Here is a 272,209-nt window from a genome sequence, read left to right as displayed (position 1 = left end):
TTGGAACATGATTGAAACCCTGGGCTTCCTAGGTGTGTTACCACAGAAATGAGGTACATTCTGGAAACAATAGACCTGGAGTTCTTTAAGTGCCCATGGCTTTGAACCTCAGGGATTTCCAAGAAAAAGCCAAAGGGCCATGAAAGGCTTCCCTCCTTCCCGACCTCGCCCTGTCAAGTCAAGGTAGAATACCTTCTGGAACTCTATGATGGATAGTGAGGGAGTGGAACATAATGAAGGCTAAGATTGGAGGTATTTTGGGTAATCAGAAGGAGCTGAGGAGATTTAACCCAAGCTTTCTCAACAACGGCCATCTATTGTCTTGAATCGATCAGCTCTCTGGATCTAATCTTGCCTTTGGCTCTTGATATGATTTGCCTCCACTCTTCTCTGGCTGTAGCCTTCAGTCTGCTTCATATTTGTAGGATTCAGCATGGAGTCCTGAAAAGTGCTATTCCCTGAGCCTGAGGGTTTCTCTGTCACTGCCCTCTTGGCTTCTTCTCAAAAGTTCCTCAGGTTCAAAGTCATGGACATGAGAGATTCTCTGGGTAAATGAATTATTTTCCCTCTAAGAATAGGTGTTTCTAATGCTTCAAATTTCCATAGTAATATCTCCCAATAGGGATAAACCCTGGATTACAGTGGTTTTAGAATAATCAGATTAAGTAAATTCAGAGGTCAAATTAATAAATGATTAGGTAAACTGCAACATATTGGTGTGAACAAGAATTGGTGTAAAAAAATCATCTAGGAGGTGTGTGATTGGAAAAGGAATTTATGTATTTAGTGTAAGAAAGAGTGTTGGACAACCTGATTTTTGTACTAGTATCCAAGAAATATTAGGAGAACCAAAAGAAGGTCCCCAATGGTTTAAGTAGGTGCTTTATGGAGAATTTGTAAAAAAGACAGGAAGAAATATCCCAAAGGATGAGAAGGCATGGATGAGATTCCATCTGAACTAGTAGAGGGGGTGTCCACATCCATCCACTGAACTATGGAAATAAGTGAAAATAGGGGGTCTTCTCAAACATCTTACTGAAGTCTTATGCTACTAAAACTTAAGCCTCAGACTCCCTATATAGTGTCTTCACAAGCCTAAAAGCTCATTGAGACCACTGAACCTATAATAGATTTCTTTTTTATAAATTTAGCTCTACCTTGCCTTCCCCATTGCTATTCCTGCTTCCAAGTAGTGTTCTTCTTACTGTTGAGTCTTTTCAGACCCGTCTAACTCTTTGTGATCCCATTTGGGGTTTTCTTAGCAAATACATTGAAGTGGTTTGCTATTTCCTTCTATGATTCATTTTATAGATGAGGGAACTGGGGCAAATAGGGTTAAGTGACTTGCCCAGGATCACAGCTAGTAAGTGTCTAAGGCTGGATTTGAACTCACAAAGATGATCTTCCTTATGCCAGGCAGGCTTTCCATCCTCTGTACCATCTAGCATAGTGTTGGGCAAAGAGACACTCGATAAATGCTTGTTGAAATGAATTGAATATGTAGTAATTAATGAAAGACCCAGAAGTGAACCTGAAATTGAGAAATCAGGTTAAGAAACTGTTGCAAAACATTCATAACTTGGACTTTACTTATTAATTTAAAATTGGATCATTTGGTCAGGAAAAGGTTTTTTATATTTATACTATGAAAAGAGTGTGCTAAATAAATTAATGTTATATAAAAAGGAATATTAAAATCTCTAAAGATAAAAAATGTTCTTTAAATATTTCAGAAGCATCCTTTTATGTAGAAACATTTTTGTTTCATTCATTATAAATTAGTCTTATCTACTCATTATAAAACTAACACTAAAGCCTTTTATTTGGTAAACTTTGTGAGACTAGCAGGCATTACCCTCTGCAGTTGTATTACTAAGGTCAGTTGAAATTCAGAGTTCAGAAAAGCTTATGAAGCCTGCAAATGAAGTTCACTTAATTTTGATTCATAATACCTAATGTCTTTTCTTATAAGCATTTGATTCTTAAGGGAAAGAGAACCATTTAGTAATAATTACTAGTTGCTTCTTATAATTTTAAGCCATGTAAATATGCTTTAAACAAATCTCATATGTGATGAATCTAGGTTTATAAAATATATAAATTAATTGGTTACTTGTATTTCAAAAGAACAGTTTTTGAGGTCAGGTTCAACTCGAGAAGAATGAACAGGAAGGGCTCACATCTTGGATAGAGGGAAAATATCTTGGTATAATGCCTGGAACATTCTCCCTCCTCCATTCCACCTAATGACTTCTCTGGCTTCCTTAAGTCCCAACTAAATTCTCTTTTAGTACAGGAAGCCTTCCCCAACCTCTTTTAATCCTACTGCCTTCCCTTTTCAAATTATTCCCTATTTATCCTGTATATAGCTTGTTTTGTATACATTTGTTTACATATTTTCTCCCCCATTAGATTGTGAGTTCCTTTTTTTACCTCTTTTCCTATTCCCAGTGCTTAGCACTGTGCCTAGCACGTAACAGACACTTAATAAATGTTTATTGATTGATTGCAATTGTAGAGACAATGATTTACCTCATCTATATATAGTTGTGCCACGAAATTTCCTCTGCTGAGGAACATCTAAAAACATCTATAGACTTGAATAATAGTAATAGGATTTTAAGGTTTGCAAAGTATTTTATAAATATTATATCATTTTATCTTTACAAAAGCCCTGGGGAAAAAGTGCTACTATTATCACCATTTTATATATGAAGGACCTAAAACAGAGGTTAAGTGACTTGACCAGGCTAATATAGCTGGTCTGAGCCCAGATTTGAACTTAGGTCTTCCGAACACCCGGTCTAGGGCTCTATCTGATGTACCACCTAGACCGTGTGGTTTGTGCTGGAGTAGACTCTGAAAAAGAGACTGCTGAGGAAGAATAAGAGTGAAATGGTATAAATCCTGGAACATATTCTTTGGGAACTGTCCTTCCTCATCCCTTAATCCCCTGAGGGGTGGCAACAAAAAGTTATCCCAGAAAATAGCTTCAGGAATCATTTGCTTCTGGCTTGCTCTACAGGTACCTATGTGGTCACAATTTAAACTCCATCTTGAAAGGAATGGTGACACAGTGGATAGAATGCTGGCATCACAAGATCTGGGTTTAAATCCCACCTTAGCTACTTACTAGCTGTGTGATCAGGGGCAAATCACAAACCTTTCAAGGTCTTGGAAATGAGGTGATGATAATAACGATTTGCACTATTTACTTCATGGAGATGTTATGATAAAAGCCCTTTGTAAATCTTAAAATACTCAATGAATATGAATTATTATTAAGTTTTCTTTTACATCTATGGTTAAGTTTTTAAAATAAATGTGTGTATGCCTACAGAATTATAGAAAACCTCAATCTATTACCCTTAACCAAATCAAGTTTAGTCATAGACACATCTCTCAAATGCTTACATAAATGAAGCATGGATTTTTCTGAATGCTGGATTAGTAATGCATTAGTTAGGTAAAAAAGACTTAAGTTCAAATCTTGAGTTAGATACTTACCAGCTGTGTGACCTTGGGCACATCATTTAACCACTATGTGCCTCAGTTTTCTCATTTGTAAAATGAAGATAATAGCAGAACTTGCCTCCCAGGATTGTTGTGAGGATAAAATGAGATACTATTTCTAAAGTGCTTTGCAAACCTTACAGAGCCCTATAAATGCTAAATGTTGCTATTACCTTATTTTCCACTTGGCTGCACTAATTTTGGACTTTTTTTTTTTTACTTCAACAAGCCTTGGGAACTTCATTATTGGAAAATCCCATCATCTGCAAGATTCAATCAAATTTGAATTATCCCACTCTCTTTTACACTGTCTCCCCCTATGATTGGAGAGGGCAGTCATGAACTCCTCAACCTCTGTTTAAGGAGAGAATATAGGACAGACATCTCCCGATTTCCCACCAAGCTGCACAGACTTTTACACTTCTTTGACTTTTCTACTATGTCCTTCTACCAAAATCCTCCCTTACCTTCCTCTCTCCTTAATCTTTTTTTTAAGCTCTCTTTTGTTTTTTCTCTTCTCCTATTTGATTACAAGCTCTCTAAAGGCAGAGGTTGACTTTCTTTTTCATAATTATATCCCCAGTGCTTAGCACAGTGCTTGGGACATATTAAGAACTTAGTAAATGTTTATTGACTATTATCATGAATCAATGAGCATTTATTAAATGTCTACTACATATTGCTGTAAATCCATTTTACTCATCGCTATCTTCACTAGATTTATTTTTGTACCTGTGGGGCACAATCCATTTTGTCCTATCTCACCTTCCAAGAAAATCCCTGTTAGAATGAAACTAATAACATACTCTAACTTTTTCATACCTGTTAATATGTTAGCACAATTGTCTCTCTTCTTCAGGAATCACAACAAAGCAAATAAATTAGTGTTCTTTTTCATCAACTCACTGCCTAAATATTTGCCTGCTTAGCTAAATTTTTAGGATGTCTAAAGCAATTTGTAATGTTGATATTCATTAGTTTATGGCTCAGAACATATATCTAAATGCCGACGTTTTATTTCAGTAACTTGATGGCTGCTTTCATTTTGAAGTTATAGAATACATAATACTCTTAATACAACTGAGAGAACAGACTTGGAGAGATTGCCAATAGATTAATTGACATAAAGAAAACCTAAGTCACCAATGTCAGGTAGAGTCAGTGAAACATTGGAGTGGATTAGTTTTCAAGAGGGAATATTAGGAAGGAAAGATGAAGAGTTCTACATGAATTTAAACAGATTAGTGAGCCATTTGTGAAGAAAGATAGGTGAGACTTCTGGGAACAGAATAAAAATCTAAGGTGAAGAAGTCAATTGGGTGTTAGCTACTATAAAGGTTATTGAAGCATTAAAGTGGATGAATCATCTGGAATTAAATTTAGAGGAAAGATCAAGGGGGAAGGACAATTCTACAGGGAAATGAGAAAGGGAATTAAATGAGCAATGTAAGCATACTGAAGGGGTTGCTGTTGAGGTAAAGGGGTTTAAAAAAAATCCTTCTAGCCAAAGAGAGAGGTTGTTGATTGCACCAGAAGCACCCAGGGAATAAAAAAGTTAGGTGTGGTAGCAATATGAGCCTGTAGTTTAAGCAGAATTTTTTCTTTTATTGTGAAGGTCATAAGAGTAACAACATAGTGCCCAAATCATCATGAACCATTCTCAAAGAACTGGAGTTGTTAGTGTCCAACTCAAGAAGTTTTTCTTATTACATTCAAATGGGCATTAAATAAATTTATTAATATGTTTATTCAAGAAGCATTTTTGAGTGCCTTCTGTATGGGAAGCACTGAGCTAAATGAGTTATCACCTTTCTTTGGAGAACTCAAACTCATTGCCATCATTATCTCAAAAAGAATCCCTATTTCCATATTCCTGGGGCAGTGGATAGATTGCCGGGTCTGAAGTCAGGAAGACTCATCTTTCTGAGTTCAAATATGGCACCAAACACTTAATATCTTTATGACCCAGGGCAAGTCCAGTTAACCCTGTTTGCTGCAGTTTCCTCTTCTGTAAAATGAGCTGGAGAAGGAAATACTAAACCGCTCCAGTGTCTTTGCCAGGAAAACCCCAAATGGGGTTAATGAAGAGTCAGACACGAATGAAAAAAAATCCCATGTTCCTAGGGGATGATTAAGGAGCTGACTTTTTGTTCTGTCTTTTGCTGGCAAAGAAATTGGGATTTAGAGAGATTCTGTGAATTAGTAGTATTTCTGGAACTAAATTCCAATCTTTTGTCACTTGAAGCCTGGTGTTTTAACCACTTACAAAATGAATGAGTATGAAAGAAAGTGTACTAAAATGGAGTTAACTACATCTAGGATCTATATTCAGTGCTATCCCTTACTAGCTGTATAGTCTTGGGCAAGTCATTTAATCTCTTTGTATCTCTTTCCATATCTTTAAAAGAAGCCTAATCATATTTGTCATTCCTACCTCCCCCCAGGGTTGTGGTAAAGAGCTAATAAGATGACACATGTGAAGGTGCTTTGAAGGCTCCAAAGTCCTATACCTAAAGCATTGTTACCATTACCCTATAATGCTATGTAACTAAAGCAACATTAAGTAAGTCTTAATCAGTTTAATTTTTCTTTTGCATGGACTTTCTTGTGATAAATGTCATTTTCCATTAATATTTTTCTGCTTTCCAGGTGAGAAAAAAAGGAATGATACAGGGAAATTTTATTTTCCTCCATGACCTCCTCCTCTCTTTTTTTCCCCCAAAGACAGGTCCCAGGTGTCTTGAGACTTAGACAGGGGTACTTCCAGATCTTTGCTGATCTCCACACTTAACTTCATACACCAACTCTAGGGCATGAAGGGAAATAGCTAAGGGAAAGGTATAATGGAAGAGCAAAGGCTAGCCAAATTTATTTGAATGTTGAAGATACTTAGCTTAAAACAAACAAACAGAAATCAATCCACAACAGAAACGATCAAAACACCATTTATAACTTCCAATGGCTAGCTATCAAATTCTACCTGTTACTTCCTTGTTGGGGAGTGGTAGAACAAAGCATTGATCATAAATTGTCATTTTAGTTTGAAAACATAGTTTTGTCTCTCAATCCAGAGTTCCATGATATTATCCAAAAAAAATAAAACTAACTCAATTCAAACTTCAATTAAATGAATTAATGGAATTATTGTTAGCCTTCCCAGTACTTATTTAAAAGTCCAATTAATCAAGATATAACTTGAACTTACCGAAACATTGTCCCCTGAGGAGATGTTTTAGATCTGCACACTGATTAAGAATTTCCAATCAAATGTGTGACATCTTAGGATCTATTAGAGATCTGTGTCCTGGAAGAAACGAAGAAACATATTATAAGTAAGTTGAGATAAAACTAGTCAAACGAGTCTGGACAGAGCAGCCTTAACCAGTATAGCTTAAAGAAAAGTCAAAAGACCTATTAGAGTTCCAGTAAGAATTTCTTTGTTTTGACCAATTAAATAAAGGAGAAGAAACTGGTTGCAAGGCTTTTCATGAGAAATGTCATTGGAATGCACTAGGATTAAGAATCTGAAGAAGTGTACATGTTTATCTGTGCATATATATGTATACTTAGAAGACTTTTTAGAGTAAAAGTAAAAAAAAAAGCCATTTTCCCAGCATGGGAAGCTAATTAGCATTTCTCAAAAAATATTTGAGTTGAATTGTTGTTGAAGACTTATCTGTGAAAGTTTCTTGCCTGCCTCCCAGGGACAGTGTGACATTGGTGGGAAATTCACATTAAATGAAAATCTTTGATAATTCTGAGTATGAGGCTTGGAATTTGGATTTTGGCCTAATTCTGTCATTCTTTCTGAGTCTAAGTTTTCTCATCTGTAAAATGGGAACAATATTGTTTACTATCCGCTTTACAGGATTGCAGTAAGGAACAAATGAAATAACACATATAAAGTAGGGCAACTAAGTGGCCTAGTAGATAGAGCACTGGAATCTGAAAGACTTATCTTCATTTGTTCAAATCTTGTCAGACATTTACAAGCTGTATGATCCTGAGCAGGTCACTTAACCCCGTTTACCTCAGGTCCTCATCTGAAAAATGAGCTGGAGAAGGAAATGGCAAACCATGTCAGTATCTATGCCAAGAAAACCCCAAATGGGGTCACGGAGAGTTGGATATGACTGAGCAGCAACAGCAATATAAAGTACTTTGAAACTATAAACCACAATATCAACCTTAATGGTTCCCATTTAAAAAAATATTTTGTTGATGCATTATGTTCTTAAATCACATTAACTTCTGAATCTAATCTTCTGCACACTCTGCCCAGTGAACCTTCCATTATAATAAAGATTTTAAGAAGCTTAGAAAAACCAACTAACACATTAGCTGAGTCTGACTGAATATGTATGATTCAACATTCATGGTCCCCCACCTCTGCAAAGAAAGAGAGAGGTATATTTTCTCATCTCTTCTTTAAGACATGTCATTATAATTACTCATTGTTCAGTTTTGGTTTTGTTTTTTATTGTTTACACTTATATTATTATAGTCATTATGTATATTCTTTTCTTGGTTCTCTGACTTCACTTTGCATCAGTTTTCCCATACTTCTCTGGATCATGTTCATAATTTCTTTTCAATCAGATAATCAACAAATTAGGATTTATTAAATACCTTACAGTGTGTTAGGCATTGTGTTAGGTGCCTTGTGGTTCAAAAACATTCTATTACACTCATATACCACAATTTATTTAACCATTCTCCAGTCACTGGGCACTCACCTTATTTCTGGGTCTTTTACTGTCACAAAATATGCTGCATATTTTGATAAATATTTTGATGTCTATGGGACTTGTATGTTTTTCACTCCTTTGGAGTATATGCCTACCACTGGATGATTGCTAATGTAATAAGTAATAAGTAATAAAACAAGTTAAAGGAACAACTTTAAAAGAATCTGCTTCCCTTATCTAGACAATCTGTAGGTTATATTACAACCTGATTAACAGAATTTGAAGAGGATATTTGGTTTGACTACATATGCAGTGTATATGGTTGTGTTTTATTCTGTCTTGATTTGACTTTCCTTTTTCAGACTGACTCAATTTCAAGGAAGAGAAAGTCCTGCCAAGAAGGTCAACCAAATGGTATTTTTTTTTGCTTATTTTATTAATTTATTTTGATTTATCAACAATCACTTCCATATGTTTTTGAGTTTAAAATTTTTCTCCCCCTTCCTGCCCACCTCCCTCCCCAAAATGGTGCACAATCTGATATCGGCTATACATTTACATTCCTATTAAACGTATTTTCACATTAGTGAAGTTGTAAGTAAAAATTAAACCAATAGGAGGAACCATCAGAAAGAGGAAACGAAACTCAACAGAAGAGAAAAAAAAGATAGTGATTCAACTTTCACAGTTGTGATTACTATCTGTGTCTTTTTCTCCATCCTTTTCCCCCCTGTTTATGCTTTTCTTTCTCCTCTCTCCTTTACCCCCCCACCAGTACTTTGCTTTTGACCACCGCCTCCTTCAGTCTCTCCTCCCTTCTATTTTCCCCCTCCCCCCTTTCTCTTCGCCCCTACTGCTTCTTCCCTCCCTTCCATCCCCCTCCCTTTTCTTCCCTCTTTTCCCTCCTACTGCCCATAGTGCAAGTTAGATTTCCATACCTAACTGATTATGTTATTCCCTTCTTGAGCCAAATCTGATGAGAGCAAGGTTCAATCAATGCTCACACCCCCCCTCCCTTCTTTCCCTCTGCTGTAATAGGATTTTCTGTCTTTTCCTGTAATGTAATTTACTCTTGTCTGCCTCCTCCTTTCTCAGTACATTTTCTAAGATCAGACTAATCCACTTACTTGGATCCATTTAACTCACTTGATTAGATTTTTTTTATCATTACATCAAAGTCAACTAATATGCACCCCCTTTATGTATACTCCTTTAACATGGTGTAATAACAATACAGTTCTCAAGAGTTGCAAGTGTCATCTTCCCTTGTAGGGAAGTAAATAGTCTACCCTTATTAACAACATTTTGTATCTTTTTGTCCCATTTACCTTTTTATGTCTTTCTTGAATCTTGGACTTGAAGATCAAATTTTTTGTTGAGCTCTGGTCTTCTCCCTCGAAAAATCATACTCATTTTTGCAGGGTAGTTGATCCTTGGCTGCAATCCAAGCTCCTTTGCTTTCCAGAATATCATGTTCCATACCCTGCAGTCTTTTAATGTGGAAGCTGCAAGGTCCCATGTAATCCTGACTGTGGTTCCATGATTTTTAAATTGTTTCTTTCTGGCTGCTTGCAGCACCTTCTCTTTCATCTGGTAATTTGGAATTTTTCTATTATATTCTTTGGTGTTGTCAATTTGGGATCTCTTTCAGGTGGTGAGTGGTGTATTCTTTCTATGGTTATTTTACCTTCTGGTTCTAGGACTTCAGGGCAGTTTTCCTTTATGATTTCCTGAAAGATACTGTCCAGGCTCTTTTTTTCATTATGATTTTCAGGTAGTCCAATGATTTTTAAATTTTCTCTCCTGGATCAATTTTCCAGGTCGGTTGTTTTACCAATGAGATATTTTAAGTTTTCATCCATTTTTTCATTTTTTTGTTCCCGTTTGACTGATTCTTGTTCTCTCATAGAGTCATTAGTTTCCATTTGTCTAATTCTAGTTTTTAACAGATTGTTTTCTTCTGTTAGTTTTTGTACTTCCTTCTTCAATTGCCCAATTGTATTTTTTATTTAATTTTTTTTATTTTTTCCATATGCTTTTGAGTTGAAAATTTTTCTCCCTTCCCCCCCCCTCCACCCTCCCCAAGACGGCGCACAATCTGATATAGGCTTTACATTTACATATCCATTAAACATATTTTCACATTAGTGAAGTTGTAAGTAAAAATTAAAACCAAATAGAGGAACCATCAGAAAGATGAAACAAAACTCAACAGAAGGTAAAAATAAGTGATAGCGATTCGACTTCCATAGTTCTTTCTTTGGATGTGGACAGCATTATCCATCCCGAGGCCTCTTAGATCCTCATAATGCTGAGAAAGGTTCAGTTTAACAATCTTAGTCATTGCATAATGTGGCTGTTATTGTGTACAAAGTCCTCTTAGTTCTGCTCACTTCACTCAGCATCAGACCATATAAGTCTTCCCAGGTTTTTCCGAAGTCAGCCTGTTCATCATTTCTTATAGCACAATAGTATTCCATTACATTCATATACCACAACTTGCTCAGCCATTCCCCAATTGATGGGCATCCTCTCAATTTCCAATTCTTTGCCACCACAAAAAGAGCTGCTATGTATATTTTTGTACATATGGGTCCTTTTCCCATTTGTTTGATCTCTTTGGGATATAGCCCTAGAAGTGCTATTGCTGGATCAAAGGGTATGCACATTTTTGTAGCCCTTTGGGCATAGTTCCAAATTATTCTCCAGAATGGTTGGATCATTTCTCAACTCCACCAACAATGTATTAGCATTCCAATTTTCCCACATCCTCTCCAACATTTATCATTTTCCTGTTTTGTCATGTTTGGCCAATTGTATTTTTAAGGGATTTGTTTTCTTCAGTGTACTTTTTTTCCAGTTTGCCAATTGTGTTTTTTAGGGACTTGTTTTCTTCAGTGTACTTTTTTTTTCCAATTGGCCAATTGTATTTTTAAAGGACTCTTCTATCTCTCTCATTAGATTTTTAAAATCCTTCTTGAGCTCTTCTAAGAAGGCTTTTTGGGCTTCAGACCATTCATATTCCCTTTTGATGTTGCAGATGTGGGTTTGTTGACAATGTTGTCCTCCTCTTCAGAATTTTTTTTTTGATCTCCACTCTTCTCATAATATGAATCTATGGTATGTTTCTTTTTACTCATGGTGTTTCTTTATTCCCTTGCCTTTAAAGAGATTGAGCTCTCCTGTTGGGGAGCAGAGGGCACTGACCCAAGCTTCTTGTGTTGGGAGCCTAGGTCTTGGTCACTGGCTTTGTGTGCTGGGGCCTCTTATGTTGGCAATTGGAGGCTGTAGGGTTTTGGCAGCTTACCTCTTGTTGGGCTGGAATCAGCAAGGCTGGAACTTTCAGGCAATTCTAGGTTGCCTACTTTTCCTTTCCTTTATCTTTCAGCTCCTTTTAGATGGGTGCTGCAGAGTGTTTATCTGCCTGGGGCCCCTTGCAATGCTGCCTCCCTCATTTCTGCTAATGCAATGGGAGATTCCTTTGTGGTAGAGTACTGAGGTGCCTGGTGGTTTTCTGAGCTGGTTTCCACTAGTTACCCTGCCCTCACTGAGGCACTCAGAGGTCCAGGTGTTGGTGTTTGCCTGCTCTACCACCTGGGCTTCAGGCTCTCTTCCTGGTTGAGAGTTGGAGGTTCTGACAGCTTACCTGGTGTTGGGCTGGAATCAGCAAGGCTTGGACTGTAGGGAGACTTTAGGTTGTTTTCTTCAGCTCTTTTCAGAATGCTGTAGGGTACTTATCTGTCTGGGGCCTTTTGTAGTGCTGCTTCCCTTATTTTTGCTGAGGCACTGGGAGATTCGTTTGCTGGACTGCTGCACTGCTGCTCCCTGTCTTTCCTCTAGTTCAGGTGTTCCAGGGTTTTTTTCTGGGGTGATATTTTCTGGGTTTTTAGAGGTTGATAGGGGAGAGTGAGAGCAACTGCCTTTTTACTCCACCATCTCGGCTCCCAGAAGTGGAAGTCCAACCAAACGGTATTTTGAAGAACATCTACCTTCAAATCTTGGTCTGCTCTTGCTATTAATATCTTCTAACTTCTAGTTGCTCTCTTCCTGGAAATTGCAATGGAGAAAGAGGACTGTCTAGAAGTACAGAAGTTGTGAATCTATGTCAAGGTAAAATGTTAAGGGCCACTTTCATTAAGAGATGCAACTAAGACTGCAGTGTTAAGCAAGCATACATTATATATAGATATTCGCAAGTAGCACTAACTTAACTATCCTTGGTATAGAGCAATGATTCTCAAACTTTTTAGTCTTAGGACCCATTTACACTTTAAAAATTGAGAACCCCCAAAACTTTTGTTTATGTGGGTTATATAAATGTTTTAGTGCTATTGTGAGAATAGTTTTAGCCTTATGGGCTGCCTGAGTCTTGGGGTTGTCCAGGGGTCCATGGGCCACATTTTGAGAACCACTGGTCTAAAGAGAAGCAGTTTAGCATGGTGAAAAAAGAGATAACTTCAGAGTCAGGAAGAACTTAGTTGAAATCCCATATCTGACATGTACTGGTTGAGGGGTACTAGAAGAAATCACTTTGACTTCCCATGCCTTGGATAACTTTTTAAGGCTCTAAGTTGCAGAACAGACGCTGCTCTATGTTGATAAAGGTAGTCCTTCACCTACAACACTGTATTCTGATAAAGTCACACATCCATTAAAAAAAGAATAAAGACCATTTGAATTTCCAATAGTTATACTTTGGATGTCCCTCAGATTATTTTTGTTACAGTATGATTTATACTGGGATGGCCAGGTGAATAGAGTACCAGGGCTTGAAGTCAGAAAGATCTGAGTTCAAACAGACCTCAAATACTTACTGTGTGACCCTGAGCTAGTCACTTAATCCTGTTTACCTTAGTTTCCTCAACTATAAAATAAGCTGGAGAAGGAAATGGCAAACCACTCCATTATCTTTGCCAAGAGAATCTCAAATGGGGTCACAAGGAGTCAGACACGATTGAAACAGCTGGATAACACATAATTTATATCCTCTGTAGTAAGTGCTTTAAGATTTACAAACCACTGCAAAGCTGTGAGGTTAATAGTATAAGCACTACAATCCTCATTTTACAGGTAAGGAAACTGAGGCTCAGAGACATTAAATAATTTGTATGTGGCTTCAAGACACAAACTTTGATTTCCTGAATGCAAGTTCAGCATTCTCTCTACTACACCACACTGTCTCCTCAGTACCTGATATTTCTATTTGGGTATAGCCCAAGAATGCATATTTTCCAGCATTAATGCTTTGAATTTTGCTCATGCCTGAACTTGTGTCCTTGACTTAAAAACCTGTTACCAATAATACATCTTAAATATGATAAACAGTTTGTCAGCTTAATTTAAAAGTGCATGTTACTGTTTTAACATTGCTTCATTTTGAAAAGCTGCTCTCATAAAAAAGGAAGGGAGGGCAATGGGTGGTGCAATAGATAGAGTGCCTGGCCTGGAGTCAGGAAGACCTGAGTTCAAATCTAACTTCAGACACTTACTAGCTATGTGACTGTGGCTAAGTCACTTTAACCCTGTTTGCTTCAGTTCCTCATCTGTAAAATGAGCTGGAGAAGTACTCCAGTATCTTTGGCAAGAAAACCCCAAAAAGGGGTTGTGAAGAGTTGGACACAACTGAAACAACCCAGGAACAATAACAACCCATCAAAAAAAAGTATATTGCATAAGGATATTCCAGAAGGCAATAGTAATACACTTCTTTGAGGAAGGTAGAAGCTAGCTAGCTGTACTGTGCATGAGATAGTGTGTGCGTGTGTGTGTGTGTGTTTCCTAATGGCTATATTGCACTCTGTCTGTTAAAGAGAGATTACAAATAGATAGTAAGTGATAAGCAAATATTATCAGTGCTTACAATTAGGCAAAAATTGTCAAATATCCCTGTGAGTAATATTTCTATGTTAATAGGATTTTTTTTTACTTAAAAATCTATTTTTTTAAAAAAAATTCTGTTTTGTTCTGAACTTGTGAATAATTAGTGTAAGGGACTTTTCCTGTGTATTCATTTTGTACCTCTATTCTATGGGTATCTCTAAAGAGAATCTCACATGGTGAGCTATAACTCTTAGAGTTAGTGCCAGCTGGCTTTAGCACACCCCCAACTCTAAATTACAGGGGCCCTTAAGGAATATTTTTCACCAAAAATTTTTCACCATTTTTTCACCCTGTTCAGTCACAGGGATCCTCTGTGATAGTCATGACCTTGAAAAGATCTGCTGAAATCTTTCATACTCCCTCCAGTGTGTCTGTGCAGGGAGGGTATAGGACACTTGTAGTCAGAGGTTGTGAGACCCCAACACCAACACTGCAATAGAGTAAAAACTATCTCTTTTCCCTTGTAACTTCAGAGGAGTGCAGGGGTGTTTAAGGAAAACTAGTACCTCTGGTGTGAGGACTTGCCAAGACCTTTTCAGGGCTGCTCATCCATCTTTATTGTCCGCCGTCATCCAACTCTCACCTGTGGCTCCAAGAAGCTGTAGCATACATGTCAGCCACACCCCAGTAAACCATTTTGGCAGACGAGCTAAACCAGGTTGAGGGTAACTGATGAGCCACAAACCCATTAGTGAGGTAGGGGGGTGTCTGATTTGGGCTGATGGGAACAGTTTGTTTCAACAGACATGAAGGAGGCTGAAGCAGGTGCTGTGGAGTGCTTAGGGCTTAGTCAAACATGGAAGATGCCAAGGTCATTTACTGCATCCTGGGCTATTGCCAATCATCCTGACTTTTGTCTTGCCACTGGACTTCAATAACTCTGGAAGAGAGAGTGAGGTTGATGACTTTGTACAATTCTGCCTCACTTAAATCCAATTCACACATGAGTCAAAACATCGATCACCTTGTAATATCATTAGTCCTCATCAAAAAAAGGATGGAAAACAAAGACAACAACAAAAGGGCCTATGAGTAACTACAGCAACACTAGTGGGTATTTGGCTGGCTTCTGGTGTAATAGCAAGATCACCACATACAAGTGACTGTGCAGTTCCACTGCTTGGAAGTATTAATTATCATTTCCCCACCTGGGATACACAGGCAATTGGAGCAGTCCCTGGCATTTGTGGGCCAGTGTAAATTGGGCTTTGAGGTCCAGCCACAGACCTGAGAATGAAATGTGGTTCTATAGATGTGTTCATTTGGGGATGTTAATTCCTATTTGTTTTAGAAATGTTGTTTTTAAAATTAATGCATTTCCCCCCACATCATATTCATTTCTGATTCCTCCCTCACCTACCTAGTAAGTCTCCCCATGTAAAAAAAAAACATTTTAAAAAGTGCAATCAAGTCAACAATCATTATTAAGTTTCTAATATGTTCTGGGCATTGTGCTAAGCACTGAGACACAAGAGAAGGCAAGACCACTGTTCTTATTCTCAAAGGAGCTTATATCCTTATGGGAGAGATATGTAATAACTACACCAATGCATCTCAGAGAGGAGGGAGAAGGGAGGGAAAGGACTGGGGAAGCCTCTTGTAGAGGAAGCCAAGGAAGGCAGAAGGTGGAGGTGACTAAAGTAACCACACATTGACCACATCTGACTGTATATGCAATGTTTCACTTGCATAGTCCCCTACCTCTTCAATGAAGGGAGGGTGGGGCATATTTTCAACTTCTCCCTGAGGACAGCTTGGTCATTATAATAACACAAAGCTGAGTTTCATTCTATTGTCCTTTTTGTTTACATTTTTGTAGTCACTGTATGTATTGTTTTCCTGCTTCCGCTTACTGCACTCTGTATCAATTCATATTTTCCCATGCTTCTCTGATTGTTCATATCCGTCATTTCTTATGGGTTAATAATATTCAATTACCTTCATATATCTGTCTGCCTTTGAATTCTTTGGGGTCAAAGCCAAACAGGGCAATCTCTGGGCCAAAGGGCCTAGTTATTTTTTTTTTTATCATTAACTCCAAATTGCTCTTTTTAAAAAAAAAATTCTAAACTAGACAAACATCAAATAAAATAAATTCTTCCATATAAGTGATAAAAAAAGAAAAGGGGGCTTGTACATGAAACTGTATCTCTATCATGTACAGCTTGCTTTTCTCTTTATCTATGCAACTTTGAAAGATGTCCTACCTGTCTGTGATTATTTTCCTAGCGTTCTATTTTCTTTTATTCGTAAAAAATACTTTGATTACTCTTTTCCTTTTCTTTGTGGGGGGCAATTCTATACCTATACTCCTACTTCTAATCATAATGATAATGATGATGATGATCAATAGCATTTACATAGCACCCTAGGTCTTACAAAGTGTTTTACATACGTTATTTCATTTGATTCTCATATCAACCCTGAGATGCAGGTGTTGTTATTATCTCTACTTCCTGGAAATCAGGAAATTGAGTCTGCTCAAGATTTATATAGCTGCCCAGGTTTATATAGTTAGTAAGTGTCTGAGGCAGAATTCAAATTCAGGTGTTAATTACTCCAATCCAGCATATAATTCAAAAGGAAAAAAGAAAGAAAAAGAAAACCTGGCATCAGATATAGCTAGTAAAAAAACCAAACAAATTCCCCCATTAGTTGGGTCTAAAAATGAATGTTTACATAGGAATTTATCACCTTTCTGTCAGGAGGTAGTCACATTGGTTTCTTTTTCTTTTTCTTTTTTAAAAAATTTATTAAATGTAATTAATTTCTTTAATTTACAGGGGACAACAAAAATTTCCATAATATAGTATAATAAAAAAAGATGATTGCATATAAAGCTGCAAATCTACTACGTACAACTTGCTATTCCTTTTAAATATACAATAAAATTATTGTGTACATTTCTTTTTTCTCCCCTCTCTCTGCCCTAGGCTACCATTAGACACAAATATATGTAACATATATATGTGTAGATGTTTAATATATAATTATGATAATATAATAAAATAAAAATAATACTTCATATACTTCTATTTATTAGTTCTTTCTCTAGATGCAGATAGCATCTTTCTTCATATGTCCTTTATAGTTAATTTGAGTATTTATACTAACTTACTCATTCAAAGTCATTCTTAAAGATCATAAAAAAGGTAAAAGGATCCATATGTACAAAAACATTTATAGCAGCTCTTTTTCTAGTGGCAAAGGATTGGAAATTGAGAGGGTGCCCATCAGATGGGGGATGTCTGAACAAGTTGTAGTATATGAATGTAATGGAATACTATTGTGCTTTAAGAAACAATGAGCAGGTGGATTTCAGAAAGTCTTGGAAAGACTTACATGAACTGAGTCTGAGTGAAGTTAGCAAAATGAAGAGAATATTGAACACAGTAATAGCAACATTGTGCAATGATCAACTATAATAGACTTAGTTCTTCTCAGCAATACAATGATCTAAGACAATTCCAAAAGACTCATGATTGAAAATGCTATCCATATTCAGAGAAAGAACTAGGGAGTCTGAATGTAGATCAAAGCATACTATTTTTACTTTTTCTTTCTTATGGTTTTCCCTTTTGTTCTGATTCTTTTTTCACAACACAACTAATGTGGAAATATGTTTAATATGATTGTACATGTATAACCTATATCAGATAGCTTGCCCACTTGGAGAGGGGAAGGGGAGGGGAAGGAGGGAGAAAAAATTTGGAACTCAAAATCTTATAAAAATGAATGTTGAAATCTATCTTTACATGTAATTGTAAAATACTATTAAGTGGGGAAAAAACAAAGTCATTCTTAAAACAATATTGCACAGTTTCTCGGTTCTGCTCATTTCACTCTTCATTATTTTGTGCAAGTGTTTGCATATTTTTCTAGCTTATCATTTCTTATAACACAGTAGTCCACTACAGAGAAAGCTGCTACAAACATTTTAAAACAAATAAGTTCTTTTCCTTTTTACCTAGTCATTTCTGGAAATAGACCTAGAAGTAAAATACCTTTCTGTAAGGAGTTAGTAGCATTGGTTTTCTGGGTTCATGGTTGGTCACTGCATTGATACAAATTCTTAAATCTTTTGAAGTTGTTTATCTTTATGTTGTTGAAGTTATTATATAAGTTTTGTTCTGGTTCTGCTCACTTCAGTCTATATCATTTCACAGATTTCAAGTTTTCACAGTTTTCCCTTAAATCATCCCTTTCATAATTTCTTGCAGCACAATAATATTCCATTATATCCTTATACCATAATTTGCTCAGATACTCCCGAATAGATGGGTGTACCTTGACTTCTATTCTTCACTACAAGAAAAAGAGCTGGTATAAATATTTTTGTAAATATGCACCCTTTTTCTGTATCTTTGTACTCTCTGAGGTGTAGCAGTTGGCATTGCTGGATTTAAGAGAACAAACTATGCTTTTGGGGCATAGTTCCTCATTGTTTTCCAAAATGCCCAGAATAATTTATAGCTCTACTAATAGCACATTATTGTGCCTGTACCCCATAACTCCTCAAATAATTGGCATTTCCATTTTTATCTTTTCAATATTATGGCAGAAGCATGATTATTTTAATTTGTATTTCTTAAATTATTAGTGATTTGGAGCATTGTTTTTCATGATTGTTGATGTCTTCCTTTGAAAACTGTGTACTTATGTCCTTTGATCATTTATCTATTGATGAATAATAGCTCTTATAAATTTTAGTCAATTCCTTAAATGTCTTGGAAATAAGACATTTACCAGAAAAAACTTGCTACGAAGATTTTTTCCCCCGATTAACTACTTCTCTTCTAAGTTTAAGTGCATTGTTTTTGTTTGTGCAAAACCTTTTTAATTTTATGAAACCAAATAGTCAATTTTATCTTCTCTGACCCTCTCTGTCCTCTGTTCGGTCATAAATTCTCCCCCTATCTATATATCTGAAAGACATTTTCTTCCTTGATCTTCTAATTTTTTAAATGATGTAACCTTTTCTGTCATGTCTCTATTTGGAGGTTATCTTGGCATTACAAATTGCACTTTGGAATTGCAGGACTCCAAATCTTAGAATAGTATAGGATTTCCTTAATAAGAACACAAACCAATTAGAAGAGATTGACCTAATAATCTACACAGGAAAAAACACATAGATGTAGAATGACTGTTATCTAGAGTATGAGCAAAGTGGTCATATTGTTCAGTTCTTCTATCATTATGTATATCTTTATCAGCTACTGTAGATGAATAGTTACCACAGGCTAGAATTTAAAGGGAGGAAGACTGTGATTCAGAAATTGTATGGTACTTTCAGTCATCTCCCTGATGTGTCAAAAGATTGGGCCATCTTCTAAACACTGGTATTCTCTTTGTGATATCATCTGACTACAAATTATGGGCCACAATGATCTCAGCATAATTAAAGTTATAGATGACTAAAAGTGCAATGAAACAGTATAATGATAGGTATAAGCAGTCATGACATCTCACAAATGATGGTAAACTAAAGGTGTAAGAACATCAAGATCTTGAAAAAGGGGAGTTTAATCCTGAAATCTAATAGAAAGGATTCAAACCCAGGTCCTCTGATTCTAATTCTAGTATATTTTTCCCCTATGCAGTACTGTATATCCTATGGCACTTCAAAACAAATTGTTCCACACAGATCTCAATAGCTTCTTTTCTAATCCAGTTCAACCCTTGACTTCCTTATTTCTGTTAACCATGCCACTATTCTCCTTATCTCTCATATTCCCCACCTTATTACCACTCCTCCTTGTAAAAGCTTCATGAAGATTAATTGAAGAAACTCGGATATTTAAACTAGAGAAGAAAACACAGCCCAGAGAGGATAGCTGTTATCAAGGGTATATGTTTGTGTGTGTGTTTGTGTTGTGTGTGTGTAGCAATCAGGGTTAAGTGACTTGCCCAGGATCATACAGCTAGTAAGTGTCAACTGTCTGAGGCCAGATTTGAACTTGGGTCCTCTTGACTCCAGGGCCAGTGCTCTACCCACTACGCCACCTAGCTTCTTCCATTTCTGACTCTTTGTTACTCCATCTGGGCAAAGATACTGGAGTGATTTGCCATGTCCTTCTCCAGCTCATTTTACAGAAGAGGAACTGAGGTAAACAGGGCTAAGTGACTTACTTAGGGTGATACAGCTAGTAAGTATCTGAGGACATATTGAAATTGGGTCGTCCTGATTTCAGGTCTGGTGCTCTACCCACTGTGCCTCCTAACTGTTTACATCTATACCAAAATGTAATTTTTTAGTACTGACTTCTCACCAGTTCTGCATTTCCAGTAACCTGCTAGGCATTTCTATATGCCATAGGAAAATAGTATAAAAAACTTAGAGCTCAAAGTGCCCCTAGAAGTTATCTAGCCCTCTCTTCTTCTTCTTGTATATATCAGGAAAGAGAATTGGAGAATGAAGGGTTTACTCAAAGTCATACTATACAGGAAGTGAGCAGACAGTCCAGTAGCGTGTAACCTCCTTAAAACCAAGGATTATTTAATTTTTGTCTTTGTATCACTAGCTCCTATCATAGCACCTTACACAATGGGGCTCTTTAATAAATGCTTGTTATTGAAATGTAGCAGTACTCACACCTAAGTTCTCTGAGGCTCCAAATTTAGGACTCTTTCACAATGTGAATCTAAATATTCCACTGCCACATCAGAGTCAGCATGTACCAAATCACTGTGATTATTTGCAGCTTGTTCTCAAACCAGCTTATTCCCTGTGTTTTCAAAATAATTTGGGTTTTTTTTTTACATTATTATCATTTCTTGGTACCTGCCCTCTGCCTCGCATCATTAGAAGAACACTTTAGCAAACCCAACTGTCTTTGACAGTGTAGTCTATATTCTGCTGTAATTCACTACAACTCTATGGATGAGAATGGCTTCTCTATTGCTGATTATATTATTATAGCTTCGGAGTAGGAACTCTCCAAGGTTCTAAACTATTGTGGCTCTGTTTGACGTCTACTCTTTCCCCTGGGGACCACATGTATCCTCATAGCTTCAATTCTCACCTCTGTGTATGACAAAGTATATTTCTTTACCCAACCTCTCTCAAGACTTTTATTGTTCTTGTCTTCTTAGCCTTTCTCAGTGCCCACAGATCCAGTCAGTCCCTAAGCTCTGTTAATATTACTCTGCAATAGCTAATTCATGTATCCATTTTCTTCCCATTCCATCACTCTGGGTGAGAATTTCATTGCTTTTCACATACAAAATTGTAATTGTCTACTAACTGCTCTTCTTAGTCCTAGGTCCTCCCCTCTCCAATACACCTCAGACTAATCCTTCTGCACAGCTATCAGACATTCCTGGCCTTGCTGAAAGTCTTTCAGTTATTCGACTCGTTCACTGAATGAAGGCCAAGCGCTTTAGCCTGGCATTTGGAGCCCTTTACTCTTTGACCCCAGTCTTTCTTTCCAATACTAGCTCACATTTTTTTCCAAATATTTTTTACTGCTCTAGTCAAAGTAGATCATTCACTGTCCTCAAAGTATTTTGTGAATTATTACCTCCTCAACTTGGCTTCTTCCATTCCTTCTACCTGAAATCTCCCTCCAATTATTTCTTGTTTTAGAATTCATGCCTATCTTTCTAGAGTAAGTTTAAATGACACCACCCCAATAAAAGTGCTTGGTCTTCCAGGTGGATCTGGTCTCTCTTTTTGTGTACCTCTTGGTGTCATGGTAGGTAGTCATGAATTCAGAGTCAGAAAAACATATTCAATCCTGCTTCAGACACTACTTGTGTGATTCTGTGTAAGACATTTAAGCTCTCTAAACTGCATTTTTCTTATATCTCAAAGGAGGATAATAATAGAAACTGCCTTACAGAGTTTTAATGAGGACAAACAGGGTAACACATACAGAGTATTGTGTAAACCTTAACACTCTCTACAAATGTTAGCTATTATTATCATGGTATAGATCACATTCTGCATTATAGCTATTTATGCATATATTGTATCTCCTCTATTAGATCATAATTTTATTAAAGGCAGTGACTGTGCCTGCCGCATCTGGCACAGTGCATTGAACATAATAAGTTCTCAGTCAACAAGCCCTTATTAAACAACTGCTATGTGCCAGACCTGTGCTAGGCATTACTTCTTAGGAAATGTTTATAGGATGAGTTTGGGCATCAATCTCTAATAATGTTTCTATGTCATTTTAAGTCTAACATATTTCTTTGATGTAGGCAAAGGAAAGGACGTGGCTTTTGCAATAATCCATGGAGAAAGTAAACCTGAATATAAGACTATAATATTTAATTTAAGATAAGTATGACAGAAAGGAAAAGGTGTGGTATGATATAGTGGGCACAAACCCGACTTTAGAATTCAAGAAGACATAGGTTCAAATCCTGACTCTTATAAACATTTTCTGTCTGATCATGGGAAAGTCACAACTTCTTAGTGCACACACCCCAACTCTCTAATGCTATAAATAATAAATAAGTTGTCAATTTGTATTGTTGGGAGGAAGTTCCCCAAATCATTAAAAGTACATGTCTGACTAAAAATGACAAAATAGAGATAATGGCTCAGTATTTCACCAAATGTTGGTATAGATTCAGTGATAAGCATTGATTGTAAATTTGAAAATATTTATTTAAAAGACTGATAACAATTTATTCTTTTCCGTTTCCCATAACTCCCAAAGATGTATTATTTTTATGGTTTTGGCTGTGCAGTGCAATAACTTCCATGATTCTCTCATTTATTGTTCCTATCTAGGAAACTTATAGGAGTTGTGAAAATGGTATTCCCAACTCCTATCCCCAGCCTCATGAACCATTGAATTACAATGCAGAAGTGAGACATACTTTTTTGAAATTGATAGAATTGTAAAGTGTTAACTCAAAGACTAATGTTTAATTTCTCATTTTGAAAATAAATAACTTTCAGATGAAAAAGTCAATAACAATGTTAAATTCTAATTTTTTAAAAAAGTTAATCCATGGATAGGGTCTTTGCAGTACTCTGGGATAACACAGACTAAGTCAAATCCTGAGGGCTTAGACAGGAGCATTAGTTTTTCCTTGTGGCCCATTGTGCTCCCACCCTAGAGCTTCCCATGGAGAAATCTGATGTAGTTTAGCTAAAGTTTGTGTCTTGGTTTTCCCCCAGTTATGTGTAGCGGGGCTCTCAGCTCCTGTACAGGCTTTCAAGGTAACAATTGGTATGGGTAGAGTACCACCTTTATTTTATCCCACACAAACTGCAGAGGTTGCAATGGTTTTATGCCACTGGCCCATAAACAGATACAGAAAACACACAATGCTCAGATGACTCATTAATTAATAAAAAACATAAGCAAAAGACACATGAAACATCCATTCTGGTTGTTTTCTCTTTATCTCCACAGAGAGTTGCACTCTTTCTGAGGATACTCTGAGAAGTTAGATTTCCCCTTCCTGGATGAAGATACTGAAAAAGAGACTGAAAAGGAGATGTCAGACAGTTAAGAGAAGAATCAGGAGAGAACAATGCCATGAAAACCTAGAGAGAAGAAGATGATTGACGGTGTCAAAGATTGCAGAGAGGTCAAGAAGGATGAGAACTGAGAAAAGACCATTAGATGTGGAAACAGAGAGAGTATTGGTAACTTTGGAAAGAGTGGCTTCAGTTGAATGATAAGGTCACAACATAACTATAGAGAGTTAAGGAAAGAATGAGAGGAAAGGAAATAGAGACACCAATTGTAGACAGCCTTCTTAAGGAATTTAGACATGAAAGTGAGAAGACATATAGGATGTTAGCTAGTGGGGGTAGTAGGATCAAGTGAGTATTTTTTTTAATTTGAAAAAAATGGGCATATCTGTAGGCAACAGGGCAGAACTAGTAGATAAGGAGGGATAGCTTAATGAGAAATTGGGGATAATAGAGGAGAGCATTTGTTAAAGAATACTGAATGGAATGAGATGAAGGGGACAGATAGAGGGATTTGTCTAGGCAGGAAGGATCATTTTATATGTGCCAAGGCTAGGAACGAGATAGTGGATTAAGACATATGATTGATGTAAGATGAGGAGGAAGGGAGAAAAAGAAGCTTTTGTTGAATGGTCTCAATGTTGTTGTTGTTGTTGTTGTTGTTGTTGTTGTTGAAGTCTGAGCAAGATCTTCAGCTGAGAGAGAAGAGTATTATGGGAGGCTTGAGGAAGTTTGAAATAGCCACTATAGTGAGGGACATAGTAAATCAATTAAGGTGGCATAGAAGGATCGCCTTGCTGCAGAGAAGACCCAGTTGAAATTATGTAACATAAATTTGTAGTGGACCCAATCAACATAGATTTATGATTTTCTTCAGTTGTTCAGTAGCATATGAATAGGAATGAAGGCAATGAATGGTGGTAGTAGCCCAAGGTTGGAGCTTAGAAAAGCAGGATTAATAATAGAATAACAAGCAAAAGATTAAATTATGTCATTTCTAACAATGATGTTGAGAAGTACAATCTCAGGAATTTTGTTCTTAGGACATGTGGATAGGCACATGAGACCTCTTCAGGAAATCGATGCCCTAGCCATTACTATCATTTGTACTGGGAAAATCTATTCTCAGATGCTGTCCTCTAAGGCCATTTGTGAAACATGTCTACTTCTATCATGTGCTTCTGACAAAAATTGCCATCAACTACCTCTAGAGTGAAGAAAGAGGAGGATCTGTTCCTACTTTCTAATTCCATGGTACTCTGGAAAAAAGGAGCAAGTGAAAAGGCAAAAAGAGAATAGAAAATGGCCAAGCTGAATTGTCAAATTACTTTGATAGACCAGAGAGATGGGAGGTTCCTTTTACAAGAGTCCTTCTTTTTGAGACTCAACCAATCAAACATCTTGGGTACTAGTTTTAGAGCTGGAGAAGAATTTAGAGGCTATTGAATCCAATTACCTAATATTACTGATGACAAAAATGAGGCCTGGTGTTCTGACCTCATCATTCAATTCCTTAGTGTCTGATAGACATTGTTTGTCAGAGGCAAGACATGAACTCTGTTCTTCCTGACTTTAGGGTCAGCTCTCTGTCCATTAAACCATACTGCCTCTGGATACAACCTCAGTCACAGAAAACCAGTTATTGTTTGTGACCTCTAAACAAGGTGCCACTGGATAAGCTCACACTTTCCATGGAAATACGCCCCTCATACACATCCCCTCCAAAAATGACTACTCATATTCTGGTTGTGTTACTAACTCTGTGACCTTGGACAAGTCACCTACCCTCAGTCTGGGCAACTTTATTTATATTCTTCATCTGTTAAATCAGAGGGTTGAACTGACCTCTGAGGTCACTTCCAGATCTTGGTCTATGGTCCTATGATTTGATCAATCAATCAATAAACATTTATTAAGTGCCTTTTGTGTGGCAGGTATAATAATACTAAGTGCTGGTGATACAAACAAGGCAAAAGACTGTCCCTGCCCTCTAGGCTCTCAAAACCTAATTTGAGGTTTGGCTTGGTAATCTATACTGTGCCCTGAACCTATACACCTGATTTCCCCTAACATTTTGGGGTCAGGGACTGTGTCCTACTAGTCTCATTAACTCTTCCAACACTCATTCCACATTGTGAATAGGATGTGCTTAATGAAAGAATGAAAAAATGGGTCAAGCTACTAATGCTACAAATTACTCTGTGTGTTATGAAAAGAGTTTTCCTTCTGTTCTATTTCGCTCCTACAAAGGAAAAAAATCAATATTATTGGTCACTATTAGAATGATTTTTTGAATCTGAGATGAACATCATATTATCGTATAATATCTAATGAATTGTTATTGTAAAACTTATTAACACAAACCATTGACTTTTGCTAACTTAATCCTTGCTCAACTGGACCTCATGGTTTGGTTCACTATGCATCTCCTTTATTGTACTTATTTCTTTCTACTTATATTATTTATGAACAAATTAAGTACAAGTGTTCCCAATAGATTATCAATCAATCTACTAATCAATAAGCATTTATTAAGCACTTGTAACATGCCAAGTACTGTGCCAAGCACTGGGGATATTTAGAAAAGCAAAAACAGTCTTTGTCTTCAAGGAATTTATGTTATAATGGATGAGAATTAGAGGAGGGTTGACAACATGTAAATCAGTTCCTACGGCACTAGGAGCTAGGGGTACCAGGAAAGACCTCTTGGAGGAGAGGGTGCTTATGTGCAGGCTTAAAGGAAGCCAAGAATTCTTAGAGTGGAGGTTATGAGAGGGAGCATTCCAAGTAGGGGGGACAACCAGTACAAAGGCAAGGACAGGAAATAGAGTCTTATGCATGAGGGACAGCAAATAGCAACGGTAAAATTCATGAGTAGAATGTAAAAAAATAGAATTATATTCTTCTTGGTGGCAAGGGCCACATCTTATTCATCTTTGCTTTCTATTGTAGGTCCTCAATAAATGCTTGTTGATTTTATTTGAATTGAAACAGATACATTAAATCCAAGACTGGTTGACTATAAACAGATATTATAGAGAGGAGTCATACATCAGGAAGTTGATCTCTAAGTTACTTCATAATTTTGAGGTGCTATGCTTCTATGAATTGAATTATTTAAGCCTCTTGAGGTCATGAACTGTGCTTTTTTCATCTCTGTGTTGATAGTATCTGACGTGTAATATGTACTTTAAAAATATTTGTTGAATTGAATTGCATGTTTGTTTAGTAATTTCCTATTGTATACATAGACCAGGAGATGGCAGCATAGCAATAGACCCAACCTTGTCTTGTTTTTATTTTTCTTATGACTTTCTTTATGGGATAGTTGGATGCAGATGTCTGTCATATTTCCTGGATTTGGCTATAAATGACATTGAATTAGTGAATTGTACCGACCTTGTTTTGGTTTTGGATTGACTTTTTGCCCAAAATGCCATTTGTTATTTTTTCATCTTCATAATCAAAACTCTGTCATACAGCCGTAGGGTTTAATGAGATATTTTATTTGATTGTGTCTGTACTTTTCTAAGCAAAATTATTTTCCTTTGGTTAGCAAGATGTGCCTTATTTTTACTTAAAAATAAAACTCCCATTAGCTCCTTTATGCATTTCCTTGCTTAACTATGAAACTAAGAGCTTCTTTCAGCAAAGGGAATAAGTTTTTTCCCAAATGGCAGTCCCATAGATTTTGAACACCCTCGATAACCATGTGTTTCCTGTAGATGGTTGGACCTAGAGACAGTTGTCACAGCACATTATCCACCTGATGAGAAGGAAAAGGATTTTCTAGGGTCTGAGAAAGTAAAACCTCGAGTGAAAAAGCACTCACACAGAATTCCTGGTTCAGTTCCTGGTGCTTAGATACATTAACAATTTATTTTCCATTGCTGCTGCTCAGGCTTTTCAGTTGTGTCTGACTTTTTGTGACCCTAATTTGGGGTTTTCTTGGCAAAGATACTGGAGTGGTTTGCCATTTTCTTCTCCAGCTTGTTTTACAGATGAGGAAACTGAAGCAAACAGGATTAAGTGACTTGTCCAGAGTCACACAACTAGCAAATGTCTGAGGCCATATTTGAACTCAGGAAGACGAATCTTCCTGACTCAGGCTTAACATGCTATCTACTGTGCCACCTAGCCACTCTGCTTATTTTCCATTATAATGGAGTCAAAATGTGCTAAATCACACATTATACCAATTCCTCTAGGAATATTCTATTTCTGTGAAAATTTAGATCAAGATAATGCTCACGTTAAGAAAACAGAGGGATGTGACATGTTTGACACAGAAAGCTCACCTTTCAACTGATCTTCAAGGTACAATCACCAAGAGTTCTTCATTTATGTTTAGTGTATATGCAGTCATGATGGACTAGTCTTTTTAAAAAATAGTAGCTCATGTGACTTCTCTGGACCTAGTTTTCTCATCTGTAAAAAGAGGGACTTGGACTAGACGATTTCTGAGATCCTTTTCAAATCTATATTTATAATCCAATGTTTTCACTTGGGAGCATTGCAAAAAGGGAGAAAAGGAAAAGTCATTGGACTTGGAGTAGAGACCTCAGTTAGAAACCTGCTTAAGAAACTCACTTGATGTGACCACCAGGTGAATCATTTAACCTCTTTGAGCCTCAGGTCTATCATCAGTAAAGTGGGGACAATGATAGCATCTACCTTTTGATGCTGTTGTGAAGACAAAACAAGATACATGTAATAAGATATATGTAAATGCTAGCAATTATTTTTCTTGGTTAGATGATTTGTTTTTAAGCTGGGGTCTTTTGCCTTAACCATATATCCCATTACAGCAGTGATTTAAGGAAATTGAGTCTATATTTATTACCATATATATACTTTAACTTGTGCAAAAGAACATTAGGGAGGGAAATAAAATCCTTTGATATGACATAAGACACCCCCCCCGAAAAATGACTTATTCCATTAATTTAATTTCGAAAGCTAGGGAAAAGCAACACAAGAGAAAACATAATTCATAGGATCAGAGGGAGAAAATTCATCTCTTAGGTAAATAAGCACTTGCAGGCAACTTCTGTGGGTGTGGGGAGTGGAGGGAATGCAGGCAAATACACATAATAATGAGTATACACTTGGTCATTAACCCTAGCCCACACACCTTTGCTGATCCCTGCACTAGAGTTCCATCTCCCCACTCTGAGAATATTTACTTATGACTGTCCCTCAAACCTGCAAATTTCTCACTCTTCATCTAATCTTCCTGGATTCCCTGGATTTCAAGTCTTTGCTAAGGCCTCATATTCTATAAGAAGGCTTTCTGGATTTCCCTTAATGTTAATGCCTTTCTTCTGTTGATTATCTTCAATTTATCCTGCATATCTCTTGTTTGTACATAATTGTTTGAATATTGTCTCCCCCATTACACTGTAAACTCACAGAGAAAAAGTTCTGTCTTTGCCTTTCAAGGTAGCTAGATAGTGCAATGGATAGAGTGCTCCAACTGGAGTTAAGGAGATCTGAGTTCAGATCTAACCTTATGTAGTTACTAGCTGTGTGATCCTGTGCAAATCATTTAACCTCCATCTACTTTAGTTTTCTCAATTGTAAAATGGGAATAATAAAATCACCTACCTCCCAGAGTTGTTGTAAGGGTCACATAAGATAGTATTTTTAAAGAGCTTAGCATGGTGCCTGGCACATAGTAGGTGCTTAATAAATGCTAGTTAATGGAAAGACTATCATAAATCATCTCATGGTGGTTTGCCCATTATCTTAGTGTTCTTTATAAATGGTACAGAAATCTCCTGAAAGAATTCCCTGTGGTCATTTTAAAAAAATTAATGATACATTTTTGGTAGTGACATTTTAGACTAGTTAGATTAAAATGATTAAAAAATGAAAAATCTAAACTCATGTTTGGTTTACATACTATAGAACACTTTATTATATTATACCTAATTAAAAATAGCATGTTTAGTAGAACATAGTACATTTAAAAAAATCTATTATTGAAAAACAGTCACTAATAACAGGATGGAACTTACTCCCTTTTCTAGAATTGAAAATGTCTCTTGGTTCTTTGAGACCGTGTCTCATTCCTTTCATTTCTTCTTCATTAAGGCTTGTTATTGTAGTCTAAGGTTTAAGAGTCTTTGTCCTTAGTTTCAGAGGTTTATCTACAATTTTTAGTAGTTCAATTCAGCATCCTGTTAAACCTTCTCCTTTTTTCTTTTAATTAATTAATTAATTTTAAATTTTCAATATTCACTTCCACAAGATTTTGAGTTCCAAATTTTCTCCCCATCTGATCCCTCCTCCACCCCAAGATGGCATGCATTCTGAATACCTCTTCCCCTAATTCTGCCCTGCCTTCTATCTCTCCCCCCCCTTCCTCCCAGCGTCTCTTATTCCCCTTCCCCTTCAATTTTCCTGTAAGGCAGGATAGATTTCTATAACTTATTTCCTGTATATCTTATTGAACCTTCTCTTTTAAATACCATCAGCATCATCAGATCAAGGATTCATTCATTCCTTGCTGCAAAGATAAAGTATCAGTGGGACTGGCTAAGGAGTCAGCTCTCTAAAGCCATTAGCTAAAATTAAAATGTAAATATTGTTCAGTTTCAAGTAGTTGAATAAATACTGGCTGGAAGATAAGTCTTTTCTTAGGCTTCTCTCTTCCTTTTGGTGTGGTGTTTTAAAATGCAAGATTCTATAAAGTCAGGGTAATGTCAGTCTTGGTTTTCTTAGAACAGAATACGTGAAGCTGCCTAATAAGGGTTATTTGATGTTGAAGACAAAGGAGAATGAGGTCATGGGGGAAAGGCTAGTGTGCTCAGCCAAGTAAAAGAAAGTATAAAGTAGATGTTTACTTACCCACTTAAGCCATTAGATAGGTTTTGGCTTATTTAAAGCAAGAGTCCTTAACCTGGAGTCAAGGGGCACATGGATAGATTTCAGGGGTGTTGATGAACTTCAAGGAAAAAAATATATACCTTCATTTTCACTAACCTCTAACTGAAAAAATTAGCATTTCCTTTAACTATGAGCTTTAAAAAAAAACAACATTCTCAGAAGAGGTTCATGGGCTTTACTAGACTGACAAAGGGGTCCATGATGTGAAAATAGTTTAAAGACCCCTGGCTTTAAACAATGGCATCCAAGATTAGCCAGATTACCACAGATATTTGAAGTTGAAAGAGATGTAGATTTATCATACATTTCAATCCTCTCATTTGAAGATGAGAAAACTGAGGCCCTAGAATGTTGAGTATCTTGCCCAAAATTATGCAACTAAGTACTGGCACAATTGCAACCGGAACCTAGATCTCCCACCTCCTACTCTCAGGTTTTTTCATTTATGTTATGCTCTGAGCAACAGGGAAATTAAGAATGAACAAATACATACAGAGCCTTGGTATATGCTGGAGGAATAGAGATTGAGTATCTTCTATTGCCATGGAACAGGAAACCATTTAAAGTAATAAAATTTCTAATTTTCTCATGTTGTACACATTTTGTGATATATAATGAAATAAAAGATCATAGTAATAGGCACACAATAAATGAATAATAAATTTAATTTGTGAGATGAGAGTTGTATAAAAGGTGGCTGTATTTTCTGTTCCTTTTACTCAAAGAATAATTAAAAAAACATATGAATGCAATTAAATATAAATTAAGCATAAATTAAACATAATTTTGAGAATCTTGAATTCTTGAGAATACACATATGACTTGAGTATTCCCTACATAACAATGACAAAGACATTGCATTAGAGGTTAGTTTTTGATTTAATCCAGTCCCGATAACGGGCCACTTTGGTATAGATTCCAGGCTTGTTTTCTTTTCCACAGCCTATTCCCCAGCTTACTATTCCAATAATGTACCAGAGCCTGTTCTCTGGGATAACCAGTGGTCCTCCAGAATCACCCTAAGGGAATAATAGGAACATTCACAATATTACATAAAATAATTTCAGAAAAGAATATCAGAAATAATAACAGCTAATATTTATATAGTACCTTAAGTTTTATAAAGCACTTTACATACATTATCCCCTTTAAGCTACACAATAGCCCTATGAGAAAGCACTATAATCATCCCTATTTTACTGAAGGAAAAGCTGAGGTTGAGTGAGAATTAAATGATTTGCCCAGAATAATAGAGTTACTAAATATCAGTGGTAGAACTCAGACTGAGAACTTGCACTTGCTAAGAACAGCATTCTTTCCACTATGCTGCCCAGCCTTCTCCAACAATAGTATCAGTATCATTAGCATCATAAGAGAGAAGGGCAAGTGGTAGATAAATTCCTAATTGAGATATTTTTCAGCCCATCCTAATCTTCCCAGCACCACTACTTATTTGATAATTTTGGATCATCTTTATTCTGTGGTTTATCATCCTTTGTTCTTTTAGCTAGAGCATAGTGATAATGAGGTTGAGATTTCTGGTTCAGTCTCCAAACTGGATTGAATCCAGTCAGCTAGTTTTTCCTTCTTTGGGTCATGAGAAGACAAAAGGGCACAAATATTGCTTCCTTGGTTAAGTCTTTCCTGAAACTCTGTTCTCCCCTACCCCCAACAGAAGTAGTTTCTCCCTTCTCTGAACTTTAATAACACTACACCAAACATATAGTATTTAGCACATAGTGTCATATTGTTGCTATTTACCTACATACGGCTGTCTAACTTGGTTCTTTCTACATTCTATTGCTCTTTCTTCTTTTTCAGTAATCATTTGCTCCCCAGTTTCAGCTGGTCTAGATTGTCCTGAGCAATAATAGAGTATTGAGAGAGGTCTTCTCTCTAATAGCTTTTGCCTTCCATTTCCCTCCCTCCCTCTGCCATATCCAGGTTTCATGGAGATTCTTAAAGTGACTTTATCCACAGGTTGATAAGGCTTTCCTCACTTAGAATGATAATTTATGTGGTTGTCAATTTCAACTTACCTCACAAGCATCTATTTTTCCTGACAAGAAACCCGCACATATCATTCCTGATGATACAGCTCCACCATACACATCTATTCTGTTACAGACATCGTTGCTTATAATTTCCACTTTGGCTTCTCGCAGTTTATTTGAGATTGGACCTAAGAATGAGGGGGGAAAAAATTCCTAGTATTTTTCCATTGATGGGTTTCCTATCCATTGTGCATGACTGCTTTATTCCACCTCATGAAATGATATACTTCTCGTGGATAGAGCTCCATTTTTAGGAGGAAATCTTAAGGTTGAGTTGAACTTCTGTAACTCCAGGCCTAATGGTCATTTGAGAACCTCAAAATGGGAAGGAAAATATTGTAATCATCTTGCTAGACAAGTGCCAGTACTTCTTTGAATACTACTTCTATCTACTTTTCTGCTAAAACCTTTTAAAAGGTTCACAAATTCCATTGCCTGTAGTCAACTTGCTTTCCCAAAACACATAGCTCTATATTCCGAAAGCAGATGTTAGGATTCTGTGGAGCTAATTTTAATTTACTAAAATAGCAACAATAAAACCTTCTGTGTTGATTAACACAGAATAGCCTATGTATACTTGAGTGTGTACAACAGATAAGGAGATCCTACCAAACCCAAGGTTCAAGATTGTGATGTAATAAAGGCCAAACATTCTCCAAGCTTCTCTGTAGCTATTGATCTTGAACCAATTATAAGTCAGGAGTTTTCATTGCTTCTTCAGTAATAAACTTTATATATCACATGCTCATATCAGCACGCTGATAGTGTGGGACCAGAAACTCTGTAGGCTCAGATTTGAACCTGCCCCTCATCTGGAAGTACTCAAGGTGGCCTTTCAGCATCCATGTTCCCTAAATTTACTTTTCGACTGTAATCTGGTGGTTTTACCATAGCTTTCAACAAACTCCATATGTACCTAGGAACTGTGTATGTGGTTGTGCTTTTACTTGTTAATGAGACCACAGACTTATTAGGAAACTATTCATCATAGAATATTTGCTACTAAATGTAGGAGGTTCATCAGGGGAATTCCCTGACCAATTTGATAAGCTTATGGGTGGTGGGTGGGAAGTGGGAGAAGAAGAGGGGTGACTGTTTGTTTTAGACTTTTTTTGTGGTGTCTCATCCATTGGGATAACTTGATAAGTTTGAACTATTATAAGTCAGAATCACTGCAATAAGTGGGCCTATAAAAAGTTGCAGAATTAATCATTTCCTCCTTTTTCTCCTTTCTGAGCATAGCTCAGAGACTAGAGACCCTAAAAGTGGACTTTGGTCTCTGGTAAGTGCCTATGTATTGTCATAGTCTCCAGGGTTTGTCTGAACGCTCCCACTTCAGCCTAAGCAATGGTAGCATGTAGGGTTGACAGTTATATGGTAGTTGCGCACATGGTCAAACATTTGTTCCTAGGAGAAGGGATCTGTGTGATGAAATAGTTGTAGTTCCTGAGTCCTGGTGGACTTACAACTTAGGAGGGAATTGACAGTGGTAGGAACCTTAAGGTTATTATTGTGGCATTCTCATCACCTGGCCTGGAAGTGTTAGTGAATCTGCTTTTGAGTAGGGGAAGTGAACCCATGGGAAGAGAAGAGAATTCTGGTACCAGACTAAGAGAGGTGACCCAGAGACCTAATTTTTACACTATATTTCCTGAGTCCTCTAGGGCCCAGGGCTCATATTTTTGATGTGGAGGCATATTCACCTAGCCCAATGGTGCAAGTAGCATTCTAGACTGGAACCAAAACAATGAACCTCTCCTAAATCAAGGTTCGTAGGGATAGGTAAAACTGTCCCTCTCCCCCTATGATTCTACCATGGCAACACATGGTGAATTCTAGGATACCTGCGGAAGCTACTTGTTGATTGTTGTCATTTACTCTCAAAGAGAACCAAAATGACATCACTATGTTGGGGTCAGACCAATACAAGCTTGGAAAGCTCTCCCACAGATGGGGCACAACTGGTCCATATGAACATTTAGAGTGGCGGTGTCTCTAAATTTGCGCATCATGTCTCTTTTGAGCTATTGTAGTTCTGCTTTTCTCATAAAGCACAGCATCTTCCCTGATGCAGTCGCACCATGCAGGGAGATTCTGTGCCAGTGTCTCCCATGTCACACAATCAATTCCAAAGTTCTTCAGCGATACCTTGAGAGTGTCCTTGTATCATTCCTCCTGACCTCCATGTGAGCACTCATCTTGTGTGAGTTCTCCATAAAATAGTCTTTTAGGTAAAAGTGTATTTGGCATTTGAACAACATGGCCCGCCCATCGCAGTTGCACTCTGTGCTGTAGAGTTTGAGTGTTTGGCAGTTCAACTCGAAGAAGGACCTTGGTGTCCAGTATTTACCTTGCCAGGTGATCTTCCTCAGGCAATTCAAATAGAGACGATTCAGTTTCCTGGCGTGGCACTGGTAGACTGTCCAGGTTTCACAAGCACACAACAATAAGATCAGCATAACGGCTCTGTAGACCTTCAGTTTTGAAGACAGCCTAATAATTCTTCTCTCTCACTTTCCTTTGGAGCCTCCCGAAAACTGAGCTAGCTTGGCAATGCATGTGTTAACCTCATCATCTATGTGTACATCCCTGGAAAGTATACTGGCAGGGTAAGTGAACTTATCCACACAATTTAAAGTTTCTCCATTTGATATAACTGACGGATACATAACTATATATAACTACATATGGACAATGTGGTTCTGGCTGGTAGAAAAACCTCTGTTTTCTTGGTTTTGTCAAGCCAAAATTAGAAGAAGCAGCAGAGCATCAATCCATACTTTGTTGCATCTCAGCCTTAGCAGCAGCGTTGAGTACACAATCAACTGTGAACAAAAAATTGTGCAACCAAGAATCCCTACACTTTAGTCTTGACTTGTAGCCTTTTCAAGTTAAATAATGTATCATCAGTGTGGTAGCTGAACTTGATGTAATTTTTGTCCTTGTTGAAGGTATCTGACAACACCACTGAACACATCATGCTAAAAAGCATAGGAGCAAGCATATAGCCCTGCTTCACTCTAGTGATGGCTAAGAAAGCTCAAGAACATAATCCATTATTCAGAATCAGTGTAAGCATGCCATCATGAAGCTGATGTACAGTACTGATGAACCAAACCAAATTTTGTCCATAATTTTCTACAAGTCCTCATGACTGCCAGTATCAAAGGCCTTGGTCAGATTAATGAATATTGTATACAGATTGCTGTTCTGTTCCTGATGTTTTTTCAGGAGTTGGCAGGCAGCAAACACCATAACAACTATTCCTCAACCCTTTCTGAAGCCACGCTGGCTCTCAGGTAGATGACCATCTTCTGGGTGAAGGATCAGCCTTTTAAGGAGGACTCTGGCAAGAATCTTACCAGCAGTGCCTGGGAGACCCCACCTGTGATTGTCGCAGGACAACCTATTTCCTTTTCCTTTATAGAGCTGGACAATGGAGGCATCTTTGGATTCCTGGGGAGAACCTCCTCTTGCCATATAACCCAGAAGATTTCAGTCAACTTTTGTATGAGCAGTAGATCCCCTGCCTTGTAAATCTCAGCTGGCATAGAATCAGCATCAGGCTTTTTGCCAAAAGAGGAGTCTTGATGTCTTTGATGTCTCTAGGTACTCCAAGCACCTACTTCTGCTGCCTTCATGATCCTTGGAAAAAATTGTTTGCATCTACCCATTCTGCCAGGGAAATTCTTCAAATGCTTGGGTTAGACATCGCCCTACCTCACCAATGGGTTTGAAGCCAATCAGTTAACCTCAACCTGGTTTAGCTGGCCTGCCAAAATGGTTTGCTGGAGTGTGGCTACTATGGATGCTACAGCTTCTTGGAGCCACTGGTGAGAGTTGAGTGGCAGATGGACACCAAAGGTGGAATGCAGCCCTGCAAAGGGCTCCATAGCCCTCACACCAGAGGTACTAGTTTTCCCTAACACCCACATACCCTTGGGGAACGTACTGCAAGGTGTCAAGATGAGGTCTAGAAATGGATTAGAGGTCCTGCACTGAGAAAATTTGTCTAAAAGCCCTAGAATAAGGGGATGAAGATAAAACCCAAGTGGATAAGATTGTCAAATCAAGATCTTGACCCTAAAGGGAGGGATCCCAGAAAGACATAAAGGTACAGGGGCCAGGTGATTATCTTTCTTGGCAGAACTTACAAACCAGGAAGAGAAATGATAGTACTCCTTAGTAATACAGGTTCCCCAGAAGAAAAGAAGAAAGGAAGATCAATTTAAGTGAAATACTGAAAATGCTGAAGGGGAGAGGGGCTAAATAAGTTTTTATATGTGGAGTCACTAGCCCAAGGGAAAACAGCAGACTAGTAGTAGCCCACTGTGCAAGGACTGGACTTGGCAGACAAAAGGTACTTCCCCAGTCATCCACCATCCAGGGCAAGCAAAAAGCAAGAGGGAAAAAAACTTGTGGAAGGAAACACTGCTGTAGCTCCCTACACCCTTCCCCAGATGAGTGGTGCAATTTCCTGAAGGACATCCTTAAAATGCTACATACACAAAAGTAGATACGACTCCTGATTGACTAAGAGGCCTTTCCCACCTATAAACTAAATGCTTCATCTGCCTAATAGTGACTTGCACAGCTTTATAGGTGCAGAGGTCTCTTTTCATGGGAATGCAAGTCATATCTACTATCCAAATTAACCAGCAAACAACAAATTTAAATATTGCCTCATGAGACAACTAGAAATTTTCTTTGTTCATGAAGATTTGTTGATGAGTTCAGTTTGCGGGCTAGTGAAAGCTCTCAAGTAAGTAGCCAAATCACATTATCTATGTCAAGGTAAATATTAGGTGGAAATATGTAATTTGCTGAGACCCTCACCACTTTCTTTAGATGCTCCCCATCCAGTGACAACCACATTAGACTGGGGCAAAGCTTCAAAAGTGGCTTCTGGAAGACATATAGGTCGGACATCATCTGAAAAAGTAACTGGATTGGACAGAAGTACAACAGCAATGTCATCTTCATGTTTGTGGGAGGCGTAATTTTCATGAATGATGATTGACCGTACATTTCGCCTCATCAAGGCAGGCTGGAGAGTTGTTCCAAAAGTAGCAGTCCATAGTCGTGGATTTTTATTGCTGATCATGGAGGAAAAGATCACAGTCAGCGTGTGTCTGATTTAAGGTTGCACTGAATCTAAAGCATAGATTTGTAATCTGCAAGTCACAATGTAGACAAAATTTTGAAGTTTGACTTTGGTTCTCCCATGTTCAATTTCAAGGTACCTTTTCTTATACCCATCTCCCTCTTAGCTAGTTGTCAATAAATTCCTGCTAAAGATAGAGTAAGGCATTTCTCCAGGAACACCTACATCCTAAAAATAATTCTCAAAGATCTAAAAGTCTTCAGAAATCAAATAAATTAAATTCTAATGTTGGGATTTCAGGCGATATGGCCTGCAGGTAGTGAGGGAGATAGAGTTTAAATATACTGACACCATATATAAATGCCTTTAATTTTACAAGTATTTTGTTAGCATAAATAGAACTGAAGAATAAGAAGAGTTTTAAGTTTATTCTTAATCCTCATCATGACCTCCATATCCTTCCCCCTCTGTGTTCCCTGTGGCCATTATCCCTTCCCTGATTTTACTTCCCTTCCTTCCCACTATTAACCTTATAGTCAACCAGTCAAATGCAACACTAGCCTCTACTCTTTTTAAAAAATATTATTTTTAAAATATTCATTTTTGAACATTTTGAATTCCAAATTCTCTCCCTCCCTCCAGCTCCTCCCACACTCAATGAGAAGGTAAGCAATATGATATCAATTATGCATGTGAAATCCTGCAAAACACATTTCTATATTAACCATGTTGCAAAAAAGCAAGGAAAAGTGTTATATACATATATATATATATATATATATATATGTGTATATATATATATGTATTGAAGTATATATATATACTTCAATTTGCACTCAGAGTTCATCAGTGGATAGCAATTTTCATCATGAGTCCTTCAGAATTGTCTTAGATCAATGTATTGATCAGAGTAACTCTTAAGTCTTTCACAGTTGATCATTGTTTCAATATTGATATTATATATACAATGATCTCCTGTACTCTGCATTAGTTTATATAGGTCTTGTCAGGTTTTTATGAAAACACCCCCTTTGTCATTTCTTATAGCATAATAATATTCCATCACAATCATATACCACAACTTGTTCAGCCATTCCCCAATTGATGGGCATCCCCATAACTTCCAATTCTTTGCCATCACAAAAAGAGCTGCAATAAATAATTTTTGTATACATAGGTTCTTTTCAATTTTCTTTTTTATTTTTTTGGGGGGATAATAAACATAGCAGTGGTATTGCAGGTGCAAAGGGTATAGTTTTACAGCCCTTTGGGCATAGTTCCAAATTGTTCTCTAGAATGGTTGGATCACTTCACAACTCAAACAATGGTGTATTAGTGTCCCTACTTTTCCATATCCCGATTTACATTTATCATTTTCCTTTTCTGTCATGTTAGTCAATCTGATAAGTTTGAGGAGATACTTCAGAATTGTTCTAATTTGCATATCTCTTATCAATAGTGATTTAGGACGTTTTTTCATGTGACTATTGATAGCTTTGATTTCTTCTGAAAACTGCCTGTTCATAACCTTTGCCCATTTATCAATTAGGGAATGGCTCTTATTTTTTTTTTTTATAAATTTGACTTAGTTCTCTATATATTTGAGAAATGAGATTACTGCCTTGCCAAATCCCAACCTGGGATCGCTCTCACCATTTCCCCCCTCTTCTAATCATAAGCTGATGACATGTGCTGGGAAAGTGATACAACTGTGTTGACTGGGTCCACGACAAACTTTTTACAAAATTTTTATATAATATCACCTGAGCCTTCACTACTGCAAAACAATTCTTTTACTTTTTTTCTAAATTAATTTTCTATCAAACTCCTTAACTTTGCTGTTTTTAACTTTATCTTTTCTCCTTAAGACTCCCACACTATGCCTCCCCTCAGTTTCTCTCAACAAAGGATCTTAATGCATATTTTGCTGAGAAAATAAAGATCATTCATTGTGTGATTCCACATCCCTTCTACTCTACATCTCAAAAGCATTTGATATTACTATCTCACATTCTGTCCTTTAGCTTCAGTTTCTAATGAAGAAATGACACCTCTCCTTGTCCAGGCCAACCCCTCTAACTTGTATCCTTAATCCTATTCCCTTCTGTATCCTCAGGCATGATGCCCCCAAAATCACTTCTTCCTAATATTTAAAATTTTTCATCTGTCAGCTCATTCTCTGATGCCAACTGACATGTGTAGGTTTCCTCTATGTTTAAAAATAAACAAAAACCCTTCACTGACTCTATTGTCTTCTCAAGGTGGTGTCCATCTTGTAGTCTGGCTTCCAACCTCATCATTGAACTACAACTGGTCTCTTCAAAATTACCATTGAGCTCTTAATCATTAAATTTGATGACCTTTTACAAATCCCCATTCTTAACCTTTCTGCAGCATTTGATTCTGTTGACCACCTGGATATTCTCATCTCTCTGGGTTTTCATGATACTGCTTTCTTTTGGTTTTTCTCCTAACTCTCTGACTATTCCTTCTCAGCCTCCTTTGCTGTACAGTCATGCATATCTTGCCCACTAAATGTGGGCATTCTCTGTACACCATCACTCCTCCATTATATTTCTGTACCATGCTTGTGATCCTTTCCCAAAATTTTTCATCTATTTCCTCTTTCTATCCAAGTGTTCTGTAATATGCTTCTATCACAAAATTACTTGTGTTTCCCCTCCATTGCCCTCAAGCAAATGCTCTACATAATTCATTTCCTCTCTGATTCCTAGGGTTTTTCAAATAACAACTACAGCTGACACTTACATAGCTTTTTATTGTGTGCCAGGCACTGTGCTAAGTACTTTACAAATATCTCATTGATCCTCACAACAACCCTAGGAGGTAGGTGCTATTGTTATCCTCTTGGGCAGATGAGAAAGCTGAGGCAAATGGAAATTAAGTGACTTGCCAGGCTCACACAGCTAGTAAGTGTCAAGTGTTTGGTCTGAGACCAGATTTGAACTCAGGTACTCCTGACTTCAGGGCTGGTGCTCTATCCACTGCGCCACCTAGCTGCCCCTCCTTTTCTAATACATAAAGTTAGACTCCCCAATGCCTCTTTAAATTATTTTATTTTTTTAATAAGGAATTAGCAACCAAAACTATAGTCTAGTGATATATTTCATTCCATGATACCTCAGTGATATCTGTGAGAGCAAATTGCCTCCTTGGATTAGGACCTTTAGTTCTTGTTTGTTGTCTAAACTGTGTGCTTTTCTATATAAAACATGAGGCCATGAGTTTTACTACTGCCTCTTTTCTTGGATTTTATCTCCTATGATTTTCTGTGTATCTCATTGCCTCTATTGCTTTTCTTTTTTCTATATAGCTAAACTCTGTGGTATCTATTGTATTTCACCACATAATTGTCACAGATTTTATGTCAAATTTTTTGCAAAAAAAAATGATGTGTGACCATTGTGTGAAGCTCTTAAAAATCATGCCAGTATTACTTAAAAGTCATTTATTGCTAAACTGTTTTTGGTGCAAGATTAGAATGCATGGAATACTTGTGAATATACATTAAAATTGGGAAGATGCAAGACTTACCATATCATGTGACATACTCATGGCCACTTCACCTACCTGCCTACTCCCCTTGTGCCTACAGGCTCTTCATTGAATTGAGTGACAATACCTTCAGTTCTCTAGTGTTCTAAATAAGCCATGCAAGTTAGCTTTCGAAAATATACTGGTGATGTGCATGCACTGAGAATTCTAGACTCATAGCTCTCAATGCGAGAGAGATAAATGCATATCCATGTGCCACTGGTAAATACATTGCTGCTCTGTTTATACCTTTTACACACTGTGATGAACAGAATTATACCATGTGATGATTATGAGATGAAAAGTTATAAATCAGTTTTTGGACTGAAATAAACAAGGTGTAATGATTAGGCAGTGGCAGTGATTATGAGGAGAAATATGGTAAATTGGGGCATGTAAATAAGTAGTTTTTCCCTCCACCAACCTTTTTAGGTTTAGTTAGATTTTTAAAACATCTAGCAAAAATGTTTTTACCAGCCTCTGTTAGATATGTTTTAATTCTTGCTAGTAATCTGTTATCTTTATTCTGTATTTCAAGCTTGGGTCCAGAAATCCAAATCGCGTTTTCAAACACCACTTTCTTAGCCATCAATTTACTTCCTAAATTATTGTTTTTTCCTTCTTTATCTCTTACCTTCAAAGGGCAACAGTGAAGAAAACATCACTTTTGCCTCCATGGTCTTTAGTTTCTTGACCAAGACTTCATAATCATTTGTAATACTTTTGCCAACAAATGCTTGTGGATTGATTCTTTCCTTAAATGGTAAGATAGATTTAATGAAGATTAGAGACTTACTTATTAAAGCAATGAGCTGAAGTCAGCAGCCACTGGTCACTGATCAGAGAAGCACCACAGATATGATGTCTATCCACCTGCAAGCTAGCTTGCCATGGCCAAGAAGCCTTCTGTGAAATTTTTCCTCCGTTAGAAATTCTTTCAGTGAGAAATGAAGGGTCTATTCCCAACCCACAACCTATTAAAGGTGGACAACAATGGTTACTGCCAAAGAATTATTCATATATCTGCTTATGTTTTTATAATATATTAGCATCAGGCACATTCAGATTTAGAATAACAGAATCATAAAATAGACTTTTGAAATCACCTAGTACAATGATTATATAAATAGGAAATCCCTCAACAACATTTCTGACAAGTAACGAACCAGTCTTTGACTAAAAATCTCTAGTGATGGGTAACTCATTATCCCCCAAGGCAGCTCATTCTCTTTTTGGACAAGTATATCTGTTAAGAAGTTCTTTATTATATTGAGCTGAAATCTGTCTCCCTGGAAAATTCTATTCATGACTTGTAGTCCTGCTCTCTAGAGCCAAGAAGGACGTGCTCAATCCCTCTTCCTCATGACAATTCTTCAAATATCTCCTATGGAGTCTCCTCTAAGTTTTCTCTTTCCCAGGCTAAGCATCCTCATTTATTTAGCCAGTTCTATATTGGAATGATTTTAAGTACCCTCACTTTCCTAATTGCCCTCTTTCAAATATATTCCAATTTGTCAGTGCCTTTTCGAAAAAAATATAACACCTAGAAATGGACACAAAATTTTAGGTGCATTTTGATGAGGACAGAGTAAAGAGGGATTTTCATAGAATCATAAAACTCTGGTGCCCCAGGGCACTTAGAAATTATCTAATTTAACCCCATCATTTTACAGATAGAGAAACTGAGGCTCAGAAATGTAAAATGAATTGCCTATGATCACACACCTAGTATAAAGGAGATAGAGTATTGGAATCCACTTCCTGAGATTCAATGTTCAGTGGACTTTCCATTATATTAGGCTCTCTCCTGTTTGGCCTTCCACTCATCTGCCTTAAGACAAACCCTTTTTTGGGTATCTCATGGCCAATAATGATAAGGGACTTATAGTCAGGGTCACCTTTGGTACATTAAGGTTGGTGAGTATATTCTTCCCCTAGGCCCTGACATTTATGTTTAAAGTCCTCTTTGAAAAAGTTAGATGTTCCCTTCTTTAAGAAAATCCATCTAAACTCATTTAACAACTAAATTATTGACATTATAAAAGGAGTAATCACAGCACTACTTTAAGAAATAAATGATCTGAATATCTTTGTTCATTAAATATACCACTGATTTTTAGGAAATTATTCACACACAATTTATACTCATAAGACATCAGAGAGCCAATAAATATTCTAGGTATTGTATTTGTACATGGTACTTATGTAACCTTTATTTTTAAAAATTTCAGTTGAATTGTATCATTGAGTATAGCATATTTTTGAATCATTTCAGACACTAAAAGACATAAATCACCTATAATACTGATTCTTTAGATATCGTGGTATTCCATGATTCATATTAACACCAAGAGAGTACTAGTGTTAATAAGGAGAGTTTTGTGTCAGGGTACACAATGGGATCATGAAAATACTGCACAGTTTCCCCAAATCAATCCATTCATTTTCTTCTTCCTATATAATTATGAGTCCATATCACTTTCCATTTACAGTGCTTGTCCAAATATATATACTGATGGACCAACTCATCAAAATAATATGTGCATCATGCATTTTTCATCTACTTGGTTTTTCTTTGTGGATTACTAGGATGATCTGTTTTGGTTGACTGGATTTCACTGAGGAGACCCTGTAGCATCCTGGGTATAGGTTTAATCAGCACAATCAAATGTGCAAATATCTGGAGCAACTTACATTGATCCATTTGGACTTTGAGCAGAATATTTTCCATGATAATAATAAAACACCTTTGGCAAGTTTGTGACTCTTTCTTTTAGACTTTCTTATTTTCTCAGGTGATGCTGTTGTAATATTACATCCTTTTCTTCTGTAATATTTTGCAAATAAGCTTTATCTTAAACTGCTTTTGCCTTAAGTGTTACATCTTTCTGCTTGGCAAGGAGAGCAAGTATGTTCTGGTTAAAGTGATTTGGGGGTACTTTAGTATTTTTTTGTGGTGATTTAAATTGATATTTATCCTCCAAAAACTATGAGTCCTAAATTCCCCCCCTCTTTTCCATTACTCTGCCAATTTAATTGTAGAGATAGAAGAATTCCTTACAAAACTGAGAGACATTTATACATATTTTCTTTTTCTTTTCATAGGTTGTTGTGGCCAAATAATTTATCACCTAGTAGCAAAACCACTGACTATAAGGTTCTCTGTAATTAGATAGGCTGGTCCCAAGTCAGTGAGTGTAGTCATAGGATTATAGGATCATAGCTTTAGAGCTGGAAGAGACCTCAGAAGTCAGCAAGTACATTTTTCAGATGTGAAAACTGAGGGCAAGAGAGTCTGTCACTGGGATTGTATTTGTAGCTTTTTTCAGCTTGGTAAAACTTTTTAGAGCTTGTTCTCAACTGGCACAACCTTTTAGAAACCAGAGACACTCCATTTCACGAGTATTATTTTGTGGATGAATCGGGCTTTCTTGTTTTTGTTTTTCAAAAATGAGCATTACAAAAATAAATTGTAGGAGAAATGCTCTCCCCACCCCAATGAAAATTGTATTATTTAACCATTTCTGATGTTTGAGAAAAAATACTGAATATGCAGGTAAGGAAAGTCTAGGACAATTTGTCAAAGTTTTAATCTTTATATTGTGAGTCTTGTGTTAAAAATACTGGACTTACCACTGTTCATATGGTATTCTGCTTCTGCTGTATTGACAACTGAAACAGAAAAATAGAGTAAGACATTTGTTTATTTAGGGCTTTATGATTGTATTTACTACTTTTAAATATTTTAGCAATATGGCATGAATTTTTAGAACTGAGTTGTTTATGATGGGATGATTCTAAAAAATAAAATTGGGTTGGAAGGGGTAAAAAAGAATAATTATCTCATAAAAATGAGGTATGAAAGGAAGAACTAATATAGCAGAAACAGGTGGGGGTAATGTTGGAATCTTACTCTCACTTGGGTGGAAGAAGAAACAAAATATACATCTGAAAAGGTTTAAAAGTCTTCTGTACTTCTAGAGCGGTGAGAAAATGAGTGGGGGAGGGACTTCAAAAAGGTATATAGAAGGGTAGGGGGAGATGATAAGGGAGGGAATTTTAGAGGGTTGGGTAAAATAAGGAATAAGAGGGTAAGAGGAAATGATAAGGTAACAGGGATAGGGTAAAAGAGAAGCTAAGAAGGAAAGTAGTAAAACTAAGATGGAGGGAAATTCACAAAAAGCAATAGGAGTCATTCCCCAATTGATAAATGGCCAAAGGATGTGAACAGGCAGTTTTCCAGTGAAGAAATCAAAACAATTTATAGTCATATAAAATGTTCTAAATTATTATTGATTACAGAAATTCAGATTGAAACAACTTATATCATTTTACACCTACCAGACTGGCTAAAACGATAGAAGGGAAAAGTGACAGATGTTGGAGAAGTCGTGGAAAAATTGAGACACTAATTTATTGTGTGTAGAACTGTAAGATTGTAAAAAAAAATTCAAACTATTTTGGAGAGCAATATGGAATTATGCCCAAGAGTTATTAAACTACCTATACCCATTGACCCAGCAATACTACTACTTGATCTATTTCCAAAGATAATTAGGGAAAAAGGAAAAGAAACTATATGTTTAAAATGTTTATAGCGAGGTCTCCTTGTGTTTGCAAAGAACTGGAAATTGCAGGGATGCCATCAATTGGGGAATGGCTGAATAAGTTGTGGTATATGATTGTGATGGAATACTACTGTGCTATAAGAAATGATTAGCTCAATGATTTTAGAAAAAACATGGAAATACTTACATGAAATAATGAAGCGTGAAATAAACAGAAAAGAGAACATTGTATACAATAACAGCAATATAGTTTTAAGAATGACATTGAGCAAATGAGCTATTTTTTCTATTATAAATATCCAAATTAATTATAAAGGACATATGAAGAAAGGTGATATCTGTATCCAAATGGTAAATAGAATTATGTATAGAATAATTTTACATATTTATATATATATATATATATATATATATATCTACATACACACACATATCACCTGTTTGTGTCTCTCTAGGGAGGGGGGAAGGAAGAAAAAAAGAAAAAAATACATGATAATTTTGTTGTATACTTGGAAGGAACAGAAAATCATGCATAGTAGATTTGCAGTTTCATATACCATCAACTTTTTTTGGTACTATGTTATGGAAATGTTTGTTTTATTCCATAAATTAGAAATAAAATTTAAAAAACTGGTAGGAATGACAAGTATTTAATGAATGCCTGCTATTCCAGGAGTAATAAGCCCTAGGGGTTGTAAAGAAAGAAGGTAGGAAAAAAATCCCTGCCCTCAAGGAGCTCACCATCTTATCTTTTTGCCTTTTTTTTTGTTTCCCCAGGACTTGGGACAGGGTCTGGCCCATAGTAGGTGCTTAATCCATGCTTATTTGACTAGACATTTGGTAATAATAACTAGTGCTTATATATCACTGTAACATTTTCAAAGTGCTTTACATACATCATCTTATTTAATTCATAGAACAACCCTGTAATGTAGCTGTTGTTATTACCCCCAATTTACAAAAGAGGAAACTGAGGCTAAAAGATATTAAATGTCTTGCCCATCGCATACAGTTAGTAAAGGATTGAGGCAGGAGTAAAAAACAATCTCTCTTTATAGACAGATACATATAGATATTCTCCATAAATACGTGTGTGTATATATTCACATGTACACGTGTGTGTACACACACGTTCATGTAAGTATGTGTAGCTATACCCATATACACAGTATATATATATATATGTATATGTATATGTATGTGTGTATACATACTATATATACATACATGCACACACATACACACATACATATATGCATGTATACATACATACATATACATACATGTGTGTGTGTGTATATATATATGGTAGAAGGTAAACTCATTGAGGACAGGAATGCTTTCACTTTTGTCTTTATATTTCCAGCTCACAAAAGAAAAAAAATGATGTAAAACATGATAGTCAAAGAGAAGGAACAGAGACTATCAAAGAGGAGAATGCAGACAAGATGTTATGAGGAACTTGAAAATTACTAAGCATAGAATCTGACTTTGTATCCTGAATTAAGACAAAAAGGATAATGTTTGGGGTTATGTAGTGTTGATTGTTTGATAAAAGAAATTTTATTCATCTTGAGAAAAAAACTTTTCCCTGACTCAACTCTAAGAGTTTTTCACTTGAATCCAATATAAGAGACATTGGTTGGGGGGGAGGTGTAATGAGCATTACAGGGGGCAGAACTAAGATGGTAAAGCAGAGGCAGCAACCCAGCCAAACATTCTACATTCTACTCCAAACAACTTTAAAATTATGATCAAATTTAGGAGTGGTGGAGCCAACAAAAGGTCAGGGTGAGACATTTTTCCATCCTAAGACAATTTAGGAGATTGGCAGAAGTCTGCAACACCAAGGTTGAGGCCAATCACTGTTGGCAGCACCAGCAGTAGGCCTTGGAGATTCAGAACTCTCAGCCCAGAGATGGTAATGGGTATGAACAATGGGTCAGAAAGAGATTACGGGGGAACCTTTGCTGGCACTAGATGTAGTACCTGGCACTGTTTGGCAATGTATTGCTAAATATAGTGCTAGATATCAGTTTCAGGGCAGAGAGTAACACTTGTCAGTCATAAGGAGATAATCAGGGAAACTATATTTTGCTAAAAGGTATCATTGAGAATGAAGTAATATGAAATATTTTTAGAGCAAGTTTGTTTAGTAAAGGTCTCCTTTATCAAATAAATAGGAAATGGAATCAAATTCATAAAAATAAGAGACATTCCCCACTTGAGAAATAGTCAAAGGATATAAACAGTTGGTTTTCAGAAGAAATAAAATCTGTCTATAGTCATATGAAAAAATTCTCTAAATCATCATTGATTAGAAAAATACATATTGAAATAACTCTGAGATACCACCTCATACCTATCAGAATTGAAAAATGCTGAAGGGAATGTGGGAAAATAGGTACACTAATAAAGTATTGGTAGAGTTGTGAACTGGTCCTACCATTCGGGTGAAAAATTTGGAACTATGCTTAAAGGGCTATAAAACTGTGCATACCTTTTGACTTATGATATGACTACTAGGCCTATATCCCAAAGAGATCAAAGAAAAAGGAAAAAGACTTATATGTATGAAAAATTTTATAGTAATTCTTTTTGCAGTAACAAAAATTGGAAATTGAGGGGATGCCCACCAATTGGGGAATGACTGAAAAACTTGTGGTGTACAATTGTGAAATGATAAGGGGCATGCTTTCATAAAAATTTGGCAGGACCTATATGAACTGATGCAAAATGAAGTGAGCAGATGGCAATGTAATTAGTAACAGCAATATCGTAATGATCAACTATGAAAGACTTAACTACTCTGATCAATATTATGATCCAAGACAATTCCAAAGATCTTATGATGAAAGATGTTACCCACCCCCAGAGAGAAAACTAATAAAATCTCAGTGCAAATTGAAGCATAATTTTCTCACTTTATTTTTCTTGCTTTGTGACATGGCTAATATGCAAATGTTTTTCATGATTTCACATGCATAATTGATATTGAATTTCTTGCCTTCTCAGTGGCAGGTAGGGGTTGCAGGTAGCTAGAGAATTTGGAACTCAAAATTTTAAAAAGAATGTTAAAAATAAATAAATAATAAATTTAAAAAACATTTCAATAGGAATGTAAGTTTTGGGTGTCTAGGTTTTAGGATGCCCTAGGATTCTATTTTATTTTTAGTTGTAGCATTAATAATGCTCAAAAATGGGCCGAGCGCAGAACTGGTTCCAACCTCTGATCTTTGCATTATTTTTTTTACTGTCTGATCTCAACCAAATCTATGACTCAGTTTCTTCCCCCTTTGCAAGTGAGATAATAATATGCCTACTCCATTCACCAGAAGTAGTTTGAGAAACAAATAATAAGAGAAAAATTACTAGGCGCTTGAAATATTTTGACAGCTCTACAATCTGATTTCTCTGTTTGCCAACTTGTGTGTTAAATGTTCTAAGAAAATATGGCAACTTCAAATTAATTTGGAGGGGTGGTAGTGATAACAATCTCAAAATTTAATGAACCATCTTTAATATCATACTCCAAACATGTATCAGCTATTTATGCTGTTGTGGCTGATAAGGTGGTTCTTTGTGTTTACCACGTTGTCAGGGATAGACACCTTTCTTTTCCTGAGGGTGGCTTCTCTGGCCATCCCATTCCTGTCTGGGAGGAACAGGTCTACTGTAACTTAGTTGCAGCCCTATTCAATCTATGCCCCAAACACCAACTTCTATTTCCCTTTACTACTCCACAGTTCTGTCTAGGATGAAAGGGAAGAGGGGTGAGATGGGGAGAGAGCAGGGGAGGGTGGTGAATGCCAGAGGCAATAATAGGTGGGTGAATTGGCAGCAAAGGGGAAAGGAGAGGTGTTTATTTGGTTTGTTTTTGGCACTGTGCATTTTCCTAAGCAGCTCTTGAATGTTGTCCCAGAGGGAAGAAATGTTTTATGCACTATATTTCACGTGCTTCAAAGTGATAAAGAGACAGTAAGTGGTTGGAGGGTCATCTTCAGGCCCAAAATGACCCAAGTGCAAGTCCAACCTCTGATGCACATTGGCTCTGTGACCCCAGACAACTCACAGAAGTTCTCAGTGCCTCAGGAAACCTGCTAAGATTATACATTGCAGGCTAGGTGGCAATCTGCACTGGTCAAAGGTAGTTTCTTCATAGAGAATTAATTACCTTTCCCAATGAGATCACAGGTTTGATCTTAAGAGAAAATTGCGCTTCTATTAATAGGATCATGCATTTAGAACTGGAAGGAAATTAAGAGGTCATTTAGTCATTCGTTTTACATATGAGGAAATTGAAGCTTAGGGAGACAAAATGACTTCCCCAAGGTCACACAGGTAGTAAGTGATAGGCTTAAAACCCATGATCTCTGACCCAAATTCTATAGTCTTCCCTCTACACCATTTTACTTCTTTCTACAACAACTAGAGAAGCATTTATTAAAATTCTTTATGGGGCAGTAGAAAGAGGACTGGCTTTAGAGACAGAGGACTTGGATTTAAACCAGGCTTAACCAAATGACTTCAGTTCTCTGGGCCTCAGTTTCTTAATTTATAAAATGAGGGGTTGGACTTGTGCATGCTGCCAAATGTTTAACAACCAACTCTCAAAAATGTAAGCACAAAATAATTTAAATTTTAATCTGCATTTTTAACATTTTCTCTATCACTTTCTTAAGTCTAGACAATCATCCAATCCCATTAAGTCCTTGATTTGTAGTTTTCTAGTTTTCCAGGTATAAATACTCAAACTGAAAATTTAACGATCAGCTCTTGAGAGCCAGTTAGAGCTGGTTTCAAAACATCCTGGTTTGAACTAGATGATAGCTGAGGTCCCTTTCAGCTCTAAATCTACCTTCCAATCATCCTACTATGTGTGCAAGGAAACATGTTAGGTTCTGGAACTTCAAAACTGAGAAACAAGATAGTCCCAACCTTCGTGAAATTTGCTGTCCGCTTCAGGGGATATGATGTGTGCACAAAGACATGCTCAAGGTAGAATTGTACCAGGATAAAAGGGAGAGCCAGAGAATTCTAGAAAATATGAAGAGAGGGGCAGCTAGATGGCACAGTGGATAGAGCACCAGCCCTGAAGTCAGGAGGACCTCAGTTCAAATCTGGCCTCAGACTAAACACTTGACACTTATTAGCTGTGTGACCCTGGGCAAGTCACTTAGACCCAATTGCCTAAAAAAAAAAAAAAGAAAATATGAAGAGAGAAAGAGGGTGATTTCAATTGTGGAGGGAAGGGAAGCACTGAAAGAGGTGGATCAGAGAAGACTTTAGGGAAGAGGGTGGAGCCTGAACTGAGCCTTGAAAGCAGAGAAGGATTTCCTTCTGTGATAATATTTGTAAAAGCATTTGGTACAGTGTCTGGTACACGGTAAGTGCTTAATAAATGCTTATTTTCTTCCCCCCTCCCTTCTCAATCACTTCTAAAGTAACCGAAGAACATAAAATTGTCTGTACGTATTGTGTGGAACCTATTTCACACTGAAATAGACGGCAAGTTAAAAACATTGAAAAAACCCCATATTTTATAAGAGTGCAGAAATGAAATTGAAATGGAGAAGAAATGTAAGGGTTAATGAGGAAAAAAACAAGAGGCCTAGTAGATTGATATGAAAGAAAATGCCCCTTGCCTTGAAGATGAGGTGAAGAACCATCTACTTCCAAGAATTGTGTGCCATCTTTTAAGTTCTGATGCAAAATCTTCTCGGCCATCTTTTTTATTTTGTTTTCATTATCAGCAGAAGCAAATTGAAATTTAAGCAATACATCTGCTTTCAGACCATCAGTGCTTGACCTGAAAATTGACAACAGCAAAAAAGGTTAAGAGAGAATGCAAGCATGACAATTTCCTTAAATTTTTCCTTATTTGTCAGAAATTACATTCTCAGGAAACCATAGCTTAAGATCCTGGCAAGAGTTGTTTTTAGTTACTTTTTTTAGCCCTCTCAAAGAAAAAGGATAGCTATACTGGCAGGTATTTTTTGTTTTGCGTTTTTGCATTTTTTGTCTAAGGCACTAATCATATTGAGGAAGCAGAGAGTTCCCTTAGAGTCTCAGGAAGTTTCAGATTATTTTCCTTTTCTGAAGAAAAAGTTTTCCTTATTATTTCAATCAACTTTGTACATAAATTAGGCTTCCAAAATCCATAACAACTATATGACCATGTCTGTTTTAGGAGAAAATTTCATGGCAACTGGAAGGGGTGGGGCTTCCTGATTGACTTTAAGGAAACTTAACCAGCTGTCCAGAAAACTTAAAACACAGTGTCATGTTTTTCACAGTTCCCATGTTTTCCATCTCTTTGAATTTTTTCTTTTGTTATATAGACTTTATTGTTGTTGTTGTTGTTGTTGTTGTTTCTGCTGCTGTTGTTGTTGTTCAGTCGTTCAGTTGTGTCTGACTCTTTGTAACCAGATGGATGTCTGTCCATGGGGTTCTCCTGGCAAAGATGCTGACGTGGTTTGCCATTTCCTTCTCCAATACATACTTAGGAATAATATAATTTTGCTATTACAAAATTATTCATTCTCTAGGTGCATTTAAAATTATGACCATTTTTCATACCATCAAAAGACATATGACTAAAGAGAAACTAAAATCAAATTTCCCCTTTTTCATTTCAGTTTGCAAGGTGATTATTTGTGATTACCTGAATCTGACAACATGAGACTTGATGTATTGTCCTTTTAAATTGGATTTTCTAAAAATATCATCTACCTGAGAAAAGAAAAGGAAAATATTAGCAGAATTGAATTTGATACCACAAAGAAAACCACATTACTTTAATCTGACTGGAGTCAGGAGACCCGAGTTCAAATCCAATCTCAGACACTCACTAGCTGTGTGACCCTTGGCAAATCACTTAACCCTGAATGCCTGGCAAAAAGAAAAAAAAAGACTTGAATAGAATGATGTTACAACTTTAAATGTTTATCTCAATATTTGTTTATAATTGCCTTCAGAAAACACTTTGTAGACTAGGCAATATCCTTCTTGCACAAAGATCAACTTTATATAAGGTGAAGTGGAGCAAACATTCAGCAAACTTGAGCAATAGTCAGAGATGGGTGATAACATTTGGTCTAGGCTGGTGTTGTTGCAGAGTAAATAGAATAATGAATACTTAAAAGTTAGGAACTCAGAGACAGGGTATCCTCACTGAAAGATGAGTGTGAATAGTCCTACTCTTCAACCATTATCATGTAACCCCAAGATTATTGACAACCTGGTTGTCACAAAAAAAAAAAGAAAAAGAAAATATGGGACAACTAGGTGGTGCATAGAAGCATTGGGTCTGGAGCCAGGAAGAACTGAGTTCAAATACAGTCTCAGACACTTACTAACTGTGTGACCCTGAGGAAATCACTTAACCCTGTTTGCCTCAGTTTCCTCATCTCTAAAATAAGTTGGAGAAGAAAATGGCAAACACCTCTGTTAGATTTGCCAAAAAAAACCCAAATGGAGTCACAAATGGTCAGACAGGACTGAATAATAACATTTCATTTTAAAAATCTTTTCAGACTGTAATTCTTGATGGAACTTGACTGTCTCATTCCAGTGATAAAATGAAATTGCTCAGTTGTTTGTGATTTTTATTTACTGGGGTGTGTATGCATTAAGTGCTTTCAAGAAAAAGAAAATAGTAATGGAGAGCTTTGTAGAAAAACACAAATAGAATAAAACTCCAAAAACCATTTGTTTGTCTGCCCCATGGGATAATCCCGTTGTGGGCTGAATCCTAGCATAAATTGGTATTCCCCAAACCACAGTTTGTTCTTGAAATATGTGATCTTACCCTCTTGACTCTATCATCATTTACCTGTCCAACTGGATTTTGGGGAAATGACTGATCATGTGCCAGACAAACCTCAAATGAACTTATGGCTCAATATCTTTTTAGAACGGAGAAAGACTGAGCCACAAAGTGGGCGGCCGAAGGGAAAGGGAGGAGATGAAAAGATCCAGAAGTGGAATCATTAATTCCTTAATAACTAAGTTTTGTCTTTATTTATTTTACTAAGTCTTTCGATGTCAGATTGCTCAGTTCCTTAGTTCCCTAAGGTTCTGTCATTGAAATTTTTCCCCATCTTCACCGTTTTGTTCTTTTCCTCCCCCCTCCCCCAAATCATAAGTTTAGAGCTGGAAACTTAGAGAACTAGCATAGTCTCTAACTTTATCTATGAGGAAACCAAGAAACAGAAAGGCTAAACAACTTGCCTAAAGTCATAACTAGTTAGTGATGGAGTCAAATGTATAGCACCATATATAAACTCCTGTGATTACTACGTTGTGCTGTAAGCCACTTCTTCTATCACTGTACATGTCTTATGAATTCTTACCTATGTACTTTTACTCCTACATAATTTTTTTTACTCCTACATACTTTTGCTCTAGCTTTCCCTTCCTTTCTATATATTCAAATTCTGCCCATTCTTCAAGATCAGTCTCAAGTCATACCTCCTCCGTGTAGCCTTCATTCCCTGACTACTCCAATCTATAGTGACCTCTGCCTCTTCTCAAGTTCTATAGCACTTATTCATTACAATCCATTTTGTATTTAAAGATATGCTGCCATACATTATCATTTAACTATTTCATTTGTATTTGTCTTGTCTTCCCATTTATATTACAAACTCTCAGGATCCAAGACCTATTATGTACTGCATATAATACAGTGCTTTGCATCTTCTACAGTGCTTATCATAGTGCTATCTACAAAGTTTTGGTTGCATTGATATCTGTCTCCCTCAGGTTGATTCTCGGGGTTAGAGGATTGAAGTATATAGGTGAGGTGAGATAGGGTAACTATGTCTAGTTTAGGGCTATTGTGGTATAGTTATGGATACCTAGAAGGCCAGCTTTAGGGTATGAATAATCCCAGTTTGTATTTTACCAGCACTCCTTGCTTTTATTTCTTGTTCCCCAATTTTGGTTATTTTGGTCTTTGCTATGCACTACTTTCTACCTGTAGAATATGTAGACAGCTATAGTAAGGGAATAGATAATGTTTTGTTATGCTCTGTGACCTCTGTAACTAATTAAGGTTGTTGTGTTTGTCCTTTGTTCTCAAAGGGGACCATGACATCAGAGAGGTGATGACATGATTTGCAATTGACTTTGATTTGAATGAGGGAAGGCTGTGCAAGGTCACTAGTCTCACTTTTGCCTCCAGAGTGATCTGGGTCCAGTGGTCAGATATTCATCAGGACGACTGGAGATGGCCCAGAATGCAGTGGGAGACCCTGGCCGTTTTAAGCTAAGGTCTTTTCAGGTTCTCACTTTGAGATGACGCCCATTCAGTGAATAGGCCTCTTTAAGAAGTGAGTCAAGGAATGGGAAAAGGGGGAGGAGAAAAGGGAAGGGGAGGAAGAGGGGGAGAAGGGACAAAGAGCTGAGTTACCTAACTGAAACTGACCTGCTGGGTCCCTATTCAGGCAGCTTGAACTACTCATAGGTTGTGTTTGTCTTTCATTCTGGAAGAGGACCATGACATCAAAGAGGTGATGACATGAATTGCAATTGACTTTGATTTGAGTGAGTGAGGGCTGTTCATGGTCACCAGCCTCACTTTCGCCTCCAGAGCCATCTGGAACTAATTAAAACACTTACATGTCTATAAAATTCACCTTCCATTCAGGGTCTTCTTAACTTTGCTCCTAGCTTGGGCCTAGACAAGATTATCTTTAGTGCTCTAAAAGCCTCCAAACTAACCTAGGATCCAGGAATAGAGGTTGTATGTAGTGTGCTTGTCTTCTGGTATGCCCAACAAGCCAGTGATTATTATTCTGGCTTTCTCCTAATTGAGAATTAACATTTTTAAAGCCCCTTGGTCATCGACAAATTCCCCACCCCACTCCTATGGTACTAGTGAGTCTCATAATTGATCACTTTTTTTTTAAAGGTAATTGGGGTTAAGTGACTTGCCCAGGGTCACACAGCTAGTAAGTGTTGAGTGTTTGGTCTGAGGCTGGATTTGAACTCAGGTTCTCCTGACTTCAGGGCAGGTGCTCTATCCACTGCGCCACCTAGCTGCCCCAATTGATCACATTTTCATAGTCAAAATGTCAGAATTTTAGTTGTCAGTTTCTTCTAAACATGTTTTTTGAAATGACTTACCTACTCCATCTTGTTCTGTCCCCAGTTGTCTTCACTGTCTGATCATTTTCCCTTTAGAATTTTCTGAAGAAATATTTCTAAGCCTTACAGATATGATCCAGCTTCCTTTGCTAGTTACTGTATGTGCTTTATGTTTCAGGGCTTAACGGGGACCATACCACAATGCTGTACATTACACTTGATGCTGGCTACTAGTCTCAATGATTTTGCTATATCTATATATTCTAGGAGCAAATGGGACACGTAAGCTGATGCGGAAAAATGTATTTGGTATAGTGAATCAAGTGTATTTAATGCATTTCATTCTTTAATTAAAAAAATAAATTGTATTAGCATTTTTGCTTTAACATAATCTATATTTTCCCATGTATCACCCCCCCCGAACCCCAAGAGCAAACCTTATTAAAAAAAATAAAAAGAGGGGAAACAAAATTCAGTAAAACTAATCAACACCTCACAAAAGTCTGACAATACATGTGGTATTCTACACTCATTCCTTCACTGCCTCTGCAAAGAAGTGGTGGGAGGTACCTTCTCATATCTTTTGCTAACACAGTGCCGGGATTGGAAGAATTTCATAAATGCTAGCTCACCGACTGATTTTTCGACCAAGCTGGCCATTATAATTTTAAAGCATTCATTTACATTTATTTTTTGTTATTCCTTCCATTTACATTGTTATGGTTATTGTGTGCATTGTTTTATTTTCTTGTCCTGCTTACTTCACCTTGCAGCAGCAGCTCATATGTCTGTCCATATTTCTCTGTTTTCATACATATCATCATAGTAATATCCATTACACATTCATGTACCACAACATATCTAATCATTACTCAGTCATTGGACCTCCATGATGTTTGTTTTGTTTCCATTTTTTTGCTACTTTGAAAATAGTCATTATAAATATTTTGTTGCTTATGGGATCTTTGTTTTTGCCCTTAATCTCCGTGGGGTATATTATATGCCTAGGAATAGAATCTCTTCGACCAAGAAGTATAGGCATTTTAATTACTCTTAGCACCGTTTCAAATTGCTTTACAGAATTGGGTTAGCTAATTCATAGCTCCACCAATGATGCATTAATGTCCTTCTTTCTGCATACCCCTTCAACATTGTCTAGTCCAATCTGTTATCTTCTTTGTCAGTTTGCTGGGTGTGAGGTGAACACTCTGGGTTGTTTTGAATTGAAACTTTTATTATTAGTTGTTCTGAGCATTCTTTCATGTGGTTGTTAATACTTTGAAATTCTTTTGAGAACAGTTTATTTACATACTCTGACACAACTATTGGGAATGGATTTTGGTTTTATGCAAGATGTACCAAAAGTCTTAATTAAACTTTAATAGCTTGAAGTTATTAAGCTTCAGTAGCTTAAACCTGAACTAAGCCTTTTGGGACACTTTGTATTTTTCTGTTGCCTATCAAAGTATTTGGCAAAAAAATTTTTTTCTTTAGTCATCTTTACCTTTCTTATCCTAGTATCATCACTTGCTCATGCAAAACCTTTTAAGTTTCATATAATTCAAATTGAAATTAGGGGAGCTAGGGTACTGGGCCTGAAGTCAGGAAGGGTCATATTTCCGAGTTCAAATATGGCTTCAGACACTTCTTAGCTGTGTGACACCAGGTAAGTCCCTTAGCCCTGTTTGCCTCAGTTCCTCAGTTCCCCATTTGTAAAATGAGCTGGAGAAGGAAATGGCAAACCATTCTAGTGTCATTGCTAAGAATGGGGTCGTGAAGAGTTAGACATGACTGAAACAACTAAACAACAACAACGATTGAAATTATCTGTATCTTTTGTGGTTGCCTATATCCCTTGTTTGATCAAGAATTCATCCTCCTCCCCCAGTCATATCTGTAAAAGGAAGCTGATCTGGTTTTAATATTTTATGGTAAAATTTTAAGTCGTGTATTAATTTTTAGTTACTGTGGCATATGCTGTAAGATAATGGTCTAAAACTAAAGTTCTCTGTGTGACCCTGGGAAAGTCATTTAACCCCAATTGCCTAGCAAAAATAAAAAAAGAAAATAAAAATAAAAATAAAGTTTATTCTTAGCAAATTGTAGTTGGTGGTAAAGTTTATTAAAGGTCCAATATAACTATCTTCAGATGTCTCTAGTAACTTTTATTGCCATATACTTACATAAATTGTTTTCCTGCTCGCTGCTGAATTCTTTAAGATTGATATACTTTCTTTCTCTAGTTGTCCTTTTCTAATTATCTCAGACAGATTTACTTATAGCTAACCTTTCCCTCCAGCAGAATTCTTTCTAGCAGCATTCTTAGGTATGGAATGATTCTGGCAGAAGGTCAGCAAAAGTCCAGCTTACCTGATTGCTGATCCTTGCTTTAACTTCAGAATGGGCTGCCTCCAATTCAACCCTAGGTATCCTGAAGGAGGTTTGGTAGTAATGTGGCTTCCGATCTGGAAAGGAAAGCAAGGCAAGAGGTGTTTATTGTCTGTAGCTGGGTTTTGAGAATGGGAAGAAATACGTTAAGTGGAAAGGTAACTGAGAAAACTCATATAGTTATATCCTCCCTAACTACTACTACGACTACTACAACTACTACTACCTACCTACCTACCTACCTTTTATATAGCACTTCTTATGTGCCAAGCACTGTGCTAAGCACTTTATAATTATTATATCATTAGATCTTCACAACAACCCTGGGAGACAGGGGCTATTATTATCCGCATTTTACAGTTGAGGAGACTGAGACAGAGAGGGGTTAAGTAACTTGTCTAGGGTCACACAGCTGGTAAGTGTCTGAGGCTGCATTTGAACTCAGATCTTCCTGACTCCAGGCCCAGCCCTCTATCCACTTCAGCACCTAGCTGCCCAAGTTTATAATTATATGAATTATTTGAATATCTGAAGTCCAATACACCACAAGCTTAATCTCTCTGTATCTCAGTTTCCTCATATGTAGGATGGAGATAATAATAGCACCTCCTTCATAGGGTTATTATGAGAATCAAATGAGTAACTATATATGTGTGTGTGTATGTGTGTGTGTGTGTGTATTCATATATATATATATATATATATATATATACACATACATACATACATGCATATATATAAAACTTTGCAAACCTTAAAGTGCCAGCTATAATAATAATAATAATAGTTATTATTATTATTAACATCATTTTAACTCCTAAGTAAGGAATATTCCTTGTATGCCCAATACCTAGCACAGGGTCTTGTTCATAGTAAGCATTTAATACATTTTTGTTGAATTGAATTAAATCTTAGCTGTGTCTTTCCTCACCTATTAGACTGTAAATTTATGAGCAAGGCCTTTGCTATATCTGCCATTGTATCTCCAATATCAAATGTCTCCAAGTTATTTATGATCTCTTAATTTCCCAGTCCTCATCCTTCTTGACCTCTCTGTAGCCTTTGATACTGTTGGTCATCCTCTTCTTGATGTTCTCTTCTCTCTAGATTTTTGTGACACTGATCTCTCCTGGTTCTCATCCTACCTGTCTGACCTCTCCTTCTATGTCTCATTTGCTATATCTTTACGCCTATCACACCTCTAATAGTGAGTGTCCCCCACTACTCTCTCCTGGGCCCTCTTCTCTTCTCCCTATAGACTATTTCCCTTAGTCCCTCATCAGCTCCTATAGTTTCAATCATCTTCTCTATATAGATGAATCTCAAGTCTACTTATCCAGCTCTAAACTCTCTTTCAGACTAGAGTCTAAGAGTTCAAACTTGCCTTTCAGATATCTTGAACTAGATGTCCTATAGACATCTTACACCTAATATGTCCAAAATTGAACTTATCTTTTTCCCTTCTCCTCTTCTGAACTTTCCTATTACTGTCAAGGGTATCACCATCTCTCAGTCACCCAAGCTAGAAACCTAGGTGTCATCCTTGACTCCCCACTCTCTCTCATCCAATGTCCAATCAGTGGGACATCTTGTCATTTTTACTTATGTATACCCCCTTCTCTCTTCTGACCACTGTCACTACCTCCATTACAGGCTCTCATCCTGTGATGCCCAGATTAATAGAATAGTTTGCTTGTTGATCTGTCTGCCATGAGTCTCTTCCTGCCACCATCCATCCTCAGCTTGGTTGTCAAATTCATCTTCCCAAAAAACAGGTCTGGCTATATTACCCCTTTTGTACTCAATAAACTCCATTAGCTCCAGGATAAAATGTGAAATTCTCTGCTTCACTTTCAAAGACCTTTGACTCTAAATCTATTGCTGTTAACATTGCAGCATACCATTTTCTATGTCAAGTTGACAATCATTAATAAGCCAATCACCATGCTAAGCATTGGGGATAAAGAGAAAGGTAGAACAAGACAAAAGTCCCTTTTCTTAAGCAACTTCCAGACTAAGGAGAGAGAAAATATGTAAATGATTATGTGTAAACAAGATAAATGCAGCTTTAATTGGAAATGATCTTAGAGGGAAGGCACTAGCACTGAAGGGAATCAGGAAAGGCTTACTGCAGAAAGTGAGGTTTTGTAGTACCTGAAGAAAAATGGAGAAGCCTGGGTACAAGGTAAGATATGGTCCCTGTCATCCTGGAGCTCATAACTTATGGGAGAATAATGGATAGCTAGCTAAATTATATAATATTACATAGGAAGTACATAAGTCAGGAGAATATTTGGTAGATGGAGTAATCAAGTCTATGTACATACCCAGTGTTCACTTAATGAATGTTGGTTGAATATAATGTTTGTGGATAATGAAAACTAGAAAATTACATTCGGTAATATTGCAGGCTTTTTGCTCTCTATAGATGGTATATATCTAGTAAATCCTATCTGATTATGACTGATAATGAATGAACTGTAAATTGTAATCTACAAAAGTTTGAAATATTATTCCTATGTAAATTACTGAATCATTCTTGCATTATTATTGATTTTGATGTGAAAATTATTGAAAAACTGAAATAATTTAGTAAATATTCCTTTAATAAAGGAAAATGTTAGAGCTATTTTGTCCACTTACAGATGAGAATGTATGTGAGAGATGTACATATGGATTCCTTCATTCCTTTGTTCCTTCCTTTGTTCCTTCATTCTTTTCTTCCTTCCTTTGTTCCTTTCTTCCTTCCTTCCTCTTTCTTTCTTTCTTTCTTTCTTTCTTTCTTTCTTTCTTTCTTTCTTTCTTTCTTCCTTCCTTCCTTCTTCCTCCTTCCTTCCTTTCTTCTTCTTCTTCTTTCTTTTCTTTCTTTCTTTCTTTCTTTCTTCTTTCTTCTTCTTCTTCTTTCTTCTTTCCTTCTTTCTTTCTTTTTCTTCTTCTTTCTTTCTTTCTTTCTCTCTCTCTCTTTCTCTCTTCTTTCTCTCTCTCTCTCTTCTCTCTCTCTCTCTCTCTCTCTCTCTCTCTCTTCTCTCTCTCTCTTCAGGACTCCCTATCTCATTCAGACTGGAAATTTAGGGACTATACATAAAATCAGTTCCATTCTGAGAAACTTTGACCTATTCTGTTTTCCCAACCTAGGTTGGTTTTCCCCTCCTTGAGCAAATTGGTGGCCTCTCATTCTGTGGGGTTACCATATTTCTCACAGGATACCTGATGACCCGTTTCAGATCAGAACTCCTAAGCTCAAGAAGTACATCAGCCTCAGTCTCCCAAGGAGCTATGATTAAAGGCATGAGCCCCACTTCCAGTATATTCATGCATTCCTAAGCAAGGCTAGTGGTACATCCTTTGAATGCATACATTTCAGTTCTAAGATTAGTAGTTTGCAAACTGGTCTAAAGATTACAGTGGTAAATAAAAGCTGAATTTTCAAAAAACCCTTTAGTGTGTAACAACTCGAAAAAGCACATTTGTGGGAAGTACCTAACTTGGATACATGGCCCCTGGTGACTGGGATAAGGGAACACTGGGAGAATGGGTGAAAGTTTGAATAGCTACATGAATATGGTAGATAGCAGAAGAGTCTAATAGCTGTGAGGATTTGTATTAGGCTGAATTGTAAGCTTCAGAAAAGGGACTAAACATGTGATTTCATTGTTATAGGGAACTCTTAGGTGAGGAAGCTCACTACCAATGGAGGTCAGCCCTGATCTTAGCAAATTGCCAGGAACATTGAAAGATTATATGCTTTGCCCAGGATCACATAGCCAGTATGTGTAAGATGCAGGACTTGAACCCAGGTCTTTCTGGGTTTGAAGATACTTTCTGATGACTATGCCATGCTGACCATCAGAATTATTAAATTATGCAATCTGATGATCACACTACTGGGAAAAATGTGGGAGATAAGAACACTTATACTTGGTGTCCTATTTGGCAGGAGATATCATTGTGTGGCAACCTCATTATGTGAGGTATCATCACATAGTAATATCAATATATGAAATACTAATATATGAGATATATTATATATGGAGATATTATATGAAATAAACCATAGTATTTAAATCAAAGGGAAGTTGTTATTTATAGACTTGTCACTTTCTTTTTTTTAATTTATTTATTTTTAGTTTTTAACATTTACTTCCACAAGATTTTGAGTTCCAAATTTTCACCCCATTTTGCCCCTCTCCTCACCCCAAGATGGCATGCATTCTGAATATCCCTTCCCCTAGTCTGCCCTCCTTTCTATCTCTCCCTGCCTTCTCTTATCTCCTTCCCTTTCTGCTTTCCTGTAGGGCAGGACAGATTTCTGCACCCCATTTCCTGTATTTCTTATTTCCCAGTTGCATATGAAAGCATTTTTTTAAAATATGTGTTTTAAAACTTTGGGTTCCAAATTTTCTCCCTTCCTCCCTCCCCACCCACTCTCATTGAAAAGGCAAGCAACTCAATATAGGTCATACATATGCAGTTATGCAAAACACTTCCATAGTAGTCATATTGTGAAAAACCAACTCTATTTCTCTTAATCCTATCCCATCCCCCCATTTATTCTATTCTTTCTTTTGACCCTGTCCCTCCTCAGAAATGTTTGCTTCTGATTACCCCCTTTCCCAATCTGTCCTCTTTATCATTCCCCTGCTCTCTTGTCCTCTTCTCCCCTTATTTTCCTGTAGGGTAAGACAGCTTTCCATACACAATTGAGTGTGTATGTTATTCCCTCCTTAAGCCAAGTCCTATGAGAATAAGATTCACTCATTCCCTCTCACTTCCCCCCGTTTCCCCTCCACTGTAAGAGCCTTTTCTTTTTTGTTTTTTGTGAGATAATTTACCCCGTTCTACCTCTCCCTTTCTTCTTCTCCCACTATCATCCTCTCTCACCCCTTATTTTTATTCTCCAGATAGCACCCCTTCATTTTCAACTCACGCTGTCATATCTATCTATATCTATATCTATATCTATATCTATATCTATATCTATATCTATATCTATATCTATATCTATATCTATATCTATATCTATATCTATATCTATATCTATATCTATATCTATATCTATATCTATATCCATATCTATATCTATATCCATATCTATATCTATATCCATATCCATATCTATCTATATACATACATATAATTTTTCCCTCCAACTACCCTGATACTGACAAAGGTCTCATGAGTTATAAATGTCATCTTTCCATGCAGGAATGTAAGCAGGCAGAAATAAACAATTCAAGTATTGTGGAAACACAATGAGGATAACACAAGATTTAGCAGCTTCTACGTTAAAGGACCTCAGGGCATGGAATATAATATTCTGGAGGGCAAAGGAGATAGGATTACAACCAAGAATCACCTACCCAGCAAAACTGAGTATAATCCTTCAGGGGAAAAAATGGTCATTCAGTGAAATAGAGGACTTTCAAGCATTCCTGATGAAAAGACCAGAACCGAATAGAAAAAATTTTACTTTTAAATACAAGACTGAAGTGGAACATGAAGAGGTAAACAGGAAAGAGAAATCATAAGAGACTTATTAAGGTTGAACTGTTTACATTCCTACATGGAAAGACTTGTCACTTTCTAAGTATAACCCTATTAATTTGGATGATAATTGAATGTTGAAATCATAGAAAATACTATGATATCGAAATGGAAGGAAATTATGGAACCAGATTGACAAATTAAGCATAAATTAATACTTACCAAACACTAAAAAATGAACAGGGAGAGCAATGACAAGTGCCAGAACCAAAACTACAGCCACAACAGTAAGGCCGATCACCCAGGAATTCATAGGGGAATTTCTGAGGCCCAGTCTCGGAGGTCTTAGGAAAGAAAACACAGACATTGTACATGAGATAGAGAGGCACTTAGGGCAAAGGAAGGAACATTGCCTGCTCAAAGAATTAGAAGACCTAGGTGGGGAGCTTGGCCCTGACCCTCACTAATTCTGTAACCTTAAGCAAGTAATGTAACTTATTTGAAATCCAGTTTCCTTATCTGTAGAGCAGGTATATATACGTATGTATATATTACTTGTGATTTTTACCTTATGAAGTTGTGAGGAAAACATTTTGTAAACCATAAAGCATTATACTAATGGGAACTGTTTTGTGTAGTAGCAAAAAAAAATAATTATTTTAATTCTGTCAGCTTAAACTCAGGACCTTTCTATTTTTTTTTTAATTTGGGGAGAATTACAATTTGCTTTTAAGACATTTGATTTTTCTCCCCAAAGTTACCTTATCTCCCAAATCATAGTTTTTTTAAAATTAAGAATATAATTCATGAGCTATCCTCTATTTTAATGAAGATATTGATCACCATGCTATTGATTACTTATTATAGTTATCTAGTTTTCCAAGTTGTCATGAGAAACATGCTTTATAAGCTACAAGACTGTAAAAACCAAGAATAAACCACCAGAAATTATTAGCTATCATCATTATCATTATTTCATATCCTACTTAGAGTAAAGGGCTAATTTTCCTATAAAAGTCTGAACTTTTTGGTTTTATAGTTTAACATTTCATGTATTTGGTTCTTAGCCAACAAGTCATAAAATCATAAATCATTTATACATGGTGGGTGGAATAAGGAGGTTATCTAATCCAACTTCATTTTGCAGGTGATAAAACCAAGGCCCAGAGGCTATGTCCAAAACCACATACTTAGATAATGATGAGCTGGGACTAGAATTCAAGTTCCCTGACTCCTACTTTTGTGCTCTATATAGTAGTCTATGAGTAGATTGCAATTTAGAACAGGAGGAAAGAAAATTTAGAAGGAAATAGAGATAATCAAAATGAGAAGAAACCTATTAATACACAAATAAAAGATGATTCTCCAGTCTCCATAGAGAGGAAAAGATTCACTGGTGAAAAAATAAAAATGGAGAAGTAATTGTTTCTTAAAGCTGAAAGGGCAGTGCCAGCCTCAGTGCCCTTCCCAGTGAGTCAGGAAACAGGAAATATTTTTGAATGAGGAAGCCTATTTGGCATAGAAATATCTGTCATCAAAAGTATTTGGAATGTCCCAAATGAGACATATGAAAAAGTCAAAGCCTGAAATATACTTCTGTGAATTGGTTATTTGAAGCCCTTAGGTTATAGCTTGCTCCTTTAATCATATTAACACAACCTGAGACATTTGCAGATTTTTTTTAAGGAAAAATAACTCTTACTGTTTTATGCCTGACCTGACCTTACTACTTTTGAAGGCTTTGTTGCTTATGTGCTGCTTTCCTGACTGCCTCACCTCCTCTGTAGGTGTTCAGTCTTCACTTAATGATCGAATAATGCATAAATCACAAACCTACAAGAGTTTACACCATGAAGACTTAAGCTAGCCTTAAGTAGCCTTTTGCTACAAGTGATATACTCCACCTACACCAGGAAGAGGACTAAACAAAAATATTCAAGCGAAAACAAATGCAGTCTTCCAATCGTGCACTGAAAATATCTAAACACATAATTGTCTTTACCTCACCACTTTCTATAGAAAATTAAGCTTTAGTCTGATTCTATCCTTAAGAAAAACTAAAAAGTGTCACTACTATGAGTGAACCCAATCTCACAGAAACCTACTGACATTCAAACAATGTAAACCAATCAGTGACCTCACCCTTGATGTGTTCGTGCCAAAGTGAAGAAAAGTGGTGACAAAAGTTGCTCTTTTAGCAGGTTGATCCAGAAAATCCTCCCAAAGAGTCACGACATTTTTGAAAAGTCTCTTCCCTCTAATCCCTTCCCTACCTTCACTTTAATTCCAGACGGCTCTTTGCCTAGATTGTTTCAGGTGTTCTCTGCCACATACCTCCAAGGAAAGGAAACTGAGTTGCTCTCTCTGTACCCTAGCCCTTCAGACATTTTCCTTTTAATTTCCCACTTTTACTTTCCTTCATTCCCTTCTCTTTCCTTCATTTTGCTTCCTTCCCTTTCTCATTTTTCTCCTCTCTGTTCCCTTCTGATCTGCTGAGAACTGGTCATATGTGGCCCCTTCCTTTTCTTCCTCTTCTCTGACCTTCTTCCCTTTCTTCCTATTCTCTATTCTCTTTTCTTTTAACATTCCTACCTTCCCACACTCTTTTTCTTCTGTAATTACAGAACATTTTAGGTCTTTTTGATGCCATAGTCCTATATAAAATTAAAAGAGACAGCATTGTCTACTGGAAAGGACAATAGACTTGAAAATGGAAGACCTAAATTCAAGTTCCAGCTTAATTGAGATGAATTCTTTATATAACAACCCATGAAACAGAAAATGTAATGTATTATTATTATTAATACTCTTGCCATTTACTGCCCTAGTGACTTTGCGCAATTCATTTCAACTTTCTGGACCTCAGGGTGGCCACTCAAAAATAAGGTTGGACCGGGTGAAAAGTACTGAGGTTCCTTTCAACTCTATGTTGTCCCATGATCATTATAAAGCTACCTACAATCACTGCCTCTATGGCTTCTCTTTTTGCTTACTTCTCAACTCCTTGAGAGCTGTCTTGAGACCTTATTGCTCAACTGAAAGTGTTTTACTCAGCTGAAAGTGTTCATTTGCCAAAGGTACTAATGATCTCTTACTTTCCAAATCTGATGGATTTGCCAAATCCAAAATGCCCAATCTCTCCTTGGCATTTGATTCTATTGAATAATCTTTCCTGGATTCTCTCTCCTCTTTGAGTTTTTCATGGCACTGCTCTTTTTTGTTTTTTCTCTTATCTTTCTGACTATGCCTTCTCATTCTCCTTTGTTGTATTAGCATTTCATTATCAGCCCTAAACTGTAGGTATGCCTCAAGACTCTGTTCTGGGACCTATTCTCTTCTGTCTCTTTTTTCTCTCCATTATGTACTTATCATATCTCATGGGTTAAATTATCTTATGCAGATTAATCCCAGATTTCTATATTTAGCCCTAGTTTCCCTCCTATACTCCAGTACTTTATCAGTTATTGTTCAGTCATTTTTTGGTCATGCCTGACCCTTTGTGACCCCATTTGGGGTTTTCTTGGCAAAGATACTGGAGTGGTTTGCCACTTCCTTTTATAGCTCATTTTACTGATGAGGAACTGAGGCAAACAGGGTGAAGTGACTTGCCCAGGATCACACAGCTAATGTGACTTGCCCTTCCAGTCTGCAACACCAGCTGCCTATTTAACATTTCAAATTGAACATCCCTCAGGCACTTGTAACTTAGCACATCCAAAACAGAACTTCTCCTCTAAAACAATAGATAGATAGATTAGATAGATAGATAGATAGATAGATAGATAGATAGATAGATAGATAGATAAAGTGAGCATTTATTAACCACTTACTGTGTGTCAAGAACTGTGCTAAGTGCTGGGGATATAAGAAAGTATAAGAAATAATATAATACAATAATTTTAGATTCTTATAAATACAAGGGAAAAATATGGTCCCTATTTTCATGGAGCATATATTCAAATAGGGGAAGACAAAACATGAAGGGAGGGGGATGATAGTAAGAAAGAAGTACAAAATTTCTGAGGAAATGAAGCAATCCAGAGAATGAATTGAGCTGGGAGTGGAGTGGTCGTGACTGGGGCCCCTCAAGAAATGATAATACTAGCTAGGGACTCAGCAGTCAGGAGATCAGTCTCCATTGTTACTTCATCTCAAAGCTGTTAATGATACTGAGGAGCTTCTGCATTTACCTTAATTCTTTTGAGGGTACCAGCATGCTTCCAATCATGTATATTTGTAATCTCAGAACCATCCTCACCTTCTCATCCCACATAATTAATCTCTTTCCAAGTCTTTCTAATTCCACCTCCACAGCTTTTCATGTATCTGTCTCCTTTCTACTCACATGGCCATCAACCTACTTCACCCTCCATCACCTCTCCACTAGATACTTGCAATAGCTGCCAGAATGATATTTCCAAAGCATTGGTCTTACTTTATCACTCCACTCCATAGAAAATTACAGTGGCCATCTATTAGGTCTAGGATGAAATATGAGCTATTGCATTTAAAGACATACAAAACCTTATTTGAATCTATTTTTCTAGGTTTATTATACATTAGGTGCCTTCACACATTCTAAGGCACAGCCAAACTGACCTTGCTATTCTTTATATATAAAATTCCATCTCTCATCTCCATGCCTTTTGAACAAGCTGTCCTCATGCTTTGAATTTCTTCTCTTTGAATCCCTGCTTTGTCCTCTTAGAATCCCAGATTTTCTTCTAAAATCAAATGCCATCTGCATGGGGCTCCTGATGTCCTCAGCTGATAATGCTTGAAATTACTTCAGATTCATTTTTGTGTATTCTTATATGTGTACATGTCATCTCTGATAGAATGTTAGCATTTTGGGAACAGAGGATGTTTGATTTTTTTCTTTCTATTCTCAGTTCCTAGCATAATGCCTTACACTTAACTATAGTATTGGTTGACTGAAAATGATGAGGATAGTTGTAGTTTTCTAATAAGAAGAACAGAAAGACAAATAGATTTGCTTCATCTTGTTTAATTTCATGCTCTGACAAGCTATGTGTTTTGTTTACCTGGTGTAGTCATATATTATGAAGATTATGTAGACATAGTCTTTCATGAATTGAAGAGTGACCAATTTCAGCAATGAAATGCAATTCAAACAGTTCTCTTCTTGTGGCACTGAATTCCAAAGCAATGATAGTACTTATAAAGTAACAAGAATGATAATAATAATGATAATAATGTACACTTTTTCCTCAGTGCTGTGCACATTGTCTTACATTTCTGCTTTCTAAGGGAAGTCATTCTTTAGAGATAACAGAGAGACTTAACAATTAAACCTTTGTGGGGCCAAAAATTAATGTCTGCAGCCAGATACACTGTTAAAGATCAAGTAAAGACACACAATCAAATTTATTTTATTCCATAGGAAACTGTCAACAATTCTTCAGAATCCTTTCTCCTGTTTTCTTTTTGAAGCCACTTCATCACACATCATATAAAGCCTAAATGGTGGATTAGCAGTAGCATCCTTGTTGAACTTTCTCAACATTGCGTTCCAAACAACTTTCAAATAACAGCTAAATCAAATTTTGGAGTGGCAGAGCCAACAAAGGTCAAGGGGAGACATTTTTCTGGCCTAAAAAAGCTCAGGAGGTCAGCAGTGAAGGTCTATGGCACTGGGATGGAGGCTTGTCTGGAGGGCATATGTGTGGCAGAGCAGTCAAAGTAGTAGATGCAGCTAGCTTCAGGATCTCTCAGCCCCAGAGACAGTAAGTGGGTCAGACAATTAGTAACAAAGAGATTACAGGAGACCCTTTGTAGGCACTGGGTGCAGCTGATGCTGTTTGGCAACTCTATTGTTCATACTCAGTTCTGGGTTGCAGTTACAGGGCGGAGAGGAGTGCTTATATTAAGTCACAAGGGAGCAGGGGCGCTGGTCATATTTTCAAGGCAGAGAGGAACACTAACAGGTCACTTCAGAAGAGCAGAGGACTTGGCCATAGTTCCAGGTCCAAGAGGAATACTAGTGCATTTAGCTGCTGGAGAGCAGGGGCACCTTCCTGTTCAAAGATGAGAGTACAGACCAGGAGAACAGTGACCATACCTCTCTGTGGATCATACCACCTTGGAAGTGCTGAAAACTTGTAGACCCCCCAAACTAGCTCTGAAAATAGCCCCTAGCTATAGTCACATGGAAAAAAATGCTCTAAATCATGATTGATTAGAAAAAATGTAAATCAAAACAACTTTGAGGTATCACTTCACACCTATCAGAAATGACAAATGCTGGAGAGGATGAGGGAAAATAGGTATACTAATGAACTATCGGTAGAGTTGAAAACTGGCCCAACAATTCTGAAGAACAATTAGGAACTATGCCCACAGGGCTATAAAACTACACATGCCCTTTGATCCAGCAATACCACTATTATGTCTATATCCCAAAGATATAAAAAAAAAGGAAAAGGATCTATATGAATGAAAATATTTATAGCAGCTCTTTTTGTACTGGTAAAGAATTTAAGTAGCATGGCAATATTGACATCTGTAACTTTGTTATGGGCAGCTAGGTGGCGTAATGGATAGAGCACCAGGCCTGAAGTCAGGAAGGCCTATGAGCAAATCAAGCCTCAAACACTACTAGCTGTATGACCCTGGGCAAGTCACTTAGCTCTATTTGCCCTAGTTTTCTCATCTGTAAAATGAGCTGGAGAAGGAAATGGCAAACACTCCCATATCTTTGCCAAGAAAACCCCAAATGGGGTCAATCAGAGTCAGATACAACTGCACAACAATAGCAAATTTTTGTTAATTTTAGTAATGTCATGATGAAGGATAGTGTCAACATCCCTTCCAACTTCTTCTAGTCTCTATCCATTCCAACCTTTCTATGTTTACAAAGCAAGAGAACTGAGTAAAACGGGCAAGTTCTAGGTAAGATGCATCTGTGATGTAAGTGCCAATCCTTTGCCTCCTCAGACTGCTGGTAGGGAAGTTCCTTTTTTTTTTTAATAGAAAATCAATAAAGGAAATGTTTCATGAATCCACTGCCAATCTTCATCAACACAGGCAGTGATACCATCCAGTTAATGCCAGTATAACTGAAAAGAGTTCATTCCATCCTTCCCTGTTACTAGGAAACTAGAAAGGATTTTGTTCTTAATCTGCTCTATAACTACTTCTGGAGTCCATGTATACAACATCTTTGTATATAGTCTGGCCAGTATGTTATTTCTTGGGTTCCTGAATTAAAGAGCAATTTAAAAAATTCACAAATTTGAGAATTACAATAGACACAAGTAGGTAAATGTTTAAAATCCTATTTAGAATCATAGAATTTCATATTTGGAAGGCAACGTAGAGGTCTACTAGTCCAATCCTTCATCTTATAGTGGTGATTTTCCTTATTCACATACCTAATGAGTGGTATCCTATTGGGTATACATATACAAATGTATGCATGTGTGTGTATATATATCTATATATATATATATATATGTGTGTGTGTGTGTGTGTGTGTGTGTATGCATGTATGTATATATGTATGTGTGTATGTATATGTAAATGTGTGCGGGATGTGTGTAATTCGGCCAGTATTCTTGCCCTCTGCAGATGGACATGGAGCTGAGTCCAGAATTGGCTAGGTATAAGAGAGAACTATATCCAAACTGGGGAACTGCATAGCTCTTTTCATGACTCTAAGCTACCTTGCCCTAAAAACACATCTTTTTTTAAAATCAATATTCTCTTACATTTAACTTCTAATTATGGAACATTATAATCTCAGAAGAATAAAAATCGCAGGTAGCTCAGAGGTTAATGAAAAGATACTTGGTGAATATAAGTAGACTGCAGAATATTTAGTGGTTACTTGATCACAAGAAGTGATATGAAAAAAAGATCTATGAAATACCTGACTGGCAAAGAAGACAGGCCAGTCTTGTATTGAGAACAAGGTTAATAAGTAACCCAAGTTGCACATTTATCAACAAAAATATTAAAATAACCAGATGAAGGCCTCCACCATGTTGATCCTCCTTTTTTTTTTAACCAAAGCACATGGACAAGAATTACACATAGGATGAGAAAGCATGAATAGGTTGCTTTGGTATAGGTAATATCCAGGTTGATATGATCACAAATCCATCAAAGAAAGGAATTTTCAACTACTTCTAATATGACCTTAGAGACTACTGGAAAAGCTGAAGCTAATATGACACCTGGAAGAAAAAATACCAATAAATTATATAAACCTTATTTCTTTGCCAGCCTCTTCACCAATCAGGTGATTCATTGGTGAAATATATGATAAACAGGGACAGAAATCATGTTTATAAATACAGATTTTTTTATTTTGACAATCTAATTATGGCTGGTCTCAGAATCTTAAAATAGGAACAGATTTCAGAGACAATCTGGTCTAAGTCATAATTGCTATACTGCAGGGGTTCAGAAGGGTACACCTCAGCCAAGAATAAAGCACCCCACTACTTGACGGGGGACCTAGGAGTATTTCTGATTCTCATGGCTCAGTGGAATTGATGAATGAGTTCAAGAAAACTATAGGTCCGGCAAATCACACAGTTGATAACAAGACCATTGACTCCAAGTAACTATATTTTTTTTTCTGAAAGGGAACAAATGTGAGTGAATAATTATATCGCTGATTAACCTTCCACTAAAGACTTCTTCCAATAATTCAACTTGGCATGGAGATCACAATGGGTTTTTGAAGGCTCTATACCTCACAGTACAAGCTGTGGCGGATCCTAGCAAGGTGGAAAAGTTTCAGATATCATCCTGGGAGCAGATTGAATGCTAATTGCTCAAAGACCAGCCTAAATTCAAATCAAGGAATATAATGGATATATTCACATTTGCTTATTTAGAAATATTGAATCTTAATGATGAGGTTTCACATACTGTGTTAGCTCAATGAAAGCCCACTTCCTTGACCCTTCAGGGTCAGAAAACTTTTGCTGTGTCCTTACATGACAGAATAACCAGAGGTATGAACTTGGATTTATGATCTCATTCATGTTGTGCTCCCTCCAGTTGTGTGGCTCATCACCATCTGTGCCTTCACTTTTGTAACTAGTGTTCTTATCCTCACATGAAACTACCCAGAGTGTTTGGGGGCTTGCAATCCTTTGCTATTGTATGGAGCATAGTAAGTCATGAAACTGTAATTAAAAATGTTTGATGGTGGACAGGCTTTGATACATGCAATTTCTGACTCTCAAGGCCAATTTTGTTAGTATCTAAAAGTAGCACTGTAACAATCCACATTAATACTATTTATAGGAACATCTCACTGTGTGTGCATAGATATATATATATATGTATACATGTACATAACATATATATACACACAGATCTACATATACATACATACACATATATGGAAAGGAAAGGATTCATTTTATCCTTTCTAGTTTTCAGATTCTATGATTCTGGAATTGTATGACTCCAGTTCTCATATAGGTTATGTCACTAACTGTCATTTCAATTCTCTGGAAATAAATGATTTTCTTTCTCTCTTTCTCTCCTCACCCTGCTTCAAATTTCAGAATTGAAGGATCTCAATGGCCATTTTTTTCAAACTAAATCTGAAAAAGAATTCCTTCTATATCACACTCAGTAAGTGATAACCAGACTTTGTTTTAAGACTTCCAATGAGAAGACATTCCTTACTTCCTGAGGCAGCTTATTCTACTTTGATGTAGGTATAATTATTATTATTGGAAAGTCTACATTTTTCTCTCATCATCGCTTACTCATTGCTCTTCTTTTGCCCTTTGGCACTAAAGCGAACAAGTCTAATCCATCATCTAGGTGACAACTCTTCCAATAATTGTCCACTGCCCCTAATATATCATTCTTTCTAGTCTACCAGGCTTCTTTTCTCCAGATTTAATACGCTCAGTTCCTTCAACCAATCCTTATAAGGTATGAATTCAAAGCTCTATTCTTATTGTTATTTTCTAAATGCTATCCAAAGTTCTTTTCAACTATAAAATTATGTAATTCTGTGAAGAACATGATTGAATTATATTTACCTTGGGATTATGATCCTTCTAGAATATTTCTGGCTCTTATTCCATTGAGGGAGAAGGCATTTAACTTCTTTTGCCCCCTTATATTTCCACTCATGTTTAATTCCACTCTCATGATATCATGATGACTGCTTAGGGTCAAATTACTATTAGAGGAGGGGAAAAGGAATTTGCAGTTCAGAGGTAATATCTGGCCTTTGAACTAATTTAATTTGTCTCCAACACATTTTCTCAAGCTAAATGTGAGCCATTGACCACATTTTTTCCTGCTAACAAAACTCATTTATGCCAATCATTGTAAGAAATACAACATGGATTTAACTCTTTGGAGTCAAAGATCTAAAAACCCCACCAAATGAGGTATCATTGAGAAGCAGTATAATGTAATAGAAAGAGTGTAAGACTTGTAGTCAGGAAGAACCTGGATTCAAATCTTAGCTCCCATAGCTTTCTTAATTCTATCAGGCTTGGGCAACTGACTAAGACAATTTTCTTATCATCTGTCAAAAAAAAATTTGTACTAGCTATCTTTTAGGAGGGTTCTAAGGAAAAGGTAAAAGGCTTTGTAAACCTCAAAATGCAATATAAATATAAGCTATTATTATTCCATGAACAAGTATACTTTTCTCTGTGGACAAGGTACAGAGAAAAGCATTATTAATCTCAACCTCAACTACTCTTAATGTCTTGTCTGGTAGGATCTTGCCTGTAGCCAGGTCTCCAAACCATTACCTGGCCATCTCCAAATCATGCTATGTGGCACCCTCTTAGAGGTCCCCTTTATGTATTGTTATCCCCCATTAGAATACAAGTTCTGCAAGAGCAGAGACTGTGTTGCTTGGTTGTGTTTGTATCTCTAGTAATTACTTAAAAATGTTCTATCTATCTCGTAGAAGGTGTTATTTAAAAAATTCATCCCATAAGTATTCCACTCTGAGAAAAAAGAAAAATAGAAAGGAAAATGAAAAACAGTTTTACAACAAAACCTTGAGACTATTTATAAGCTCCTTATTGGAAGATCAGGATAAATGTGTCAAGGAACAGGTATATCAGGAGCTTGAAACATTACTTAGAATGGCTAACTAGCAAAGTGAAAGATGTTGCTGTATAAGGGAAATAGCACCTGTTAGAAAATGGGAAAGTAGTTCAAGTATTAAGAGTGGGGAAATCTCTATAAAAGATCATGGGCAAATTAAATATTAAGCAGGTCAAATATAACTTATGTGGCATCTTAAAAATGACACAAAAGCCAATAATTAGAGAGAACTGGGGCTCCTTCATCTAAGTGAGTGTCTCAGTTGAAAGTTTTTCAAGGAGTTTGGGATCTATAGACAGATATGTTAGGTAAACTTTTAAATAAGCCTATAATGAAACAGATTGCCTTTTGTGAACTTTGGGGATGAACTGTATATTGGGTTGAATTAGTTCTCCTAGCATGACTCAAAGTCTCCTTTGGATGAGGGTGGATGGAGGATATCTATTTATATGTCCCTTTGAACAAATCTAGAAAGACCCGTTAATATACACATAACCTACAAGGGCAACCCCGGACACACCCCTTACATGCATATCCTCTTTTCCTTTGTGAATAAACCTGAGTAGATGTACTCTTGTGGTTTGGATTAAGAGGCAGATGGCATTAAGAAGGGGGTAAAGGAATGCATATTAAGTAGCCTGCCAGTAGCAAAAGAAGGAAATAAGACTATTTTGGATTGGATGCAGCACATCTCCGAACCCAAGGAACCAATAAGCTCAAGGATCCAGAAAGTAAGGAGGTTATGCCTTAAGATGGGGTTCAGTGAGGAGAGAAAGGAGTAAAGGCCTTGGAGCTTGGGGCATATGAATGTTACCTGGGTACATTCTCATAAAATGCTACTGATCTAGGGAAGCTTATGTGGTTCAATAAGGTCTAGGGCCAGGTCATTTACATCATCCTTTCCTATAGTGATGAGGAGGCAGACTTGACTTCTCAAAGGAGATGAAATGTAAACTCTGACAGTTTTAAGCTAAAACATCTTCAGATTTAAGCCTAGGAATTGATTATGTTCAAAGACCAGCCTAAATTTGCAGCAGTTGGCCATCAGGTGATTTTTTTTTTTGGACAAAGCAAATCATGAAACCATCTCCTGAGTCATTGAGATTTTTCCAATAAACATCAGTAGAGGGCATATTATTTATACCGATGAAATAATGGGTCTCTTTATGTGCTGAAGTGTAAATAGGAAGACAGACCAAAGCAGATAGAGGGAAGCAGAGGCCTAAGTGTGGCATCCATAGGGGCAGGGAAGACTTAATGGGCAGTACATGTTGGCCTTTTCCAATTCCTCAGTCTCTCTCATTTCCTTCCCCATCCTGTCTCCATGTCACCCTTCCTTCTGTGACCTCAATGCTACTCTCTTTCTGGATCCTTCTCTTTCTTCTAGATAGCTTTCACATTTAATTGTTTATAATATGGAGCCAAAAAAGTTCTTTTTTATTTAATAAAGTCTAGGGTTTCTATTATAACTTGAAATGCATACAAAGTACAACTTTAAAAAAACATTCCATGTGTCTTTCAAAAAAAATTGTTTTAATTTATCATGCCCATCAATTTTTTGCCCATAAATAGCAAAAAAAAAAAAGTTTAAAGTTTAGTTCTGTATTCATTGTTAGTTCTGGCATGTTTAAAAATCTAAATTTAGAATTTTAAGAAGAGTATTTGTGTCTTGAAACCTAGAAGCAGGGGAACTAAGGTATTGGGTCAAACACTGATAGGCAAAGAGACAGATTAGTAAAGTTTCTTTAGGATGAATTTGTGCAAGAATCTTAAAGATGCTTAAATAAGTGTCAAAAAAAAATCCTGAAGTTATTTGCCTCTCTACATTAAATGTCAGTTAAGCAGTAAGATCAAGAAGATGTGATAATTCAGTCCCTCACTCTGTTGTTGTCATAATAATGAATGAGAAATTCTTTCTCTAAGAATGACTAAACTACATCAGTTTTACTATGATGAAAAAAAAAATGGTGAAAAATTAGAAATTAAAGAAAATTGTTACAGACAATTTCCAATAAAATTATTTTTAAATCACTAAAATATAAACTTTAATGAATCAGATATTTGCCTCCCATTTTTTCATTTCATTTAATTTTACTTATGAAAAAACTTTATGGTGGAATGCTACTTTTGTTTGATATATAAAATTATAAATGCATTTGATTTCTTATGGCAAGAATTTCTTGTAAAATGTTTTGCCAAATTACTATATAATGTATCATTTTATTATTTTTAAATATCTAAATGAAGATTTAATTGTAACAACATTTACAATAACTCTGTGCCCTCCTCCCTTGAGTAAGGCGTTCTTTCCTGGATTAAAAGAAAACTCAGCCCAAAGCCTCATTTAACTTCTTTTGTTTGTTTAGTGGAAAGAATGAGGAATTTTTCCTTCTTGCTGCAAATACACCCTCTTTTTTCATATCTCTCTGTCTTCTTCTCTGTGTCTATGTCATTATTTCTCTGTCTCCCCTTTCTGTCTATGTCTGTCACACAAATACCACACTGTGTTCAATTTTCTAATTCTTAAAGATAAATCCTGAACACCATTTATTTTCTTTAGCATGAAATGTATACCAAGAAATTGTCAGAATTTTCCCACAAGAAAAGTAATAAAAAATGTTCCAATTCATAAGCTTAAAAACCTTACAGTTAGAAATCTATTAAGTATTTGTAAACATATCTATCAAAAAAGAAAACAAATGAAACTTACTGATACATTTTGCCTTGCCGAGAATGGCCTCATCTACTCCACCTTTCTGCAGCTTTTACATTCCCAATCAAGTGAGTGACATCCTGTGCATTATATGAGGCTTGTACACTGACTAAAGTAAGGGTATAGAGGGATTTAACTTAAAACTAGTTTAACAAGTCAGGAATAGACAACTCTAAACAACAGTGTGGTTTGAAATGAAGAATCATATGATAAAACTTTTTGTAAGGAAGTAAAAATTTCCTGGTTCTGGCCAATTAAAAATGTTAGAAAACAATTGTGATTTCAGCATCTCAGGAACACCTTTCTGTGTTCTGGGAAGTGATGCATTTGTGAATCAGGGGTAGTATTGTCTCTTCTGAGTCAGCACAGACTAGTCTCCCAGAAGTGATATGTATCTATCTTCAAGAACGGCAAAACTCAAAACAAAATGTATTTTATTTATAAAGAAGTTTGTATCTGTTTTATGCCTTCATTTCATTTTGGTAGTGAAATTTTTCTTTTTGTCTAAAAATTCATTTGAGGTCAAGTTTAAGGTAAACTAACATAGAGGATGGGGAAACTAAAAGTACATTGATTCTACTAATATTTGTTGTTGTTCAATCATTTGGTCATGTCTGACTCCTCATGACCCCATTTGGGATTTTCTTTGCAAAAATACTAGAGTGGTTTGCCATTTCCTTATCCAGGTAATTTTTCAGATGAGGAAATTGTGGCAAACAGGGTTAAATGACTTGCCCAGGGTCACACAGCTAGCAAGTGTCTGAGGCCAGATTTTTTACCCAGGTCTTCGTGAGTGCAGGACACTCTATCTACCATGTGCTGTCCCACAAATATTTAGACACTGATTTTAAAGGTTTTCGCCACCAGATTGTACACAACCCATATATCGTCACCTCTCACTTCTGCGTCCTCTGTCCTAGCCTGTTTTCCCCTTTTATTACCTCTTCCCTCGTTTTTTTCTTAGCTTTCAACTATACCTAGATTCAAGTTGCTCCATATCCCAGGAAGAAGCTTCCTTGTTATAGCACATCCTTTACTACCTTCAAATCATAGCTGTAATCCCCCCCAAAAAAGTTGGTATTTTTATGGTTGTAAGGACTTTAGAGCTCATTTAATCCATATTCTTTTCATTTTATGTGTTTATTCATTATTCATTTGTTTGCATCCTCTCCTTCCCCTCCCCCCCACACCAAATACACACAAAGTGCTTTGTTATTTGGACATGGTTTCCAGTTCGGGTGTGGGACCAGGGCCACAGATTCAAGAGAGCCCCAGGTAGGGCAGGTGGAGCACCAGACGTTTCAGGGAGAGCCTCTCACACAGATACTGGCCCAGCCTTGGCTTCAGAAGGGTCAGATAGTTATCCTTCTAGTCTCTTGATCTACTGCCTTTCCTGTACTTCAGGAATTCATGGAGGTCATGGTGCCCTTAGCTGAAGCCTAGGGCTTACAGCCCCACTAAAACCTCATTTTCTTCAGGGCCAGCGCAACCTCACCAGACTTGCAGACCACTTTGGCCCCACTCTTCTTAGGCAGCTTCTACAGGATGCCTTCCTTCACCCCTTTTCAGTCTGGGGTCTCCTTTCCTTCAGCTCTGGGGAGAAATGTAACCACACCTAAGGAGGATATACCACACCCAAGGCAGGGCCAGAAGTCACCAGAGAAGTAGAAGCCTAGGAAGGGTAGGGAATTTCCGGAGGATCTAAAAGACAACGCTCATGGCCCTGGAAGAAAGGGTCTAGAAGGGAAGTGCAGCTGAGGCTGGTTCCGGCGGCCGGGAAGGTGTTGGAATGGAAGAGGTTCCACAGGACTGCCCCGGAACCAGCAGTGCCCAGGCAGGCAAAGGGGCATCGTGTCAGGGATGCCCGAACCAGCGTCTGTGCGCCTCCGGAGCTGGCGACGCCCCCACCCGGCAATAGAGGAAATCAAAGAAAAGATGAGAACTGTGAAACACAAAATCTTGGTCTTATCTGGGAAAGGTGGTGTCGGCAAAAGCACTTTCAGTGCTCATCTTGCTCATGGTCTAGCAGAAGATGAAAGTAAACAGATTGCTTTGCTGGATATTGATATTTGTGGACCAATTCCCAAAATGATGGGACTAGAGGGAGAACAAGTTCATCAGAGTGGTTCTGGATGGTCTCCAGTGCATGTTGAAGAAAATCTTGGTGTGATGTCAGTAGGCTTCTTGCTTGGCACTCCTGATGATGCTGTCATCTGGCGGCGACCAAAAAAAAAAAAGAATTGGCATGATTAAGCAGTTTCTTCATGATGTGGACTGGGGAGAGATTGATTACCTCATTGTAGATACCCCACCTGGCACTTCAGATGAACATCTATCCACAGTCCAGTATTTTAGTGCAGCACACATAGATGGAGCAATAATAATCACTAATCCTCAGGAAGTGTCACTACAGGATGTTCTAAAAGAAATCAACTTTTGTCATAAAGTGAAATTGCCAATATTTGGTGTAGTAGAGAACATGAGTGGCTTCATATGCCCCAAATGTAAGAATGAATTGCAAATATTTCCTCCAACAACAGGGGGCGCAGAGGTAATGTGCCAAGATTTGAAAGTCCCCCTCCTTGGTAAAGTGGCTCTGGATCCACAGATAGTTGTGATAATGGACAATCCTTTTTGACTGAAGTGCCTGATTCACCAGCTACAATAGCATACAGAAATATAATCCAAAGAATTCAAGACTTTTGTGATTTACATAGTTCAAAAGAAGAAAAGGTGATTAGCTGCTGAAACATTAATTTTTATGGACCCTAGCTATAGTCATAAACAAAAAAAAAGTCTAATCAATTGCAGGGATAAATATTAGAAATTTAAAAGCCTGACCTGGTTTCGAAATCACTTTTTAGGGACACTTTAATCATCTAATTTTGATATACTTTTTATTAAGGTATGAGTTAATATAATGTAAGGCACTGTATTTCCAGATATGCCATTCAAAAAATAAACATCTTTCCTCCTCTAAAAAAAAAAAAAGGAAGGGGCAAGAGGTTTGGGTTGATGGCAGCTGGACCTGGAGGTGGTCAACCCTCTTCATCTAACAGCTGAAGGAACTGAAGCCCACAGAAATTAGGTGGCATAACTTGCTCAAATTATTGAGGCAGCCAAAGGGCTTTTGATAAAGCACTGGGTCTGGAGTCAGGAAGATTTGAGTTCAAATCTGACCTCAGACACTTACTAGCTGCATGACCCCGAGCAAATCGATTAACTTTTTTTTTTTTGCCTTAATCCACTGGAGAAGGAAATGGCAAACCACTCCAGTGTCTTTGCCAAGAAAATTCCATAGACAGTATGGTCCACAGGGTCATGAAGAGTCAGGCACAATTAAATAACTGAACAACAACAATAACAACAGAAATTTGCTCAAGGACCCACTAGTTGTGGTCAGAATTGGGCCTGATTCACAATGAATTGTATTTTAATCTATAATACTTTCCTTTGTTCCTAAAGATTATAATTAGTTTCAGAAGTGGACAAGGGCTTAGAAAAAAGATGAAATACTGCCTAAGGGTCAGAATCATGGCCTTCTGCCACCCGTGTTAGTCTGGAACCAGTTCAAGCAAGAATAAAGCTTCCTATTACACAAAGTTTTCAAGATACATTTCTTTTTGAATTTATCCTCACAAGGTGAAGACTAAATCCAATTTTTAGTAGCTAAGGGGTAAGTAAATGAGAATTTGTTGTCTGACTCTTCCAGGGCTGTTTGGACTGGACTTTGAGAGCTACCTAACAACTCAGCCATGATTTATAGAACCAATAGATACTTCTTGGGAGAATGGTTAATTTAGTCCAGGAGTTGTATAGATTTAAAGAGCAGGAGTGTACTGGAGCCACCTTGATCTGGCTTTCAAGAGATGATTGCAAAATTTTCAATGTGAGCATTTATATCTCTGAAACTGGTGAATGCTACAAATTGTATCTTGATTTGCTGTTTTGCTGATTTTTTTAGACATGAAAATGATAGAAAAAATGTTAATAATGTAGATTAACCGTAAAAGTGTGTTACACGTACTCCCTCCATCTCCCAGAGATCCAGTTGTTAAACACTTATATACATATCCCTGCTTTAAAGCCTCCAAGATCCCTGGAATTTGGGCCAGGAGCACAGCAGCCCTGGAAATCCAGCAGTACCAAATATTGGCTATAATGTAGAGAACAGAATACAGTTCTTTCAATGTTACTGGTGTACATACTCATTTTAGTTATTTTTCCTGTTATAATCCTTGAAGAACTGAAATAATTTATGTTACAGAGAAGCCATGATAAGCATCAGTGAATGGGATAACATTTTGATAATCTTCATATTTCAAATGATTAAAATTTAATTCTTACAAATGGCATTTCCCTCTAAGGGTCTTTCAGAACCAGAGGATACTAAACTTTGGCATAGCATGTGAGGGAGTGTGCATGAGGGGTACAGAGCATGGGTGGTGTCATTGGCTAATGGTCCCAGGAGAGCATTGTAAACTAGAGAGCCTATTTAGATTAAATTCTATATGGTTGATTAAAATGAATGTCCAGTTAGATAATTATGGATTATGGATTATCTAAATTCTTTTTCTCCTTGTCAAAGGAATCAAATAAACATCCATCTTATCAAGCCTTCGAAAGCAGTAACATTTTCCCCTGGAAGGATAAGTAATGATCTCCTTCCACCTGCCATACCCCACACAGATGGGAGCCCCATCAAAGCTTCTCAAGTGGAATAGAAGAATATTTTGTTGTTCAGTTGTTTTAGTCCTGTCCAACTCTTCATGAGCCCATTTGGAGTTTTCTTATCAAAGATACTGGAGTGGTTTGCCATTTCCTTCTACAGTTTATCTTATAGATGAGGAAACTGAGGAAAGCAAGGTTAAGTGATTTGTCTAAGGTCATACAGCTAGTTAAGTGTCTGAGGCCAGGTTTGAACTCAGGAAAATGAGTCTTCCTCACTCCAGGCCAACCTGTCTATCCGCTCACCACCTAGCTGCCCCTTGGAAAGAATATATGAAAGAATATATTTTTATGTGTTCTACTAAATGGAACCAATGAGGCTCTTTCCAATTTGTGAGATTTTATCTCCAAAGTCATGAAAAAGCAGCTAATTCTCCCCCTCCCAAACAGATTTTCTCTTTGTTTCTTTTTTTAGGGGAGGGTATTATTTTCACAGCATGAATTACAGAACTGATGGGAGAGGGAATTTTTGTGCCACCCTCCCAACTTTGTGCTACTGGCTTAGGGCAATGGCTGTTTGTTGTGGGTGCCAACATTTTTTAGTTATGGCTCGGGTGAGCTTCACATATGTTAACTCACTGATTCTCTCAATAAAACTGTGAGTTAAGTGCTATTATTATTCCACTTTACAGATGAGGAAACTGAAGCACAGAAATATTAAGTGACTTGCCCAGGTTCACACAGCTAGGAAGTATCTGAAACAGGATTCAAACTCAGGTCCTTCTAACTTCAGGTCCTACATTCTAGTTACCTAACTGCTTCTTTCAGCATGTAGTAAGAACTTAATTTTTTTCCTTTCCTTCCTTCCTTCCTTCCTTCCTTCCTTCCTTCCTTCCTTCCTTCCTTCCTTCCTTCCTTCCTTCCTTCTTTCCTTCCTTCCTTCCTTCCTTCCTTCCTTCTCCTTCCTCCCTTCCCTTCCAGAAGACGTAAGAAAAGAAAAAAAAAGATTCATTTTATTTGCAGGGAAACATGCAGTATCCATTGGTGAGCCGGCAACTTAATAACAATACTCATTTTCCTTGCTTGCTTTGAGATTGGAAATTTGTCCTAATAAGGACTGTGTCCAATGGTCAGGATCAATCAGTTTTCCTAAATCAAGTTTTTAAAGAACATACTTTTAGATCTAGAGCTACCTATATTTTAAAATGATGTTTATCTTCCCAATCATCTGGAAATATTACATGAAGATAAAGGGAACAAATGCACATTGGCAGGCACATAAGTTAAAGTTGTCAGTATACACATTATACTTCCAGCTCTTTTATTCTTTCCACGAAGAAAATACTTCATAACAAAGTATAATTTTACAGAAAGATTTCTATTGTTTTCTTTGAGTCGAGCAGTATTCTATAGACAGAATTTTTTTTTAAAAAAGCCTGTTTACCCTCATAGTTGCAGCCCTTCAAAGCTTCATTACTGTCCACCAGTCTTTGAGTTTTCTCTGTAATGCTTGTAACCTAACTGACCAGAAAATAAATACTTACATGCCCTAGAGATTGTAATTTTCTGGTCTTTAAGATGCTTATTTAAAATAATGTTTAAAACTGCCCTTTATGCCTTCCTTCCTATTGTGTCCTTGGTAGCTATCTTGCCTATCATTAACCCTGACTATTTAGGAGACCTGAGTTCTAAGTCCTGGTTTTACTCTTAACTTACTGCATGTCCTCAGATGAGTCACCTCACTTGTCTTGTCTGGGCCTCAGTAGCCTCACCCATTAAAGTTAGGGCTATGTGGTCTCTAAGGTCTTTTGGAACTTTTACATGCTCTGGTTTGTTGACTCCCGATTTCATTGTCTACAGTGAAGGGTCTTAGTGTTCTCAGATATCCAGAAGGGACTGCTGTCCCACATTACCTTTCCACAAAAAGAGAGGCAAGGATACAGAATATTGGGCTTTTGCAATGGGTAGAGTGGTATTAGAATCACAGATTTAGATCTTGAAGGGATCACAGAGGCTTTCTAATTCAACTTCATTTTACAGATGAGAAAACTGGGGCTTGGAGAAGTGAAAAGACTTGTCCAAGGTCACACTAGTAGGATGTAGCAGAATAGTTTGAATTGATCTGATTTTCAGCACAGCACACAGCAAGCTCTTTTGTTACCAAGAGAAATCCCATTACAATTCCATTAGGAATTATGTGCTTTATTACTTACCCTAATTTCCAGAAACAGGGAACCAGAAAAATTACAGCATGGCTTTCTAAAATTTCAGAGTGGGAATATGATTCATCACACAAGACAAAGCCCAGGCACTTTGTTACCATAAATATATTTGTAAAATATACAAAGCAAGACCCTACATAAATAAATATATTGACAATTGTATAAAAATTACATTAAAATATTAATACATATGGTAACAGAAAGTCACCCTTTGCATTGCTAACGGTTTCCAGTAATAGACTTTGCATTTTCATAACAGCTTTTATCCAAACACTCAAAGACAAGTAGATTCACGTAAGTTAAACCTCACAACATCCCTGTGAGGTAGGCCAGTATATCATTCAACAGACAGAGGCATTGAGATTAGAAGATTGATATCTTATACAATGAGTTGTAAAAGACTATTCAATGAAGCAGAGACCAAACTGGTACTAGTATGTAGGAGGCCAGTGATGCTGTGATGCAGAAGCAGCTTAGCAATGCTGAGACTTATACCTTCAATTTTTGTGGTTGCTTCCAAAATACAACTAAATTGAATTGAATTAAATATAACTATATATACAGTTGTATATTAAATAAATAACTGTAATACCTTTAGGGAGAAAAATAAGCTCATTTCACAGAGACTGATAAAATATCAATCTTACTAAGATGAAAAGCCTGAGTGAGAATCAGAATGATTGTAATAGAATGTACCATAAGTCTAGTACAGAAACTGAGCAAACTGGAAATTTCCAAAAGTACCCTGATCATTTTTTTCTTAATGTCTGAGAAGCCTGGGGATAGTATAAACAGGTTGCATCAGAAATCAAATACATGTCAAATACCATAGAGATTTCCTAGAAAATTTTGGGAGTTTTTATTTGTGAAAGGTAGGTGAATTTTATTTTGTATTTGACTTGCTTCCCCTAGTGGCGTTCAGCTGCTCTATTTGTTTTGATCCAAAACTATGATTTCTTTGATGTATGAATATCCTGGTGTAGAAACTCACTCCACCAGTGCAGATCACTTTAGTTTGTTTTTTTTTTAATTTGTAGTCTTAAAGAATTGCTTCTGGAAATGATAAATTAAGGAAATTAAGTGACTTGCCAATGTTCACACAGCCAGCCAGGTGTATGTCAGAGGCAGGTCTCACTGACTCCAAGGCTAGTGCTCTAGCCACTACAGCACATTGTCTCTCTTTTTACTGTTACCTGCTCTCACATAAAGTTCAGGAAATATCATCTCTATTAAATGAAGCTACAATAGGAATATCTCTTCCTAGATCTAGTTACTACTTTCAGGTAAATAGTAATCATTTTGGGGTTTTGCTCAATTTTCTATCTTTCTCACAAATGGCCACTTTGAAAAACAACTAATAAAAATTGGCAGCATCTGCAGGAGTTGCTGACTGAGGCTTTGTCAATAACTCTGGATGTTTCAAATTGATTCAAAAAGCATTTTAAAATCTTTGCTGTGTATGAGGCACTGTGCTATGTGTTTGTTTCTGAGACAAAAAAAAAGCATTGCCTGCTCTCAAAAAGCTTACATTCTACCGTGTGTGTGTTTGGGGAAGGGGGTGTAAATGTACACAGATAAGAAATAAATACAAGATAATGTCAGGAAAGAGAGAGTGCTGGTAACTGGGAATGAAAGGAAATCAAGACAAAAAAATGAAAAACAGAAATCAGACACTTCATCGGTAATTCACAGCTACAAGAGATTTGTGCTTTGCACATTAGTCCCTGAGTTGAGCACAAATATATCTGGAGCCCTCTGCTGCTGTTGAAGGCAGTAAATCTTAGAATCCCATAAAATATTATTTGGAGGGGTGGGGAAAATTCTTTGAAACATATTAACAAGATGTATAAATCACTGCAAAAGCATAGGAGTCTCCCCAGTTTTCCAAATGTAATGGAAGAAAAATAGAAGTTAATTATATGGTTTTAGGAAGGAACATGTTTAGGCAAATTATTTCAAGTTGTACTAAATGAAGCACATGAAGAAGAAGAATTTGTACAACATATGATCCCAAAATGTCAGCCTATTCATCTTAATGAATCCTGGCTCCCTTGTCTAAGAATCACTGATTTTTTTCCTTTAGATCTAGGCTGACTTTATGTGTTGATGAAAAGTGGCAAAACTATCAATAGCAGATGTAATAGAACACTGATCACCATACTTTGGCACAGATCTTTGGTGTTCTGGGAAGATAGTCTTTTCTGTCTTCAACCATACTTAAAAACACACATTCAAAAACAGCTTTTGGAGCCACCCATCAATTAGCCTGAGGCACATCTTTTCTTCAACATCTTTCTTTTGTTCATCCACACTGTTGTCTCCAAGATTCTTCAGATGCATTCAGCACCAAGCCATCTTTTCTCATTCTTTCAGCTTTACCTCCAAGTAATGATGTGCTTCTTATTACAGCATGCAGAATGAGTGCCAATGTAATAAGCAGATGCTCTGTGCCCCATATATAAATATAAATGGTATATTACAGCTTCAGATAATTATTAAGTGGCAAATGCAATAACATAATGGTTAATATTCTGTCCTTTAGGTATTGGACTTGAAGAAGATTTCTAGTTTTTAATACATCAATGCCCATACTCTACCACTAGAAGATAGTGTAAATAAGTAATACAATTCAGTTACTGTGTTCCTAGAAGAAATGGCTTATCTATCACCCCCAGCCATAAATAGAGTGGTTGTATTTATTATAAAAATCAAAAAGTGTGAAGAATTGCTATATAATGTTAGAATCTCCCTACTATCCTAAAGAAAAATACCCTCTTTCTTCACCATGGAGAAAAAAAGTTTATAAATATAGTTAATAAGTAAAATAATATCAGAGAGGTCTTCTCAGAAGAGAGATATGGGGACTATAGGTGCAGAATGTTGAATGTATGGTCAGAGACATTAACTATATATGCTGACTTTCTAAATTGTTTTTCATTGTTGTGAGAGTATGTTCAATATGGGGGGGTTGTAATGATAAATTTGAGAATGACTCTGATGTAAAAACAAAAGTCATTAGTAAAACTTCTTTTAAAAATCATATTAGAAAGGACTTTTCTTTGTTAGTGGCTTTGTTTTATCTGTCATTATAGCTTCCACTTTCCTCATGGTAGGAAGAATGTAAGTGAGATATGTGCAGCAAGGTAGAGAATAATAAATCAACACGAGTCTTTTGTGATTCATGATGTCTTCAGGGCATCGGCCCAAATCATATGCAGGTGAAAATTCATATGATATTGGAATTTCAGATGAATATTACTTATATACAACTCATTCATTTTACTCAACTGAAGATTTTGCTTTAGAAACCAATTTTTGAGTTAATCCAGTTCCGATACTGAGTCACTTGAGTGTAGACTCCAGGTCTTTTGGGAAGAGCACATGATTCTCCCCAACTCACTATTCCAATAAGGTACCAGATATCGTGGTGATCAGGATAAACCAGGGGTCCACCAGAATCACCCTGAGAAAAAAATAAATAAGTAGATAAATATCCAGTAGAGTACTGCATTTTAATAGAATCAGAATAATTTCAAATACTTCTTTCCTTCTGAAAGAAAGAATGTTGAAGTTGAACTGAAGTTGAACATAATGTTATAGATTGCTTCCATAACTTGCAAGTAAATCTTGCAATGGGACATTTTATCATTCAGTTGTATGTATCAACTGTACTATTTGGTACTTAGAGCACTTGGATATTATCTCTGAATTGTTAAAGAACAACATTTGTTCATTAGTATATAATTAATTTTAGTTTGTGAGAACATAAGGGAAACTATCCCTCAAATTTTGTTTTCTTCAAAAATTGGCTTCATTTTATAAGTCTTTAAGACTGATCTCTGTTTAAATGAGACAATTTATCCTTAGACAAGTGAGTATGTTCATAGTTCTGTAGAGTAGTGCTTGAGAACTTTGGAAACTAAATATCTGTCTAGAAGTGCTTGATGTTAACATCAAACCTACCTTACAAGCATCAACTTTTCCTTCCATATATCCAGCACATAGCATTCCTTTTTTAATAAGACCATTATACACATCTGTTCCGTTACACACATCAGTACTAATGATTTCCACTCTGGCTTGGTGAAGAAGGTTTTGGGTTGGTCCTGCAAACACAAAAAATGTTTAGGTGGTACATCATTGTATGTGTATCCAAGACAAGCAAAGGCATCATCAAATGTCTGAATCAATTTATTAAGATTATTTGAATATTGCTCAGTATTCATTTTTTCATGCCATAAAAATGTAGATAGAGGGAGCCATGTATATGTGTGAACAAATGTAACTTTATATAATCAATATCATCATCATAATCATCAATATATCATAATAACAACTGACATTTGTGAGATGACCAGAACATTTTAGATGAGGACTGACTGCAGTATAAGGGAGCTATTGGATGGTGTGACTTTCTTGATATAACTCAAGATCACATTAGCTTTCTTGGGAATGACATAAAACTTTTTACTTAGTAAGCCTGCATATAGTCTACTCAACCCTTAGAGCTTTTTCTCTTGAACTTTCACCTTACTGTATCTCCCAAACCTATGAAGTTGATTTTTTTGAACCAAATGATGAAACTTAACATTTATCCCTAACAAATAACAGCATTGTTGTGATGATAAAATAACATCAGCAAAACACTTTGCCAACTTTTAAAGTATGATATAAATGTTAACTATTAATAAAAATAATAAGAGAGTAATAATAATAATGATAAAGATAATGATAAATTTCATCTTATTTAATTTAGCACAGTATTTTGGAATGTCAATAAATTTTTGAAACTTGACTGCCATCACGTGTGTTAGCCATCCCTCCCACCTCTGAAATTTTGATACACATACTATCTATCTATTATGTAAATCAGGAGTTAAAAATATTGAAATATAAAGATCCTTAGGGCACTTGATTAGAGACCAAGTTCTAACTTGAAAAAGAGCCATTTGTGACTACTTATTGGATACAACCATTCAACCAGGCTTGCCAAATTAATTCATTTTATTTTCTAGTCCCCCTCCCCCATTTTTCTATTTTTTTTCCAAAAGGATAACATTCCCTCTTCATCTCTCCTTGTTAGCACCTTGTTAAAATTGTGGCAACCATACTCTTATCAAGCTAACCTCTTTCTATCTTATCAACTATCTTCTGCTTGAGTCTCTTTTCTACTTTTCCTTTTTTCAGTCATTTTCAGGTTTCTCCCTCTTCTTTTAACTCATTTCTCCTCTTCAAGTCCTTCTGCTCTAGTCCTTTTTCTCCTTCTCTAAATATTTTTTTTCCAGTTTAGTTTCTATCACTCAGAACATGTCTTTCTCCTCCCTGGGCCTTCACTGTCTTCTGGTGTTCTTTCTCTTCCTTAGATACTTCTGCTTGAGTCTTTTTTCTTTTTCTAATACTCCTTCAGCTCAATTCATTTTTCTTCCACTCAGGTCCTCTTCATTTAGCTCTGACCATTCTCCATAAATAAAAATCCTTCTCCTTTTCCTTCTCCTTCAACTTTTCCATTGAGTCCTCCTTAATTTTCCATCTCTAAGTTACCTCTCCAAATTCTGGGCTTTTTCACATTTCCAAAACCTTCTAAATCATCTTCATAAATCATCCTCTATTTTCATTTCCCTCCTACTCCTCCCTCTCTCTCCTGCTACCACCACAACTAGCTGTAGCATTTCAATTTGTCTCCTTAACTGGATGACATGAGTGGATGAAAAAGCATTTATTAAATGCATTACCGTGCCCCAAGCACTGTGTAAGACAATGGAGATTCACATACAAAAGGGGAGAGGGCCCTTGTCTTCTCTCAGAGTTTACATCCTAAGAAGGAGAGACAAACACACAAAGCAGAGAGGTAGCTAGGAGGGATATTCTAGTTTGGTAAGATTGACAAATCCTTTCCAAGAGCAATAACAGAGTTGATTTTATTGCAGTTGTAAACTATAATAAAAGAAAAAGGGGTGTAGAGTATGGCAGCTGAGGAGTGAAAAGTTACTTGAAGTCAATTCTAAATGCAATAGACAACTGAGGCAATCACTAATCCGAACAGTGGGGGCCTCTGGAGTATCAGACAGGAGTATCAGACAAGAAATGTTTGAATCCTTCAAGGCTTGGTTTCTGATCTGCTTGGCAGTGGGTTAGTTGGTGAGAGGGAATAAAGTGAAATGAAGTATGGTTGGAGTTGTTCCAATGTATAGACTACTTTTTGGACAGGGATGAAGTACTCTCTTTCTCTTGTATACGTGCAAGTATATCCCAATACTCGTACCCCAACAGCGATGGGACATAAAGTAGGTAATCAGAAGTGATAGGTGATTTCAGTTGATATATGAAGTCTTTTTTTTTTTCTGGAGAAGACAACAGAGTTTGAAGTAGTGGGACACAAGTTAGGCAAGTTATAATGGAAAGATAGGCAAAAAAGATGGGGAAAAGAAGTTACTGGGGGACAGTAAGGAAAGAGAAGAGAAGAGCAGACCTACATGAGATTTATTAATTTAGAAACCTAGGCATCCAGCAAGGAGTTAGAAGAAGTAAGTATTAATCACCTTGTCTTTAATACTCAAAGTATGCCAAATTATTTCCTGAGCCACTAGGAAAAATGCAGAATCACCAAATTTAGAGCTGGGAAAATCTTGGAGATAATTTATTAGAGTAGTTCCTAACTTATAAGCTCTTGGGGAACAGTTAAGTTATTAGAAAAGGTCCACAAATTCATATGTGTATTAAACATTGTCATTTTGATTTTTATTGAACTACAAGAAAACATGTAGTGTGAATATAACTACTATGATATAGAAGTCCATGATTACTTTTTAAATTAAAAGGGAGAACTCAATGTCTAAAAGTTTGAAATTGCTGTGCTAGATAATTATGGACCAAGAAAATTTTCTGTAGAATAGGTATTCTCATTGAAATAACTAGAAGGTACTGTGTATAAATTGCACTCTAAGATTTGTCTCCTTTTTTTCTTCAGCAACATAAGGATAAAATGCATTATTTGAGTTATGAATGATTTGAAAATGAGATATCATGTAATGAAAATAATGGACAATGATAGGCAACTTGAGTTAATTTGAACCCTCTAAAATTCTAAGAGGACAAAAAGAAGACCTTCAGAGTGTTAAGGGGATGCTCTTTAGAGAAGTTTTAGAAAGACCGTCATTGAAAAAATAAAGCTTGGAGGAATATGTCATACATAAAACACAAAAGACCCAGAACTAAAAGTGGTACTTTAAGCTTTCTGAATGATATCTTGAGCCATAGAAAACTGCATAGGGTCTGAGTGGATTCTTCAATATAAGGTCTTTCATAGGTACGTCTTTCTACCTAATGGCTCTTCCCTATTTTCTTGGGCAGGTACATGCAAAGGGTCTTATGGGTCCTTGATAGAATAGATTGCCAGAGACCTTGACACATACAGTACAATGGATCATCATGTTATGGGATGAATCCCTTGTACTCTCAAAGTATAACTTTGGTTGTTTTACTCTAGTTTCTGAACAATTTTGAATAATAGCTTACTTGGATATAGTACTTAAGTTTTAAAAAATGCTTTCCTTACAACAAATCTGTGTGGTAGGTAGTATAAATATCATCATTTCATTTAACAGATAAGGAAACTAAGACTGAGAATTAACCTAGATCTTTCTGGACTTCAAGTCCAATATGCCTTCTGTTAGAGTAGAGTGAATTTCTTCAAAAGATGAATCTAAATGTGTTTTCCCTATGACAAATTATTAGGTCCCTGTACATAATTATGCAATTTAAAAGATACTCACCATCATCTACCACAGATCCAAATCCAGTGACAAACACACTTGTTTGAGGTGGCAATTTTATATAGGATTCTGGGAGGCAAACTCGTTGGATCTCATTGGAATATTCAACATTTTCAGCTAGTTGCATCAATGCAATATCATTTTCATGTGTAATGTTGTTGTACTTTTCATGAACAATAATTGTGCCAACATTTTGTTTTGCTAAAGGTGGCGTGATGGTTGTTCCAAATGTCACAATCCATTGCCTTGGATTCTTGGTTCTGTAAAAGATTTAAATGAACAAGTCATATTTTGAATAATGTGCTGGGTTTAACCTTTACCTTTAAAAAAGAGAGGCAAGATCAAAAAAGAAGCAGAAAATTGGGGTGAAAATTTACAGATAGTTTCTCTGATAAAGGTTTCACATCTCAAATATATAAAGAACTTTGTCAAATCTATAAAAAAGATGAGTCATTCCCCAATTGATAAATGGCCAAAGGATACTAATAGGCAGTTTTCAGTGAAGAAACCAAAATAATTTGTAGTCAGGAAAAAACTGCTCTAAATCATTATTGATTAGAGAAATGCAAATTAAAGCAACTTTGAGATATCATTTAAACCTATCAGATTGGCAGAAATGATTGAAGAGGAATGGAATAAATGTTGGAGGGATGTGGAAAAATTAGGACACTAATTTGCTATTGGTGAAATGTGAACTGATCCAACCATTTTGGAAAGAAATTTGAAATTATACCCAAAGAATTATTGAACTGCCTATACCCTTTGACCAAGCAATGTCACTACTAAGTCTGTTTCCAAAGAAGATTAGTGAAGAAGGAGACGAACTTATATATTCTAATATTAATAGCAGCTCTCTTTATAGTGGCAAAGAACTGGAAATTTCAGGGATGCTTACCAACTGGGGAATGCTGAACAATTTGTGGAATAGTTCTGGGCCATGAGAAATGATGAGCTCAATGATCTTAGAAAAATATGGATTGCATGAATTGCATGAATTGCATGAAATAATGAAGAGTGAAATGATCAGAACCAAGAGAATGTTGTATACAATAATAGCAATATCATATTAAGAACAACTTTGAGTGACTAAGTCATTTCAACTACTATAAATACTCAAATCAACTACAAAGAACCTATTAAGGAAGAGGCTACCTGCATCCAGAGAAAGAACTGATAAATAGAAGTATGTATAGAATGATTATATCTATCTATCTATCTGTATGTATTTGTGTGTGTGAATATATATATATATATATATATATACACACATATATATATATATATATATACACACACATTTGTATTTAATGGCAGTCATCTCTAGGGTGGGTGAGGCAGAGAAAAAAGGGGAAAAAAGAAAGTTACATGATAACTTTATTATATATTTAAATGGAATAGCAAGTTGTACACAATAGATCTGCAGTTTTACATGCAACCATTTTTTTTGTTCTATTCTACTGTTACAGAAATGCTTGTTTTATTTCTTAAGTCCAAAATAAAATAAATGAAATTTTTTAAAAAGTAGTGGTATCAGGACATATAACTTTGTGGCTTAAAAAGAAACCTTGGAGATAATTTTCATTTACTAAAAGAAAAAAGTTAAGGCATAGAAAGGAGAAGAAACTTGCCCAAGGCCTTGTACTTATTTATTGACAGAGCTGGCTCTCGAGCTTATGTGTCCATAAACTTAGTCCAGTTTTTTCACTACAGCAGCATTAAGATTTTTCGACTGCCATTAAGTAGAATATAATCATCTAATAATATTTTTTCAATACTTAAAAGATCAGTTTGGATACTCCTTCCACTGGTGTGGATTATACACCAATGGTAGATAGCATCTTCCTTCATAAATCTAAGTCTTTCCATGTTTTTTTCTAAAATTAATGATCAGTAATCTTTATGAATTGCTATTGCACCCCCACCACCACCAAAAAAATCCTCCTGCAGCTAATCTGGTAATGAGTTTTTCTGAATGTAGTTAGTATGATCCTTGTACACCAAATATACAATCTGCCACCAGGCTTTTACATGAAGCCTTCCCGCTTGATAAGAATTGCTAATGTGTTCCACTGACAAAAGAAGTTCTAGAACCAAGAATGATTTTCTGGACCTTCTAAAATGCAAAAACACATCAAAACAAGAATTTAGTAGAGGTTAACAACAACAATGGAGCAGCTAGGTGGTACAATGGGTAGAGCACTGAGCTGATAATCAGGAAGACTCATCTTGATGAGTTTGAATTCAGCCTAAAACACTTACTAGCTATGTGACCCTGGGTAAATCACTCAATCATGTTTGCCTCAGTTCCTCATCTGTCAAATGAGTTGGAGAAGGAAATGGTAAACACTCCAGTATGTTTGCCAAGAAAACCCCCAGTGGGGTTACAAAGAATTGAACATGACTAAAAAGACTCAACAATAAAAAGCTTTTGGAACCAAAAATGGACCACAACAGAGCTGGAAGGAATCCTCACAAAACTCCCTATAATAATATCAAAATACAGGGCCCATCACCATTAGGGAAGAAGGAAGGATGACTAAGCATTTGTACAGTGTCTGCTATATGCCAGGCACTGTTTAAGTGCACTTATAAATATCATTTCGTGTAGATCCTGGAAGAAGCAACACTTCTTTACCAAAAGGGGGAGAGAGAGAGAGAGAGAGAGAGAGAGAGAGAGAGAGAGAGAGAGAGAGAGAGAGAGAGAGAGAGAGAGAGAGAGAAATGAGGATTGATAGAAATTATTGAAGCATATGAAAAACCTACAGCTACAATTCTCAAACAATTTTGGTCTGAGGACAACCTTATACTCTTAAAAATAATTGAAGACTACGAAAAACCTTTTTTTTAGAGACAGCTAGGTGAAATAGTAGATAGAATAATGGTACCAGAGTCAGGAACATATGCATTCAAATCAGGCCTCAGACGCTTAATAGCTGTGTATTCCCAGGAAAGTCACTTAATCTCTGCCTCAGTTTCCTCAACATAAAATGGGGAAAGTAATAGAATCTACCTCTCAGGGTTATTATGAAAATCAAATGAGATAATATTTTTAAAGCACTTTAGCACAATGTCTGGCTGTAAAAAGCATTAATAAATGCTTTTTTTCCTTCTTTCCTTATGGGTTATGTCTATGAATATTTGCCTTATTGGAAATTAAAGATGGTAAATTTTAACAAATATTTTTATAATAACAATAATAATTCATTGCACATTAACATGAATAAAAATTTTTGCCAAAAAGCCCCTGTATTTTCCAAAGCAAAAAAAAAAATAGAAGAGTGGCATTGTTTTACATGTTTTTGCAAATCTCTTCAATGTCTGACTTAATAGGAGACAGCTAGATTCTTATATCTGTTTCTGCATTCAACTTGTGATAAGTTGTTTTGGTTGAAGCTGCATACAAGGAAAATCTGACCTCACACAGATATATAGTTGTAAAAGCCAAATAACATCAAAATATTTTTATGAGAATAGCTTTGACCTCCCAAATTTTTTGAAAGGGTCTCAGACATCCTCAAAGGTTCATAGACCATACTTTGAGAATCTCTGACCTACAGAAATACTTTGAGAACAGATACCACTTCACCAAGCAACAGGCAAGGCTTATAACAGGCACCCACCATTGGATTTGCTGCATGTAACTGAAAGTAATTTAACTGTAGATGAAGCCTATGAAATTACTAAAATCCAAGAATGGATTCAAAAGTCTTTCTGTGTGCAATATCTGCATGAATTTACCAATGCTCTATTAACAGCGATCCCTCAAATAAATTACTGAATCATGTGGATTTGCTTGTGAAGATTCCTGGGTTTAAGACAGCAGTTCAGGACCAAATCATTGACTAATTATAGAAGGTTATCCATCAATCAACCAATAAGTATTTATTAAGCACTTACCATGTTCTAGGCACTCTCCTAGATGCTGGAAATACAAAGAAAGAAATAGCCCCTGCTTACAATAAGTTTATATTCTTAAGGAGGATAGCTTTAGTGATAATTGTAGATCAGGCAAGGAAATTGTTTAAACTGTGTAACATCATTACAATCCATAAAATGTATGTATCTATCAAATGCTTAGCAAGCCAAGACCTTGTAACTAGAATTATATATATATATATATATATATATATATATATATATATACACACATATACACATATATACATATACATACACACACACACACACACTTTTGCTATCTCTCATGGACTAACATGACAAATCCCTAACTTTCAAGTAGAAATCTCAAAATATCCAGGAGAACTCAACCAATACATTTTACCAGAACTGGACTATTATCACAGAACTCACTATCATTTATAATTGCCTGACATAACTCTAATACACAAACATTGCTTAAAATTAAATTTTATTTTTTTTGTTAACAAAACATCTATTTTCTTTCCCTTCCACATCCCCATTAAAAAAATTAAAACAATGTCCTTTTAATGAGTATGAAAAATCAAGTAAAAAGAACACAGTACTCTGTATGTGGTCCGATCAGGGCAGAAAATAGCAAACCTACGTATTCCTGAATGCTAAGCTTTTGTGAGTGGAGAATAAGATATCATTTGCTTTCTTGGGTGCCTAATCGTATTATAGATTCACATTAACCTTATTGTCCACTAAAACCCTCAGATCATTTTAAAGAATTTCTGTGACTCCCATATCTTGTACTAGTGAAACTTATTTTTGAACCTCAGGGTATTAATTTACATATACCTCTATTACATTCAATAGTATTTAAATGGAAGCAATGTTCCAGCCTATCAAGAGCTTTTTTAAAAAAAATTCTTCTTTTTTATTGTTGTTTAGTCATTTCAGTTGTGTCTGACTCTTCATGACCCTATTTGAGATTTTCTTAGCAAAGATACTGGAGTAGTTTGCATGTTTTTCTCCAGCTCATTTTACGGATGAGGAACTGAGGCAAACAAGGTTAAGTGAGTTGCCCAGGGTCACATGGCTAATAAGCGTTGGAAGCTCGATTTGAACTCAGGAAGTTAAGTCTTTCTGATTCTAGACCCAGTGCTCTTTCCACTGTGCCACCTAGCTGCCCTTCTTTTCTTTTTACATCAACTTTATTTTCTGATATATGTTTCTTCCTCTCCCTCTCAGGGAGACATCATTTATAGCAAAGAATTAAAAAAGAGGGAAAACATTTAGTAAAACTAACTAATGTATCGATCAAGTCAATTAATTCACATGAGATACAGTATTACACACCCATAATCCTCTATCTCTGCAAAGACAGGGAAAAGTATTCTTATTCCTCCTCACTGGAGACAAGCTTGGTCATTAAATATCACAGCATTTCATTTCAATTTTGTCATTGTTATTCCTTCCATTTACATTGTCATAATGTGTATATTATTTTCCTACTCTCTTTGGTTTGGTTAACATCAATTCATAGAAGTTGTGAAGATTTTTATTGATCCTGTTTCTGTAATCCAATATGTTAGCTATCCCTCCCAGATTTATGTCAACCAAATAATTTCCAAAATTATATAATAAATAAATATTTACTGAGACTCCAATATGTGTATAATACTATACCAGTAACTGCTTTTAATGCTTTTTCAGTCCTCAAGGACTTTGTAATTTAACAGGCAAGGAAATACCACTGTACCTCTGCTCTACCAAGTCATAAGGAAGGTACAACTAAAGTACTATGAGTCTTTAGAAAAGGAGGAGAAAAAGGCATTTTGAGAAGGGAGGAAAGTAGTGTGGAGGAGGGAGAGTAGGACTGGAAGAATGACCATAATATATGAAAGGAAAAATGAGACCAATTTGATTGGAATGGAAGGTACATGTAGAGATGATAAGATTTTCTATTCTTTACCCACCCAATGGATATCAGATAATGATGATAAGAGACAAGTAATAGAGTCATAGATTGTTAGAACTATTTGAGATCTAAGAGAATCTGATCCAAGCCCCTCATTTCAGTGATGGGAAAACTGAGGGCTGAACAGAAAATAACTTACTGAAGGTCACAGTTGCTATACCTTAGCCTTTGTGAACTTACTTCTGAAAGCAGTGAGCTGCAGTCACAATCCAGGTGTTACTGATCAAGCTGCCGCCACATTGATGGCCAGAATCCTTTAACTGGAGACTGGCTTGCCATGGCCACTCTCCTACTAATGCAGCCGTAGTTCCCATGACTATCCTCTCAGTTGTTGAAGCTGATGTCAATGGCAGGGATGATGAGGTCGTACGTATCCCACAACCTAGCACAGTGAGACTGATTATTTTCATCAATAAACATCCATCAATATGCATTTGATTTGTATTCATCGGCATCATATCTGGTCAGTCCTATGCCCTTCTCCCTTAAAATGTATTTGGAAATTGAAGGGACTTAGTCCAACCCCATCATTTTATAGGTGAAGAAATGGAGGCCCAGAGAGGTCAACCTTGGCCCTATTTTCCCATCCATGGTATTTGGCCTTGGAAAGCACCTTATAGTATTTTCTATTGGTCAATAGAAAATTTGGGAACAATCCTCTCTAATATTGGATAGGATGGGATTTTTAGAATTGACCTCTCTCTCTCTCTCTTTTTGCTTTTTGGTGACTTGCCCATAGTCACACAGCTGGTAAGTGGTAAGTGTCTGAGGCTGGATTTGAACTCAGGTCCTCCTGACTCCAAGGCTGGAGCTCTATCCACTGCACCACCTAGCTGCCCTGGATTTTTGGAATTAAAAGAGACATTAGAGACCATCTAGTCCACCCTCTTCATTTTACAGATGAAGAAACTGACATTTCCAGGTTCATGAAAGTAGTAAATAGCAGAGCCAGGACTCGGACTCAAGGTCTCTGACATGAAATTGAATGAAAATTAAATGAAAGAAAAGAGCAAAAATGTTTTTTTCCACCATCCTATATTGTTATATTTTGGATTCATTAAATTTTAAAATAGTGCAGATCTAGTTCAATAGCTAACATTTTTAAGTGCTGATTTCACACTGCCTGTGATAGGATATTGAGCTGGCTCTGAGAAAGCCCAATTTTAAAGTGAATCAATGAATGAAGCCTTTTTAAAATAGCATTTTGAGTTATCTCTATTATTGTAAATTAAGAATAGAGTGATAGGAAAGCAGCTGAGGAACATCTTCCCCAAGTTAGGTTTATAAATTTGTGATGAATTTGTAATGTCTTCCAGGGATAGGGGCTTCATTGGAGACAGTTATATTGGAGAATAAATTGAAGGGAGGGGTAAAGCAGACATTTAAGAGACAGGGGGAAAAAACAACACTTCATCAAAGCTAAAAAGTTTCAAGTTCAAATATAGAAAATTTTAAAAGTTCTGCTGTTTTTCCCCCTCGTGACCTGGAGTGATAGACAAAATTGCCTCTTTCCTCAACATAAAGAATATGCCCCAAATCACCATGAGATGGAGCCAGTCTAAAAGGTCTCCCTAGTTTTTACTCATTAGCTGTGGTTATAGATTATTATTTTTTTCTTTGGGAGGAGGGGACTGGACCTATGTTTTCTTCAGTGTGGGGAACTTCTAGTGTGCAAGCTCCCTCCATTAATAATAGCTATCATTGATATAGCTCTTTGAGGTTTGAAAAGTGCTTTACAAATGCTATCTCATTTTATCTTCATGACAATCCTGGGAGGTAGGTGCTATTATTATATGTGTACACCTTTGTACACATGTGGAAACTGAGGCAGGCAGAAATTAAATGACTTCCGTGGAGTCACTGAGCAACTAAGTGTCTAAAGCTGGATTTAACTTAGATCTTCCTGATTTTGAGTGCAGAGTTTTATCCACTGTACCACATGGTTGCCTCATATTCATTAATTGATTAATCTGCACAAGTGTCAATTTATCTGTATGTGAAAGTTTCAGAGAATTGCTTGAAACATTAAACATGACTTTCCCAAGTTATCTCTCAGAGGAAACACTTGACTAATGTCTTCCTGACTCTGATGTCAGCTTTTTATCCACAATGTCACTCTATTTCTCATCCTTGTTATCAATTATGGATCATGGTGTAGAAAAATTAAATATACTTTTAAACTTACGGCTGTTGAGAAGGTCCCTTGTCTTCATAGAATCAATGGCTAAAACAAATGAAATGTCCATAGAATCAGGTCAGATTAAGGCTACATCCTATGATATTTGATTTGATTTCTTTCAAGTGCTCAACAATAGGAGTACTTGTTATCAGAAGAAAAAAAATCATTACTGAAAAGAGCTAAAGATAGGAAATATTTATCAGCAAGTTATCAGAGAAAAGAACAAAATAAAAGTTCTGTCTGATCAGTACAAATCAAAGCATTTCTCATTTTAGATAGGGATCAAACTGTCATTTTGTTTTGTTTGGTTTCTTGACTGAGCACTAGAATTCTGAAAAAGATGACATGACCAGAGTTTTCCAATGGGTAGGGCAAATTGGAATGCTAGTCCCTAGCCCAGATCTTTGAGGGTCACATTGCTGCTGAGGTAGTGATCTAGGTGAGGAGACAGCCACCAGGAATGAGGCTGCTTTCCCAGCTCATACTAAAAAGAACCTGAATATCTTCCTGTAAAATCAATGCACAATCCCATCCCCCTTCACCAAGGCAAAGTGGACCATTGCTTCCTTCTTCCCTACAGATCCCTCAGGCTAATGTTTGAAGTTTTTATAACCTCTTTCCCCACTTAAGGTTTCCCTTGAATTCATGTTTCACCTGAACAATATATAATATAATATAATATATATATATATATATTTCATGTGTGTGTACATACATACATAAATACATACATACACACATAACACACATATGTGTGTTAATAATAGAAAGTAGGGAACCACAGTGTTATTGTCCCAATATCTCAGATCCCTTCTGTGGTTAGAATAGGTCCAAGCTTCATAGGGGCATACCTAGACATCCTTCCTCTTTGTCATCATCCACTTATATTAATATGAATGTGTTTGGTGAGTATAAATATATATGCATATACATTGTATAATACAATTTTATCTATGTATCTATATAACCTTTTGTGCTGTAACTAGGTTTGGAGTGTGGTGTTTTAGTGATTCAGACATTCTGATTGATAAATAACATAGATACAACACCTATTTTAAGCAATTCTCAAAGAATTGATATAAAAAAATGTTCAACCCTAAAACTGTGCTTGGTTAATATCATTGGCACTCACATATCTATATCTATATCTACATCTGTATCTGTATGTGCATCTGTATCTCTATCTCTATCTATCTATCTATCTATCTATCTATCTATCTATCTATCTATCTATCTATCTATCTAGTTCTTTAAGGTTTAAGGCCTTATGGTCAATTTCATGTTTCTTTGATGACTGGAAAAGGCTTTCAGAGTCTTGCATTACTTCAGGTTCTCCATTATGAACGTCATTTATCTTTGTAAGGCTCTTCTAGAGCGATACCCTTTGTGGGGAGCCCAGGGACTTTTTCCCAAAGGCCCCCTGGGATCTTTTGGATTAGACAACTGAAAAGTGATGACTGGCTGTAGATTTCTAGGCTAAAGGTCTTGGCCATTTGCTCCAAGTTCCACTAGGAATCTGGAAAACCTTGAGGGAGACAGAACTTTTTTCAGTGATTGAGATATAAACCTTCCCCCCTTTACATAGTTCAATCTTGGGTTTGGAAAAGTGATTAGAGAGCTAATCAAAGGCTAAAGTTTTGCTGCTGTTGAATATACTATTTTAATTTGACTTCAGAGACACAAAACAAAGATAGGTTAACACCAAATTAAAGAGTTATTAAGTGTCTATTGTGTGCAAGGTATTCTGGGGATATAAAGAAAAACAAGGTGTAGTATCTGCCCTCAAAGAATTTTCAATCTAAAGGGGATGATCTTTCATTTTTTTCTAGTTGTGTGATGATGCCTTCTAGAAGCTTGGAGATATTTAAATAATAAGCTGCTGGCTATTAATCTGGATATTTTTACCAACTAGCTGTGTGACTTCAAGGAAAATCAAGTCACTAAGTATCAAAATGGCAAAAAATCATCTTCATCTTTGAATTGTGAGTAATAAATGACAAAATGATCAAAAAGCCCTGCTAAACTAGGAAGTAACCTAGGTTCTCTCTATAATTTTATCCTCATGTACCATGTTATTGGGCTTCCTAAAGGTAAAACATTTTAAGGACCATTATTTAATAAACTTTTAGCATTTGAGTAACTCAACCCTAAAACTAAACTGACTTAGTGCTCTATTATGGTTTCAGGAGTAATACATACATAAACGCACTTTTGGTGGCAAACTCTTGATGAAAGGCAAGTGATGACCCCAATTCTTATGACACACAAAAGTAATCACATGGAAAAACAAAAACAAAGATAAAGCCTGGGAGGTTATAGGAGGGAGCCACTTACGTGTGATTTTAATTGAAGGATTACTTATGGCCAAAGAAAATGTTTTGGTTTTCAGGGCCTGATATAGTGTACTTCCAATTTTTTTCTTAATTCTTACTTTGTCAATTGAGGAAGGGTAGCGAAAAAGGAACAACATAACGACTTTCACACCATCTTTATCAGGTCTGTAGGTCATGGACAAAATAAAAGAGAAAGTTAATATGACAGTTCCATCATCATTAACTCTATCCCAAGAGTTACATTTACTACCCCAGTGGCACAGTGGCTAAAACACTGGATATGTAGTCAAAAAGATCTGAGTTCAAATCTGGCCTTAAATATAAAATATATACTATACTTCTACTAATATCAGCTAATATTCATATAGTACTAACTTTATAATTATTATCTCATTTGATCTTCACAGCTCTAGGAGGTAGGTGCTATTATAGTTCCTATTTTACAGATAAAGAAACTGAGGCAAACTAAGAGATTAAATAGCTTGCCCAGAGTCATGCAGTTAGTAAGCATCTGAGGTCAGATTTGGACTTACATTTTGCTGACTTCAGGTCTGGTGATCTATCAACTGACTATTTAGTTGCCTTATTTGTAAAGCTCCTAGCTATTATATAGTTGCTAGCTATCTATTATTCACCTTTAATTGACCCAGGAAATGTGGGACATAAATCTAAAAAATGATCTCATATGATAAGTAGAGAATGGATGATTTAAATATTAATAAAAAGATACTATATTTTATGTAATTTCTGTGTTGCTGAAAGATTGGAAATTAATAATAAACACTATTTAATTAAACATTAAATAAATATTTATTTATTTAAATAAGCATTTGAATTAAATCATTATAAATGTACCACAAGACCTGCAACTTATATGAATCATACGGAATTATTTTAAAAGTGACATATGGTGGGGGGGGAGGTTCTTAATTGTTAAATACAGTGTCAGTCTCTCTAATGCAAAAGAATCTGTACCCAGAGGTGCAGACCAATGACAATAATTCCTTCTGGGTAGGTATATTTTAATTCATGGGAGATTTCTATTATAATAGTCCATTTTTATTTATTTTTGAATCCAGTATCTGACAAAGCCATGTATGTTCAAGTTGGTATTCCAACTTCCATGAAAGCAATAGCATAGGATAGAGTAATTTCAATATCAAACCTTATTGTGCTGCAAGTCACATATGATTAATTAATTTCATCATAATGGCAAATGTTCAGGGATAGAAAACCAGCTTCACATACCTCAGTTTGATAACATGGGATTTGATATATCTTCCTTTGTGAGATGACTGTCGAAATATCTTAGTCATCTGTTTTATTAAGGAAAAAAAAAGATCAGATAGTGCTTGAGATTAATAGAAGATAACAGAAGAAGACAAATTATACAGTTGTAATATAGTTTGTAAATCATTTCAACTTGAGAGCTAAGCAAATGGAATTATTTATTCACACATACCAATTTATTTGTAAATCTATTTGCACAAAGGTAATCATGAAATTAAATGACCTCCTAGTGCATTTACAGCAGTAATAAGAGAAAATATGCATCAATGAGAACATAGTGTCAACATCATAGGTAACATTCCTGGTTCAACATTGTTATGAGAATCCTCACAATAAAGCAGGCTATTCAAATCCAGAATATGTTGCTACATATAAATTTACAGACTTTATTTTCCATCCCTGTGCTCTTAAGAAGGTAGTTGACAAAGGAATGTCTTTCATAGAACTCCAAGGAACCTTGAAAGTTAGTCATCACTCTTCCCCACATCCTTTTACAACGGAGATCATACTTATAAATTGGTTTTAGTGTAGTAAGGTAAATATCTTTTTGTCCAACCCTTTGAACCAGAGTCATTGATGGGATTGCAAGGTTTCACAATTCCCTAAAAGTACCTGAGTCCTTTGAATTACTGCAAGTTACTGCAAGAAGCTGAAGAAAGTTCCTGAAATTGTAGGTATATAAGAGAAAGCAGAGTGGATTCTTAAGAGGAATGGGGAGAATATGGGGGATCCATCCTTTTGAATGAATGAATGAAAAACATTTATTAAGCACTGTGTTATATGCTAGAAATACCAATAAAAAAATCTAAATGTCCGTAATGTGGGCTCTGTGGACGCATTTCAGAGGGTCTGTGAACTTGGTGGGGAAAAATTACATCCTTATTTTCAATCATTTTAAAATGAAATTTAGCATTTTATTTAATTATGAACATAGGCAACCCACTAGAGTAGTATTAAAGTCCATGGGTATTACCCAACTACCAAAGAGATCCATGGCACAAAAAAAGTTAAGAATTCCTGAACTGAACTCAAGGAAAATTCAAACTCAGATCAAATGGAAAGGCCCAGGAGTTCTAAGAGTGAAGTAATGAGACAGATGGCAAGACTTTGAGCCCCTTCACCAAACAGATGAAGTTATGCTAACACTTCATGAGGTGTTAACATATAATTTACCTTCCTTTCTAAAAAATCAAGCAAATTAGTACATTAGATTTGAGTGGAAAATGTAGAAATCATTGGAATGAACCAAGCAGAAATAAGACATCAGGGGAGCCCAATTATGACTCAACAACAATAAAGCCAAAGGAATGAGTGGCAGCCTGAGAGACAATAGTTAGAGGGGCTCCATTCCAGGACTATCCAGGTTCCCTGGAAGCCTCTCATCTACCACCAAAGTAAGATCAGAAAAGTGGCCAATGACTTTAAAACATCCCTTTTCTAAACTCTGGGCTAGGGAAGGGCAAGATTTCCTTCCAACCATATTTGTAGAAAATTCTCAGAAAACATTAAAATCAAAGAATTAACTGCATTTGATATTGACCACTTAAATTATCTACCTCAATAAAGAGTGGGCAGAGTCTAAACATGGTTGTGTGATATTTGGGGTTAGAACAAAGGTAATTTTTATGATAGCCAGCTCTTCCTTTCCATAAAAGTAAAGGTAAGACAGTGTAAGTTTGGGGAGTAGAGACTATTCCTTGAGAGCTTGAGGCCTACTTGCTCTTTATCTGAACCTCATGAATAGGGTTATCTGTTCCAAGATTGCCCCATTTGGCTTCATAAAGGCTATGATGAGGCAGAAGTTCATGTTCTAAAGTCACTTACAATTCCTGCTACCAATCTGTGAGCTAATATAATAAATGTTTATGACATTTTTCCTCCAGGCAAGTCAATGGTTCCTTACATACTGTTCTGTCCTGGATCAGATCTTGACACTATCCACATAAATCAATCGTCTCCTTTGATGGTTTCAGTTCAAAGTCATGAATAAGGTCACTTTACACTTAGGCTGTTATACTACTTCAGGCAAGACAGTATCTCAGACTCTGGGCTCATGGCTGTAAGAACAATCATTCCCATCAAAATCAGTTCTTTCGAAAATCCAGCCCTGGTCTGAACTAAGAGAGCAACAGACCAAGTGACATCTTTAAAGCAATATTTCTTGTTGAATAGTACTGTACACACCCAGTTACTGCCTGTTGCAAGTTTGAACTTGAAGCTTTCCCCTAGTTTGCAATTGCTTTGGGATTAAGTATTCTAAGAAGATCATTAGTCTCAGGTTAATAGCTGGAGAAGTCTACAAGGTACACCCATGAAAAGATGCTTTCTAAGCCCTGCGGTCCTCATGTCATTAGTGCAAGATAACTATGGTGTAAGTACACACCAGAGGGTAAAAAAAAGTCAGTAAAGTAAAAAAATCTCCTCTACTGTGAGTCCTTTCAGAATTGTTCCAGCACACAATGACCTTCCTCTCTTTGGAATCATATTGCCTGACCCATTCATTTATGATTTTTCTTGTATTGTTATAATGAACCACTATTCATTCTTTTATATTGTTCAGTTACTATTTATCTCCTTTTCCTAATTAGATGGTAAATTCATTTTGGGCTTAGCATTTTTCTGTACAAGTGCTTTATGCCCTGATATCTCCTACCACAGTTCTAGGTAGGTCTAGATGGGAAAGGGCATTGGATCATTTTAAGAACTCTAAGGAATCTGAAAGTCATCTAGTCCAGTGATGTCACATTCAAATAGAAACAGGGGCCACTAAACCATATACAAAGATCTTTGCAGGCCTAAAGTTGATTTAGAAAATCACATATTAATGTTATTTATATTCTATTGTCTTTTCATTTATTTTGTAAAACATTCCCTATTTACATTTTAATCTGGCTCAGGACATACTCAAGCCTGTTGGGTGCAGCTCACGGTGTGTTTGACACCTCTGACTAAATTTTAGTTCATTCTTCTCATTATACAGGTTAAGAAAGTGAAGCACAGAGAAATTAAGTAATTTGCACAAGATTATATAGATAACACACCAGGGATTAGAACCCAGGTCTTCTGATGAAGATTTCTTTCCATTCTACCACAGGTTTGCCCTGATTTTAATCTAAAAAGATTCTTACAAACAGAACTAGCCCAAATCAAAACCTTAAAATAAACCTCTTTTTTTTGCTCTTCGCTTCCCCTTCAGCATTCCCTGATCCGTTCTCTCCTTTCTACTGGATCCCATGCTCATTGCCTATCTAGGTTCCATCTAAGTTCCATCCAAAGCTCTTGATCTTCCCTGACCCCTTTCTTTTTATCAATGCTTAACTTGCTTTGAGTTTCATTCCCTCATTTCCTGCCCCTGGGTATGCACATTTTTATAGCCCTTTGGGCATAGTTCAAAATTGTTCTCCAGAATGGCCGGATCAGTTCACAATTCCACCAACAATGCATTAGTGTTCCAATTTTCCCACATCTCCAACATTTATCATTTTTCTGTTTTGTCATGTTAGCCAATCTGATAAATGTGATGTGATACCTCAGAGCTGTTTTAATTTGCATTTCTCTAATCAATACTAATTTAGAGCATTTTTTCATATGACTATAGATAGCTTTAATTTCTTCATCTGAAAACTACCCGTTCATATCCTTTGATCATTTATCAATTAGGGAATGACTTGTACTGTTGTAAATTTGACTCAGTTCTTCATATAGTTTAGAAAAGGGGTTTTTATCAGAGACACCAGCTGTAAAAATAAACATTCTTTATTTCTTCAATTGATTCTCCTATGATTTGCGTTCAAGTGTCAAGCCTCCTTGTCATCTTGGCTGTACAGCTTTGAATGTGCTAAAGAATATCAATGTCCCTTCAAAAATGCAGAGCCCAGCACTGAACACATTACCTCATGGTAGAACAGAAGCAAGACTACTGACATGTCTCCTATTCTAGACAGTATATTTCTTTAAATGCAACCTAAGATCACATTAACTTTCTTGGTTGACTAATCAGCACAGAATTGTATTCAACTTAAAATGCACTAAAATCCCCAGCTGTTTTTATAATGAATTTTTATCTGGCCATATCTCTTCCATCCTATATTTGTACAGATGATGTTTTAAAAGCAAACAATTTTACTGTTATCACTATTAAATTGTGTTATTTTAGAATCAAATCTTCGGAAAGCTGTATATAAGGGAACAGGAGTAAGACTATAGTCTTACACCATGCCACTAGGAATATCCTTCCCTACTAGCACATTTGTCAATTATTAGATATTCTTTGGGTATGACCATTCAATCAGTAATGATTTCAACTATTTCTCAAATCTTTCTACCTTCTCCACAAGACATAGCAATTCCCTGCTGTACTAATTTACTAGTCCTTTTAGAAAAGGGAATGAGAAGAGCTTGATATAGTGGGACTTATTCTTCATGAATCAACATTGGTCTGTAGAGATCAATGCTGTTCTTCCAAAGTGTTGATAAATACACAAATTCTGCTGGGAAAACATCATTCTAAAATTTCATCAGGGTTGATTTGTTAACGTTAGCCCTGTGGCACCTCTCCCACATTCTCCACAAGTTCTCCAAAATCAACAGGATTAGCAATCGAGTCTTCAAATTCTTAAAGTGTCCTGAGCTGATATCCATATATCCATACATACATATGTACATACATATATGTGTGTATATGTGTGTGTGTGTCTGGTGTGAAAGACAACCTCTCAAGATAGCTCAGTCTAGATGACTTCTATTCACTTCTGGTGATTTAGGAGAGCACAAATGAAACAGTCTGAAGGAAACTATGAAGAATTGTTGAGGATAGTGAAGTCTTTGGTGAGAAATTAAGGACTTTATGGCATGGATGGAATTTTCATCTCTGCTACTGCTGATTGAAGACAGAGGATACAATAGAGAAAGTAAAGTAACAGTGGATTATGAAGATGGTTTCTGAGAATAGGATTTGGATTTATGGAACACAGCTTAAAATATAGGAAAGACAGGCTCCTGGATAGAGATGGAATTATCTTGGGGAATGCCAGTGAATTGTTTTGACCTATCTTATGATTTGAGATGCTACTGGCATATGAATGCTACCTATAGAGATGAGGTGGTGATATGTTCAGCCTGTATTATTGTTTCTCTTTTTGTTACTACTTACTGTATATTGAAACTTCAAGTGTTAGTTCCTTCCTCCTCCCCCCTGCCCTACCTCCCAGTTTGGAGACAGTTCTTTACTAAGCAAAAGAAATATTTATATTAGGCAGTTAGGTGTCATAATACATAGAGTGTTAGACTTTGAGTAGGGAAGACCTGAATTCAAATTCTGTCTCAGTACCTAGCTGTGTGATGGGAGACAACTCATTTAACTTCTCTCAGCCTCAGTTTTCTCATTTGTAAAATCAGGGTAATAATAGCACCTACCTCACAAGGTTGCTGTGATGTATTATTATTATTACTAAGAATAGTAATCTCTTTTTTGCTTGTATTTTAAGAGTTAATAGTTTTCTTTAAAGCACTTTGAATAATTTCTAACACACATGCATGTGCACGCGCGTTCGTATGTGTGTGTGTATTCATCCTAGTTTTCTCCTTAAACATAGGTACCCAGATCTAAAGTCACTGGCATTCTTGAATACATGCCAAGGTCGGATTTTCTCACAGACAATTCATGAGTGGAAAGAAAACTGTCTAAGAACAAAGGTAAGCAGGTCTACCTGGCCAACTAGCATTCACAAATAGTCCAGAACACCTGAAGACCAGTTGTCTTAAAAGAGCTGACATCAGAAGCAGAACTTTTTCTCTCTATAATCATGGACGATCCAGCTTCAATCACATCACTTCTGAAGATTCATCCTTAGACCTTCCTGTGGATGCTGGCACATGTATCAGCATGAGGATGTCTGGCAGAGGACCACAAGCTCTACAGGCCTGGAAAAATTGTTCCTTAAGTTGGAAGTATCTGCCAAGACTATCTTGGCAGCTTTCTGCCACTGCACTTGCTATTCACCCAAGATCTGGCCAGTTGTAATTTTTCTCCTGCAATAACTAATTTCTTTTAATAAACTCCACCTGAATATATGTGCACTGTGACTTAGGCTTTTTTTTTAGTTGCATGGGATAACATTTGCCACATATCTATTCATTTAAAGAACATTTGAGGCTAAATATTTTAAAGGTCTGATACACTTTCAAACCCTTAGAATGAGTTCCACGAACCTAGGACAAGAATGTACCTAAAAAGAGCTCTTAAGAATGTATTTCCCTAGAATCTTGCAAATATAATCAAAAGAATTTTCAACTAAAAAAAAAGAGAAAACTGTATATCAAGCTAGATACCACAGATAATATCTGCAATTTAAAAAGAAGAATGTCTATAGATACAGTCAGGAGTTCATGGAAGATAAAACCCAAGAAAAGAGGCAATAATAAAAATACATTATCTCAGATGTCTATTTACAAATACACCAAGTATGGTTAACAGGCAATATGAATTTGAGTTCCTAGCTCAAGGAGACTCAAGACTTCATAGTTATCACCAAGATGGTGTGAAGAGAGTCATGACTGGAATATGACTGGAAAGATAGTACCTTTTTCACAGGCAGTATGATAGGTACAAGAGGTGGAGGAGATAGCTTTCATGTATTAAGAAAATACACTCAGCTTTCTTCCTTCAAAGAGATAATCTGGTTAATGTATGGTTTAGATTCTCTGAGTTCCCACTCAGTTCTGAGATTCTGTACTTTTTTTTTTTTTAATCAGAGACTTCCAACAGATGTCCAGATAGATGAAGTCTCCTGTAACAATTAATTTCTACCTCTTAGCCAGTTTTTTGATCTGTAGACAGTCAGTTTGTGAAAGGATTGCTAGACTGACAGTCAATTAGACCTGAATTCACCTCAGACATTTCCCGTCTGTGTGACCACAGGCAAGTATTTAACCTCTCTGAGCCTTAGTTTCCTCTTCTGCAAACTGGGATAATAATATCAGTAGTACTCATAGCATTGTTGGTAGGCTTATGTGAAATAATATGTATAACATATTTTGCAAGTCTTAAAGTACTACATAAATGTCAGTTATTATCTATCAAGAACTCATCATACTATTTTCCCCATCGAGGGAGAACGTGTTTTGTATATTCTTACATTGCTTCAATTTCTCCCTCCTTTTAACCTTACCACTGTACTCTGTCCCCAGGTTCTTGAATCTCCACACAGTTGTCTACTTTCTTGATGCACCATTCTATGTCATTATCTCCTCTATCCAATCAAACTCTTTTGTATAAGATATTTAACTTTTCTTTTAAAAATTAAGTTGAATTTATAGCACAGTCATCTGAAATCATGAATATCTTTTCTGACTCTGAAATTAGATGTTTTTTACTCTAAATTACTGATTAATTCCATTGTTATAAATTTTGTCGTATGTGTTTATTCTCTATAATGCTTGAATTAATAATTTGTGGTCAAAGTATTTTTGGTCAGATTAGGAAGTCTCCAGGACAGTTCTGTGTAACTAATACTCATTAAATATAGTTCATCTCTAGTTAATAGCCCAACCTTATTATATCTTGAGCCACTGTCCAGAAAGCTAAATCCCATTCACCAGCATCATCTTCTCTGCTAGCTGTTCACTTTGCATAAAAGCCTCTTCTATCAGATCTGTCTTTAATCACCTACCTACACGTCCATACCCTTCCTTCCCAGAATTTGATAATTTTTAGAATGTTGTCTGATATATCATAGTTGTATCATTGGCTGTCACATGAATCGCTAGAAATGGCTAGATGTTAAGAAATCTGTCACTTACCACTTACCACTTACCACAGATTCTTGCCCCAATAAGACAGTACATTACTCAAATGATCATATCAGATTGACATGCCCCTTAGTCTTGGTCACTCAAGGAACCACTGGCCATCACAACTAATATGGGAGCCAGTAGCAGATTTCCTTGTACCTGCTGATATCCACAGATCCTCTTTCTTCCACTGAATTTTGCTACTTTTTTTTAGAAGGTTCATATTTGCCTTCTATGGTAATAGCCTCATGTTTATTCAGTAGCTTCAACAAAGTTTCTTTTCTGTGTTATGTTTTTCTACATCCTTGATGCTTGGGAGATCCACAAAGGCTTCATTTGAATCCTGTCTTAATGGCTTTGGTACACATCACTTCATTTCTCAGTTCCTTCATCTATAAAATGAAGATAATACTTACACTATCTACTTTCCTACTGGAAGCCCTACCTGGTATAAGATAGTAATAGCTGTAATTTATATGATGCTTTAAGGAATACAAAGGACTTCATAAATATTGTTTTATTTGATCTTCACAAGAACCCAGGAAGTTAGTTGCTATTGTTATTCCCACTTTACAGATGAGGAAACCAAGCAGAGATTAAGTTTCTTGCCCAAGATCATATAGCTAGTAAGTATCTGAAGCTGGGTTTGAACTCAGGTCTTGTTCACTCCAAGTCCAGTCCACTATCCCCTGTGCCATCTAGGGGGCTTATTATAAGTGTTTGAACCAATACAGGTCTCTGGAGAAAGGCCACCGATTGGCTGATATTATATGTTCCATTAACTCTGACAATAGCTCTATATGTGTTTTTTAAACTGGAAATAAGTTTTTTCTCCATTGAATTTTGTGAATTGTACACTTTCAAGGGCAATTGATGATAACACACTGAATGTTGTTTTACAGCAAAGTTGCCAGATTTTCTGGGTCAGGAAAAGGTTAGCCAGGGGAAATTTTCTGAAGTATACCAAATTCCTTTATGTCAAATGAGAACTTTCAATAAAAGGTTGTAATTAGTAATGGTCAGGTAGCCTTAGGCAACTTTATGAAATAGGTAAAATTTGTCCATTTCACTTCTCTTTTTATCCCTTTTAGTCTTTATGCCATTTTCTTAATCTTGGTGTCCCACTCTCCCTTTCCTCAGATGTCTTCACTGTGGTATCTTGTACAGGGCTGCTTTTTATTGAAAAGGCCAGACTGTAGAACTTTCTACCCACCCCTCTCAAGTAAAAATATGTCAGTTATAGGTTTCATTCTGCACATACCTATTAACAGTTGAATGTCAGGTGGGAGAAGACCTGATAAACTGATTCATGCTGAAGTATTAATAGATGATAAATTTTAATGTTAGTCTTCCCAGGGGCATTTGCATTTTAGTAGGGGAGAATCCCTCAGTGACCATAAATGGATTTCTCAGGGTGGAATTTCAGGTATTAGCTATAGCCTGATGTCTTTTGAGTAGTGAGTTCTTTCTTAAATGATACATACCTGCTACTTTTTCTCATGCCTGAGGTCAGCTGTGCAATAAATGTAGTCTCAAACTTACTTGAATTAAGAGATGAAGTATTACTTCATTACTCTCTCTTACTGGTATAAAAAAATAAAAACTGGACCTGAGCAGCTACTTATTTCTCAACTGAGCCCCCTCAGATTGGGCAGCCTGTGGGGTAGCCTGAATTCGTATTTTAAAGGATGGGAATATACAAAAGGAGTAAGATATAGCATACACCTGAAAATCCTACCTAATGATGTAAATAATTGAAAATATAATGATCACTGTTGTGCCATACCAAAAAGGGATGACATATCTAAATTATAGTTTTAGTGCTCTACCAAGAAGCCAACATGACATGTTGGATAAAGAACTAGCTTTGGAGTAAGGTCCCACAACTCACACAAACTGGTTTAGTGACCTGGGGTAAATCACTTAACTTCTTGGTGCCTGGGCAAGACTTGGAGTTGACAAACATTGGCATTGGCTTAGGGATCTTCCTTAGGAAGAGTTTCTTATTATGATGATATCATGAGTCTGGCCCCAAACCAAAGTGTGACACCAGTAAAAGTACCAAGGGGGTTCTTAAGAGGTAACAAAATTCATCTGAAGAAAACAGAGGCCTAATAAAAAAAAAAGAGGAGGAATGAAGGAAGAATAGTACTTACAGACCCCAAAAGATATTTAAAGTCATAATCATTAAAGTTTTTTGGTGATGGTTAAAAAAATAGAAAACTAGATCAAGTCCAAATAGGATTGCTGTTGAATGAGAACTAGCTAAAAAGATTAGGATGCATCAGTCTGAAAAGACAATGTCTGACAAAGAATACAATTGAAATCTACAGATAATAATTGATCATAGATTTGTCCACCAAAACACAGTAAATTAGAAATAGAAGATACCTCTCTAAAGTTTGAGAGAAGTCATTCTGAGACAAATAAATATTTCTTTGATATTTCAAGAATCTGCAATTTTGTAGATATGGGTTCTCCTTCCACTGATGCAGATTTCAATCCCTCTGTTACTTACTAAATGATCCTTATGAATTGTTGGGGAAAAAGCCTCCAAATTTTGTGAACTTAGTTCTCAGATGACAAAGTCTATTGTCAGGCTTGTATGTAAAACTTTTTCAGCTTGATAAAGTCTGCAAGGCCTAAAGCTGCAAAAGCATTTGTTTTTTGAGAATGTAGGACACTTTTACTCCAAAATGAAGCTTCAGAAAAGAACTTTAAAAAGATATATATGTGTGTGTGTGTGTGTGTGTGTGTGTGTGTGTGTGTGTGTGTGTGTGTGTGAGTGTGTGTAGGGTATATTCATATGCATTTTTGGGATTGGGATTGGGAAGACAAAATACTCTTAAATACTCTTTCAGGCTAAACATTTCTTCAATTTCAAATCAATTACAATTGGGCTGGATAAGACATGGATCTAAGAACATCCCAAGGAGAAAAATTAATGTTTCTTATTTTCAAAATGGATAATAATGAGAAAATAAATATAATTAGAAAGCTTCATAACAACTGCCCTAGCTTCCACTAAATGGTAATATTTTTGTTGTTCAGTCATTCAGTTGTGTTCAACTCTTTGAGTTGAGTATGCCAGGCCCTTCTGATCTGAGGGTTCATCTTCCAACGTCATGTCTTTTTAGCATTTTAACATCAACCGTAACATTTTCTTGACAAAGATATTGGAGTGGTTTGTCATTCCCTTCTCTGGCTAAAAAAAAAAGAAATGGCAATACAGATTACCTACTGTGTTCAACCTAAAGACATTCTATCAGCACCTGTGATATCAGGTCCAATTCCAGCCATATTTCCAGAAAGCCATAATTCCAGAAAGTATACTGTCCAGAAAGAGGAAATCATTGTCCAAGAGAATAAGGAACAAGTTATAATAATAGTAGTAGTAGTAGTAGTGGTGGTGATAGTAATAGTAATAAAATAATAACAACAATAAATAGCATAAAAAGTCTAAATTTAATTCTTCCCTTCCCTATACTTCTCTATTTCTTTTGAAGACATTATCTTTTCCCCTACTTATACAACCCTTACTTATAACATTAGAACCATACATGATTCTTCACTCTCCCTCAATTTCTTTGTTTTGTTAGTTATCAAGTCTTGCTAATTCTACTTTACTACACCTCTCCAATTTGTACCCTTCTTTCTCCATATGGAGCTACCACCCTAATTCAGATCCTCATCACGTCTCCCCCAGACTGACAAATTTCACTAAATGTCTCATGTGCAAGGCACTAATCTAGGTGCTGAGATTATGAAGACAAAAACAAAATAGTCCCTGTCCTCAAGGAGCTTACAATTTTTCTGAGGAACTGTTGAGATCTGATCTGTGTATAAGCAATGTAATTTCTTAGCTGTGTGGAGGATGGATTGAAGAAGGGATCACACAGCTAGTCAGGGAGACAGGGCTTGAACTGAGCCTTGAAGGATGGCCCTGCCTCCCTCCAGGAAGCCCTCTCTGACCATCCCCCAGCCCACAACCACTGATCTTTCTCTAAAACTCTGAATATCCAGTTGAACCATTTGGCACAATAATATAATCTACAGTATTTTTTATTTAACTTTGCATACCATTGTATCTCTAGGCTTACGAGTTTCTTAATAGTAAAGAGCTATATCTTATATTTTTCGATGTCCCCTTTAGTGTGAATATGGCAGGAGCCTGTATACATTAAGTACTTCATAAATAAATACCCATGAAATGAATGTCTAGCAATCTCTAGCAAAGAGATACACAAGAAACCTACCCCGTAAGGCAACTACTACTTCCTTCTCCAATCTAGCCTCCACACAGCTAAAAATTAACTTGCTTATACACAGATCTGATCTTGACACCTCCTCAGGAAAATTGTAAACTTCTTGAGGATAGGGACTATTTTGTTTTTATCTTCATAACCCTAGCTCCTAGCATGGTGCTTTGCACATAAGAGACATTTAGCAAAATGTGTCAGAATGAATCAGACAACTTTATTTCCTTATTTAACATAACAGGCATAAAGATGTAGAAATCAATAAGCAGAAATGATGTGTCATTTATAAGTTCTATACTGTGTGTGTTGCTAAGCTAAGGATCATTGAAAGTGAAGCAAACAGCAGGCACTGTCCTAAGGCTAATATAACATTTCACAAAGGCAATTAAGCTTACCATTCTTTCAATCTGGTGACTCCGCTCTACAAATTCTCTTGAAGTTTTTCTTCCATATTTCTCTTTATATTTGATGTTAGTGATCTTAAAGGTGACAAGGTAATAGAAGGTCTTTTCATCTGTAGGGTAAAGTAAATGAAACACTGATATAATATATGCATATATATATACATATATGTACATATATGATACATGTATATTTATAAATATAAAAATATGCTCACACATATGGAATGTGTGTGATACACAAAAATGAAATGTATTTGAAAACTATTTCTTAACTTGATTGCTGCAGAAAACCACCACCACCACCACCAAAAAATAATCTGCTTTGCAGATTTCACATTTCCTAGCTGTATCTGTTTATCAGATTAATCAGACAACTGAGGATCTGACATCTCATTTAGTATAATTGTGGTTATAGGCACATATACCACATACACAATTGGGCATGAAAATTATGACTTATGTGAACATTAAAAGTCATATTGTGAAATTGTTACCACCCTTATTGAAATGCTAACTCCGCCACATCATAGCTAAGACAGTTTTTGAAGATGAATTTAATAGTCTAGTTGTTTGTGTAATGACAGAGTAATTTTTCATTTCCAAAAACTTGACTTGTTGCCAACTATTTTGAAGCAGCATGGCATAGTGGGAAGTGATAAAGACTGGGAGCAAACGGCTATGTGCCTAAGTCAAAAAGGGCTCAGAGTGTGCCATAATTATTAATCATGGTCCTAAAAGATCACTCAGCATATCCTACTGATGCTGTGTTCAATCGTTTCAGCCACATCTGACTCTTTGTGACCTCATTTGAGATTTTCTTGGCAAAGATACTGCAATGGTTTGCCATTTCCTTCTCCAACTCATTATATAAATGAGGAAACTGAGGCAAACAGGATTAAGGAACTTGCCCAGGGTCACATAGCCAGTAAGTATCTGAGGCCAGATTTGAACTCAGGCCAAGAAAACCCCAGATGGAGCCAAGAGGAGTTGGACATGACTGAGCAAGTTCCTGACGCCTGGCCCAGTGCCACATCCACCATACCACTTGCTTGGCCCTCTCCTGATGCTGGTAACCAGTGAATCAAAGCTAGGTAGGAATCTGGCTAGTGGCAGTTGAGTATATATAAAGCATGAAAATGGAATACTTGTATGAGAGGGGATACCACTTTGAGACGATGCTAGAATACTACTGAGAGAGAGAGAGAAATAAATTGTCAGTGAATATAAATGAGGGTGTGTTTGGGTATAGATTCCAAGAAATTTGCACCTGAATTTGAACACTGATTCTTAGAGAATTGGGTTTGTCCTAGTTTGAACCTTGATTTAGGTGCTGCAAAGAGAGGTGAGGATTGAGGTGAAACACAAAGGTAAGCACCCTGTGAGTTAGCTGGAAAAGGTGTATGCACATTGAGTCCTAGTGTTCTCTCCATGGAGTCATTCCAATATTCTGGGGAACAGAGATGTAATATACCTGCCATATATGGTATATCGGAGCATCCAGTAGTTTCTACATGGGAAAAAGCAGTACCTTGAATTAAACAAGGGGTGAGGGGTCAGGGAAGAGGAAGATGCAAACATATCCAGAGCCTAGAGCATTAGCAGGTGTGTCTGTGACAGAAAAAGCATTGCATTTGTTGTCATGAGAATTGCATTCAAATTCAGGTTCTACTATGTACTAGCTATGTGACTATGAATAAGTCACATCCTCTGGAAGTTTCAGTTTCCTTTTCTGCAAAGCATTCATATTTAGTAATATTTCCATGCGGGGCAGCTAGGTGGCACAATGGATAGAGTACCAGCCTTAGATTCAGGAGGACTTGAGTTCAAATGTGACTTCAGACACATAACACTTACTAGCTGTGTGACCCTGGGCAAATCACTTAACCCCAATGCCTAACCAAATTGAGAAAAAACAAAAAACAGAACAAAAACAATATTTCCACACATTCTCTACCACAAAGCACTATATAGTGGGGACTATATAGATATGTTATCCTCCTCATCATTATTGCTCATCTCATTTTTATCTTATTTTTTGATGAGATCATGATAAAAACATTAATGAGAATAAGTTACTTTTCTGCTACTATTTTTGTGTTGTTAATTTTCTACAGATTTTTGGCCAAGTGGATGAAGTGGCTGCTTTTTGTGACTCAGTAAGAGTTGTTATTGTTATTATCAAACTGAAAAATTAGAATTTAATTCTTTAATGTAATTTTAATTAAATTTTTTTGGGGCTAGGCAATGGGGTTAAGTGACTTGCCCAGGGTCAGACAGCTAGTAAGTGTTTTGTGTCTGAGGTCGGATTTGAATTCAGGTCTTCCTGAGTCCAGGGCCGGTGCTCTGTCTACTCTGCCACCTATCTGCCTCTAAATATAACTACTATTATAATTTAATTCATAATTGGCAGTGTCAGTCATGAGTCAGCAAGTAGGTATTGATCATTACCTCTATGCCCAGCTAGTGCTAGAAGTTATGGGGTTAAAGATAAGACCTGATCCCTGATCTCAAAGAGTTTATATTCTAGTTGGAGAGACAAAACGTATACATGAAACAACTAAATATCAATACAATATTGTATTTAAATATTGCGATTAAATATTAAATTGTATGGAACAGACTAAAAGCATTATACTTTAAAGAACAGGGAGGAAGTGATGGTAGAAATGGTCCTTTATGAGAAGAGATGGTTGGACATCTGGTTGGACAAACTGCATGAGCAAAATCCTAGTCTGTGTACAAAACAGTATCTTTTTTCAGTAATTATCTTTAAGGACCAAAAAATAATTATTTGGATTTTCCAAATCACTTCTTTAATCTGTTCCATCTGTTTTAAATTGTGCTTTCCCAATAGTACAGATAGACTTTGATCATGGAATTGCAATAATTAGATTTCATAATACAAATAATTTTGCATAAATTAAATTAACACTTCCTAAATGTAAAAGAACCACTCCTCATCATTGTGTATAAATATACACTCCAATTCCTCATTTCCCATGGTGAAACAATGTATTCCCTGGAGTCATATAGACGTGAAAATGAATAACATATGAAAATGTGAATTGTGCTTTAACAAGCTCTACAAATTTATGGCACGTTATTAGTACATTAGTTATAATACACTTCTTATACTATTCAAAGTGCCAATAAAGTTGTCATCTTTTACTCTTTAAAAGGGGAATATGCATGTTGTCACTCTTTATAGACATGACTTCTTCAGGTTTACAGCAACACAACAGGTGGATTAGAGATAGAATAAATGGAGGTGGAAAGACTTCTTAGGAGATTATGTGATGGTAACAGTGGGACTATAGAGAAGGGAATAGAAATAAGAGAGACAGAAGGAGATACCATGAAGGTAAAGTCAACTAGACATAATAACAAATTAGGAGAGTCAAAGGAAAAATCAGGTAACTCAACAGTGGGTGGATGATGGTGCCAAAGGTAGAAATAATAAAGTCAGAATCAGGTACAGGTTATATTTGAGATGTCAGTGAGTCATCCAGGTGGAGTGATGGAAAGGAAGAGAGACAAAGACAGATATGGGTGAATAGATGTTTGGAGTCACTTAAACAGAAGTGATAGCTAAAGAGTTAAAGCCACGTGAATGAATGAGATTACCAAGAGATGTGAAGAGGAAGAACCCAAGAATAGAAATTTAGGGACTATTCATATTAAAGATCAGGGGGCAGCTAGGTGGTGCAGTAGATAGAGCACCAGCCCTGGATTCAGGAGGACCTGAGTTCAAATCCGGCCTCAGACACATAACACTTACTAGCTGTGTGACCCTGGGCAAGCCACTTAACCCCATTGCCTAACCAAAAAACAAACAAACAAACAAAAAAACCATAAAAAATATTAAAGATCAGGAAGATGGTAAAGTCTCTATCTATTCCTTCCTATCCCTGCTAGATTATAAACTCCTTTAAAACAGGATCTGTGTCATATCTGTGTTTTTATACCATCTTTGAGCATATACATAGGGGTTTAACAGGGACTAGACCTGTGATTTAATTGGCCTAGGGAAGGAAAAGACAACAAGCATTTTCAGGGGCCTGCTGTGATCTAGACACGGTGCTAAACACTTTACAAATATTATTTTATTTGATCTTCACACCAATCTTATAAGGCAGATGCTATTATTATCCACATTTTACAACTGATGAGACATTAAATGATTTGTCTAAGGTCACCAGCTAGTGTCTAAGGCAGGATATGAACTCAGGACTTCCTGACTACAGGCCCAGCACACTATCCACAATGCATCTCCTAGTTACCTAGCTGGCCTCCTCCAGGTGAAGAAACTCTCTTCACCATTGCATATCCAACTTACAGTCTTCTCCACTTACAGTCTTAGAGAGTTACCTAATAATAATAATAATAACAATAATAATAATAATAATAATAATAATAATAATAACAATAGCTAACATTTATATAGCACTTACTATGTGCCAGTCACTATGCTAAGCACTTCACAAACATCTCATTTATCTTCACAGCAACCCTGCAAGGGAGGTGGTATTATAATCCCTATTTTACAGATGAGGAAACAGGCAAATAGAGGTCAAGTGATTTACCCAATCACATGGTAAGTGTCTGAAGCAGGATTTTAACTTGGGTCTTTCTAACTCCATACCTAGCCAGCCTACCCACTGTGCCTTCTAGCTGCCTATATATATAGGCATTCACCCCATGAAGAAATTCCCTCTACCATTGCATATCCAACACCACCTCTGAAATTTATGGTCCTGCCTACAGCGCCATGAGGTTAAGTGACTTCCCCAGAGTCCCATAGCCAGTATGTGTCAGAGGCAGAGCTTCAAACCAGGTCTCCTTATCTCCTAGGCTAGTCTTCTGTTCACTAAGAGAAGCTTTGTTTCAACATTGAGCCTATAGCTGCTATTAAATAAATATTTGTTAAATTGATTTGAATTGAATAAATTGAAGCAGACCTTCCTGAAGAGGAGTAAAGAGTAGTTTCAGAGATGGTGTATTTGCCGAATTGTTGTCAACGCTGTCATAATCACATTTTCACGTGCTAGTGAAGGGAACACCTACACTTCATAAATAATTACTTTATTTCAATGTGAGAAACTATGAAGTTCCAGACAAGCCTGATAAAGCCCGTCACCCATTGGTAAGTTTCCATACGTTATTCAAGATCTATTTTGTCTGAGATGGAATGAGCGACTGGTTTCACTGAGAAGGTTCTAAATAGTCTTTCACATCTTGGGAAAACTTACTCTCTTAATAAATATATTTTGTTTGGGTTTGCAGAAGTAGCAACCCCTTAAAGAAAACAAGAAGTCTCTTTTTGGTTTGGGTTGAATCTTGTAATGGTGTTAGATTGTAACATATTCATTAGTGGCTATCTGCTATAAATGGTATTATCAGTTGTTCTGTTGTTTCAGGCATGTTTGACTCTTTGTGACCTTATTTGGGCTTTTCTTGGCAAAGGTACTAGAATTGTTTGCCATTTCCTTCTCCAGCTCATTTTATAGATGTGGAACTGAGGCTGACAGGGTTAAGACTTGCCTAGGGCCACATGGCTGGTTTAAGGCTGGATTTGAACTCAGGTCTTCCTGACTCTAGGCACAGCATTCTATCTACTGAAGCACCTAGCTGTATTAATTATCAGTATAGATAAGATACTTCGGAAATAACTAGATCTAGTGTGTCATCAGAATGTAAAGAGACAGTAAAGGCTGAATTACATGAATGTTTTAACATGAGTAATCTAGAAATGGGAGATCAAACAGTAGGCCTTCTATAAGTGTTTGTTGGCAGGGACTAGACCTATGATTTCATTGTTATTGGGAATTCCATGATTAAGAAAGTCCTTCTATCAATGAAGGGCAGCACCTTCTTTACAACTTATAGTCTTATAGAGTTGCCAAGGGCACAGAGAGGTTAAGTGACTTGCTTAGCATCACACAATTAACATTTGTCAGAAGTAGGCCCTGAACTCAAGGACTTAAACACAATCTCTAGCCACTAAATCAAACTGAATCTCAAATATTTGTAAAGGTTAGTTAAATGTTGAGAAAGATCCAGAGAAAGAATGGCTTACAATATAAAGGCATGAAAGATTAATGATTCTTGAGATTAAAACAGTAGTTCCTCACTGCCTCCCTTGTCCCCCATCCTCAACATACATAAATAGTGTAGACCTACTTTTAATGCGGGGCATCTAGGTGGCCCAATGGATAGAGTGCTGGGTCTGAAGTCTGGAATGCTCATCTTTCTGAGTTCAAAGATAGCCTCAGACACTACCTGTGTGACCATGGGCAAGTCTTTTAACCCTGCTAGCCTCAGTTCCTCATCTGTAAAATGAGCTGGAGAAGGAAATGGCAAACTATTCTAATATCTTTGCCAAGAAAACCCCAAACAGGGTCACAAAAAGTCAGACATGATTGAACTTAAAAAATCTTTGACCTTTAGTTGCCTTTTTTTTTTTTGCTTTTAGGCAATTGAGGTTAAGTGACTTGCCCAGGGTCACACAGCTAGTAAGTGTCAAGTGTTTGGTCTGAGGCCAGATTCGAACTCAGGTCCTCCTGACTTCAGGGCCAGTGCTCTATCCACTGCACCACCTAGCTGCTCCCTAGTTGTCTTTTTTTTTAATATAAAAACTCACAAGTAATTTCTTTATTGTCTGTAATATTATTGCCTTTTTACTTCTCAGTTCTATCTGTTCAGAATAATGCTGCTAACATAATATTATTTGTATACAACTGATAAGTGATAGATGTTGAAAGTCTTTTACATGGTTCACTTTGCATTTATTCTTCCTTTTCCTTTCCTTCTTTTCCTTTTCTCTTGTCTTCTTTTCTTTTTTTTTCCTTTTTCTTATCTTTTTTTTTTTTGAGAGAAGATCTCGATCTCTGCTGGGCTGGAAGTACAGGAGCTACTCACTGCTCTTACAGGTCTGGGACCTTTCACATGCTCCATTTTCTGACCCGAATCAGTTCACTCTTTCTTAGGCAACTTGGTATCCCCAATCTACACTGGCCCCGACTCCCAGGGCTCACCATTATTAGTGCTGCACTTAGTACAGACACCTGATTGGTTTAGCCCACTGAACTTTAGAATTCATGAACTCAAGATTTTAAAATACATTTTAATCTATGTGATGTCAATTTTCCATTGTCTGTGGGTAACATTTTTCTCCTTCTTAAAGATGCTGTTTACCTTGCAAATTTAAAAAGTTTAGTACTACTATTTACTATCTCATCTCTTACATATATTTTTTCATGAAGCCTAAAACCCTGAAGACAAATTTTAAGTACTTAATTGCTTCCCCCAACCTAAGTAAGGTATGAATAAGAAAGGTAAAAAATTCAGGGAGGTGTCAACTTGATTTAGACGAGTGCTTTGTGGCATCTCAGGGTTGACTGACTTTTTCTACATCCAGAATGTAGTGGGCAGTAGGGAGGATAGAGCCAAGCAGTGAGGTAAGCTGGAGACAATGAATAGATTTTCAGCTCCTCCCTTGTCAGGTCTTCACAAGACAACATTTTAATCTTGTTTGACATGATTTCCCCAAGCATCAGACACACCCACATTCAGATGTCAGTGCAAAAAACATGTTTCAGAGATGAAAATAAATGACTTCAAGTTGTCTATCATTTTGGATAATGTTTCTTCCCTATACTACTAGGTATAACTAAGAATTGATTCTTTATTCCTTAATTTATTCCTTAAATAAATTACATAAATAAATAGTCATGGAGCATCTATTTCCCTAATTCTATAATTTATATATTTTTGTTATGAATTGGAAAATCACCAGACATAGACATTTCCACATAGAAAGGCCAGAAAGGAAGGATTGGGTAGTGGGTTGAGCACTGGATCTGGAATCAGGAAGACCTGAATTCAAATCCAGCCTCAGACACTTAGCTGTGTGATCCTGGGTAAGTTACCCAATCATGTTTACCTCAGTTTTCTCATCTATAAAAATGAGCTGGAGAAGGAAATGGCAAACCACTCCAGTATCTTTGCAAGAAAACCCCAAATAGGATCACAAAGAGTTAGATATAACTGAAACAACTGAACAACATATAAAGCTAGGAATGTATTACATACAGCTTGAGTTTTTTTAAAGTGCATATTAGATTTAACACTGACCTGCTTGTCAATGTCCCCTTCTAAATTTCCTTCTGCTTTTTTTTGTATATTTTTAAAAGTTGCATTAATGTTCTTTTCTTCTTCTTCATCACTGCCCTTCCTTAGCTGTTCTGAGCCACAGTAGGGCTGAGTGTCCACACTCAATCAGGAACCAATGCATTGACCCCAAGCGGCAGCTAGGTGGCTTGGTGGATAGAGAGCACTGGTCCTGGAGTAAGGAAAATCTGAGTTCAAATCCAGCTAAGGATATTTAATAGCTGGGTGACCCTTGGAAAATCACTGAACCTGTATTTGCCTCAGTTTCCTCAACTATAAAGTGGGGATGATAACAGCATCTGCCTCCTAGAATTGTTATGAGAATCAAATGAGTAAATATTTGTAAAGTACTTAGCCCCATCTCGAGAGGCAGATTGGCTCAGGTTGGAAATAGAGCAGCTGCTTCTGTGCCAGTCAGCTGGGTTCAATTGAAGAAAAGAACATTAACTGTGCTTTCAACTTTGGCCAGATAGAGAGACTCAGTTTTGAAAACAAAACACTCCTTGTTTGAGAAGAAACAGAGCTAGATGGTAAGTCTGTGAAACATGAATTCATTTGCACTGTTATTTTTGTAGTCCCTTCACCTTTCTAGGCCTCAGTACAGCCGTTAGGAAATTGTTTCTCTATAACTTCCCTCCCACCTTTAAAATTCTGTAAATTTTACAAGAAGTTTTCCATATGCCACCTTAAGTTTACCTCAAGGTAGCTCTTCATATACTGATTCGGATGAGCATTCATTAACTTTCATATCTGTTGTGACATCTTTATTGTGACATAATCACAAGAATAGATATGGATGAAACCTTAGACCTTATCTAACTCAATCCTCACATTTTACAGTGGGGGAAATTAAGGCTCCAGCAGATTAACTGACATGTCCAAGGTCATACAGCTGGCAAGTAGCATAGCCAGGATTCAAACTCAGGCCTCTGACTCACGGAGTGCTCTTTCTATTCCATCAATCTTTCATTACTATTGCCTCTTTTGTTGGTCTTTTATATGTGAGTTTATCTCCACCCTAAGGTCCTACTTCAATATCTCAACATTATATGGAGGCTTTCCTGGTTTCTTGACCAGTAGAGCAAAAATTCTGAAAGTTTCCACTATCATGCAAAGACAGTGAATGTGGTTTTGGCAACAAAGCATTATCTTTCTAAGGTCCAGCCTAGCTAAATAGAGACAGTATCACCATATAGATGGGACGCTTGATGATGAAGTATTTGGCCATAGCAATAAATTAAATAAAGAAAAATATAAACTGTCCCTTACCGTATATGGCATTCTTCTGCTTGTATAGAGTGGCATAAAAGGGGACAGAAATTACAAAAGTCATAGATATTTTATAGTACTAATAAACTTTAACATAGCTCTTGGTGCCCTGAGAGATTCTTGTCCAATGACCTTTGAGTAAACATACTGTTGAAGGTGGTATGTATATATCTGTCTAGTTTAGATCATACTCTCCTGGTGCGGGATCATAGCTACTTCTGTTTATTGAGCCTGAACTACAGGTCATTTTCAAAAGTTAACCAATATGATTTTTTACACCACTCGAATATTCTTAAACATAAGAAAGTGTCAAAGTATTATTCATAATGAAATTTGGCCACAAAACAGGTAATAGATTGGTACTTACCCGCAATAACAACGCGAGCAACAATACCAATGGCGATCACTATGATTATCACAATGACCACTGTGAAAACGGCCAGCGTGAGAGGGCTCCAAAATCGGTTTTGTCTTCTTGGATAGTTAACTTGTGGATACTTGGCTTGTGGGCATGCAACTGGTCTGTGGTGACAGAAAAAAATATAAAACTTAGCACTAATGAGGTCTTATAACCCTATCTGTATTTTTAAATCACGCTTTGTTAGGGAAAACCTCATGTATGCTCAACATCGTCTGAATTCCTAGACCTTGAATATGCCACTAACCTTTCATTTATAGATATCTATCACCTTATCTTTCACTCTATGATTTAATGAGGTGGTAAATACCTAAAAATGTGACTATTGATAAGTAGATTCATCTTGTTTTCCTTTCACAGGGTCAACTTAATAAAGAAATCATATTTAAGTGTATAACAAATATGATTCATGTATTCAGAGCTATTTTTTGGTTTACATTATAGAAAAATTTAAAAAAAATATTTTGAGCTATGCATCATTCTATCTTAGGAAGATTTTCTGTATTGGAGTCAACCATAGAGTCTTTCTTATTCTATGTAGTGGATATGAGATGGGGAGGGTAGAAGAATAATGTTTTATTATTAAATTATCAACATATGCAAGTAAGATTATTTTACTACCAAAATTCTGGCATATTGTCATTTTTGGCAGATTCAAACCCCCAAATATCATTAGGGAAAATATTAAAGGAAATTTTGAAATATTAATGTTATGTATGAGAGGAAGAAGTTTGGATTTCTGATTTCTCTGTTATTGAGAAAGGGAACTCCTAGTGTAGTAACTCCCTCTACTGGTGCAGATTGGTACCTCATCTGTAACTTAACAGTCTCGAAGAGTTGCATAGGGAACTGGGAGATTAAATGACTTCAATCAGAGGTAGCATTTGAACCTATGTTTTCCTGACCCTAAAGCCAGTTTTCTATCCACTTACCATGCTGCCTCTCAAGACATGACCTTAGAACAAACATTTACATTCACATTAAAACAATTTTACCAATAAAGTTAATAAAGTACTCATTTTTAATTCAGTCCATTTCTTTTATTGCCTTATTTTTCAACATAATGAAAGTGTTTCTTTTCATTTGTTTTTCAAACAAATTGTTGGTTTTGATACTCAGAATTAAGACTTCTCTATGCTCGGGAAGGTTCAATTGGCCATATTAAAGTGAGGTCATCTGGCTTTCAACTGAGCAAATGGTCTCACCAATATAGAGACATGTATTCCAAATCTCCATGAGATTTCCCCATATCTACATCTACATCCCTTATATTTCCCATTATATATAATGCTTTCTGCTTTAATATATTTTAAGGTCAATATTACCTGAAAGCTTTGTTTGATATCAATCTCCCTGATGACATGAATTGGTCCATTAAAGGTGTATCATTTTACATCATTCTATTTTACTTATCTATTACATTTACAATCTTTGTCAATAGAATGTAAGCTCTTTGAGGCCAAGGACTATTTTTTTTTCTTGTCTACACAGTGCCAGACAGTAGTAGGTAGACACTTTGAAAATGTTTGTAAAAGTAAATTGAGTTGATGTGCTGCCAGAATACATCGACCCATGGGCATTTTTCTTCACTGGTAATTTGCTATTTGATTTTATCCTTAGGTTTGAATCAAAAGGAAAATATTTTTGAGACATCATCCTCCTTACTGTCTTTGTGTTATTTCAACTTGAGTTTGAACCTGAAACTTTTAGGCAAAGAAAAAAAAAAGACATGCTACATTCTAAGTTGAATATACCGTTGTTTTTGTTTTATTTTTTCAGTCTTGTCCTACTCTTTATGATCCCATTTGGGGTTTTCTAGACAGAGATACTTGGAATGGTATGTCATTTCCTTCTCCAGCTTATTTTACATATAAGGAAACTGGGGCAAATAGGGTTAAATGACTTGCCCAGAATCACACAGCTAGTAACTGTCTGAGGCCAGATTTGGACTCAAAAGTCTTGCTGAGTTCAAGCCCAGTACTCTATCCATTGCATCACCTAGCTGCCCTTGAATATACTAATTCCTAACATAAACTAAGGAAATTCATTTTCCAAACTCAATGGATCTCTGGATCATCACCCTGAGGCATGGGACAATACCATAGGGTTGTCCAGGTTGTGATTTATCTCTACACTTTTTTTTTAAACTTTTTTTTATTCTGCTTTTCTACTTTGTTTTTCACTACTGACCCCCGTGGCAAGAGTGGATGTACAGAGTATTCTAGTGTCTCACACACACACGCATGCATGTGCACGCGCATACACACACACACACACACACACACACACACACTGATTCAGTTATCCCCTTTGTCTAGAGGCTGCATTTCTTTTGAATAGAACTGAAGCATTTACAGCTGTTTTATTTCTTGTTGTTCAGTCATTCAATTGTGTCCAGCTCTTCATGATCCCAAGTACATTATTATCCATGGGGTTTTCTTGGCGAAGATACTGAAGTGGTTTGCCATTTCCTTCTCCAGTAGATTGAGGCAAACAGAGGTTAGCTGATTTACCCAGAGTCACATGGCTAGTAAGTTTCTGAGGCCAGATTTGAACTTAGCTCTTTCTGCCTCCAGGCCCAGCACTCTATTCACTGAGCCATCTAGCTGCCTCACTATGTTTTATAATGTTTGAAATAATGTGCACTGGGTATTGGTTTCTAGTTTTATTCATTCCTGTGATTGTGAAGTATGTGGAAACATAATGAGAGTTTACCAAGAGGTGGGGTTTGCCCCACTTGGGGAAAACATTAAAGATCATTAAAAAAAAACCCTGCTGAAATGTCAACACATTTTGAGCTAGATCTATTAGTTATGCAAATGTAAAGTTACTTCTGATAAACACAATGAACAACTAAGAACCAGCCAGTGACTTCTGAGAAATTCAGTTTAGAGAATGTCTTGACTAAATTAGATAGGCAGAGAAAGGACGCTAAACCAGTTCTCAGTTGGCCCAATATTAGTTTAGCCTGTTTATCTGAAGACAGAATAAATTATCGCAGTGGGTTCAAATGGCCTTGAAAGCTTCTTCCAAATGGATTAAGGCTAATTGGTCCATTTGCAGGTATATGCTATGTGGACCTATAATTCGTGCAGATTAGTTTACAGATAAATGTAAAGTTTTATCTCTTCTACAGAATTGTGGCTGCTACATTAGAATCAATATTCTGCCAGTTATTTGTGACTTTGAATAATTGAACACACAGCTTGAATAATCGAAAATTTACTTATATAAGTCTAGCAATAATACAACTATTTATCACTTTCTATTTTATGAAGTAATACCAAATAACCCTTTAAGATAGGGTAGTGCAAATACTTACAATACCCGGTTTATGAGGGAGGAAAATGAAACTTGACAAGTTGAAGTATTTGAGATGGAAATGTGCATCCAGTCTATTAGGCACCAGTGTTCCTGCTACTACAAATTAAGGAACTCACCTTGGCTTGGACTGAATTAGGTAGACAGGAGAAAGGAGCTGAACCTGTTCCCACTTGGTCCAAGATACATTTATCTTATTTGGCTAAATTAGAGTCAATGATCCTAATGGTAATGAATGATGTTGAATTTTTTTCCTGTCTGAATCAACATAGGAGCATAAGATTAAATTTAGATCTAAAATAGACCTTAGAAATATTTTAGCTCAACCCCCTCACTTTAGGGGCAAAAGGTGAAGCTCAGAAAGGTTAAGTGATTGTACAAGATTGCATTAATAAGGAGAGCCAGGAGTAGGACCCAATGGTTCTTCTGACTTTGAATACGGTGCTCTTTTTGCCCTTTATCAAAACATCAGTTCAATTAATTTTGATTTGTATTACTTCAATTCAGTTGAAATTTATTAAGCACTAATATGTATAACACTGTCTCTTTAAAAGTCTCTTCCATCCACGAACTTACAATTTAATAGGAATAGGGAGTGGATAGAATAATAAGTATACACAAAAAGTATGTTACAAGGTTGAAATAGTGCATAATTGTGGTCTGACAAAAGCTTTATGAGAAATTTGAGTAGGATAAGATCACTTTCAGCAGAGAGTATCTCAGAAAGCTTCAGGTAGGAGGACACACATACTGAACTGTGAACAAAAATTTTAACAAGTGGAATAATGGCAGGCATCCATTTCAATCATGGGCTATGTCCTGTGAAAGTTCATGGAGGCAGGAGTATGCTGGACAAGATAAGGAAATGGCTTGCAGTCCAGTCTAGATGGAACACATCATGTGTAAAGCAGAATAGTTTAGCATGCTCTCAAATAATTAAACGTACATATAAGCCCATCTATTTAGACTTTCTCTGACAATATGGATTGCAATCCATCTATGCCTATTTATTCTGTGTGACTCTTACTTGTGTCTTCCCGATGTGCTGGATTCCTTTTGTTTTCTGCTGACATCAGAATGGGAGCAATAGAACATTCTAGCTGTCCATCTCTAATTACCTTGCCCTTGCCACATGATCAGCCTATCTTTTCTTCTAATCATACAGTTCCTTAGTAACATCTTTTACTGCTGTTCTTCTTTGGAGCATCATTGGTTACATGTCACTACCTAATCACACTTATATCCCTTTCCATTGTCATCTGTGTAGCATTCACTTTTTAATTTTTTGGAGACTACAAGTTCACATATTCTGGAAAATAATTCTGAATAATACTAAGAAAATGATTAAAATGTCCATATCCCTTTGACCCAGAGATCCCACTGTTATGGATATTCCTCAAGGAAGTCAAAGACAGTAATATATGTTCTGTACACATCAAAATATTCACAGTAGCATTCTTTGCTAGTAGCAAAGAACTGGAAATAACATAGATGCCCAGAACTTGTGATACATTAACATAATGGGAAATTACTGTTCCGTGAGGAACAATGAAGCTGAAGTTTCAGAGAATCGTGGGAAAGACTTGAATCCACTGATTTACAACAAAGTAAGTAGAACCCAGAAAACAATGTGGGGAATCACTGTAACAGTATGAATGAAGAAAACAACAACAAAAGAAACCAGATGCTGTATAATTATTGCGTAACTTTATCCTAAAAAAGAGGTGAAAAAATGTACCTACCTTACTTCTATGAAGGAATGAGTGGGGAGTATTATATATACTATCACACTGTTGATGTGTTGATTACTTTTACTAAGCCTCTTATTTATTTATTTATTTTCCATTTTTAATTACAAGGATGACTCACCAGATGGAGAGTTAGGTAGGGTTATATTAGAAAATGAATGTGATATAAAAATAATTTTTTAATTTAAGCAAATGAAAATCTGCTGATGTCTTTACAATCAGTGGAAGAAAGAACCACCATAGAAGACTATAGGTTTTAGGGAAAGAACAGATTTCAACAAATGGAATTAAGGAAGAGCTATTCCAAGTTGATGAACAAGTCATAGAGATGGGACCGTATTGGATCAGAATGGGAGACACAGAGTAATACAGTTTCGTTGGAATGTGTAGTTCATGAGATGAGACTGGAAAGCTAAATTGGCATTAGACTGTGGAGGGTCCTGAATGCCAGGATATACAGTTTATACTTTATTCAGTAGGTGATGAAATGTCCCTAAAGATTTTGTTTAAATGAGTGATATGACCAGAGATATGTATTAAAAAGAATTTTTTGAAACTATGTGAATGATCAAATGGAAAGGACAAAGAGACAGAGAGGGAGAAAAAGAGAGAGACAGAGAGACTGAGACAGAGAGATAGAGAAAAAGGAGAGACAGAGACAGAGAGAGAGAGAGAATTGAGGCAGGACAGAACAGTTAGGAGGCTATTGCCATAGAGAAAGATGAGGGTCTGAATTGTAGTGGGAATAGAAGGGATCAAGTCAGATGTAAAAATACCTTGGAAGTAAAATAGGAACTGAATGATTGGATGAAAAGGATCAAGGTCAGGGAAGAATTCAAACTGACTTTGAGGTTACAGACTTGGGTGACTGAGAAAATGGTGCTACCAACAATGAAAGGAGATGCTATAGATAGGAGCAGGTTTTATGTGGAAGATGATAAGTGCACTTTTGCATGCTCAACAGATAACATAACTAGTTACTACAAATACAGCATGAGCTTCTGAGAATGGCAATATTTGTGTACATTCTGTATACGTAGGGAACTTGGTAAAACATCCTATGTATGTCATGTGATGGAGATGCTGCCCTTCCTGCGAAGTTTCTGGCATATTAAGGAATAAGATCTCTGGCATGCTCTGGCTGTCATTGAAACCATTGCCACTGGAGATACAGCTACAAAGCAAGGATCATTTCCTTCCAAACTTTAAGTATTAGTGACAAAGAGAAGCTAATCTCAATTTCTTTAAATTTTTGCAAATGCAAATGCAAATGCAAATATTCCTCTTTGATATTTATTCCTAATTGCTAGGAACCCCTTTATCTAACTGAAACTAAACAGCTGCTACTTTCCAACCCAGGAGCACCACACCAGGAGAACCCAGTAAATGTTCACTGTCTGTCAGATCAGAAAGCTGTATCCTAAAACAATGTGACCTAAAAATCTCTTTTCATATCTTTAAGCCTACTTATATCTGAAAACAGAGCCCGTATCAAGTCAACAATACCCTCCACAAATAACCCATCTGTGTGGATGAGCAATTAAGACTGTGAACTATGTCTTCTTTAAGAGGCAGGTCCTTTGATGAGAGGGCCTGCAATCATGCTTAAATAGATAGGTGTGAAAGCCCACCCACTCCCACTAATTATTTTTAATAAGCTCTATGGTTTGTGATTTCAAAGGTGGCTGACACCCAGATACAAGACTATCACTTACTGCTCAGTGATTAGTACTGTCTCATTCAAAATTCTTAAGAAGCTAAATTGAAATAATTGTCAAATGATGGAATTAGATCTGCTTTTTTCTATAGTTTTTTTACTTAGCTTTCTTGAAAATAATAATTATTAGTCTTTATGTAGCACTTTAAACTTTGAAAAGGGTTTTACATATGCTGTCTCATTTTATCTTCACAACAACCTTGTGACTCGAGTGCTATATATTCTTCATTTTATAGATGAAGAAACTAAGGCAAACAGAGGTTAAGTGACTGGCCCTGGGTCACAGAGCTTAGTGCCTGAGGGAGGATTTGAACTCTGGTTTTCCTGACTCCAAGTCCACAGTGCTAACTGCTTTGCCACTTAGCAGACTCTCAAACAATATGCCAACACCAGAATAGTTGGGTTTCTGCCCAATTTTTTTTTCCAAAGGGAGGCCTATAAGCGGTAAAGGAAGGACCGCTGTTTTAGAAGTCAAGGAACTGTGAGCAATCTTACAAATCATCCATTGTAGCCCTTTTGTTTTATAAATAAGGAATGTGAAACCTTACTGGTGTGATGACTTGTATAAAGGATATGGATATGGTTAGTGGCAGACCCACCACTAGAACCTGTGTCTTCCGGTTTCCTGGCTAGTGTTCCTTCTACTGCCATATATTGGCTATTGCCACCTCATTATTCATATATACACACACACATATATATATACACACATATACATATATGCTATGTGCAATATAGTCTTCTAAGTTCTGTGGCAGGTGCAAAGACAGGGTCCCTGTCCGCAAAAACATTAGAGATAATGGAGACTGCAAGCTCCCTGAGAGCAGAGATTTTTTTGTTGTTATATTTCTTTGTATCTCCAGTGCTTATTATAATGCCTGGAATAGAGTAGATATTTAATAAAGGATTGCTTACCTGACTGGCTGTCTAGAAGGATTGAGAAGTATAAGTGTCTCATAGGTTATCTACATTTGTAAATTAATCCACAGGAGAAAAAAAGTCAGATATCAAAACAAACATACAAAAAAGTGCAGCTAGATGATGTGATGGATAGAGCCCCAGACTTGAATCAAGAAGACCTGAATTCAAATCCTAATCCAGGGATTTACTAACTGTGTGATCCTGAACAAATCATTTAACTTCTCTCAGCCTTAGTTTTCTTATCTGTAAAATGGAGATAATAATAGCACTGACTTCACTGGGTTGTTGTGAAAATCAAATAAGGAAAGACATGTAAAACACTTTGTAAACAGTCACATGTATAACCACTTTTGTTTGTCCATGATTAGCTTAGTAACTCACAAGAGAAAATTGAAATCACCCACTACCAGAGAGCAGAAAGGCTCTCTTTCAGATATGAAGGGGTAGGCAGGGCCAGTAAAGTGTAGCTTGTGAGTAGGTTAGTTACAGTTTTCTAATCACCACCAAATCATAGAGTTAAATAGAAAAAATAGAATTTGATTATAACCTTTGTGACCTGAGACAAGCCCCTTAATCTTTCAAGGCCTCAGTTTATTTCTCTAAAAAATGAAAGATTTAGAATAAATGATCTCTAGCATCAATCTCAGTTCTAAATTCTATAATCCTAGATAGGTTCAAGGTAGCATTTAGAAAATTCATTTCTTTTCTTCAATCTTACGTATTTGATATGACACAAGCCCAGTAGAATGACTGAACTAAATGGTCCTTGAAATACCAAAACTGATTCTTTATCCTCTTCCCCACACAGGCTTACCAAATGTTATATCTCACCACCCTCCCAGCCAAGAACCCCCATTCATACTTTCTGAAGAAAATAGAAACCATTTTTCATGAGCTATCACTTCTTCCTTCTCTAGATCTCAAGAAAACTTGGCATTATCCACCATTCTCTCCCCTTTGCATCAGTCTTTGATGAAGAGGTGGCCATTCAACTAACAAAGAATAATCTTTCTTGATCCCATCCTGTTCTTTTTCCAACAAATTGTATCCACAATCATCCCCCTTATCTCTATCTATTTCTGCCTTCCCTACTGCCTACATGACCATTCCCTCCAGCCTGAAAGAAAAATCTCTTTTTTTTCTTTATCATCCACTTGATGATAGTGTAACCTATCATCAAGCTATCTGTCTGTCTGTCTGTCTATCTATCTATCTATCTATCTATCTATCTATCCACCTATATCTGTATCATATATATGTGTGTATATATGTGTATACACACACACATACACACACACACATATGTGTGTAATCCTGTATTTCACAAACACTTAGGGACAGCTAGGTGGCACAGTGGATAGAGCACTGGCCTTGGATTCAGGAGGACCTGAGTCCAAATCTGGCCTCAGACACGTAACACTTACTAGCTGTGTGACCCTGGAAAAGTCACTCAACCCCATTGCCTAGCTAAAAAAAAAAGGAAAAGAAAAACAAACACTTAGAAAAAGCAGATTGTGCTTGTACTTCCATTTCTCTCATTAGATTCTCAACGCTCTGCATTCTAGTTTCCAAACTCATGATTATTCCTGATCTCTACCCCCTTTTCCCAATTTAAACTGTTCTCTCAAAACTTACCAATGACCTCTTTATTGTCAATCCAGTGTTTTTTTTTTTCCCATCTCTGTGCAGCTTTTGACACTGCTAACTGTCCTTAACTCTTCTCTTGGTTTTTGTGGCATTGCTAATTCTTCCTACTGTCTGGATGCTGAATGTCACTGTCTTCTTTTCTGGTTCATCATCCATATCCTGCCCCCTAAGTCTTGCTGTGCCTCAAGGCTGTAACCTGAACCAAATGAGGATGACCCCATTAGCTTCCATGTACTGAATTATCATCTCTATGCAGATGAGTCTCAGATCTATATATCCCATCCTAATGTCTCCAGATCTCCAGTGTCTTATCTCTAAATCACTACTGGACATTTTAATTTGGATTTCCTATAGGCATCTCAAACTCAACTTTACCAAAACATGATTTAGCTTTCCCCTAAACCCACTCCTCTTCTGAATTTCTCTGTAACTGTTGAGAGTACCACCATCCTGATAATGACCTAGATTTTTAACCTTGACTACTCACTTTCCCTCAGCCTTCATATCCAATCAATTGTTAAGTCTTATTGAGTCTGCTTAGGTAACATTACCCAAATCCATCTCCTCTTGCTACCACCCTAGTTCAGCCTCTCATCACCCTTGGTTGGAGTATTACACTAGATTTCTAATTAGTCTCCTTGTTTCAGGTCTTGTCCCAGTCCAATCCTCACTCCCCATAACTGCTAAAGTGATGTTTCTGAAGTACTTCCTTATTTAATGAGCTAAACAGTTCCCTACTTCCTTTAATATCAAATATAACTCCTTTTGTTGGGTTTTTGAAGTCCTTCCCAACTTGGTTCCTACTTATAATTTTAACCTTGTTATATATCGTTTCTCTTCCCACTGTCCTCTGTTGTCCAATTCCCCTTTGTTGTCTCTACTAGCTTAGATTGTTATTCCTTATGCACAACATTTCATGTCCTATGTTCATGCTTATGTACTGATGACCCTACCCCGTGGCATCCCCTGCATAGAATATACCCTTCCTTCACCTTTACCTCTTTGAATTTCAGTTTCCTTTAAATTTCAGCTCAAATGCCAGCTTCTACTTGAAATTGCTCCTGATCCACCCTACAGCTCACGCATGTTACCTTCTGTCAATATAGTATATGTGGCACAGTGCAGAAAGATCTGGCCTTGAAGGCAGAAGACCTGAATTTAAGTTTTGTCTATGACACATACTTGTTACACATGCCCTTGGGCAAATTCACTTAAACTATGTTCTGTGCATCTTTTAAAGACTGTGAGTTGCACATAAATTGGCAACCTATATTGGCAGGAAGATTTTCCTCACTTGGGAGTTCCTTACATCAACGAAATCACAGGTCTAGAGTCCCTATCTATATTTATATACATTTTGTCTCCTCACTTCTTCCCCCTCTAACCCCCATTGAACAACAGAATATAAGCTCCTTGGGTGCAAGGATTATTTGATTTTTGTCTTTATATCTATATCACCCAGCACAGTGATTAGCATACAGTAGACACTTAATGCTTGTTGATTGATTGATTGATTGCTTAGAACTGCTTCTATTCTGGACTACAGAAATAAGATATAGTTTGAGGTGAAAGTTATATCTCAGTTCTTAGGAACAGAAGGATTTGTTTGATTGGCCTTTGATTCTATAATTCTTAGGTTCTCTGGACAGTATATTACTGTTTATGCTCCAATGCATCTTTCTGTTCAGTACTAAAAAGCTTTCCAAATATATGTTGTAGAAAACAGTCATATCCACAGAAGAGCTGCTTCTTATTGGTATGAACATTTTAAAGGAAGTGGACTGATTTTGGAAATTTATGGCAGGTATTTCTTGCTTAACACTGTTAATTGGTTCTGTGAAAATGGAATGTAGGTGAGATGATGCTACTGGAAGCAGTTGGTTGCATAAGAATAATGTAAATGAATGATCACTCAAAAGATGGTAAAGCAGGGTGTCATAATTTTAGTGGGCTTGATGGTATTGTAATAATAATGGTATTGCAAAATAACATCATTGAGAATTTGTCTGTACCTATTGGCCAAAGCAGCAATAGCCTTGCTTGTATGTGGGTTTACTAGTCTTCGTATCGGTGCAAACATTTATTAAGTAATTACAATCTATCCTAGCTTTATTCTAGATTCTAGGAATACAAAGATGGAAAAAATGGCATCATTCTTACCCTCAAGCTTACAGTATATTGAGGGGGAGGGGAGAAGTTTAGAGTATGATAAGTACATAGGTGAGGTCACACAGGTGTATCAGACAATAGGTGGAAGGGATCACTTCTAGGAGAGGAAGGTTTCATGGAGAAGTTGCCCCCCTGAGCTGGGTCTTGAAGGAAGAGAAGGATTTCAACATATGGAAATGGACAGGGGATGTATTTCAAGCATAAGACTCTCCACTGACCATTCCTATAACTTTCCAGATTAAGTGCTCTTCCTCCTAGGCCACAACTCCAATGTATTGTCTCCACAATTAGAATCTAAGCTCCCTGAAGGCAAGGTCTATCTTTATTTCTTTAATTCTATCTCTATTGCTTACCTCAATCCTTGATACACAGTGTTTAATAAATGGCTTTTTCATTTATTCTTTTCTTGACCTAGACTACACAATATGGCCATTTATTTCATACTGTCTTATACTGGTCTTCAATTATTTTCACTGGGAATCCGGGGAATAGTGATGGTTCCAAATCATAACTACTAATCTTAGAATGTGTTATGAGGAAAATAACATTTTCTTTTCTGAAAGTTTACTCTAAATCTTCTTAAGCTCAATTATCAAGGGTATAATTTTAATCTGGTCTCTCTTCAGGGAGATTGTTGGTAATTGACAACATAAAACAGGAAGGAAGGAAGCCTTGGCCAAGGTGGGTGGTGATGGGGAGGGAGTGATACCATCACTCTTGCATTCAGGAGCAGCAGTGTCATCTGCAACATGTCACAAACTCTTTCATGATGTTGTCAAATTGGATGTGAGTTTGATAAGGGGTTCTAAGATAGATGCTGTGAAATGAGAAGTGATTTTTGTTTCATCTAGTTTGTGTTTACAGACATATCCTAAAGATATTGGGTTAATTACTGCTTTAAAAGTCTAGGAAACAACTAAACTTCTTTCTCTTGGAAAACAGGAGAATCTCAAGTATGAATGAGTCATCTGCAGCAGCCTTTTATCATCTGGAACTGGCTGGTGTGGCAAGTGATAGAGGAGAGCAGAGTAGGAAACTGTGGGCAGAAATTGCACAGCATCTAATCTGTCATTGAAATCTCTAATAGCTGGGGAGGAGGGTTACAAATATAATTTTGTTTGTGTGATGGCAGTAGGAAAGCACGTGGGCTCTGTTGAACTGTTAAGGTGCTAGGAATTTATTGAAACTTCCCCAAATTTATTTTTAAAAGCTTCCTTGATTGTGGTATTCCTAGATACAACAATGGCCTTTTCCATCATTCTCATTTTGACTGTCTCTGATCTTCACAACTAGTATTGCTGTAGATATCTATTTGAATGCAACCAGAAGCAACCATCTCCTATGTGAAACGATCAGACACATATTCTACATTTGTGGGCTGTTCCATCAGCAATAACACAACACATATTTTCTTGAATTCCCAAGAGTGGCATCTACTATGAGTCTTGAATATATTGTGAACTTTCAAATCTTACTTTCAAGTATCATAAGAGAGTTTTGGACAAAGGTCTAGGCTAAAAATTCATTGGGGTGTCTCCACTCTGGTTTATACACTATTGATGATAAAGAAAATATAGGGTAGCATGATGGGATGGGAAGTGACAAATCTGCCATTTGTGAGCCACCAGGTGATCTTTATCCGGTCAGTTAATGTCTCTGAGATTCAATTTCATCCTATAATATGGAGATGGTAAAGCCTACTTTCCTTTCCTTGAAGGGCTGTGAGATAAAATGAAATGATGCATAAGAAAGGACTTTGAAAGTTGTACAGAGCTATACAAATGGAAACCATTGTGGGCTTTTGTGTGTGTTGTGTGAAGTTCACTATACTTCGAATAACCATTATTAGGTTGGAAATAGAAGCAGGTCAGATCATTGCATATAAATAATTTAGATACATAGAGGTGTTCACCACAATGGCTATGTCATTCTTTGCTACTAGGTTGAGGAAGATACATTCATTTTTCATACATTTCTTTATCTGGCATGATTCATTTTCCTTTCCACTTAGCAACAGAAGGATTTAACTCACTGCCAGGAAGCAGTTTAGGCACAAAGAGAAGAGAATCTAAATCTGGTTAGGGAGTGTTGGCTGCAGTAGCCTTTGCTTGAGTCTGCTAAAAAAAAATCTGTAATAATATCACTTTAGTATCTGTAACATCTGTAAAATCTGTAATAATATAACATTAGTGAATACACATTAGGGGCTTGATTATACAGTAGACAAATAAGATAAAAACAGAATGCCAGCAATTAAAGAACTTCCTCTTCTCTTTCTGCTCCCTCAATGTTAACATACCCCAGAATTCTGTCCCTAGCCTTTCTCGCCTCCCATTTTCTATATTGTTTCCTTTGGTGAGCTTGTTTACTTCCAAGGTTTTGATGATTGCATTTTTTTGTTGGAGGATTTTAAAATCTATATTCCAGCACTTACTTCTCTCCTGAACTTCACATTGACATTTCCCAGCATCCCCTGAATATCTCCACTTTAACGACATTCTGGGACCACAAGCTTGACTTGTCCAGAAGAGAAGTTATCTTCCTCACTAAACCTGCTTCTGCTTCTGATGCCCCTCTAACATTAGCATCTTTAGACTTAGGCTTAAAATCTTTAAATCGTCTTCTATTCTTCCTTTCTTCTTCTTATCCTCCAACATCCAGTCAAATGTTAAAACCTTTTTTTAATCCCCTTCCCTCCATTCCAATTACCACCACTCTGGATTAGTTTTATCATTGCTTCTTTAGGTACTAGTACAATAACCTTCTACCAGGATTCCCTGTTTCTGAGCTCTCTCTACTCTAATTCATAATTTGCTGCCGCCAGAGTCATCTCCCTAAAGCATAGCCTTGATCATGGCATTGCTCAAAATCCTTCAGTGACTTCCTATGCAAGACCTCCTATAATTTGTACACAACCTACCTTTCCAGACTCATTTCCACTATGTACCTTCATACATTTAAAGTCCAGACAAATTGGACTGCATGCTTTTCCCCGTGCTTTTGTTTATCCCTCTGTTCCCTTTGTCTGGATGTCCTCCATTCCACCAGATCTCCCTGTCCAATTACCTACCCATCCTTCAGGATTTCATTCAAGTTATACTTCCTTGTATTCATCTCCTCACCATGACTTGCATAGAATAGACCCTCAGCAAATAGCTATAAAGCAAATGAAGCAAATGAGCCAGTTGAAGATAGGAGAAGGAAATCCTGTGCAGGCTCTAAGAGCTGTATCTCCTCTGCCTCAGTTCCCTCATACTCAGCTTTTTTTATTCCAGTACTCTGCTGAAATTTGGAGAATCATTGACAAGTTACTCCCTCTTGCCCCTACGCAGCTGGTCAATAAACTAGTCAATAAAGATCTATTGCTGCTGTTCAGTCATTTTCAGTCCTTCCTGACTCTCTGTGACCCCATTTGGGATTTTCTTAGCAAAGATACTAGAGTGGTTTGCCATTGCCTTCTCCAACTCATTTTACAGATGAGGAACTTAGGCAAACTGGGTAAAGTGACTTGGCCAGGGTCACACAGCTAGTGTCTAAGGTCAGATTTGAACTCAGGTCTTCTTAACTCCAGGCCCAGTACTCTATTCACTAAGTCACCTATGACCTGGAGACACAGATAAGAAAAAGAACAGTCAAACCACTGTGGTAAAGAGCACTGTATCGAGTATTGTGGGAGGGAGCAGAGACGGAGTGAGATTAGGTGAGAAGTGGGGCTGTAGAAGAGAAATTAAAAATCTGGTCCTTTCCCTTAAAGAATTTGAGGACCCATGCCATCACAATAGTAATGAGTGAAGTAATATGAATGAAATAGGGAGCAAGACTGAGCCAAAGAAACTTCAGAACCTCTTCATGTCTTCTCTCAGGTACAACGAACCCTTTACAATTCATCTATTTATACACCTATGAAAATTTGTCAAAAAGTGAAGGACAAATTGGAAATGCTACATTACACACTAGAATCATAGAATATTAGAACTAGTGGGGACCTTGGTGGTCACCTATGCTGACTCCTTACAAATTAGGAGATTCAGGCCCAGAAAAACTAAGGAATTTGCCCAAGTTCATGTAGGTAATCTTTCTCAGAGCCAGGACTGGAGCACAGACTTCCTGACTCCCAGTGTAATATTCATTACACACTGAACTATGTTTACATTCCTTTCAACTCAACATAATACAAACACTGAACTTGGAGTCAAAGGCCTTAGTCTGAATTCTGGCCCCACAGCTAAACCACTTCTCTAATCTCAGTTTCCTCATCTGTTAAATGGGGATAATAATACTAGGTACCCTGTCAACTATACAAAATTGATAATTAAATGATATACTTTGTGTGACTTGAAAAATTGTAAAGTGTTACACAGATATAAGGGATCCATCAATTCATTGACCAAATAGAGTTGTTATGCACAAAATAGGTTACAAATTCATAGATAAAATCTGCAGGGACAGCTAGGTGGCACAGTGGATACAGCACTGGCCTTGGAGTCAGGAGGACCTGAGTTCAAATCTGACCTCAGACACTTGACACTTACTAGCTGTGTGACCCTGGGCAAGTCACTCAACCCTATTGCCTAGCCAAAAAAAAAAAAAAAAGAGCCACAAGGGAACTCTGAGATCATCTAGTCCAGTGGTTCTCAAAATGTGATCCAGGGACTCCTGAAGGTCTCTGAGACCCTTTCAGGGAGTCTAAGAGATCAAAGTTATTTTCATAATAATATCATGACAATTTAATTGTGAGTATGATAAATGTCAATAAATATAACACAGATAAACAACAGCTCTTTAGATGATTTTCAGTAATTTTTAAAAGAAAAGAGGTCTGAGACCAAAAGTTTGAGAACTTTAGTGCAACCTACTAATTTTATCAAGGAGGAAATTGAGGCCCTTAAAGATTCAGTAATTTGTCTGAGATCATACAACCAGTGAAAGGCCCAGTCTTTTGATTAAAAACTTACTATCGAGGCCAAGGTCTCCCTCTGCATTCTGGGCCACCTCCAGTCATTTCGATCTATATCTCACCACTGGACCCAGTTGGCTCCTGAGGAGAAAGTGAGGCTGGTGACTTTGCATAGCCCTCCCTCACTTAAATCCAATTCACTTGCAAGTCATGAGCATCATTTCCCTGATGTCATGGTCCTCTTCGATAATGAAGGACAAACAACGACAACAACAACTATCACTGCTCCAATGGCATAAGGTATAAAAAGTGCTTTGCAAAGTGCTTTACGCACTCTGTAACTCTCAGCTATTATTACTCATTCAAATGCAATGCTTTCTCCACTCTTTCTAGTGCCTCTCAATGTACCTATGTAGGACCACTGTTTGAAATATGCAAAAAGAGTTCATTTTTAATGAAAATAGTTTAATTTTGTTTTTAATATCAGGAATTCAATTCAACAAACATTTAATAAGTGATTACTTAGTGGTAGGTGCTGAGAATACAATAATGAAACAGTTCCTGCCCTTAAAAGAACTTACATTTTATCAGTGGGGGTACAACCTATACCCAGATTTGATATGTCAAAGCAAAATTCATACAAAAGAAATATCAAGTAATTAAGGGTGAATTCACTAAAAACTGGGATAATAAAAAAAGCCTTCTTATAGGAGGGTCATTTGAGAAGAGCCTTAAAGGGAGTTGGGGGTTTTAAAAAGTAGAGGGAAGAAGGGAGAGGTTTCAATGCAATTAGTAAGAGGTACAAGTGAGAGGGCGAGTCATTTGTAATCACCTGGAAAAATAGGCTAAAGTTAGAATGTGAAGGGTTTTAAAAGAGGAACAATGGAATTTGTATTCTATCCTTATCAGTGAGAAAAATGTGCGTCCAAAAGTCAGAAAGTTGAACTTTTTACAAGAGCCCTGGGCCATCAGGAATTAAAAATATACAAGGCTAGGAAACATTGAATCAGAAATGTACACAGATAACTGGTGGGAGCTCAGGGCCTCAGCACCAGATTTGAAGAGAGGTAGCCATAGGAGCATCCTAAAAATCAGAAGGCCTGACAATGAGTCATGCCAAATCCTTGCAACCATAGCACAGAACTCATTTTATGTATTTTTATCCTTGTTCTGCATGGTCCTAGGTCTTAGTACTGGAACAGACCTTAGCAAATATGTAGTTCAACCCCCTCATTTGCAGATGAGGAAACTAAGGCCCAGAAAGTGTGACTTTCCCTTTGTCACACGGGAAATAAGCAGCAAAGGTATATCTGGAAACAATTCACAGTCAACTCAAAAGAAAATCCATCCCACAACTGCTATTATAAAGGTCCAGATATATTTAAATCTATCTGTTCCCAATATCTGAGAAATGAAAATAATCAAAACCTGATTACCAATGTGATGGAATGCAGTGTATTCTTCCACTTAACACATTAATAAGTCTACAAATTAGGTGCCCTATTAGCAATAGCCTAAGGGGAGTTCTCAGCCAAATGGCACAGCTTCCTAGCAGATTCTGAACAGATTTGACCCTCTGCCTGGTTATCTGATGCCCATTTGAAGTTCTATTTGGGAACACTCTTAGATATAGGTACAAATCAGTTACCATCTATGAGAATGTCTATATTTATTAACTGTTATTAATGGCATATGTCCATTCTAGTTATGTTTTTTCAGTACTTCAGGGGTTTGCAATTTCATCCCTGTGGATACTCTCTTTACCAATACAGAAAGCTCTTTGCTTTGGTTGAGGAGATAGTTTAATAAATTGTTTTGGCCAAAAATTAAAAATATATAATCATCGCTCTATGACCAGTCTTTTGGTGATGAACCTTTCTTATCCTCAATGACAGAAAATCCTTTTCCAGGACTACATTTGAAACCTTTCCAATTGGTTAAGAGCTCTCAGACATTACCTTGTATGGGCAAAACCGCCAAGAACCATAGCCACCTATGCATAATGATGAGGTAGATCTTTAGTGTAGAGATCTGGTTAACAACCTACTTAAAAATGTATTTGCATATTCAAAAAGAATATTTAACCCACTTCAATTAAACACAGAGCATTCAGACTACTCAACTGAATCAACCAACCAAAAGTGCAAAGTAAAGGTAAACAAATTCTTAAATTAATTATGGATTGAAGTGTTCTTATGTTGGATGAAAAGAGATGAAATATAAATAACAGAAATAGATATGAAATATTTTGTGATTGATGGAAGTCATGTCCTATGGGACTATGTGTAATAGAACAAGCCAGCTCAGACGCTAGTGACCAACAGTGGCACAATTAGGATTCAGGAGCTTCCAGGCACAGGAGAATCTTGAGGCGAAAGACTTTTGTTTTGTATTAGAGGGAAGCAAGAGAAAAGAAGGGGATTTCTCAGATATAGAGGAAAATGAGTCAAATTTATAAAAAAAAAATAGGAGTCATTCCCCAATTAATAAATGGTCAAAGAATATGAACTGTCTTTCAGAAGAAGAAATCAAAGCTGTTTATACTCATATGAAAAAAATGCTCTAAATCACTATTGATTAGAGAAATGCAAATTAAAACAACTTTGAGGTACCATCTCAGACCTATCAGATTAGCTAATATGACAGGAAAAGAAAGGGATAAATTCTATAAAACTATGCATACCCTTTGACCTAACAATGCCACTACTAGGTCTATATCCCAAAGAGATCAAAGGAAAGGGAAAATAGCCTATTTGTACAAAAATATCTATAGCAGCTCTTTTTGTCATGGCCAAGAATTGGAAATTGAAGGGATGCCCATCAATTTGGGAATGGCTGAACAAGTTGTGGTATATGAATGTGATGGAATGCTATCGTGCTACAAGAAATGACGAGGGGGATGGTTCCAGAAAAACCTGGAAAGACCTATATGAATTGATACAGAGTGAAGTGAATAGAACAAGATCATTATGCACAGTATCAGCAAAATTGTAATGATGATCAACTGTGAGGGAATTAGTTGCCACTTTGATCAATACAATGATCCGGGACAATCTCAAGACTCATGATGAATAATGTTATCCACCTCCAGAGAGAGAACTGATAAACTTTAGCGCAAATTGAAGTATAATTTTTTCACTTTCCTTATTTTTTTTGTAATATGGCTTATATGGAAATATCTTTTGCATGATTTCATATGCATAGTTGATATTGTATTGCTCTAATAATGATGATAATAATAATAGTAATAATTGCTAGTATTTACATAGCAATTCTAAGTTTCCAGAGCACTATACATGCTATCTCATTTGATCCTCACAACAATGCTGCGAGGCGAGTACTGCTATTATCCACATTTTAGAGGCTGAGGCTCTAAAATGAGGCTGAAACAGGTTAAGTGAATTGAAGTGTGAGGTAGGTTCTATTATTATCTGAGAAACTGAGGCTAAGCAAGGTTAAATGGCTTGCTCAATATTACCCAGGTATAAATGTTGAAGGCAGGATTCAAGCTCAAATCTTCCTGACTCTAACTCTAGCACTGTTATTTATCAAGTAATCATGCACAGACTCAGCACCTCCATACTTACCGCTCTCTTTCCCACCCAGATCACCTTGTGATTTGGCTCTCCTATTCTCTGTCTGGGATACATTGGGGTGTAAGTATAGGAAGATAATGTAGAAAGGGGACCATTCACTCAACAATAACTCCAAAATGCTTAGCTATTATTCTTTTATTTATAGTGGATAGGAAGCTATAAAGTTTATATCTAATAATGGCATTTTAAAGTCTTTTCTATAAATAGCATGAAATGAATAGATTAACAAAAAATAGAATTAGGATAGGGATTGGACTGATGATTTTATTATATGTGGAGCTTATTCCACTAAAGTGCACTGACAACTCTGAAACTTAGTCTTAAGAGTTGCCTAAGGTACTTAAGTGTTAAGTTCACACAAGTTCACATTACCTCTTCCCTTTAATGTACTTCCTCCTTTTAATTTTACAATCCATGTTTTATTGCGTGACCCAGTGGCTAGAGGAATGGACTCAGAGTTGAGAAGACCTGGATTCAAATCCTGCCACAGATATATATGTGCGCGTATATATATATATATATATATATATATATATATATATATATATATATATATGTGCGTGTGTGTGTGTGTATATACATGTGTGTGTATGTATACACATATATATACACACACACACTAGATATTTGATTCTGGGCAAGCAGCTTAACCTTTATCAGACTCAGTTTTCTCATGTGTAAATGGGAATAATAATAACTGTAGCCCTTACCTCACAGTATGGTTGTGAGGGTTAAATGAGAGAGTGCAGAAAGTGTTTTGTGAAGTTGAAAGCACTATTGAAATGTCAGTCATCATCATTATCATTTGTTTCTCTTACTCAATATTTTTTACCCTTCTCATGCTTTACCGAATCTGATCAAACTTTTAGAAAGAGAAATTCAAAGGAGGGAAAGACCAACAAAAGTAACATATTGGTGGCTCCATAAGCTTGTGTTTTGAATGCCTGTTTGTTTTCTTGCTGTATTTCAATCCATCCAAACTCATAGATAGTTTGTTGACTTTAAAAGCAAAGTGAAAATAAGACTGAATTACACCTAGAGCAATCCCAAGTACAGGGGACCTTCTTGCCTTATTTAAAAAAGTAAACTGAGGAACTAACTACTGAAAGGGTTTTATAGTTTGTCTAGCATACTTTTTTGATATAAGGCAGGAGCTATCTTTTGCTCTGCCCTTAGATGTCAGGGGCAGCTAGATGGCACAGTGGGTAGAATCTTGGGCTCAGAGTCAGGAAGACTCATCTTATTGAGTTCAAATCTAGCCTAAGACACTTACTAGCTGTGTGACCCTGGGCAAGTCACTAAACCCTGTTTGCCTCGGTTCCTCATCTGCAAAATGAGCTGGAGAAGCCGCTTAAGAATCTTTGGCAAGAAAACCCCAAATGGGTGCACAAAGAGTTGGGCGTGACTAAAAACAACTGAACCGAACAACAGATGTCAGAACTTTTATTTCATTCTACTTCCTTCACACATACTCCTCTTTTCCTCTTTATAGCAAGATCTCCCTAAAGTCTTTGCCCATGACTTCAGTAGTTGCATAGAGGAAATTTGATTGTCTCTCTGAAAATATATTTTTATCAGCAAATCTTCTTTAGTGAGACCCTCTGCCTCAGAAAAATGACCTGTTGTACTAAAATCCCATGATATAGACTGCCATTTCTTTGGAAGTATAAGCCTTGCCTTTCACTAACTTACTAACATTTTTTAAAGTGTTACTATAATGGTGTCCTCAGGACCATAGAGATACCTAACAGGAGACATTTCCTATTAATTAGAGGTTCTTATATTTTAATGAGTAAATTCACTTAAATAGGCTCCAAGTCAAACCTGCCTCTTAACCATAATGTCACAGGAAGTCAGTCAGCCAACAAGCATTTATTAAATATTTGCTATGTACCAGGTAATGTGCAAAGCGATTGGGATACAAAGAAAGAGGGGAGGAAACTGTTTATGCCCTCAAGGGCGTATGTTCCAATGAAGAAGATGGTATATAAAAGTGTAGGTACATAGAGGATATGAATGGAATAGAGCAAGGTAATCTGAAAGGGGAAGGCATTAGCAGCTGGAAGCAGGGCCATCTGGGGAGAGGAACCAGGAAAAGCCTTTGCAGAAGACAGTATTTGAACTAAATCTTGATGGAAGTTAGTTTCCTTAAAGGGAAACTAAGAGGTACAAGTGAAGGGGCAGAGCATTCTAGGCATAGGGAACAGGCAATGGAATGTTATGGTCAAGGACATACACACAAGAAGGCCAGTCTACATAGAGTGGATCATAGATTATGTAGAAGGAGGTACCATGTAACAAGTAGGGAAAGGTAGGAAGGAGCCAGATTACAAAGAACTTTAAATGCCAAACAAGGAGTTAATATTTGATCCTAGAGGTAAAAAAAAGTGTTCCTGGATCAAGGAGGTGACCTCAATCTATTCTATAGGCAAGATAATAGTTTTTCTTTTTTAATGACCCCAGTCATATGTCCTAAAGGATGAAGACTAACATAACACCTAGAGTTTGTAATTTGGTCTGGGATTACTTTTACATTATGTTCTTTAACTCCTGCTAAACTACTTATATTGATGATTTCAGGCAACACTGTTTACTTATCTATACTGTTTATCCATCTATCTATCTATCTATCTATCTATCTATCTATCTATCTTTCTTTCTTTCTTTCTTTCTTTCTATCTATCTTTCTTTCTATCTTTCTATCTTTCTTTCTATCTCTTTATCTATCTATCTATCTATCTATCTATCTATCTATCTATCTATCTATCTGTAAAATGAGAGAGTTGGACTAGGTGACCTCCTTCAAATCCACAACTATGATCCTATGGACGCAGGTTCATTTTGTCTCTTTTCAAAGCAGCTCTATTTAACATCATGTTGTTTTAAATGGTCCAATTTAAATCCATTTCAATAAGCCACTCATGTTTTATGTTAAAATGGGATTCCTTTTCGATTGATTTCCTTGAAAAAATCCTTTTGCAATAGGATATGTAAGTATATGTCAATTTTATGTCAGTCAGTCAGACAACAAACATTTATTGAGCACTTATGCACCAGGGACTATGTAAAGCACCAGGGATACAAAAAAAGGAAAGAAAAATAAAACAAAAAAAACCCCCAAAGTACCTGCTCTCAACACATGTTCTAGTGGGAGAAACTGTATCCATATATGATATGTACCAACTACATGAAGGTAATCTGAAAAGGGGAAGGTAATAGTAGGTAGAAGGGACCAGGAAGGTCTCCTGAAGAAGATGGAATTTTAACTAAATCTTGAAGGAATCCAGAGAAACTAGAGATGAAAGATAAGGGAGACAAAGCATGCCACAAATGGGGAACAGCCAGTAAAGAGGCATAGAGATAGGAAATACAGCATCATATTTAAGAAACCACAAGTAAGCCAGTATATCTGAATCATAGAATGTAAAGAGTGGAGTAAGTTGTAAAAGCTGAAAAGATGGAGAGGAGTCAGGTTATGAAGACTTTTGGTTTCTAAAAACAAAATCCTATATTTGATTATGCAGGCAAAAGGGAGCCACTGGAGTGATACAGCCATATCTATGCTTTAGAAAAATGACATTGGCGACTCAGTAAAATGGGGAGAAGCATGAAGCAAAGAGATCAGTTAGAAAGTTATTAGAATAGTCCAGACAGGAGATGTTAAGGGCCTGAGCTAAGGTGAGGGCTATATGAGTGGAGAAAAAGAGACAAATACGAAACTTGTTATAAAGGTAGAAATGACAAGATTTAGCAATGGATTCGATATGTGGGTGGATATGTGAATGAGAGTGGATGACACTGAGGTTACAGGTCTGGGTGACCGGGAGACAGAGGGTGCCCTTAACAGCAACAGGGAATTTCAGAAAAGGGGAGGATTTGAGGGAAAAGAGAAAGTTCTGCTTTGGACATGTTGAGTTTTATGTGCCTATGGGCCATTTAGTTTGAAGTATTCAAAAGACAGTTGGATATGTAGCTTAGGAGAGATAATAGGATTAGATATATAGATTTTTAGAATCATTTGCCTAAAGATAATAACTGAGCCTGAGGGAGCTGATGAAATCCCTACTTGATATGATATAAAATGAAAAGAGAAGAGAGCCTAGGACAGAGCTTGAGGGACACCTATGGTTTGAGGGCATGACATGAATAAAGAACCAGAAAAGGAGTATAAGTAGTGATCAGAACAATTGAAGGAGAACCAGGAAAGTGCAGTGTCATGAATTTCTAGAGTATGGAGGAAAAGGGGGTGATCAACAGTGTCAAATACTACAAAAAAGTCAGAGTATTGCAATCGAGAAAAGATCATTGTAGGAAGGGCATAAGATACCTTCACGATTTCCAAAATTACAGTTTTTAAAATTAACTGTATTTCTCTTCAGGTTCTAAAGCATGAATAAATACAAGTAAAACCATACCTCCTGGTGAGGCAGTTTATAAGACATATAAAACTAGCTTGCTCTTAGAATTGAAATTAGGTTGAAAATATGAGTAAACCCATACTTTTTAATCTCTCTATCCAACTAGGTCATTTATAGATCTCAAATATTCAATGAAAGTAACCTGGGGAGTCCCATTCCTATTCTAAATCTAAGATTCCAAGGTTTTATAATTATTGAGACCTGCAATAATATCACAAATAAGTTAAATATATTATCTACCAGAAATAGAGCAGGTGGATCCATCATTTCACATGCAACTCTCTGCATAGCTTCTTTGGCCAATGATAGGTACATTTAGACAAGTGGAATAATCTAATGTATGAGGTACATGGTACAATAACAATAACGAAACTATTGGGTTGAGGATTTTTAGCAAAATATTTGAAACAGAAAGAAGTTCTGTGAATTCCATCTCTAGAATGAAACAAATACTAGATTTGGAATCAAGGCCCTGAGTTCAAAAGTTTACTCTACTGCTTAATGCATTATGTTCTTGTTAAGTCACTTCAATTCTGGGCTTCAGTGTCTTCATCAATAAATTGAGATTAGACTTGATGGCTTTTAAGGTTTCTTCCAAATTTGAATTCTAAGATCCCAGAAAATAGATGAAAATAATGTTGGATATAATTCTCTCTGTGTCTCTTTCTGTCTTTGTCTCTGTCTCTACCTCTGTCTCTGACTCTGCTTTTCTTGTCTCTGACCCTATCCCTGTCTCTGCCTCTGTGTTGCTGTCTATGTTTAACTCTGTCTTTGTCTCTGTCTCCTCCTTTCTAGCTCCTACTCCTCCTTCTCTTGAAGCTTGACCAATAAATAAATAATTTAGTTGATTTAAATTATTAACTTGCATTTCTATAATAAACCATAAATAGTTTTCAACAGTTTAAAAAAATCCATCGCAGTACCCAATCTAGATCTGTATTGAACCAGTCTAAATAAACAAATGAATAAATCAATAAATTGATAAATAAATGGAGTTTTTCAAAATGAAGCTGTCACACTTCACTGTTTTCTCTACCTAACTCCTGCCCATTCACAAGTAAAGATATAATCTCTAATCGGTCAGCTTTAGCAAAGAGTCTATAAGCCTCATTAAACTACCTTTGTGGTGGGTCCACCAACATAATACTACTCATAGAGAACAACTGAACTCAGTGCATACAATTCTGCAGGCTCCGCTAATAGGACCCTGGTCTCTAAAAACATGGAGGAGACAAGCCTATCTTGAGCAAGGCTCACAAAGGAAGGAAAGTCAGTCACTCTCACCGATGGGGTGGAGCCAATAGAATCTTGTAGTCTTGAAAGATGGCTACTCTGCAAGCACAGTTCAGACTCAGTGTTAGTAAACTGCATAACCCCAGCAATCAGAGACAGATTGATCCATCAATCAATATGCCTCCAGCCCTGCAGCCTTCTCCTCCTTGGCCCAGATCAGCATTTAATGAGGAATCCAGGCCACTCTAAGTTCCCTTCACTTCGGGTTCCTCACCTCACTTTCTGGACTTTTCCACCTCCTTCCCAGCGACCTTGATCTTACATAGGTTGTCATCTCTCCACCCCCTCACCTCCACTTGACTTGTACATATTGACTTCCCATTAGGGGACATGCTTCTTGAAGATGGGGACTATATTTTGTTTGTATTTGTATTCCCAGTGCCTAGCACAGTGTTTGCTACATACTAAGTACTAAATAAAGACCTTTTCAGTCTATATTCCATGTATCAGGCACTGTGCTAGTCAGAGATATGGAAGGCCAAGAACCAGTAATTAGACAGTACCCCATTTACTGATTCGTACAGTGCCTGCCAGAACATGGTAGATATTGCTGCATTGGCCTCTGTTACCTTACCAGCAGTTCTGCCTCAATGGCATTTAATTCTAACAACTATAGTCACCTGGTTAGTCTACCACACCCACAAAGCCCGGAGATCAACAAAGTCACAAGGACAGATGCAAACCAGCGGAGCCAGATGTCTTGCCTGCTCAGTGTCAGCACAAAAGAGGTTTATGAAGCTACACAGAACAACTCCTGTCTATCTATTCTACCCTCTAAACAATGGATGCTTGAGAGTGGTAGGGTTAAACCAACTATCTCCTCTACTGCAGGACCAAGTCAGAATTTAGGAAACTAGAGTTAGAGTCTTAACATCTGTGTGACTTTGAGCAAATCACTTAACCTCCTTGGATCGCAGTTTCCTAATCTGGAAAAAGAAATTTAAACCAGATGATCCCTGAGGTCCTGCTATGATCCTATATAACTTGATTCCTGACTCTTGAGAATGTTGCGGAAAAGCTAATGCACAAGAGGACCATATTCTACTCACTTATCTATTTTACTATCTCACATATCTTTCACTAACTTTCAAGTTATTTGTTGGGTATTTTTCTATTAATCTCCATTTGAATATTAGCAATGATCCTTTCTTAATTACAATAATAGTACATTCATATCATGCTTTTAGCTTATGAAGTGCTTTTCTCACAACAACCCTGTGAGGCAGATTGTGCAAGAATATTTATTTCTATTTTACAGATGAGAAAACTGAGATGAAAAATGTGTAAGTGTCATGGTGGACAACTAGAAGTGCTAGGATTTGAATGTGACTCTCTTTACTTGCAAGTGTAGCATGTTTTACACTATAGTAGGCCACCTTTAAAATATGATGCCTGTTTACAACTTACTTATGGTATCTACCGTCTTTTCTGGAAATGAATATGGAATAATGCTGGAAAGATAATACATGATCATCTCTGAAGTGATAGAGAGGTAATTAAGATTTTTTTTTAAATGATAGAATAGAACCCAAAAAGGATGACTTCAACAAAACTTACTAATATGATTTTTTGTAAGAAAGTCAATTAAAAATGTATAAATATGTCTCAATAAGTGTAGATTGGAACTTTGTCTCTAACATCTAATTTTAGAGAGTTGCTTGAAGTATTGAGAGGTTAAATAAATTGAAATCAATCACATAGTTATGTGTTAAAGGAAGTACTTGAACATAGTTCATCCTGATTCTGAGGCTAGCTCTCTATCCACTATTGAGCTGCCTCTCATTGTGAATAAAGGGCATTGTGAATCCAATCCAAACCAATGAGCATGTATTAAATACCTACTATGTGCTAGGCACTAGGAAATCAAAAACAAATGAAAGTAGTCCCTATCCTCAAGGAGCTAACATCCTTTTTTAAACTTTAGAGAAAAATAGGAATGGAACTTACCATTAGATAAGTCTTCATAGACCTTGCTTCTAAATAACTATTCCATGACAATTCTCTTCTCACTCCCTTTTGATGACTCTATTTGCTCAACATTAACTATATGTTGGCCAAGTGGTTGGGGCAGGTAGGTGGTGTAGGGTATAGAGAGTGCTATCCTGAAGTCATCAAGACTCATCTTCCTGAGTTCAAATCTGGTCTCAGACACTTACTAGCTATGCAACCCCACTTCACCCTGTTTGCCTCAGGTTTCTCAGCTGTAAAATGAGCTAGAGAAGACAATGGCAAACCATTCCAGTATCTTTACTAAGAAAACCCCAAATGGAGTCACAAAGAGTTGGATATGACCGAAAACAACTAAACAACAAATACTAAGTATTCAGCTTGAGAGTATGCCAACTCCAAATGCCCCTTCCATTAAACCTACAATTCCTGTACAAGTTATTCATTTTGGAATTATGGCAGAAGAGATTTTAGAGTTAAACTTTAAATGGATGTGGAATACGTTAGACTATGGGCTAACACATTAATACTTAAAAAAAATAATTTAAATGCCCATCATTATCTACGTTTTCTCCTCTCACTTTTCAAATCATTGCAACCAAGGTTCCTACATCATCACTCAACTAAAATTCTTTTCTCCAAAGTTGCCCATGATCTCTTAATTGCTAAATCTTCTTCTCCCAAAGCAGATAAACAGCTTTTCTAGACTATCTAGTCTGAGAATTGTCTGGGACATGCATAAGTCAAGTGGCTTGCCCAGTTTCATACGACCTGTGTGTGTCAGAGGTAGGACTTCCTTGAATCCTTATCTTCCTGCCTCTGAGGGCTGGCTCTATCCCCTATGCCACAATGAGAACAGTTGTTGAATTGTTGATATCCTGTTGATAAACTACCATGTATGTATACATATATACACATTATGGCTCTAGTTTTAGAAACCAATGCCAACAGGAGAAAGACATTGGCAAAATTCCCACATGAAGTCAGTAACTAGGTGTGCTGTGCACTAGCTAACACTGAGTCAGCACTTACTAACACGCTATTGTCACCAGCTGCTGCTTCTCATTAAGGAATACTGATGCCCTCTGTTCTCAGCTGACTCTGTGATTGATTAAAATGACTATTTGAAGATGTCTATTGCACAATTTAGTTCAGAGGGAGGAGCTGTGGTTAAGGCATTTCAAGTGCTCCAGATAAAAAAGATCAGCAATGTTCTCATTTAAAATTAATTTGATTTGCATGTTAAATAAACAAAATTAGCATGGCCCAGAATCTTAATATGCTACATTTCTGAAAGGTCACATAACATAGCATAGAAAGTGGATAACTCAACAGACAAATATTGAAGGTTGAACAGCTTCTCAACCTTGGGTTTTTCCTTCTCAATATTTCATAGGATCATGGGATCATAGTTTGGAGCTGGAAAAGATCTTATACTAAGTTTTTTAATCTAATCCACCTATTTTAAGAATAAGAAACTAAGTGTCTTTAAGGTTAAGTGACTTGCCCAAAAGAATACTGATATAGTATGTGGAAGAGCTCACATTTGAACCTATAGTCTCTTATCCCAAGCCCAGCATGCTTTCTATGGTATCATACTGCTTCCCTGTAAATTGTCCAGTGTTCGAGTGTAAAACTGGATGTGTTACTGAATTAAGCCTAGTTTTCCTCCTTCACAAATATTAAAGAGCTAATCACATGTTAGAGGCTGACTGAATATTTTTTAAATTGAATTGAACTAACAATCAACTAAATTAAATACTTTCTGACCTAACAAGTACATTAGAGACTTGTAAAATGCTTCATGAGATATGAGAGAATAGAGTTTACTACCATACAGGGTGGGGAGTGTTTCATGGAAAATTTCCTGTATTAAAGAATATTTGAATTGGACTTTAAATATGAATTGATATTCAATATGTGGAAAGTACCACATTGTAAGCAAAGAGATATAGTGTGAGCAAAAATATGAGGTAGGAAAAAGCAGGATCTTCATTTTTAACATAATTTATTTCTTCCACTCTATAGATAACATATAATCCAAGATGGTAATCAGATCTTAAGTGCACCTTGTGTTACTAAATTTGTTGAACAAATACAATAGAATATGAGTGTAGTGGCCTTAAATCCAGTAGTTAAGTATGATGAAGAATGATATTCTGTTAATAGAGATAAGCAAATTTTATGTAATGTAAAATGCAAGTGCCATGTGAAGTTCATAGTTTATCTGACAGTCCCTGGTTAGGTCAGTTAGCTGAAGTTCAGTATTCAAGATGACCAAGATCCCAGGCTTGATTCTACTTTATGGACATAAACATTTGCTCTGTTCAACCAACTAATCAATCAATCAACAAACATTTATTAAGCGCTTGCTACACCCCAGCCGTTGTACTAGGTGCTGGTTGTACAAAGGCAGAAACCAAAATTCTTCCTTCTCTCAAGGGATTTATATTCTATTGGGGAGAAAAATATGATTGAGTGCCAAAGAGAAGGCAACAATGTTTAGCCACATATATGTTGTAGAAGCCGCTAGGACTTCATCCATTCTCATCAAAAGGAATACTAATATTCTCTTTTTTCATACAATACTCTGGATTGAAGTTGTAGATTTGGCTAGTGTCCTGACAAAGAAAGGGTCACAAGAGGAAACTGGGCAAGATGAACCTGCACAAATCCCTCACTGCTAATAGAAAAATAATTTAAAATTCATATCCTATAAATGGTTTGTAAACAGTCATATTTGTAAATGAGGACTAGTCCAATGTGTTGGTTCTATAGGCTCAAAAAAGAGGTAGAATACAATGAATACTTTCTATCCAATTTTGATTCCACTTTTGAGCTATGTCTTATAAGGTTTTATGACTTTCAGCTAAAATAAACCTGGATATTATACTAATAAAATTTGTGACAATTATATACACAAAATGCTGCCCTCACTTTCCTTATATGTTATAACATAACTGATAAGCATGATTCTCAAGTTGGCTTCAATATCAGAAGGAAACATCAGGAACATGGTGCCTCACCAAGTAAGCTTAAGTGAATTGACTTAAAGAAAAAAAATTGGAAAGCCTTGCTAATCTTGAATAACTAGTGACTTATTGATGCTCCTTCTAAGGTAAAGAATGAAGGACACAAGAAAAGTCTTGGAAACAGAGTTGTTACTTGCCCATGAAGAAGCAGAATATGAGTAATATAAAGAAATTAAACCTATACCTTTGCCCAAGCAAACTATTCATTAATTTAACTTTATTTGAAATGATGGCACTGTGATATTACTGAGAATGTCAAATGATGATGTGGTTCTTAAGCTTTTTAAGCCTAGAGTACCCTAAACATGAGTGTGTTGGAGACAGTTCAAACCAGAGGGCCTATTAATATTAAGTTTAAAGCGTGAAAATTTACACCTTGAAAATCAGCAAATGTTATCAATCAGGGCTTGATTTATTGTGTTGTTGCTTGTCTAGACTTAAGAAAGTGATGGAGAAAATATTAATAATGCAGATTAAACTGAAATATTTGTTTAACTTACTTTTTTCCCCAGAAAGTGGGTTACTAAATATTCGTTAGTACATCTCTGGTCTCAAGTTTCATGTTTCTCCTCCAAGAAAGAAGAGGGAGAAAAAGTGGAAGAAAAAAAGAATTAAAGGGGAGCAGGATAGAAAGATAAGAAAAAGAAGTCAAATAATAAGAAAACAAAACTAAAATAAAAATATTGAGACAAAATATGATCAAGAAGAAAATATAGAAAATAAAGGAGTAAGACAAAAAGGTACTAATAGAGGCAAGAAAAAGAACAAAAAACATGAAAGAAGTCAAAGATGGATAATAATTAAGAAAGCAAAAACAAAGAAGAAAAATCTTTAAATATAGAACACAGTGAAAGGGGGAAAGGGAGAAAGAAGAGCTAGAGGAAAGGGAATATATAGGAGGGGGAGAATCATACATATAGACACACATTCACATATTGTTTAAGTAGTTACTATGTAACTACTGGAAATACAAACACAAATAAGCAAAACAGTCCCTACCCTCAAGAATCTTATATTTTATTGAGGAAAGATAATAGAAATAAGAAAGCGGGGTATAGGGCAAGGGAAAAGAGTAGGGCAAAGTAAGGCATAAGAAATAAGAAGTAAGACATTTTTCAAAGAGGAGAGGGAGAGGTCCAGAAAGTGAATCCAACCTTGAGTGAGGAGAAACATTGCTGACATCCTTCCTTAAATGGTGGTACCAGGAAAAGTCAACAGGGTGGAGAGTAGGATCTCACAGAAAGACAGTAACATCTTTCTTTCGTCTTGCCAAATTTAGAAATAGCCATAGTAGAGTTAGCCAGGGGCTGAAGATAAAGGGGGGGGGGCTGAAGATGCTAAAAGGGAAGGGTGGTCAAAGAAGTAAAGTGATTATAGGGGAATGAGTTGAAAACAGGGAGGAGAATGGAGAAAACAGGGGAATAATGGGGAATGAATAGCATGCTATGATCTAGAGGAAAAATAATTCCTGGTAAAGTTGCGGGGAAGAAGTTGTATTAATGTGCTAAACCCTGTGTACTAATTAAAATTAATGCTGGGCTCCAGGGCCAAAGGCTTTGTACCCTTTCTCTTTTCACTAAGGTGCTCTGGATTGTAAACTCCTCTCATTAGTTTGTAGGGTTCTTGAAGGCAATTTACAGTCTAATGGGTTCCAGTTTACAAAGAGCTTTTGACATTTGTATGTGCTTCCCACAGTGCCTGGTTCTGGTGCTTAATAAATATTGATGGATTGATTGGATCCTATATTCAAGAAAGAACCAACTCAGGAAACACAAACCCCAAATCAGGTTCAGGCTCTTTTAGTCAGGGCTTGTACTTTAGGGGGCATGTGGTTACAGTTTGAAATTTCTGCTGGAGTGGGGAAGAAAGGCATCCCCCTCATCTCAACCCTCACTGGATGCATCATGTGTCACATGTTCAGTCAATGGAAGAAGCAAGGCAAGAGCGGAATCACTCCCTTTTTTTCTTTTTTCTCTCTTTTTTTTCTTTTTTTGGTGAGGCAATCAGGGTTAAGTGACTTAGCCAGGGTCACACAGCTAAAAAAATGTCAAGTTTCTGAGGCTGGATTTGAACTCAGGTCCTCCTGACTCCAGGGCCATTGTGTCTCCACTGTGCCATCCAGCTGCCCCATAGCTCCCTTTTTTTCAAAGATCCTTTTTTGCTCAGAAGTCAATCAGGCAATTTTGCTTTGTCATTTGCAAAGCACTCAAGGCCTTCTGCACGGAATCACACACTGCCAACAGAAAGCAACTATCAGCCCTAAAGCATTCAAGCACTGACATAACATATGGTACCCTGGAATCAGGCACCCCATGACTTGTTGAACCATGCAGTGCCTCAACTCTGGTCTCTACAGCTCCCTCAGGGTCTAAAGACCTAAGCTGATTATGGGTTATATTGTGTGGAAAAGTATACAGAACCCAAAAACACTTGTTCTCTTAGGGTTGTACGCTGTAATATTGTACCAAAAGTCCTAACATATGTCCCTTGTGTGTGTTCATCTTATGTATTTTACATTAATCTCCCACCTACGTTGACTGGATAAAGAATAATCTTTAATCTAGTTGTAGTGGATATGGAGCAGATGAGAGCCAAGTAGTTGCTTTATAAGTTGTAGAGCAAATAAGTGGCTGATTGAATTTTTCAGCAACTGCTTCTTGTATAGGTAGACTTACAATGATAATGTAATTGAAATTTTTTACTGTTTTTAGATGCTTGTCCCTACTAACTTATTCTGCATTAGCTCATCTACTAATACATAGAGGCTGCAGTTATTTTGCCCCATTTTATGAGACAAAATCTATATACCATATAAAATCTGCACTAACAATTTTGGGTATTTTTAAAGGTTTTTTAATGTTGCCTTCATTTGATATATGTCAGGTGATATGATAGTTGAGTATTTCATTAATATTGAGAGACATCCACAGAGCACATGGTAACCAGTTTTCCCCCTGGCTATCCCTCATACCTGGAATGCTGTCCCCCCACATCTCTAAATCATAGTTCCTTCAAGTCCCAACTAAAATCAAATCTTCTACATGAAGCTTTTGCTGATCCCTCTTAATTTTAGTGCTTTCCCTCTATCAATTATTTCCAATTTATCCTGTATATAGCTTATTTGAATATATTTGTTTAAGTATTTTCTCCCCCGTTAGACTGAACTCCTCCAGAGCAGTGACTGCCTTTTGCCTTTCTTTGTATCCCCATTGTTTAGCACAGTGCCTGACACATAGTAGGTGCTTAACAAATGTTTACTGACTAGCTGAGTCAGGCAGCGCTATTGACAAACTTGCCAAAGAAGCCCATAACAAACGGCTGGGTCATATAGATTACTTTATGGACATGGAAGAGCTTATTATGGTAAATCAATAGTAGGTAATTACCACCAGAAATAAAAGAAGGGTTAACTTTAAGCAGCTGAGACTCAATGATCAGTACAAATTGTACAAAGAAACTAGAAAATGTGCAAAATATCATTCACTGAAAGTTGCAAAAAAAAAATTAGTCCAACCAAATGCTTAACAAACTATGATCTGGTAGCTAGAAATATATATATATATATCTCAGAAGCTCATTATCTTTCACAGATTGTTGACAAATCTTTCTAACACTAATAACTTTGAAAACTCAACTGGTAAACTAAGTTGGAACTAGAGAATTATCACAAACTGAACTATTGCCCACAATCATCCAGACATAACATTGATCCATAAAAGCTTATGAAAAACATTTTAAAGAGATGTCACTATGCCAAAGACTCAGAATCTATAAGCTATATAGAATGAAAAGCTTTCAAAATACAGAAAAATCAGAATCATGTGGAAACCAGATGAGCCACATATCCTTGTCAATGTCTATTGACTCAGCATCAGAAATGGATTTGATTTTATCAATGGAAAATACATTAATGAAGTAAGTAATGAATAATTACCATCTGCTTTGCTGTTGAACCCTAAGGTCCAATGGACCTTTCCATCTGACTTGTAGCTGAAATCTTCTCTGTGTGTTGATTTAGTCTATTAGAATGTAAGCTGCTCAGGAAGTAGCTTACTTTTCTATTTGTATCCCAGGCACTTTTTACATATTAAGTGCTTAATAAATACTTTTTGTTCATTCAATCATCCATTTATCCTTTATGCCACCAAATTTATACCAAAGATTCTTTCAGTGCACTCGGAAGATGAACTCATTTCTTGATGTTTAATTAGCTGCAAAAATTAGTTTTTTAATCCACCTATCCAATGATCCGCACAACATCAAATATAAAAGAATAGCAGCAGAATAGTGACTTGTCCTAGGACCATTTCTATGCTTCAAAAACAACAAAAAAAGAACTATTGATAGTAATAATAAGTAGTAGAAGTAGAAGTAGGAGTAGGAGTAGTGATGGTGGTGGTGGTGGTAGTAGTTGTGATGGTGGTGGTCATAGTAGTAGTAGTTAGTAGAAGGTATTTATCTATTACTTGGAAGTTTACAGAATATTTTATAGTCATTCTATGATTTGATCCTCACAATAGCATTGTAGGAAAAGGAATACCCTCATTTTACAAATAAAGAAAATCAAACCCCAGAGAGGTTGCCCCAGTCACATGACAACTACATGAAGAGCTTGATCCCTACATGTTCTGATTCTAAATTCACTGCTCTTTTCACTACTACACAACTTCTTTACCATGCAATCAACCCCCCCAATTTTCCACAATACAAATTAAGATTATTAGGTCAGGGTTATGGATTCCATGCCCACAAAGGCTTCTACCTCCATTTAGCTAGGTCGAGAGAAAAATGGCAAGTCACAAATTATACACCAGCCCTAGTCTGCCATATTATAGTTTGAACTAATTAGTCTCTGAAATCTCTTAGGGCTCTGAGATCCTATTATTCTTTGACTAGGATTGTTTGTTGGTTTTAATGCTCTTTCTGAATTCCTACTGCAAAGAGTCAGCAAAGACATTGTAATCAACAAAAAAGGCTTAATTAAGGAAAATGATAAACTATACTCACATATATTTTAAAGCAAGATTTGCCAAGGAAAATTTAGATTATCTGCTTGAAGGAAAGAATTGACTATGATGATTGGACACCTTAAAAGAATAATAGAAAGAGAAGTCCAGAAGGAAAGTAAACCTCTGTAAGAATGGGGAAGAAATAGAAAGGATTTGAAAATGTTTTTAAGATCAAGAAAAAATAGAACACTCAATCACCCAAACATTAACTCAATAGTTGATCATCCAAATATAATTTAATTTATAAAACAACTGACTGTTGGGCAAATAATGTCCTTGTGTTCAATTGTTTAATAGATCTCAAGTTATCTAAATAGCCAATTCCACCTCTTTAAACCCTTTCATAAGAAAGTCTTTTCTTATCAAGATCTATTGACTAAACTGTATAAATGGGGAAGTATCCTAATAATCCTAATTTGTATTGTGGAAAATCAGGAAGTTGGCCTGGATGAGTCTATGATTCTATGATTTACCTTTTAAATGTTATATTCATTCTGTCTTTGATCTTTGGCATATTTAGCTCTTGACTCTTCCAGTTGACAAATACAATTGATATTACTGTGTTTATACTACTTGGAATCATTTATGAATATATTTTAAAGCCTTTGAATAGTCTCCCTGAGTAGTAAGTTAGAAAGTCATGAATTGTCCCTTTCTAGTCATTAGGGTGCCATTTAATCTATTACTTTTCTAATGAGAGTTATGATGAAGTTATTTAGTGTAGTATATTACTACTCCACGCCCTCAGTGGCTTTAAAGAGTACCTTCTATGTCTATCAAATATTGGGAAAATAGTAGGCAATAGTGATTAATGATAGTCATGTTGAGTTTTAAAAGACAACACAATTATATGGAAATGAATGACATCTCATTTATTTACCTTTGAACAAGATTCCTCTATGAAGGAATTTTTAAATAGTTTAGCCTACTCTGCACACTCAAGCCCCACCATGTTTGTTTCCTCAGTAGAACTCATTTGCTTTAACCAGTCTTCCAAGACCCAGATAATAACAAAACACAATTGTCAGTGCAATATGGCAAACGTTACTAGGGATCTACTGTGTGCAGAGCACTCTGGTAAGCTCTGGGGGAGATACAGTATTCAGATAATACACTACCATTGTCCTCAAGGACCTTAAAGTTGGTTAAAGTTATAATTACACAGATATCTACAAAAATATACAATTTACATGATAAGTGCATTAGAGACAGAAAACAAAGTGATATATGAGGTTTTATGGGGAAGAATATTAATGAGTGGGCTAGCAGAGAAGGCTTTTTAGAGACGGTAGTATTTGGTATAGTTTTTGCATAGGACTTCAGAATTAGAAGAAGAAATAGGCCTTTATTGGCAAAGGAGATGATGATATAACCAAAGACAAATAAACATAAAAGCACTGTACTTTTGGAGAAGGGTAGTGCAGGGGATAGTGAGCATATCGTGACAGGAATGAAAAATGGGTGCAGGAAAGTAATATGAGATCCAGCTGGTAGGAAAGGTCCAGACTGTTAAAAGCCTTGAATAACAGACATGTTTTAAATTGTACTCAGTAATAATAATAGCTGATATTTATATAGCATTTTAAGGTTTACAGCATAGTTTATATAGATTATCTCACTTGAACCTAATGGCAGCTCTGTGAGGTATTAATATAGGTATTATTATCTCCATTTTAGAGATGAGAAAACTGAAATTCAGAGAGCCTTGCCTATAGTTACATTGTTCTTAAGTTGCAGAGGCAGAATTTGAATTAGCATCTGACTGAGTGCTCATCTAGCATTCTCTTACCTATTACCCCGTATCTACTTGCTTCAATATCTTTGAGCAAAGGAATAACTTGGTCAGCTATGCATGAGAGATTATGCCTACATGAGGGCAATAGCAGTGTGAACAGAGATACTTTGAGAATCTTGACACTAAAAATTGACAAACTTTCAAGGGAGAGATTGTTTGAGTCTCTAGGCTCTATGTACAATAAGACCTTCAGAGATAAAGAAAGAGAACATGAGCAGACAGAAAGTATATTAGAAGAGACATTAATTACAAATAAGATTCCTTTTGGCTTCTTTAGGAAAATAATAAGCAGGAAGCTCCCCCTGCCCCTCCAAAGATGACTGTGATTCTTTGAACTGAATTGGTGGTTGCCACAATGTTCCCTTTGCATTTAATTTGTATTTCTATTTAATTTCTGTCTGCTTTGTTTGAAGCTAATTATATTTGCTCTAAAACTTTTTTGTAAGTAAGAAACATATTTTCTAACATTTTAAACTCATCCTAATAAGCTATCTTAATTATAAAATAAGCAAATGGAAGCAGATTCAGCCAAAGAATATAGTTTTCTCTCTTCTACCCAAGTGCCCACTTGAAAAGAAGTTACTTATTTATGTCAGGATGTTCATTCTTTTAGGTTTTTAAGGCATTTGGAGAGCTGAAATTAATTTGCTCTTTTTTCTTCCTGACTGAATCTGAAACCTATGGCAAATGTTCCAGCCCTGGTGTCCTTAAGAGTTAATGTGCCTCTGTAACTATGTAACTTAGTGCCAAAAGAAAATCAGTCTCGTGTAATATTGACAGCTGTCACGGTATATGGAACTGAAAGAAGCCTTAGAGTCTGACCTTCTCATTTTAGAAAATGAAGCTCATAGAGGTGAAGCAACTTTCCCAAGGTCACATTGATAGTAAGGAGACAACATCAGAACCTGTTTCTTAGTTTGTAAAGTAATAGCAACCAGTCAATCAACAAGCAGTTATTAAATGCCTAATAATTGCCAAATGCTGTGCTAGTTGCTAGAGAAATAAATACAAAGAATGAAACAATTCCTACTCTAATGGAGCTTATATTCTGATACTATCTAAGTATACACAGCACAAATATAAAGGGAATCAAGACAATGTAGTTAAATAAAGGTAGTTGGGGAGGAAGGAAATCAGTGAATAGTAACTGCAATGAGAAATGTAGTATGGTGTCAACTTTATCAACTAATTTTTTACTTAGGAATTATTTTTACAATGAAAATTTATATTCAGATTCTGTATTTTTGCCATTTACCAATTATTTGCATTCAAAGAAGGTTTTTAGCTTTAAATCCTTTAACTTACAATGAAATATAGTGGCTGTCCTTTTTCATTTTATTATACTAATATGAATCATAATGTTCTCTTTTCCTATGTGTCTCTTTTTCTTAGAAAAAATGTGACTCTTAAAAAGTAGAATATAATGAAACTTCCTGCACTCAATAAGTAGAATCTATTGAAAGTATAAAACTTCATATTAATAGCAAAGTACCAATAGAGATTAAATTAAAAGACAAGATTAAAAGTAAGTTAAAATAATTCTTTCCTGGATGCTAAGAATATAAAACAGAACTTATATATCACATACCTATTTCTATTAGAAAAACATAAATATAATTCATCCAATGAGACCAGTCCAAAGTATCTCTTTTAAAAAATTCAACCTAAAATACTGTAACTTAAAAGAGAAACCTGTCTCACTAATCAATTTCCAACAGGAAAAGACTTCCTGTTCCATCTTTGCCTTTGGCACCTACTACAGTCCTACCATCATTGATAAATTTTAGCAAAGATGACAGAGTACTTACGCGTACATCATGTACCCAGGAGCTGGGCACCTTCTCTTCTGTCACCATCTGATCTGTATCATCTCAGGATACAGTGGAGGCTTTGAAGGCTGGATGAAGATGAACAATGAAGTCACTGGCAATAAAGACAAAAACCAGTCTGACCAGTTTCAGTGACTGCAGCCTCGATATAGGCTGATAAGAGACATGAACATTTTTGCAAGGGAGGAAGAATTCCAATGTGCCAGTCAATTCCAAACAAATATGTAAACAATGACAAATACTTGAAAAGGGAACTTTTAAGCAGTGCATGTAGGTAGGCATATAGTTAACTCCTGGTAATAATTCTTTCTTTTAGGGAACCAAGGTTTGAGGTATGACCTCATCTTGTTCAAGACCACTTGAAATAAAAGTAACACACTTAAAGATTTTTACTTGAGGGGTTTTCATTTGTATTTTGTCCATTGGGACTTTTATAATTGAAAAGATTTCATATTACCCATAAAAAGTGGCTAAATGCCATACATTAAACATGTTCATTAAGCCCTTAAATTATTTGAACTTTGAGTGAACTCAAGCATCCTGATGAAGTGAAAAAAGAACTTGATCTGGGTCAAAACACTTGGTTTCTTGTCTTGTCTCTGTAGCTAAATAGCATTATGACATTAGGCTAGCCATTTAAGGCTGTTGCCTTAAATCTGAATTCAGAACTCCTGAGCAGTTTTCTTGTTCTTTTCCCTAAAATGTGATTTCCAGGTTTTTTTTTTATTTGTCATGTTCTTCTCAGAGTCCTTTGATACTTAAGTTGTCCCTGTACTTTCTGTCAAGATTAAGGATTGTTTATGTAGAGAACACTGTTAAAGTATTGCCTTTTGTTTCTTTTCTTCCAGATTTCCCTTCACTTTTATATATGTATTCTAAATCTGTTGTTTTTTTCTTTTGCTTCTTTGGAAAAGCTTGCCAATGTGGATTCAAGTTTTTCTACTCTGTTAATTATTTCTCCAGCGTAGGCCATGCATGCTTTTCTTCTGACTTGTTCTTTAAGGTTTTAATCTCTTTTGAATTATTCTGGGATATCATGTTGCTGCTACCTTGGGTCTCCAGAGTATTTTGTGTTTCATCAGACTTTGGTTCAATTACCTTTATTTTGTAATGTTTATTAAGAGAAGTTTGTATTCTTTTTGATGTTTTAGTACTTATCCTTCCCTCTATATGTGGTGTGTGTATATGTATGAATTCTCCTATCCCTCAATTTCTGACTCTGCCCTTCCCTAAAAATAGATATAGCCCAGGGAAAGAATGAAAACCTGCCTCACAAAAAAAGAAAAAAAGCACTGGTTAGGATGTCAGAAGATTTTATTCTTATCCTACATATTTCCCTAAATACCTATGTGGTTTTCAGTACATCAATTTACCTCTCTGTCCTCGGTTTTCATGTCTGTATACAAAATGAATAGAACTAGATGATCGCTAAAGTTCCTTCCTGCTTTAACATTCTGCTTAGGGCTACTGGAAAGTTCTCAGGCTTAGTAAGGTTTACTGCATTTATTCCAACCAGTGAATAAAGGGGAAACCCGTCTCATGATTCATTTTCCAACAAGAAAAGACTTCCTGTCCTATTTTTCATAGCTCCCTTATTGATTTTGGTTCATTTATATAAATCCTGGCCAGAAAAAAGCCTCAGAAATCTAAGGCAAATCACTTATTTTAGAGATAAGGAGTCCTCCAACCAACATGATGGAGTACTAGACATTTTTTCCAATCCCTCCCACACGGCTAACAGGGGCATATATGCAGGGCAAAAATGTAGTCTTCCAACAGCCTAACCACTGTGTTTTTTTTGTTTTGTTTTAAAAATATATATATTTTGTTTTGATAAAAGAGATACTACCCAACAAACACTCAAACAGCTATCCCTGCAAAGTGTAGTTTATAAAGTGATTGACATTTTTACTACATTATTTTCCATTTTTGTTATTTACTTGTTGTTAAGAGAAAGGAAAGATTATTTGGTATAAGAATTGTCACTTGTCTTTGACTTGCCTCTTGCCTCCTTTTATATTGTTTTTATTTACATAGTTGTAAACATTGTAGATAGTGTTCCTTTGCCTCTTTCATCACTCAATATGGCTTTAGTTGCCTTCTTATGTTTGAATTCTTCATATGTGTCATAGTTTCTGAATAACAACATTCTGTCATTTTCAAATACTATAATTCATCAAAGCATCCCACCAATTTTTGGGTATAGACTTTATTTCTAGGTTTTAAAAAAAATCATAATTAATGACACTTTGACACTTTTTACATGTATGTATTATATGTGCCTTTTTTGTTGTTGATAGACAGGTGCTTTTTATACTCTCTTGTATTGTCTACACATGGTCTCTTTAAATCACACTAAATAGCTACAGTTTTAGGCCAGGTATATTGACCATCAAAGTAAAGAGAACCCTAGAAAAATTGAAGATCAAAGATTCAAAATCAATATATTATAACTTTAATTGCTAATTTTACAGACTATGGAAAAGCATCAAAAATTAATTAATAAGTGTGTAAATGTCATATTTACACAGTATCTTTCTCAGAAATAATCAAAGCACCTTTAAATTAATGAACAAGCGTTTATTAATCACCTACCGTGTGCCATGCACTTCATTAGGTTCTGGGGCTACAAAGCAATAAAATGAAGCAATCCTCATTCTCAGGGAGCTTACATTTTAGGAAGGACCCTCAGCCATGCTTCACCTCTGATTTACCTTGACTCTAAAAATTCTTAACTTTTCCTTTCCTGCCTCGCTGGGTTGCACCCTAGAGGGTACCTTCCTTCTTTCCTTCCTGCTTCCAGCACTCCTGTGTGTGTTGTCTTACCCCATTAGAATGTAAGCTCTTTGAGACTAGGGAACTTCTTTATTATATTTGTATCCCCAGTGCTTAGGACATTGTTAATATATAATATATGCTTAATAAATGGAGCAACAGGATAAACAGATTATTTCTATCATTATATTTTATAATCCATGTTTCAGTTCTTTAGAGATGCAGTAACTGAAAATCAGGGGCACAACAGAATTTCTTGAAAGCCTTGTGAGCACGTTTCATGAGAATGTATACAGAATCTTGGTTCTTGGTTCCATATAGGAATAAAACTCTATGTTAAATACTTTAAAGTCTGTATTAACTACTTCGTAGTCAAATTAATCTTCAATTTAGTACAACTACCAGAATTTTACTTCCAGGAGTATTAGAAAATTAGAGGAAATGCAGAATTTCCATTAAAGAAATATGTAGTAATTATGTAATAATTGTAAAGCAATTTCTTTTACTGAGACTCTTAAATGTGGTGACCCATCATGGCATGGAGATAAACTTGGATTCTTTAAGACCATGCCAACAGGGGACCAACTTTGCTAGGTTCTATCAAGCAGCAAAGCTTTGTGGTGGGCTATATTTTCTTTTACCCAATGATCATTCTAGCTAAGTTCAAAGAGACTCAATGCCAAAGGTTTGGCTGTCAGGTGGGTTTTTTTTTTAATTTAACCACAGCAACTCATGAAACCATTATAATAAGGATAGCTATAACCTACAACAGTGGAAATTGAGTCTATAGCAATGAAATTGCTGCACATATGTAAATTACATGCTTATATGTAAAAATATAGTTTCCTTTATGTAAAACTTTCCTTTTAAAGAATTCAAGTAAATTTTATCATTCACTTCATCTTCTAGAAATTTTAAAACTCAAAAATTGGAGTACTTGTAATATAAAGATAGAATTTTAGTTTTGAATCTTTGATTCTTACAATTAAGATAGCACATTCATATTCATGAAAGTATCTTCAGTTCTTCATTATTACAAATAAAAATTCTAGTAATAGCAATAAGTATATCTCTTGAACTAAGTGAAAAACAATGAGGAAGCCCCAGATCTAAGGACTATAAAGTTTATGAACTCTTTAGTGAGTCATTTTATGTGTACCTATTCCTTTTGTACTTCAAAAAAAAAAGTTTCTACTAGGGCCTTCAAAAGTCATATGATCTATCCTACCACACTTAAGCTATGTATAACATATTAAAATCTATCTTATTTTTAGAGATCTCCATAAAGATTTCACAACATCTCTCAGGATCATAAGCCAGTATTTTACAGCCATCACTATGAAAGTCATTGTTATGAGAGAGAACTGTGCTTGAACATAGCTATTTTACCTCTAGCAATTACTAGCTGTGTGACTATAAGCCATCACTAAACCTCTGGTGAGCCTCCTTAAAGGGGGATAATGGTAATGACTTCAGAGTCTTACTGTGAGGCTCAAATGGGATCATGTGTGCGAAGTGCTTTGCAAAATTCAAGGCACTGTGTACGTCAGCTATTCTTCCTAACTTCCTTAAATTCTCACTGGTTCATGTTTTCTTCATGTGTAAAATGAAGAGGTTGAACTGCATTCTCATTCACAACTCTTCTATCTCTATCATTCAATGAAATTCTGCTTTAATTCAATGTTTTTATGCTATAAATAAAGCATATTATAATCAGCTAATTAAGTTCAATAAATATTTGTAAACACCTACTACATATAAGGCATTTCACTAGGCACTGGAGATTTTAAAAAATCATCATCTTCAAAGAGCTTACCTTCTTTTAGTCGCTATCCTCTGTATATCTTCATCCTTCACTTTTCCAGAATTAGTGCCATAATCCCAATTATTTTCATTGTTTTCCTTGGCTCTTCTCTGAGCCCACTCTGTACTCTGTAGTTCTTCCTTTAATTATTAAGAATCTGTTTAGTACAGGCTTAGAAGAGAAAAGAGTATGTATATACATACATACATACATACATACATACATACATACATACATATGTGTGTGTATATCTCACAATAACTCCATCAACTAATTCTTATGATAGATTGGCCCCCAATTTATTTGCATGGAAGTGCCAGCTATGAATTTTAGTCTACTGAATTTCAGTACTGACACACATAAACATTGATTTGTATAGATTATATCTTTGAGTGACATTATTATTAGCACTTGTGGAAATTCAATGAATACTAAATCAATCACTCAAGAAGCCATTCAATGAGAATGTGATGCAAAGTGTGTATTGGGGGGAAGGGGAGGGTGGGGATGTGTCAAAATATTATCACCAATAAGGAAGTTAAAGGGAAAGTAAACAATACTTAGCAACCTTTCTGTAGTGTTAGCAAGAAATGAAAAGAATAGGCTAGAGAGTTCCTAGAATACACTCTATTAAAGGACTGTGAGCATTTATTTATAATTAGAAAATGAGATCTTAATTAATACACTGAGGTAAGAGTTAATTACCAATTAATAAATCTAATTGTGGCAAAGCAATAATTTAGTTGATCACAATGATTTACTAGAAGGTTTATAGGTGTCAACTATCTCTGAAGTATAATGGATTAAAATGTCTCCTAAATAAGGAACTGCTCTATTTGGAACTATGCCCAAAGGGCTATAAAATTGTGCATACGCTTCGATCCAGCAATAGCACTTCTAGGTCTGTATCCCAAAGAGATCATAAAAAAGGGAAAAGGACCTACATGTACAAAAATATTTATAGCAGTTCTTTTCATGATGGCAAAGAATTGGAAATTGAGGAGATGCCCATTAATTGGGGAATGACTGAACAAGTTATGGTATATGAACATAATGGTATAAGAAATGTTGAGCAGGTGGACTTCAGAAAAACCTGGAAAGATTTACATGAACTGATGCTAAGTGAAGTGAGCAGAACCAGGAGAACATTGTACACAGTAACAGCAACATTGTGTGATGACCAACTTTGATAGACTTGGCTTTTCTCAGGGAGGGGGAAATTTTAGAACTCAAAATTTTATGAAAGAGAATGTTGAAAACTAAAAATAAATTAATTAATTAATCTTTTTTAAAAATAAAGAACTGCTCTGAATAGGTCTTATTTTAAGTCCATAATGTTGGAGAATGAGTAGAATACATGACTGAAAAAGATACCTGAATGAAAGAGACCACTCTGAAAAAAATGTTGGAAGGCTCTTCCAAAGATATCACCTAGTCTCCTGTCTACCAAAAGGAGCAGGCAATGGACTAGAGTGGTGTTGGGTGAGTTTCAAGTCCAGGCATATGGTGAGGAAGCATAAGATGATGTGTGTCAGCTGTAGGACTCCAGTGGCTCTGTGCTTGTATTGATGTGGGTCCTAGACATGAGTCTTACGACTCTAAAGTCTCACCTTTTGTATTTAAAGATAAACAATCTTTAAGATTTGAAGGGATTTACTCTAGATCACTTAGCTAGTTAGGTGCAGAGCTAAGACTAGAATCCAGGTTTCTTGATCCTGGTGTTTTCTGTTACATGATATTTCTCTGAAATGCATAAGAAATGAGCTAGCTGACTATATGATGCTCATGACACAATCTTACTGTTTTTGCAGAATGAGATGCTTTACAAAAAGGAAAAAAATCATTTCTTGCCTTAGTTCTTGAAGTGGAAAATTAACCTGGCTCTGTGCTTAGTCACTGCTTCAATTTATACATCTAGTGAAGAAATCCCAGAATTTGTTGCAGCCATTTCTGTACTTCAGGTTTCCTATGTGTCTGACACCTTTCCCATGCTTTTTTTCTGGCACTGGACATGGAAATAAGTACCTCCTTCTTCATTTTCAATAGGGAACCTCATTTTATTTCCCAGATGAGTAGATTTCCTAGAAGACTATACAGATGCCATTGTCCTCAGTGGTGCAAGCAGCCCACAGATATCCAAGTTCTATTCAGGTCTTCTTGGCTAGAGTTGAATGGGAAAAAAAGAAGTCTTGTGGCACTTTGTTTCTGTGCAAAATGTTCACACAATAAACCATTGGCAAAGGCAAAATAAGATCTGTTTTTCATCTGGTCATGTCTTAAGGAAAGGCATTGTAGTATTTCTTTTTTTTTATTCTGCTTCCTAATACTTTCTATATTCTTGACACATGACTCTTCCCTAGTCACAGATAAAGAGCTTCTGCAGTGAACAGTATAAAGACTGTGTCGGGAATTATATCATGTATTCATAGCATAGTTTTTTCCTGCAAAACTTGTTGATACCCATCTAGCATGGGCAGGCATGGGTGGGCTGCAATCCATATCTTCAGAGGAAACACCCTCATCAATAAAATCACAGAGCCATTGGAGTCCTGCAGCTGATACACATCATCTTATACTTCCTCACCATATGCCTGGATTTGAAACTCACCCAACACCACTCTAGTCCATTTCCTGCTCCTATTGGTAGACAAAAGACTAAGTGATCTCTTTGGAAGAGCCTTCCAACATTTTTTTTCAGAGTGGTCTTTTTTATTCCGGTATCTTTTTCAGTCATGTATTCTACTCATTCTCTCACATTGTGGACTTAAAATAAACTATTCAGAGCAGTTCTTTATTTTTCAAAAAGATTAATTATTTATTTTCATTTGCAACATTCTCTTTTATAAGATTTTGAGTTCTAAATTCATTTTCCTGATGATATGTCTCCCTCTGGGAGTCCTAGGCAAGGTGGGGGTGGGGAGGCTTATTTTTTTTTCAGATTATTTATTGGCTATCCCAATTTTCAGAATAATCTCTGGTTTGTTTCTTTGTATAGTTCTTGTCTTCTTTTCTCACTTTTTCCATTCTGCTGTCTCTACCCTCATCTCATGGGGAGAAAAAAAAGAGCACCAGATTCTAATGGTAGACTGTTGGAAAGGCAAATCCATAACTGAAATTAGCAATAAATGGAGAGGGAAGAAAATAAGCATTTGTTAAGCACCTATTATGTGCCAATAACTATACTAAGCCATTTACAAATATCTTGTCATCTGATCCTCACAGCAACCCTGTGAGGTATTACCCCGTTTTACAGTTGAGAAAATTTAGGCAAACAGGCAAAGTGACTTGCCCAGGGTCAAGCAGCTACTAAGTATCTGAGGGTAGATGTGAACTCTGGTCTTCTTGACTCCTACCCAAAACCCCAACCACTTCACCACTTAATTGCCTCTATCCTTAAATCTATCATTAATTGCAACATACCAAAGAAAACAATGGATCTGTAGATAGATATTCATGGTTTAAGAATAGTGGACATACTTTCATATTCAGAAAGTTGTGGTTGTATTCTTTATTTCAGTGATTTGATATGCCAAGGATCTGTGGTTTCTTCAGTGTGTGCATTAATGTACATCACAGACTCTAAAATTCAGTGCGTGATCTTCAAGTGTTACTGTAGCAAAAAAAAAAAAGAAAAAAAATCTTCACCCTGCAACCAATCTGGGGTTAAGCATCTCTCAATAACTTATTTAGTGGCTCATCACCTATAAGTTCTCTTCTCCCCTCTTCTATGTCTCAAAACCATTCTCTCCTCAGTTACTCCAGTCTCTGATGAACAGGTGGTCTTTCTAACCCACCAAGTCCAACCCTTATCCTTGAATGCATCCCCTCCCCTCTTTTATCTTCAATCATTCATTATTTATTAGTTCTTTCCCTACAGTCTGCAAACACACCCAGGTGTCTCAGTTTAAAAAATCCTCACTTGACCCTACCACTCCCTCAAACTTTATCTCTCCTCCCTTCCACACTTTAACTTCCAGGAAAAAAAAAAAAGTACATACCTTAACTCCATTTCCTTTTCTCTCGGCTCTTGCCATTTGTTTTCTGATCTTATCACTCAACTGAAACTCTACTCTCACTAATGACCTAATAATGGACAAATACAATAACATGTAAGTCTTTTTGCAATCCTTCTTGATTTCTCTGCTGTATTTGACACTGGTTTACCACCCTTTTCCTCTGGATAATTTCTTCTATGGTTTTTTGAAACACTGTTTTCACCTGTTTCCTCTCCTACCTGTCCTTCTCCTGCTTGTCCTACCTATAAATTCTCAGTCATCCTTTTATGGACCATCACCTATGCCCTGCCTCCTAACTGTCAGTTCACCTTTAGTCTTTCTCATGTTCTCTTCTGTCCTCATACTCCTTCCTGTGACTTCATCAGTCTCCCTGAATGATCATCTCTACACACACGACTACAAGATCTTCCAATCCTGAACTAGTCTTTCCCCAGAGCTCCTGTCCTGCAATACCGACTGCTCACTGGATGTTAAATACTGGATGCATGTTTATGTCTTAGTAAAAACAAAACAAACTAAACAAAAAACTAGTTTTCCCCCCACTATACTATATTGCCTCCAATAGTATTGACATGCATGAAATGTTTCTCTGACCTGACATTTCAAGTACCCATAAATGTAAAGTTATGAAAGTTGGGTCCACCCTCCCAACTCCCCCAAACCACAAAAATAATAAAAGTTGTGTTGGATTTAGAGAAACTTACATCTTTTTAAATGTGGTTATGAGGTAGATATTTTTATTTTATTCAAAGTTTTTCTAGGCAACCTAGTAAAGAAATCACAAAGAATAATTGAACAGTTGATCTATTCTCCCAACCCCCATGAAGTCATCTACTTCTTTTTTTCTTTCCTCTTTTTTTTAAGCCCTGGATGGCTTTTTTTTCCAAATAAAAGACTAAATTCCTATAAGAAAAAAAATGCATATCTGTGTGGTAAGTGAAAGATGAAGTGACTGAGATAAACAAAGATTCAATCTTCTGAGAATATTGATTTATTAAGCAATGCATACTAATTGACTAATAAATGAAGACCAGACTTCCTCAGCTTAGGCCTAAACTCCTAATACAGGGGGAGATAGAATTTTGTATGTTAAAAAACTCAAATAAGTCCAATTAATTAAAAGGAAACAACACATTAGGTAATCTGATGTCTAATTGGATAAAAGATTAGGAACTTTCCAAGTTGGAAGAGAGAAAACAAATAGGTACAATTTCCTGAATTCAGAAAAAGAGGTGTCCCACTCCCCAGGTATCTGTAAACAATCAAATCAAGGGAATATGGAAACAATAACTTTTTGATCATTATGGGCCAGTTTTTAAGACATAAAAACATAAGACAAATAGATTGCTTGAGATGTGCTGTTGTGAGAAAGCATGCATCAATTTGGGTTTCTGGTCAGCATTGCGTAGGTCCTTAGTTAAAAGTCTCTAAGCAGCAGGGAGGAGAGTTCCAGTTTCCCAGCCACACAGGGTTATGTTCAAACAATGCAATAAGGTTTTCTCCCAGTTCCCACAATTAAATAAAGTTTTCTCACAAGACCCATAATTGAATAGAAAGGGAACTGAGCTAGCTCTAAAATTGAGTCACAAGATGGAGTCAATGTGGTTCACTCAATTCTCACTACCACTTGCTGTCCTCATCCCTTCAATTCCCTCATCTGTCAATATTACATGATATTAGTTTCTACATCCTGTATTCACATATCTTGGATATGTAACCAGAATATATAATACATGAGGATGAGCATTGGGCCTTCCTTCTATTATCCATAGTACCTGTCATGGGGCTTTTGCACATCTTAAATGTTGAACAAATATTTGAATGAATGGGTATAACTGAATAAATGGATCTCTGCCATTTATTTATATTTCTTATTTATTTTATTTATTTATATATAGTCCTCCAATTTATTCTGATCCTCCCATTTTATTTTCGCTACTAGCAACTTCCTTTCTTTTGTAATCTCTGACACTCCCCCAAATAATTATCTTCACCTGTCCTTCTGCTCTTGGAGTTCTTCCTGTACCTATTCCTTGAATCCAATGCAAAACTCCACATGGTGATTCAATGACTCTAGATAAGTCTATCCTTTCCTCTCTAAACATTCTGTCAATTATATTCTCTACTAAGAATGTGGCTCTACATGATATATATTCTTTTAAAATTTTTTAAAATTTTTAATATTATTATTTTAATTAATAAGTGCTATAATATATTCATTTTTAACATTTTTAAAAATTTTGAGTTCCAAATTCTCTTCCTCCTTCCAGTTCCTCCCCCACCTGTTGAGAAGGCAAGTATATGATAAGATCATATGATCTCAATTAAACATGTGAGATCATAGTACACATGTTTGTTTTTAAAGCAATAAAAATAAAGTTAAAAAATATACTTCAATTTGCACTCAAATTTCATCAGTTCTCTCTCTGAAAGTGGACAGCATTTTTCATCATATGTCCTTTGGAGTTGTCATGATCATTGCATTGATCAGACTAGCTAAGTCTTTCACAGCTGGTTGCTGTTACCATGTACAATGATCTCCTGATTCTGCTCACTCATTCGGCATCAGTCCATATAAGCCTTCCCAAGTTTTTCTGAAACTATCCTGCTCATCATTTCTTACAGTACAATAGTACTTCATCAAAACCATATTTTCTTGTTGTGCAGTGGTTTTTCAGTTGTGTTGGACTCTTCATGACCCCATTTGGGATTTTCTTGGCAAAAATGCTGGAGTAATTTGCCATTTCCTTCTCCAGCTCATTTTGCAGATGACAAAACTAAAGTAAATAGAGCTAAGTGACTTCCCAGGTATACAGCTAGTAAGTAAGGTATACAGCTGAGGCCAGATTTGAATTCATGAAGATGAGTCTTCCTGACTCCAGGCCTGGTATTCTATCCACTATGCCACCTAGCTGCCAAACGCAACCATATACCACAACTTGTTTAACCATTTCCACCATTGATGGGCATCCCCTCAATTTCCAATTCTTTGCCAATATAAAAAAGAGCTGCTATAATATTTTTGAATGTTTAAGTCCTTTTCCTTTTTCCTTGATCTCTTTGGAATACAGACCTAGTAGTGGTATTTCTGGGTTAAAGGGTATGCACAGTTTTATAGCCCTTTGGGTGTAGTTCCAAATTGTTTTCCAGAACGGTTGGACCAGTTCATAATTCTACCAACAGTGCATTAATGTCCCCATTTTCCTACATTTCCTCCATCATTTCTGATAGGCACGAGGTGATACCTCAGAGTTGTTTTAATATGCATTTCTCTGATTAGTGGTGACTTAGGGCATTTTTCATATGAATATATACAGCTTTGATTTCATCTTCTGAAAGCTGCTTGTTCATATCCTTTGACCATCTATCAATTGGAGAATGGCTTTTATTTTTATAAATTTAGCTCATTTCCCTATATATTTGAGAAATGAGACCATTATCAGAGAAACTTGCTGTATAAATTTTTTTCAGAGTTATCTACTTCTGAATTAGCCACTGTGGCTTATTACTTAACAGAAAGAATTGGGATTCTGATTGAGAAATGTTCATTTGATCTAGTGTTAGCTGCTCAAAGGTTCATAGTTACACTAGTAATTCTACTTCAGGTGCCATTTCCCATTGTTCCTTCAGAGCAAGCCTGTGTTGCTGTGAAAGGGAACACTTCAGAGAATTTTAAAATGTCAAAGACAATACAGCATGAAGTATAATGTTTCCCTTAATTAGTATTCAAAAGAAGAATTTGCATATCTCAGGTGATTCAGCGGAAGAGCAGCTGAAAATGGATTACTGTAAGAACAAATTACTAATTCTTGATGGACTTGATGGTGTGAGTCAAGTTATCCATGAAAGAATTCTCCACCAACTGATATTTCCTCCAATTCTGTTAATTGTCTGAAAAAGAACCACTCCCACTGAAGTGCAGTCTGGGCCCTAGGCGGCTGTCACCTGTATATAATCTGAGTCACAGGACATCTTAAGCTGTTTCTGTCTAGCACGATTGACTCAGGGTCCACCTGACTGATGTATTTTGACTTCATTTAAAACACTGGGGTTTGCTGAATGTAGCAGGAATGTGGCAATGTTATGACCCTGTTTTGCTTTGTTCCTTGTATCATTTGGTGAACAGGTATACTACTTGACTTGCCCAGTGATTTTTTCAGATGCTCGTTCCTGAAGGCAAATACTCTTAAAGACCTTGCCCTTCCTTTTGAATCTATACACTTGATAACTTTGATCATTTTCAGCACTCAGTGTATACCAACTATCATGTCCGATAGCTTGATGTAACTGTAGTATTCTGTATAACACAGGAATTAAAAGTACTTTTCTGTGAGATTAGTCCTATAGGCTAGTGACAATGGGTTTTAATTTGTGTTCAATGTGTCCTTTCAGACAAGTCAGGGAGTCAGTTAACAGGCATTTATTAGGCATCTACTATATGTCAGGCCCTAAATTCTGAGGATACAAAGAAAGGTAAAAAATAGTCTCTGTTATCAAGGAATTTACACCTAATGGAGGAGATAACATGCAAACAATTACAGACAAGATATATACATGATCAATTTGAGATTATCAACAGAAGAAAGACACTAGCAGTAAGAGTAATTGGAAGGTGGCATCTTAGCCGAGACTTGAAGGAAGCCAGGGAAGCTAGGTGGCAGGGGTGAGGAGGGAGAGAGTTCTAGGCACAGGAGGATAGCAAGTGAAAATGTCTGGAACCATGAGATAGAATGTCTAATACAGAAAACAGCTAGGAGGCTTCTGCTGATAAATTACAGAGTGCTGGTGAAGCAGGATATAAAGAGTAAGTAGACTGGAAAGGCAGGCCATACTAGACAATAGTATGGAATGGCAACTCAGCCTTAGTTTCCTCATCTGTAAAAACAGGGATAATCGAATGACCATCTAACACAATTGTTTTAAAACTCGAGTTAATGTACATAAATGCTTTGGGAACCTTAAAATTATAGATGAACTTCAATTGCTGCTGCTGTTGCTGCCACCATCACCACTATTACTGCTGCTGCTGCTGCTGCTACTATTACTACTACTTAATTCGAGCCCCCTCCAAATGGATCTTTCCCTTTTGCTTTAGATCTCCCCATCTTAAAAATAAAATAAAATACAAAGATTTCCTTGACCCTGTTGTCTCTTCTGATTCCTGTCCTATTCCTCCTATCATTTTCATTGACAAACCTAAAATGGAAAATCTGTACTTGTTGATTCCCATTCCATTTCCTGTCTATCAATTCACCCTCTTAATGCTCTGCAACCTAGTTTATATTCCCATTACTCTACTATGATTTTTTTTTCTCTATTACCAACCTTTTATACATCCTTATTCTAGTTCTCTGCTATCCTTGACCATATAATACCATCTTCTTCTCAAAATTCTTCCTTGGGTTTCCCTAACATTATGCTCTCCTGGTTTTCCCCCTACTTTTCCAATTTGCTCCTTTTCCTTTGCTTTCATTGGCACTTTTATCTAACTACAGGATTCTACAATTCTATAGTACATAAATTGTCATCTCCTTTGTGCTAAAAATTAGTATTTGTAAGTTATTTGAACCACATTCTTTGCCAGTGAGTCCCCTACAGCAGCACTGCTATCGTTCTTCCTATCTATGCATAACTATAGTGCTGATCACTGGAGGAACTATATTTTCAACATATAAGTACTGTATTTGAAGTGTGCCAGGTACACATGAATGAAACCTACCTTGATGCAATGTGGGCTGGTCAGGATTTCCTCACAAGAGCTATACTTAGAATTTAATTGATACTAAGATGAGAAGTTTGCATTTTAATGACATGTCTCAAATATTACAAATTATGCTCTCTTATCTATTGCTTGTTTTAGGACAGAGACCAAAAGAGCATCTCCATTGTACCATTTACTACTTGAGTCAAAACAAAATTCAATTCAATTCAATAAAAATTTATAGTTTTTATCTCTAATATTACTGCTAAATTCTAATCAGTGAATCAAAATACAGAAAATTTTCAATATATATGGGCTAAATATTTCTTAAAGAAAGAATTGGATCAATAGTTGCACAATGACAGCTACATGGTCATTTATAACCAAGAAAAGGATCAGCTGCCCCTAAGATCCATGGTATGTCAGATGCCCTTGAAAGCCAGTAGATTTAAATTCCTTGAAGGCACAAACTGTTCTTACTTTTTTCTTTGTATCCCCAGCACTATGCTAAGTCATAGTGCCTAACATATAGTAGTTGTAAAAATATTTGTTGAATTGAACTGGTGACACTAAATTAAGCTATGTTTTTGTTTTGTTTAGTTTTTATGGCTAACAGACTGATAAACCAGGATGATGAAATAACTATTGTGTACATGGGACTCAGCAAGGGGTTCGACAAAATATGTCATGATATCTTTGTGGATAGGATGGAAAGATGTGGGCTGGATGTGAGCATAATTTGACCATTCTGGAATTCTCTGAATGACTGAACCCAAAAGTTAGTAACTAATCAGTTACTGAGAATTAGCCACCTTGAAGAGACAGCTAAGACGATTTGCTAGGATCAGATTCCAAAGAGATATTTTCCTCACCATATGTCACTTCCTACATTCCCCTCTTTTTCCTTTTCCCCTCCACCCATTTAATTGTCCAAAATACAGAACCAAAATCTGTGTTTTGAATATCTGTTGTATTTGGTACAAGAGTTTTATGTTGCCTCAATTTAATATTTATCAATGTGATCTTTTAAATAGCGCTTAAATTAAAAACAACAACACAAGTACATAAATTAAATTGCCATTTAGGTTTTCACTGATGCTCTTGGATCACTTCGATAGTGAGTGAAAGTTTCTTATAGTTTCTAATTATTGTTCTTGAGTAAAATGCTTATTGGACCCCAAACTAAGAACTTCAGCAAATTCACCAAAAGATGAAAAGACCATAGATTCTGGGACCCAAGGGCCCATGGAGGGAAGGGCTTCAGAATTACTAGTCAATGGTAAGAGTAAGAGACCCTGGCACAGCACTTTGGGAGAAGACCACAACAATACTTGGGCATCTCTGGTGAACATAGTGGCATTTGTTCCCAGGCCCAGCATGGAGTACTGCCAGTAATTAGATGGAACAACATCTCATTTATTCCAGAAAAGACTGACCATTCCTCAGAATATCTGCCCTGTACTTCATGGACAAAACTTAACCATTCAAAAGACTCACGGGGGATAAGGTAATTGGTAGAAAAGGAGCAATGTGGGAGAGACATGGTAACTGGGGGAAGTGATCCCTGGGAGAGGGGTGCAGACGTGACAAGAACACATAAGTGGTATCCTAGGGCCAGAGAAGGAAGTAGAAATGGTCAGATATATATACAGCCTAGGACCAGAGAAGAATGGTAGTTTAGAGCACTAGGCCTGGAGTCAGAAAGACCAGAGTTCAAATTTGACCTCAGACCTTCACTAGCTGTGTGATTCTGGACAAGTAAGTCACTCAACCCTGGCCTGCATAAAACTGAAGAAGGAAACCACTTCAGTATCTTTGCCAAGAAAACACCACAGACAGTTGGTCCACAGATCATGAAGAGTTAGACATGACTGAAAAACAAGAAAATCAAGTTCAAGTAGAAAGATTCACACTGAAAAATGTTTTTATTTAATTAAAAGAGATCTAGTCAGAAAGTAAGGCCTCAAGGAAAACCATGACGTTCAAGGAAGAAAAACACTAAAGTTTAAAACTTTACATTCAAGTCTCCTTTCTTATGCCTTGGCTTTGATGTTCAGGAAATAGTTCAGTGAGTGGATCACTTGTGCTGTGTCATGTTAGATTCTAATCTAAATATTTTTCTTCAATGCTTGTTGAATTGAATTGAATTCATCCCTTTCTATTTTGGATCCTACATGCCTACTGTGTGCAAGGCATTGTGATAGGTGATAAAGACATAAAGGAAAAGAAAAAAATACTAAATAGTATTTGCCCTCAGGGAGTTTATAGTCTACTGGAATTTAGGAATTGACTCTTTAATACACAGCCAGTTAGAAGACAGCTTCAAAAAGGTTCTGTTCTTGGTGCTATGTTTTAGAAATCTGAAGACAAACAATATGCCTCTCTATTGTGTTGCTGTTTCTTTAAATGCCATATTGTAGTAACAGCTAGAGAAGATGGTTTTTATTTTGGCTTACTTGAATACGCTGGTCATTACAATAGTTTTCATTGCTGTTCTCTTTCTCTCCATTGTGGAGAGCTCCAAGTGTAATGCAAACATTTTCTCCTAAAGCCTCACAGCTTCATTGAAAGGAGTGTTGTATATTGGACAGAGCACTAGATTTGAGGGCAGTGGATAGGGCACTGGACCTGGAGTCAGGAAGACCTGAATTCAAATCTGAATTCAGATACTTAGCAGTTGCATGATCCTGAGCAAATCACTTAATCCTGTTTACTTGTTTCCTTATCTGTAAAATGAGCTGGAAAAGGAAATGGCAAAGCACTCCAAGTATCCTTGCCAAGAAAACCTCAAATGGGGTCGTGAAGAGTTGGACAGACTGAAAACAACTAAGCGACAAGAACAAAGCTAGATTTGAAGTCTGGGGGTCTGAAATAACTTCAGATTCAACTGCTTAGGCTATTTCTGAACCTCTCGACCTCATTTTACTCATTTGAAAAATGAAGAGATTGGGCTAGAAGATCTATAAGGTCACTTCCAGATCTAAATTCTAGGACTTTGAGAGGTAAGAAGAGGGAGAGCTTTCAAAAGGCAGGTGAAACAATTAGGAAAGTCCATCCAGTGAGCCTGGAGTGAAACTAAGGACAGAACCTGGTATACCAATTTCAATGAACAGCTACTTGTGTTATCTCACTGAGGAATGGAACTGTGGAGAAATTCCCTTGAAGACATTTTCATATTACAATATGTATGACTGCTGGGTGGTAGCAGATTATTTGGATATTTAATGATTTGTGTAAGTATTCTTGTATTATGACTCATCCTCAATCTATACTGATATGAGCTTTGATCTGAACTGGTAAAGGGAATATCTACATTAATGAAATCATTAATCCAGCAATGTTATCAAAGGTTTATTCTTCAGTTTAAGATTTTCTTTCTTTTTTTTTTGAGGGTCATAAGTTGGCATTTATTTTTTTAAGTTCAAGAACAGGTTATGAAGGGGGTGGGAGGCACATTCAGAGCAGAGAGTCCAAGGTAGAGCCCTAGGGAAAAGGGAAGAAGGGAGGAGACAGGGAGACAAGAGCCTCTCATCTGTGTCTTCTCTAGAAGATGCTGATCCTGATTTCTGTGCCTTGGTCCAGGGCACACAGTGAAGCACACCATAAGATGAGGTTCCAGGGGGTACAGGTTTAGGAAAACATCAAAGGATGGCCAAAGTTACACATCCAACCAAAGGTGGGATCTGGGATTCTCCCTGGATCAGCAGCACTTCTTCCTTTTAGGAACTGAAGCATAGTGATAAATTCCATTCCACTTATTTCAGCTCTTATGAAAGAAACATTCTTGTAGTTAAAGTCTTTGTGCTAAAGGATCTTTCATCACCTCTCTGACTTCTGGTACTTTGCTTCTGGTTTCTTTGAACATGCATCCAACGTGTAAGCTCCTGCTCCAGAGCTGCTACTTGCTCCTCAGTTAAAGTGATCTGATCCAGATAAGGCTGAAGTGCTGCAGATTTCCGATTTAAGTCCTTTAGATTTCTACTTATGTTTTCTGCAATATCTTTCATTTCTAGATACTTCAAGCTAGTCAGCTTGTTCATATTTTCCAGAAGTTTATAGTCTTCATTGGTGGCTGTTAGCTCACCTGGTATGTGGCCATTTTGGAGAACATATCCTGGCACAGTCCTGTGATGTCCTCATTGGTGGGTTCCGTGGCCTCCTTGGCCATCTCCACCATGGCATTGTCTAGGACAGAAAAGGGAGGAAGGAAAAAGGATAAAGGGAAGAAGGGGGATGAGAGATTGGGGGGAAAGAAGGAGAGAGATCAGGGAGAGAAGGGGAGAGAAGGGAAGGGAAGAAGGAAGAGGAGAAAAAGGGAAGGGTGAAGAGTCAGAGAAGGAGATGAGGGGAGGTGGAGAAAAGGGGGATGGCGGATCTCAATTTAAGATTTTCAAAGTGCCTTGTGCTTTAACTAAATAGCTGATTCACTATGCCATTGAGACAGCATAGAAAATAATTTGTTGCCAGTGATTGTGACTTTGGTCAAATTATTAATCAATTATTGAGCATTTATTAACTGCCTACTGTGATCCAGGCACTGAGCTAGGAATTAGGAACAAAAAGACATAAATGAAACAGTTTTTGCCCTCAAGGAGTTTATATTCCATCAGGGAAGACAACACATTCATGTCTAAGTATGTGGAAAATAAACACAAGGTAATTTTGAGCTGAGGGAAGAGTAAGGCACTAGCAATTGAGAGTATTCTGTATTGTATTCCATATGTATTCTGACCAGAACAGAATATAGGATGACCTCTATCTCCTCTGTTCTAGATACTATGTCTGTCTTAATGTAGAGCAGGTCAAATTAGCTTTCTGATGACCATGTCCCACTATATATTTGTATTGATCTTGCTGTCTACTAAAATCCTTAAATCTTATTTTATTTTGTAGTTGTCTAGCTATACCTCCCTTATTCTACACAATTTATTTTTTGGGTCCAAGTGTGAACTCTACATTTGTTCCTATCAAATCTCATTTTATTGGTTCAGATTAGATTCAACCTATTATTCTAATCTGTCAAGTGTTTTTGGATACTGACCCTGTCATCCAACATGCTAATTATAGCTCCCACTTTTATGTCATCTTCAATCTAAGTATTCAACTTCTACCTTTATCTAAGTCATGGGTAAAAATGTTGAACAGCACAGAGTTGAGGACAAATCCCTGAGGCACTTCACTAAAGATTTCTCTCCAAGTTGATAATAATCTTTTAGTGACAATCTTTTGGGTTTAGTCTTTTTAAAAGTTCTGAATTACCCAGTGAAGTGGTGATAAAGAAATGGAGACAGCAAGAGTAAATGATAGCTAGCCCACACTTTCACTGTTGTGTATGTTGTTTATCTTTTGTACTCCAAGAGGAACAACGACATTACGATGTTGGGGTCAGGATATAATGTGTTCAACTGTGGCTGATCAGTCTAATACAAGCTCAGAAGGCTCTACCACAGGTCAGGTATAATTAGTCCATATGAACATTTGGGATGGAGATGTCTCTAGATCTGCACATGTCATGTTTCCTTCATGCTACTGGGTTTCTGCTTTGCTCATAGAGCATAGCTCCTTCTTTGATGCAGAATCACTATGTAGGACAGTCCTGTGCTGATGTTTCCCATGTCTCACAATTGATACTAGAGCTCTTTAGAGAGACCTTAAGAATGTCTCTTAGTCCCTTAGGCAAATATGCACTTGGCATTCAAACAATGTGGCCAGTCCATCAGAGTTTCACTCTTTGCAGTAGAGTTTGAATGCTTGGCAGTCCAGTTCAAGAAAGGGCTTCAAAGTCTGGGATTTTATCTTGCCAGATGATCTTCAGAATCTTTCTAAGAAAATCCAAATGGAAGTGATTCAGTTTCCTGGCATGGCACTGGTAGACTGTCCAGGTTTCATAGGCATACAACAATGAAGTCAGCATAATGACTCTGTAGAATTCATCTTCTCTCCAACTCTTTCTTTTGGAGACTCCCAAATACTGAGCTAGCTCTGGCAACATATGCATCAGTCTCATCATCTATGTTGACATCCCTGGAAATCATAGAACTGTGTGGTATGCCACTCAAAAAAAAACCACACTTATAGGTTTTTTTCAAGGAGAAACAGAAAGTTAATTTATTTGCTATTCTTGAGAATAGGGTGTCCCTGCACCAGGAGGCTCTGATGAGGGAAGACAGAGACAGAAGCAAAAGAACCAGATTAAATAGCCCTAACAAGCAAATCTCCCCTCCCACCAGCTGTCCACTACTTGGCAACGCGAAATTCTATCATAGAACAAAGGAAACAATATACATATCTATATGTCTTAGTTTACTGAAATAATATCAAAGAAGCAATTAAAAATGTGCAGTCAAGCTAGACATTATGCTGTGTAGCCAGGTCATTGTGACCGAAATATAACAACAGATGTAACAGCAAAGTACAGGGGGGGTTTCAAACTTTAACTACTGAGATACGTTGTACTGTGTAGCCAGGTCACCATGACCGAAATATAGCAACAGATATAGGGGGGTCTTCTACTTTAATTACTACTAGAAAAGGGGACTTACAGAAATCTATACTTAACCCTATCCTGCCTCCTGAACTTATTTCCAAATTTAGGATAGTCTCATCCCAAACCTTAATTACACTGAGAAGTCTTCACTGAGACACTCCATTCACTGCCAAAGTTAAATGAACTTATCCACAGCATTCAAAATTTCTCCATTTGTTGAAACCAATAATAGTTCCATGTGTGGATGGTGTGGTGCTCGCTGGTGGCAAGCCTCTGTTTTCTTGGTGTTAATTGTTAGGGCCAAAATTAGTAGAAGCAGCAGAGAACTGATCCATACCTTTCATCTCTGTCTCAGTGGCTGCATTGAGTGCACAATCATCTGTCAATGAAAAGTTGCACAGCAACTCTTTCTTCATTTTAGTCTTGGCTTGTAGCCTTTTCAAGTTAAAAATGTACCATCAATGTGGTAGCTGCTCTTGATGCTGTTTTTGTTTTCATTGAATTCATCTGACGTTGTAGAAAATATAATGCTAAAAAGCATGGGAACAGGCACACAGCCCTGTTTCACTCCATTGGCAACTGGGAAAGTGTGAGAGCAATATCCTTTATCCAGAGCCTGTGCAAGCATGCCATCATGAAACTGGCATACAATACTTCTCTTAGAAACCAAATTTCAGCATGATCTTCCACAAGCTTTCATGACTGACAGTATCAAATGCTTTGGTCAGGTCAGCAAATATTGTGTACTAACTTCTGCTCTGTCTGTTCTTCTCCTGTCATTTCTCCTGGAGTTGTCAGGTAGCAAACACCATGTCAACTATTCTTTAGCTGTTTCTGAAGCCACACTGACTCTCAGGTAGATGACCATCTTCCAGTACTTTTATGATGCTCTGAAAAATTTAGGGGTCAAAGACCTCTTGTGCATCTCACCTACTCAGTGCTGATGGAGCCACACTGATCAGTGATAAAAATATAAACCTGGAGAGGTGGGCTGAATACTTCCATAGTGTTCTCAACAGACTGTCATTAACCAGTGCTGAAGCCATCAAACACAAATGTCGGGTTGAAGTCATTTCCTCTCTAGCAAAACTTCCAAGTGAAGAAGTATCAAACACCATCAAGCTTCTCTTATGTGGCAAAGCACCTGGTGCTGATTCCATCCCAGTAGAGATCTACAAGGCATAGGTCCACTGTTCATACTGAAGCTGACCAAAATCTTCTGGGTCATACGACAAAAGGATGTTATCTTTCAGGAGATCAAGGATGCCTCCATTGTCCGTCTCTATAAAGGCAAAGAAAGCAGGTTGTCCAGTGATAAGCACAAAAGGGATCTTACACTTAGTCATCCCAGGCAAGATTCTGTTGTCCTAAATCAGCTGATCCTTCATCTGGAAGATGTTCATTGTTTTGCATACTTTGGTAATATCCCACGTTGTTCTTCATCTTTGCAGACTAAAAAATAAAAACAAAAACGTAGTAAATTGTGTACTGGCAAATTTCTAGAGAAAGCTATTGAAGCTTTGCTTTCACAATCTCACTCCCCTCTTCTTAACTTCTACTAATCTGGCTTCTGATCTCATTACTTGACTAAAACTCCTTTTTTTCATGTCCTTCTGTGATCTCTTTACTGCTAAACCCAGGGTGTTTTCTTAGTAGTCCTCATCCTCCTTGACCTTTCTGCAGTATTTTATACTGTTAACTTTCTACTGTTAATCTGTTCCATTAGAAAATGTCTTTTCCCTGCATCTTTGTGATACTGTTCTTCTTTGGTTCTCCTCCTACCTGTCTGACCATTCCTTCTCAGTCTTCTTTACAGGTTAATCATCCACATCCCACCCACTGAGTGTAGATGTACCCCAGGGCTCCACTCTGATCCTTCTTCTCTTTTCACTGAGGTGTTGAATTATTATCTCTATGCAGCTGACTCAGATTTACTTTCCCAGTTCTCATCTTTCCACTGAACACCAGTTCAGCCTCAACAATAACCTGTTATATATCTCCAAATGAATGTTCTACAGGGGTCTCAAACTAAATATGTTCAAAGTAATTCATTCTCCTTCCCTCTAAACCTATCTGTCCTCTAAACTTCCTCATTCCCTTGAGAGCATCATTATTTTTCTAAACATACAGGTTTGCAACCTAGGAGACATTCTCAACTCTTCAATTTTACTCCACTTCCGCCCAGTCTAATCAGTTGCTAAGTATTATTAGTTCTGCTTCCACAACATATCTTAGCTATATCCTCTTCTCTACACCCTGGGGTCACTAACTTCAGATCCTTATCACCTTTTGCCTGGACTATTTCAATTGCCTCCTAAATGATTTCCTGTTCCCCTTTTCAAGTTGTTCTCCACACAGCTGTCAAACTGATGTTCCTAAAGTACAGATTCTCTTTCTCAAGAATCTTTAGAGATTCCCTATTGCCTCTAGATGGCTGCTAGGTGTCAGGGCATCTAGTGGCATAGTAAATAGAGTGCTGGGCTTGGAGTTAGGAAGACCTGAGTTGAACCTGGCCTCAGACACGAGCTGTGTGACTTTAGGTAAGCCACTTATCCCTGTTGGCCTCAGTTCCCTTACCTGTTAAATAAGCTGGAGAAGGAAATGTCAAACCACTCCAGTATCTTTGCCAAGAAAACCCCAAATGGGGTCACAAAAAGTAGGACAAGACTAAATAACAATTGCCTAGAGGATAAAATGGAAACTTTTCTGTTTAACATTTTAAGTCCTTCACAAACTGGCTCCAAAATTCTTTTCTATATAAATTATGCATTGTTCTCCCTTATGCCTGCTATATGTCAGACAAATGAGCCTACTTCCTATTACCTACAGATGACATTCTACCTCCCACCTCCTCTAAGCATGAAATTCTTTCTGTTTTCACCTCAAAGGTCCTAGGTTTGCACTACTAGCTAGGTTGGATTTTATAGTTTCTTGTTACTTATTTCCCAACTGAATCTTTCTGAGGTTAGAGAGAAATATCGGTGCCACTTTTTATTTAATCTTTCATTTCCCATCATTTCCTCACATGTTAGCATCCTGGGTTGTATTAATTGTCTTGAAGTTTAGACAAGCTTTAAGAAAATACCTAGTAACACTGATGTGTAAAAGACAGGCGTGGAAATATTCACCATGCATTCCTGCCCTCCCAGCCTTAAGTCTCTGTGCCCTTTACATAATATTTATAACACTACCTTATACAAGTGCAGTGTTTTATAGCTTTCAAGGTATTTTTCTAGCATTAATAGTTTATGTTTATGTAGTACTTTAAGGTTTATAAAATGCTACATATTCATTATCTCATTTGATCATCACAAAAACAGTGTAGGAGCTCCTATTATTATCACCACTTTACTGCTAAGGAAGGAGAGGTTCTGGGAGATCGAGTGATTTGCTCAGGGTCACTCAGCTGGTAAATGCCAGAGGTAGGATTTGATTCCTTATCTTGCTGACTCCAGAGTGGAAGTAGAATAGTTAGACAATGTGCTTTGAAGCCAGGAATGTCTAGGCTCAAGCCTCACCTCTGCTGCATATTGGCTTTGTGCTCCCAAGAAAGTCACATGATCTCTCAATGTTTTAGGCCAATTTTTCATGCTGTAAATTGCAGAGGTGAGAATGTGCATTGGTTTTCTCATCTTGGAATAGCATATACCAGTGAAATTACAGATCCAGCCTCTGTCCCCAAAGCTTCCTCATTCTACTGATGAATCTCCTCATCTCAGTTTCCAGTCTCTCCCACATCCTGGAGTCAGTGAGCAGCTAGTCCATCTACATCTACCCTGAAGCAAGTCTTGCAACACTCGGAGCATCCTTCAATAAAACCCAAAGTAAATTTATACATCTTGAGTATCCAGAAGAAATCTGGCTGCTACTTTGACTGACCTATATCTAGTTGTATGCTGCATTTCAATGTATGCAAACTGAGCCTTTTCTTTTACTAACCTGGTTTTATATTCATTGTGAGCTCACCTTCAGTTATTCAGAAATCTGGCTAGTGTAGTTTTCTTTCTGTACTTTGTTCAATTTTTATGCTAAGGAACTGGAAAGGAGAACATCAAATTCAGTTTTCTATTAAATGCTTATAAAAACAACTTGAAGACCAAAAAAAATCTGAGAATTGCAATGTCATTAACTCACTTCCTCACTGGAGTAGAATTTCTTCTACCCATCTGGTGAAGGTATAATACTATTAACTGTGGTTTGACAGAACTGTAGAACTACAGACCTGTAGAGCTGGAAAGGACCTCCGAAGACATCTAATCCAAAGGTCTCAAGAAGTTTTACGCTCATGGCAAACTATTATTATGTTATAATTTCCATGAGGAATTACAGCACATTTCAAGAGAATTTCATGCAAATTGCAAGTCTCAAGTTCCATACAATTATTGACTCACCATATTATCGAATAAAATAATGTTTTAAAGCACTTAGCACAGTGCCCAGGTTACAGTAGGTGACTATAAATGTTTATTCTCTTCCCTACAACAAGACAAAACCAGCACATTGCTGAGGCATACACCCTTTGAGAATCACTGATTGGATTGCAGCTTTTAATTTTACTGAGAAAGAAACTAGCTCAGAGAGGTAAAATAATTTGTCTAAGCTTACACAGTGAATTCATGAGATTGGAGCTGAATTTGGTGAGGAGGATCAAGCAAATATATCATATCCTGTCTGGCTTATTTAATTCCAAGAGGAATAATATTCATTTCCATTATTCATCTATCCATCCATTCATTCAATCATTCCACTATCAGTCATTTATTAAGCACCTGCTATATAAAAGAGATTGTGCAATGGAGCATCATCAATACTGCCACCATCATGTTTCACATATTTTCAATGTATGGCACTAAGCCTTGTGGCTTGCAGGGTTTTTTCTCTAAAGACTTGATTTGTTATGATTTTAAAAAATAGACATAATGAAATTCTACATTATATCCCTTTCAGTCAGGAAGGAAAGAACAGAAGAAGGGAGGAAAGAGGAAGGATGGAAGGAAAAGAAAGGAAGGAAGAGAGGAAGAAAAGAGAAAGAAGAAAAGAAAGAATGAGGGAAGAAAGGGAGGAAGTGAGTCAATTGTATGAGTCAATTTAGTCATTTGTGTGACCAAAAATGTTGAGCTATAGAAAATCTTTTATGAAAGCCTCAGGGTTCCCTCATAGTTTCAGAAGGGATATAATTTATAAGTGTATATAGCATTCCCACAACAATTTCATAGAAATAAAAAAGAATCTTACATGTTAGTAGTTGCTGATGTCCTCTTGACCACTCAAAAAATAATATACTCAATGATTTGGTGCACAAATTTATTTGGTGTCCTTCCTTCTTATGAAAAATTTGAGAAATGATCTTTCAAAGTTTGCAAAATTGTGCAACTTCTAGACAGGTTGTTTCTTGGTTTGCTTGCTTTGTTCAGCCACTCTTCACAGCAGCTACTTTTGCATGCTGTTTGCATTTTCTCAAATAGTATATCTGGTATGAGGTGTTTTTGTTTAGAGACAGTCCAACTGATGAGGGTGGGGCCCAAGCCAAGATCTTCACCCTTTGCCTCAAAGGGAATCTGACTCACAGGCCCCAGACCCTCATCTCCCTTGAAAGCCCTAGCTTACCTTTAGATCTTATTCAGATGCACCTTCAACCCTTGCCCTGAATAGAATCTGGCTCCTGTTTGTCTACAGGACCCAGAAAACCCTTAAACCTTCAAATTTCCTAATGAACTCCCCTTTGAAAGCCTTAGGCTCCCTCTTGTCTATAGGCCCCAGAAAGGCCTTCCTTTATCTCCTTTTGAAAGTCCTAGCCCCACCTTGATTTTGTGCAGATGCCTTTCAAACTTCTGCCTTCCTGTTCCCTTCATTATCTATTTCCATTGTCTATTCAATCTCTCTGACCTCCTCAATTAGAATTCTTACCTAGACCCTTTCCCCAACCCCCTTCTCTGGCCACCCAAAGTCACTTTAGTATTTAAGATCCACCTTGGCCCTCATTCAGATGCTGAGAATCTCAGGCCCACAAGGCTGAGAACCTCTCATGCCCGCTTGTCTTTATGGGCGTCACCTAGCTGAGAATCTCTTGTGCCCCAAAGGCTGAGCCTTTCTCATGCCCGCCTGTCTTTATGGGCGTCACCTGGCCTCTGTGATTTATCACTAATAAACTTTTCCTCTGGCTGAAGAAGATTTGAGTTGAATTCATTCAGCAGGGCCCGGTACCGCGATCTTGGGGTCCCAGCACCCCAAAACCCCTAGACCTCTTCACAACTGTCATCAACAATGAAAACAGATTATCATAGAAATGATGGGAAGTATCTTCCTTCCTTCTTTCCTTCCCTCCTTTCTTTCTTTTCCTTCCTTCCTTTTTCTTTCTTTTTCTTTCTTTCTTTCTTTCTTTCTCTCTTTCTTTCTCTCTTTCTTTCTTTCTTTCTTTCTTTCTTTCTTTCTTTCTTTCTTTCTTTCTTTCTTTCTTTCTTTCTCTCTCTCTCTCTTTCTTTCTTTCTTTCCTATTTGTTGAGCTCCTTTAAGTATGCCTTATTCATGCCCTTGAGATGCTTTTATTGAGTTGGGTTATGAATAAAAACGTGCTGGTAAATCTTAAACAACTGGCCCTCCAAGAAAAATATACATAGGACATGCTTTAAGTTTAATCTGCTTTAACATTTTATCTACCACTTTCTTAAGTCTAGGCAATCAACAAATAATAAACCAAGTCTTAATTTGTAGCATTTGCTGATTATTGAGGTGTATATGCTCATACTGAAATTTAACAATCAGCTCTTACAAGACAGTTCAAGCTTTCTGCAAACTCATTTTCCCTTCCACTGCTTTTTTTCTATTGAAACATCGCTTCCAGTCTTCTACTGTTCTCCTCTGTAATATATTGCAATTGAATTTATATTCTAAAATAATAAGACGTAAGGACAAGCACCACACCTTTATATTAACTTTTCCTTCAAGAAAAGGGTCAGAGGACTCTTCACATGACAAGCACTAAACAATATCTCTAGAAATCAAAAGGATTCTATCCAAACAGACAGAAAATGAATGAAAATAAATAAATAAATAAATAAATAAAAGGGGCAGCTAGGTAACACAGTGGATAGAGCACTGGCTCTGGAGCCAAATCTGGCTTCAGACATATAGCACTCACTAGCTGTGTGACCCTGGATAAGTCACTTAACCCCCACTGCCTCACCAAAAAAAAAAGTTAAAATTAAAATTTTTTAACAAAAAGACAAAGAATGGTTACTGATAATGGGAATTCTCCAAATGAGGTGAGTATAATCATGCTTTAACCAGTCACAGCAAAAATTGAAATCAACTCCACAATAGAAGAAAGAGTGATTATAAAAATACACTGCATACAATTATACCAGCTCTGACCTGACCTTGCAAGCAAGTTATGGCACCAAAAAATAAGAAATACATAGTGAAAGACTTGGATTCTGCTTATCACCATGGTTTCTAAGAGCTGAAATGATGTAAAGCCATAAGAAAAAGAGGAAGCCAGGAGAACCCAGAAACCACCTCAGCTTGAAAAGGAACTAGAAACTACTTCCTTTGGAAAATGACTCTATTTAAAAAAAAATTATCAATTCCTCAACCTTTTGTAGTAGGACACAATGCACTAACAAGAAGACGCTTTCTCACATATTTTGGCTCAGAAATTCATTCTATGATCCTAGACAACTTGGGATTTCTCCATTCATATTTTTCTGCCTTGAGAGAAGGTGGAGCTTATAACCAACTAAATTCTAAATTCCTTGAGTTTTTTATACATTATTTTAAACATATCTTAATTCTCCCCAGAGTACCCAGCATAGTGCAAGATGTGAGTAGTAGAACCTTAATAGGCACTGGCAAAATTGAATTGAATACTTTGCAAAATGATATTGTTGCATTTGTATGCCTTAAACTTGATTCTCCTCTTTCCTGAATATAAATGATGTGTGGTTCCAATCTCTTCTTTCCTGCCCCTCCCAGTAAGACTCATTGAGGTGTTTCCTTTCCTCCTCTCCCTTTAATCTGGCTCTCATGTTCAAATATAGTTTAGACTATGATATTACAGGGGGAAATAATAACCTGACGATTTTACCGGGAAGTCAGCAATGTGATGATCTCAGCTCCTGAAACTCTCATGCTTTTCCCCTAAGTCTATGCCACTCTCTCAATGACGTAGTTCTCTTTCAAGGATATTCAACTAAGCTAGATTCAATTCCAGTTCACCTCACATATTGGGTGTGTCTTTAAATGCTGACTACAGGAGACAGTGATAAACTGCTATATTTGATTCAGCCCCTGTATAAGCTGGCCTAGAAATGACCTAAAAATAATTGGTTCTGATGGTACCTTTTTATTTTCCTGCTTAGGGTCTTAGCTAGTATTAGCTGACTTACAATTGTCTCCTCTAAATGGGTATTTCATGGTGAAATTAGATATAGTTCATTACCTAATCAGAATAACTATAGGATACATCAGCACTTCTCATGTTGATTCACTGGATAACTATTTCAACACAACACAAATCTCTAAGGTGAACCCAGGGCAACAAATGCTGTGCATAAAGGAGAAATTGGGTAATAGAAAACATTTAGCCTTGAATTTCCAACTAGGAAGATGTGGCAACCAAAATAAGGGAAGGGTATTGATGGTAATAAGGAGGTGTACTCCTGACTTCCACAAGGTCAGATAAAAGGAGTGAAGAGGTTTGAATCCAATGGCATTGGGAACCTACCTTCAACTTGTCTCTTTCACCCAAGTAACTAACCTAAGTGTGTGGAACCCCAGGCAATGAACATAGAGACCTTCTTGATACTTTTCCATGGGGGATCATTGTGGCTAAAACAGGTGGAAGATTATGAGTGTGGAACACTGCATGTACTGTAAGGTTCAGTTGATGTGTTGCATGGTTTTGTGGAACTTCTTTTTTTCCCTCTTTTAATTTTTATTATAAACAGTGACGATCTGCATTATTGGCTATAGTTGGAAATGAAGGTGATATAAAAATAAATGAAATCTCCAAATTTTAAAATTAAAAGAAAAGTTGACTTGATCTTGGAAAATTCAACTGCCATGTAACTTATAGATGAAAAAAATGTTGAATTAGCCATATGACTTGAAAAAGTCCATTCCAAAAAAGAAATGAGATGGAAAAAGATTCAGAGGAGAGTCCTTGAATGTCTGAGGGTCTTAAGTGAGAAATAAGGAGAATATTTTTACATCAGGAGTGAGTTTTAATTTTATGTGAGCAATTCACTCCTGATGTATATAAAGTGTACCATTGACTCACGGCTCCAGGTGTAGCAAGGGTTTGGGTAAAGGGGTTTTGATTGCCACTTCAAGCTTCAGGGTATTCTACCACCTTATGACAAGGTCCCTACATACATAATGTGATTACTTCTGATCCTTTGTCATCCTTGGACACCCCATCCCACTTAGCTGGCCACATTCTATACCACAGACACATTCACTCAAAGAGTACCACTATGCCTTCCCTTACCAATCCCTAGCCTTCCATTCCATTTCCCTCACCTCATCCTAGTGGAGGGAAAGCAAGGGTCATAAGTGTTACAAGGGCATAAGCCAGATTTTATGGGACCCAGGCTGCCTCTCCATAGTTCTGCACCTGGCCAAGAGAGACGTGACCCTCTTTGCTCCACTCCCTCCACTGCAGTCTCCCCAGAAGCAGTCAAGTATCTCAGTATTTCTGTTTTCACTCCCTCAAACCTGGCCTCACATCCAGAGGTGTGAACTCTTTTCTTCTCCCCCTAGCCTACTCCCAAGCTTGCCCTAAGTGTTGGGATTGTTAGTTTTGACTATTCTGAATGAAGAGTTCCTAGCCAGGATCAGCATTTTATGAGGGGCCCAGCCATGCTTACTTCACTCCCAGCTCAACTTTGGACATCCTGACATTCATTAGTAGCCTTGTTCCCATGGAGTTGTCCTCCTCCTCATCTCTCCTTCCATCCCTCCTTTATGTTTTCTCTATTTTTGTTGTTGTTATCAAGATGTTTAATGAGGATTAACCCTAAAGGCAACTGACAAGAATGCTATTATATTAAAATGTAATATAATGTGTATGTGTGTGTGTGTGTGTGTGTGTGTGTGTGTGTAGTCTACCCATAGCTTATAAGGCTTTTTAAAAATCATTTTCCTCTCATGAAACCCTATGGAACTTAAAAAAAAAATTCCTCTACATAAACACTGGTGTACAAGAGGAGTTCTCCTTGGTACAGATTCCAATCCAATTAAAACTTCAACCATAAGGATGGTTGGGGAAATCTCGTGTTCTTCTTATGAATTTTTCTATTAGAATTAGGGGTAAGGATGGTTTTATTTTCCTGTCACACCTTAAGCACATAATCAGTATTTTATTTCTATGTATCTATGAATGTGTGTGTGAGTATATCTTACAGCTGTTTAGAAGTGGCATGTATCTAGATCAATGCGCTTGAAAGACACACAAGCTCTCATTCAAGGTGAGTTATCTGTTACTCCAATTTTGCAAATCTCCAGTTACCATAGAAATAAATTAATGAAAATACCAACTTCTCCTTGGCTTTACTTCGATTCAGTGACTTCAGTTGACCAGTCTTTGTATGGGTGAATGTATACAACTCTCTATAGCCTCTCTATTCTTTCTTGTTCTGTTTTCCCAGGGACATATTTTCTAGGTCCATAAATCAATTCATGCCAATGGAAAATATAAAATGTCCATGGATAGAGACAGCACAATCTATTTTATATATCTTTCTCTTTTTTGTTCCAATTTATTGTTAGGATTTAAAAAGGAAACAGGAATTGAACAAGAATTAGATCTGTAGGTGCTAAAAACAATTTATTATGGACACATTTTAACTCACAAGGGAATGTTTGTGGGTTAGGGTAAGACCCACAAGGGCATAGGGAAAGGTGCATGAAATAGATAACAAGGACCTATCTCTATCACAGTCACTAGAGGATGAGAATAAAACTAGATCTCTAGAAGTAGGACATAGAAAGTCCCACATTTGGATGCTATAATCTGTATGCCAACTATGGAAGGAGTAAAAGAATTGATGATCCAATGGAAGGGCTCTTTGACTCTGATGTCCAAGTTAGGTCAGATTCCTACCACTCCTCACAAATTTAGTATGTACACAACTGGAGGCAGCTAGGTGGCTCAGTGGATGAAGCACTGGGCCTAGAGTCAGGAAGATCTGAGTTCAAATCCAGCCTCAGACACTTACTAGCTATGTGACCCTGGGCCAGTTGCTTAATCTCTGTTTGCCTTAATCCACTGGAGAAGGAAATGGCAAACTACTCCAGTATCTTTACCAAGAAAATCTCATGGGCAATATAGGTGTGCTATGGTCCATGGAGTTCTAAAGAGTCAGACACAGCTGAATAACAGCAGGATGGATTAGTAATGCAGTTTGGGAGACAAGTTGGGTCTCATTCAGATGCATCTCATTTATTTTCTACTTTTGATATATTGTGCAGGAAGGTTCTCATTGGTTTGGATGGGAAATGGAAGTTTCTAGCACTGAAGTTTTCACTCACAGTAGATTCCATAAAAAGGAAGAAGTACCAAGATGAAAAGGAAGCATTTTTAGAGCAAGAATAGCTAATTTTGAGAAAGGTTAGCTTTCCTCACTTTGATATTTTCTTTTGGGGTGCTATTTCTGTTCCTTGGTTTTTAAATTTCTGATTTGGGATTCTCAATGTTTTTGTTGATGTTTTGTTTGTTTTTGTTGGGATATAGTGGTCTATGTCTTCCTTCTTCTAGATCTTCCCTTTGAGATTGTTCTGCCTTCTAATTGGCCATGAACTGTCTAGAGGGAGTAGTTCTTTGGCATGTATGAACCTTGGCCTGTAACTAAATAGTGGGACTCAGGAATGATTTTTTTTTCCTCTGGTAATATTAATACCCAATAATACCTTTGGCTGGGCCAATAGTTTCCTGATTCTGGTTCTCCCTGAATAAATAGGGAGGAGCCTTTGATTAGAACAAAAAAAAATAGAATTCTTGTGTTTCTCCTTTCCTGATTTCATAAAGGCACAATGACAGGATTCTATTTTCTCTAAAAGCCCAATTTTAAGAGAGAGTTTTCAGGTTTATGGAAGTGTCTGTCACAGCAGCCTTAGGCTGTAGCAAGGGAAACCCTGAGTTTCACTTGTCAGAGTCAGCAAAAGCAGAAAAATGACTGTAACAGGGAGGGGAAGGCGGGGAAGGTGGCCTGGGAGCTTGTTACTGTTGGTGAATAACATAGGGAAGTGGTCTGCAGCAGGGAACCTGCCTCTAGCCTCAACACTTTGGGAAAAACAGGGGAGAAGGATCATTTTCAGGTATAGGAAGATCTTACCTGAATGGTTGGAGGTAGAGTCATAGGTTTTTAGGGGGTGGAGATACCAGAAATAACTCTGATTTGGCAACAGGTGAAAAGATGGATAAACAGGTTATCCCACATGTAAATATTTGTTTACTTATTGTTATTTAGATTTATAATAATGGATACTGTGCTTCCCTTATGAGGTAAATAGAGCATAGTTGGAACATTAGTTAGTGAAACCAGCCAGGCTCAGGTGAAGAGAGGGGGTTCTGGAATACTTCCCACCCTCTCACAACCCTACCAGTAAACAGAGTGTGGTGCTCATGTGCAACCTGAGCAGAAGCCATTTCAGATCTACTGTGGACTAGCTATTTGTATAACATAATTACAGCCAAATTCTAAAGTCAGGAGAGAACATAGCGCAGTGGAAGGAGTGATAGTTTTGGAATCAGCAGGTATGCATTTAAACTCTGTCTCTATTACTACTTATGTGACCTTGGTCAGGTCATATAACATCTCTGGGCCTTAATTTCAACTGGGTGTGACATAGGAAAAAGTTCAAGAGACATAGTTTCTGGGTAATTGATCATTTTATTAATAGTGCTAGCATATTACTAGTAAAAGAATGGTCCTTTGGTCATCTCTCTCAGACCAAAGCCCTTTCATGGAATCCACTCAGTGCTTATATGTCCTTGGAAGAATGGGTATTCCTGGGAGTGGAAATCAATTCTGATTGATTAACAATTAATGTGAGAATGAATATTATAATAGAGGTGGACCTGTTTTAATGAGTGTCTGGGGTATGTGACTCTGATCACTCAGTTTTGGTCAAAGAGAATTATCTATATTCATATCACCCATCTGACAAAACGGAGAATCCATATTTTCCCAGACCTGTATAAGTAAAACACAATGGGCTGGAATCCATCAATTCACCTAACTTTACTTTTTGAACAGATCTGAGTTCTCCCTCTCAGTATCAGAACTGCACTTCAAAAGACTATCTGAGGGGCAGCTAGGTGGTGCAGTGGATAGAGCACTGGCCCTGAAATCAGGAGGACCTGAGTTCAAATCAGGCCTCAAAACACTTGACACTTACTAGCTGTGTGACCCTGGGCAAGTCACTTAACCCCAATTGCCTAAAGGAAAAAAAAAAGCTAATTTGAAAAAAAAAAGACTACCTGAGTAACCTACAAGGGCTGATTTCTGAATGAGGAAGTAGAAAAAGGGAAAAACCTTGGTCCTAATTCAATAATTAGTTATTAAATACAAGAAAAAGTAATTACTTCTCTCATGGAAAACAAGGTCAGTCTAAATGACCTCCAAAGTCTCTTTCATCTCTTAAGCTAAGATTGTATACTCCTGTAACATCAAGGTGAAGAGTGCGGTTCCCTATAACATATAATCAAAGGTCAAATAATGTTATTTTGGTAATCAAACACCTTGAGTGTCTTCCGATCTTATGTTGTATAGGGGGTAGACAAGATGACTCACCTAGTGTTTCGTATGCCCTTCAGCAATCTGGTTTCTTAATATACATGAAGGGCTCCTATATCTGGGCTTCCAAAGGGTTACATAACACATAGTCTTTATCCTGCTATGGCTGAGGGTAGTGGGAGTTCAAAATATATTAATGGTGAATGAGTAGGAGTTTAAGGAGTCATGAACATTGCTAAGAGTTAAATAACAGGTTAGAGGTGTAACTTGTTTGGAGCAAGGTCAAAGGATAGAGATAGAGCCTGGACCTGTGATTTCTTTGGTATGGGGAACTCCCAGAAGAGAAGATTCTACCAATGCAGGTAGGCACCTTATTTGCAACTTAAAATTTTTGAGAGAGAGACAATGATTCACAAAGTACAGTTTGGAGATCCCCCCAGGGGTTTCTGAAAACCTCTCAGGGAGTTAACGAGGTCAAAATTATTTTCATAATGATACTAAGACATTGTAATTTATAATATGGTAAGTATCAATATATAGAACTCACATAAACAAAAGCTCTTTGGAGAGCCTCAATAATTTTTAAGAGTTTAAAAGGAGCCTGAGGCCAAAAAGTTTCACAACTGTTGCCTTAGAGCAATAAGAAGTTAAATAAATTATCCAGGGTTAGATGTTCTGACACATACTGAGACCTGAAACAAGGTCTAAATGCTCAGGTAATAGTTCAAAAAAATTGATGGTGTTCAAGAAGCAATGAAGATTGCTTAGATTTAAGTAACAGGTTAGGAATGTTATTTAAAACAAAAACAGCCATGGAAGACTTCCGAAGTCTAATTAGTGCAATGAACAAAGATAATTCCAGAGGTCTAATGCCAAGAGGTCACCTCTTGACAGAGAGGAGAGGGATTCAAGTTACAGAATGAGACATACACTTTCAGATATAGCCAGAGTGGGAATTGCTTTGCTTAAGTATGCATATTTAATACAAGGTCTTTGTTTTTCTTTGCTTTTCTTTTTCCCAACTAGGGGAGTGGGAGGAGTGAGGCTAAAGGGGGTAGTGATACATTAGCCAAAAAAGGAAGCAGGAAGGGAAAGGGGGAAAGGGGAAAGGAAGAATGGAAGGAAGGAAAGGAGGGAAGAAGGGAGTGGAGAGGAGAGAAGGAGGAAAGGTCGTTGAGTCTTTTTCTTTTAATGTAGAAAAGAAAATGAAAGGAAGGCCAGAAAAATGCAGATAAGCAAGACACTTGGAAACTATAGACTGGGCTTATTATGTACTTAAAAATAAAAGCAAAATATATAAAGTAGAAATATAGTTTCATGTACAATCTTCTTTTTCTGTTCTAACAGATATATGAAAATGTCCATTTTATCTGATGTTTACTAAGTTCATAATAAAAATTTAAAAGTAAATATATAGCTGGTTGGAGGTTTAACTTTCTGGAGAAAGGACACAGGATAGAGATAGCTGTTGGCCCTGGGATTTTATTGGCTGATATAAGGTACTCTGAGGTGAGGAAACCTCTTCTATCCATTCAGATTGACACCCTCTCTGAAACTTGGTACCCTAGAGCAACAAGGAGTCAAATGAGACAAGGTCTGTCTGGTCTCAAGATCAACTTTCTATCCATTACACTATGCTGCCTTATTATTAGCTCATATACTAATAAATTTTTCTTCTTGGCTCAAAAAAATTATATGCATATCATTCCATGTGATTCTGACTAACTATTAAAAGACGTCCTGGACATTTCTAACTGATCATTCTAACAGATGAGGAAATTTTGGGAACCAAGGGGATTAGAACAGCAAGTGGTTAATTGTAGGAATTGAGTGAACCACACTGACTCCATCTTGTGACTCAATTCTGGAGCTAGCTCAGTTCCCTTTCTATTCAGTTATGAGTCTAACCCAATTTCTTTCTTGCGACAAAAACTTATTCAATTTTGGGAATTGGGAGAAAAACTTATTCTTTGTTTGAACCTACCTCTGTGTGGCTGCTATTTAGAGACCCTTAACTAAGGACCTAGGTTATGCTGATCGGAAATTCAATCAGATCCAAAGATTGATGCAGATTTTCTCACAATTGTCCATTTCAAGCAACCCATATATCTTATCTGAAAACCAGTCCAGTACCGATCAGTTATGGTTCACATAATCCTTTGATTGCTTACAGACATGTGGAGAGAGTGAGTCTGTTTCCTCACTAATCTACACTCTACCAAGTGCCAAAAGATCTTTCTAAGTTGCATGCATATTTCCTTGACATATTAAGTCTGATACTAATATGGGTGGCCCTTTGTTCCCCATATTAGTATCAGACTTAATATGAACATCTGAATAGCTTTAGTCTTCCTACATCTCAGGAATCTCAAACTTCAGTGATCCATTAGCTGTGGCTTCCACAGCAACAGGTACACCAAAGGTGTATGTCACAATACTTGGTTTTGTTTAGGTTTGTGGACACTTTAAGGAATCATAGACTGTCAAACTCAAAAACAATTAAATTGATGTACAGGGAGAGGAAGATCAGGGTGAAATTGAGTCATTTGGAAAGGTTATTTGGAGTCTTGTAGACAGAGCTAATGGTTAAACACTGTTCGATCAGACATGGCTATAGTGCCTTTGTTTCTATGCCAGCTACATAGCATCACTACTAGAACAAAAAAACAAACAAAACTAAAAAACTAATACAAGCCTAGCTTGCACCAAGAGGGATTGACTTATTATTATATTATATTATTATATATCATATATGTAATAGTAATATTATATATTATATCATTATATATCCAGGGAATGTATAGTAACACTATATACTTCTGTGAGTGTTGTTGGTATACCTCATTTTAAGAGGGACATGGATGAGCAGAAGCATAACAAAGATTGATGGATAGATAGTGAAAGGTCTAGAAGTCATGTAAGAATGCAGAACAATTGAAGGGACTAGGAACATTTATCTAAGAAAAGAGAAGACTTTCTTCCAATATTTTAAGGGTAGTCAAATATAAAAGAATTTAACTTATTCTATCAATCTCCAGAAGACATAACTAAGACCAATGACTAGAAATTATGGCGTAGCATTTTTTGACTCAACACAAAAAAAGAATGTTCTAGTAGTTGAGGGCTAAAATGCACTGCAAAGCAGAGAATTCTCTATTACTGGGTATGTTCTAATAGAAACTGAATGACCATTTCCAGGGATACTGCAGTGAGAGGGGAATGCCTGCTTTGGGTTGAAGTTTAGAGTAGATAAATCTCTTTAAATTTTAAAATTAGGTAGTTTTATGATTCCTGAAATCATAGATTATCATCCCTGGAAGGAACCTTAGAGAACACATGTCCAACTCCCTCATTTTACAGTTGGGAAAACGGAGGCCTCAAAGGTGGAATGGCTTGCTCAAGGACCTATAGTGGCAGAGTTGAGACTAGAACCTGGAGTAGCTAAGTGGTGTGGTAGACAGATAGAATACCCAGATTGAAGTCAGAAAGACCCATCTTCCTGAATTCAAATCTGGCCTCAGATACTTACTAGTTGTGTGGCCCTGGAAAAGTCACTTAGCCCTGTTTGCCTTAGTTTCCTCATCTGTAAAATGCGCTGGAGAAGGAAACAGCAAACCACTCTAGTATCTTCACCAAGAAAAACCAAAATGGGGTCATGGAGGGTTGGTCTCACCTAAACAACAACAATAAATGAGACTAGAACCCAAGTATCCTGTATTCCAGTTCAGTGTTCTTTACAATACACCATGTGGTCTCATAAAGAGAGCAGTACAAATGATCATTTATTTGTCTATTGTATGGAGCATAATTTCAGGAAGTACAGTTAGCTAGAAGGGGTGAGGAGTGACATTAATAAATACAATCAGGGATCTGTACATTTAGCAATCTGAACAGAGTTTATGGTCTAATGGTTTTTAAATTTTATCTTCAAGCCTGCCTTATACATATGATAGGGGTGGGGCCCAAGCCAAGATCTTCACCCTTTGCCTCAAAGGGAATCTGACTCAACAGGCCCCAGACTCTCATCTCCCTTGAAAGCCCTAGCTTACCTTTAGATCTTATTTAGATGCACCTTCAACCCTTGCCCTGAATAGAATCTGGCTCCTGTTTGTCTACAGGACCCAGAAAACCCTTAAACTTTCAAATTTCCTAATGAACTCCCCTCATCTCCCTTTGAAAGCCTTAGGCTCCCTCTTGTCTATAGGCCCCAGAAAGGCCTTCCTTTATCTCCTTTTGAAAGTCCTAGCCCCACCTTGATTTTGTGCAGATGCCTTTCAAGCTTCTGCCTTCCTGTTCCCTCCATTATCTATTCCCATTGTCTATTCAATCTCTCTGACCTCCTCAATTAGAATTCTTACCTAGACCCTTTCCCCAACCCCCTTCTCTGGCCACCCAAAGTCACTTTAGTATTTAAGATCCACCTTGGCCCTCATTCAGAGGCTGAGAATCTCACGCTCAAAAGGCTGAGAACCTCTCATGCCCGCTTGTCTTTATGGGCGTCACCTAGCTGAGAATCTCTTGTGCCCCAAAGGCTGAGCCTTTCTCATGCCCGCCTGTCCTTATGGGGGTCACCCGGCTTCTGTGATTTATCACTAATAAACTTTTCCTCTGGCTGAAGAAGATTTGAGTTGAATTCATTCAGCAGGGCCCGGTACTGCGATCTTGGGGTCCCAGTACCCCAAAACCCCTAGACCTCTTCACATGGGACTCAAATACTTCTTATTTCTGTTGGCCAAAATTTCCTGATTTCCTGACAGGCCACAAGGCTTTATGCTATTGATCTTCCAGAAACAGGCAATATGGGAGGCTTAGAGTGAGTTAAGGTGCTTTGAAGATGAATTCTTTCCTTTACTCATACTCCAGGAGGTAAATCTGAAAATCCTATACCAAATGCCAAGGAATCTCAGAGAAAATATCTGGGGAAATGATAATACTTTTCCAATATCACTTCATTACAAAGTATGGTGTCTATTGCTTTTTTGGTTATTAACCAGCTCTTAAAGATTGGAAGCATTGATAGAAAGAAGTCCCAACTCAGGGCCAGACAAAGGGCTCAATCTTAATTTTTGTGTTTTTTTTTTCCAGCATAATTTCAGCATAAATTTTTTCAGCATAAATTTCAGCATAAAACTATTGTGGAGGGGACACAGATTCAAATATTGCAAATCTTCAAATAGTGGGCATTTGACCTCTGTGATTCATTTGCATCCGCTCAATTAAAAAACTGAGAATAGTTAAAGTTAACTTGGGTCAAGGTATTCAATTGCTCACCATGTCAATTAGACTAAAGCAAGGAACAGCAGTGAAACACTAAACATTCAATTGTTATGGAAATGAAAATAAAGCAGTGGAAATTGCATCAACCACATCCCATTGTCCCTGTGTTGTTCAATTCTTCATGCCCTCTCTTCAACACTTACAATCTGAGTCAGGATGACTGGTGATGGCCTGGATGCAGTGGGAGACCTTGACCTTTTTAAACTAAGGTCTTTCCCAAGTCTCAGTTTGTACGAGGCAATCTCAAACTCATGGCTGCAATGTGGAACACCTGGCCTGAGGCCAGAGTAAGTTAGATTAGAGCTATCGGTGTCTATAGCCAATGCAATCTTGATTACATATTCCTTCTCCTGATGTTTGAAACTCATTTCTCTCACTGCCAGTCCCCATGTAGATTTATTTTTATGGCAAAAACTTGGTACCAATTCAGTCCAGAAAGTTGCTCTTCACAACGTATGTGGGTTTCAGAGTACTCTGCTAGAATATAACAGCATGAGGAATGCACTATACAAGAATACTTTGCTTAAAGCAAAATTAGCAGACACAGAGATTTAAGAAATCATCAAATCAGACAGTATTCATTTTAAAGGAGATTTCTTCAATTTAAAGGAAAACTCATCCAAGAATTCCTTTAAATTTTGAGATTCCTTAGTGCATTTAAAGTGATATTTCTAAAATCTTGATTCTTACACACCTTTTTTACCCCCCATAATCACTAGGAAGGAAAAAAGAAAGGAAGGAAACAAGCCATTATCAAGTGCCTGCTGTATGCTAGGAATTATGCTTAGAGTATGGATAGAGTGCTGGGCCTAGAGTGAGGAAGACTCATTATTCTGAGTTCAAATCTGGCTTCAGACATTTAACTAGCTGTGTGACCCTGGGCAAATCACTTAACCTTATTTGCCTCAGTTTCCTCATCTGTAAAATAAACTGGAGAAGGAAATGGAAAACTACTGTGGTATTTTTGCCCAGAAACTGCCAAATGGGGTCATGAAGAGTCAGATATTACTGAACAACAATAATAGCTTTAAATGACATATCCAGTGCTCAGAGATCAATTCATAGGGAGGAACCACACTCCAGAGTCTTCTCCACTTCTTAAGGTACTCTACACTGAGGTGGCTATAGGTGGTCTGCAACATTTAAATAGTAGAAACAGTGTTATCTCTAGCCCATCCCTACCTAGCAGTGTTTGTGGCAGACAGAGGCCATCAGCCTCCATGAAAGAAGCATTAAAGGAGGTAGAAATATTAAGAAGATGAAACTATGTGTAATTGTGGACAGTTAGTACAAATTTTATAACCCAAATAGAATTATTATAGAACTAATAATTTTTAAAAACTATTTTGTGTGGAAGCTTTAGTTATGTATAATCATTTACTCTTACTATGTTCCAACAGGTCTTCAAAAAGTCCCATTGGGCTATTATATCCAATAGTTGGAATGGACTGGAGTTAATAGTAGTGTGTATTAACAATTTCCTACAACTTAAAGAATGGCTATATAACCATATGTAGTCTAGCGTGAGACACAATTCAAGCCTAGTTTTGTCATTTTACTTTTTTTTGTCTCTTTTTCCTTGATCTCCCCCATTTATTACTAGCAACTCAGTTGAATAAACTCCAAAATAAGTGGTCAAAAGCAGACACAAAGTTACCAAAAGACTGTCATTTCTTTAGGTTGCTATGCCCTCTGCTGGGATAAAAATGAGTTAAAATTTTAAGATAAGAACATTATAGAAAATGGAAAGATAGAAAATAATGCCAGGGCAACAAAAATATAGTTAAGTGGCCAAAAATCTACAAAATATCATTAACACAGCTATTTGCTTTAAGTCAGGAGGCTGCCCAGAGACAAGTCCAGATAGTGTTGTCCAGAAAGCTCAGGCTTACTTAGAAGTGGGAACAGCTAACAGAGTGATTCAGATGTACTTGGTCAGATTAAAATGACTAGCATCTACAAATCTGAGTGTCCATGGAGCAGAAGATGTGACAGAACAAAGTACTTAAATGAATCAAAGTTTCTTCTCTTTGACTTTTGATCCTAGAAAGCCATACCTGAAAGAGGGTTAGGACACAACCATATTTCTTTGCTTATTTAGCTGGAGAAATAATGTGTCATGTTGGATAGAGTACTGGACCTGGAGCCTAGAAGGTAGCAACTTCCTAGCTGTGTCATCTTGGAGAAGTAACTTGACCTCTCTGAGACTTATGCAGCCCTCTATTACAGAGATTCTTTACCTTTTTTTGTGTCATGGAGCCCTCTGGCTGTCTGGTGGACCTCCTGTCAAAATGATGTTTTCAAATGTTTAAAATAAAATGCATAGGATGCCAAAGGAAGCCAAAGGTTTGTGAAAATGTATTGTTTTCTCATTCAAGTTCATGGACCCCCTGAAATCTATAAAAAGGAACTCATGGGCTCCAGGTTAAGAACTCATGCTTTATGACAATACAATAGAGACTGGAAGACATAATTTGTTAGAAAACGTGCAGACCTATAAACCTATAAGTTAGTCTAAGAGTGTATTTCACTGAAAAGTCTGGGATTTTCTAAGCATATGGCAAGGACTTGAAAAAAAAAAAGACTGTCCTATAGAAAAGTCAGTAGGTAACTAACAGTGTTAATGAACATGGAAAATGCAGCTCATAATAAATACCACCCTGGGTGATCCCTAAAGGTTTATGGAGCTAGGGAAAATCATAGTGTATGGCAAAACCACCAGCATGTTAATACGAAAGAAAAAGATAGGGATAGGTATGGAAACTCCCTCTACCAATGCAAGTCAGCACCTTCTCTGAAACTGGTAATCTTTGAGAGAGCACTCAACTTACCCAAGTTCACACAGCCAATATGTGTCAGAGGTAGGGCTTGAACTCAAGTCTTCCTAGTTATGAAACTCTCTCTCTCTCTCTCTCTCTCTCTCTCTCTCTCTCTCTCTCTCTCTCTCTCTTCTCTCATTCTCTCTCTCTCTCTCTCCACTATTCCATGCTTCCTCTCTAATAAAATCAATTTAAAATGAGCAGTTGATATACTCTTGAAAAAGAAAATAAATCACGACATTATAGCCCTGTCAAGGAGACAAGGAAGAAGAAGTGGTTTAGGAAATGTTGTTCGCCTTTCCCTTGAAAGCCGGTGGGGGGATTGTAGAGAAAGTCCGGGGGACTCAGGAGTGCAGCCTGGAAAGGAATGAAGACGTGGCTGGCCTGGAGCTCCTCCTTAAAACAAAGTTCTGAAAGAAATCAGACATCATGGGGAGAGACCCAATGGGAGAGGGGGCTTCCAAGGTGAAGAAATTTATTGGTCATTGCAAGGAAAGTCCTGGAGAGTCAGGAGTATAGCCTGAAGACTTAACCCTTTCACCCCATTTCCCCTATTATTCCCTGCCTGCCTCCACCCTCCTGATGTTTTGCTTCATTTTTTACATTTTGGTCCTGAGCCAACCCTGCTTCTTTTTGATGCCCACACAGCTTTGGGCAAATACCAACTGCCCACCCTGTCTCTTTCCAGTTCTTAATCCACACTAAAATTAATACTGTCGTGGAATACTCCTGGAAAGAGTATGTCATTCTCCTCTGCTATGATTATACTTACCATCTTTGTAACTCTCAGAACCAGAATACTCCTCCCTGACCACAATTCCTCTATACAAGTTCTCTCTCCTTTTTACAGTGTAAGCTGCTTGAAGGCAGAGACTACCTTCCCTTTCATATCTGTATTTCCCTGTGCACAATACATAGTAAGTGCCTCATATGTACATTTCATTCATTCATTCATTCATGGGTTGATTTTACGCTTATGAGTTTCAAGGCATCATGAGCACAACTGGCCAGGCCTGTATCCAGCAATTTTGACCAATTCTCTCTAATCTATGAAGACAAGAGCACTAGAATCTTTAATCTTCCAAGTCTTACTATTCTTGGAGCATTGAGAGATGGAAAAGCTGCTGACAGATTTGCATACTTATGGGACATTTGGTGTTGGCGTTGAATTTTATCATGCATAAACCTATACATACATGTGAGTGGGTTTGTATGTTTATGTCCATTTTTGTTTCTCCCATGTACATGCAAGTTCTTGAGGTCAGGAACTGTTTAACTTTTATCCCCCCAAAATTGCTTTTCACATTTTACAGGCAAGATTGAGATTGTCCTTTGGCCATATTCATTATCCATACTGGTGGGAGGAAGGCTTTAAAGCAACCACTTCAGGTTTGAGTACACAATTATTGGAAGTGATAAGCAGAGAGAATGTGCCCCAGTTCTGAAGGATATATTTTTACCTCTATTCGTGCTGTGCCTTCTCAGTAAGTTTCCTTTGACAAAGTTAATTGAACCTCATTGCTTATCAGAGATACCCCTTTTCAAGTAGAAAATTATACTGTAATGCAGAACATTATTTTATCATTTTAGGTAGTAGGGCCCTTTAAGCCATGGAAAGCAGAAATTGCTGCTTTATCTTGCCCCAGACCTCTCTCCTCCTAAATCTACACAATAGTGAAATGTTCTCTTGCATAGCTCAGCACAGCCCGTACCTCCAATGCAAATGGATAAGAAAGCTTGCAATGTAATTGCTTTAGATAATTATGTTTGTACCAGAGACCAGGACACCTGGTCTGGTTTGTGTGATGTCTGACCTGTAATGATGGGGTGCTCGGGTGCTTGTGTTTGTACTTGTGCCCCAATTTCTCCCTAGCCTCAGAAACACTGTCTCTGACAACCACCCCCCAGCACAAGGACACTGTGCCTAGCAGTTATTCATGCATGGGCCTCAGCACGACCCTTATCTGGCTGCTCAGGCCCCAGCCCTCAGATCATGTCTCTGGAAGCCTCCCAATTCCTTAGTAAGTTCCTGTCTTGTGAGAAAGCTTTCCCTTGTTGCAGAGCATTCTCTCATCAAGACAGGGAGAGGGGTGTCCCTGGCCAGCCCAAGGGCTCTTCCTCCTGCCAGACTCCAAAGATCCATACCTCTGTCATCTCCCTCCCTGTCCGATATACTCCCTGTACTTTCCCATCCATAGCCCCCAACAACACCTGCACCTTTGGATTACCTCATCAGTGTTCCTGGCATTTCTTTCCCATGCTCTTTTCCATATAAACCCTAGCTCGACCCCTGATCGGGGCTGCTTGATTTGGGTGTGTGCATACCCCTTGCGGCCACGCGCTTCAATAAACCTCCACATTAAATTTCTGATTGGGTCTCTGTCTTGCATCTGTTATGGCACAACAATACCTAAGTCATAATTGTTGGAATTGATATTGGGAGTGGGGGCACATCAGAATGGGCGCCAGAGCTGACAGTCTTAAGAACCCACAGACCTTTAGCAGCACCTCTGGAGCAGCCAGAAGAGATAAAGCAATAGTCTTGCTCTGGGGACCCAGCCTACCAGTGGAATTGGGGTTGGGTGACTGAGTTCAAAACTGGTTGAAAAAGCCCCCCTCTGCATGCTCTGAAGCCTGGGCACCTATTGGCCAGCCTGCCAGTACATTAAAAACAGCTTAATGGCTTTAATGAAGAACTTACATGTGGAGTGGGGTAGTAACTATGACACTCAGCTTAGAGTTAGAAAGACCCTGATTCAAATCCTGCCTTCCATGTGGCAGCTGTGTGATCTAGAGCATGTCACTTTTCTGAACCTCAAGTGTCAAATGAAGGAGTTTAAACTAGATATGCTCTAAGGATTTCTCTAGCTCTAAATCTATGATCCTATGAAATTCAGTGTGTGAACACAAAAGAAATTTCTACAAGTAACTTCTGGAGTAACTAATAGAGGTAATGAACATCTGAAATCACATAGAGTTCTGCAAACTGCAGATTTTAAATGAGAACTTGATGCCTGCTTACATGGGAAATAGGAACAAAATTTAGATTAAATAAAATAAGCGAGCAAATTTAAATAGTGCCACTTAAAAGAAAAGTTACCATAGAACCAAAAAAATGACCTTGAACAAAAATCAAGTAGACTGATTTTTAATGCATTTTAATCACAGAATATTACACATTCTCTCTCTCTCTCTCGCCTGGGTAGTGTGTAATCTTTATTTTTTTTACATTTATATTTAATTTTATTTTATTTTTTAGTTACATGTAAACAAAAAAAATTAACATTTTTTAAAATTTTGAGTTCCAAATTCTTTCCCTCTCTCCCTTCCCTCCCTCCTCCTTGAGAAGGTAAGCACTTTGATATAGATAATACATATGCAGTAATGCAAAACATTTCTGCATTAGCCATGTTGCAAAGAAAATACAGACCAAAAAAAGAATAATAAAGAAAGTTTAAAAATATATTTTCAATCTGCATTCAGATTCCATCAGTTCTTCCTCTGGAGGTGCATAGCATTTTTCCTCATAAGACTTTCAGAATTGTCTTAGATCATTGTATTTCTAAGAACATATGTTCTTCTTCTCCTTCTTCTTCTTCTTCAGTTGGGGTTAAGTGACTTGCCCAGAGTCATACAGCCACTAAGTGTCTGAGGCTGGATTTGAAGTCAGGTCCTCCTGATTCCAGGTATATATTTTCTTCTCAAGAAAGTTAATACTATTGAGAGTTTCTTCAGAAACCTACAGCTTTCCTGATGTATTTTTTTCTATATTTAATCTATATGACTTTCTTATCATTGGTTTATAGGAGTGGAAAGGCCTCATGTAATGTAGGGGAAAAACTATTGAATCTGGAATCAAAAGACTCATTCAAGCCCTGATTCTGCCACTAACCAGCTATGTGACTAGGAGCAAATGACTTTATCTCCCCTTGTCTGAGTTTCTTCATCTATTACAATGGATGCAAAACCTGTCCTGCTTACCTCACCCACATGGTGGTTGTGAAATAATTTATGTATTTTGTAAACCATAAAGTGCTACATAAATGGCAGCTGTTGATAAAGATGATTGTTTATGGCCCCAGTATAAATAAGAGATTAGAACCCTGTGTCTGTATTTAGTGCTGAAACTACACGCTTCCCCACAACTGAAGGCAATAACAGGAAAGCAAATATTGTATATGGCAATTCAACCTCATTAAGACTTTAGTGGCAATCTTTTACAGTATTGTTAGATAAAATGGGCTAAATTCTAATGGACAAGAACAGACTTACATACATTTCTAAGAGCTAAATGGTTAAAATCAAAGGCATTTCCAAATGCCAATAAATCCATTCAGGTGCAAAAGATCTAAGAAAACAGCAGAGCTCTGTTTGAAGGGTAAATTATAGTGCTAAGGACCAAATCGATCATCTGTGATGTTAAAAAAAAAAACTTGGACAAATATGATAATGTTCCATGTTGATGAGACCATAGGAGAGAAAAACATGAAGACTTCTTCCTGGTATTTAAAATAATACATTTTAAATATTGGCCATATTTTCCTTTTCTTCACTCAAACTTCAAGTGCTTTTTCACTATTTATTACCTATGTGACCTTGGCAAGTCAATTACCCTTCCTAGGCCTGAGCTCCCTCTTCAATAAAATAAAGGGATTGGATTAGATGGTTTCAGAGTTCTCTTCCAGAATTAAATCCTATATAGTATGTTAATGAATGGGGAATTAGGATATTTGAGTATGGTATGATTCAACTAAACAACATTTTAAGTGTCTGGGACACGGGGAATAAAAAGATTATTTAAAAATCCCCTTATGAAGCTTACATCCTGCTGAGACTATAGAATATGTTCCCAGGTAAGCATAGCACATAGTATAGGGAGTGATGGGAGCAAAGGAGAAATCCAGACAAAGTGCTTTGTTTGAAGAGAACAGGAGCACTATAGATAATTCTGTATGCAAACTTTCCAGATAATGATGTTAGAACATTCATTGGCCAAAAGCACTTTAAAACACAATGCTAAATAAGGTGTAGCCATCATAGACATGTATGACCTGTCATTATCTCTACAAAATACTTCTCTCAAATACCAGTCTTGGAAGCAATCCATGGACGATAGGAAGTCACCCGAGTGTAGACACCTGGCTTATTCTTTTTGCCACAGTCATCTCCCCAGCTCACTATTCCGACGAGAAACCAGATATTTCGAGAATTAGGGTGAACCAGTGGTCCACCAGAGTCACCCTAAACACAGGAAGATATATTTGTCATTATAACAATTTGCTTTTCTAAACTTGCCATGAAGTAAAGCCCCTTAAAGGCCCCTGAACCAATCCAGGCTTCCTGAACCCCTTAGGACTTGTGATATTTGGTGGCAAGGCAAGGCTCCTTCCTCCTCATTCCTCACCTAATCTGTTGCTGACTGAAATAATTGGATTAAGCAATGGAGAGGTTGGAATGGGAAAGTGGGAGGGTAGAGTAGAACTAAGCATTATTTATAACTTCTTGGGTTGATTCTTTGCTGACTTTGAGACTGCTGTTTAAATATAATTGGCGGGGCAGTTAGGTAGCACAGTGGATAGAACAGCAGCCCTGGAGTCAGGAGGACCTGAGTTCAAATCCTGCCTCAGACACATAATATCACTAGCTGTGTGACTCTGGCCAAGTCACTTAACACCTATTGCCTCACCAAAAAACAAAAACAAAGGCAAATAAATATAATGGGAGCAGCTAGGTGCCACAATGGATAGAGTGCCTGGCCTGGAGTCAGGAAGATCTGAGTTCAAATTTGACCTCAGACACTTAAGAGCTATGTAATCTGGGGCAAGTAATGTAACCCCTAGTTATTTGCCTCAGCTCCTAATCTGTAAAATGACAACACCCTGGAGAAGGAAATGGCAAACTACTCCAGTATCTTTGCCAAGAAAACCTTATGGACAAGTCCATGGGACACAGCTGAATGACTGAACAACAACAATTTAAATATAAGAGAAATAATGATGGCGAAAGAATAGAAGGCCAGCCTTGGAGTCATACAGACCTGCTTTCAAATCCTGACCACAAACAAGTCACTTAACCTCTTGGAATTGCTGGCAATTTTCTGAGATTATGATTTATAGACTTAGTGATGTGTGGAGGGAGTAGATAGATAGATAGATAGACAGACAGACAGACAGACAGACAGACAGATAGATAGATAGATCTCTATCTAGATATCTCTATCTAGCCATCTATCCATCCATCCATCTATCTATCTATCTATCTATCTGTCTGTCTGTCTGTCTGTCTGTCTGTCTGTCTATCTGTCTATCTATCTATACTCATAGGTCCAGCTGCCCCAACCTTATTCCATACCCCACAAAAGTAGTAGCAGTAGTAATCGTAGTAATGGTGGTGGTGGTGGTAGTAGTAATAGTAGTAGTAGTAGTAGAAATAGTCACAGTCATAGTAGTAGTAATAACTAGCACTTATATAACATTTTTAAGTTTTGCAAAACACTTTACAAATATTATCTCATTTGACCCTCACAACAACAGGAGGAACATACTATTATTATTGTCGTTTTATAGGTAAGAATACTGAGTTTCCTTATCTGTAGGTTAAAGTTAAGGAGTTAAGTGACTTTCCAGGGTTATACAGATATTAACTGTCTGAGGACACATTTGAACACATCTTCCTGACTACAGGACCTTTACTGTATCCACTATAACATAGACTGCTCTCAGTAAATATAAACATATATGGAAATATAAATTCATATAGATTAAAACAATATTTCTGCTAATGATTCCCATATGTATCTAAATGAAATTCTTTATGGAAAATGACTTTGCACTATTTCTCTTGTTGGTATGGACTTACCTGACAGGCATCAATGTGTCCTTCTATGTAACCTGCACATACCATTGTGTCAAGTACAAGACCATCATAGGAATCTTTACTATTGCAAATCTCTGTGTCAATAATTTTCACTGGTGCTTTTTGAAGTGATTTTGGAAATGAACCTAAAATAAATAAAATTAGCAAATGAGCTTCCTTGAAAAAGAGCCCTGTTAGCTGGGGAAAAATAAAGCAAAACAAAGAAAACACAAAACCAACCCTATTTGATCATTGACTACCATTACATAATGGCATAAGCCTTCAGGTCCCACTTTCAGAGGTCACCATTCAGGAACTTTGAGCTATAGTGGAATGAACCTTAGATCAAGAGTGAAGAAGCCCAGCTTCAAGTCCTAGCTCTGTCATTAAATAGCTTTGGAAGTCTTTTTACCTCTCTGAGCTTCAATTTCCTTATCTGTAAAACGAGAAAATTAAAATAGATAATGTCTAAGGTTCTTTCCAGTCCTAATAGCGTAGCTTTTAGGACTTCAGATCTAGAGAGAGACTTCTAGGAATAGAGTCTGAATTATTTTGTTTTCCTGAATATTCCTCACATCACGGGAGTGGAGGAGAGAAATGAACTGTTCAATTCAATTCAGCCAACATTTCTTATGTCTAGTGTATGTAAGGCACTATGATAAGCTGTAAATACAAAGACAAAGGTGATATGGTCCCTTCAACCAAGAAGCTTAGAGTACTAGAGGAAGTGAGAAAGTGGGGGGACAGGAGAGAATAGGTGACCATTGTAAGGGTGTATGTATGAGAGTGTGTGTGATGAAGGGAAGGAGAGGGGGGAAGAAGAGAGATACACAATGAGACAGAGACACAGAGACACACAGAGAGAGCATAATGAATAATTGGTGGATGGGGAAGGAAATTTAAAACAAGCCTGCTTCAATCAGAGACTCCAGATTGGTGGTGCCAAGCTCCAGATTGTTGACCTGGAAGGTTTCAGGACCATATGGATCCTTTAGGGACAACATTGTCTGTATCAGTCATCTAGAAATGTTCTGGGATTAAGACATAGTAGAAAATTTCAGTTCTTTCTCATGATGTTGCCCCCGGAGGTTTTCCCTGTCAGCTCATAAGTGTCTTGAGAACAGGGGCTGTGTTGCTTTTCAACTTTGTATCCCTAAAACCTAGGAGAGTGTGTTGAACGTATGAAAAATGTGAATGCTTGTTAAATTGAATTGAATTGAATTATATCCCATATATGAAAATACAAATTATTATTGGCACATATACCATCCTTTGAAAGTGCTCCCCATCCTGTCACAACAACATCAGACCCTGGCAGAAAGTTCTGGGTAGCTTCTGGAAGACAAACTCGGTGCACATTGTTTGTAAAAGAGACTGGTTCAGCAAGGAGTACAACAGCTATGTCATCATGGTGGGCCCTTGGGTTGTAGTTTTCGTGAACAATATAGCCTCTTATTTTGTTCTTCATGTAGGGAGGGTTTACCACAGTCCCAAAGCTGACAGTCCAGTCTGATATATTTTTGTGCCTAAAGAAACAAAAATGGTGTCTTTGGTCTTTGGTTCATACGATGTAAGCATTTTAAGGTTCTGTTGGTACAAGACAGCATACTGGTTTTGAATAGAACCCAACCACCAGTTTCAAAGCACTTTGCCTCTTAGACATCTCAGATGGTAGGAGAGAGGACCATATGTAAAGTGCATCACAAAGCTTAAAGTGTTATCTAAGTGCTACTCATCACCATCATCATCATCATCATCATGTTAGCTCTAGGCACTGATAAGGATTATAGCATTCAGGAGCTTGGAAAGATCATAAAGATCGTTAAATCCAGCCAACTCATTATACACATGAGGGAGCTGAGACCCAAAGACTTCTCTTAGATCACATAGCAAAACCAGATTAGAATCCGTACATACTGATTGGTATTCCAGATAACTTTCCCTTTGTATCAGAGCTCCTGTAGGAAACTATATTAAAGGTTTTCTACGGGAACATAATTAATCTTATGACAAAGAAGAGTTTTGTTGGACTTTTTCTTCATATTCTATGGTCACAAGTTAACAAATTAAAATGTCTCCATTACTTGACCCTTTTGTTGTTACTATGAATTTCACTTGTCCCCTGCCACCTTCATCCATTTAACTTTAGTCTTAGGAATCACCAGAGTTGGGTTAGAGGGAGGGAGGAAGGAAGGCTACAAGCATTTATATAGTGCCCATATGTGCCAGGCACTGTGCCTGGTGTATTACAAATATTATCTCATTTGATCCTCACAACAACACCATGAGATAGGGGCTCTTATCCACATTTTACAATTGAGGAAACTGAAGCAGACAGGATCAAGTGACTTCCCAAGGGTCACATAGTTAGTGCATGTCTGTAGCCATTTTGGGGAGCGGGGAGGGTTAGAAGATGGGCCACTGCACCACTTAGCTGTCCCCAATCTGTAGCCATTCTTATGCCTCAGGGAGGGATAAGGTGTGATTTTCTCCACACCCAGAACTTTCAACCTATCACACTTACTCTTGCTTTTTAAATGCTATTTTATTTTCCCCCAATTACATGTAAAAACAATTTTTAACATTCATTTCTTTTAAGTTTTAAATTCCAAATGCTACCTTCTCTCTCTCCTCCCCCCTACTTGAGATGGTAAGCAATCTGATATGTTATACATATGCAATTATGTAAAATATTTCCATATTAGTCATTTTGTGCAAGGAAATGAAAGAAGAAAGAAAGAAAGAAAGAAAGAAAGAAAGAAAGAAAGAAAGAAAGAAAGAAAGAAAGAAAGAAAGAAAGAAAGAAAGAAAGAAAGAAAGAAAGAAAGAAAGAAAGAAAGAAAGAAGGAAAGAAAGAAGGAAGGAAGGAAGGAAGGAAGGAAGGAAAGGAAGGAAGGAAGGAAGGAAGGAAGGAAGGAAGGAAGGAAGGAAGGAAGGAAGAGTGAAAATAGTATGTTCTGTCTGTATTCAGATGGCATCAATTCTTTCTCTGGATGTGGATATCACTTTTCATCATGAGTCCTTTGGGAATGTCTTGGATCATTATATTACTGAGAATAGCTAAGTCATTCACAGTTGTTCATCACGCAATATTGCCATTTATTGTATACAGTGTTTTCTGATTCATTACACTTTACTTTGTATCAGTTCATATAAATTTTTCCAAGTTTTTCAGAAATCATCCTGCTTGTCTTTTCTTATATCACAGTAATATTCCATTACAATCATATACAACAACTTGTTCAGCCATTCCCCAACTGATGGTCATCCCCTCAATTTCTAATTCTTAGCCACCACAAAAAGAGATGCTATAAATATCTTTTTCCTTTTTTTAAAAAAAAAATCTCTTTGGGATAAGGACCTGGTAGTAGTATTACTGAATCAAAGAACATGCACAGTTTTATAGCCCTTTGGGCATAGTTTCAAATAGTTCTCCAGAATGTTTGGATCAGTTCACAACTCCACCAACAATGCATTAAGTGTCTCAGTTTTCCCACATTCTCTCCAACATTCATTATTTTTCTTTTTTGTCATATTAGCCAATCTGAGGTATTACCTCAGACTTGTTTTAATTTGTGTTTCTTTAGTCAATAGTGACTTAGAGCATTTTTTCATATCACTTTAAATAGCTTTGATTCCTCTGCCTGAAAACTGCCTATTCATATCCTTTGACCATTTGTCAATTGGGGAATGACTTATATTCTTATAAATTTGATTCAGTTATGTATATATTTAAGAAATGAGGCCTGTATCAGAGACTTGCTATAAAAATTTTTCCCACTTCTCTGCTTTCTTTCCAAACTTGGCTTCATTGATTTTGTTTATTCAAAAGCTTTTTAATTTTATATAATCGAAATTATCCATTCTACCTTTTGTAATACTGTCTATATCTTGCTTGATTCTAAATTCTTCCCTTATCTATGGATCTGACAGGTAACCTATTCCATGCTCTCCTAATTTGCTTATGGTGTCACCCTTTATGTCAAAATCATGTACACATTTTGACCTTATTTTGGTATATGTCACTCACTCTTTAAAGCAATGAGCTGCAGTCACCAGCCATCTGTTGCTAATCAGAGATGCTCCACAGTAATGTCGGCCTCTGACCTTCAGGCTAGCTTGCCATGGCCATTCCCCTTCCTGAGCAGCAGATCCTCCTTTAATTCTGTCATATGCAGAGGATGTTTTTGCCCTCCTCCCACAGCCTGTCAGAAAGAAATAATCAATTGCTTTCATTAAAAACAGGAATATTCAAGTTTATTTAATTATGCTACAGAGCCACAGCTGCAATGCTTTACATTCTCTTATGAGGTTTTAGGAAATAGATGCACTCTTTTCACTAGGGCCTTTTGTATTTAACTCTTTACTCAATAGTTCCAAAACCTAGTGTATGTTATTGTTGTTGTTGTTGTTATTATTCTAAATTTTCTCAACTTACAATTGTTAATTGTCCTTTCAGCTTGGACTTTACTGGTTTCTGAAATAAAAACAAATATAGGGTAAGTTTAGAATGGGGCATGTATTTCTGCTGACTTCAGTTTCTTTAAGTCATGATGTCTGTGACATGGGGCATATGAAAGTGAGAAATCACCTAGATGGAACAGAATTTCAAGATACATTGGAAGAGAGTATCAGTTCAGGAGAATAAGGATTCTTTGAGATGACAGGGATTTGGGTTTTTGTCATTGGTCCACAAACTACATGGGGTATACATTTTGTGCCTTCGTATAGGCTGTCCCCAATGATTGGAAGACATTGCCTACTTATGTCCACCTCTTAGAATCTTTAGCTTCCTTCAAGGCTCATCTCAGGTGTCACCTCCTACTAAAAGCCTTTCCTGATCCCCTTAGATGTTAATGAACTTTCCTTCTTCAAATTGTGTTTTTCCTTATCTATCTGTGTAAATGTTGTATCCCCAAGCAGAATGTAAGCTCCTTGAGAACAGAGAAGATTTTATTTCTTTGCTTTGGGTTTGATCCCAAGACAAGTACAAGTGCCTTACACATGGTAGGTGCTTGTCAATGTTTGTTGAATTGAACTTAATCAGATTGAGCCTAGCCTAGAACTGTCACCCAAAGTGAATGTGCAATGTGAAGATATCTAGAGTTCATGTTTTCATTTAGATTTATTATGTAAATGATCAAAAGTTGACCCTTGTGCCTGGATTCCCTTCATGCTACTACTACTACTACTGCTACTACTATTACAACAACAACAACTACTACTACTACTACTACTACTACTACTACTACTACTACTACTACTACTACTGCCACTATTACTACTGCTACTGCTATTAGCAATAATAGCTATGAGCTAACGTTTGTATGATGCTTCAAGCTTTACAAAGCACTATAAATCAATTATCTTATTTGATACAACAGCCATGTGAGGTAGGCGCTGTTATTATCCCCATTTTACAGATGAGAAAAGCTGAAGGAGATTAAGTGACTTGCCTAGGTGACTCGTGATGCAGGATTTAACTAATGTCTTCCTGACTCCAAGTCCAGTGCTCTAGCCATTTAGGCAACACTAGTCTACCTAGCTACCCAAGTAAGCCATGAAAATGTATGCCTGAAACTTTCAGCAATCCCTGCCAAATTACAGAAAGGACTAAAAGGGCCTTCTATCTGTTCTAAATTGACTGAGACTATAGTGTATACAGGCACATTAGCCAAGTGTAAAAAATTCACCTGGCTGTGTAAATCTTCCAAGTAGGGAAAGGATATATATAGTATATGAATAGAGAAATGACCCAGTATCAATGATCATTCATTCATTTATTTATTTAGCAAATATTTATTGGGCATCTATAATACACAAAGCTATAAGCTAGGAAGTGATGTGGGAGATGTTATGTATTATCTCACACAGTACTAAGGTCAATACCCCCTTTAGAGGAATGTCATGAGGTGGGGGAGGGACAGGGTGGAGAGGGGTCATCCGGGTCCTGTGGGGGGGTTTTAATGATTCATCCTAATTTTGGTTGTACAATGACAGAGCAGTGACCTTATTTTTATTGCCATGCTAAGGGTTGGAATAATGATGGCTGGAATCCTAAACTATAAATGAAGCACAGATAGAATGGCAGTTACATGAATGAATGACAGATAAGATACTTGCCTGTAAGCTTAAGGGAAGAGGGATCTGAAGTTAAGGATGCCGAGTTATTCCTCAGCATGTGATCTAAGATACTTCCAATTTTTCTTCTCATATCTGCTTTTCTTCCCGGGGAAGATTTAAACATGAGCCAAATATCTACAGTCACACCATCAGAGCTTGGGCTGGAAAAAGTACAAATTGGTCACTATGTTGGCAAAGACAGTTTTCCCCTGGATGCTCTCTGCTCTGATACTGTTTGATTGCTTCAGAAAATGTTTCTGGATGTAGCCAATTTTAGCTCAAAATAAAGACAAAGTTCCAACAATTAGCACTATCTGAAAATGGAATAGGACGCCTCAGGAGGTAGTACAATCAATTTCCCATCACTTAAGATATTTTTAAGCTGAGTCTGGAAGACTGATTTTTGTGGACATAACATCTATAATACCACAAATAGGATGTGAGATTTGGGTAGTGATTGAACAAAATGACCTTTGAAATCCCTTCTAATGCTAAGATTCAATCCTTCATATCTATGAGTTTATACAGTGAAATTATGGATATACATATGTCCTTACATACATGTGTGTGTATATATATACACACACACACACACACACACACACACACACACACACACACATATATCCATTAGTCAAGGCACAAAGTCACAGCATAGCCTTGTGGCATATAGAATGTAAATCCTATAAAATATGAGCTGGTTGGGTACAAAGATTGATTTCTTTGTGCCCCTGGTACCTAGTACAATCCCTTGCACATAGTAGGCATTTAATGGATGTTTGTTAGATCGAACAGGCTTTGCTGATAATTAAGAGAAAGGAGGCTAAATAGCTTTTCCCCCTATTGAGACAGAGATAGTCACCAAGCATTTATTAAGTACCAGGCACTCTCCTAAGAGGATGGAACAAGACCTGTGATTTCATTAGTATAGGCCCTATACTAATGCATGAATTCCTCAACATGAAAACTCCCTCTACTAAGAGTTCTTATCCTAGAGTCTGTAAACTTGTTATAAAAACACATACAAATATATACATGTTATTGATAACTTAATTTCAATATAATTAGCTTCTTTGTAAATCTATGCATTTTATTTTATTCATTTTAAAACATTCTGAGAAGAGGTCCTTTGGCTTCACCAGACTGTCAAAGTTGTTCATAAGACAAAAAAAAATTAAGAACACCTCCCTACGAATTCAGGTCAGCACCTTCTCTGCAATTTATATTAAAAGGGAAGGGAATTTATGTGCTACCTACCGTGTGCCAGGCACTGTGCTAAGCACTTTTACAAATATTATCTCATTTAACCCTAACAACAGTCTGTTATTATCCCCATTTACAGTTGAGGAAACTGAGGCAGAGGTTAATGACTTGCTGAGGACTGTGAAATCAGTATGTGTCAGATGCATGACTTGAAACAAGGTCTTCTTGGCATTTAGGACAGAATGACATTTTTTCTTTGTTATAAAAAATACACAGCAACTTGAAAATGTAGATATTCTCCTCTATTTTGTAACAATCCTAGTGAGAGGAAGGTATAGAGCCTCCCACAAGGTGCTTAATAAGACTTTCATACATTCAAAGGAGAAAATAGAACATGGCTAATTAAAAGTCAATTGATATCAAACTAAAAAAAAACAACTAGCGTGTTTAAGGCATTTAAAGGTTTCCAAAGTGTTTTACAAATAATATTTCATTTAATCCTTTCAACAATCTTATAAGATTGGTGCTGTCATTATCCTAATTTTAAAAATAAAGAAACTGAGGCTAAGAGGTCAATGACTTGCCTAGGACCACCTAGCCAGTGTCTAAGGGAGGGTGTGAACCTGGGTGTTCTCACTCCAAGTACAACACTCTGTACAACACTCTATCCACTGGCAACCTAGTTGCCCTAGGTAATATTATATCAAAACTAGATCAGAAAATAATCATTTATGATGTGAACACCTATTTAATGGTATGTATTTCCTGATTTATCATTTGACAATTGAGCAATTTAACATTAAACCATTCATACCTCATGAGAAGGATCTTTTTATTTTGGGGGTTTATACTGAATATTAGACAGCCACTTGGGTTAATGCCAGACATTCGCCTCTTATTGAATATTAACTGTAAAATTTAGATAATGTGGTTTTTTTTCCAACAGAAAGAACTTGCAATGCAAAGACTTATATGATGAATTAATCACTTTTCAGGCTATTTGTTTCTGAATAAAACTTGACTTACAATAGCTTGGTGACTTGAGAATTGATATATTGATTGTGTATTCTAGAAGCTTGAAATGCATCAATCATCTGTTAAAAGGAACAATGAGTTAATCAGCTCTGATAGCATGTTCATATTTCAAGAGAGATTATAATGAAATGAGTGTAGGCAAGCCTTGACTGACCCGAGTCTCAATCACTTTGCTCAGAGCTGTAGTTTCTTCTGAAGTTTCTTCTTCATAACTGCTGTTGTATGGAATACCTTTAACTTTAAAATTCCCTTGGTAGTGTAGATCTTATTTTCTATGAGAGAAAGAAATGATAATGGGACTATACAACCAAAAGGAAACCCGAGTCCAGATCCCTCCAAGAAAAAAAATATATCCAAGACATGTTCAATTTAGTAGATGGCTCTCCTATGCTCTAGAACTCTCTTCATCCCAGAAGTTCAGTCAGGGCCTGCAATGAACATCTTAGAAGTACTCTCAGCCCCTGTGGCCTCTCCCCTCTGATTGGGTGGTTCCTCCTAGAATCTCCATTTAAGTAAGGTGCCCAGAACAACAAGGCCTTCATTCCCCTCCAGGCTGCTCACAAGACTTTCTCTTCCATATCTGCCCCCCAATCTAACATCTCTTTCTCCCTTTTCAACTTCCTTTCACAGATTGTCTTCCTCCATTAGAATATAAATTTCTTGTGGTGACTACCTTTCTCTCTGTTTATCTTTGTATTCTCAGCACTTAGCACAGTGCCTGGCAAATAGTAAGTGCTCAAAAAATTGGTGTTGAGTGACTGAAAATTGGAGGTAATCAAATAAACACATTTGACTTATATACTGACAGAGGTCATTATACCAAATGAGCAGTGTAGAAAGCTTTCCTTGGACCCAAAGCACAGTGGAGCAAGGAATTCAACAAGGATAAATTGATTTGATGTACAACACTTCATAACCCTATTTGGGGTTTTTAGTGGACTGGTCTGCCATTTCCTTCTCCGGCTCATTTTACAGTTGAAGAACTTTAGGTAAACGGAGTTAAGTGATTTACCCAGAGTCACACAACTAAGTGCCTGAGGCTTCATTTGAACTCAGGTCTTCCGGATTCTAAGCCCAGCACTCTATCCACTATATCACCTACTTGCCCCTATTAGTAAGTGGTATGTGTTCATTTCTACTGAAATTATAACTCACATTTATATAACACATTGAGACTTTGAACATGTTTGTGTATATTAGCTCATCTAATTCTTACAATAACCCCAAGAAGGCTTTATTGTTATCTGTATTTTGCAGAAATGACACATACTTTAGATAAGATTTTCTACTAGAATAAAGCAATAAATATTGAGTGCCTACTGTGCAACTAGGATTATTTTCATGACAATGGAAACCATCTTTCCTAGTGGAAAAAGCGCCTTCCTTGAGTCAAATCCCACCTCATTCATTTCTTTGTGTAACCTTGAACAATTTGCTTAACCTCTGAACCTCAGTTTTTTCATTTGTAAATTAAGATTAATAATATCTGTCATAATTATCTTACAAGTTTATTGGGAGACCGCAAAGATATGATGAAAGGAAAATACTTTGCAAATTTTAACGCATTTTTAGAAATTTCAGTTATCATTATCATCTTAAAACACTGAAGGGATACATGAGAAGTGTTAGATGTGGTCTTTGCCCATAAGAAGTCTGGTTTGGGAGATGAGGATAACAGGTTAAAAACACCTACAGGCTAATTCAAAATGATACAACAAAGGGCAAAATGTGGTTTGGTAATAAAAGAATTTAGAGAAGGAAGAGCTGTCTCAGAAATTATCATGACATCAATTTTAATATGGGATTCTGTAATGATGTTAAGAATGTGCATTATAGAGGCAGGTAGGTGGCACAGTGGATAGAGCACCAGCCCTGAAGTCAGGAGTACCTGAGTTCAAATCCGGTCTCAGACCAAACACTTGACACTTACTAGCTGTGTGACCCTGGGCAAGTTACTTAACCCCAACTACCTTAAAAAAAAAAAAAGAATGTGCATTATAATAAGCAATAGGTTATATAAACAGTGACAGAGGATCCACATGGAATGTTGGAAAGGGGGAGTTTGAAGAGTCAAGTAGTTAGGACAGACTATAAATTAATCAACAAACATATATAATGGGCTCACTATATATAAAAACACTGTATTAGAAACTGGGGATACAGGATAAGGACTGAGTAAAAATTAATCATCAACAATCATCTATTAAGCTCCTACTATGTGCCAGGCACTATATTAGGCACTGGAGACATAAAGAAAGGGGGAAAAAATAGCCCCTGATATCAAAGAGCTCTCACGCTAAAGGAGAGACAATATGCAAATCAATCAACAAGCATTTATAAAGAGCCTAATATGTGTGAGGCATAAATTTGGGGATAAAAACAGAAATGAAGTCATTCTTCCCCTCAAAGAGGAACATACATTTAGGATCATAGACTTCAAGATGAAAGAGACATTACAGGTAATTTAGTACAAACATTTCATCTTAAAATGAGGAAAATGAGACCCAGAGAAGTTGCACAACTAGTAAGTGGTGGAAGCAGGACCTTGATCTTCTGATTGCAAAGCTAACAATCTAATATGAAGAAAGAACAAAGCTGGTGAGTGGGGCCATAAAGAAGTGGATTGACCTGTCTCTTCAACAAGCAATGGCATTGGATTCCATCATGGTACAGAATTGGGGGATGGAAGAATAGAATTTTAGTAAGAAGATAGTGAGTGAAAAGAGACTTTTGGTGAAAGGAATAGAAGGTGAAACGAATTATGAAAGCTCTGCCTGAAATAATGGGCAGGTGGAGGCAATCAACAGTAAGAACAGTGGTCTCCAGAGCAGAAATTCCAGAGATGAAAGTGCTAATGAGGTGAGAGTTCTGATTCCAGAACTGAAGATCCCCAAAAAGCAACTTGAAATGGCAGTTTCCTACAATTGCTACTAATAAGAATGACAAAAGTCAGATCTTATTTGTAGCAGGGAGAATTTTTCAATGACCAACAAAAAATATGTGATGTTTCCATTTCTATCATGACCAAGTGCTTATTGTCTATACACTCAATGTATACAAGTACCTTCTCCTAGAAGAAAAGGTAAGAAACTTAGGGACTGCTTCTCCTCTATCCAGGCTATCAGGGAAAATCAGCGTTCTTTAATAATAAATGAAAAATGCCAATGGAAATAAAATAATTGTCATCCATTGAGAAATGGTCATACAAATTGTGAAATGTGAATGTAGTGGAATATTAAATGTGCGCTACAAAAAAGATTTTGAAAGATGCAGAGAAGCATGGGAAGACATATGATACTGATATAAGCACAACTGGGGAAACAATATACACAATGACTGCACCTATGTAAATGAAAAGAACAATAACAACAAAACTTGAAACTGAATGATGTGAAATGATGATGACAAGGTTTCAAAGAAGAGATTAGAAAATTCACCTCCTGTATTTCTTTGCAGAAGTAGAAGGACTATGGGCACAGAGTATTGCATATGATATGGGGATAAATTAAAAGATTGTTAAGTTTTGCTTAACTGTTTTTCTTTTCTCCCATAAGTCTCTGCATGGGGAAGAGGGTAAGATTTATAGCAGAAATAAAGGTAATATAAAATCAAAAGATATAAAAATATTTATTTTCAAATAAAAATTTCACTTGAAAAAGAACTTCAATGTGAAAACATAGGAGAAAAAAGAATTGAAAGATATGGAGGAGGATTTAGAACTATATTAGTAAATTGTGGGGAGTGAGGGGGGCAAGACATGGAGGGATATGATACAAAAGAAAAAGGACTGAAGTCCCACTGTCTCTTAGAACTAAGGAACAGATATGAGTCTCTCCTCAAAGAGGAAGGAGTTGGACCCTCTAAAGAGAAGCAGCTGTTTGTCTTCCAGAGAATGATGACATGAGGTTCAGAGATGAATAACAAGTGAAAGATTATCTAGGAAATGTCACAGAAAAAAAACACAAGTAGCAATCCTCACTTCCTGCTGAATGATGTCAAAATAGCTATTTGCCAATTTGATAACAACGAAAGACAGCTAACTGTCTTCAGAGGGGATGTTTAAGATGTGACAGAGGTCCTTCTAAGACTTGCCAAATGGGATGATTAGCAGCCATTTCTGGTGATTTATACGTGCATAAATGATACTAGCAGGAAAAAAATCTAAGAAGGGTTGCTGAAAATTATGACATCCTGGGCAATAAACTGAAGACCTTAGGGGAACAAGTGGTGTTTCCATCACTTCCCCCAAAGTGAAGTCTGGGGCTTTGTGAAAGAAATGCACATTTGGGAAATTACAAAAACGTGATATGAATAAATGTAGTCTTACAACTGGGTTCAGAAAATGACCTCAAATACAACAGGGCAAAAACACTCTGAAAGTTTGGTGAAGTACCATTGAATATAAGTCAACAGTATGAGAATCAATGAACTGTGATCTAGCTCCTATATTATTACAACTCAGTAGATAAGTATTATAGAATCACCCAAAGCTTGGAGATAAATAAATGACTTATCTGTGATCATATAATTAATAAAAATTAGAGACCAAATTTGAATCCAGGTTTTTCTGATTCCAAGTACAACTCGATAGCTAATACATGATGCTGTCTTTGAGTAATGTGATACATTAGACAAAATAACTACATTCATGATCTTGGGCTGCATTAGATGAGTTATACACATCAGGACCAGGGAAGTAATAGTCCTACTGCCATCTCCTCTAGACAGATTGTAGTATTGTGTTTGGTTCTTGGCATTTTAGGGAGAATATAGTTAAGCTGAAAAGTGTCCAGAGCAGGATAATTAAGATGATAAATGGCCTTGAGATCATACTGCATGAAAAGAGGTTGACAGAATGGAGGATATTTGGAATGAGAAATAGAAGACCTTGGGGGGAGGGGTAGAGGGACTATTGAGGGACTGTTATGTGGATGGTAGTTTAGACTTGCTCTACATGGCCTCCAGGGGCAAAACTAGGAGCAATAAGTAGAAGTGGTAAAAAGACAGATTAAGACTTGAGGTAAGAATCATTTTTCTATATCCAAAAGTAGAATGGGATGTCTCAAGAGGCAGAGAGTTCTCCTTCACTGGAAGTCTTTGGGCAAAAGATGAATTGTTATGTGCTGGGTGTGTTGAAGAGAGGGTTTTTGTAAGGAATGAGATGAATTCAATGATCTCTGAGGTCCCTTGACAATGCTGAGATGTTATGAATGTGAATAATAATGGTTGCCACTCATACAGCACCTTAGAATTTATAAAACACTTTATATACATGATCTCATGGTGTCCCCTTAAAAATTCTGTGAGTAAGTTAGTGACTTACTTTGGTCAGAAGCTTACTTAGTGAAATAAGCATTGTGTGCATCCAGACCTCTCCTGACTACAATCCTTTAGAGCTTCTACCCAGTGCCCAACGTGCCAGGTTGCTGCTCTGGCAATATGTAGGCTAAGCTAGTCCTTTAATGAGACAAAAATGGCATTGGTTTCCTTTCATCCTGAAAACAAAAGAGCTAGCCTAGTGGGAATCCATGCCAGAAGTTTTATATCAGTTCCTGCTGCCCTCCAGGGAATGAATATCTTTATCTGGTATGTCTAGTTGCCATGTTGACTGTGGAGGCCAAGGGGCTGTAGATTTTTATTGTTAGCATCTTTTTAGTTAACTCTTCTAATCTCTTATCCTTATATTTTTGTTATATTTTATAGTCCATGAATACCTTAATCCCTGAACCTGAATTAATGGACTAGCCTACATTAAAAGCTAGCCCCAAACAACAATACTGCTTTTACAACTCCCATAGCATTTGATGCCTAGGTTATATAATTATTACATCTCACTCTCTATTATGATTATTTGCTCATGTGTCCTACCTCCTCTTCTCTCTGCACTCTCTAGAAGAATTGATTAGCTCTTGTGGGCTCAATTATCATGTCTATGCAGATGACTCCCAAACTTCCATATCTAACTCTTATCTGTCTCCTAGACCCACTTCACCAATTGCCTCTTTGACATCTCCACCTGGACAGCCATATCCAAAACAAACTCATTATCTTTTATCCTTAAATCCACTCCTCTTCCTAATTTTCCTGTTTCTGATGAGAGTACCACTATCATTCCAGTCACTCACATTTATGACTTCAACTAATCAAGTAATCCTCAACTCTTCTCTTTCACTACCTCATATCCAATCAGTCACCAAGTCTTTTTGATTCTACATTCCATATCTCTTACATATGCTCCCTTCTTTTCATTCATAGAAGTATGCTGGAATAGCAGGTTCAGAAACCATTTAAGGAGTTATTCAGTTTTTGTGGAGTATATGCCATAACTTCCCATTAATGGGAGCAAAGTGTTGATTCCTCATTCTTAGTTAAGTTTCTCAATGTGCTTTCAGAAGTTTGTTGTTGCATTAATGACATGTTTTTTTTTAATTTTTATTTTTCTGTGGGATGCTTTGTGGAATGAATCACAACTCAGAAGGGGCTGAACCAAAACCACTTCAAGGATCAGGTGTGAGTAACTAACAAGTCCTTTAATAGGATTAATCTCTGTGTCAAACCTGGGGGAGCAAGTTCAGAATAAAGGCTTGGGAACAATGCCCTGGGTGTGGCTACAACCCGTGGAATTCTGGCATCTAACTTCTGCCAGGTATCATTGCAGCATTCACCCAGGCCAGAGTGAAACAGCAAGCATCCATTGACTCCTGCTCAGCAACCTCCTAGAGCCAGTAATTCTTTCAAACTGACTTCAGATGAATAACTCCATCAATAGAAAGGTGTGACCATTCTTTAACCACAACTAATTTAACCAATAGAACTCACTTGAGGCAGCATAAATTATTTCATGCCAATTAATACACCATAACTCAGGTTTATAGAGCCATTTAACATTTACCAAGTACTTTTCTCCCCTTGTGAGGTAAGTAGTATGAGTACTACTAGCCTCATTTTATAGATGAGACAACTAAGGCTCAGAAAGATTAAGTTACTTGTTCATATGGCTAGGGTCAGAGATGGGATTCAAACCCAGGTCTCTTCTGAATCCACATTTTACAAAATTTTTCATTACAGCACTCTGACTCCCCAATACTTAAGTGCATTTATATCATACTTCAAAGTGTACAAGATAATTTACATTAAAAAAAAAAGGCAGGACCCCTGGAAAAACTCTGCCCTCCAGTTCTATCCATAATAGCTTTAGCTCTTCCTGGGCTGAGAAAAGCAACAATCCCAAGGATCTTCTGTGACTTAGCCCTGCACAAAGGCTTCATAGCCCCACATAGTGAGATGTGATGGTCAGTGAGGGGGAGGTCTCCATTTTCTGTATCTCTTTGCTGCTGACCCTAGGAGAGTATGCAATGTTAGAAGATACTATCACCAATATTTTGGTGAACAAGTCTGATGGCAGCATGCAGGATGGGAACTAGGTATCAGCAAGAGGAAAATGGTAAAGTGGTAGGGACAGGGACAGGGGGAAGCTGGGAATTGTCCATTGACTTGTCAGTTGAGAAACAGGTGTTTGTAATGAGAATGAAGTTGAGGAGACAAAGACAGAAGCATAAGAAGAGAAGAAATGACTCAGGATTCAGAGGAAGAAGGACAGTGAGATCTTCTTCTTCATCCAGAACCAAGTTTGAGTCATGGGTCCCTTCTGTGATACCTGTGAGGGCAAATTTGCCTCCTTGTTTTAGATTCTCTAAGTCATTTTGCTTATTAACTATATTTTATGCCTTTGTATATAAGACCTTCATAGCTGATTCCTTCCTTAAATTTTGTCCTTTTTTGTTTTTTGGTGAGGCAATTGGGGTTGTGACTTCCCCAGAGTCACACAACTAGTGAGTGTTATGTGTCTGAGGCTGAATTTGAATTCAGGTCCTCCTGACTCTATCCACTGGTGCCGCCTAGCTGCCCCAGATTTTGGCTTGTGAGTTTTTGAGTACTCTTTGTAACTAGAGCCACTCTGTTATATTTAGCTTGGTGAAAAACAGAGGCAGTTTTCTTCTTTTCCTTTCTTTTTCAGTTTAAAGTACTCTTTTGATGAGCTTTGCAAAATCCACTCTTCTTATGCCCCAATACTTACATGTTCACCTACTTCTATGTCAGAACTTTTTACCTGCCTTTCCTCACTCTTCCTTGACTCTCTGGTTCAGCTCTGCAGGTGCTAGCCAAGGACCTGGTTACAGGATTATGAGGATGATTATCTGGCTTCCCAAAATGACTCTTCTACTAACAGCTAATGGAGGGTAGCTAAGCTCTGAATCCAAAGCCTCACTGGAAATTTTAATCAGTTGCATTCACAATAATTTATATATCTTCTTTTAAACTGCATTTTACTCCTGCTCAGGGTGGATAAGACATTGTCAATATATGACTAAGAGAAAGCAAAGTATTTCTGATTTTGTTTTAGTTTCCCCTGCCAAGGACAATAATGTTTGAATTAGAAAAAAATACAAAAATTATTCATTTAGAGCTGAAATCCAAGATAAGTCAGATGCCTACCTGCCCTTGATGACTGTGTCACAAAGCCCAGATGAACTAGATCCCAGAATACTAGCAGATGACTTGTTAAATCATGGTCAGTGATCTTAAAAACTGTAGTGAAGAACAATGATGGTGCAAGAATAGAAAAAGGAAAACGTCCCCAAGTATGAGATCTGCAAACTGGAGACCAAGGAGCTTGACTTAGATTCCTGCCCAAAATTTTACAATGTGTTAATAAATCAGTTATTATTAAGCATTTAGAAAAGGAAGTGATGCTGCTAGCAAAAGTAAGTCAAAGGTAGATAGAAAAGTTCCATATACATGAAAACATTGGTAAGTAGCAAAAAACTGTAAACAAAATGGATGCCAATTAATTGGGGAATGTTTAAACAAGTTGGAGTGTGTTAATGTAATGGAATATTACTGTACCATAAAAATAAATTAATATAAAGAATCCAGAGAATCATGGGAAGACATATGAACTGATGCATTGTCAAATAAGCAGAACCAGTAAAACAATTCCAACAACATGAATGGAAGAACAAAAAAGGAAACTGAATGTTATATAATGACCAAACTTAGCCACAAAGAAGAGAGGAGAGACTGAACTTCCTTCCTTTCTTTGCAGAGGTGGGGAGGCCGTGAGTATGGAACATTGCCTATACTGTCAGATTAAAATGATGTGCTGATTAATTCTGATGAACTGATTTTTTAAAAATTCTGTGTTACAAGGATTGGTTCATTGATTAGGAAAGGGGGAGAGATACATTCAGAAACAAGTGATATAAAAATAAAATGTATCTGTAGAAATTTAAAATTCAAGCAAAAGAAAAGAAAATTAAATAGTGATCAAAGAGAGTCAATATGTCTTCATCAGGATCAGACAATGCCAGACTAGCCGTCTTTCCATTTTTTTTATTATCTTAGTAGACTTGTTAATCCACGAAAATGCTGTATATACAATTTGCCCAGATTTTAGCAAAGCAGCTTCCCATATCTTGTGGAAAAGATTCAGAGATAGGCTTGATGGTAGCAGATAGTATCATTAGGTAGATTAAGAATTGGTTGAATTGCTGGACTGAAAGAGTAGCCATTAATAATTCAATATGAAAATGGAAAGAGATCTCAGGTGGAGTATTACAGGAACTTTTGCTTGACCTTGTGGCATTAAATATTTTTATCACTGACTTGGATAAAGGAATTAATAGCATGAGATGTAAAGCTAGGTGGGAAGGGCATCAGTTTGGAAAACTATAAGAATATAAAAAGGTCTTGACAGGAATTGCTTCTATAAAGATTAAATTGAATAAGGATAAAGTTAAATTCTTACACTTGGATTCAAAATACCAGTTTCAAATACAATTGTGGAGCCAGAGATAGACATCAGTTCATCTGAAAATGGTCTGAGGGTTTTAGTACACTGTTTAATATGAGTCAACAGTGTGCCATGGAAGCTAAAAAAAAGTTAACGTGATCCTATCCTGTATTGAGAAACATTGTCCAGGACTAAGGAGTTGACAGTTCGCTTGTACTAATCTCTGCTCAGGTTACTTCCAGAGTATTGTGTGAAGTTCTGGGAGATGCATTTTGGCAAGGACATTGATAATATAAAGAGAGGACCCAAGGACGAGGAACAAATTTGATTAAGGGCCTGGAGGGTATAGATGAGGATTATATGATGATGTCATGTAAGTTGAAGGAGAAGAAAATGTTGAGCCTGGAGAGATCATGATAGATAGATTGATAGATTTCTTAAGCATTTGAAAGGCTTTCACATAGAAAAGTATGGATTTATGTTGTTTGGCCCTAGAAGACAAGACCAAATGATGGAAGTTCCAAAGAAGCAGATTTATGTTTGATATCAGGACAAAACTTCCTAATGATTTAAGCTGCAAAAGTGGAATGGACTGCTTCCTGAGTTAACATCTTCCTATTTGCTATGTGTCTTCAAAGACCAAATAGCAATGCCTTGGCTGTGTTGTGGAGAAGATTCTTGGTCAGTTATGAAATGGACTAGATGTCCTTAGAAGTTCCTTCCCACTCTGAGTGTGTGAGGAAGCTGTGCCTGAGAATGTACTCCAAATAACTATGCATCTTCAACTACATCCCAGAGGAAAATAAATACCGTAAGTTTTTTTTTTAATTCACTGTTTTCCATGCTTCCTCTCTCTGGCTCCACTTCACTGATGTGCATAAGTGCTGTTCTGTTCTGTGTCAAATGGTGAGAATGATGTGCTAGCTTAGGAATATAGCTAGAAACCCACTTTCCCAATCCTACCATAGGCTATTTAGTATTGGCATTAGACTTTGGGGAATTCCATTGTTTAATTTGCGTTCTACCTGTTGCATAATAAACCAAATATTTTAACTTCCTATTTTAGTTTGCTAAGGAATAATATCATTATTATACATATAATTAGCATAATATAATAATAAATATGGGATGTAATAATAAATATGGCAGCTAGGTGCCTCAGTTCTTCATCTGCAAATCAATATGTTGGAGGAAATGGCTAACCATTCCAGTATCTTTGCCAAGAAAACACCAAATGGGGTCACAAAGAGTTGAACACAACTGAAAAACAACCAAACAACAACAACAAAAATAAATATAAGGTCTATAATCACTAAATATGCTACTACTGAGTTGTATGTCTCCTTTAAATCATGCTACTTCTCAGCTACCTACTCACCCACCAGCCATGGTTATCATAGGCCAGGCTAATGTAAACAACCCCAATGAGGTTTGTTGGTTTATCCTAAGTGAATTGAATCATGTGATCACTAGTCAGGCAGGCAGCTGACCATTCATAACTCAGCTATTTATTGCATCTGTGATCTCATTTAAATTGCTTCCCCACTCTGGACTTCAGTTTCTTTCATTGTCAAATCTAAAGTTAGACTAGATCAGTGGTTCTCAAAGTGTAGTCCATAGCCCCCTGGGTTCCCAGAGAGCCTTTCAGCAAGTCCTTGATGTCCAAACTATTTTTATAATAATACTAAAATATTGTTTTCTTATTAAAATACACCTCCTCACTGTCTCCCTTCTATCCCTTTCTGCTCTCTTTTATGTGTTGTCTTCTCCCATTAGAATGTAAACTTCTTGAGGGCAGAGACTGTCTTCTTTCCTGTATTTGTGTCTCCAGGGCTCAGTATAGCACCTGGGAAATGGTAAGTGAATAAATAAATGCTTGTTGCCTGTTGTCTGCCTGCATAGCAGGTTTTTAAAAATGAATTTAAAGGAAATTAACATCTCTGAAGGAAATTCATAAGCATTCATGTTTTGAATTTTGAAAAGTTTTGAAAAGAGAATTTGTGGCAATGGAAAAATAATAACATTGTTAACACTGACCAACTGCTAGAAAATGAACAAGGAGACCGATCGTAACTCCCAAGACCGCTAGCACTCCAAACACAATAAGGGCAATCATCCATAACGGCAGTGATGCTCTTTGGGAAGCTATAACTGGTCTGGAAAGGAAAAAGAGAAAATAAATTAGGTAATACTAGTAATTCCTGTCCAATCTTACTTCCTTCTTACTCAACCCAGAAGTTCTAAAATTTTAGCATCAATAAAGACTTGGAGAAATCACATGGTGGCTATTCTCCAAAAGGGAGGGAATGGCAAGGAATAAGTATTTATTAAGTGCCTGTCACATGCCGGGTACAGTGCTAAATGCTTTTATAAATATTACCTCATTTTGTCTTCACAACAACCCTCGAGGTAGGTGCTATTATTATCTTGATTTTACAGTTGAGAAAACTGAGGCAATCAGAGGTTTAAGTGACTTGCACAGGGTCACATAGCTAGTAACTGTCTGAGGCCAGATTTAAACTAAGGTCTTCCTGATTCTAGGCCATGCACTGCACCACCAGCTGCCTTCAAATGTCAAAATGGTCAAAGAATATGAGCAAAGAGTTTTCAGAAGTAGAGTATAAACCATCAAAAGTTGTGTGGGGGAAAAAAGGGTCTCAATCACTAATAATACAGGGGTTGAAAGGAATCCAGATTGAATCTGTGAGTTCATTGGTATAGGGAACTTCTGGGTAAACACATTCCTGCTACCAATGCAGTTAGGCACTTTCTTTGCAACTCATAGCCTTAGAGAACTGCTTTAGCTAAAATGTTAAGTGACTTGTCCAAGGTCATAGAGCCCATAAGTATCAGAGGTGGGACTTAAACTCAGGTCTTTCCTGTTTCAAGGCCAGTCATCTAGCTACTAATAATGAGAAATTTAAATTAAATAAATTCTGTGGTTTCATTTTATTCCTAGTAAATCAGAAAATATGATAAGAAACATAAAGCGTGATTGTGGAAAGATTTGCACATTAGTACACTGTTGGGTAATCTCTTTTTGAAAAATCATTCTGGATAACAATTAAGAACAATGTGAGAAAAGTGAAAAAGCAGTAATCTGGTATGACTACTATTAAGCATATAACTCGAAGAGACAAATGACAAAAAGAAAAGTCACATATGTTTCAAAATATTTTTATAGCACTTTTTTGTTATAGCAAAAAACTGGAAAGAAAGTGGGTACCTATCAACTGAGAGAACTTTTATGGTATGTGAATGGCATCAATTTATCAACAAATATTTATTAAGCACCTACTATTTACCAGACACTATGATGAATTAATGTAAATGTGATAGAATATAATCTTGTCATATGAAATGTTGAGTATCAGGAGATAAAATGGAGAAACTTGGGAAGGCATGTAAAGACTGCTATAGGAAAATAAGCAGACCCAGGAGGACATATAAAATGACTAAGATCATGCAAAGGAAAATAGCATTAAGCAACACAAACTCATATCAATGGAAAGGCTAAATTTGACTACTAACTAATAATGAAAAATATCTCCATACTCTTGTGGAGACAATGATGGATTACAGATGTGGAACGAGCAGATGCCATCAGACATGGCCCATGTTTTGGTTTGTTTTGCTCATCTTTACTTCCTTTTTATAAGGGTGGATTGTCTTGATGGGACAGAAGAATCAGAGAGTGATAGCCACGTAAAAATAGCATTACAAAAACGTAGATGTTATCCTTTTCCAAAGGTTATATTCCCAACCCACTGGCAGTGGGGCTTATGGTGATGAAAGAATCATTATCCTCATTTTAGAGATGAAAAACTGAGAATAAATAACATGACTTGTCCAAGATCACAAAGCTAATTAGCATCAGTGTCAGTATTATGCCTCCTCTTTTCATACACACCTGTATGTGTTTCCTTCTCTTTAACTGTACTTACATTATCCTACAGCGTCATACTGTGAGGTATAAATGGAGTGGGACAGCTTAGATATTTCTGGTTGGATCTTTGCCCTATCTTTCTTATTCCACTTTATCCTGTAACCTTCTCTTGTTATCAACTTATCTTAATGTATTCCTAAGTCTTTGAAAAATTATAGATGCAAATTCTGAACAATGTCCACCTCTAAGGACAAATTTCCTACATGCTCATAAAAATGTATTACATAGTAACATTCTAAACACACAATAAAGGCACTGGATTTCTAATATGTCATTACACATGCTTATTCCAGACCCTGGTGCATGAAGACCAAGAGTGTGCTGCTGACAAATGTTTGACAACTGGCTTTCCAAGAAAAAAAAATATGCACAACACACTTTTAAGATTAATCTGCATTATTGATGTTTTCCTCCATCACTTTCATAATTCTAGATAATCAGCAAAACAAATAAACCAAGCTCTGATTTGTAGCACTTGCCAATTTCTGAAATTTAAGTGTTCACACTGAAAATTTAATAGTCAGGTCCCATGAGTTAGTAAGAGCTGGCTCCAGCACATATCTGAGAACATTAGTGGCATAGTGAAAAACCACTGCTCTTTAGGTCAAAAGAACTGAGGTTGAATCTTAACTCTACCACTCATTAGCTTTATGTCTCTAAGATTCAGTTTTCCCATGTGTAAAGTGGTGATAGTAATATTCACAATATATATAAATGTTATGAGAAAAATGCCATGTAAATCTTAAAGCACTATATAAATATAAATTATTATTATTGTACTTATGATGAGGATTAAAACTGAGTTTTGTATTCTATATATAAAATAGTTTTTTTCCCTTCTGGCTTTCCAAAATGATAATGGAGAGATAAGCTATCCATTTTTCCGCTGATATAATGCCCTAATGATGTAATCAAGCATGGAAACAAATAGTCAAGGTCAAGTTGAGGAAAATCATTTCCCTGATGTATTTCCCTCACAAAGAGGAGTCTTCCTGACTCTAGGCCTGGCACTCTACTGCTGTGCCACTTAGCTACTCTATAAAAATATATAGAAAAAAAAAATAGGCAGCTAGGCCATGCGGTGGATAGAGTGCCAGGCCTGGAGTCAGATAGACTCATCTCTCTGAATTCAAATCAGACCTCAGACACTTACTAGCTCTGTGATCCTGGGCAAATTACTTAACCTTGTTTGCCTCAGTTCCTCATCTGTAAAATGAGCTGGAGAAGAAAATGGCAAACTGCTTCAGTATCTTTGCCAATAAAACCCCAAATGGGGTCACAAAGAGTTGGACATGACTTAGAAACAACTGAGCAACAATAATAGGGGGGAAAATCTCACTTGAAACTTTTTAATTATATCAATGACTTCCCTACATTCTATGTTTCAGTGTTTTGCTTGATCTTTTTTTCACGTGCAAGAAAATACAACTACATTAGTACCTGGTAAGGGGAGTTACTCAACCAGAAACTCACATCTGTTATTAAAACCAGATTTTTCAAGAGTTTATTGTTCAAGACCAAAAAGCTGTCAAGATTAATGTAATCATTGAGGAAAGGGAGCTCTACCAAGGTAAGAGTGACAAAAATCTTTCTTTTCATTCTATATATGCTGCCAGCACAAGGATATGCCTGGGAGAGGGATTCTGACTCTTTTCCCCCACCCAGTATTTTGCAATAAATTTCAGAGGGAGATTAATTTGTGGAATGCAAGGAAGGGAAAGTAAAGGTAGTGGTGGGAAGTGGATGAATGAAGGGGGTGGTCTAGACCCAATCCTTTTGAAAACATCTTGGAACATCTATTAGCCACAGTAATAACTACTTTAAAGCTTTTGTATCTTAAAAATATTACATAGGACATATTGTTTAAGACACACCTGGTTAAAAAAGAAGAAAACTTAATCCTTTTGCTGTACTTCCTGCTCTGACAAGCCCTAGCATCACATCCGCATACTATATTTCTTTATAATACAAGTAGACAAGCTTGATATTAGTAAGAAAGAAGCTGACAGATTTCTACACAGAAAGAAAAAATAGCAAATTAAAATATGTTTCTTCTTTCAACCACAAGGCAATGTCACTTGCTTTTTACTTACGTGTTGTCTAATTTTGCTTAATGTAATTCAGAAAAATCAAAATCACCAACTTGTCAGGGAAAAGAATGCTGCTCAGGCTTTTTGGACAACAACGGTTGTTACCATCTTACTTTTACAACTCTTGATTCTTCATAACCTGACTTTGTCATTGTAATCAGCATCAAGCATGTAGCAAGCAGCAACTGGCTTCCATCTCAAGTATTGTGCCCCCCATTCCCCACCCCAACCCAGACGAAGAAAGGATTGCCATTTACAATCAGTCTCATGAATTTCTGCATGAAGGTAAACATTCCACTTTTACTTTCTTGTAGCTCCTGGAAGTACCATTATTACTTCACTAAAGTAATCCAATTTAACCCCTACATAACCTTTTGCATTCTATCTTTGTGATTTGGAAGCATTGTAATTCATGGTTATAGAATCAATTCTTAATAAAATTCTTGATGAGTTTTCATCATATAGAATATAAAATCCTTGAAGACAAGGACCTTTTTGTTTTGTAACAGTGTCTGGCACGTGGAGGGTGATTAATCAAGCATGTTGGAGTGGATTGAACTGGATACAACCTATGCTTAGACAACATTCACGAAGGAAAACTTGCCTTCTCATAAGGCACTCTGTGCATCTTGAGGAATCCCTAACTATCAAGAAATTCTTCCTTACATTAAGTTACAATCCATTTCCCTATAACTTCTGCTCAATTGGTCCATGTTTCCGCTTCCAGAAAGAAGCATCATAAGCCTTGAAACAGCTTTGAACCCCCCTGAATTCCTCACATAAGGCAGAGTAGTAAACCCATAATGATAAAGAGTAATGTATCATGTTTTCATTGTGATAATTCAAAGTACATATATATATATATATATATATATATATACATATATACACACATATATGCATATATACATATATGTGTGTATAGGAAGACATGCAACACACAGTGTCCCAAAAGTCTCAGTGCAGTTTTAATCTTTAATATTTAAAACAGCATTAGGACTTTTGGAACACCTTGTATTTACAGAAGCAAAACTCATTTATATATACACACACATATAACTAAAGTTAATTATGGATTCAAGTAAGGTTATGCTTTGGATAGATTTTCTGGAATGGAAATGGAAACCACCTTCATTTCATTAGCATTTTTGAGTTTCATAATTTATATTTCTCTAGAAGAAGCCAAACTCATAAAATATTTTCATATGTCAATGTAATCTTCTGATCAAGGCACATGGCAAAGAGATAATTAACTTCAAGAATAAACATGTACAAAAGCTCAATTATTGAACAAATAAGCTCATTGTTTTCCCTCCCACTCCAGGAACCAATCAAGTCTTTTAGTTGTGAAATATATACAACTTTTGAGATGTAAAGAGAGATATGCAAATTATAGAGATGAAAGTAGCAGAATAGCAGGATCACAAAAGTTGTCTTCAGGGACCATTCCAGTTCAACTCATATCTGAAAGAAATCCCTATTATAACATACCCAACCAATGTTCATCTAGCCCCTGCTTGGAGGTTACCTTTGACATTTTCCTACTCTAATCCTCTCATTTTACACAAGATGAATCTTTGGGGCCAGTGAGGTTGAATAACTTGCCCATTGTCACACTGCTAGTAGTAGTGGAACCACTAAAACCCAGGTTTTGTGACTTACAACCCTATGATCTTTAGTTTTCTACATTCTAGAACTGCATAAACCAATGGAACAGATTTCTGTCATGCATGTTAGAAATGTGGGTTAATTACATTTAGCAGAATCGGAGGAGGAGAATCTAACACTCCAGTATGCTGATGCTTCATAGGATTTTTTAAAAAGGTGTAGTGATCATGGTACAGGAGAGAAAAAAGAAAAACACTGGCTGTAGAGTCAGAGGACCTGAATTCAAATGAAATGCTTACTATATGTATGATATTTGGGTAAATCACTTGAGCTCTCTGTTCCTCAGTTCCCTTATCTGTAAAATGAAGGGCTTGGTTTAGATGACACCTAACGTCTTTTTCAGCTGTAGATATATGGTCATTTAGTCATTGTACCATGGACAGACCACTAATGATTGGGATCTGAAAGTCCTATAATCTAGTTCTAGCTATACCACTAGCCTGTCTAGCAGTCAGTTTCCTCATGTATAAAATGAAGGACTTGATCAAGCTCTGTGGAGCATGTTAGCTCTGAATTTCTGTGATTTAAGAGATTTCACTTAGATCTATTGACACCCTCCTCTGATATTCCCTCACGGCATAGAGATGACCCTCTATATTCCAGTTCCAATTCCAGAAGGCCTTGCTAGTATATAGATTCTGGCAGGTCCTAGCAAGCTAGAGACTATTAAAATATAGATCTGGTGATCTTCACCTTGGCCTTCTAGCTAACCCGGATTATTTCAAGACTAAACTCAAATCCCACCCTCTACAGAAGGCCCTTCCCAGTCCCTCCCACTCTCCTTTCCAAAGCTTTCCTCTTTCAGATTACTTCTCATGTACATTCTGTATCTTGCATATACATAGCTGTTTGCATGTTGTCTCCCCCATTACAATGTTATCTCCTTGAGGGCAAGGACCACTTTTGCCTTTCTATATATCCTCACCTCTTGGCATAGTGCCCAGCACATAGTAAGCACTAAATAAATATTTATTGATTGAATGACTGACTGTGATCCCAGGACCAGACTAAATAATTTTGTAGAGATCCATTAAGTGGCAAGGCCAATCAGCTGGTTGACCATAGGATAATAAATGTTTTGATCACAACAGTTCTTAAGGACCATCTATGATCTGCAGTGAGGAATACTTACGCTGATGAAATCCCAGATCTTTGAAGGAATGAAGTATAGATTTCACTTTTTAGACAGAATGCTCCTATGGCAAGTCAAGGGATAAAGACAAGGATAGGGACCAGCTATCCCTTGGCTAGCTATGGGAGCATTCAGTTATCAATCTACAAGCATTTATTAAGCATCTACTATATACTGTGTGAGGCCCTGAGGATAAAAATACAAAACATTCTGTATAAAGTATAAATTCTATACTTTAATCCTAATATGTTGTACTCTAATACAGAGAATTAATTTTGTACTGTACAGAAGGCCCTGGATGATCATTTATCAGCTGTTCCTGCCTGTCCTTTTAACTGGAAAAATCTAAACAAAGCTTTCTTCTGCAGCATTTTCCTTCTGCCACCATCCTGTCTCTCAAGTTTATGATGCAGGTGCCCTAAATGGGTGAAAGGAATGCAATGAACATCTCTAAGGAATCTGTCTTAATTTGACAAATATTTGTTCAACACCTGCTCCATGCCCAACACTATGAACATTGCCAAGGATATGGAAGAAGTAGAAAAGATATTTAAAAATCTGAAAGCACTAAATAGTATATGATTAAGTGCAAAATCAGGGATGCTCTACAGACAATAACTGTGATAGGAAACTATAGGTCAGAGAGATATAAATGTAGTTTTCTATTACTCTGGTTATCAATAGCAAAAATTAACATGATTATACTAAAGATGTTTATATTAATTATATCAAATCATAATAAATTAATTATATAATACATATATAATTATATATATATATATATATTATATATATAGTATATATAATATAATTATATATATATACTAAATTATATTAAAATTATAATAAATTATATTAACTTATATAAAATGATAATATTATAAGATAATTATTTTGGATTTTTAATGATATTTATGTAGGTTAGAGAGGTCAAGGAAGGCTTCAACGGTAGAGATATGACTTGAGTTGGCTCCAAAATAAAAGTTAGGTTTTCAATAGGTGGAGATGGGATGGGACAGAGGTTGGGAGAGAAGCTAGAGAGAAGGGATGGAAGTAGGAATGACTATGCATAGAGTAGCAGTAGAGGAGAGAGGGAAAGGGGATAAGAAAATTGGCTTAACTGTAGTAGTGGGGGGAAGTCATATAGAGAACCAGAGGAAGGGCAGACCAGAGTGATTGGCTGGATAGAACCTGTACAAAGCCTACAATGGCAGAAAAGAAATTTTGTCCTTTTACTTCATGGGGAACCTTTGAAGGTATATGAGTAGGGGAGCAATAAGATGAAATAAGGGCTTTAGGGAGATGAATGTGACTTCAGTGAACACAATACATTAGAATGGGAAATTCTGTTGGGTAGCAATCCAAAGAGGAAACCAATGTACTAAGATAGAAATCACATGAAAAGAAACTGAACTAAGATTTTGGTAGTAGGAATAGTAAGGGAAAGACGAGAGAAAAAAATAACAACAAGACTAGGTAATTAATTACTGTTGTTGCTTAAGGTCAGGCATGAGTCAGATATAATATTTATGTTTTGATCTTTCATGACTGAGAGAATGATGGCACTCAATGGAGATAAGGAAGTTAGGAACAAGAGCCTTTTGTGAGGAAGAAGATTAATTCAGTTTGGATATATTGAACTCAAGGTGATCTGAAAGTGAAAATGTCAAGAAGGCAATTGAAGACACAGGACTGGAACTCACTTAGCTTCCTGGGGCTCCTTAGTTTTTTTCATCTGGAAAATGAGGGGTTTGAAATAAATGGTCTCTGAGTATCCTTCTAGCTCTTTATTGATGAACCCAGGATTTTATGAATTCAGATGAAGAAGGAATTGGGGTTAAAAGATTAGAGATTTGGAAGTCAACTGTGTAAAACTTCTAATTGAAGGGGCAGCTAGGTGGCACAGTGGATAGAGCACCAGCCCTGGAGTCAGGAGGAACTGAGTTCAAACTTGGCTTCAGACTCTTGACACTTACTAGCTGTGTGACCCTGGGCAAGTCACTTAACCCCATTGCCTAACAAAACAAACAAACAAACAAAAAACAACAAAAAACCTTCTAATTGAAGCTGTGTTTTCCAAGGGGAAAGGTATAAAGAGAAAACCTAGAATGGCAGAATATTAAAGCTTTAAGAGATCACCTTTTCTAGTTCTCCCATTTTATAGATGAGTAAAATGAGCCTCAAGCTATTAAGTGACTGAAATCTGATGTGTTGTCATGTTTCTATATTAGAAACAGTTTCCCAGTCCTTTGGAGATTTCACCTTGTTTTTAGTTTAAATATTTATTAAATTCATGCCTTTTCCTCTCTAAGCATGTCTACTTTTTCCATTGTAGTTGTAATTTATTTGCTAGATTTCATCTTTTCTCCCAAATGTCACTTCATCATTACTTTTTCTCCCTCCCATGACTGTCACCATCACTCTGCTTATTAATATCATCACTCATTTATTCCCTATCAAGTTGAAAGTACTGTTTACATTCCCTGGGATGGGTCCTTAAACTTTACTAGCTCTGGTCCTTTAATTTAATCTCACAAGCTTTCAGCTTTGCCCCTAACTCCACACCCTGCTTTCTGTGACCACTTGTGAATGCACATTTCTAAGTCTTAGTTTGTTCTGCATATCTCTTCAGAAATCCATTTCTTTGGAATCCGTTCATGTAGCTTCACCTGTCACATATTTTTAAATTTAACTTGCTTTCCTCTTATATTAGGAACAAGGAGTCATATTTGGGAACAAAACATTCCCAGGAACATAGTCGGGAGGAACTATAGAGACCACGTAGTCTAGCCCAAGTCTGAACAAGAATCTCATCAACCACACTACTGACAAGTGGCCATCAAACTTTTGCTTAATTACCTCTTTTTTGGACATATTTTCATTGATAGAGTTTGTTTTCACATCACCTACATTTTACTCTATGTCCCTCTCCCTTCCTTTTTCCAAAGAGCTGTTTCTTATAACAAATATTTTTTTTAAAAGGAAGAAGAAAAAATATGTTTAGTAAAACTAATCAGCTCCTTGAAAAAAATAAATCTGACAGGACACAATGTTTCACATTTGTGCCAATCTCTCCTGCTACCTCTGCAAAGAAATGGGGAGAGATGTCTTCTCATAGTCCTTTTTGGGGTCCAAACTTCTTTATCATTTCACAGCAGTCATTTCCTATTGTTTCTGGTGGGGGGGTTTTGCTTTTTAAAAACATTTACATTGTTATTGTCATTGCGTATGTTGTTTTTCTGGCTCTGCTTATTTCCAGTTGCATCAATTAATGTAAATTTTCTCTTGCTTCTCTCTAGTCATGTTTGTCATGTCTTACAGCACAGCATCACTGTATTACATTCACTTCTTTATCTGTAAATGATTTATCCATATTGACTTTATCTTGGTATATGGGGAAAGAATTCACTATTTGACTCTTACTCTTTACATAGCATCATGCTGCCTCATCTATATAAATCTTGTTCCCTTCCTGAGTTGTACAAGCCTCTTGAGGCCCTGGACTATTTCATTTATTGTTTTTATGTCTCTGGCATCTAAGGCAAGCCTTCCACACAGAAGGAGCTTAATAACTGTCTGTTGAATTAAATTCCTGATTGCAGATCCATCAGTGTATCCACCATACCACACTGATTCTCAGTAGAATAATGGCATAAATATAGAATAGATTTCATTTGTGGGGAATCCCATAGCTAGGAACCTGTGTTTGGAAGTTCATAACATAGTTTAGTTTGAAATCTACTTTGGAAACTATTTGAGTAGAACAGCAACAAAAAAGAAAACAAAAAGCCCAGTAGTACCATATCCCAAAGAGTATCAGGAGGAAATGGCCCTCCTAACAACAGCCTGGCTATGTTCTCAATTACAGCTTCTTAATGGACTTTTCCCCACCCCAAGTTAAAGGGTCATGCCTGAGACAAAATTAGTGTCTTCCTTCTCCCAATTTCCACGCTCCTCTATCTTCTTTCGGTCATCAGTCTCTTCAGTCACCCAGAGCCCTCATGTGACCTTTGACTATACCTGTGGAGCCACATGGAAACCCTTCTTCTTGTGTAGTACCCTTTCTTCTGGGTCCCTTTTTATATCCACAGAGATGAAACTAGCAAGAAATCACTGGGGACATGGTCCAGAGCATCACCAAGGGGAAAAGGTCTATGCTTCCATCAGCTGAGGCATGGATGTCTAAGATATACCTTTCTTTCTGCAGAAATCACATCAGGAAGGGCAGGGGTGGCAATACACAATGAAGTACCAAAGATCACCACAGAGAAGAAATATGCACCCTCCCACATGCTACCCTTTGAGTATCACTATCATTCCCCTTTCCAAGCCTACCTTGCTACAGTGCCATTACTGTACCCAAAATGAAAAGATCTAGTGTGCACCACCTGGTTTAGAGATTTGTGCCACACAGGATGCTCAGTAATAATAGATATAATCACCAGCCTGCAGATGTCTATACCTGGGTCTCTTTTTTCTCTAACAACTCAACTGAATTTACCCTAGGTGCCAGAATTCCTAAGTATGGCTATGTCTATGTCCCCAATTAAAAATTACTTGTCATTTGTCCCTGCTAGATAATCTGACATTTCCATTCTTCTTGAAAATGTGGACTACTGATGACTATTAACACCTCTCCCAGGGATATTGTACACTTTAATAGGGAATGCCTAGAAAAATACCCTAACCCAAAGGAATGAATCCATATTGGGGGAAGCTCAGGTACTATTACAATCTGAGGAAAGGGAGATTTTTTTTTTAAAGGGTATCTTGTGATGTTTCTCCTCCTGCATAGGAACCAGGCCCTACCAACTTTTGTCCCCATCCAAACCCACAGAAAGTCTCTCTGTCTCATCTTCTCCCAATTTCCATGCTTCTGTGTATCTCTCTTCTCTCTCTCTCTCTCTCTCTCTCTCTCTCTCTCTCTCTCTCTCTCTCTCTCTCTCTCTCTTCTCTCTTCTCTCTCTCTCTCTCCTCTTCTTCTCTCTCTCTTCTCTCTCCTCTCTCTTCTCTCTCTCTCTCTCTCTCTCTCTCTCTCTCTCTCTCTCTCTCACCCCTCACAACAAGTTTTTCTGGGTTTCATTCAGCTAAAGGAGGAGCACACCCACTCCTCACTCAGTGAGCACAGTTTGTGAATGCTCTTTAGCTAAACTTATCTTTTACATGTACTGTGTCTGGCTCCCGGTAAAGCTCCAACTGAAACTAAAAACTCATCTCTAAATGAACTTCAAACATTCTTCAGTGAATCCTTATATCTCTCTAATCTTTAGCCTCTCTCTGTCTACTGGATTCTTCTCTGCTCTGCATTCCCTGGACCACATGTCATTATTACTGTCACCATTTTCTGCCCTGCCTGTGCTGCAGCTGAGGGTGCTCCAACGTCTAAAATGGATTACATGTCTGCACTCCCTGGACCTTGTGTTCTCATCTTCAAACTGACCATTTTCTCCTCAGTCGTTCTGTGGATGCTCTTCCCTCCTCCACTTCCACCTATTACACTGAAAACTATAATCAAACCAGCACTACTATAGCTACCAGAAAGGGTATGTTATGAATTTGCTCTATTATTTCATTCACTATCTTTGTGACCTCTCAGACCATAACTCTGTTCTCTAGTCACCTATCTGCTACTTCCCTATATGTGTTACTTGATGGTAAGAACTGTCTTTGCATTTTCATTTGCCCTGCCAGTCTTGGAGGAGTAGATAGATAACTGCTTTTGAAGCCAGAAACATCTGGATTCAAGTCAGGCCTCTGACACATATTAGCTGTATGATCCTGGACAGGTCACTTATCCTCTCAGTGGTCTGGGCAACTCTCTAAGGCTGTAAGTTTCAGAGAAAGTGACAACTTTCAATGGTAGCAATTGTTACAGAGAAGGTGTTAGCCTCTAGTCGAGGAGGGTGTTTCTTTATTCAGAAGTTCCTTATGCCAATGAAATCAAAACTCACTTCCTGTACCCTATCCTATTCCCCATATCTGCCATAATACTTCTCAACCTACCTGCGGCATTTGACATGCACCTTTTCCTCCTGAATGCTGTCTCCTCTGGGTTTGTCTTCTATTCTGGTTGGCCTCCTATCTGTCTGAACCCTTCTTCCTAGTCTCCTTTAGCTCATCATCTTTGTGATATCCCCTAATGATGGGTATTCTCCAAGGCTCTCTCCTAGGATTTCTCATCTTCTTTTGCCATTCTCCATCTCTTAAGGACCTAATCAGCTTTCATGGATTTAATTTTCAGTTTTCTGCAGATGTCATCCAGGTTTATTTCTCCCCTTAGTTTCAGTCCTTCATTAACAATTGCCTAGTAGCCAGTTCTAACTCTAATTTCATTTTCGACCCTAATTCTGTTTCTAACTCTACTTCCAACTCTAATCTTAACACTAAATCTCAAATCCTAAGTCTTTTTCTAACTCTAATTTCATTTCCATTTCCAAATATTTCAGAGACATCTCAAATTAAATGTTTCAAATGGAACTCATTATCTTTCCCCTCAAAACCCACATCTCTTCCAAACCTCTTATTTCTGTGTAAATAATGATTATATAATCATTATGTGGATCTCCCAGAGTCATAGCCTTGGTACTATTCCCAACTCTCACTTTCCTTCACTCCACACATAGAATCCATTGGCAAATCTTTCCATTTATTTCTCATTTCTCACTTATTCACATAGACAATATTATAGTTCAGGCCCTCATCAGCTCTTGACTAGATAATTTCAATGGTCTCCTAAGTGGTCTTCATGACTTAAGTCTCTCCCTCACCTGAGTCCATCCCCCATATAACTGTCAAGAGGATATTTCTTAAACAAATATCTGACTGTTACTTCTCTACTCAATAACTCCATTGCTGTTATTTAGTTGTTTTTAGTCAAATCAGACTATTCATGACCCCATTTGTGGTTTTCTTGGCAGAGATACTAGAGTAGTTTACCATTTCCTTCTCCAGCTCATTTTACAGTTGAGGAAACTGCAGGAAATAGGGTTAAAGGACTTGTCCAGGGTCACACAGCTAGTAAGTGTCTATAGCCACATTTGAACTCAGAAAGATGAATATTCCTGAGTCCAGGCCCAGCACTCTGTCCACTGCACCACCTAATTGTCCCTTCAATAAACTCCAGTGGCTCCCTATTGTATCTAGGATAAAAAAAAAATAAATGCTTCTGTTTAGACTTTAGAGCCTTTCATCACCTGCCCCCAACCTATCTTTCTAGCCTTAATATATTGCTCTGCCTACCAAACTGTAACTGAAGCAAACCAGCCTCCCTCTGATCTTTATCATTGCACTCTTGCTCCTCCATGCCTTTGCACTGACTGTCTGCTATGCCTAAAATGCATGCCCTCCTCACCGTTTAGACTCCATCTCTTCCTTCAAGATGAAGCTCAAGGCCTACCTTCTCCATGAATCTTTCCCTGATATTCTCAACTGCTAGTGCCCTCTAGTGAGTTGGAACCAACTCACTGCTAGTAAGTTGAAGCCAACTCAAACCAACTCTTGAGAGCCAATTGCTAAATTTTCATCCTGAACATTTATACTTTAGAAATTGGCAAATACTACAAATCAGATCTTGATTTATCACTTTGTTGGTGTCTAGACTTAAGATAGTGGTGGAGAAAATGTTAATAATACAGTTTTAAACTTGAAAACATGTCATGGATACATTTTTTCTCAGATAATCCAGTTAAATATTTAACAATACACCACTGTCTCCCTCCTTATCTTGTATTTATCTGCATTTGTTCTCTTTGTTTATGTGTGTGTGTGTATGTATATATATATACACACAAAAAACACATATACACCATATATGTCTCTTCCCACAGAATGTAAAATATTTGTGAACTGGGATTGTTTTCTTTATATTTGTATCTCCAGAACCTAGCACAGTATTTGACACATAGTAGGCACTTAATCAACGTTCATTGCTTAATTGATTCCTTTATCCAACAGGTTCATTTTCTTGGCCTACAGTTTAGAGAATGGAAAGCATTTATTCCAAAACTCAATAGAATAGAAGACACAAAGTAGTGTAATGGATAGAGAGCTAATCTTAGAGAAAAGAAGACTTGGGTTCAGATCCTGCTACTGATCCATCCTGGCTATGTTACCCTTGTCAAGTCACTTAACCTCTTAATGCCCCCAAGATTTAATCTATAATTTAGACTACAAGTTTCAAAATAGTTGCCCAACTGCATTGATAGAGGTAGCTTCCTTACCAGGAACTTGCTGTATCAATGAAATCATGGTTCTAAAGTACCAACCCCCCCAATAAAAAAAAAACCTAAAAAAAGCATAGCATTAGCAAATCAACTCACTTGTAATCAAATCTGAAATTTGTGTCATACTTAACTCCATTATAATTCATTCCATGTAATGGCTCATTGAGAAAAGAAACTATTGTTGTATTCAAGACAACATCAAAAACTGCTGGCTTAATAACTGTTGGTGATGCTAAGAAAGGCAATGTTGCCTCATGTAGAGATAGAGAGCCAGCTTTTGAGTCAGGAAGACTTGGGTTTAATCCCTGTCACCATAGACATGTCATTACCTTCTAATTAATTGTCCCTAGGCAACTTTTAAAGACTATTAATAACTAAAGAATTACCGATGTACATACCAAGAGTTCCGTATTACCAGTGAAATTGTAGGTTTCTTCCACCAAATCACAAGATTTGGGAATTAGAAGGGACCTAAGCAGCTGTCTAATCCAACTCACACAGGAAAGGAAAACCCACTATAATACACCCAACAAGTGGTGGTCCAGGCTGTGCTTGAAGATTTCTAAGGAGAGGGAGCCTACCATTCCTTTCCTTTCCTACCATACTCTTAAATACTACTGCAGTATTCTCATTTGTAAAGTTTAGTCACTTATAGAAAAAAACAAGAATCCACAGTAACAGATACAAACAGTGGCAAATACAGTTGGAAAGCTCAAAGTATGTAAATGAAGGCATTTTGCCTGCAGAAGGAAAAAAAATGTCAGGAAATTGCAAGGTATAAAGAGTATTGCATTATTTTATCTCACATTTAAACTACAGGATAAGAAAGTTTTCTGTTTCCTTCAACACTCACATATTAATGACATTTGCACTTATGGTATGCCAGTTTGTTACCATTTCCTAGGTTAAGTTATTTTCACTTTCTGTGATACCCTCCCAATCACCACACTAAAAACTATAGGCACCAGGACAACCAGATGATACATGATAGTATCAAGATGGGAAATCTTAAATGGTGTGAGAAAACTACTAATTGACATTAAATTAGATTGTACCAGTCTTAGAGGTGGGGAGGGGAGATATTCATCCTAATCCTATTTGTGTCAAATAGTAGGCAGGCAATTCACTTACCTATACATCGTGTACTGATGAGTCTGGTGATGATAAAGATAAGGGGACCTTCTGTGTTGCTGTTCCCCTGATCAGTGGTTCAAACACTAATGTACTAACTGCAGGGAGAGTTAGGGTTTTATGGGTTGTGAGAAAATGCAAAGAGCAATTAAGATGGAACTCGTCTGACAGGTGTGGATGACAGCAGTTATTCTCTCTGGTTTCAAGGAAGGAAGGAAAAAATATCCTTGAGTTGGTTATTTAGGAAAAAACAAAAGCCCAAACTTGCATTGGCCACCTCCGAGGTACACCCAAGGTGCACCACCACAGATTGGTGAATCAGAATTCTGACTCAGGTTAATGAATTCCCTCATAATGTGCAACTCCTCCTTAGTTGAAACCGACTGTAACCAGTTCTAGAAATCTTTGTCAGATGATTTCCATGTTAATGTGAAAAAAATCTCCAAGATTCTCTCAGTATTTTGTATTTACAACTGAGTTTGGTAGGTGAGAGAAGAGGGAATCTCAGCTCTATCCTAGTAATATAAGTTAACCAAAATTCGATCTTATATTTAGTCAGTTGGAGAAATGGGTGGTGACTTCAAGTGTTTCTACAAAGTGGAGCAGATGAGGTTTTTCTATGTGACATCACAGGACATTGAAAAACTTAATTACTAGCCAGAGTATTTTGTTTGACTCACAACAGATTCAGATAATTAGCAAGCATGTCTATTTTCTCTAAGGTCTGGACCTCTGTTTACATTAGTTCCTCTTTTTCTGTCTTTGACAATGCTCATGTCTTCCCTACTAGGGGGGAAAAAAAAGCTTTGATGTAAGGACTGTGGCAAAGTTAGAAGACTGAGAATCCAGTGTTCTTCCTAGAATGGGTGGGATTTCAGTTTGATCTCTGACCCTTACTTCCTAGTGGTACATCTATGGAGTAGTCATGACTTCTCTAAAACTCAGATTTCTTCAGGATCATAATATTTGCACCACTGACTTCACAAGGTCATTGTAGGGAAAGTACTTTTTAAACATTAAGAGACTTAAGGAATCATAGACTTTGCTCTGCTGCCCATTCCAACTATCATTCTTTTCCTTTCTTAGATTCAAAGGAGTTGAAAGTAGGGAAATAATAGGAGGGAGAAGGAAGGCAGGGAGAGAAAGAGGAAAAAGGCAGGGAAAGAGGAAGGAAGAAGGAAGGATGGAAGAAAGGAGGAAGTGAATGAGGGAGAGAGAAAAACGGAAGGAGGGAGGAAGAGAGGAAGATAGTTATGTACATAAATGTGGAAGGAGAAAGGAAGAAGGCATTTATTAAGCTCTTACTAAGCTTCAGGTGCTCTACAAATATTATCTCATTTTATCAACCTAAGAATCCTGGGAGGCAGGTGCTCTTTTTTTCCCAATTTTACATTTGAAAAAACTGAGACAAACAAAGGTTACATGACTTGCTTAGAGTCATACAGCTAGTAAGTGTCTGAGATAAGGTTTGAACTCACATATTCCTGCCTTTAGGTCCAGTGTTTTCTCTGCCCTGTTACCTCACAGAGGATCAAAATAGTCTCCAGGAGTTCACATTCTAATAGGAGGAGAAAAAAACATATATAGGAGGTTGAAAATAACTTGGGAAATTGTCAGATCATTGAAGATAGAAGGGTCTTCCTTTCTCCTGTCCCTCTACTGCTGACTCATGATTAATCATATGTATTGACTATCAGAGCATATTCCTTCTTCTTACTCCCTCAATCATATATACTACAATTCATATGTTGTCACTGAAGTGATAGATATATCATCCCATATATTTTTTAAAAGTTGTTGCAATTCTAGCCATATTGGATTGCCAGAAATGAGGGATAAAAAATAATAAAAATAGTGAAAGAATAGGCATGAAAGAAGAGGTCAGAATTCCAAGAACATGAGGAAATTTCCAAATGGTAATATGAGAGGAGAAAGGAGAATGAATAGAACAGGTAGTATAAGAAGATAGAAAACATGAAAATTGTAAAATAAAGGACTATTCCAATGGGAACTGTCCTGAATACCCACCATCTAGAAATCAGGGAAAATTGGACATTAGACAAGAGAGAAATTGCCCTTGACAAGCAGAAAGGCTACCTCATTATCATAGACTGAAGAGAAGTAGGAGATGGTAGGGACTGACAACAGATGAATGTGAGATGAGAAGAAGATGGAGTTTTTTGTGAATCCCGTGAATTTTTTTTTTACTAAGAAATGTGAAGCATGGTACTCAGCTGAAAGGGTAGGGGAAGAGGTGGCATTTATTGTTGTTGAGTTATTTCAGTCATGTATGACTCTGCATGACTCCATTTGAAGTTTTCTTGTCAGAGATACTGGAATGGTTTGCTATTTCCTACTTTAGCTCCTTTTACAGATGAGGAAACTGAGACAGATGGCTTACTCAGGGTCACACAGCTAGTAAGTGTCTAAAGCCACATTTGAACTTTGGGAGATGAGTCTTCCTAGACCCAGCACTCTATTCATTGCACCACCTAGCTGCCCAAGAGGTGACTTAGGAGGGTTATAGAAGAAACGATTTGGAACAGCTATGTTGAGGGGGATAGAAAATACAACAAAGAGGAGTAATATTTCCTTGTAGCAGTGAAGACCCATTAGAATTAGGTAGAATAAATCTGTAATGGACCCAGTCACCAAGGTTTTATGATTTCTTACAGTTCTGTTCAACAGCACTTGAATAGTAGCAAAGGAGGTAGATAGTAGGAATAAGCCAAGTGTGGGGTTTGTCAAAGTGCGCTTGGGTAATAGGGAATGGAAGACATTTGAGAGAAAAGGATGGTGTGCAACTGAATTAGTTCACCAAGAGTTTGAGATTAGGAAAAGAGGATAGTATAGACAGAGTGGGGTGATAGATTAAAGGTCATAGTGATCATGAAGAATCTTAGGAGACATATACATAAGGAGAAATAGAAAGATTTCAAAATGATAATTCAAGGAATTTCAAAGTTTTTGGACATAGTAGAAAAAACCTGTGAATGATTGTAAGGTCAAGTATATGACCACACACGAGTGCAGCTGATGTGAAGTGGAGGTCCTGGGCTTGAATAGATTGAAGTTAGATAAAGATTGATTTAGAATAGAATGGAGTTAATTAATTAGGAAGTTAGGGTATTTGAGGGAATATCAAAATGTATTTTGAAGGTCCCTAGTATAAAGGAAAGTGTTGAGGTGGAGAGAGAGATTGTGAGTTATTCACCAAACTTATTGAGAAAGGCAGGAGAATGCCCTGGGACAAGCAAATAATGGCTTTCAGAATCTTGAATAGATGATAAATTCACATTGCACATATCTCAAATGAAGAGTCAGGTGTTGAGTGTTAGTGATAGAGAGAAAGTCTGGAAGCAAAGGGGATGGAGAAGTATTGTGAGATCCCCACTTCAACTTGTCAATGGGCTATTAGTGAACATGTAACCAAACGTTGGAAAGGATAGCCAGCAGTGCAGTATAATCCATTAGGTCTCATTGAGTGCCAAGAGATGTAAGAAGCAACAGAAGTGGTGCAAGATAAAAAGGTGTGTTTTTAATTTAAAAAACATGGAGTAGATGTTCCAGAGGGCACAGTAGCAGGGCCAAACAGATCCAAAGTGTAATAGTGTGGCAGAAAGGTCGTGGGAGATGAGAACAAAAAAGAACACAGCTGGGTTTGGGGAAAGTGGTATTTTCTTCGGCAATCTAGAATTCAGTATCTCTGGGAGAGAAGCAGCAAAGGAGGGAGAGGGGTGGTGGGTGATAGGGGAATGAGTCCAAGTGAAGTCCTTTGATAAGAACAGGTCATAATAAGGTTCTAAACTGACCTTCAGGGTTTCAGCACAGCCTTCAACATCCTGAACTAGTTACTGTGTCCTAGAAGGCATCTGGAAGCCCCATTCACAGTATGCATAAGTACGTTATGGTGTGTTTCCAGCCAGGAGGCTAGAGCTGCTGTGTGCCAGGCTGATGGGAGCAAGCATGAGCAGGCCTGGCCCATTATGGCCCTAAGGGAAGCTAGAAGCCACGAAGAGCCAAGAGATAATATGTCCTGCCTTGTGGCAGCCCCAGACAGGGCATGTCTGGGTCCCTGAAGGCAAGGACATTCCTACTTTTTTTCCTCTCAGTCCTCAGTCTCTTTATATTTTTTTAAATTAATTTATTTTTAGTTTTCAACATTCACTTCCATAAGCTTTTGAGTTTTAAATCTTCTCTGCCTTCTTCCCCTGCCCCCTCCCCAAGACAATGTGCAATCTGATATAGATTCTACATATACATTCTTATTAAACATTTTCACATTAATCATATTGTAAAGAAGAATTAGAACAAATGGGAGGAACCATGAGAAAAAAGAAACAAAACAAAAGAGAGAGAGAGAGAGAAAGAGAGAGAGAGAGAGAGCAAATAGTATGCTTTGATCTGTATTCAGTCTCCACAGTTTTTTCTCTGGATGTGGAAAGCATTTTCCATCATGAGTCTTTTGGAGTTGTGACATTCCTACCTTTTACATTTGTGTCCCCAGCACTTAGTACATTGCCTGAAGCATAGTAAGCACTTAAATGTTTTCATTCATGCATTCATTTTCATGGTGCTGGAGAGTCTGAGTGTTGTTAGCAGGAGAGATGATTAGCGTGAAGGACTTATCTAAAGTAATCAGTGGGAATGATGAGAATAAGACAGGAAATCAATATGAGTTTAGTAACTGATACTGAACCAATCATGTTTACCAACTAGCCCACCAGTCAGTTTGATAGCATATTTCATGCAATAGCAAAATCAAAGTCCTAGTCCAATACTTCATTTTAGCATGAAAAGGCCCTGTGTCTTTAAGGTTATCCATACCAGCAGAATACAAGTGTTGTTTGGTTCTACCATGATGGCAAAGCTTTGAAAACAGTTCCAGCAGCAAACTGTGTCTGCTATCTAAGGACCAGAGTACTGCAAGTTTAGAGGATCCACATCATTTTACTAGCAACTAGGTGAAGGACTCTGGCCCTGGCAACTCTTGAAATATATGTATTTAGGGGCTTTTTAAAATTATCACCAAAAAGAAGAATGAAATTACAACTTGCATTGTCACTTTCTTAGGCTACCCCATCAATGCTCTGGCATCTATCTCATCCCAGAAAAAGGACTGTCAGATTCCAAAAGAAAGCAAGAGCTTTGGATTTGCATGTCACTACTCACTTTTTTACTAGGCTTTTCTTCCACAAAATGTAGTCATTGCTGAGCAGGGCAAAGACATCTATTGGAAAAAGATATTCCATAATACTGAACTTACTAAAATGCGGATGCTTTGGGGGTATTTGAGCAATCATTGACTTCCGAGTTCACTATGGTGAACATAAAACACCCATTCTTAACAATGCCACTTTACAGTACTGGGGTCTTCTTATAAATACTACCTCTGGCTAATCCCAGAGCCCCAGTATTATAAAGTGAAATAGCATTGGTAAGAAAGAGTGTTTTATCACAGGTTCATCATAGTGAACCTGAAGGTAAATCCTGCTCCTGATTTAGGCAGGGTCAGAGATCTGTGGATTACTGTTAAATTAGCAATGATGTTAGCCATACTACACTTTCCTTTACTCCCTTTAATCTGACTTCCTTCCTTGTCATCCCATTAGTACTGTTCTCTCCAAGGTCAACAGTCATTTTTTTTAAGGCAACTGGGGTTAAGTGACTTGCCCAGGGTCACACAGCTAGTAAGTGTCAAATGTTTGATCTGAAGCCGTATTTGAACGCAGGTCCTCCTGACTTCAGGGCCAGTGCTCTATCCACTGCATCACCTAGCTGCCCCGCGACAGTCACTTTTTTTCTGACTAAGTCCAGTGGTCTTTCTTCAAATTTTGTCGTTCCTGTCTGCTCAAGTGCACTTAAAGACCATTTTCTCCCTCTAAAAATCTTATTCTTTCTTGGTTTTACGGTGCTGAAATCTCATATTTCCTTCCATCTCTCCAAATGTTCTCTCTCACTGACTTTTCATTTCTTTCTCACTCATTGACTATGAACATTCCTCAAGCTTCAGACTTTAGTTTTCTGATCCTTTATATTCATTATATGAACTTAGTCACTTTTACAGGAACATAGATTCACAGCTGGAAGGGGTCTTAGAGGCCATCTTGTCCAACTCTAGTGAGACCAAGAGAGAGAGAATGACTTGCCCTGGTCACAAGAGTCAAATTAACAAAGCCAGGATTCAAAGGCAGATCCTCTGATCCCAAAACCAGCACTCTTTCCACATGGTTATAACCACCAGCTATTGATGAATGGCTTCCCAAGCCACACCTCCTCTTTTAATTTTCCACCATCTTTCCAGCCAAGATATGGGATTTTTATGTTTGGGTGTAGCACCACCTGAAATTCAAGAACTCAGTGGCTGCCTCAAGAAAAAAACACTTCTTCTGATCCAATTCATTACCATCAAAGGCTACCAACATCCTCATTCTTTTTCAGGATTAAAAACTTGGAGTAATTTTTAAAATTACTCTCCTTTTATCTTCCCTATCATTATATCTGGCTGACTCTTTCAATGTTATTTCTCTTAAGTTTGAATCTTCCTCTCCAATCTATGGACACCCATCTAGTTGAAGCCATCTCTAAGTTATGCCTAGACCATTATATTATCCTCAAAGATCAAAATTAAAAAACACCTCCCATCAAATCTTCTGTTTGTGACACTACTTTTCAGTGTTTGTGATAAGTATCTATGACTGTGGCAGTACTTGTGACTCTGTGTGTCTGTGTTAATTGCCAGTTAGTGGTTGAGTTAGAAGATTACAGATAAACAAGAGCAACAGCAATCATGCTTAAAGACAAGAGGCCTCAACATCCTAGATGGAACAACAGATTTTTTAAGAGAAGGTAGACCGAGGTATCATCAAGCCAGAGAGGGCACTTTACAAGCTTGTAAAATCATATTTAAAGCTCAGAAGGTGCTTTAGAGGTCATCTAGCCAATTTGTTGAGGTTCATAGTGTCTGGGGACAAGAAGAGACCTGTTGCTTAGAGAACTAGGGAGCTGAAGTAGAACAGACCAGCCCAAATAGGTGGTAGGGACTAATTTAGAGACTACAAGAGTTCTGCTGTTTGCTCTGATGTCCAGGACAGCTCAAACTCTGAGTCAGCCTTGACTCTTCCTCCTACTTAGCAACATGTATCCAATTACTCATATGTTCTGTTGAGTCTTCCTTTAAAATGTCTCTTGCTATCTGTCATTTCCCCATTACCACTGCTAGTCCAGGCCTTTTTCAGTTTATACCTGTATTATAATAACTGGTCTCTCGTTGGTTTCTTTTCCCAGCACACACTGCTGTCAGATTCATCTTCCTGGATGTATACCTTCTATTCTAAAATCACCTCTTTAAAAATGGCTCCCCAATGATTTCGAGAAAAAGATCAAACTCCTTTGCCTGATGTCCAAGGCTCTTCCCAATCTAGTCTCTCTGACTATTTAATCTTTGCACAATATGAGCTCTCCACTTCAGCCTGCAGAGCTGTAGATCATTTTTGCATATATACACAGCAAGCTGTTTCCTACCTATACACTTTTATTTCCACTATTAAACACCACTTGGTTCTGAATTTGCTCTCTGAGACCATGCTTCTTCACTCTAGCTGTCTTTCAAGTTGCTGTTGCTGCTAATTTACTCTCCAAACTCAAGAGATCAAACCCCAGAGGAGCTAAACCACTCAGCTTGAAACTCTCATCTTGGATACATGTTCCTTCTATCTCCCTGATCACTACTCCCCATTTTATTCAGAACATAATGTAAGCTTATGCCCTTCTTGAAGACAGGGACTTACCAGAATGCTTGGCACATAGTAGGCACTCAAAAGCATCTTCATTCATTCATTCATTCATCCAAAAGCTATACGTTCCCCCCCAGAGATCAACTCAAGGACCACTTCCTACACGAAGCCTTCCCAGACTCCTGTTCACTGCAATTGCTTCCTCTTCTGATGTCATCTAACATTTACTGACTTCACTGCTCCTTTTACATTTAATTACATCCAGGTTTTGAGTACTAGTTAGTCATTTTTCCCTCAATGATATTATAAATTCTCAGAGGGTGAGAACTCTGACATATTGTTCTATATCCCCCACAATACTGAGCATATAGCAGGGGCTCAATAAATGTATTATTCAGTGGAGGAACCCTGGATTTGATGTCAAGAGACCTGAGTTTGAAACCTGGTTCTGCTACTTAATGTCTGCGTAACCATGGGTGAGTCACTTCCACTCTCTGGGCTTCAGTTTCCTTATCGGCAAAATATAGAAATTGGACTGACTGATATCTAAAGGCTCCTTCTAGCTCTAACATTATATAGAAATTAGCTTTTCTGATTCTTCTAAATTGAAAGCTATATTTGTATCATATGGAATTAGAAAGAATGATAATTTACTGGGGACTGAGGAAAGAGAGAAATCAGATTAATTTTAGAATGCTTTTAGTGACTAGACAGAGATTTCCAAGATTGAAGGGTATCTTAGCCCTTAATTTGAACAAAATTAACTCATTGTCTCTACTTCATGTGCCTATAATTGCCTCACTCCATGCAGTTCTTACCATCATAAAATTTCATTGCAGTAATAAAATAGTTTGTAAGTGTGTTTTTATTTTTATCAAGACAATTTATCTGAAGGGAGTAATAACAAATTTATACAGCATTTTAAGACTTGTGAAGCATTTACCTTACAACAAACCAAATAAAGTTGGTGTTGTATTATTTATCACTTCTTGATAGAAGAGGAAACTGAGGCTCAGAGATGTTCAATGGCTTACCCAGGTCACAGAACTAGTAAACATTTGGGCTACCGCATGAGCATAGATTTCTCTTAACTCCAAGACCAACACTTTTGTCACTATACCAAAAATGCTATTGATAACTTACTACAAGAAAGGATAAAGAAGATAAAGATAGTGGGGCAAAATGGATTCTATTGACCCTGGAGTTGGAAGTCCTGAGTTCAAGTCCAAGTTCAGATACTTACTACTCAGAGTAGCCATAGGCAAGTTAAAACCACCCAGGGCCTCAAATTCCTCATCTACAAAATTGGAATAATAATTCTTTCATGATCTATCTCAAAAAGTTATTGTTAAGAGCTCATGAATAATGTACTGAACAGTGCATTTAAATTGAAAAGTGCTAATTGTATTACTATTTGCTGTTGCTGCTAAAAAGCCATGGCCACAAGAACAGAAAAAAGCAAGTAAGAACAGAAAAAGAAAGGTGACTCATAGCTTTCTAGTTCATCAGCTTGGACCTAGTCTCTACCCCACCCCCGCCGATATCAATTCAATCATCAAATGTGTACTAAGTGCTTATGACACGTAAGGAACTGTCCAGGGTCCTAGGAATGCAAAGAGAAAATGAAACATTCCCTGATCTCAAGGAGCTTACATTCTTTCCTAAAGCTTATATGTCCTAAGCAGTTCTTTCATAATAACCAAACCTTTTCAGTCACCCTTCCACTCAGGAACCTATAGGAACTTCCCAATTCAATCCTTTCCTCTTCCAAAGTTTCCTGTTACCACTGAAGGCACCATCCCAGTTACCTAAGCTAAAAACATAGGTGTCATCCTCAGCTTCTCACTCTCACTCACTCTACATATCCAATCTGTTGCCAAATCTTGTCATTTCTCCCTTTGCAACATCTCCCTTTCTCTCCACTCACAGACTCCACCCTTGTACAGACCCTTATTGCCTAATGTCTGGACTATTACAATAGACAGCTAGTTAGCCTCCCTACCTCATTGTCCCCTTTCCCCATTCCCATACATCCTCCACTCAGATGCCAAAATAATCTTCCTAAAGTGCAGTCTACCATGTCATCACCCTATTCAATAAATTCCAGTAGTTCCCTATTTTCTTCAGAAAAAATACAAAATTTTCTGTTTGGCTTTTAAAGCTATCACAATCTGGTTTATTCCATGAACTCTATGATTAGTTACACTGCTTACTATCCATCCCACCCTTCTTCTTAATTATTATCTACCTCAATAAAATCTATGTCTCCTTATTCTTTTCCTCAGGAAATGCAAACTCAGTTATATCAGATAGTATAAATCTAGTGCTCTAAATGAGATGCTCTCAGAATGAACTGGCTGACACAAAAGGGTTACTTCGAAGTCATAGAATGTCATATTCTTTTGAATACATTCTATTCTGTTAGCTTTGTATTCAGATATTTATTTTTACAATGGCATTTTATTAAGAGTTTACTATGTGTCAGGTATTGTGCTAAACATTGGAAATACAATGAAAGGCAAAAATAGTTCCTGCCCTCAAGGGACTTGGAACTCATATTATAATGGGGAGACAATACACAAAACCACATGTGTACATACAAGATGTATACAGGATAACTTGGAGGTTTTTTCAGAGTGAGAGCACTAGCTTTGAAAGGGAAAAGAAAAGGCTTCTTGTGGAAGATAGGATTTGATCCGAATCTTGGAGAAGCCAGAGAAGACCAGAGGTGGAGACAAGGATGGAGAACATTCTAAGCATAGGGGAATGTCAGTGAAAATACACATAGTAGAGAAATGGAAAAGGCAAAAGAAAAAAGAATCTGAAGAAGGGCATATTTAATCCCCACAAATGTGAATTAGGCATCCACATATTCATATGAATAAGAAAGGCAAATGTTAAGATGCAAACTAGTAGGCTCTGAGACAACAAATATATGTAAGTTTCATGAAAGAAACCAGACTGAATATATTGCATGCATAGGGATTGGATTTGGTGCTCTTTATCTGGTGCATATGGAACAAAAGCCCTACAGAAATGGTATTCTTGTTGTACACTTAATAAATACTTGTTGTGGGATTATTGTTTAATGAAAAGACAACATAAATGTTTGAAATACATGGGTTAAGTTATATAAAATTCCAAGGGTGAAATGAGGGGAAAAGATAAGGTCTGGAGATAGTTATGCCTCCCTCAAAAGAAATCCCAAAGTGCTAAGCATCAAACATATGATGCCCTTTCTACACAAATAAGTGCATGCACACACACACACACACACACACACACACACACACACACACAGAGGGAGATGTGTTGTACTGCAGCTTGAATAGCTTGAGTATTTCAGGAAGGGCAGAGTTATTCAGAAAAACCAGTAAGTAGCAAGTAAACTCAAATATTAGGAGCAAGTTTACAAAAACACATAATTAAATCATAATTATGTGGACATTTGGGTTTGTAATATATTTACAAAAAAGGGGGGGATGTAAGTTCTTTTCTAGTTCTCAGTCTGTTAATGCATGAAAATTGGCCAGATTTGTTTAAGAGAGAAAAATAAATGAAATGTAGAGAATAGGGTAACATAGTTGGGATTCAGTCAGCAGTGGAAGGGACATGCTAAAGATTAGCCAGTGAAAGAACAAATGATCATGAGAAATCCAAGCATCAGGTAATGGGGGGCAGGGGAGGGGGTGCAGCATTTGTTCTTTCACTGGCTAGTCTTTAGCATGAGCTAAACTATCATTCTAAGAACTCAGGCATGTGACTTACTGACCAGAGATGGTTACTAGAGACAGGGTTCCAGGTGAGTGTTTGATCACAAGGAATAGGGAAAGGATTCAATTATTAGGTCCTGAGTTCAAGATCAAAGCAAGACTGACAAGGGTGACTCAGTTTTGAGCCAATGGATTACTGCCCTACAGTTTTGTACATCCCCTCTGCCTGGGAGGAGTCTAATAGTCTGAATTGGGCTCGATCTACATAGGCAGGGTAAGCTTTCAATTAGATGATCAATTCTCATGTATGTTGTGGTAGGGAGACTTTTTCAGGTATATGGTGGATTTTTTAAGGCCATTGAGATCCTTTTCAACTCTGAAATTCTATTGGTGGTCTTTAAATCTACAATTGTCTTATCTGATTGGTTTTGTATTTATGAAAGAGAGTAATATGAAATAGGGTGAGAAAAGTAAGTAGCGATATGATTCTGGAGAGCCTTAAATGGAGGAGTTTATGTTCTATCCTACAAATAATGAGAAACCACTGGAAGTTTTTGAACAAGGGGATGACATGACCAGACCAGAAAGTTGCAGTTGTGGAGGAGGTGAATTCAAGAAGAAAGAGACTGGAAGCAGAGGAAATCAATTAGGAGGTTATTGCATCAGTTCAGATGAGCAGTGATTAGGGCCTGAACTAGAGTGAGGATCATATAAGTAGAGATATGGGAATAGATGTGAGAAATGTGGTGGTAAAATCAATAAGATTTGGCAACTGCTTTTATGTGGGGTTAGGAGATAAGGGAAAAGGGAGAGACAGAGATGACTTGAAAGTAAAGAACCAGGTGACTGGGTGAATGGTTTAAAGCATGTTCTTTTTGAGATGCCAATGGAGAATCCAGGAAATTTCCCACAGACAGCTGCCAATGTGAGAAGAGAGTTCAGGAGAGAGTTTCATGTTAAATATCATAGATTTGGGAGTCATCTGAGTAATATTTTAAGCACTGGGAACCAAGGGAGAGAATGTAGAGTTCTGGGGAACATCCACAAGAATCAAGCAGGAGAACAATGATGATCCAGCAAAGGAGAAGAGTGATCAGACAAGTAGGAAGAGAACAAAGACAAAAGTTTCATGGAAGTCAAGCAAAAAGAAAGTACCCATGAGAAGGGTAGGATCAACATTTGGCCTGTCAGTCAGTCAACAAGTATTTATTGAGTGCTTACTATGTGCCAGGCACTGTTCTAATCTCTAGGGTTAAAAAGAAAGACAAAACAGTACCTTCCTCTCAAAGATCTCACACTCTCCTGGGGGAGAAAAATACCAATATAATTGTGTGCAAACGAGTTGTATTCAGTATAAATGGAAGGTAATCTCAGAAGGAAGAAACTAGCAGAAAGAGGGAATCACTAAAGACTTCGTGTAGAAATCGAGATTTGAGCTGAGTCTTGAAGGAAGCCAGAGTAAGCTGGCTAAGTAAGCAGAGTAAGTGAGGAATGAGGAGGAAGAGAATTTCAAATCTTAGGGGACAGCCAAGGCCTGGTCAGTAGATGGAATATTCTGTATGAGCAATAGGAAGTAGGCCAGAATAGGGGGATGGTAGAATGCATGGAGGAGAATAAATTTGAGATGACTGGAGATTTAAGAAGGGACCAGGTTGTGAAGGGCTTAAATTCCAAACAGGATTTTCTGTTTTATTTGGGGGCTAATAGAATGCCACTTGAGTTTGTTGACTCAGGTATTTTATGATCACCTATACTTTTAGGAAAATCTCTTTGTTGAATGGAAAATAAATTGGGAAAGCTACAAAGATGTTACAGGATAAAGACTCAGAATAGATCAACAAATTTAACAGTCATGAGATTATTGACCTCATTTCTAAAATGTATAGAGAACTGAGTCAAATTCATAAGAACACAAGTCATTCCCCAAATTGGTAAGTGGTCAAAGAACATGAACAGTCAGTTTTCAGATGAAGAAATTAAAGTTAACTATATGAAAAAAATGCTCTAAATCACTATTGATTAGAGAAATGCAAATCAAAACAAATCTGAGGTACCACATCACACCTATCCTATTGGTTAACATGACAAAACAGGAGAACGATAAATGTTGGAGAAAATGTGGGAAATTTGGAACACTAATGCATTGTTGCTGGAGTCGTGAACTGATTCAACCATTCTGAAGAGCAATTTGGAACTATGCCCAAAGGGCTATAAAATTGTGCATACTCTTTGTCCCAGAAATACCACTTCTGGGTCTGAATCCCAAAGAGATCATACAAATGGGAAAGGACCCCCATGTACAAAAATATTTATAGCAGCTCTTTTTGTGGTGGCCAAGAATTGGAAATTGAGAGGATGCCCATCAATTGGGGAATGGCTGAACAAGTTGTGGTATGTGAATATGATGGAATACTATTGTGCTATAAGAAACGACAAGCGGAAAGACTTCAGAAACACCTGGAAAGACTTATATGAACTGATGCTGAGCGAGGTGAGCAGAACCAGGGGAATATTGTACACAGTAACAGCCACATTGTACAATGACTAACTTTGATAGACTTAGTTCTTCTCAACAATACAAAGATCTAAGATAACTCCAAAACTCATGATGAAAAATGCTATCCATATCCAGAGAAAGAATTTTGTAGTCTGAATGCAGATGGAAGCATGCTATTTGCTCTTTTTGTTGTTGTTGTTTAGTTTTTTCTTTCTCATGGTTCCTTCCAATGATTTTAATTCTTCTTTACAATATGACTAATGTGAAAATATATTTCATATGAATATATATGTAGAGCCTATATCAGATTGCACACCATCTTGGGAGGGGAGAGAGTAGGGAAGGACAGAAAATTTAAAACTCAAGATCTTATGGAAATGAATGTGGAAAACCAAAAATAAACTAATTAATTTTTTAAGTTAAAAAAGGGAGATCAGTGATAATCTTGGAAACAGTAATTTAAGTAAAGTGTTAGGGTCCAAATTTATATTGAAAGATTTTAAGAAATTGGTGGGTGGTAAGAAAGCTAGCAGCTAGGTGGTACAGTGGATAGAGTTCTAGGTCTGAGGTCAGGAAGACTCCTCTTCATGGCCTCAGACACTTGCTAGATATGTGACCCTGGGCAAGTTTGCCAAGTTATCCTGTTTGCCCAGTTCCTCATCAGTAAAATGAGCTGGAGAAGGAAATCGCAAACCACTCCAGTATCTGTACCAAGAAAACCTCAAATAGGGTCATGAAGAATTGGTCATGACTGAAATGACTCAACAATCACAGAAAGAAAGCAGAAGCAGCTAATAGTTTCAGAAATCTTGTTAAATGAGCAAATTTCTGGAGTTGAAGAGGCATAGTGACTTGCTTCAAAATTCAAATTCCTTAAGTTTGGCTGACCTCAGTTAGAACACTATATCGGTGGAAAGAACCCTGTACTAAGAGTCAGGAGACCTAAGCTTTAGTCTGGAATTTGCTACTTACTAGTCTATGGATAAAAGAACATTGTTTCTCTCCCTGTCCCTTGGACTTCCAAAATATCAAATATTGGAAGCCCACCACTCATCAGACCCCTAAGTCTTAGCAGAATGTCTGTATCTGGTCCTTTGTGGGTATCTTTTGTTTTGTTTCGAAGACAGAGTCTTCCTATCCAGCTCAAGCTGAAAGTGCAGTGGCCGCTCACAGTCTTGATCCCAACTGATCAGCAAGGAAGTTTTGACTGGCTTTGTTTTTTACCTAAGCTTATTCATCCCTCCTTAGGCAGCCTTGTGACTCCTAAAGCATAGAGGCTCACCATACCGGTGCCAGATTTAGTGCATACATTATAAGCTTTAACCCCATCACAGCCCAGAACTCCTGAGCTCAAGCAATCCACTAGCCTCAGCTCTCTAGTAGCAAGAATTACTTGTAGGAGTTGGTCTTTTGTGTTCAAAAGGCAGATAGTCTCAACCCTGTGAATTATAGGGCTTTGACAAAGGAGCAGATTTATGAAGGTTGAGGTTAGGGGTAATTATGAAGTATAGGGTTTTGTGGATCTTGAAGATTAACAAGAGTAGTGGCAGAAGAATTTATAGAACCAAAGAGAAGCCAATTTTGATAGATCAGGAGATGCAATTAATTATCTGGGGTGTCCACCTCACATTTGGGCAGTTTAAAGAATTCTTCAAGCACCCTAAAGATGCTAAGCTTGCTCCCAATGTACCAATTTATAAAGATAAATTATTTTCTACTCAGGAAGGAACTCCACAGCAAGCAATCATTATATAATCTTTAAAATTCTGATGATTAAAATGCTGGAATGTTAACAGTAAAAAATACTTATGGAAAACATGGGTGTGTCTTGAATTACTGAAAGTTAGGGTAGGTAACCTAGACAGTCATTGTCTGACTTCCTTGAAGACATCATATGATGTATATAAAAATGTACAGTCATCCATATACATTGTTGACCCATTCTCAGAAAGATGTTGTCCTTCCAGTCATAGTAATGGATTTTCCAATGAGCCATTTGTATCCTCTCACCTATTCTCCCGTGTGAAAGTGTGAATTTTTGAAGCAGCTAAAAGTTATAAATGCAATCTATAGGCATGTAATTTATTTTCCTTCCATCTAATTTCAAAGAATTCAAAGTAATAGCTTTATTGCATTAATACCATGCTCTATTCCCCTCACTTAACTAATCCAGGCAGTTGTATGACATGGCATATACCAGGTTTAACTATGGCCTAAATAATTTTAAAGTAGACATCAGCATCCAGTAGCACATACGACAAAATTAGTAAGGGGGAGGATTTTCTGGGACCCTTAGAGCTCCAGAAAAAAACATTCAAAAGAGGCAAAGTTTGTCTTTAGTTTCTCCCTAATTATTTTCTTCTCCCCCTCTCCTACCCCTTTCCAATTGCGATGTGGTGCCTCACTGTGCATGATCCCAGAGCCACTTTCTCCAGTTGACTAAAGTGACCCCTGCTGATTTATAGGCTAAGGTTTTGAGTTAGCTCATTTGGCCTGAATCCGCCTGACTCCTCTTAAGCCTACTTTCTATTCTCATTGCAATTTTCAGTCACTCTACCTTTCCCTGCTTTCATGATCCATCAGCTCTACTCTGTTTGCCCCAGCAGTTAGCACAGTGCCTGGAAAATAGGAGGTGCTTAATAAATGTTGCTGATTGTCTTTGTAATCTTGACCTTAAAGTCAATCAGTTCAACGTTCTGCTATCATTTACCCTTGCCCCTCTGCCTTTGCATTTCTTCCCAAATTCCAACCCAAGATTATGGCATTCTCTCCCCCACCCCCCACCATGAACTATCATGTTCCCTGCCACTCTGAGCTATTGAATGCAGATGGGAAAAAACCACACAACTTTGCAGATTGGATCCCATACAAATTTATTTTATCCAATTCCAAAATAGCGTTCATTGCTGCAGGTTAATCCTTTTACTATTCCCTGATTCACTCACTATTCCCCATCTCCAGAGGCTTTATTCTAAACTTTCCCTTCTCTTAATTTTCATGTGTAACCTTACATCTTTTTCTTTTTTTTACTTGAAAAAACATATGTTTATATATTTCTTTTTTTTTTTACTATTATTAATATGTCAACATAAAAATTAGATAGCAATTACATTTTGATCTGGTTTGGACCATACTTGGGAGAATTGTAGGCCCCATGTTTGACACCTCAAGCCTGTTGTGTCTATTTTTTGGTCTGGGCTGAATCCTTTTTTTTTCTATATAAATTTATTTATTTTTCATTTTTAACATTTACTTCCACAAGATTTTGAATTCCAAATTTTCACCCCATCTTGCCACTTCCCCCACCTCAAGATGGCATGCATTCTGAATACCCCTTCCTCTAGTCTGCCCTCCCTTCTATCTCTCCCCCAACTTCTCTTATCCCCTTCCCCTTCCCCTTTCCTGCAAGGCAGGATAGATTTCTGTACCTCATTTCCTGTATTTCTTATTTCCCAGCTGCATGGGAAACATTTTTTTTAAAACATGTGTTTCTAAAACTCCGGGTTCCAAACTTTCTTCCTTCCTCCCACCCCACCCACCCTCATTGAAAAGGCAAACAACTCAATACAGGCCATACATGTGCAGTTATGCAAAACACTTCCATAGCAGACATTGTGAAAAACTAACTCTATTTCCCTTAATCCTATCCTGCCCCACCCATCTCTTCTATTCTTTCTTTTGACCCTGTCCCTCCTCAGAAGTATTTGCTTCTGATTACCCCTTTCCCAATCTGCCCTTCTCTCTATCATCCACCTGCTCTCTTGTCCCCTTCCTCCCTTATTTTCCTGTAGGGTAAGACAGATTTCCATACCCAATTGAGTGTGTATGTTATTTCCTCCTTAAGCCAAATCCTATGAGAATAATATTCACTCATTTCTTCTCACCTTCCCCTGTTTCCAATCCACTGTAAGAACCTTTCCTTGTCTGTTTTGTGTGAGATAATGCACCCCATTCTACCTCTCCCTTTCTTCTTCTCCTAGTATAATCCTCTCTCACCCCTTAATTTTACTCTCCAGATATCACCCCTTCATCTTCAACTCACCTTGTGCCCTCTATCTTTCTTTCTGTCTATCTATCTATCTATCTATCTATCTATCTATCTATCTATCTATCTATACATACATACATACATATATATAATTTTTTTCCCCTCCCACTACCCTAATATTGACAAAAGTCTCATGAGTTATAAATATCATCTTTCCATGAAGGAATGTAAACAGTTGAGCCTTAATAAGTCTCTTATGACTTCTCTTTCCTGTTTACCTCTTCATATTGCACTTGAGTCTTGTATTTGAAAGTCAAATTTTCTATTCAGCTCTGGTCTTTTCATCAAGAATGCTTGAAAGTCCTCTATTTCACTGAATGACCATTCCCCCCTCTCCCCCCCACAAAGGATTATACTCAGTTTTGCTGGGTAGGTGATTCTTGGTTGTAATCCTATTTCCTTTGCCCTCCGGAATATTATATTCCATGCCCTGAGGTCCCTTAATGTAGAAGCTGCTAAATCTTGTGTTGTCCTGATTGTGTTTCCACCATACTTGAATTGTTTCTTTCTGGCAGCTTGTAATATTTTCTCCTTGACCTGGGAACTCTGGAATTTGGCTACAATATTCCTAGGAGTTTTCCTTTGGGGATCTCTTTCAGGAGGAGATCTGTGGATTCTTTCAATTTCTATTTTGCCCTCTGGTTCTAAAATATCAGGGCAGTTTTCCTTGATAATTTTTTTTTTGGGTTTTTAGGCAATTGGGGTTAAGTGACTTGCCCAGGTTCACACAGCTAGTAAGTGTCAAGTGTTTGGTCTGAGGCCAGATTTGAATTCAGGTACTCCTGACTTCAGGGCCGGTGCTCTATCCTCTGTGCCACCTAGCTGCCCCTCCTTGATAATTTCTTGAAAGATGATGTCTAGGCTCTTTTTTTGATCATGGATTTCAGATAGTCCAATAATTTTTAAATTCTCTTTCCTGGATCTATTTTCCAGGTCAGTTGTTTTTCCAATGAGATATTTCATATTGTTTTCTAATTTTTCATTCATTTGGATTTGTTCTACTGTGTCTTGATTTCTCATAAAGGCAGTATTTTCCAATTGCTCTATTCTAATTTTTAAGGAAGTATTTTCTTCTGTGAACTTTTGGACTTCCTTTTCCATTTGGCTAATTTTGCTTTTTAGGGCCTTCATCTCCTCATTTGGCTTTTTGAACATCTTTTGCCATTTGGGTTAGGCTATTTTTTAAGGTGTTATTTTCTTCAGTATTTTTTTGGGTCTCCTTTAGCAAGCTGTTGACTTGTTTTTCATGATTTTCTTGCATCACTTTCATTTCTCTTCCCAGTTTTTCCTCTACTTCTCTTACTTGCTTCTCAAAATCCCTTTTGAGCTCTTCCAAGGCCTGGAACAGATTCATATTTTTCTTGGAAGTTTTGGATCAAAAGAGGGTACAAAAGGGTCCACCCAGATGTGGTCAGTGCCCTTTCACCTTGGTGAGTATGCAAAAACTATGTGAGTTATCACACCTTGACCTTCTGAACACACGAGTTTCCACATGAAGAGCCATGTCTACAGAATCTAAGTACTACCATATCCTTGAGGCATAGCCTGGAATTGTTAGGTCTAAGTAAACCTTTTGTTAACTGTTAAATGACCTGGAAATGCCTCATTTTATCCCAACATAGAATCTGAACTAACAAGGTTCCAGTATCAAAGTCTAACCCTAATTGAGAAGAAAGAGTTAAATATAGATCCCAGGAATTTGTTGTCATATGGAATGGAATGTAAAGGAAAATAATTTTTCAACAAAATTCATGAAAAGTCCAATTAGGTCAGCCATTCTATTACACTCCCACCTCCCATAACTCTATAGCAATTGCCTTGCTTGCCTGGGTAGGAGAAGAGCATCATAGCTTCCCTGGTTCAGCTATTCTATTGCACTTTCACCTTTTGCCTCTCTCCACACTGATTCATTACCTTTCCATATCAGGGCAGAACTCTCAGGGACAATGCTACCTACCTGAACTCAATCCTTAATGATATATGAACTCCCACTCCATCATCCACTCTCCATCTCAGTGATTCTGAACTCCCAGTTGTCATTATACAAACCCATGTTCCAAATTGATATCATTATCTTTCCCCAAAAACTCTCCTTTCTTCCTAACTTCTTTATTAATGTCAAAGGTACCACTATCCTCCTAGTCACTCAGGCTCACAATCTAAGTGCCGTCCTTGACTCCTCATTCTCTCTCACTCTCTGTCTCTAGTATGCACCCCCTTCTCTCCTCTGACACTGCCAAAACCTAGGTCCAAGCATTCATCACCTCATGCCTGGACTGTTGCAATAATCTGCCAGTTGTTCTCTCTGCCTCAAGTCTCTCCTTATTCCAATCTATTCTCCACACAGCTGTTACACTGATCTTTCTAAAATGCAGGCCTGACTATATCATCTCCTTATTCAATAAACTTCAGTGTTACTTAAGTCCTCTAAGATCAAGTATAAAATCCTCTGTTTGGCTTTTAAGCCCTTTATAACCTGGCTCTTACCATTCCAATTTCCTTATACTTTGTTCCCCTCTACTTTGTGGATCCAGTTGTACTGGACCATGCAAGGCTTGCCTCACATGAAATAGGCCAACTTAACTGAAGCAATGGGGCAAACTCAGGGAGCTGTAAGAAGAAGCATGTTTCAGGCAAATTGCACCACCACCACCTTGACCACCATTTCCCCTCAAACCACAGTGGAGAGAGCCCAGGACCCTAAACCCAAGAATTGCAGGGTCTCCCAGAACACCAGATCTGCTTCTAACCTAACCTCCACAGACTTTATTGAGGGGAAAAATCATTGTGAAGAATGGGCTCACCTTCATCCCCACTACCACCAACTACTGATCATCTGCCACCTATAAACAGATAGGCACAGGAAACCTGAGGATATAACCCTGGGAAACCACTGGTCAAGTTTCCACTCCAGCCCTCAATTCCTGTAGAAAAGGGACCAGTCAATCCCACCAACTGGCAATCAACTAACAGATCAGGTAGGTCAGCCTAGCTGAAGCATC

The 272,209-nt window shown here is 37.0% G+C and overlaps 3 protein-coding genes, 1 non-coding gene and 1 pseudogene across 4 annotated transcripts; 1 reads left to right on the top strand and 4 right to left on the bottom strand.

Annotated features, from left to right (window-relative positions):
• Nucleotides 1–29,476: 29,476 nt before the first annotated feature.
• Nucleotides 29,477–77,604, bottom strand: LOC110217433 (transmembrane protease serine 11G-like). The gene is made up of 10 exons (XM_020999840.2): nt 77,440–77,604; nt 63,882–64,003; nt 58,158–58,252; nt 52,360–52,427; nt 51,341–51,504; nt 44,761–44,799; nt 41,924–42,101; nt 37,305–37,564; nt 32,454–32,596; nt 29,477–31,433 (listed from the first exon to the last, which is right to left on the bottom strand). Exons 1-10 carry the CDS (start codon nt 77,445–77,447, stop codon nt 31,275–31,277), a joined length of 1,236 nt encoding a protein of 411 aa, XP_020855499.1. The 5' UTR covers nt 77,448–77,604; the 3' UTR covers nt 29,477–31,274.
• A 1,627-nt stretch (nt 77,605–79,231) lies between these two features.
• Nucleotides 79,232–80,149, top strand: LOC110217443 (cytosolic Fe-S cluster assembly factor NUBP1 pseudogene; annotated as a pseudogene).
• Nucleotides 80,150–84,471: 4,322 nt separating this feature from the next.
• On the bottom strand, nt 84,472–186,811 carry TMPRSS11F (transmembrane serine protease 11F). Its single transcript, XM_078148856.1, has 12 exons — nt 186,640–186,811; nt 183,781–183,881; nt 169,992–170,119; nt 126,011–126,165; nt 116,197–116,315; nt 103,710–103,777; nt 102,463–102,626; nt 100,135–100,173; nt 98,130–98,331; nt 92,105–92,364; nt 88,296–88,438; nt 84,472–87,795 (listed from the first exon to the last, which is right to left on the bottom strand). Exons 1-12 carry the CDS (start codon nt 186,809–186,811, stop codon nt 87,634–87,636), a joined length of 1,713 nt encoding a protein of 570 aa, XP_078004982.1. The 3' UTR covers nt 84,472–87,633.
• Nucleotides 156,198–156,324, bottom strand: LOC144455537 (U6atac minor spliceosomal RNA). The gene has a single exon (XR_013484257.1). It is a non-coding gene; the product is annotated as a U6atac minor spliceosomal RNA (small nuclear RNA).
• Nucleotides 186,812–213,094: 26,283 nt separating the features above from the next.
• TMPRSS11B (transmembrane serine protease 11B) lies at nt 213,095–247,872 on the bottom strand. Its single transcript, XM_078148855.1, is given in 11 exon segments — nt 213,095–213,256; nt 214,874–215,016; nt 216,137–216,396; nt 218,901–219,075; nt 219,309–219,347; nt 220,994–221,154; nt 223,223–223,290; nt 223,386–223,489; nt 223,492–223,503; nt 235,062–235,215; nt 247,864–247,872. Coding segments are annotated over 11 exon segments (1,287 nt in total).
• Between the last annotated feature and the right edge of the window lie 24,337 nt (nt 247,873–272,209).

The sequence above is a fragment of the Phascolarctos cinereus genome, unplaced genomic scaffold, assembly GCF_003287225.1.
Source record: "Phascolarctos cinereus isolate Bilbo 61053 unplaced genomic scaffold, phaCin_HiC Scaffold_9;HRSCAF=440, whole genome shotgun sequence".
Classification (NCBI taxonomy): Eukaryota; Metazoa; Chordata; class Mammalia; order Diprotodontia; family Phascolarctidae; genus Phascolarctos; species Phascolarctos cinereus.
Note: the sequence above shows the minus strand (reverse complement) of the source record. Positions and strands in the feature narration are given on the sequence as shown.

What these genes read in the sequence shown, in the direction of transcription:
- LOC110217433 (XM_020999840.2), bottom strand. An exon ending in GGGAGCATCTAAAGAAAGTG is followed by an intron (nt 32,597 to 37,304) that starts GTGAGGGTCTCA and finishes CCTCATTCTTAG; the next exon opens with GTCCAATCTCAAATAAACTG. An exon ending in GAAAAATAGATGCTTGTGAG is followed by an intron (nt 31,434 to 32,453) that starts GTAAGTTGAAAT and finishes TTATTCCCTTAG; the next exon opens with GGTGATTCTGGAGGACCACT.
- TMPRSS11F (XM_078148856.1), bottom strand. Translation starts at nt 186,811, where the DNA reads ATGCTTGCACAGGCTCTGGATAAAGGATATTGCTCTCACACTTTCCCA. An exon ending in GTCACCAGATTGAAAGAATG is followed by an intron (nt 103,778 to 116,196) that starts GTAAGCTTAATT and finishes TTAATAAAACAG; the next exon opens with ATGACTAAGATATTTCGACA. An exon ending in TCCTTCAATTAAAATCACAC is followed by an intron (nt 100,174 to 102,462) that starts GTAAGTGGCTCC and finishes CATTTGTTTTAG; the next exon opens with CCATTGATTCTATGAAGACA.